Consider the following 288358-nt stretch of genomic DNA (forward strand, 5'->3'; position numbering starts at 1 on the left):
AATGGTGTAAAAGTGAGTCAGAGACAAACATCTGAACAAGGAGACACAATATCATTATAGTACACATTTGCAAGGGACAGCTGGTGCAGGGCAAAGGCTTTCTTCATATAGCACAAAGAAAGGTGCTTGGAAGTAATTTTCATAAATGAAATACTAGCACAGATAGTGGTGCATACCAACAGTAAGTTGTAACAAGTGAAAGGCAGAATAAAGCAGCCAAACCAGACTGAACATTGAGAACTAAACCTTGAAGAATTGAAAGTATATATATGACTTTTATTCTTTTCACCTATGTTTAAATTCAGCGATCATATTTTAGAGACAATATTTGGAACAGGTGACACAGGTTGGGAGATATTAAAGTGTACATTGTCCTCAAACTGTATAAGTGTAATTTTAGCTTGCCTTTGTTTTGATGATGCCAGTATTAGGGCTACAAGGAAACCATTTCCATGTCCCTAAAAGGAATAAATCTGTAATTTTGGTTTCCTCTATGCATCATGCAGCTCAAATATCAGAATACACAAAAAGTCTTTTTTTTTTTTTTCATTTTTATAGTAGTACCAAGGGCAGAGTGTACAGCATATTCAACTAACTGCAGTACTCACAGATGGCCTCTTGCAGTTTTCTACTTCCTATTGATTTCTCTCATGAATTCATCAATAATTTATTTACCCATTACTTCACATAAGAAGAAAGCTTGACCGGACTTCATTAAGTTGCTAGCAAAGCAGTTAACGAAATCACATCTTACTAGAAGGATGTTCAGTAACCATGTTCCATGGCAGATTTGAGTAAGTATATATAGTATGCTGAATAAAAGTCTTTCAGTGATACATCAGGAAGATTATGTAAAGTATGTAAGATGTTCCAAGTGCCCTCATAGCAATGACAAGAAAAAAATCAGAATTGTCCTACACATACATGGAGACCATAGGTATTATGTTTGTTAAAACTGCCTGAATTTGGTCTAAAAAATCTGGAACATTTTGTAACAATGGTGTTGTTATTTTGGTCAAATATTATTCTGTTTGTTCCTATTTTGCATCCAACAACCCCCCCCCCCCCCCCCCACACACACACACACATACGCACACGACTGCCTTGATAACTTCAGTTCAGACACACAACATGGTCTGAGACTCTTGCAGGAATACGGGACTCGTTGCAAGCAAATAGGTAAATGGACAGTGGGTGTGCCTAGCATGTGACAAGGTGAGAATGTGGGTTGGAAGGGAAGTGTGTCTGGATGGTGAAGGAGTTAAGGCAACTGCTCCCATTAAATTGGAGATCTGGATTAGAGTCCTGCTCTGGCACAAATTTTCAACTTCCACCATCAAATAATTTTTGATGTCTGACTGTGACTGGTGTCAGTCTTTCCCCTTGACATAGGATAATTGTATTGAATAATTTGTCAAATTTACAATATGCTATCAGCACAGTTTATATTCGCTCAAAAACAATTGACTAACATGTAATCTCAGTGTTCAGTATTGCCATAATTTACTTTTTACATTTATTAAATTGTTAAATATTGTATACACATTACACAAAGAACTGTCTTTTGTGACTGGATAGAAAATACTCCACATCCCAGGGTATGTGACAAAATAAATATGTTACATGTTAGGAATAACACTCACCTTGAAGATAAAAATTCAAGAAAACCTGGTAAATGTTTAAAATTTAATACATCTGGACATTACGTAAAAGAGTCCAGAAACCCAGTGTCACAGGCTTGATATAAATCAAGAGGGGATGCCCTGATAGCAAAATTCTTTCTTAAACAGCAAGCATCCATGTAGATGAAAATATATGTTTGTTGTTTTTTAAATTTCTAGTGACATTGATCATAAGTCTAATCAAAGTGAATGGTATATGATTACAATCCATTTGAGAGTGAAGTCCCAATCTATATTGGTGATGGCAGAGTTATTTCATAACAAGGAAAAGGTTAAAAGAACATTGAAGTCTTTGATAGAGGGAAACAGGATGAGAAACAGGTGTCAAATGTCGTATATGTGCCAGGGATTCAGCTCAGTTTACTCTCACTTGAAGCAGCTGTTGACAAGCAAATAACATTTAAATCTGATGGGACAAAATGCAAGCTCTTCAAGAGAGAAAATGGTTTTGCAGTGAGAATTCATGAGGAAAAGTTGATAATGTGAAGTTAAAGATTTCGTTAGTTGAATATGACATTACTCAGGCAAATATGGCTGTTAACGTAGAGCTTGAAACATGGCACAAAAAACTTGCACACTGAAACTTCCCTCATGAAAAGATTTCGACAGAGAGACACATTCAGTTTACAGAAGATAATAAAAGGTTATGTGAGCCCACTCAAGAAGAACCTGAAGTCATTGAGGGTGGAAATCCTATTCAAAAAGGAATCCTGAATGAAGCAGGAGAGTAGGAAATTAACTCACTTGAAGAAAAATTAAATTCTGAAATCAACTGTACTAAATAGAATGTCAATATAGGTGGCATAGAATCCATGGTTGAAATAGGAAGAAGCCTATGAGACCAGGTGAAAATCAGTGACGCATATTAGATATGCAAACATTAATATAAACTCTGCATGTGTGACACAGTGTTATGAACCTCTGTCTCTATCAAGATGTCATGTACTGTGACAACTCCGAAAATTGGGAACAGACTACGCAAAAAGAAATGCATCCATTCAATCTTAATTAAACTTGGATGCTAACTGAAGCTCCAAAAACTCAGGATACACTGAGAGTTATTGAGTATTCAAAGTGAAGAGGAAAACAGATGTAACTGTAACATTTAAAGCCTGATTTGTTGTTAGAGGATTTTGAGAGAGGCTTTGCATGAAACTTTCAGTCCACCAGTAAGATCTTACTCCGTGAGAATAATCTCATCTGTCACACAATTCAAAACCATGGACATGAGAGAGTTTGATGTTAAAATTGCATTTTTAATACAGTTATGTCATTGGAAATGCAGTAATGTCATTGGCTACCCCCATGAACCATGGACCTTGCCGTTGGTGGGGAGGCTTGTGTGCCTCAGCGATACAGATGGCCGTACCATAGGTGCAACCACAATGGAGGGGTATCTGTTGAGAGGCCAGACAAACGTGTGGTTCCTGAAGAGGGGCAGCAGCCTTTTCAGTAGTTGCAAGGGCAACAGTCTGGATGATTGACTGATCTGGCCCTGTAACACTAACCAAAATGGCCTTGCTGCTGTGGTACTGCGAACGGCTGAAAGCAAGGGGAAACTACAGCCGTAATTTTTCCCGAGGGCATGCAGCTTTACTGGATGGTTAATGATGATGGCGTCCTCTTGGGTAAAATATTCCGGAGATAAAATAGTCCCCCATTCGGATCTCCGGGTGGGGACTACTCAAGAGGATGCCGTTATCAGGAGAAAGAAATCTGGCATTCTACGAATCGGAGCGTGTAATGTCAGATCCCTTAAATGGGCAGGTAGGTTAAAAAATTTAAAAAGGGAAATGGATAGGTTGAAGTTAGATATAGTGGGAATTAGTGAAGTTCGGTGGCAGGAGGAACAAGACTTTTGGTCGGGTGAATACAGGGTTATAAATACAAAATCAAATAGGGGTAATGCAGGAGTAGGTTTAATAATGAATAAAAAAATAGGAGTGCGGGTAAGCTACTACAAACAGCATAGTGAACGCATTATTGTGGCCAAGATCGTATCACCATATATCTAACTGTTCATTCAATTGGGAGTCCACACTTAGGTTAGTGATAGAATTTAATTTCAGAACAACTTATTTATGCGTAAACGTATTTTTGTGAAGACGAAATTTTTCCAAAGCCTTTTTCCAGTTATAAAACCCTACGGAAGTAACAGTATCCTCTTTTCTTTAATAAAATTGTAATAGATTTTTGACATCTGCCTCTTTGCAAGTTTTGCAAAAGACTTTTTCGGTAGATGCTTCATATTCTAGCCATGTATATTTGATCAACCAAGACTTCTGAAATGATCTGCCTTAGCAGCTTATCGAGGCTTCGGCTGTGAACGGTTCTCGTCCGAAGACATCGAAGCAATTGATGACACAATAATAGCTGGAGGTTGACTTGCAGTATCATCAACTTCCAAGCGTGCCTTTTTGGTAAAAAATTTATCCATTGCAAACTTAATTCACAATACACTAAGAGACTAAAGTCAACGAATAAAATATGGTCATATAAAATAGTCCACTATACACTAAAGTCGGAACACTAAACATGTTTGCAGCATGCACCGAACGAAACTATCAGCACTGAATGACTGCGACAGCGGTGCGGGCTTTATATAGCCACGGCGTCGTAATGTCTCAAAGCATCAAGGCGACGCGAGGCGGAGGGTTCCAGGCGCTTCTGCTCCAGTCCTTTTGATGTTGCCGCGGCAACAGTGCTGGCCCGGCGGCGCCAGACTTTACCCGAAGGTTCGTGCACCGGGACAAATTCTAAGAGTGCCCGCAGCATTGTAACACTATCATGATTCACACCACTCGTTTTCAGTTAACCTGCTTACTGCCGTAATGATTATTTCTTTTAACTCATTACTGAATATATTTTAAAAGGTAACTATCGTCAAAGAAGGAAAATAAAAAATTCCAACATAATTTTGTGATTTTACAAAGCAAAATATAGCTAACAATTTTCTTAAATTACTGGGGGGCGGTCGCACCCCCCCCCCCCCCCTCCCCCAAAAAAAACGAATTTTTGAGGGGGCTCAGTACCTGGTGGGCGTCACCCCACCTAATCTTCAAAGAGGTCAGATTATCCTGAGGCCAGTGTATCCAAATCTTCCACAAATGTCAATAATTGTGCCACGGTAGTCCATCAGTTTTCCCAGCGAACTTGTGGACCAACATTTTCTCTTAAATTTTTCCTGAAAATCTTCCCACAATTTAAATTCCTCTGAATGAGCTGTTCCCCATTTCACTGCATCAGCTATTAAATGGCCTAGTGCAAAATATACTTTTTTTAGTATTATCCCATTTCTGAGGCATAGATCGAGAAAATACTCTTAAGAAATACGTTTGATCTACTTTTCCTCCCGGCTTAAAACTTTAGAAACTGCTTAGCACAACTAACACCATAACCTATTTGTAGTTCTTCTAATAATTTTGGCGATAATCCTATGTTAGAGGTAGCTATTTTGCTTCTAAGTTCCTGTTTAGTGTGCAAAAATGGTTCAAACGGCTCTGAGCACTATGGGACTTAACATCTGAGGTCATCCGTCCCCTAGAACTTAAGAGCTACTTAAACCTAACTAACCCAAGGACATCACACACATCCATGCCCAAGGCAGGATTCGAACCTCCTACCGTAGCGGTCGCGCGGTTCCAGACTGAAGCGCCTAGAACCGCTCGGTCACACCGGCCGGCCTGTTTAGTGTCTTCTAAGTCTTACCATTATTTCTGTGATCGTATCGTCCACAGAATTAGAGATAGAGCTGTTGATATCTACTTTTTCGTGTACTTTTTACTCTATCATTTCTTCTAGATGCTTTCCCAAATCGTCTGAAGTATCTGCATTGCTAGAACATTTAATAACTTTTTTATTTAGTTCTAATATTTCTAACCTATCTAGAGTCTCTGAAGTTTGATTGCATATAGTTTCGTTACTCTCGAAGATGTTTTCTCTAACTGTATCATCTTATCGTTTATATTCTTAAACTGTAATTTCACTTCTTGTCTAACTATATCACAATGCTCGACTACTTTCGTTTCGAACTCCTTAGGTAAATTAGCTAAGGTTTCCTCTAAACTGGAAATTTTGTCTATTTTTGTGGCTAAATCGTCCAAATTTTTTATTATTTCGAGATTTTATCTAACTGCTCCACTTTATTAGACATCCCATCTAGTTTATTTGATTGTTCATTTAGCTTCTTTAATGATTTAAGTTTATCTACAATTTCCTCTAAGACCGTACTAGTTGTGTTAGGCATATAATCAAAATTACCGTACAACATAAAGCTGGTATCACACTAGAAACCTTCGTTGTTTATCAACGTCTTTAGACCATCATCCAAGGTTATTCAACGTTATTCACAATCAATTATTTCACGCAATTCACAATCAATTATTCCACAGAATTATATGACACACAAATTCTGGAGACGTTACACTGAACAGTTCACCTAATTCGTCGCACTAGCTGCTGTAGCGCCCTGCCGATGTCGTCTTGTGTGTAGATCAATCTAGACAGCCACTGTACAGCCGCTGCCGTAGTTAACTGCACTGTCGCCGAGTGCGAAGCCATGAAGTGTTGGCATCGGAAGCCGTCACAGCACTCGTCGTCGTCGAAACCGCTCGCCGGAAATCTTGTCTGTAGTCGGCTTATTTTATCGTGATTTACGTGCCGAGAGGAAGAAATCGCCTCCTAGGAAACCAAAGTGGAAAAAATTGAGCAATTAACTCAGAACCTGGTGGTCGTCACTCACGAGAACGTGCTCCAACACGCGAATAATATTCGTTGTTCAACTGGTTGCTATGGCCAACTGGCACTCCCTTTGTTAAAGATCGGGATAATATAATTTGCCTGGGTTTAATTAACGTCACAATCCCTTCAATTTGTATAATGTTGTTGTCGTTTGTATCGGTACAAATGGCTCTGAGCACTACAGGACTCAACTGCTGTGGTCATCAATCCCCTAGAACTTCGAACTACTTAAACCTAACTAACCTAAGAACATCACACACATCCATGCCCGAGGCAGAATTCGAACCTGCGACCTTAGCAGTCCCGCGGTTCCGGACTGCAGCGCCTAGAACCGCACGACCATCGCAGCCGGCTGTATCGGTACAGCGTATATGCTTACGATAAAGTTCTTGATGGCTTGTTTACTTCCGTCTTACTAGGCAACGACGTACATCTCCCCATTTTTCGTAAAATTTTAGTTTTAGTTTTTTGTTATAGCTCTCTTATTTTATTTTCTCTCGTCCTTGTTCTTCACTTAGGACGCCACATGACGTGTTTTTCTTGTTGCGGGTCGATTTTAAGTCATCGATACATTGCGTGATGCCAAGTCTTTACTCGTTCCTTGTAATAACGGTTACCTCTTTTTCCGAGTTTCTCGGTCACCGTCTTATTTTCTTTTGATGTTGTGATCCTGCTGTATTACGCCACGTATTTGACCGCTGACTTCTTTTCCGGTTGCAGAGGGCGAGGGCTATTAGAGAATTTCTTCATTTAAACAACTCAATCTGCCGTAGCTTTCTATGCTATGCCCCCATTTTTCTTTCTTATATTTGCACAAAAATTTCAATACACGTGGGCGCAGTAGATGCTCTTTATGCTACTACTAATTAAGTCACGTTCTTCACAAGCACATCTTTCATTAGTGTACTAAGAGGAAAGTGAGTCTTGTTGCTATGATTTAAAGCAACATGTACCACTACAGAGTTGGCCGATTTCAACAGCGACTTACTGATATTATAATCGTAGGATACAACTTTTTTTCGTTTTGTAAAGTGCACAGTTTTACGTTCCTGGACATTTAAATCAAGTTGCCAATCTTTGCACTACTTTGAAATCTTATCGAGATCTGACTGCATATTTATGCAGCTTCTGTCAGATAGTACTGGTACTTTATTAGAGATACACAGCATCATCTGCAAACAGTCTGAGGTTATTATTAATACTGTCTGCAAGGTCTTTAATATACAACATGAGCAGCAAGGGTCCCAACAGAGGTCCCTGGGGCACATTTGAAGTTACTTCTATACATCATGATGACTCTCCATCCAAGATAACAGGCTGCGTCCTCCCTACCTAAAAGTCACAAATTTCACCTCATACCCCGTATCATTGTAGATGTGATACTGAGTCAAACTCTTTCCGAAAGTCAAGAAATAATGCATCTACCTGACTGCCTTGATCCAAAGTCCTCAGTATGTCGTGTGAAAAAAGTGTGAGTTAGGTTTCACATGATGGATGTTTTCAGAAACCATGCTGGTTGGCATTCAGTTCATTCTGTTCAAGATATCTCATTATGTTTGAGCCCAAAATATGTTCTAAGAATCTACAACTAACTAATGTCAAGGATACTGGATGGTAGTTTTGTGGATCACTTCTGCTACCCTTCTTGAAGATGGGTGTCACCTGTGCTTACATTCAAGAACTGGACACGGTGTTTTGTTCAAGGTATGTACGGTAGATTGTAGTTAGAAGGGGCTAAGTCAGCCGCAAATTCAATATAGCATCTGATAGGGATTCCATCAGGCCCTGGAGCTTTGTTCAATTTTAACAATTTCAGATGTTTCTCAAAACCACTGACACTAATACTTGTTTCATTCAACTTTTCAGTTGTACTAGGATTAAATTGAAGGAATTCTCCTAGGTTGTCCTTTGTAAAGGAACATTTGAAAATGGAATTAACCATTTCAGCTTCTGCTTTGGTACCTCTGTCTCATTCGCTAGGGACTGGATACTAACTTTGTTGACACTAAAAATCTTTACACGTTACCAGAACTTCTTTGGGTTCTGTGAAATGACAGTGTTACCAATGGGCTATAAGCATTTTCTGAATGTGTGTGAATCAATACATCCTGCTTAACAAACTCTATCAAATTTGACCTCGATATTGTTGATGGAAGATGACATAAGAGATGAGGTGGTGGGTCATTCCTGGCTGATAAACAACAGAAGAGCAACCACTTTTAACACTAGAAGGACTGCACCCATAATTTTAACAGGTATTCTACTTCTGTAGACTTATTTCTCCTAAATGGTTTCTTCTACTGGTTCCATGTTCTATGCTTTTCATAAATATTTTTCAGGTAGGCGCCTGCAAAGAATTTACCCATTAGGACCATTCTGAAAAGTGGCCCAAACATGTTCTACTACAAGGACCAAAGTCTGTCATTTTGACAGGTACCAAAATGTGAATAATAGCTTTCAGACATATCCAAAGCTATTGTTGTTTACCACCCTAATTTGATTATTGTCTTCTGCAGACCCATTGTCGATAAGCTTTGTTGCTCAAATGGCGCAGTTTGTGGTGTCCACATTTCAGTTGTTTCGTAATTGTGGTTCAAAGACGCGGTTTCTCTGATGAAGGAATTTTAAAATATTTGATGTCAGTGTCAGATGGTGAAGTCAAAGGAGAAGATCCTCATGATGTTTGTGAAACTGATGAATTACAAGAAGATGGCGCTGTAAGCGCTATTGATGATGAGGAATATATCCCTCCCATCAATGAAATCAGACAGCAATGTGGCAACTACTGGACAAGAGCAAGCCAAGAAATTGCAAACCAATCTTGCTTTACCTATAGCAGATACGTTTGTATAGGCATTCTATTATTATTTTATATTTTATCACAACTGATATTTCAGCAAGCATTATAAATGTTTTCTATTTTGCTGTATTACAATTTGAAATTCATTGTTTTTGTTACTGAATTTTTGTATTATATACTATATGTTAAAGTACATCAAACAACAGTGTGTGTGCTAACCTCCAGCTAACAGCTCTAAAGGCGTTCATGGCAGAGTGAAAGGAAAAATTCAGATGGGAGGAAATCCTTCCATTGGGAGTAGTGAGGCAGCTAATGATGGGACAACATGGATTGTTACACCTACGAAAGCTGTTACTGGAAGACGTGCGCAGCAGAACATCTTGAAGGTAGCACCAGGAAATACAGGCTATGTGAAGAAGTTTGTCAGGAAAGGTATATAGTCTAGTGCATGGAGACTGCTAACTTATGACAGCATGCTTCAAAATATAAAGAAGTGTACAAAAAATAGAGCACACTAAGAACTGTGTGATGATGATTGGACCATTAGCGTCGGTGCAATAGAAGCCGCAATATCACTTATGTATTGACGAGGCTTATACGTAGCAAAAACGTTTCCGTTGAAGCTGTTATGGTTGAATACATGGGGACCAGCATTTTTCAGAATGCAATGAGCAGAAATAAGTTCACCAAAATTTTGCAGTTTATGCGATTTGACGAAAAGAGCGCCCATTCACATAGACTGAAGACAAATCGTTTTGCACCTGCTACTCCTGTGTGGAATCCTTTCACTGCCAATTCCTTGTTGTGTTAGATTCTATGAGTCTGTGGATGAGCAACTATTTCCATTCACTAGATACTCTTTCATACAACACATCAGCAATAAACCAGACAAATTTGGAATAAAGTTTTGGCTTGCAGTTGATAAGAATTCTAAGTATCTGGTGAATGGGTTTCCTTACCTAGGCAAAAATGAGCAGTGATCCACAGGTGTTCCACTTGCAGAGCATGTTGTAACATGTCTCATGCAGCCCTTTGTTTCCGCAGGAAGAAACATAAGCTGCGACGATTTTTTCACAACGAAATGCCCTGCATAAAATTTGAAATGTAAGAGTGGTGGTGGTGGTTAGTGTTTAACGTCCCGTCGACAACGAGGTCATTAGAGACGGAGCGCAAGCTCGGGTTAGGGAAGGATTGGGAAGGAAATCGGCCGTGCCCTTTCAAAGGAACCATCCCGGCATTTGCCTGAAACGATTTAGGAAAATCACGGAAAACCTAAATCAGGATGGCCGGAGATGGGATTGAACCGTCGTCCTCCCGAATGCGAGTCCAGTGTGAAATGTAAGAGTAAAAGCATTGTAGGCACAGTGAAGAAATCTAGAAGGGAAATACCTTACTCAGCAAAATCTGCTGTAGCACCTTTGCACACAATTATTTGTGGACGGGGACAGCCTTGACGTGGCCCACTCCCCTAGTAATGTTTGGATGTGATGATGAGAATCAATGGAAGAGCAGTTGAATGGAATGGATAGCGTCTTGAAAAGAGGATATAAGATGAACATCAACAAAAGCAAAATGAGGATAATGGAATGTAGTCGAATTAAGTTGGGTGATGCTGAGGGAATTATATTAGGAAATGAGACACTTAAAGTAGTAAAGGAGTTTTGCTATTTAGGGAGCAAAATAATTGATGATGGTCAAAGTAGAGAGGATATAAAATGTAGACTGGCAATGGCAAGGAAAGCATTTCTGAAGAAGAGAAATTTGTTAACATCGAGTATAGATTTAAGTGTCAGGAAGTCATTTCTGAAAGCATTTGTATGGAGTGTAGCCATGTATGGAAGTGAAACATGGACGATAAATAGTTTGGACAAGAAGAGAATAGAAGCTTTCAAAATGTGGTGCTACAGAAGAATGCTGAGGATTAGATGGGTAGATCACATAACTAATGAGGAAGTATTGAATAGGATTGGGGAGAAGAGAAGTTTGTGGCACAACTTGACCAGAAGAAGGGATCGGTTGGTAGGACATATTCTGAGGCATCAAGGGATCAGCAATTTAGTATTGGAGGGCAGCGTGGAAGGTAAAAATTGTAGAGGGAGACCAAGAGATGAATACACTAAGCAGATTCAGAAGGATGTAGGTTGCAGTAAGTACTGGGAGATGAAGCAACTTGCACAGGATAGAGTAGCATGGAGAGCTGCATCAAACCAGTCTCAGGACTGAAGACAACAACAACAATGTCAATGGATAGATAAAAAAATCTACTCACCAAGAGGTGGAAGGAGACCACACACATAAAAGGTATTACATATGCAAGTTTTGGAACCTGTGGTTCCTTCTTCTGGTTGATGGGTTGTAGAGAAACAAGGAGGGGTGAAGGAAAGGGACTGGTGAGTTGCAGAAAAACTACCCAGAAATCCGGGTCAGGGGAGACTTCTGGACAGGACAAGAAGGAAAGACTGGTTGCTGGGTACTGCACCAGGTGAGATTTGAAAACCTGAGAGCTTAAAGGTGAAGACAGGGTAATAAGCAACACACAGATTACTTCTAAAACATTGTGAATGAGTAAATGAGAGCATAAAGCTAAGTGCATTGTTTGCATTAGAGGTGGGAAGAGGACAGCAAACAATAGAAAGATGTAGAAAACTAAAACAGAGTGAAGAAAGGAATAGTTACTGTGAAGAAATGCTGAGACCAAATAAATTAACATAAACTAAGGTCAGGTTGGTGGAAAAGGTCAAGGAAATGTTTTAGTGCCAGTTGCCACCTGCAGAGTTCAGAGAAACTGGTGTCTGGGGGAAGAATGCATAGTGAAACAGCACCAGCGTCACAACTGTCATGTTGCAGCGCATGCTCTGCAACAGGATATTTTGTGTTGCCAGCATACACCCTCTTCCAACACCTATTCATCCTAGCTGATAAATTGGCAGTAGTCGTGTTGATGTAAAAGGATGAACAGTTTTACATAACAGCTGGTCTATTACGTGTCATTCTACAGGTGGCTCTCCCTTTGACAGTATATGTTTGGCCATTTACAGGGCTGGTACAGGTGGAATAGGAGGGTGCATAAGGCAAGTCTTGCAGTGGGGTGGTGACAGGGGTAGGAGCCATAGGATAGGGAGATGGGTGCAGAAGGAGCATAGGGTCTGCAAGGATATTGTGGAGATTGGGAGAGTGACAAAAAGCTATTCTAGGTGCGGGCAAAATTTCAGACAGAGTGGACCTCATTTCAGGGAATGGTTTTAGGAAGTCATGGGCTTGTCAAAGTAGCTGATTAATACATTCAAGACCAGGATAATACTGAATGACAAGTGGTGTACTCCATGTTGTTTTTTTGGAGAGAACAGCAGTAACAGGACTGGATGTGATGGCCCATGGAAATATGCTTTTGAACTAGGCTGGTGGGTAATTACTCCAGCAAAGGCTGAGGTGAAATGGTGGTGTACTGGTGAAACTGATACCAAACCTGAGAGCTTTGAGGATGGTATCAAAAAGGTATGCAAATTGAAGAAAAGCATATATGGACTCACACAAGCATCTTGACCACAGGTGACCTGCGGACCGGATCCAGCTTGCGATTTGTTTCAATCTGGCCCACAGATGAAATTCATGTGGGAGAGAGCGAGGTCCTTATCCAATTGTATTCTGCCCATGATGCAGTTTCAGATATGTTTGGCTCAGATCATGTTTGCATCTTATGACACAGACAAGTGAAAGTCACTCCATCCACACACAGTGCCATTTTTACACTGCTAGATTTGAAGAATACTTGAATGACCTGCCTGTGGCCAAAATTCACAAAGTTACTTCTAACTGCTCGTCAACTAGGGTTGCCTATCTCATTCTGTATTTTGTTTATCTATTTTTGCTTGTCTCAACATTAAAAAATAATTGTGTCTCCTGTGGATGAATTAGAACACTGAAATAATTGAAACTGAATGTAATTTATAATGCATTATCTGCAGTCAGTTGCTTTACAGGTGTCTATTTTTCCACAATGACCTATCAAGATGCCAGGCATCCTGTTGTTTCTGTACTAACAGATTTGCGGAATTTGGCAATGGACATTATTAAGACAGCTATTGTAAAAAACGGCAAGTACAGAAACAAAGTTCATGATGCATAAATAAATGTAAACAGCTGAAATGGGGTGAACATAAATGAATATACTCTCAAAAACGTGTTTTGAGGCTAATTTGTTGACATAGAGTGTCGCCAAAGGTGTGCCATTTGTGTTGGTGCATTTGTCCATCACAGACACTACTTGCCTATGAGTCCTACTGTTGAGCCACACGATTAGGTGGCCCATGAACTTCAGTAAGTATGTGAATCCAGACCTCAGGTCACCAAAGTTTGCCTACGCCTCATCTAGACTACAGAATCAACAATTCATCAGTGGGCTAAACAAGTTTGGCTTGACAGCAACAGATCCAAGTCCCTATGTTTTTGTAAATGACAAGGGTCTACCATCCTAGCTATTCACGCTGATGATGGCCTAATTATATTGCAGTGTAGAGAAGTCATCAATCTGTTGCTGAATGATTTGCAGCAAAAATTTGGTGTAACTCAGTTTGTAGATAGAGTAGTTTCAAGAAGGCTCAATTTCCTAAATCAAGGGGCATATGCAGGGGCTACAGTGGATTGGTACAACATGGAGAATGCCAATGCTGTGGCAATACCTGCTGACCACAGTCAAGTGTACTATGAGCAGGGACTCTGTTCTAGTGTTATCAATGCTTCATACCATCAAACTGTTGGAAGCTTGCTCTTTCTATCAGTGGAAACCAGACCTGATGTCACTTTTACACTGCACAGCATAGTAAGCACAAAAGAGAGAGAGAGAGAACCAAAAAAGACTCATTGGAATGCTGTGAAGAGAAGTACTTAAAAGGAACAGTCTTATAGCTCATATTATCCAAGGAGTTGGGATACTTATTTGTCTGTTTTTAGTGAACTCAGACCATGGAGGAAATGTTCTTCTTGAAAATAAACAACTCTTTTTAACTCATTGCAGCCACCATCACCTGGAACTCTCAGAGGCAGAAGGTGGCACACTTGTCAACAACAGAAGCAGAATATCTAGCTTCCTGTCAAGCTGCAAAAGAAATCATATGGATCCAGTCAATTTTGCTAAATATTATGAGGCTAAAAGAAATAACTAGCACCTTGTACATCAACTATAAAAATGCCATCCAGTTAATCAAGAACCCTAAGTGTCAAAAGTGAACAAAACATATGAATGTGAAGTATCATTTTATACAAAAAGAAATTCAGCTTGAGCATTTTCGACCTCGAACATGTCCATTCAGCAAAAGCAGATATTCTCACCAAGCCACTCATTAAAAGCAACTTTTATAAAATAAGACAGCTAATTTCTGTTGTCAACCATGAAGATCATAGAGATTAAAGACAGTCAATGCATTACATATTTATTAATTGAAGTGGGAGTAGTGTAATAATCAGTTAAAATGTTTTGTTTTATTTGTTTCTTTGATAGTCATAAACAGTGTTGTACTTTCACATATGTGTTTGCTGTACTTTCCAATCGTTTGTACCATCAGAGACTTATACAGTGAGCTTACTGATAAAAAGTTTGCCTTCTTCTTGTGATGTATGGCTGTGTGTGTTATATATTGTATTTTTTTGTACCCATTTAGTGTCATTATCCTACAGTGAGAATCGATGGTGTTTTACTGTGACTTCTTTATCAAAATGTAATTTGAGGAAGCACATGCAGTACATGTATAAGTGGAAAACTCAGCTCAGACCTAAATGTGCAGCACAAACTCAGCTAAATGAAAGACAAAAATATTATGAAAATGATGTACTATGCATTGATTCATTGAATGTTAAGTTGTGGCATAGTTTTGTGGGGAGGCTCCTCCAAAACAGATATCAATAGAGTATTCAAATTACAAAAAAAGAGCAATAAGAATGACAGCCAACTTAAATGGAGCGAATCATGTAAGCCAGCATTTAAAGCTCTTACAATACTAACACTATGCAACATATACAAGGGACATTCATAAATAATGCACAGGTTGGGATTACTGTGGATTGTTTAATACAAAAATAATGAAAATTACATCAGTTGTAGTTGGGAGCTTGAGGAAGAAGTATATGTTTTTGTTTTATCGCTGTGTACTCTTAACATAAAATTGGTGAGAGGTAGAAATGGACTATTGAAACTACAGATCAGGCATCAAGACCAAACCTTTACACTGCAAAAACCCGACAGATATCCTTAGCGCATAAAGTGAAGTTTGTGGTGAATTTACAATGGACCATAGCAAAGTTTCACGTTGGGTTAATCATTTTCATGGTAGTTGCATGAATGCAGACAATAATCCAAGTTCTGGAAGGCCAAAAAAATCATCAGATGAACAAACTTTAAGACTAGCGACAAATGCTCCTGAAGAAGATTGCAGTGTGACCTGTGAGGAACTATCTGTGGGAATTCCCCCAACATCAGAATCCCATAGACTGACAAATCATTTGAAGAAGAGAAAAAATTCTGCAAGATAGGTCCTACACAGTTTGACTGCTAAAGAGAAGCAGAACCGTCTGGACATCACAACCTTGTCGCTTACAGAATATTGTCTCAATTGTGTGATTGGAGTCATGCTTTCCTGTCAGAGAGTATGGAAAGTCATTGAGTAAAACAGAAGTGATTTCTGGTGTTCCCCAAGGTAGTGTTATAGCCCTCTGCTGTTCCTTATCTATATAAATGATTTAGGAGGCAATATGAGTAGCCGTCTCAGGTTGTTTGCATATGATGCTGTCATTTATCATGTAGTAAAGTCATTAGAGGATTAAACCAAATTGCAAAATGATTTAGAAAAGATACTTCTGTGGTGTGAATATTGGCAATTAATTGACCCTAAATAATGAAAAGTGTGAAGTCATCCACATGAATGCTAAAAGTAATCCATTAAACTTCAGTTACATGATAAATCATTGAAATCTAAAGGCCATGAATTCTACTAAATACCTAGGAATTACAATTAAGAACAACTTAAACTGGAAAGAACACATAGGAAATGTTGTGGGGAAGGCAAACCAAAGACTGCATTGTACTGGCAGAACACGTAGATGATGCAACAGATCTGCTAAAGAGGCTGCCTGCACTATGCTTGTCCATTCTCTTTTAGAGTACTGCTGTGAGGTGTGGGATCCTTACCAGATAGGATTAATGAAGAACATCAACAAAGTTCAAGGAAGAGCAGCACATTTTGCATTATCGAGAAATAGGGGAGAGAGAATCACTGTCATGATAGACGTTTTGGGATGGACATAATTAAAACACAGGTATTTTTTGTTGTGGCAGAATCTTCTCATGAAGTTTCTGTCATCAGTTTTCTCCTCCAAATGTGAAAATATTTTGTTGGTGCCAACCTACATAGGGAGAAATGACCGTCACAATAAAATAAGGAAAATCAGACCTTGCATGGAAAGATATATGTGTTCGTTGTTGCTGTGCACTGTTCAAAGTTGGAATAATAGAGAATTATTGTGAAGGTGGTTTGATGAACCCTCTGCTAGGGAGTTAAGTGTGATTTGCTGAGTATCCATGTAGATGTAGATGAAAGTCATTATATGTAGGTCCAAATGCCCTAAAAACCTCCCTTTAATCTTGACGGAGATAAGCAATAAAAATATTTTCAAAAAGTATCTGAAAACTTTTTTGACAGAAAACAGTTTTATGTTAACTACAGTTTAAGACAAGCAGCAATGCAATCACTGTGAAAAAAGAAAGAGAGGTAACTTACATGTACAAGTACATACAGCGTAAATCATCTTGTTGTTCTTGAATCTTTGTTCCACATCTACACGGTGTTGGGTGCTAGAGTTGGCATTGTTAGTTTAAGGAGTGGCCGGACAACCTTCTTTTTTGTGTATTTGTAACTTTAATTTTGAATAGAACAAGTTCAACAGCTACCTTTGCGGCTATGAAGTAAAAAGTGCACTGTTTTGCTTTCCGTGTTTGCTGTTTGTAGCTTATGTAACAGTGAAAAAAGATGGTTTTAGAAATATAAACGGAATAAAAGAAAAAACTGTAAAGTAATTGGAGCCAAAGAATCACATTGATAATGTAGTTTCAGGGACTGTAAGTATTAATGAGGAACTTAGTGAGGTATACAAACTTTCATTCACTGAGCATAATATAAAGTTAAAAAACAATCACAAAAATTTTGCTCAGAATAATAGCCTGCATTTTCTTCTGTGGAAACTTTGAAACTTTGTTATGCAGACACGATGAAAAGATGATTCAGTAAACCATGGTGATTCAGGCTTCAGGTACCACTTAGAAACCATCCAGTCTTCAAATGTGTTTCTAAGATTATTCAGATTGAGGTACTTGACTCCCAGCTACATATATACCATAAGGACATAAGGATGGAAATTATAAAAGCTGTCACAGCTGATGACACAACAGGTGTTTTGGAATACATTCAAATGGTCCTTGATTCTATGATATGCGTTAAATGAAGAAATATTTCAGCATTTTTAGAATTCTTTGTTCCCAAAAATCAAACTGTGTATAGCATATTAAAGCAAATTTTAGAATAATTGGACATAATCCTTCAATTAAATGGACTGAAACTAATGGTTTAGACACTTGATGGTGCAAATGTCATGAAAGGCATAAGACCAGGACTTCAAGCAAAAATAAAAGTTATTTATAGTAGCGCATATTTCATTTGGTTTATGCAGATCAACTTACACTGAGGTGACAAAGTCATGGGGTAACGATATGCTCATACAGATGGTGATAGTATCATGTACACAAGGTATAAAAGGGCAGTGCATTGGAGGAGCTGTCGTTTGTACTCAGGCAATTCATGTGTAATGTTTTCCAATTTGATTATCGCGCATGATGGGAATTAACATACTTTGCATGTGAAATGGTAGTTGGAGCTAGACACATGAGACATTCCATTTCACAAATCATGAGGGAATTCAATATTCTGAGATCCACAGTGTTAAAGACTGTGCCAAGAAAACCACATTTCAGGCATTGCCTCTCATCACGGACAACACAGTGGCCAAAGGCCTTCACTTGATGAGTGAAATTAGTGGCCTTCGTGTACAGGTATCAATGCTAACAGATAAGCAACACTGTGTGAAATAAACACAGGCATATGACAAATGTATCCATTAGGACAGAGTGGCAAAATCTGGCATTAATGAGCTATGGTAGTAGACAACTGATGCAAGTGCCTTTGCTAACAGAACATTGCCTGCAGCTCCTCTCCTGGACTTGTAACCATATCGGTTGGACCCTAGATGACTGGGCTGGTCAGATGAGTCCCAATTTCAGTTAGTGACACAGACCCCATGAAGCCATGAACCCAAGTTGTCAATAAGGCACCATGCAAGCTGGTGATGCCTCCATAATGGTGTGAGCTGTTTTTATATGGAATGGACTGTGTCCTCTGATCCAACTGAAATGCTCAGTGACTGTAAATGGTTATGCTGAGCTAGTTAAATATCATTTGCAACCATTCATGGACTTCATGTTATGGGTGACAATGCGACCTCTCACCGGACCACAGTGGGTTTGAAGAATATTATGGACAATTCGAGAAAATTATTTGGCCACACAGATTGCTGACATGAATCCCATCAAACATTTATGGGACATAACAACAGGTCAGTTCAGGCACAAAATCCTGCATCGGCAACACTTTCGCAATTATGGATGGCTATAGAGGCAGCATGGGTCAGTATTTCTGCAGGGGACTTCCAGTGACTTGTTGAGTCCATGACAAGTCAAGTTGCTGCACTACACTGGGCAAAAGAAGGGCCAACATGATATTAGGAGGTATTCTATGACTTTTGTCACCTCAGTGTAATTTAATAATGAGAAACACAGCAAGTATTACACAAAATGCAGCAATATTTTTCTCTCAAATTCTAGCTATTCCAACATTTTTCTAAAGATCACTGCAACATGTGTCCATTCTTGAGTAGCATATAGGTGTCTGCAGAAAATTTTTCAAGAGAAGGCAGGATTCCAAACTGCCATTTTTGATCAAACTAATTCAGTGAGTTTGAAAATGCACCATGTTCTAATCTCACAATAAGTAGACAAAAGTTATTGTATCTCAAAAGATTATAGTATGGCACTGTAAGCAGTCAGAATGTGAAATGTTTCCTTTTTTGACATCAGTATGCTGATTTTCAATTTAATTATAACCACCCGGTATATCTTTTTGTGTTATTAGTATGAATCTGGATGCCACCTTTTTCTATTTAACAATATGAAATTACATGCTACTATGATTATATCCAAGGCATCTGACGAGTAAGAAATAAATATTCACCAAAAAACTTATTGGGTTTAAACTGAAATTAGAAACCTGAAAATGGGGAAAAAAGTCAGAATTGCTGGACAGCAACAAAATTAATATCCCTTGAAGTGACAAAGAGGATAAACTTTAAAAAAGGCGTATTTAATTTTGATCCCATCTATATCTACTTTGAGCAGTCTAGGGTTGCACCAAGGTAACCCTCGTCCCTCGAGTTTCTCACATTACTGTGCAGTTGCCAACTGGATGCAGAATTCATAGCTCTGTGACTGCGTGAGGCACTGTGTAGCACTTATGGACTTTGAGAAGATCCTAATCCTGTAGAGTCCATTTTTTGACCTTGAAATTCCACATTTTCTTCCCTCTCTTCCAGCACAGAAAACAGTATTTGATTTTATCGAATGATGTGTTTGTGTTTGTAGATTAAATATAAATGTATACACAGTGTAGCATACCTATGCTCTTACCATTGTACTACAATACATAACTCTGTCATTTAAAACAGAATATAGAATCAACAAGCCAACTTCAGTTTTCTTTGTTCACAGTCAAATGGTAAACTACTGTCACGATTCCACTGTGCAGAAAGGACACCCTTATGAGAGTCTGGAATGGATGACTTACACATACGTGGGTGCCATGTTTATGATGTGTTGGAAACTGGCAGTTGAATCCTTTCCCAACCACGATAAGAGCTGGATGAAGAAATGATATAAAAAGATTGAAATAGTAATTTTGGCACTGTTCTGTAAAGGTTTAGATCCATCTTGACTGCAGAAAAGTTCCAGTGCTGCAGCTGCACCAAAGAATCGGCATAATTTCCCATGAACAGAGTGACAACTAAGAAAACTCAAGATTTGTTCTTGTTGTTGTTGTTGTCTTCAGTCCAGAGACTGGTTTGATGCAGCTCTCCATGCCATTTTATCCTGTGCAAGGCTCTTCATCTCTGAGTAACTACAGCAACCTATGCCCTTCTGAATCTACATAGTGTATTCATCTCTTGGTCTCCCTCTACGATTTTTACTCTCCATGCTTCCTCCAATACTAAATTGGTTATCCCTTGATGCCTCAGAACATGTCCTATCAACCGATTCCTTCTTCTACTCAAGCTGTGCCACAAATTACTCTTCTCCCGCATTCTTCTGTAGCAGTATGTCTCAAAAGCTTCTATTCTCTTCTTGTCTAAACTATCTATCATCCATGTTTCACTTCCATATATAGCTACAATCCATACAGATACTTTCAGAAAGGACTTCCTGACACGTAAATCTATACTTGATGTTAGCAAATTTCTCTTCTTTAGAAACCCTTTCCTTACCATAGCCAGTCTACATTTTATATCCTCTCTACTTCAACCATTATCAGTTATTTTGATTCCCACATAGCAAGACTCATCTATTACTTCAAGTGTCTCATTTCCTAATCTAATTCCTTCATTGTCACCTGATTTAATTTGACTTCATTCCATTATCCTCATTTTGCTTTTGTTGGTGTTCATCTCATATCCTCCTTTTAAGACACAGCCCATTCTGTTTGACTGCTCTTCTAGGTCCTTTGCTGTCTCTGACAGAATTACAATGTCATCAGCAAACCTCAAAGTTTTTATTTCTTCTCCAAATTTTTCTTTTGATTCCTTTACTGCTTGCTCAATATACAGACTGAATAACACTGGAGATCACTGCTCCCCTTTTTTCCCCTCAACTCTTATAAGTGCCATTTGGTTTCTGTACAAATTGTAAATAGCCTTTTGCTCCCTGTATTTTCCCCTGTCACCTTCAGAAATTGAAAGTGAGTATTCCAGTCAACACTACCAAATGCTTTCTCTAAGCCTACAAATGCTAGAAACATAGGTTTGCTTTTCCTTATCCTATCTTCTAAGATAAGTTGTAGGGTCAGTATTGCCTCACGTGTACCAACATTTCTACAGAATCCAAACTGATCTTTCCCGAGCTCTGCTTCTACCAGTTTTTCCATTTGTCTGTAAAGAATTCTTGTCAGTATTTTGCAACCATGACTTATTAAACTGATAGTTCTGTAATTTTCACGCCTGTAAGCACCTGCTTTCTTTGGGGTTGGAATTATCATATTTTTCTTAAAGTCTGAGGGTATATTGCCTCTCTCATACATCTTGCTCACCAAATGGAATGTTGTCTACTGACAGGGCCTTGTTTCGACAGGTCTTTCAGTGTTCTGTCAAATTCTTCATGCAGTATATCATCTTCCATTTCATCTTCATCTATGTCTTCTTCCATTTCCATAATACTGCCCTCAAATACATCACCCTTGTATAGACCCTTTATATACTCCATCCACCTTTCAGCTTTCCCTTCTTTGCTTAGGACTGGTTTTCCATCTGAGCTCTTGGTATTCATACAGGTGGTTGTCTTTTCTCCAAAGGTCTCTTTAATTTTCCTGTAGGCAGTATCTATCTTACCCCCAGTGATTAATGCTTCTACATCATTACATTTGTCCTCTAGTCCTCTAACCATCCCTCCTTACCCATTTTGCACTTCCTGTTGATCTCATTTTTTAAACGTTTGTATTCCTTTTCACCTGCTTCATTTACTGCATTTTTATATTTTCTCCTTTCATTACTTAAATTCAGTATCTCTTCTGTTACCCAAGGATTCCTACTAGCCCAAGTCTTTTTACCTACTTGATCCTCTGTCTCCTTCACTATTTCACATCTCAAAGCTACCCATTCTTCATCTATTGTATTTTTTTCCCCTGCTCTTGTCAATCATTTCCTAACGCTCTCTCTGAAACTCTCAACAACCTTTGGTTATTTCAGTTTACCCAGGTCCCATCTTCTTAAATTCCTACCTTTTTGCAGTTTCTTCAGTTTTAATCTGCAGTTCATAACCAATAAATTGTGATCAGAGACCACATCTGCTCCTGGAAAGGTCTTACAATTTAAAATCTGGTTCCTAAATCCCTGCCTTACCATTATATTATCTATCTGAAACCTTCCAGTGTCTCCAGGCCTCTTCCACATATAAAACCTTCTTTCATGATTCTTAAACCAAGTGTTAGCTATGATTAAGTTTTGTTCTGTGCAAAATTCTACTTGGCAGCTTCCTCCTTCATACTTTACCCCCAGTCCATAGTCACCTACTACTTTTCCTTCTCTTCCTTTTCCTACCATCAAATTCCAGTCCCACATGACTATTAAATTTTTGGCTCCCTTAACCATCTGAATAATTTTTTTTATCACATCATACATTTCTTCAATCTCTTCATCATCTGTGGTACTAGTTGGCATAGAAACTTGTACTACTGTGGTAGGTGTGGGCTTCCTGTCTGTCTTGGCTACAATAATGCATACATTTCGCTGTTCGTAGTAGCTTATCTGCATTCCTATTTTTTTATTCATTATTTAATCTACTCCTGCATTACACATATTTGATTTTGTATTTATAACGCTGTATTCACTTGACCAGAAGTCTTGTTCCTCCTGCCACCGAACTTCACTAATTTCCACTATATCTAACTTTAACTTACCCAAATGTGTTGGTGATGTTCAGTACCAAAGAAAGACCACCTGAAAAACTATCCACAGTGCTAGTCAACACCTAAGAAGTGGGGTCCCTCTCCCTATCCCTCACAAACACCAACCACAACAGCACCTTCAACAAACCCCCCTCATAGCCAACAAACCTTGCCTAGCCACCCTACTCAGTCTCCCAATCCCAGCACATACCCCACACAGACCAAATATCAACTATAACCATGGTCAAATGCCACATACAACCAGTCCCAATTCAGTTCCAAAACTCTCATCCAGATCCCTCTCTCCTCCAGAGACATCAGTTCTATCAAAAGGTTTAACCTTTAGCCCCACACCTAAATTCAACCGCACTGCCCTGGTTAAAGATCTCCTCTCATTCACCCGGAACCTCAACTGGAAATATCAATTCACCACTCAAAGACAGCCCACAAATACTAGACCCAGTGTTGAAACCTGTCTAAAACAGTTCTGACCACCCTCTCAAAGGGATCCTCCTCTCCTCCCCCAAAACCATCCCTTGCAGACATTTCAGGAATTCCTCATATCCAGTGTTGCCTCCCAGTCCTTCTTGAAGAACATCCCAACAACCCCCAACATCACCCCAGCTGAATCCCGTGCCATTAACGAGCTGAAAACAGACCCCTCTATTGTCATCCTCCCAGCAGATAAAGGCTCCACAACTGTGGTACTTGACCGTGTGGAGTATGTGGCAGAAGGACTGCGTCAACTCTCCGACACCTCAGCTTACAAAGCTGTTACCCAGGATCTCATTCCCTCCATCCAGACTGAGCTGCAGAAAATCCTAAAAATCCAAGGTCCCTCACAAGGCCTCACAATGGCTTCCATAGACCTACTCACTCCACCTGAGCCATGTACCCCTACCTTCTACCTATTACCCAAAATCCACAAAGAGAATCATCCTGGCTGTCCCATTGTGGCAGGCTTCAAAGCCCCAACAGAATGTATCTCAGCTCTGGTAGATCAACACCTCCAACCTATCACCCGCAGACTCCGATCCTACATCAAAAACACAAACCACTTCCTAGAACCCCTCAAATCCATTCCCACTCCCCTCCCACCTGAAACCTTTCTTGTCACTACAGATGCTACATCCCTTTACACAAACATCCCTCATACCCATGGTCTCTCTGCCCTTGAACACTACCTCTCCCAATGCCCACCCGAAGATCTTCCAAAAACCTTGTTCCTTATCATACTCACCAACTTCATCCTCACCCATAATTACTTCACTTTTGAATTCCAGACCTACAAGCAAATCAGGGGAACAGCCATGGCAACCAGGATGGCTCCATCCTATGCCAACCTTTTCATGGGCCGCATGGAAGAGGCTTTCCTGAAGACCCAACAGCTGCTTCCTGGTATAGGTCTATAGATGATATCTTTGTGATCTGGACTCATGGTGAAGAAACACTCCTTAATTTCCTCCATAACCTCAATTCCTTTTCAAATCTGAATTTCACCTGGTCCTTCTCCAAAACCCAAGCCACCTTCCTGGATGTTGACCTTCATCTTGTTGAAGCTCACATCCACACCTATGTTCACATCAAACCCGCAAACAAACAACAGTACCTTCACTTTGATAGCTGCCATCCATTCCACATCAAACGCTCCCTTCCCTACAGCCTAGGTATTCGTGGCAAATGTATCTGCCCCAGTGACAAATCCCTCAACAATTACACCAATAACCTGACCAGTGCTTTCCTCTCCCGCAACTATCCTGCAGACCTTGTCCACAAACAGATCTCCCGAGCAATACATTCCTCCCTGTCCAACAACAATGTTCCTACCCCCAGACCACACAGAAGCATCCCCCTTGTCACCCAATATTATCCTGGCCTCAAATACATCAACAAATTACTCCACCAGGGATAAGACTTTCTCAAGTCAAGCACTGAAATGAGATCATCCCTGGACAATATTCTCCCCACACAACCCAGAGTTGCCTTTCGTCATCCCCTTAACCTCTGTAACATCCTTGTCAAACCCTACAATATTTCCAGACCACCTTCTCTACCCAGTGGTTCCTACCCTTGTAACCGACCCTGCTGCAAAACCTGCCCCATGCATCCTCCCACAACCACCTACTCCAGCCTCACTACTGGTAAAACATACACAATTCAAGGCAGGGCCACATGTGAAACAACACGTCATTTATCAGCTGACATGCCTGCACTGCACAGCCTTTTACAGTGGTATGATGACAACTAAACTGGCTGACCGCCTAGGAGATGTCCAATACCCAGTAGCAGAGCATGCCCTCCAGCATAATTCTAGGGACCTAGGAACCTGCTACACTGTACGTACCATTTGGCTTCTCCCACCCAATACCAGTCCTTCGGAACTGCAGAGATGGGAACTTGCACTCCAACACATCCTTTCATCCCGCCATCACCCTGGACTGAACCTACATTAACCAACCTCACTCCCATTTACTCTTCAGTCTTCTCCCCTTTCCCTTTCCTCTTTAGCCATTCACACATCTTTTCATCCTAGATAGTTGTGTTTATCTTTATACTATATACCTCTTTACTTCTGTATGCATCCTCTTTGGTTGGAAGCTGGCACAGTACTTACAGTAGAATATCTTTGGCTTCCCTCTGACACTCATGCCTCCATCTTTGCTACTCTCCCTGTTTACCTTTCCCCTGTTGCTTCATAACCTGGGTTGTCAGTAACTGAATCCACTTTCCCTTCTTCCCCTTTTTTCCCCTCTCTCCACCCTGATGAAGGAACCAAGTTCCAAAAGCTAGGATAAAAAATTTTGTGTTCTGTTTTGTGTATGTATCGGCTGTACTGAGCTGAGGTAAGTACTGGCCAGCCCCTCTATCTCTTTGTAAATATTTCACCCAAGAGGACGTCGTCATCATTTAATCACACAGTAAAGCTGCATGTTCTCGGGAAAAATTGTGGCTGTAGTTTCCCCTTGCTTTCAGCTGTTTGCAGTATCAGCACAGCAAGACTGTTTTGGTTGATGTTACAAGGCCAGATCAGTCAATCATCCAGACTATTACCCCTGCAACTACTGAAAAGGCTGCTGCCCCTCTTGAGGAACAACACATTTGTCTGGCCTCTTAATATACACCCCTCCATTGTGTTTGGACCTACAGTATGGCTATCTGTATCGCTGAGGCACACAAGCGTCCCCACCAACTGCAAGGTCCATGGTTGATGGGGAACTGAATATATAGTGAGAGACTGCTAAAGCTGCAATATTTCCCTTCATAGTCAGCAATGTTAAATCTGCCATTTAGTGGAGTCACAGTCAATGAATGCTAGAAATCTGAGAGAATTCAGTAATGAATGAAACATCTGTACCCTGATTACAGGAGGGAGCAAGTGGTCCCCCTCTCCCTTTTGTGGATGCCAATGTGGACATCAGTATTCCACATACATTCCTTACAAGGTGAAACTTCAACATTTGGACCATAAACAGAGTTAATGATTATTTGTAACCTCTAAAAACCACGTTACTGAAATTCACTCAACATCAAGTACACATCAAACCATCTCAGAAGCAACAGGAATTTTAAAATACCTGAATGTTGATAGTTTCAGTTTCAATTAGAGGTTTTTCATCAGATTACATCTAATGTTCAGATACGTTATAACAAAATGCAGTCTCAAGAAATTAATTTTTTGAAGTTGATGAATATATAACAAATTTCAAAACTGCTATTTTAATACCAAAAAATTCAAAGTACAGAGAGAATTCTTCAAAGACTATCAGGGCAGAAGTTAAGGAAGTGAGTGACTGTATGTGAGTTTGATAATCTTCCACCAGAGACTTAGAGGCTGCTAAATTGTTCAACAAAAATGCATCATTTGCTTTAAAGAATGAACATCCTCTGAGAACTGAAGCATATTCCTTGATTGACAAAGAAAAGCTTGAAACTGAACTGAATGTATTCTATTGTAAGTCTGATATTCACAAGTGTTGCAAATTCATTGAGCTGCTAAAACTTATCTTGAAAAGTACTCTTACAAAGGGGATGTTTTAGTAAAAAAATGAACTGATAAAAATCCTCTTGACAGTTCCCATGACTACATTACAGGCAGAACGCTGCCTTTCAACATCGAAAAGAAAGTAAGAATTTTTAAGAAGTGCTGAGGATTCAGAAAAATGAAATGCGTTTGTGCTATTTTCAATTGAGAAAAATTTCCTCATTTGTTATCTCAAGATCAAGGACAAAATTGTTGATCTTTTTGTGCAATTCAAAACAAGAAGAACAGATTTCATTTTTAAATGAATAGATCAAGTTTGAAGTGTAACAATTTAGTAAGTAAAATCTTTGATTTTGTTCTTTTGGGATTTTATCAAGTTTCTGGATAAATATCCTTTTTATATATGTCCATTTACACAATTTTCTAGAGCACTGCCCCATTTTTTTTAGCTATGAGCCACCACTGCATGCAAGGGAGCAAATTTCTTCACTTCTTTTACTATGAGGTGTGTAAAGTTGAGGCCAAGCTTGTTGCTTTATCTGCCACTCCTCCATATGTTTTATCTCTTTTTGCTTTACTCTCAGCTCATATTCTGCTCTCAGTAGACTTCATACCATTCAACAAGTTCTACAATTCTTCCTCGCATTCACAGAAAATGGCAATACCACCAGCGTATCATAGCACTTACATTCTTTCATCTTGGATTTTAATTCCACTTCTCAACATTTGTTTACTCTTGACAAATCCATGTTGTGAAGACCTACAGTGCAGTAAGTTTTTCAGTGAGTTTAAATGGTTGGTTGACAGATTATCTGAAGTACAGCAGAGAAAATTGTAATAAATCAAAATATCACCCTATGTCAAAGATCAAATTATACTCAGTATCTTTAATAATGTTTATAAATCATTGATGAATTTTGTTTTTCAGGCTCTTAAAGTGTCCTCACTATTGCCTTTTATCTTCTGTCCATCTTCATGGAAGAACACATTTCTTTGTTACTTGTAACTTCAGTAATAACAATGATGTTTGGTGACATGTCAATTCTGCGCCTTCGGCGCGACATCATTCGGATATTTGCATCTTCTTCAACTCGAATGCTGCAACCCAATTTTCTCACTATGAAGCCTGATTACTGTTTTTGTGTTATGCAACTCATTTGGGTGCATTGTATTCCACATTATAACGGCGCACAGTTTCCAAGCTTTTTTTTTCTCCCCAATAATGACACTGCACCTTGCAGTAAAATAGAACCCAAATGCAGTAAAGAAATTATCCTTGATCGCGTAGGTGTTAGAATACTATTTAATAGCAAAATTCTAATTATTTATAATTTTTAATGTGGTCTTGCTGTGGTTGCTGTGAAGTATGACACTACCAATTAGCTTTTGGGTGATTTAAGTTCAATCATTTTATTAGATATTCATTCCTTTCTTCTTCAGGCATGCATTTTGGCATCCATGACAGGACCTCATATAATTTTTAAATACACAATATGTAAACTTTATTGATATCATAACACCTTTACCATCTTTTTTCTTTTTGTTTCTTGTGTTGTGGAAAATAATATTGTTGAGTACTGGAAGTTAACAATCAGTTATACCATGAGAGAAACCATGGAAAATATGAAAACACCACTGTAGATAAACCATAAAATGGATAATTGGAAGATCTACAAAAATTTTAAGCTATTGGACAACTGTTATCTATGCTACATCGTAAAAGAAGAGGTAAGGACCACATTGTCCATTGCCCTTGCCTGCACATAGTGTGAAGTCACTTATCATCTGTACTCACTCAAACCAAGATTTTGCTTAATAGAATGAAATTTAATAACTTTAATTCTGCCATGAACCATAGACCTTGCAAATGGTAGGGAGGCCTGCATGCCTCAGCGATACAGTTAGCTGTACTGTAGATGCGACCACAACAGGGGGGTATCTGTTGACAGGCCAGACAAACATATGATTCCTGAAGAGGGCAGCAGCCTTTTCAGTAGTTGCAGGGGCAGCAGTCCAGATGATTGACTGATCAGGTCTTTTAACATCAACCAAAATGGCTGTGCTGTGGTGGTACAGCAAACAGCTAAAAGCAAGGGGAAACTACAGCGTAACTTTTTGTGAGGACATGCAGCTCTGCTTCATGGTTAAATGATGATGGCATCCTCTTGGGTAAAATATTCCAGAGGTAAAATAGTCCCCTGTTAAGATCTCCTGGCGGGAACTACACAAGAGGATGTTGTTATCAGGAGAAACAAAACTGATGCCCATGGATTGAAATGTGGAAATTTCAGATTCCTTAATTTGGCTGGTAGGCTAGAACATTTATAAAGGGAAATGGATAAGTTAAAGTTAGATATAGTGGGCATTAATGGAGTTTGGTGGCAGGAGGAATAGGACATCCAGTTGGGTGAATACAGGATTATAAATACAAAGTTAAATGGGGGTAATGCAGGTGTAGGTTTAATAATGAATAAGAAAATAGGAATGCAGATAAACTACTATGAACAGAATAGTGCATGCATTGTTGTTGCCAAGATAGACATGAAGCCCACACCCATCACAGTACTAAAAGTTTACATGCCAACTAGCTTCGCAGATGATGATGAGATTGAAGATATGGATGATGAGATACAAGAAATTATTCAGATAGTTGAGTGAGATGAAAATTTAATAGTGATGGGAAACTGGAATCTGACTGTGGGAGAAGGAAGAGAAGGAAAAAAGGAGGTGAATATGGACTGGGGAAAAGGAATAAGAGAAGAAGCTGCCTGGTAGAACTTTGCACGGAGCTTAATCTAATACTTCGTTAAGAATCATGAAAGAAGGATATATATGTGGAAGAGACCTGGAGACACTGGAAGGTTTCAGATTGATTCTACAATGATAAGACAAAAATATCAGTACCTATTTTAAATTGCAAGACATTTCCAGGGGCAGATATGAACTCTGACCACAATTTATTGGTTATTAACTGTAGATTAAAACTGAAGAAATTGCAAAAAAGTAGTTAATTAAGGAGGTGGGACCCAGATAAACTGAAAGGACCAGAGGTTGTTGAGAGTTTCTGAGGGAGCATTAGGGAATGATTAACAATGTCAGAGGAAAAGAATACAGTAGAAGATGGTTGGGTAGCTTTGAGAGATGAACTAGTGAAGGCAGCAGAGGATCAGATATTATAAAGACGAGGCCTAGTAGAAATTATTGTGTAACTCTAGAGATACTGAATTCAACTGATGAAAGGACAAAATATAAAAGTGAAAGAAAAACGGAATACAAACGTCTAAACACACACACAAAAGAATACACAGTTTGGACATGCGTGAGTCAATGGTACATTGCCATGTTCCAACCATTCTATGAGCAGGACACCAGTCCTGATTGTTGCTGTAAATGTCATTATGGAAATAAACTATGTATTCAAAACAAAATAAACTTGCCCAGCAGACACACTCACATCATGCATGTTGCAGACATTAATTACAAAAGTGATTTCAAATTTAATGAATTTGTTCATCACAAGCTTTAGTAGTTTAATTCACCATGGAATGGACAATGAGTAATACTTTATAAATGAAACATGACAAAAAGATTCCCCCCCCCCCCCCCCACCTCCCTCCATGCAGAACATGGATCCACCTAATATATTAAAATTATACCTTCCACTTTACATTTAACATAAAAAATTTTACTTGTGTTCTAACGAGTTTATTTCAGTAGAACCTGTATAGGTCAATCATTGCATAGTGGTAATTCAAATGAACCACTATTTCATGTAACCTGGTAATGTTGTACAGTCTGAGGTAACCCTGTTTTGTTTGTTTTGTTATTCTTTAGGGGCACAAAAACAACTGGGGTCATTAGCGCCTAAGTCAAAACAATAGAACACAAAGAGGAGTTAAAAAACGACTATACATCAGCACCAATTGACATAATAGCAGACAGCTAAAAGCAGACACATGGAAAAATGGCTAAAAAGGACACCATACAGAAATAGAGCTCCAAAACTAAAAATTAAATGGCTGTCATCATATTGCTTTGGCGGATAAAAAGTAAAACGCGGTCAACAGCCCAAAAGTCATTTGCTAAAACAGCCGATAACTCAGATGGCAAACCCAAACAGGAACGTAAAAGGTTAAAAAACGGACATTCCATCAGGAAGTGGCAGACAGTTAGAACTTGGGCGCAAAGTGTACAAAGTGGTGGGGTAGCACTGCTTGGCAAATGACGATGGCTAAAATGGCAGCGCCCAATACACAGCCAAGTTAAAATAACCTCCTCCCAGCAGGAGGGCCAGTAGGAGGCCATCCAAACCACTGGGAGAGGCTTAATAAGCCAGAGCTTATTCCGGTGAAGGGAGGACCATTGGCAATGCCAAAGGGACACTACCTCCTGACAGATGGCAACACAGAGATCAGCAGAGGGAACATAGGTACGTGGGCTGATGTACTAGGACTGCAGCTTTGGTAGCAGCGCCAGAAGCCTCATTTCCTGGCAGATTGACATGACCAGGGACCCACAGAAACATAACACTGGTTCCACCAAGAGTGAGCGGTTGATAGTTTTCCTGGACCCACTGCTCTAAAGGATGGGCAGTGTACAGTACACATAAACTTTGAAGGGCGCTGAGTTAGTCTGAGCAGAGGACACAATTGAAAAGGCTATGTCGCTGGAAGTACTCCGTGGCCTGATACAAGGCAAAGAGCTTGGCTGTAAAGACTGAGGAGTGTGCCACTGAGGTAACCTTGATATGGAAGAAGAACTGAGCAGATACCTCCTGCCTACTGTTCCAAAGACCTTTCTGTCAAGAACATGATCATTAAGATGGGTCCTACCACAGACAATGACATCACCTGAGCCTTATCCTAGGGCTCACCACACTTGGTCATTGCCTAGGTACCACAACATTCCACTTCTACAGTACAGTATCTCATGAAATGTAATGCCCATTGTCTGAGAAACACAAAAAAGCAACAATAATCTTCCTTTTATTGTGAGTGCTTGTGCATTATACCATCATAAAACTATGTTGCCCGGATTAACAGTTGAAAATTAAGTATGGCACTTGTTTTGATCATAAATTGTGTAAGACATTTGTAATAGACAAAGACAAATTGCAAAAACACAAACAACTAAAGTGCAGTACATTAAATTGTGTCAATAATTGTCAATCATGTATTTTGACAACTTGTCTTCCCAAAGAACTGTAATTATCAACTTTCATTATGTGAAGCATACCACGTAATTTCATTCTGGCATATAAAATCAATTCTGTTATTTGCACAGTGAAAGTCTGAAGCCCCATCACTGTCTTCTTAGACTTTCTGTCAACTATGCCCAGATGTGGAGGGGGGCTAATGTTTATCTAAATAGCACTGAGCTCAGTCAAAATTCCAGCTGTTCACATTAAGCCATGACACCTAATGTTCTATTGCCAAAATGCTAGACGATATGTAATGATTATCTTGTATAACAAAATGTCACAGTGAGAGTTGTATTAACTGTATGAAACTATTAGCAAAACTTCCAGACACTTGCAACCACATATTTGACTGAATGTAATTATGTAATTACTATGGCTATATACTGACAACGTGTCTGAAGAACTTCATTGAATAACGTAGTTGAATGGCTCTTCCAGTATTTGTAACAAGCATTATCTTAACCATTCAAGTCGGCATTGTAATAAATTACCTCCCTATGTCAAAGGTCAAATTATACTCCGTATCTCTACTAACATTTTGCAACTGTTGATGAATGTCATTCTTAATGTTTCAAAATAACTGAGATACTAAAAGTCTCCTCACTATTGCCTTTTGTCTTCCATCTGTCTGCAGGTAAGGACACATTTCTTTGTTACTTGTAACTTTAGTAACCAAGAGACCAAGAGATGAATACACTAAGCAGATTCAGAAGGATGTAAGTTGCAGTAGGTACTGGGAGATGAAGAAGCTTGCACAGGATAGAGTAGCATGGAGAGCTGCATCAAGCCAGTCTCAGGACTGAAGACCACAACAACAACAACAACAACAACAACAAACTTTAGTAATAATAATAATAATAATAATAATAATAATAATATTTATATTCACTTATGCCTTTATTTAGTAGACATTTGCTTAAAATCCCTTTACTAATGATGGATTCAAAATTTGTTTATGTTTTAGCTATTTAACTTCTTTGGGAAGTGATTGGTTCAGTGACATGATGATTTTGCACCATGATATGCATATTTGCATTTTCTATGTGTTGAACCTTGCAATCTAATTTTCTCTTTACAAATTCCAATTACTGCTTTTGTGTTCGTTTGGGTGCATTGTATTCTGTACCATCACAGTCTGCCATCACCAAGCTTTTCTGCTACCCAATGATGACTCTGCATCTGACAGTAAAAGAAAACCCAAAACATGCAGGTAAAGCAGCCATTGTTTGCCAAGTTGGAGTTATAATACTATTCAATATGGAAATTTTAATTATTCATGATTTTAATGTGCTCACCCTGTGGTCATTGAGATGTATCCCACTTCCCAACAATTAGCTTTCGGAAGATTTAAATTCAATCATTTTATTACACATTCATTCCTTACTTTTTTCATGGAATACATTACAAAATTCTCCAAATGTACATTCCATTAATGGTGTCCCATCTAGTATTTTCCCTATGTAGTTATACAAATATTACAGACTGATTCTGTAATAGTCACATAGGGTGATGCATCTTGTCTCATTCTGTTGTGTTGCAACACAACATTATTAGCATCTGAAAGCTTCTAATAACACGCTATTTGCACAACTGATTGCCAAAAACATCCATTCTGAACATTCACTTCCAGCGATTTTCAGTGTTTTCTAGTCTGCTTTTGGGTAACCAGATTATTTTGAACAGAGCTTCTGAGTAAATACAGTTACAGAACAACAACAGAAAACCAAAATACTGCATTTGGATTCAACTATAGGGATGCAAGAATATTAAAACATCAGTACAGTATCACCTAGATGGATGCAAGTTGTGCAATTTGTAAAAGTCCACTTAGCAACTGGGCTTTTGTAACAGCAGAAGTAAACTGAGAGGCTCTGAGTATGTGGGGTTTGAGTGTTTGCTAATTTTCCCAACAAAGGGTGGTATTTGGTTTGAAAACTTAGCTATTAGTTTGCATTTCCTTCCACCATATTATTCCCCATTCTTTTGGTCACAAAAGGTCACCAAAATTCTACAAGTCCTTGGTAGGTTCCCAGACGTAAGTGGCACAATTTGTCTACATGTGTGTCATGCAGTTCCTGTCAGTTACGGTCGATTGATTTATCTGCATGGAGCTGGCTCATAACAGTGTCCCAACTGTGTTCCATTGGGTTTCGATCAGGAGAATATGGTGACCAGTATGTCAATGTGAGTTCACTATAATGCTCCTCAAACCACTGTAGCATTATTCTGGACTTGTGACATGGACTGTTATCCTGCTGGAATATGCCATCATTGTCAGGGAAGACATCAAGCATAAACAGATGCAAGTGCTCCACGATAATTTCAGGTGAATGTTCCCCATAGCAAACAGTGTCCCCACCAACGTGCTTTCGTGGCACAGTGCATGTTTTGAGCAGCCTTTCACTTGGGTGACAGCATATCTGGACATGGACTTTGACCTAGTGTAACAACAAATGTGATTCATCGAACCAGGTGACAAGGTTCCATTGATCCATGGTCCTATCTTGATAATCCTGTGCCCAATGTATCGTAATCTACAATGTTTGTTGGATGAACATGAGAATACATAGGGGGCCATCTGATGCAGAGCCCCATATTCAACAATGTACACTGCTAAACATTTGCACCTGAACCAACAAAGAACTTTATTGTAATATCTGCCACAGATTTCCACCTATCCTGTTTTACAAAGCAGGCTAGCCTTCAATCTCTATGTTCTTTAATGAGGGACGACATACAACACTTGGTCGCCTTTCGTGATATGACCATTCTGCAACTACTTTCCATATACGCTCACACCAGCAGCATTGAACATCTGACAAGCCTTGCCATTTCTGAGGTGCTCATCGCAGGTGCTGGGTCATAACAATGGTCCCCTGTCACAGTCACATTTGTTAGTGCTTTTCCCCATTTGAGGCCCATATCATCACTAGAATGATTCCCCATTCATCTTTGCTCCATTTATATATTTCCAGATTTCAATAATTTCATGCAATGAAGGTCCGAACATAATTTCCTAACATAATTTGCACAGGGGATGGTGCAACAGCCAGTGACAACTCAGGGTAGCTACTCAAACTTGGAAAACAAATTCACCAAGAATTCCAGCTGTGAGGAGGAACATGGTGTCAAGAAGTTCCTAATAAATAATTAATGGTGTGTGGAGAGAGAGGGGGGGGGGGGGGGCAGCATACCGCAGTAATGACTTTTCTACCCTCTCAGTTGAACAATATACCAGCCGTAAGCAGTAGTTTAACCACAGTTTTGAAACATCAATAATTTATATGGAATAATATTCTTATAATTAACACAATTTAAGATACTAAGTATTTTAAAATTTGTGAATTATAAAATTCAATTTCAATGTTAGGTCAGAAACACAGAATTCCCTGAGGTTTTATGAAATTCTCTGAGGTTTCCCCTTTTTCAGGTGGTATGTAATTCCCTGAGAATTCCAGGTTTTCAACCTGCAATTTGTCTTTAAGCACTAACTACAGTAATTTAAATGTATATGTAATGATCAACTCCTTGTCTGCCATAACATCAAATGTTAACAATATAATGCACTGGTTATTTAAATTTTTATCATAAAGGAGACTACTGGGTAACAGAATTGTAACAAAGGAGCCTGCCAGCTCAGAGACAATCTGCATGAATACCATTGGGAAAATATTCACAAAGCAGACAATGTAGATTTAAACATGTTGTAATGTCGTGGTGGTCTTCCATCAGAAAACTGGTTTGACGCAGCTTTCCATGCTACTGTATCATGTACAAACTTCTTCATCTCCAAATAACTACTGCAACCAACATCCTTTTGTATCTGCTTACTGTATTCATCTCTTGGTCTCCCTCTACAAATTCTACCCCCACACTTCCCTCCATCAACCGATCCCTTCTTCTAGACAGGTGGTGCCACAAATTTCTTTACTCGCCAGATCTATTCAGTACCTCCTCATTAGTTATGTGATCTACCCATTTAATATTCAACATCCTTCTATAGCAACACACTTCAAAAACTTCTAACCTGTTCTTGCCTTAACTGTTTATCGTCCATGTTTCACTTCCTTACATGGCTACACTCCATACAAATACTTTCAGAAAAGGCTTCCTGACACTTAAATCTATATTCGATGTTAACAAACTTCTCTTCTTCAGAAATGTTTTTCTGGCCATCGCAAGTCTACATTTTATATTCTCTCTACTTCGGCCATCATCAGTTATTTTACTTCCCAAATAGCAAAACTCATCTACTGCTTTAAGTACTTCCTAATGTAATTCCTTCAGCATCACCTGATTTAATTCTACTGCACTCCATTATCCTTGTTTCACTTTTGTTGATGTTCATCTTAAATCCTCTTTCAAGACTCTGTCCATTCCACTCAATTGCTCTTCCAAGTCCTTTGCTATCTCTAACAGAATAACAATGTCATCGGCGAACCTCAAAGTTTTTATTTTGTCTCCAAATTTTTCTTTGGTTTCCTTTACCACTTGCTCAATGTACAGGTTGAATAGCATCAGAGACAGGCTACAACCGCATGTCACTCACTTCTCAACCATTGTTTCTCTTTCATTCCAGTAGGAATCTCCAAAAACAAATCAGAGGAGAATTAAACATGGAAAGGGCCAATGGACAGATAACAACTGGAATCAGAGTAACTTATGCTAACCCTACATAATTCAGAAGATGGACTATCCAAGATTTAGAGGTAAACTAACAACTATCATTGGTAAATTAAACATAGAATGCATGAGAATAAAACATAAAGCAAACTATATCTTGAGCCATACAGTACCCCATATTAAAAAAATAGAAGAGTGAGAAATCATACAGAATTTACTGTTATTATTTCTAGCAGAAATTAATGACCACAAAAGTTAATGATAATTTTTTACCAGTGACAGCAAATATGGGACCAATAACTATCAATCAAATGCAGATGCATTTGATTTCCCCTGACAGCCACTGAATAAAGTCACTGAGAGACATTAGTTTTGAAAAAAAAAAAATGCATTTTGTGAGATTACTAAAACTATTAGTCATTGAGTCAAACCACACACCAAGAGCGATCAAGACACCCAACGGAAGATATCTGGAATACGAAGCAGGTGATCGTAATGTTTTAGTTCACCAATGTATGCCTGTTAACTTGTGTTCACAAACTTCATCCATTCATTCTCGCAACTGCATTTTGTATTACAATATACCCTTGCAATCCACTATAGTTACAAATCTAGTTAAAGAAAGCAGCAAATATTAAAGGTTTTACACTACTGGCCATTAAAATTGCTACACCACGAAGATGACGTGCTACAGAAGCGAAATTTAACCGACAGGAAGAAGATGCTGTGATATGCAAATGATTAGCTTTTCAGAGCATCACACAAGGTTGGCGCGCAGGTGGCGCACAACGTGCTGATATGAGGAAAGTTTCCAACCGATTTCTCATACATAGACAGCAGTTGACCGCCGTTGCCTGGTGAAATGTTGTTGTGATGCCTCGTGTAAGGAGGAGAAATGCGTACCATCATGTTTTTGACTTTGATAAAGGTCAGATTGTAGCCTATCGCGATTGCATTTTATCGTATCGTATCATCGCGTCGACCGAGATCCAATGACTGTTAGCAGAATATGGAATCGGTGGGTTCAGAAGGGTAATATGGAACACCGTGCTGGATCCCAATGGCCTCGTGTCACTAGCAGTCGAGATGACAGGCATCTTATCCGCATGGCTGTAACGGATCATGCAGCCACGTCTCGATCCGAGTCAACAGATGGGGACATTTGCAAGACAACAACCATCTGCACGAACAGTTTGACGATGTTTGCAGCAGCATGGACTATCAGCTCGGAGACCATTGCTGCGGTTACCCTTGACGTTGCATCACAGATGGGAGCGCCTACAATGGTGTACTCAACGACGAACCCGGGTGCATGAATGGCAAAACGTCATTTTTTCCTATGAATTCAGGTTCTGTTTACAGCTTCATGATGGTCACATCCGTGTTTGGTGACATCGTGGTGAACGCACATTGGAAACGTGTATTCATCGTCACCGTACTGGCGTATCGCCCAGCGTGATGGTATGGGGTGCCATTGGTTGCATGTCTCGGTCACCTCTTGTTCGCATTGACGGCACTTTGAACAGTGGATGTTACATTTCAGATGTGTTACGACCTGTGGCTCTACCCTTCATTCGATCCCTGCGAAACTGTACATTTCAGCAGGATAATGCACGAGCGCATGTTGCAGGTCCTGTACGGGCCTTTCTGGATACAGAAAATGTTAGACTGCTGCCCTGGCCAGCACATTCTCCAGATCTCTCACCAATTGAAAATGTCTGGTCAATGGTGGCCGAGCAACTGGATTGTCACAATACACCAGTCACTACTCTTAATGAACTATGGTATTGTGTTGAAGCTGCATGGGCAGCTGTACATGTATACACCATCCTAGCTCTGTTTGACTCAATGCCCAGGCGTATCAAGGCCGTTGTTACAGCCAGAGGCGGTTGTTCTGGGTGCTGATTTCTCAGGATCTATGCACCCAAATTGCATGAAAAAGTAATTACATGTCAGTTCTAGTATAATATATTTGTCCAATGAATACCCATTTACCATCTGCATTTCTTCTTGGTGTAGCAATTTTAATGGCCAGTAGAGTATAATCTGTGATATCAGATTATCCGCAGATGTCTTGGTACATGTTTTCCTGCAAATAAATAATTTCAAGATTATCATTTTGGCACAAATGAAACTACAAATCTGGAAAATGAGAGTTGAAATGGTATAAATCATTGAAATAACTGTAGTGTCAGATACTTCTTGTAGCCATTTTAACACCTCTTCAGTGGCTCAAGTTTATTAACCAGTGTCATCAAATATTTGTATTAATTAGAAATTTTCTTTGGTTCTCACTCTAACTCTTATATTTAAGACTGGTCATATTTTTTTGAATTAATTTAACTGTCACAACAATTAACTTCACAGTTTTGTCATTTGTGTGTAGATTTTTATTGAGTTTTGCTGTTGTTTACAATTTATCTTTATTTACATTTTCATTGATTTTACTATGTTCCCTAAATTACTTTAATGGAACTATAGTGGTGCCATGGCTGAAAACGTAGGGGGTTACAATAGGATAGTAACAATTAAGTGTTTTGTGGGGCTGTATATCTGGCTGTATAGTTCTTCAGCTTCTCTCATGTACATGACAAACTTTTGCGCAGATCGAGGAATCAGAGGAAATAGATATAAGTGTCCTCCCAGTAGATCTAGAGGATGAAGAATTTCAACTGAGGTCAGCTGACAGAAGAAATTAAAGCATTAAATATGGATCCAAATAATCACCTATCAATAGTTGCAAGGACATTTTAAAGACTGACCATTCTTAAAGAAACAGTGCCATGGGCACCCCAGGTAAATTAGAGGGTAAGATTGGAATGGATTGGATTTTTGGGTCATCAGTCACTCCATCCTGGGAGTATGAAACTAATAAAAACAATTCAAAAGGAAATGACATGGACAGCCAAATCAATTCTTAATATTTTCACCAAATGATAAATTGCTTGTGTGGAAAAATGTTCTTGAACAGGCCACAGTCACAAGTATAAATACAAAAATAGATATGTCACTTTAGTTTCGCAAAGACATAAATCAACATGGTGCATACTGGGTTTGTTTCACAGCCAGGACCCTGATGTCACACAAATGGGTTTGTGGCGGCAGAATTTCATTTCTGTAGTGTCGTCCAAAGTGTGAGGTCGTAGGTTACAGTTGGTACCTCACAACAGAGCCACAAGCTGAGGACAATTGCTGCCAGATGCAGCCACAAATGAGAGACCTTAGCGAAGGCAAGTCTTCAAGAAGTTCTTTATGCCGCTGGATGTCTACTTGCATCAGAGAGCAGCTCCACTGACCCCACTCCATGACAGCCAACTATGAGAGCAGCATCATCACAGCTCAGATCTGGTAGCACTTGTATAGTTAGTCAGAACTGCGTACCAAAGTTTATAGTTAAACGTACATTAATATGTGACATACATTCAGTACTAGTCAGTGTTATGAACAGTTATTCTTGTGCTCTGTGGACATGGACTGCATCCAAGTTAAGTATGCTATATTAAAGTCTTAAAGTCAGTCAATACTTTATGGGCACTTTAGTACCCATTCGTCTTTCTCCTGAGGTAAATCTAGGCTTGCTATGAAGACACAACAGTTTCAGTATTTACTGAATATTGCTTTTACTATTTTATGGAATTAAGTTGTTGGTGACAACCACATCTACAGCAAAGCCTGTTTGGCTGATAGAAGCAAACCAAGCCAATGCCACTGATACAAATTTGCACATTTGGCAACGTTAAAGTACTGTATTTGGATTTATACTTCAGCACTATGAAACATGCATCTTAGTTGATACCCCACACTAAGCACCTTTAAAATTGGATCATTTTGGTATAAAGTAGGCCGCTACAGTTCAAAAGCCCACTTGCAGGCAGCAGTTGGCAAATGGGTGAAGTAGCATACAGAACAATACTGCTGTGACCTCATTGCCTGGAGGCAGGAATCACCAAATGGTGCACAGAAGGCATGCCATAGGGCCACCTGGCAGGTACATACACTAGCCGCGCCTGCCCATAAGCAAGGGTTTCAACTCTCTGAGACTGCAGACATGCGTGCAAGTTGCGTTTACGTGTGTGTGTGTGTGTGTGTGTGTGTGTGTGTGTGTGTGTGTGTGTACTGCTGACACAGGCCTTAATGGTCAAAAGCTTTAATTGTGTGAATCTTTTTGTAATGCCTATCACGGCTCAGCATCTTCGCTATATAGTAAGTAGCAACTTTCCTTCTCTGGTATTGTTACATTCCATCCTGGATTTTCCATTCTTTGATTTTTGCCCATAAGCAAGCTGACACATACTTCCCAGCTCCCATGTCACATGGGGCAATGCTGGAACAGCTGATTCTGAAAACTTAGGAAATGTGACTTTGGCAGATACATCTTATCACCCGAAATCATACCTAAGGCACAGTTGTTTGGACGGATGAATCCTCGAAAAAGTCAAGATCTAGTTTCAACAATAAATATCAGTCACCAATATTAATAAACTAATGTCTTCAGATTTACATTTTTTCAAGGGAATGTGGAAAATGACAAAGTTCACAATATTTAGTAAAGGCCACATATTTCGTGTCATGCTGTAAACACTGATGACTTTGCATTGTTTGGCACAGTACTGTTTATGCTAAATTTCTTGTTCTTTTCTGGGTCATAGGAGAAGGACAGAAAGGAGGCAGAGAGGGGGACTGCAGCAGGAAGATACGTTGCAAAAGCTCCTAGCTATAGCTATGCACCATTCATGTGATCACGAAGTAGTTGTGAGCCCTCTGGGGGGATTATTGGTAGTGTGTGGTTCATCATAGTAAAAATAAACAACAATTACTTTGTTCATAATGCTTTTATTCATACAAAATGAATTACATTGCACACGAAGACAAAAGGAACAGCCACTCAGAGGTGGGCCACACCTCACAGACAGCAACTAAAAAGATGAAAAAGGGAGCCAGATTACCATTACAGGGGGTTAGGGAATGAAACTGTGGACACAAAAATTACATTTATTGAGGTTTTGAAGCAATATGAAAAGTGTGGTCCAACAACGAGCAAGGTGTGGACATTTCTCATGAACATGTGGATGGTCATATTGAATCTTTGCTAGTGATACGGGACATACAGACATACTGTTCAAATGATAGCTTACAACTTCACAGATCAGAAGATTATTTTCAACTGAGACTTTAAGAAGGGAGATGGGAGTGTCACTATTACGCATAGTGAAACTCCCTTGCAGACAAATATATTTTGTATAAATAATTCATAAATTTCAAACACCTTACAGAGAAAAAAAAAGATATGGCAACACTTACTACTATACAACAAAATATTAGAGGATTAAAATCTCGACCTACAACTCTGTTTCAATGAATTAGAAATTATTGGGCTGTTGCTGACAGTACAACATGTGAACAAAGGAATACAGAGGGGTACATGTGCGACAGAATAAATCAGTACCCCATCATCATGTAAAAAATGGGAGAGGCTATGTATGAGTGAAGTAACCACAAATTCAAAACTATATGTATGACTATTCCAAATGTGAGGTACAGATGCCTACTAACACGTACCTAATAAATACAGTTTACAGAGCTCCTCTATGAAACTTTCAGAAGTTTCTACAAAGATCTGAAACACAATTGTGTTTCCTGTCAGACAAACAAGTAGCAAAATAGAGGGTGATTCCATGATGATGTTACAAATTTTCAGGGATGATGGAGAAAGGTAGAATCCACACAGGTTACGGTGGCTGATGTGCAGTAATCAATTTTTGTGCAAAGTGCCGAGTGAGTTCATTCGTTTGTTTGGAAGGGGAAGATGACAGTGTATGCCATCTTTTGCCCAGTCAGCAATAACAAAACCAAGGTGCACGCAAGCAGTCTTTCTCATATGATTTCACAGAAACTATCTGGTAAAAAAAAAATTCATTTTTGTAGTACTTATAGCTTTATGTGTCAGGCTCATGATGATGTGCCCATCATTTTGTTAATGGTCATAGTTATTGTGATATTCACATGGAATAAAAACACTGCAAGAAATTCGAAAAAGTCTGGAGTGAAAAATAGGGGTAGCTATGTTTTTGCATTTGGTGCATATTGCATAATATGTTGCTGCATATGAAATTTAGCTGACATATTGAATTTTTCTTTAGACTTGCATGCAGCTCTCTATCTGTGACCAATCTCAAGGAAATTAATGTGACGTAGCACACTCATTTGCGATCGCCCCATGCCAACAACAAAGCCTGGGCAACATATCCACAACATTCCTCATATTTCATTAACAGTTTGAGATATCAAAATGAGATTTTGGCAAATGATAGCATGCAAAGAGGAGAGTATTTAACTATGTCATTATTATGCAAAACTTCATTATTGACTGTGTTATTCCACTCACTACAGACCTTTTCCATGAAAGAACGTAATTTTCAAGGGATATCAACTTTGTGAAACAAGAAATGTTGTGGGTTTTGGAACAACGTAAGTGAAGACACTACATGTTTATTTTGTACTGAGGATGTGCTTTTTCTTAAGTCACTGACCTTAATTTTCCTCAGTTCCTCACTTAATATACAACAGAATTCTCTCACAACTGTGTCTGCACAATATTTTAGTGAGATGACACTGTGTAAACACTGCTGTGTTTTGACAAAAGAAGCAACCATTAACATGGCAAGAAGAGAAATCTAGGATTTATTCATGACGCTTCTCTGAAAGGCAGGCAAAAATAAATTGCTACATTTTCAGCATAATTCTTTTTAGACACTAACCAAAGCAGAGGAGACAGATCTTTCTCAATGGTCAACACGTAAGTGTGGGCATGGAGGTGCTCCACTTAAAATTTACAAAAAATAGGAGCATACGCTTTGGTTTAGAATGGCACTTCACCTCCAGCACCTGCCTGTAACCCTCACCACTACCAGTCTCCCATGCATGCCCTGCGAACTGCGCAGCTAACGGCCACTTTATTCTGCACAAACTCTACATGTATCAGTTTGAAGTTTCGTACCCTGGCCCAGAAATGACCAAGTCTGAAGTTATAAGTGAAATCATTCTCATATATCTGAAGCAGAATACAAGTACTGGTATTACTGTTGCTAAGATTGTCGGGTAGGCAACTTTCAAAATTAGTAGTACAGACCAAAACAAGAAAAAAAGTCTAGTAAACAAGGGCTCTAAAATGGATACCTTAAGTGCTATGAGCGCTTGTTCACCTTCACCACTGTGAAACATCTCTTCTGCAGAAGTAGTGTTAGAGCTTAAAGTACGAATTTTAAGATTCCACGTTCACTACACATTTATTCTTGTTTTGGTTCATACTACCACCTGTGAAAATTGCCTACTATACAATCTTAGTGACAACAGTACCAGTACTTATATTCCACTCTCAGCTCATCAGAATGATTTTCACAACACTTTTTGACTCTCATTTCCAGACCAGCATTCCTCACTTCAGTTTCAGACATTTAGGCTTTTCCATCATCCCTAAAAGTTTGTTACATCATCATGGAACCACCCTGTATAATTTGATCTCAACGGTATTTTGAAGGATCAGACAATAAACATGTAAATATTACTTAACAAACATATATCTGAATGTGCCATTATCTTTAATAACAGTTTTGAACATTTCGATATACCAGTAAGTTAAACATTCAGTCTGTTTGGAATATGAATGAAAATATTAATTTACAAGCTGACAATTTGAAAGCTACAGTAGCAACTAAAGTATAATGGTAAGGATAAATTTTACGTAAATTCATTACAACTAGGCAGACACACAAATTGGGAACTAGGCACCCAGAAAATTTGCTTCAAAATTCCTGGAATGTGTGTGTGTGTGTGTGTGTGTGTGTGTGGGGGGGGGGGGGGTTTAAGGGGTTCAGTTAATTTTCTAACACAGATTCATTGTTATGGAAACATTAATTTAAATACTAATTAAGAAAATACTCTGCCTGACAAAAGAAGTGAAGCATCCAGAGAGAGAAGAGGAAATGAAATTAAACTTCACAAGATGAGAGGGCATGTGATGGTATTTCAGTGATTACAAAATCAAGTCAAATTTACAAAGAACTTGGCAGTATAAGCCCATTTAGCAGAATGATGATGCACCTCCTCTGGACCGGATGCACGCACTGCTTCAGTTGGGAAGGGTTTGAAAGCCATTGTACCCTCTCCTGAGGCAAATTGGCCCACAACTGTTGTAACTGGTTTTTGATATCCTGGACTCTAGCATTAGGATTAAGCTTACATCCAAACTGGTCCCACACATGTTCCATCGGGGACAGACGTGGGTATCTTGATGGTCACTGTAATACCTCAACATCACGCAGACAGTTCATCTCTGTGAATGCCACATGTGGACAACCAATGTTCACTTGAAAAATGGCACCACAATACTTTCACGTAAGAGGTTACACCGGACACATGATGTACTGCTGTGCTGTCAGAGTACCCTCAATTACTACCATCTGTGATCTGAAGCCATACCCCACAGTTTGCCACACCATTATGCCGGAAGTATCACTACTGTGCCTCTCCAAAACATTAGAATTGGAGTTCTCCCAAAGTCGCTGCCATACTCACTGACAGTGATCGTCTGGGGTAATGTGCTGATTTGGCAGTGTGCTGCAGCGATTTGAACTCCAGCCACATTAGCTCTTAGCACGTTACACTGGTGGTGTCACTTTGCACCAGTACTGGGGTGCTGTGACATGTGGATTGAGGTGAGGTGTAGTGCTTGGCCTGCTTGTGAAGAGTGCAGCTCTGGCTAGTGGAGACGCATATTGCCTGTGCTGATTCACGATGGTAGTGTGCACATTGTGGACTCTGATTTCGGAGTCACATGGGGCCCCGTTGATGTAAATGACTGTTCACCAGCGTTGGGTAGTTCTGACAGCTTGTTGCAGAATCGGGTCTACTGTATAGTAGGCATTATGTTAATACAAGTGGTGACCAACAATGATAGTTGGTTGCAGAACTTGTGCTTGCTGTATCATGAGTATTCCATTATAAAAAGTGTTCGCCAAATTTGTGTGGTTGGTGGTGGCTCAATATTATGGGATGTGGTCAGCCAACATGGTTCTGGTATTTTTGGTTTGGGTATCGAATGGTGCGGAGCTTACTGGAAGTACAGGCTGCTGGTATTTGGGGAGATATTTGTTGCTTCCTGGTGCATGTAAGACATGAGGTTATTGTTTGTTGAGTCGTTGGGGCAGCCTTTCGATCACATACTTGGTTATTGGTGGATGTGGTTAGTTTGTTGGCTCAAAAGTGTTTGGTGGTTATTGTTCAGACTTCACATAATTTTGTATGTTGGTATTTTGCACTCCCGAGCAATTGACGATGCAGATGGGAAACTGAATTCTGCTCCTGCATGTGTGTTTTCTTATTAATGCATTGTTTCTAGTTGGGAGACGGAAGTTTGTTGGGTTTGTGAAATAATGGTGTAGTCCATGAGTTATGATTGTTGGTTTAATACCCTGTTCTGTCAGTGACACTTTTGGTCTTGCTGAATTATGGCAAGAAACGGGTTGCCTTCCTCATATGAGGAGGACTCTACTCGGCCAGACAGTCAAATGACAGCAAGTGAAGTCAAAAGGACAGAGGTATTTTAAGTGGCTAGGTCATTGATGTTGCAACAGACTGATGGTTGAATCCAAGCGCCCCATGTAAGATTAAGTTGTCCTTGGTTGTATTGGGTGATGGTGTGACCTATGACAATACAGAATCTGAGCGAGCTTCCAGAGGCACAGTCAGTTTATTAATATTGTTGTTTGATATTGTATTACTTGAATGATTTTGAAAGCACTTGCTGTCTGAGTGCCTAGCGATACTGTTGTGTAAATTGTGCCATGGTGTCTGTTGGAGTTGGGTTGTTTGGGGGAAGAGACCAAACAGCGAGGTCATCGGTCTCATCGGATTAGGGAAGGATGGGGAAGGAAGTCGGCCGTGCCCTTTTGAAGGAACCATCCCAGCATTTACCTCAAGCGATTTAGGGAAATCATGGAAAACCTAAACCAGGATGGCCGGACGTGGGATTGAACCATCACCCTCCTGAATGTGGGTCTAGTGTCCTAACCACTGTGCCACCTCGCTTGGCCATGGTGTCTGTGTTTCCTTGTCAATAACTGAGGAAAACAAGACGTAGTTATCTCAGTTGGCTGTAGAGCACAGAAGGGTTTTTCTGTACTCAACCATAACTGCACAAGTGGAACGCAGCAGTTGACTGCTGCTGTTGTATGATCTGCCAACACATGATAATGGTTTTCACTGCCTTGTCTGGCATGGTTCTTAGTGGTGGATTAGCAGTAAGTGATGAATTAGTCTTGTTCTGCACATAGGAAAGTTATCACTTTAAGCATAGGCTAACACATGTTTAGGCTACTGCCCACCTAGTGACAAGGGGCTAAACCCTGCCAATTACTAAGATCTAAATTAACCCACACCTACTGGCGGGAGAAATAAAGGGTTAGTCCCATATTTGTAAATTATAAGACCCCAAGTCAACTTAATGCCTTACTTTAAGTGATATTATGGTTATTGAGACTAAGCAGTTGTAAGAGGACAGTAGTTTGAGTATAGTGAAATCAAAGGCCACTAGACTGGCAGCTTTAGAAGTTTAGAAAGAACAAGTATTGCCTGCAGGGGGAGCAACTATTAAAACTTAAGTTTTTGAATTCAGCCACAAATGACTCTTGCAAAATACTAGGAGCAACTTGTGGCTGTTTCAAAAACTTAGCCTTAGAAGTTACTGTCACTAACTTAAGGTTTGCTGGTATATGTTCTGTGTAACCATCTTAAAAATCTTACATGTGTTGTGTGCATCAACCCTGTGAAATGTGATGTCCTAGTATAGTTAAGTCTGGTATTTTGGTGTTCACTTACTGTAAGACGTTTTCGAACAAGGCATTACTGAAGTTTAAGAGGGTTTTATAATCAGTATTAAAAGAACCCTATTTTTAGTATTATAAATGTCAAAATTATCTAGTTTTAGCTTTTGCCAGAGATGTATAATATTAAATAGCTTCGAGTTATAGAGTTTGCTCGAGTCACTGTTTATTCATTCCATTTGGTTATTTGATGTTTTTATGGTTGTATTGCTTTAAAAGAGCAGATCTGATGGCTGGGTGCACAGATTGAAGGTTCGTGATCAGTTTTTTTCAGGTTTCTGTTACAGAGCAATGTCCTGACCCCAACTGCTTCCCACATAGGGACCCTCCAAAAACAAGCTGCTTCTGCCATCACCATCATGTGCCCCAGCAGTGCGAAGCTACGGTGCCTGGTGTTTTGTCTCCTTCATCAACATATCACTGGGCCTAGATGGCTCGGAGTTCTGTGGAATTGGTATTTTGAAAGCGTAAGTATGAAGGAGCAAGGTTAATAAAAGAAACTTGAATCAGCTCGACCTACCCTCAATTAAAAAACCCAGTGCTCCACTCCCAAATTTCCTTGGAATTAAATGGTGACCCAGAAGTGCGTAACTGTGATTAACTGCTGAACACAATGAGACACCATTCTTTAGCAGTAGAAGCTTCCCAGTCCCAGTACCACTCAAAATGCAGCTGTGTGTTTAGGTATTAATTGCAGCCTATGCATGCGATGATAATTCCCTAGTTCCACTGCTGCTAGTCTCCAGACCATGGTGCTAGATGACACAATGTTGCAAGGAGTCTATCACTTGTTCTTGGATAGGTGTGGTGTTATCTATACAAATGTATGCTATAGGTTTGCAACTTTCAACTGACGAAGTGAAATAGCCTACCAAAAGAACATTGCTACAAATTCCAAAACATCCTTTTATATGGCAGGATAACATTCTCCCAAATAACAATTTCACACGTAATCTGTTAAAAAAAGATCTCCGTCAGTGGGTTTCAAACTCGGGACCTTTAGAATGACAATCTGACACTCTACCAACTCACTTTTAATTACCATTTACGCATTTTCTACTAGCCAACAGCACACATAACTAACTAAATTGGTGGTTTGGTTGATACTTTACCGACACACAATGCTTGGTATCGATATGAGTGTCTGACATCTGGACGTTCAGGTGACAGTGCACAATATGGTATCCTACCTCATGGTCAGACATGGTCACCTGGAACCTTCACGATGAGTATGCCTGCGCTCATGTTCTCTTGCAGTCCAACAACACGCCACTGTCACATTTGGATATTGCACAATTTGAATAGCCACCCAAATGGAGACTCACAACGATGCTTCCAATAAATCCCGTCATGTACTAATAGTTCCATCTCAAACGAGTATGTGGCATCTTCATGTCCTTCACAGAGACCAACTCAACATCGGGCACTGTTCGCGCCTCTTATATAACATACCATGGCTGGCAACACCACTAAACATGAACACTAAAGCACTTAGGTAGCTGTTCTACCTGTCAAAAAAAAACTTCAACTCTAATCATCCTTGTCAATGCCATTTGCATGTACAAATTTACACTTACATCCAACTATGTCTTTTGGGTGCTTCACTTTTTTGTCAGGCTGCACATGTTTCTCAAAACGAAATATCTAACATTAAAGACTCAACAGACAACTTAAAATGCACCAGCTACCTGCAGGATAAAACTTGAGCTGACATCATGTAATTACATTAATCAAAAAGTCAAATTGTGGCAGATCCATATATGGAAGGAGCTTTATTGGAGAACATCATTTCAAATTAAAGTGTATTAAAATCTTTATTTTAGAGATAAGAAAAATATATTAAAAACTATAAATCAACACTTTTTCACAGGTTACAGACATATTTTATTCACAGGATATCATTTGAAACACTTAATCTGTCTTCCTCATCAATATAACAACCAAACAATACACATCATTGCAACATTCTACTCATTAGTCATTTTTGAAATACATCATTGCACTATGTGCTCAGTGATGGAATGTTTTTTTAATTAAAAGTTTACAGGTACAATGTAACAGTATCATTGGTACAAACATTTCTTTAACCACAGAAAATGTGGTTCAACTTCTTAAATGCATGAATGTAAAATAAAATCCTCTCCCATCCCCTCTCAACCATATATACAATACATATTTAAAAAAGCAGACCAAAGCAAATGAGTATTTACCAGCAACTGATTTATCCAACTATCTCAAACGCAACACTGCTTCTAATATGTATTTAACACACATTCAGTTCAGATACTGAGTGACAAAGATATGGCACAACAGTTCAACAATGAAAAAACAACCCATGGAGAAAAGTGACACTTCGCATCACTGTTCCAAAAGAATCATTTGGTGGTAACTTCTCCCCATACAAGATTGTAAGGAGTGTCACCACAGATGGTTATCTGGTGTTAATGACCACGAGTTGTCATTGCATTTTCCAGGTATTTGCTCTGAAGTACATAACATCCTTCTTTACAGCACAAGTCCAGAGTTGCTTTTTTCCCTTTCTTTTGTATTGCTAGCATTAATATTGTTAATCACTCATTAGGAAGAAATTTGGAATCTGATGAAATTCTGAACACAATTCTGCTTCAGCCATCCCATCATCTTCACTATACACTGTATTACCAAAGCCATGCAGATAACACAGGCACTTTAGAAATTCTGTTTACCCATTAGATAGAAAAGAAACTTTAACTCTTAATAATTAATTCATATAAGTATTTCTTTGTAATGCAAACACTGAAATGCAAGTTAATATTGTTTTCAAACAAATAACTATAGTGGAAACAAGACATGAATCACTATTTTCAGTATTGATTTCTAACACATTAACACAGAAAATGCAATACCAATTTTGCACTTCTGCTATGGAGCTAAGGTTTTGCTACCTCATAATTCATATCTTAATTTATACGAAGTGAAATGGCACAGTAGTTTAGAAACTAACCTCTTATTAGAAATGAAAATGTTCAGATTAATTAGCCACTTGAAGTAATGTACAGTTTCTATGTTTTACTTAATTTTTTCCCAGCAAACACACTATGATAGTTCCATGAGCAAATCACCAGTTGCTAACTTCCACACACCTTCCCAAATGAGTTAGTTAAATGCCGACCATCACGCTGACAAATGTCAAAATATCTTGGCCAAAAGCTTATGCGCTTGCTAGTATTTTTGTTGTGACTGTCTGCGAGTCAACATCACTATGCAATGAGTAGAAGTCTACTCTTTTCATAATATAATCTTTATCCTGGTCTGAACTTAGGTCAGAGAATTACTTCTGGATTTACTTGCAATAAATGTGGAACATTACAAGCAGTAACATTCCTTTTAACGAAAGAATTTTTTCTGTTATTCTCATACACTACTCCTACAGTAGCTTATCTTCAGTGAAGTTAATTAAATATTTCTAATGACTATGAAAAATATAATTTTGATATTCTCTTGATATTAATATACAATACCAAAATAATGTTGTATATATTGCACACCATAGAAATAGAAAGCGATGACTAGCTTTCAGTTACTGCCCATAGTTAAGCCACAACTAATTCATTTGTAAACCACATGAGGTACACAGCAATTGAAACACTCACACTGAACAATTAGTTAATGGTAAAATAAGATTCTGAATGGTTTATTTATTTCACTTCATTTATCACTAAAAAAAAAAAAAAGCTTAATGTTCATATGGTATGGAAAACTCTGGCAGAATGTAAATAACTTAGCAGTAAAGGTAACAACTCACAGCATAGTAGAGGCACTGAGTCATCTAAAGCACTTAAACAAGGTTGAAAAATTCACATCAAGTATTCAGTCTGGTTTATGTTTATGTGCGTGTTGACAACTCAAGTTCAATGCTTGAAATAATCCCAATAAATGGAAGACAAGGTACCCAGAAGAGGGAGGGACAACTGTGATCAGAAAAAGTGATAACTCTCTAATCTCTCTCACCGACAGTTACATATCCTATTTATGGTCTTTGTTCTCCAAGGTCTCATATACTAACACTAATCAACACAGTTGCACATGAAGGTGCTGGGCAAGTAAACCGAAGGGCCCTCTACGCTGTTACTGTAGCAAGTAATTTAAAATTCTTTGAAATGATAAAAAACTAACAGAATATCATTTAAACAAAACACAGAAAACACATGGTAACTGTAATTACCTACTATTCACTTATTCGTCCACAGTATTCCATAAATCTAATCAAAGGGAAGCCTTCAACAATATGAAATGAGTGAATGTTTATATTGTTAACAAGGAGCAGCTGCCAAACTTTTTTATTTTGTATACAGTCACAAACCTGCATTAAAGACAGCCAAGCAAATAGGGTGATTTTTTGGGATTTACATCATTACACACACACACACACACACACACACACACACACACACACACACACGGAGCCACAGAACTGGAAGTGCAGGCTGGTCAGACACCAGGTGGATGGATAGCCGTGTGTGGGAAGGAGCTAAATAGCTGTAAGATATTAATACACAAAGTGGGCCTTGTGTATTCTAACAACAGAGCCATTGACACGGACTAATTAAGAATAATAGGAGGGCAGCACCTCTGGTTAGAGAGCATGGGACGAGAGGGAGAAAGAGAGAGGGCCTTTTGGTGGGATGGACCTATGTCATGAGAAGCCAATGAATGGCTTAGGATGCAGTGTATGACCATACTGACAGGCATCTCTACCCCTCCACCCAGGCTCTGAAGAATGCTTAACAATAATGCACAAATACCATCAATAATGTGGCAAGCAGCCCTTAACACTAAGTCATGCCAAGCACGTACAGGGAAAAGAGTAACAAAAGTTGGCAGCAGGACACACCAAGCAGATAGTGTTGGCAACAAGTCTTAGAGAAGTTTTAGAGAAGTTGTTGGCAGCAGTTGCAGGCAGGCAGCTGGTTGGATCTAATCACAGTTCATCACAGAGCTAGTCACCATATCAGATGCGCATTTAGGCAGTGGCAAACTACAAGAAGCTGTGGCAACTATCACCATAAGTAGGAGTTTCGCCCCACAACAGCAGAGTCCGAAGGGAGTGCTGGCGGGTGCAGGGTAACTCAGGGCTACAACAGCACACAGTGCAGATCTACCATGCACAGAGGTGCCCGAGCAGCCAGCACTTCACAGGTTTGGAACCAAAGGTCAGGGTTCAGCAGCAGCAGCAGACTTAGCAGAAGCAGATGAAGCAGCTGTAGCAGCAGCAGCAGCAGCCAAGGCGAACGATGGGGTCGGCACAGCCAAGCAGGTAGCGGCCAACGCATCACAGATCATGGGCACTTGGGCAGTGCACATGCATCAGGTTACTCAGAGCAGCTCGACTCGTCTCGATACACTACAAGAAAAGTGGGTCATATTTAGTTGACATTGTTACAGCGTACTGTCCTGAATTTTAAAGTGTTACAATAGTTAAGTTTGGTAAGATAGCTCCTGTAGAAGCATCTTTATCTACCAGTGCTGTTAGATTGTCAGTTAAGATGGCTTTATGTACTACTTCCAAGGTATTAGAGGGGAATACATGAGACCTTAGGGACTACCTTAGGGACTTCATAGAGAACATAAATGCCACTTTTGAATTAGTCAAGCCAGAGGAACACAAAACCTTGCTGAATTTCATTAAAGCAAAAATAATTGGTGAGGCAAGGTCAAGACTGCGAACACGTGAAAGAACGGGTACACGGGAGAAAGAAAGTGTGTTCTGGAAGAAAGTTACCCGTCTAAACTGACAATGGACTACTACCGTTGCAAAGTGTTCTGAGCTAGGGAAGGGCAAGGAGAGCTAATTTTGTTGTGGGCAAATAGAATCAATCACATGCAGAGGGATTTTAGAGAAGCTGTAACTAGGCTTACAAGTCAAGAGAATGTTAAAGGTGCCATAGAGTTGATGGACTTCTTGGGAAGAACTGGTTATATTCAGGACCTAAGTAACGATAACAAACAATAGTAGGAAGCAGAAAATACAAAACTGGGTTGGCAGCAGCAATGGAGTTAGATCTCCAAGAGGAAAGTATGATATTGTCAATGAAAGAAAACGGAAGGCCCCGAGGATAAAGTTTAATTGTGGAATGGACACAGTGAAGGTCTCAAAACAAGTTAAAGATTTAGAATGTTTTACATGTGGCTTGCAAGGACACAATGTGAGTAAATGCAGAACGAATAATCCAGAAGGCAGGTTCTGAGTCATGACAGGTAAAGAGTTCACTAACCAGGGTGACACCAATGCAGAAAGTTGAGCAAGACAGAGGAAATTGACTGCTATAGATGTCAGCAAATTTAGGGGAAATCATAAGGAAACCTACGGAGATTTATGCGAATGGAGATGTCTGCGAAGTAGCCTACTAGGTAATTGTGGCATCCCATCTATAAGGTAAAAAAATGTGAATTGTTTCAAGTGCAAGTGATTGGTGCATTATGCCAAGGGCTGCCCATGAAGTCATGTAGCATGCATAGAGAAAGAGCACAGTGTCAACACCAGGTAAAATGGGGAAGGCATGGGGAAACTAAGGAATGCCAAAGCCGTGCAGTTGGGCTCTGTCGCTTTAAATAAACCCAAAGTTATGGTGATACACTGTGCAACAAAAAATGATATTTTAGTGTTATATTGTGTAGAGTTAAGGAAGGAATTAAAATTGTAAGTAGACACAGGAGCACAGTTCTGTCTTTGGTATAGAATGACTATTACTGTAAACTGTCCAGAAAAAACAAAACAGAAAGGCTTGATCTGAAAGGTGTCATCAGCAAAGCAGTGGCAGTGAGAACAATACACATGCTGTGAAAATACACTCAAATGTGGATGGTGTTGAAAAAGTCAGGCGTAAGTTCCATGTGTATGGGTATCAGAATTAGACATACCATATGGTGGGGTGATATGAAGAGACTTTCCCAACAGAGCATAAGGTCAAGTTACATTATGCAGAAAAGTCTTAAAACTGGAAGGACAACATATACCCTTGGTAGCAGAAGAGAAACCAAAAGCTTATGGGTTTGAAGGGGATCAAGAATTCAACAGGGCAATAGGGTTCTGACACAAGAAAAAAAGTAATGCTGTTGAGAGTGGAAGGCAAGTTACCATGAGGAAGTGAAAGGGAAATAATTATCCTGAGACAGGAGATTGCACGTAGTGTGCTTGTGCATGAATCATTAGTGAGAGTTTGAAACGGCAAATGCAGAGAGAATGCCTTGAAATTCAATTGAAGAATGTCAGGTTACTGACAGTGGAATAGAGCAATTAGAAAGAGTACACCAAGTAAAAGGCAGCACGGAAGCCACAAACAAAACAAAGTTGTGTTAGCGCTTTACAAAAACAGCTGAGAGTTTATCATTTAAAAGAAGGAGGAAAGAATGCATCACTGTTGGTGTGCACTGAGTACGAAGATGTATACCATCCACCAGGTGACAAATTGTCATACACCTATTGATAGCACTGGATCATGCAGGGAAGCTAGTGAATGCTAGACCATACCGGATCCCCAGAGCACTAAAAGAAGCTTTAAATGAGCAAATGCTGAAAGATGACTTAACTGTCAAAGCGAAGAGTAGCTGGTATGCGCCATTATTATTAGTACCGAAAAAGACAGATTCCAGTGGCCAACAGAAGCGCAGAATCATAGTGGATTAAATGATATTATTGTAGGCAGGCGATGTGTAGCAAAGTACTTCTCGATGCTTTATCTTGCAGGCAGATACCATCTAATATTGACAGATGAGGACAGAGAGAAAACTGTGTACAGTTCAAATTACCAGTATTATGAATATAAGATAATGCTGATACTGAAAGGAACCCCAGGATGCTTCCAGTGACATGTGAGTTCAGTTTTGGCAGAGTTGCAAGGAGCATAATGTTTTGTTTATTTAGACAGTCTACAGATGAAACCTGCAGGGGCATAATGAGAAGCTTCGTGAAATCTTTGATAGGCTGTGAGAATATAGCCTGAAGTTGCAACCAGATAAAAGTGAGAAGAAAGGAAGTGATCTTCATAGGCCACTGTATTACGGAAAAAGGAATCTCACGGAACATGGCAAAAGTGGAAAAAAAAAGTTATTTCCACAGTCAAGAACGACAAAAGAATTGAAAAGGTTCTTAGGATTAATAAGGTACTACTGGCAGTTCACTGTACACATCAGCAAAATTGAAAAACCACTCCGTGAGTTATTAAAGAAAGGAGTGGAGTACAACTGGAGTTAACAACAAAATAATGTGGTCAAAGAACTGAAGGAGGAATTGATAAATCCTCCACAACTTCAGTACCCAGATTTCACAAAACTGTTTTTTCCACCACTGATGTTAGCAGCACAGGCTTGGGGACAGTTTTGTCACAAGGAAAGCAAGTTGGTGACTACTTGTCCACTGCATACGCATCCAGAGCATTGAACAAGGTGGAGCTAAATTGTAGCACTATGGAGAAAGAATTGCTGGCTATAATACATGAACTGAAACAGTTCTGACTGTACATATAGTGAGGAAAATTTACAGTGGTAACCAACAATAAGCTATTAAAGTGGATATTTAATGTAAAGGATCCGAGTTCGCGACTGCTGAAGTAGAGACTGAAGCTCAAAAAATATGATTATTTGGTAATATACAAACCAGGAAGGTTACCCTAATGTGTATGCTCTGAGGAGAATAATGCCCAGAGAGCTGAAGACACTAACGTGAAACAGAAGGTAGACACAGTGAAAATCCCTGTAGTGAAAGCAAGTGGAGAAAGCGACCCGTGAATGTGTGAAGGGTGCAGGTACCTCTAGAAATACGAAAGCATACAGATAGCGAAAAGGGAATCAGTCTACAAGATGAGAACAACACATTAAAAGAGATGCACGATAACCCCTTGGGAGGGCACCAAGGAATGCATAGGATATTAGAAAGAATAACAGCTTACAAGCAGTGGTGCAGAATGAAGGGTGACATTGAGGATTACATAGTAAGGAGTCCGCCCTGTCAAAGAAATAGGCACACACAAGCAAAAACAAGAATGCCTTTAGAAATTACTGATACAGCTGAGACAGTGTTTGAAAAATTTTCAATGGACATGGCAAGCCCTATAGACATATAAAGTACAGTAACAGGTATACGTTTACATTTCAAGATGATTTAAATAAATTTACTGTAGCAGTTCCAAGCTCACGCGTAAAACATGGCAACTGACATTTTAGCCAAAAATGACTTACACCACTTATCATGTAGTATCTTGCTTGTTGAAATAAATAGATGAGTTAGTTTCCAAAAATTCTTCACAGATGGCAGCAGAATACGGCTTGTTTTTTTCCTGGTAAGTTGTGACATCTGCATGTATAACATAACTGTGAGAAAATGGCTACGGTCAGGAAGTTGAAGTTTGGAGGCATGAAGAATGGACAATTTTGCGATGTTAGAAGAGCTATTAAACGATGATTTTGAGGGTGATGACAATGATAAAGATCTAGACTACCACAAGACAGACTATGAAAGTAATGTCAGCAGTAATAATGAAGAAAGTAATGTAAGTATTTACACTAACCTCATATTTTCCTTTTCATGTAAACAACAGTATCTACTGTAGTTAAGATGTTATACATGCTATGGGTTAATACAGAGAACTACAACTGTGTTATAAAATTCTCCTGTGCAAATATTTGTGAGCATATTATGTTTTAAACCATGTAGCTTGCTTGTTTAGGTAATGTAATGTATCTACAAAATAATTTTCAGTGTATTTTTGATTAAGATTTGTTAATAAGAACTGTAGTAGAATTAAAATTGTAAATGAATTTCAGTGTGTTTTTCGAAGAAAATCTTTTTGTATTTAAATGACATTAGGCCTACGGATTTCTTTCTTTTTTCTTTTAGAATAATGCAGATCCTAAGTAAGGCGAACAGAGTCACGGAAGAAAAAGGAAGAGGTGTATGACCCAACAATGAAAATGCCAAGAAGCTCGCAATAGAGGTTTGCCTTATCTTCAGAAATGAGGGACAGGGAATGAGAGTCACAGCTGCAAGCCTGGTCCTAACTGTAACTGCAAAAAAAGGTTTTCAGTTATTCAATGAGGGAGAGAGAATGGCTATCTATCAGAAGTTTTGGACTAGGGGAAATTATGATTTTCAGAATGCCTACCTTCATGGTTGCATACAAGCAACCGAAACAAAGAGAACAACAAAGAAAACTGACAGTCCATCAAGACAGAGCACAATTATAAGGTATTCTGTGATGTCATCTAGTGTAAAGCACATTGAAGTTTGTGAGACTGCGCTCTTTAATATTCGTGGACTGCAAGAAGTAGGGGCATTTAGAACACTTAACATCCAAAATAAAGGAATGTTGTAAAATCCCTTCAGGAGACGGAAGGTGAGAACACCAGCATCATTCCAAAAAGTATTTGAGTGCAGATAGTGAATTTGTCAACACTTTCATAAATAGACTGCCAACGAATACAGTCATTACAAAAGAGTTGATAGTCCAAATATGAAATTCATAAGCAAGGAGTACACAATAGAAATCTGTTATGATCAATACAAAGAAGAATGTGAACAACAACAAAAATTGCCTGTATCCAGTGATAAATTTTGATGGATTTTTGTAGGAGAGCACAACATAGCCTTTGAAAATCCTAAATCAGACATTTACAGAATATGCGATTGACTAAATATTAAAATAGAAAATGCAAAAAAGGAGAAAGACCAAAACTTATCAAAATCCTTATCTGCTGAACTTGAGTTACATCAGCGTAAAGCAAAAGCAGGACAGGATGTTATTACGCTAGCTACAAAAAAGTCAGAGAAAGATAAAGGTATTTACGACATTACGACTGACTTGCAGCAGGCCCTACCAACTCCCAAACTTTCAACTGGTCCTGCTTTCTACAAAAAGAAACTCTTCTTTTACAATCATGGTGTCCATTCTTGTCCAGAAAAAACAAGGATATGTCTATGTGTGAGATGAAGGAAATGCAGGTAGAGGAGCTGATGAGATTGGCAGTTATTTCCTGAAGCACTTTGATGGACATGACATTCAGGGAGACAAGTTGATAGCCATACCTGACATCTGTGGAGGCCAAAACAAAAACTGGACCATTGTTACAGTATGGTCGAAACTTATAGCAGAAGGTAGATTCAAAATTGTCACATTTTCTATTCTGCAAATAGGGCATTCAATGTTGCCTTCCGATTGTGACTTCGACTTTGTTGGGAAATACATGTGGAATCACTGCCAGTGTGTATCCTCGCGAGTGGATACAGGTATTGAAGAAGTGTCCAAAGAAGAAACGTATGATTGTGTACTGTACGACCACAGGTGATTTTGTGAAGATTTCAAACTTGCGCAACAGCTTCAATCAGGCTTATAAAACAGGATCTGGCGAAAAGTTTGGAATTAGAAATGTTGTGAAGATGGAATTGTCAAGGCAGGAACATGAAAAAAATGGACGTATGTAATTCATACCATGGTGAAATGGATACTGTATCACTAAAGCGAAGAGTTTGTCCAGTACAGCTCCTCGAAGGCTTCAAATGTCCTCTACCAATTCTACACAGAGGTCCAAAACCAACTGACACTACCAAACTGAATGATGTTCTATCTTGTTTACCTTACATACCAGAAGTACATCATGCTTATTGCAAGACATTAAAAGCAGCTGAGCAATCCAAGGCAAATGATGAGAGCAGTGACAGTGAAATCTGAATACCACTATTAGTGTTTTCAGTTATTAAAACTGTTAAATTTAATTACATTATGTCATTAATATGTTGGCTTAAATTATTATCAACTAACTTCATAATGTCTGATTCTCCTGTGGGAAACGAAAATTTTTTAATGCAAAGAATAACATGTTATCTACATTTTACATTCACGAATAACATGACATCTACCATATAATTTGTGTCAATGTGTTATGTCTTGCTTCTTTTTTCCAATAAAGAAATTTATTTCCATTTTGTAAACCTTACCAGTGCATTCCTTAATGTTCAAATACTTAGTTAAAACTTGAAGAAAAGATATAACATAATAAAATGTATTGTTATATTTTTGTGGAACTTCATATTCTAATATTTTTAAAATGCCAGTTACCACGTTTCACATCTGAGCCCCTCATTTGTGGAACATATTATACTCAAGATACAAAATTCCATCTGTTCTTTTAACAGGGGAAGGTTTGAAATTCTAAAGAGATTCCTCCCCCCCTAAGAGAAGTGCGTAAATTGTTAAATGTGAAGCATATACAACCTTCAGCTTACCATGCCAAATCTAATATTGCTTTGGGAAGAAGCCATCAAACACTAGCCAAATACTAAGTCACTTCATAACAGGTAATCAAATTTCACAGGACAAATGGGTACCATATGCAGTCTTTGTGTTTAATACTACACCACACAGCAGCACAGGGCACACACCATCCAAATTACCATATAGGAAGGAAACTAATATACCAGGAGACTGCAACAAGACTCAGCACAGGTAAGTTACGAGGGCAGTTCAATAAGTAATGCAACACATTTTTTTTCTCGGCCAATTCTGGTTGAAAAAACCGGAAATTTCTTGTGGAATATTTTCAAACATTCCCGCTTCGTCTCGTATAGTTTCATTGACTTCCGACAGGTGGCAGCGCTGTACGGAGCTGTTAAAATGGTGTCTGTAACGGATGTGCGTTGCAAACAACGGGCAGTGATCGAGTTTCTTTTGGCGGAAAACCAGGGCATCTCAGATATTCATAGGCGCTTGCAGAATGTCTACGGTGATCTGGCAGTGGACAAAAGCACGGTGAGTCATTGGGCAAAGCGTGTGTCATCATCGCCGCAAGGTCAAGCAAGACTGTCTGATCTCCCGCGTGCGGGCCGGCCGTGCACAGCTGTGACTCCTGCAATGGCGGAGCGTGCGAACACACTCGTTCGAGATGATCGACAGATCACCATCAAACAACTCAGTGCTCAACTTGCTTGGTAGTGCTGTCACAATTGTTCACCAGTTGGGATATTCAAAGGTTTGTTCCCGCTGGGTCCCTCGTTGTCTAACCGAACACCATAAAGAGCAAAGGAGAACCATCTGTGCGGAATTGCTTGCTCGTCATGTGGCTGAGGGTGACAATTTCTTGTCAAAGATTGTCACAGGCGATGAAACATGGGTTCATCAGTTCGAACCTGAAACAAAACGGCAATCAATGGAGTGGCACCACACCCACTCCCCTACCAAGAAAAAGTTTAAAGCCATACCCTCAGCCGGTAAAGTCATGGTTACAGTCTTCTGGGACGCTGAAGGGCTTGTTCTGTTTGATGTCCTTCCCCATGGTCAAACGATCAACTCTGAAGTGTATTGTGCTACTCTTCAGAAATTGAAGAAACGACTTCAGCGTGTTCGTAGGCACAAAAATCTGAACGAACTTCTCCTTCTTCATGACAATGCAAGACCTCACCCAAGTCTTCGCACCCGAGAGGAGCTCACAAAACTTCAGTGGACTGTTCTTCCTCATGCACCCTACAGCCCCGATCTCGCACCGTCGGATTTCCACATGTTTGGCCCAATGAAGGACGCAATCCGTGGGAGGCACTACGCGGATGATGAAGAAGTTATTGATGCAGTACGACGTTGACTCCAACATTGACCAGTGGAATGGTACCGTGCAGGCATACAGGCCCTCATTTCAAGGTGGCGTAAGGCCGTAGCATTGAATGGCGATTACGTTGAAAAATAGTGTTGTGTAGCTAAAAGATTGGGGAATAACCTGGTGTATTTCAATGCTGAATAAAACAACCCCTGTTTCAGAAAAAAAATGTGTTGCATTACTTATTGAACTGCCCTCGTACTAATATGAATCTTAAGTCGACATGCTAAAAGTGAGAATGCAGGAAGCATACACAATTGCACTGGTATGGAAATGTACGAGAAGAAGCAAAATTTGGAAGATAGCGAAGTAGGTGACAGGCTGTTGCTCTATGATGGGCATGGTAAATCTAGAAGGTTATATTCACAATGGCGAGGTCCATTTGAAGTATTGAAAGCTGAAAGCACTAATTAAAAGAAATAAGGAAACAAAATTTACTTGCCAATAGACTGAAACAATTCTTTTAAATTTCAGGTATGCTAATCTGATGGAAAATATTCCAACTTCTCATAATGGTAGCAACATACACACAATTGACATCAGCACACCTGCCACATGACTTTCAAGTTATGTAGTTTCCACCAACTTCAGCATTATACTATGATAACTTAGGTTGGTTGGTTGGTTGGTTGGTTTGGGGAAGGAGACCAGACAGCGTGGTCATCGGTCTCATCGGATTAGGGAAGGATTGGGAAGGACGTCGGCCGTGCCCTTTCAGAGGAGTGATTTAGGGAAATCACGGAAAACCTAAATCAGGATGGCCGGACGCGGGATTGAACCGTCGTCCTCCCGAATGCGAGTCCAGTGTCTAACCACTGCGCCACCCCGCTCAGTTGATAACTTAGAACAAGTCTACATATACCGTACCACATGGAGAACTGTGATGTATGTAAACCTGGACTCTAAAGCAGAGCAATTTCAAAAAGTCTGAACGATACGTAATGCAGCAGTACAAAGGTGCAGAGAGACATACTACAACAACTGAATGTAGGATTAATAGTGTGTCGGTTATTAGATCAACAGGTAACACATGATGAAGAAAAAATTACAAGTCTGCAACAATTAGAACAACAGCTGACAAAGCATGAGATATTAAGAAAAAGAGGAGTCTCAGGCCAGGTAAGTAAAATACTTTTTGGCAGACTAGTTGAAGCAGATGCAGCATACAACAAGGAACATATAAATACCATGGAAATGGAAGGACCTCCAAGGTTGATGAAAAAATGTGGCAGTGGTGAGGACCACATTGTCTGGAGTAAATAGAATTGTTTATGCTTTAGAAGCAAATGAGCATGTCCCAAAGATGGGTGGAAACAGTGGAGTGTTTCATGAAAACACAGACGTGGGGTTTAAGAGGGTAGCTCCATTCATAACCGTAACAGAACAGTTATTGCAGCTGTCTGTGATATTTGGCCAGATATAGGAGGAATATGAGCAAATGAACGAAATTGCAAATGCACAAAAGAGGATACTGCAGCCTCATGTAATGAATCCTGTACAGATTGTGAAATATTTAAGTTTGATATGTGATGAACTAAAAGACATTAAGTTTTCTGTTCCTCTTGCTGAATAATCTGGTTATTTACTATTAAGAATAACTGAGTTAAATGGTTTTCATTCGGTTGTATATTAGGATATGTAATCAATATCTTGTTTACTGATAACTATGCTTTTAATTTGTACAGAGTACTTCCATTATCTACAGAAATTCCTCAAATGAAGGAAAATACGTTTAGAGTTCTTGCTGACAGAAGAGTCTAAACAGCAATATGTGAAACTTTCAATGGAGCAGTTGAACTGTAAAGAAGAGAGAAAAAAATAAGATGACTGTGTAGACAGTTCTTCACATTAATATCAATCTTTGACCCAGAAGAGTGTGAAGCAAAATTATTGCAACCAGTAAGAGAAATCCTAGAAGATTCCTTGACAAAACAGTCCCACTGAATCAAAGCACTGGACACATCTGAACAGTAATGAATGGTTATACTTAGCTGCAAAGGAGTTTTATGTGAGAAAGAAGCATCTAAGGACCTAGTAACGGAAGATACTGGTAAAATAATTTTTTATAGTAAGTGCAAAGATTACGGAATGAGATTATTCATACAGATAATGTGAATCTCAGTTAAAACCACAAAGAACGACATAATACCACAAATCAGTTTAGAATCAGACTGCTGAATTGTAAATGAAGGGAAGGAAAATATTTCTGTGTTAAGATTAGACTTATCATTAGACACTGATCACATTAGTTATGGTAATGTGTTGTTGTAAGCATTGAAAATTTTGTAAGAAGTATCCCAGAAGTATATGGAAATACTTTGATGATCTTGATTGTTGTGGGAAAATACATGTATGAACCACTATTTTAAATCAACGTCCCGAGATCAGTATAGCTCAGAGACCCCTCAACTAAGAGACTGAAATAGTTATTTATGAAAGGAGTGCTAATGAATGAGTCAATAGCCTTTAGAGATAAATGCTAAGATCAAAAGAACTTTGTAAACTACATCAGTAAAATGTAATTGTTGTCACTGAAGGAAAAGTATATGAAATCAACGTACTTTTTACAAAGTGGAATAACTGAATGTAATGCATGAAATGAAATATTAATATCAATGTATAAAATGTGTTTCAATGTAATAGAAGAAACTTAAATAAAATTAGTGTAACAAAATCAATGAATGTAAAAATCTTTAATGTAGCTATGCCAAAGGCAAATAATGGCCATTTCTGTGACAGGGGAGATGTTATATCCATAAGGAAAGTCAAATCTGAAGTACAATGTATAATACCAAATTAAGCACAACGTTAGTAGCAGTGGTAACCTATTAACTCTCGAGATGTAGCATGAGGAGCCACAGATCCAGAAGCAAGCTCATGAGACACCAGGCAGATGGACAGCTGTGCATAGTAACGAGCAAAAGAACTGTAAGATATCAACACACAAAGAGGGCCTTGTGTATTCTGACAACAGAGCCATTGGCACAGACTAATTAAAGACAATAGGAGGACAGCATTTCTAGTTAGAGAGAGAGTGTGGGATGAAAGAGAGTGGGCCATCTGGTGGGACTGCACTAAATCATGATAAGCCAATGAAGGCTTAGGACACAGTGTATGACCATACTGAGAGAGTCATCTCTACCCCTCCATCCAGTCTCTGAAGAATGCTGAACAATAATGCACAAATACAGCCCATAATGTGGCAACCAGTGCTTCACACTAAGGCATGCCAAGCAAGTGCAGGGAAGACACTAACAAAATTTGGGAGCAGGATGCCCCAAGCATATAGTGTGGCGACCTGTCTCTGAGCAGCTTTAGAAAAGTTGTTGGCAGGAGCTGCAGGCAGGCAGGCAGGCAGGCATCTAGGTGGATTTAATGAGAGTCCACTGCAGAGTTAGCAACTGGATCAGATGCACAGTTAGGCAGCAGCCAAAGGACTGTATTTTGTGGTGTGGGTTTCCTTAAAGCAGAAGGAATGGTGTTAGTCAGTCACCATCTCTGTATCAGACTTGACCATTTTGTGGACACATCTTATCTAGAGCAACTGGGTTGATTTGCTTAAATTTAAATAAATCTCAAATTGCTGAATGTTCTGAAGAGTTAAATTCAATTAACTCCAGCCTTTTACCTATCACAAAGGAGACTGCAACATCTTAGCCAGGTCGAAGTCTCCCTCACACTATGGCCAACCAGCTGAGTCTTTTGTTACAAACCGTGTCACTCAATCACAGGCAAAAACCCACATTTGGGACATGACAACAGGCACTTTGCTTTGTTTAAAACTGTATAAAATGTATAGATGAAGAAATCAATATGAAAATTAAAATTCATTATATAACATCTCATTGTAAATACAAATAAAATATATAAATCTTTGTAAAATGTTTAAATTACTCTAATGGAGGAAAATCTTTTGCAGAATGAATCTGTAATGAGTTACAGTCTCTCAGTTCTTCATGTGGACTGGAAGACTCTGAAACACTGTGTGTTGGCACTGATCCCAAGCTACACATTGGTTTGATATAATCTGATAACATAATTTGTTTTGGATGTGAATTGTGTTTTCTAAGAGAACTCCACGAAAGATTTTCCTTTGGAGTGGTAAAATTGGTTGGTGAGGATGGCAAACTACACCAATACTCTTTTGTCCTTTTAGTTCCCGACTTAAACTGCGCACCTAAGGCCTTACGTGACGAATCTTGCTTTTTCTGATAACCCTGTTTCCACCTTGAAGTGTCTCTCTCCTCACATAAGAAATCTGGTGTGGCTGACAATCCTGGCAAATCAAAAATGTTTGAAGCTGCAATAGATTTGACTTTACTGTTCTGTCTAGACATCTGAGATGTGTAGGAGTTGACTGCATGTACAGGCGAACTCGGTGAGCCACCAGAATACATGGATACAGGACTGTAATTGGGGACTTTCAGTTTTCGAATATCCGACCAATTAATGCACTGCTTCTGAGACTCCCTGTAAGACTGTCCCTGATCACATATCTCCGCAGATTCTACCTCCATCTTCTGTGAAGCCACATCTGGCATTGCCAGTTTGTCTTCAGTGACAGAGTGAGAGAATCCATTAACAAACTCAGTTTTTAAAAGTTTTGCACCTGGTGGACATTTATCACTGGGAATGACATCCTCTGCAAAACAGCCAGTTCCTCTTTCATGGCAAGTGATGGGAAGATCAGTCTGCAACAACAAATTAATTTCAAGAAATCAAACTGAAACAGCTGTTGACACTATCATCTACTTAATATTTGCCCTCAAGACAATCACTTCCAATGTCTAAAGAAACATACAAGGCGACTTACCGAACAAAAATGCTGGCAGGTCGATAGACACACAAACAAACACAAACATACACACAAAATTCAAGCTTTCGCAACAAATTGTTGCCTCATCAGGAAAGAGGGAAGGAGAAGGGAAGACGAAAGGAAGTGGGTTTTAAAGGAGAGGGTAAGGAGTCATTCCAATCCCGGGAGCGGAAAGACTTACCTTAGGGGGAAAAAAGGACAGGTATACACTCGCACACACGCACATATCCATCCACACATACAGACACAAGCAGCTGCTTGTGTCTGTATGTGTGGATGGATATGTGCGTGTGTGCGAGTGTATACCTGTCCTTTTTTCCCCCTAAGGTAAGTCTTTCCGCTCCCGGGATTGGAATGACTCCTTACCCTCTCCTTTAAAACCCACTTCCTTTCGTCTTCCCTTCTCCTTCCCTCTTTCCTGATGAGGCAACAATTTGTTGCGAAAGCTTGAATTTTGTGTGTATGTTTGTGTTTGTTTGTGTGTCTATCGACCTGCCAGCATTTTTGTTCGGTAAGTCACCTCATCTTTGTATTTATATACAATTTTTCCCACGTGGAATGTTTCCTTCCATTATATTGAAACATACAAGGCAGCGCATAAAAAATGGGCACATGACAGCAACAGAATGAAATATTTTATTAATAGTTGGATACACAATTTCTTATAAGTTAGATAGTCTCACACATATGTCATCATCTTGGTTTACAATTTTTGTCAAATGTCTAATACTATTGTGTGATTAAAATAACTTGCGACTTGACAGTGTAGGGGACACAGTCAATTAGTCAGGTAACTACAGTGACAAACTAGCTTTCCCTACCAAATCACCAAAAGGTGGGCAGGTATAGTACACCATGCTGCGAGTGAACAGTAGCATGTGGTGCTGATCATTTGCTTCCAGGTTTTCTCAGCTCTCATACGCAATTATAATGTACTTGAGTACTGAAGTATCCGGTGTTCGTCAGCTGTTGTTGTGAACTAATCATTTTGTAATAATGTTGTTTTTGTAGCTATTTCATACATTTGAACACAAGGATCACCTGAAACATCTGCATCTGCATCTACATCTACACGATTACTCTGCTAGTCACAATAAAGTGCCTGGCAGAGCATTCAATGAACCATTGTCAAGCTGTCTGTCTACCATTCCACTCTCTTATGGCACATGGGAAAAACGAGCACTTAAATTTTTCTGTGCGAGGCCTGATTTCTCTTATTTTATTGTGATGACAATTTCTCCCTATGTAGGCGAGTCCCAACAGAATGTTTTCACAATCAGAGAAGAAAACTGGTGATTGAAATTTCATGAGAAGATCCCGTCGCAACAAAAAACACCTTTGTTTTAATGATTGCCAATCCAATTCATGTATCATGTCTGTGGCACTACCTCCCCTATTCTGCGATAATACAAAATGAGCTGCCCTTCTTTTAACTTTTTCAATGCCATCCGTCAGTCCCACCTGATGCATATCCCACACTGCACGGCAGTACTGCAGAACAGGGCGGACAAGTGTGGTGTAAGCAGTCTCTTTAATAGATCTGTTGCACCTTCTAAGTGTTCTGCAATGAATCACAGTCTTCAGTTTGCTCTACCCACAACATTATCTATGTGATCGTTCCAATTTAGGTTATTTGTAATTGTAATCCCTAAGTATTTAGTCTACTTTACAGCCTTCAAGTTTGTGTGAACTATTGTGTAATCGAAATTTAGCAGATTTCTTTTAGTACTCATGTGAGTAACTTCACACTTTTCTTTATTCAGGGTAAATTGCCACTTTTCGCACCATATTTATATCTTATCTAAATCATTTTGCAAGTCGTTTTGATCATCTGATGACTTTACAAGACGGTAAATGACAGCATCGTCTGCAAACAATCTATGTGGGCTACTCAGATAGTCTCATACATCATTAATATAGATATGGAACAACAGAGGGCCTATAACACTTCCTTGGGGAATGCCAGATATTACTTTTGTTTTGCTCGATGCCCTTCCGTCTATTACTATGAATTGTGACCTTTCTGACAGAAAATCACAAATCCAGTCGCACAACTGAGGTGATATTCCACAGACACGCAGCTTGGTTAGAAGACGCTTTTGAGGAATGGTGTCCAAAGCCTTCTGGAAATCTAAAAATATGGAATCAATTTGACATCATTACTTCATGATTATAAAGAGCTAGTTGTGTTTCACAAGAATGATATTTTCTGAATCCGTGCTGACTATGAGTCAATAAATCATTTTCTCCAAGGTAATTCATAACGTCTGAACACAGTATACGTTCCAAATCCCTAATGCAAATTGACATTAAGTGATATGGGCCTGTAGTTCAGCAGATTACTCCTGTTTCCTTATTTGGATGTTGGTGTGACTTGAGCAATTTCCCAGTCTTTAAATACGGATCTCTCTGTGAGCGAGCATTTGTAAATAACTTAAATATGGAGCTATTGTATCAGCATACTCTGGAAGGAACCTGAGTGATATACAACCTGGGCAGGAGGTTTTACCTTTATTAAGTGATTTAAGCTCCTTTGCTACACCGAGGATATCTACTTCTGTGTTTCTCATTTTGGCAGTTGTTCTTGATTGGAATTCAGGAATATTTACTTCATCTTCTTTGGTGAAGGCATTTCAGAAAACCGTGTTAAATAACTCTGCTTTAGTGGCACAGTCATCAGTGACTTCACCGTTGTTATCACGCAGTGGAGGTACTGATTGCGTCTTGCCACTTGTGTGCTTTAGGTATGACCAGACTCCCTTTGGGTTTTCTGCCAGATTCCGAGACAGAGTTTCGCTGTGGAAATTATTATAAGCATCTCGCACTCAAGTATGCGCTGTCTTTCGAACTTCAGCAAAACTTGGCCAATCTTGGGGATTTTGCGTTCTTTTAAATTTGGCATTCAGCCTAGCAGCAACTGCCTTGTGGTCGCTAATCCCTGTATCCATCATGATACTCCCTATTTGTCCAGGATTATTTGTTGCTAAGAGGTCAAGTATGCTTTAGCAACCATTTATGCTTCAATTGGGCTCATGAACTAATTGTTCAAAATAATTTTCTGAGAAAGCATTCAGTACAATTTCAGATAAGGTTTATGCCTGCCGCCGGCTTAAACATATAATTTTCCCAACATATCGAGAGTAGATTACGGTCACCACCGACTATAACTATTTGAAATGAGACTCAAGTTTTCTTTCAACTGTTGAGCAACTATATCTTCTGAGTCAGGGGGTTGGTAAAACGGTCCAATTAATAGTTCAGTCCGATTGTCAGATATAACCTCTACCCATATATTTCGCAGGAACTATCTACTGCAATTTCACTACAAGGTAAACTACTTCTGACAGCAATACTCCCCCCGCCAACTGTATTTAACCTATCCTTTCTGAACACTGTTAGGTCATTTGAAAAAATTTCGGCTGAGCTTATTTCTGTACCAGTAACTATTTTAGCTTCAGTGCTTTCTATTAGGGCTTGGAGCTCTGGTTCTTTCCCAATACAGGTACGACAATTTACAACTACAACACTGATAATTTCTACAACTACCTTACTATGTTTTACCTGCCCCCTTTTAGATGGATGCCCTTTCTGTGGTTTCCTGAGACCCTTCAAGTCAAAAAAATGCCCAGTCGCTTCCATACAGGCCCCACTACCTGTGTAGCCACTTCCTGTGTGTAGTGAGACGCAGTCATCCAAGAATACGGTCACCTGCTTCAAGAGTATTGAGGATGGAAAGTGGAATTACAATCTACGAACAAAGCTGTGAATTTGTGAGCAGTGTGTGCAAGTACTTTTAACTGGGATGTAATATTTGTGGACTCATTCTAGATGTTAAATAAGTGGAGGACAGAACAGGCCTGAACATTTATTGTCTATGATGCTGAGAACTAAAGAAAATGGGAAGGAAGTAGGTTGGGAAAAGTTGGCAAGAAAAGTAGTTATGACAGATGAGTAACCAAGATGGATGCATTCCATCAGTATACAATACACAGACAAGTAGATGGTTACCATCAATGCCAGGAATACCCTACTTCAACAAAATTCTTTTCAGGTTGAAAGAAACTGTGTTTGGTTTCTGTCATGAGAGGTTTTCATCTCTGACATCTATTATCAAAAGAAGCGACAGTGTCTCAGAGATGTCAGTATTTGTATGTCATTAGATACATTTTGTTTGGAGACACTGATTTGCTAAGACATGGGTCAATGTATGTCACACATTAACAAAAACCTAGGCGAATCACACAGTACAAGTAATAACACAAGCACCAAAAGGTAAGTTTTACTGGATAATCATCCTTCACATTGTCTCAGTTCATAGCTTCATACCTAACTGCTTGTTGCTGTTTACTTCCATGAAGCAAAGCAACTATCATGAGGAACTGAGCACCATTGTTCTCACAGAATGGTTTGCTAATTTTCTGCTAAAAGCACATGCAGCCTGAAAAAAGTATGATCCACAGATTTCAGCTGTATTTTTAATAATATGCATCTAGCAACTAACAACCAAACCCAAAAAAGTCGACTAACATTAAGCGTTCTAAGAGTGTAATTTTCTTGCTCAGTGACAAACATATTTACAGAGACAGTACTATTTTAATATGTGCTTAATTTTAATTGTCATCACTGAATTTGGCCACGAGTTAAGTGAACTTAGCCCCTTACCTCAGAAGCAGAAGAGAACCCACTGCGGGATTAGAGAATGTGAGGGAGTAATGTTTCATTGTATGTCTTCCGGTACTGACAACTGACGAGTGTGTATGACTCTACCTATCAGCTGCTACAGTACAAATTTTGACCCATAAGTAACATGGATTTGTGTGCGCACATTACAGAAATGCGGTACATGTTTGTGAAAGGAATATGAAATTAAATTAAGGCAATTGTAATACAAGACAGAATGTAGAAAAACACACATTCTAAACATTTAGTGAACATTTATGATCATGTCTCATATTACATAACGCATTTAAATATGAACTACAGTCACTGTTATTAATCAATCATCCACCCACATACGCAAAACAATACTTCATCGAGCAATTACAGTGTCATCTTTGATATCCCTGAGGTGCAACAACTTGAAACAGAGATCAGTTGACATGAAGTGTTCCAAGTGAAGCTGCCTTTTAACAATCAGTAACACACTAATTTATGTCAGTTACCAACTAATAACAAGATCAGTACATACAGGGCTTGAGGTGCCACCCTACAACGTCAGTACTGGCTCCTGAACAAAAACGTTTGACAATCACTGAAGTAGGGCCAGGCTTCCTCCATACCATACCCACTTCCACCCGATATAACATCATCTATGCACCCAGGTAAAAATAATGTGGCCAAAAACAATAAAAAAAAATTTCTCTTACGGAATTCAGGCTAAGAAGCTACTGCAAAAGTGTCGTAGGCCTGGTCCTTGTATGGTTGCTGGAAAAATAGATCAAATAGATGTTGTAGGAAAGTTCTTGTAGAATATAAATATTTTTGGATTAAAGGAGAGAACTCACAGAAATCCAAATGTGTTCTCAACAGGTACACACAAAAGAAATAACGAATAATGCTTACTAGCTTTTGGAATTATCCTTTGATGAACTGCAACCCCCCCCCCCCCCCCTCCACACGCAAGAGCGCGCACTCACGCGGGTGCGGGCCCGCACGCACCTACATGGTGAATGAATGCTACAATAATGGCAGGTGGTGGACTGGTTGTGGTGGGTAGGGTGGGTAAAGAAAGAGTTGGCTAATGGCTCGGAGGGAGGCATGCAGATTGCTGGCTGGGATTTAGGAGGGAGAAGTGGTGGGTGTATGGACTTTCATGACTATAGCAGCCAATGAGAAGCAGTACATGTTCAAGGCAGCATGGGGGATGTGAATTAGAAGAGGGTGACAGGACATGAAGGGGAAACAATTGGGTGGAGGGTGTGGAGACAGTGGGTCATCTGAGATTGAGGCCAGGACAACTACAGAAGCAGATGATGTGTTGTAAGGATAACACCCATCTGCATAGTTCAGAGAATCTGGTGGTGGAGGGAAGGATCCAGATGGCTCAAGCTGTGAAACAGCCATTGATTGTGTTCAGCTCCATGATGTGACAATAGTTTGGTGTTGGCCATTCATTCTGGTGGGCAGTTGGCTTATAGCGATACCATGTGAAAGGCTGTGCAGTGTTTGCAGCAGAGCTGGTGTATGATTCAACTGCCTTAAAAGGTGGCCCAGCCTCTGATGGGGTAGGATAGTCCTTTGGCAGGCCTGGAGGTGCTGGGTGGGTGGATTGGACAAGTCTTGCACCTTGGTCTGTCTCAGGAATGTGATCCCTGTAACAAGGATTTGGGTGTGAGAGTGGCATAAGAATGGATTAGGATGTTGTGTAGGTTGGTGGGCAAATGAACGCCAGTTTAGGAGGGATGGGAACAATCTTGGGTAGGATGACCCTTGTTTCAGGGCAGAATGAGAGAGAAAGCCCTGGCAAAGGATATAGTAGCTGTTTCTTGGGGTTGAAGGGAGGATCGGGGTGTGTGTGAGGAATGGCACAAGGAATCTGACTGGGGACTAGGTTTCTTTTGGGGGAGTTCTTGTCACCGCAGACACCTTGTCCATAGGTAGCTAGGCTGAATGGAAGGCACTTCATTGACATCTTCATATCTGGACTCAGGCCCAAGGCCCTACCCACATTCCTTTAAAACCACTACACATTTTCTCCCATCCACTTCATCCACTTCACTTCACCTGGTTCTCCTCTAAACTACACATCACCTTCTTGGACATTGACTTCCACCTTTCTGAAGGCTCCATCCACACCTCCGTCCACATTGAACTCACCAATCACCAACAGCACATGCATTTTGGACAGCTGCCACCCCTTCCACACACACACACACACACACACACACACACACACACACACACACACACACACACACACACAAAAAACACCCTCTCCCACACAACCTATCCACCTGTGGACTATATATCTGCAGTGACGAGAAATACCTTGTTAGTGTGCTGAGGGTCTAACAAAGGCCTTCAAAGACAGGCAATACAACCCAAACCTAGTCCACAAACAAATTTCCTATGCCATATTTTCACATAAATCTAATCCTCCCACCATCCCCCAGAATCAGCTAGAAAGGAGCATCCCACTCTTCGCTCAATATCACACTGGACTGGAACAACTGAACCATAGCCTTCACCAGGATTTTGATTATCTCTCATTCTGCCCTGAAATGGAAGGCCTCCCACTGAACATTCTTCTCACCCCTCCTAAAATTGTGTCTCATCACCCACCCAACAACATCACATCGTAGTCCATCCCTATGCCACTCCCACTCCCAACCTCTTGTCACACGATTATAATCCTTGTGGCATATCAAGGTGCAAGACCCTGACCAATTCACCACCTATTCCAGTCCTGTCAAACGACTATCCTACCCCACCAGAGGCTCGGCCACCTGTGAAAGCAGTCATATCATATACTAACTCTGTTGCAAACACTGTGCAGCCTTTTACACTGGTATGACTACCAACCAACTGGCCAACAGGATGAACGGCCACAGTTAAGCTGTTAAGAACAAAACTGACATCTGGGGGCAGAACTTGCAGTTTAACACAACATGTTCAATTTCAATGGCTGTTTCACAGCCCGAGCCACCTGGATCCTTGCCTCTGTCACCAGTTTCTCTGAACTACACAGAAGTGACTTATCCTTACAACACATCCTCTGCTCCCATAGTCAACCTGGTCTCAATCTCAGATGGTCCACTACCCCTACACCTTTCACCCCACATTTTCCATTATGTCTGTCCTATTGCCCCTCCAAATTCACATCCCCACATTGCCTTCAGCATGTGCTACTTCCTGCCAGCTGCTACAATCATACAAGTCCGTATACCAACCATGCCTCCTTCCTTCCCACATTCCCTGCTGGCAAGATGGCTGCATCCCTCCAAGCTGTTAGCCTCACCCCCAGGCCCTCTCCTTGCCTCCTGCCTTCCTCTCTCTCTACCCAGACCACCCAACACTATCTCCACAACTAGTCCACCTGCCATTAAGACTAGCTGGCACTATATAGTGTGTGTAGACCTCCGAAAGCTAGCAAGTTTTCTTCCTTTTGTGTCTTCCTATAGACAACTCAACACATCTGCTTTTGAGTGAGTGGTCTTCTTTAATCAGTAAGATCAAATAGAAGACCATTTCTGTCAACTCTTGCACTAGTTTAAGATCTGATGAAACGGACAGACATTCTTCGACTTCCATTGCACCGATTATACCATAGTTGCAATTTTTTCTGAAATATTCATTGATGTTATTGCCCTGTTCGTCACAGTCATTTGTTTATTACTTAACAATGTTTCTCTGATGGCCAGCTAATGATCATGCATCAAAAGTGAGTGACACACATGCTGGTAAAAATGTGCCCCTTTGCTTGCTCTACTCAGACCTGCCAAAAGTCTCAAGTTATTTTAATTGCAGAATAAGACTCTACTTAATGTCACTAATTGCACTTTTATTTATGAAATGAAATCTGCCAAACTTAGATTCCAATGATAATTAACTAATTATGCTAGAAATCTAACTTGCACATACTTAGAAAGGTACGTAAGTTTACATGTTTGTTTAATATCAAGTTCATAAACATATGTTTTATCTCTCAAAGTTTTCAATAGGTAAAATCATTATATTTCAAAGCCACCTGGCTAATTCTTGCAGTTCTGTACCAGCAAATTTTTCCTTGCCTGTGAGGGCTCACCAGCAGCAAACAATAAAGTTACAAAGATCTTAACAGAAGAAGACATTTTCCACTTTAGCTTCTTAGCACTAAAAGAATTAAAAATACAGTGAATTTTGGTATTGTTGGGCAACCTTTCAAAATGGCATGTTGAAGCTGTTCCATGACAAATATTTGAGTGAATTACTAAATTATTCTAGTAATTTCATGTACTACCCTTACTAAACTTCACTGGACCCTATCATATTTGGGCAGGTTGGCTGCCAACCGGTGTAAGTCATAAAAATTGAAAAATGGCCAAACACCACTTAAGACAGGAAGATATTTGTATCTGAGAAGCGGCACAAATCCTAGTTCCACTGTTCACTACTACACAGCACAAAGAGAACGAAATTTTATTACACTAAACAAAACTACTACGCACCTCGGTAATCAGGTGGTTTATGTTCAACTGCTTATAGCAGTCAAGCCACTACCACTACCTGATAACACTAATTACTTGTGTGCTCCACGATCTGCTGTGTGCAAACATTCATGAAATTACAATGAAATGAATACCCTTAGCCGCATATAGGCGTTGATATAAGTCAACGGGGACAGTACATATATAAAAAAACATTCATACTATCAAATTTGTAAAGTGAAGACAAAAGTAACACGGCCTGTGTGTTAAAGACTGTTTTATTTATTTATTTATTGTTCCGTGGGACCAAATTAAGGAGAAGTCTCCTTGGTCATGGAACGAGTCAATACATGAAATTATAACATGATATTAGAAACAGATAAAATGAAATATAAAAATACATATTCAGGTGACAAGTCGTAAGTTTAAATAAAGAAAATCAACAATGTAACACTGGAATTTGCTTAATTTTTTAGCTCTTCCAGGAGCTCCTCGACAGAATAGGAGGAGTGAGCCATTAGGAAACTCTTTAGTTTAGACTTAAAAGAGTTTGGGCTACTGCTAAGATTTTTGAGTTCTTGTGGTAGCTTATTGAAAATGGATGCAGCAGAATACTGCACTCCCTTTCTGCACAAGAGTCAAGGAAGTGCATTCCACATGCAGATTGGATTTCTGCCCAGTATTAACTGAGTGAAAGCTGCTAACTCTTGGGAATAGGCTAATATTGCTAACAACAAACGACATTAAAGAAAATATATACTGTGAGGGCAATGTCAGAAAATCCCAGACTATTGAATGGGGGTCGACAAGAGGTTCTCGAACTTACAACACATATAGCTCGAACAGCCCGTTTTTGAGCCAAAAATACCCTTTTTGAATCAGAAGAATTACCCCAAAAAATAATACCATACGGCATAAGCGTACGAAAATATGCTAAGTAGACTACTTTTCGTGTTGAAGTGTCACTTATTTCAGATACTGTTCTAATGGTAAATAAAGCAGCATTTAGTTTATGAACAAAATACTGGACATGGGCTTTCCACAACAGCTTACTATCTATCCGAACGCCTAGGAACTTGAACTGTTCCGTCTCGCTTATAATATGCCCATTCTGTCTGATCAAAATATCGGTTCTTGTTGAATTGTGAGTTAGAAACTGTAAAAACTGAGTCTTACTGTGATTTAGCATCAAATTATTTTCCACAAGCCATGAACTTATTTCATGAACTACATTATTTGATACTGTTTCAATATTACACACAAGATACTTCACTACCAAGCTGGTGTCATCAGCAAACAGAAATATTTTTGAATCACCTGTAATACTAGAAGGCATATCATTTATATAAACAAGAAACAGCAGTGGCCCCAGCGCCGACCCTTGGGGAACGCCCCACTTAACAGTGCCCCATTGGGACTGAACATCACTACCACTCTCAATATTGCGGAGAATTACCTTCTGCTTTCTGTTCTTAAAGTAAGAGGCGAACCAATTGTAAGCTACTCCCCTTACTCCATAATGGTCCAACTTCTGCAGTAATATTTTGTGGTCAACACAGTCAAAAGCCTTCGTTAAATCAAAGAAAACACCTACTGTTCGCAACCTTTTATTTAATCCATCCAAAACCTCACAGAGAAAAGAGAATATAGCATTTTCAGTTGTTAAACCATTTCTAAAACCAAACTGAACATTTGACAGCAAATTATGTGAATTTAAATGCTCCAGTAACCTTGTATATACAACCTTCTCGATAACTTTAGCAAACACCGATGGCATAGAAATAGGTCTATAATTGTCAATATTATCCCTGTCTCCCTTTTTATATAGTGGCTTCACTCCCGAGTACTTTAATTGGTCAGGAAACCGACCACTCCTAAAGGAAAAGTTACAGATATGGCTAAGTACTGGGCTAACATACATAGAACAATACTTCAGTATTCTGCTAGATACCCCATCATATCCATGAGAGTCCTTGGTCTTAAGTGATTTAATTATTACTCAATCTCCCTCTTGTCAGTATCATGGAAAAGAATTTCAGGTAACAGTCTCGGAACACTTTTTTCTAAGAGCGCTATATGATTCCCTGCTGAGACTAGGTTTCTATTTAGTTCACCTGCTATATTCAGAAAGTGATTATTAAATACTGTACATATATGCGACTTATCAGTAACATGAACATTCCCACTACTCACTGATTCTATATCCCCGACCTGTCTCTGCAGACCAGTCACTTCCTTTACGGCTGACCATATGGTTTTAATTTTATCCTGAGACTAAGCTATTCTATCTGCATACCACATACTTTTTGCCTTCCTAAGAACATTTTTAAGCACCTTACAATACTGTTTGTAATGAGCTGCTGCATTTAGATTCTGACTGTTTCTAACGTTTTGATATAATTGCCACTTTGTTCTACAAGATATTTTTATCCCTCTAGTCAGCCACCCAGGCTGCCTGTTTGTGCTAGTACCAATATGGATGTGACTGCTGCAGTTCTCCAGTCCAAAAAGGTAAGTAAATATGATGAACATCAATATATTGCAAAAAAGGTTGTGAAACAGTGGCAAATCTTACAAGGGTCATTCAGGTAGACTCATGTTGACTAAAAGGATGCTTTCAGTTAAAACATTTCAACACTATATTTATACATTGTGATTGAAAGTTTACATTTAAAAGTTATTGCTGTGCCACAATTTATTCAAGAAATATTATGGGTTTACAGCGAGCTGCAAACTTTAAATTTACTCTCCAGAAAAAGTAGACTTTAGGACATACTCCACTTGGCAGCCAACCTGCCCATCCCATCAATAAGCACATGGTGTGGATGTTGCTTCTTCCTGTACTTGTGTTTTATAAAAATGCAGATTACCTACATTCCCCTCTTCAAGCTATCAATGGTACCCGAGCATAGTGGGTCAATAACACAGAATAACTGTTTATTATAGACATCTTAGCATGTATCTTGCAATAATACAATATCTGTGTAGGACGATTGTTGCTTAGCAAATAGAAGATTTGCTAAATGGAAAAAAAGCCTGTAAATGAGAAGGATAAATCAGTTTAAAAGATATAAAATGGAATAAGTTCCAAAGAAAAAGCTAGAATGGCGCACAAACAAGACAGATGAAGTGAAAGGCTGGTGTTGAGACAGGATTGGGGGGTTGGAATGCAGTGGGAACAATTGTGCGAGTCTCCAAAAACCCATTCCTGGTTTCAGAATTACATAATGGCTGGGTTCAAAACATCATCCATCAGCAAATGCCCAAATAAATGAATGTCTGGAACAGTACAAAGCACACTGCTTACACTGAAGAGTGCCTACATTTTTCCCATCATTTCGTTTTTCAAATAACCACAGAACTGCTCATAAATGACAAACTGAATTTCTGCCTCACTAAAAGTTTTGAAATGCTGATAGGGGGTCACTACCAATTTCAAGTATGAAAGGAGCCAAAATTCTACTCTAAATTTATACATTCAGTACTCCAGTATGGTATCACTGTATTGCAAGACATGCCTAGTTTGTACAAGACAATAAAAAACATGATGATACACATATTTTTGTATGTTTGTATCATGCAAACATATCCTATTCCATACTCATCAGAGAAGCACTGTAGCATCTTTTGGGGCAGTTATCCAAAGAGCTCCAACATTATTATCCTGAAATCAGTGCCATGTTTGGTCACCAATTTTTAAATAGAAGTTAACAAATCCGTCATTACTACAGAGAGCTGGCACATTTCCTACTTTTGAGTCAGACAAGTTAACAGAAACTACACGAAATGCATTGAAGGTGTCAAGACATGGGGGCTACAGATTGCAGAAGGCACGGTATAAGGTCAAGTGGCCTGCACTATTTCTCATTCATTGGTTTATTTGTGGACTATGATAAGCCATTTATGACACCAAAACTAAACAAAACTGGAAGGAACATCTGGAATGAATGGGAGAAATAAAGATTCCAAAGATGGCCTTACTATAGCAACCCAAAGGAAAAAAGAACATAGGACGGACAGTTAAAAGACCGGACTGAAGCGAGAACAGGTTTCTAGGCCTAAACTGTTACAGAAAGAAGAAGAAGAAGAAGACTGACCTCTTAGTACTGACTCCTCTTATGCAGAATATACAAAGGATCTCCAATATTAACTATCTTAAGTTTCTTCCACATACATACCATTTCTGGTTCGTCAGACAGCTGCAAAATTTTCCTGCGGGCTAGGCTATTCAGTAGAGCATTACGGCTAGGTTTCAGCTTTGGAGGATGCACAAAAAGTCTTGGTTGTGAATGCTTTGCACCAGGTAATACTAATTCAGTATTCGAAGCCTGAAGCTGTGAAGATGCTGATTTATTTAATGTCAAGGTTGTATGCTCTTTGTCAGAGAGAATTAATTTGTTGCTTGCTTCTTCCAGCAAATCTTCAACACCAGTATCGCAAGAAATACCATTCAATTGTTCTTGGCTGTGGCCTGAAAAATAACAAAAATGAAACATAAGCGATTGGATGTGGCAGGGAGACAGGGATCAACTAGAGTAGGCAACTTGAGCCACACAGGGAATTTTTAGTAAACTTTAAAGACCGATGTTAGATATTTAGCACCAAAAAGAAAACACACACACAAAGCAAAATCAGCCGGAAGCAAAACCATACGAGCTAAAACTTTTTCTAAACAGCTCATTAAAGAAAGTAAGAACACAAATTGAAAAACAACAACACATTTTGCTGTTCTATTAAATAAAATTGTCTTCTTATTATGCTGGTTTTTAAAATAATTAGTCATTCAGGGAAGGTTAACTTGTTTTTTTAAATTATTTAATACTTTAATTCTTAAAATGGTTTCAAGGAAAACAAGTGAAGTTAAATAGCTAGCTTTAACTTTTTGAAATAAGTACTCCATGCTACACACTGTGGTAAAATTAATTGGTCTCTCTGTTTTTATCTAGAGGATTTCCTTTAACCTCATCTGTAAATAATTTATATCTTTATGTTGTTCATGGAAATACATCTCGCAAGCCACAGGGTGCATAACAATGCCGTGAAGAAAGATATTTTTTCAGTGTATATGGATGCTGCTAATGGAGCACCCCAAGGCTTTTTATTAGACCCTTTATTCAAAATTTTTGTAACAGATACAGTGCACTATCTGTCAGTGGCGAATGCAGTGTCTGAAATAGTCTTATTACAAGGAACTGCAAAGCTGGTTTACTGCACAAGATTTACACTACAGCATAAGAAGTGGGAAGATAGTTGAGGGATCAATACCTGACGGTGTGTGGCGGAGGGTACCCTGAGTACCTCTATCGGTTCTCCCTTCTATTCCAGTCTCTTATTGTTCGTGGAAAGAAGGATTGTCGGTATGCTTCTGTGTGGGCTCTAATCTCTCTGATTTTATCCTCATGGTCTCTTTGCGAGATATACGTAGGAGGGAGCAATATACTGCTTGACTCTTCGGTGAATGTATGTTCTCGAAACTTTAACAAAAGCCCATACCGAGCTACTGAGCGTCTCTCCTGTAGAGTCTTCCACTGGAGTTTATCTATCATCTCCGTAACGCGTTCGCGATTACTAAATGATCCTGTAACGAAGCGCGCTGCTCTCCGTTGGATCTTCTCTACCTCTTCTATCAACCTTATCTGGTACGGATCCCACACTGCTGAGCATATTCAAGCAGTGGGCGAACAAGCGTACTGTAACCTACTTCCTTTGTTTTTGGATTGCATTTCCTTAGGATTCTTCCAATGACTCTCAGTCTGGCATCTGCTTTACTGACGATCAACTTTATATTATCATTACATTTTAAATCATTCCTAATGCGTACTCCCAGATAATTTATGGAATTAACTGCTTCCAGTTGCTGACCTGCTATTTTGTAGCTAAATGAAAAGGGATCTATCTTTCTATGTATTCGCAGCACATTACACTTGTCCACATTGAGATTCAATTGCCATTCCCTGCACCATGCGTCAATTCGCTGCAGATCCTCCTGCATTTCAGTACAATTTTCCATTGTTACAACCTCTCAATACACCACTGCATCATCTGCAAAAAGCCTCAGTGAACTTCCGATGTCATCCACAAGGTCATTTATGTATATTGTGAATAGCAACAGTCCTATGACACTCCCCTGCGGCACACCTGAAATCTCTCTTACTTCGGGAGACTTCTCTCTCCATTGAGAATGACATGCTGCGTTCTGTTATCTAGGAACTCTTCAATCCAATCACACAATCGGTCTGATAATCCATATGCTCTCACTTTGTTCATTAAACGACTGTGGGGAATTGTATCGAACGCCTTGCGGAAGTCAAGAAACACGGAATCTACCTGTGAACCCGTGTCTATGGCCCTCTGAGTCTCGTGGACGAATAGCGCGAGCTGGGTTTCACACGACCGTCTTTTTCGAAACCCATGCTGATTCCTACAGAGTAGATTTCTAGTCTCCAGAAAAGTCATTATACTCTAACATAATACGTGTTCCGAAATTCTACAACTGATCGACGTTAGAGATATAGGTCTATAGTTCTGCACATCTGTTCGACGTCCCTTCTTGAAAACGGGGATGACCTGTGCCCTTTTCCAATCCTTTGGAACGCTATGCTCTTCTAGAGACCTACGGTACACCGCTGCAAGAAGGGGGGGCAAGTTCCTTCGCGTACTCTGTGTAAAATCGAACTGGTATCCCATCAGGTCCAGCGGCCTTTCCTCTTTTGAGCGATTTTAATTGTTTCTCTATCCCTCTGTCGTCTATTTCAATATCTACCATTTTGTCATTTGTACGACAATCTAGAGAAGGAACTACAGTGCAGTCTTCCTTTGTGAAACAGCTTTGGAAAAAGACATTTAGTATTTCGGCCTTTAGTCTGTCATCCTCTGTTTCAGTACCATTTTGGTCACAGAGTGTCTGGACATTTTGTTTTGATCCACCTACCGCTTTGACATAAGACCAAAATTTCTTAGGATTTTCTGCCAAGTCAGTACATAGAACTTCACTTTCGAACTCACTGAACGCCTCTCGCATAGCCCTCCTCACACTACATTTCGCTTCGCGTAATTTTTGTTTGTCTGCAAGGCTTTGGCTATGTTTATGTTTGCTGTGAAGTTCCCTTTGCTTCCGCAGCAGTTTTCTAACTCAGTTGTTGTGCCACGGTGGCTCTTTTCCATCTCTTACGATCTTGCTTGGCACATACTCGTCTAACGCATATTGCACGATTGTTTTGCACTTTGTCCACTGATCCTCAACACTATCTGTACTTGAGACAAAACTTTTGTGTTGAGCCGTCAGGTACTCTGTAATCTGCTTTTTGTCACTTTTGCTAAACAGAAAAATCAGAGACATAACAAAAGCTGTAAGTATTATACTGCTATAATTACAAGTCTATGGCATTATCACACATCTTACTAAAATCAATGAACATAGGTTAGATGATTTTTCACAGTGGTAAAAGTACATGAAGTACTGAAAAAATAATAAGCAAATGCTACATTTAAGAGTTTTTTGGGGTTGCTGGAATAGTGGAACAGTATTATGTGCATACTATTCAGATATCAAAAGGCTTGTATGATTTGGTTTGATGTTCAGGGGCCGCACAGTTTTAAGAAAACAATCATTTATACTTCAGAAATAAGTGAACAGGATAACGAATGGTGTTAAGAATACAAAACGATGAGTGACCATATTTACAGAATTTAAAATCAAGTCTCTTTGAGATTTATATGTATATCAAAGTTTGCTTACAGGAAGTGCACAGGCAATTTTCAGCATTAAGCACCCAAGTTCCTAACTACAAAAAGAGGAGTGGAAATGATTTCCATTATGACATGAGTAGCTATCTGCATCTACAAGATTACAATGCCATTCATATGTAAGTGCTTGGCAGAATATTTCTGTACTGCTCCACCCAGAATAGCATATGGAAAAAATAAACATTTTCATCTTTTGATGCAAGCTCAAATTTTCCATATTTTATCACAATAATCATTTTTTCCATTGTAGGTGGGCATCTTCAAAATACTTTTGTATTTGGAACAGAAAGCTGGTGATTGGATTTTCATGAAAACATCTCAATGCAACAAAAAATGCCTTTGTTTTAATGACTGCCACTCCAACTCACATATCATACAAAGTCAGATCATAGATTTAATGTACAGGGACTTGTCAACACTGTAATTACAATTCAAATGTATTACAGGAACAATATATAACAACAGCATTAATATAAAAAAACAAACTACTACAGTCACTTATTTGAAATAAAACTGCTAAGCTTAATTAACAATCATTTGCTTTTTTGCCCAGACTTTCACATCATCATTCAGAAACTATTATAGGGAATAATAGCATTTCTACACTAACAACTTTCATAGCTTTTGTTTCAGTTGCCCTAGCTCCAGGCTGTGGATTTGTTTATTTTTTAGAATATTGTAACCATGTATTCTGGGATTTGTGCATATAGCTGGGAAGCATGAAATTTCCCATGTTCCTAGTGCTGTATTGATGTTTAAAATTATTGTCTATGAATAACTTAGGGTTACTGTATACAAAAAGTATCAGTTCATAAATGGACAAACAGAGGGCACTTAATACAGTAGAGCCATGGTAATTCGAGCTAATTGGGACTGAGGCTGCCTCGAATTACAAAAAAAAATCTGAAAATATGGTATCATCATTAAATCAAATTATGAATAAATGGTTAATAAGCACAATAATTATTAAAAATAACTAAAAAGCCAATATTGAGCATATCTGTGTTATATGTACATATATGGACACACATTTAAAGTTGCAAAACTATAAGTTACACTTTAAAGAAATTGTCCACAGTCTTGTTTCAAAATATAACTTAGTTTTCTAGCAGCAATGTTGTGTCTTCTTCTATGAGGCATGATGTCAGTTGGAGTAGCTTCCACTTGCCACTCGATATAATGCAATGCCACATCTAGTGCTGCCAAATCCTTGATTTAAGTGATCACTGGTACAAATTCTTCAGGAAATTCCTTGTCATAGCTGTCTTCAGCAGGTTCAGTAATCATTTCAACAACTGCAAGATCTGTAACTTGTAACTGTTCATCACTGTTCGTACATTCTCAAATATCACTCGCATTCACATTTTTACACCCAGCAAGCTTTTCATCAGTTCTGCCAATTGTAGGTCATCTTCATCTGTAGTGTAGGTATCCATTTCATTCCATAAAATCTGGTTCCAAGACATTTTAGCGCCTCCGCCTTTATTTCAGACCATAAATCAGCTATCCAGTAAACTACATCTTTTATCGTCATCTTTTTTTAGAAATTCTTTGATGATTCCTTCATCTTCTGTTTGTAGAAGCATCTGAAGCAAAAAACGATGACTCCTCTTTTTTCAAGCGTTGTAAAATGCCTTAGTCCTATTTGTCCTCATCATAGTGTGAACCAGCATTGTCAAGCATTAAGATTACTTCGGAAAGCAGGCACTTTTTCTAAAATCCACTTCTTAGAAATATTTTTGTCCATCCAAGCAGATTTTTGGAGAACATATGTAACAGGCAGTGCAGAAGCAGTGATATTTTTTAATGCTCTATGCTTAGCAGACTTCCCAATTACCAACACCTTCAGTTTATGGTATCCACTTGCATTCGATGCAGCATGAACTATTAACCTCTCTTTATATTTTTTTGTAGCCCAGGGCAGCCTTTTCTCCTTTTGAGGCTATAGTTTTAGAAGGAAGCATTTAATAACTTAGCCATTACAGTTGATCAGCAGTGAGACTTTCTTCTTGTATAATTTTTATTAATTTCTCACCAACTGTGTAACAGTTTGAGAAGCTGCAGAAAGTTCTTCACTGCAAATTTCAAGCTGCCTTATGCCATATTGCTTCTTCCACCTATCCCATCATCCTGAACTTTTAGTGAAATGGTCCTCACCTTCCTTAAACTCATTCCTAAAAAATACTGCTGTTTCTTGTAGAATAGGCCCTAAAAATGGATTTCCTTCTTGTAACAATATTATGAGAAGGAAAGTGGCTAGTCACCATATAGCTGAGATGCTGAGTTGCAGATAGGCACAACAAAAAGACAATTATAGCTTTCAGCCATTAAGGCCTTCTTCAACAATAGATTCTCACAATATTGTTACATTCCATACTAGATTTTTCATTGTTTGATTTCCTTTTTGTCTTTGTTAAGTAAACCAAACAAACAAAGGTTTACTCGATTTTTTCATACTCCGATTTCTCAATTGACTTTCAGTTCAAATGACGAAACGGAACAATCGTCTGACAAAAATTTCAATTTGGTCTCTGTTTCTATGTCAGTCTCCAACTGTCATTTCACCAACTCCACACTCAGCAGGTAGTTTTTTTAATGTTTCTTAATGTTTTTCATTTGTCTGGCCTTCTGAAAGCCTCCAGTTTCACATTCAACGGAACAAATTTTCTCTTACTCCTACCACTCATTGTAATGTATGAATTAAAACATTAAGAAAACACACAGTTACATACAATGAAGAAGCAAAGAAACAGGAACACCTGCCTAATATCATGCAGGTCCCCCGTGAGCACGCAAAAATGCCGTAAAATGACATGGCACCGACTCCACTAATGTCGGAAGTAGTGCTGGAGGGAACTGACTCCATAAATCCATAAAAGTACGAGGCGGTGGAGATTTCTTCTGTATAGCATGTTGCAAGACATCCCAGATACAGTCAATAATGTTCATGTCTGGGGAGTTTGGTGGCCAGCGGAAGTGTTTAAACTCGGTGGAGTTTTACTGGAGCCACTCTGTAGCAATTTTGGATGTATGGGGTGTCACATTGTCCTGCTGGAATTGCCCAATGCACAATGGACATGAATGGATGCAGGTGATCAACAGGATGCTTATGCATGTGTCACCTGTCAGTCATATCTGAATGCATCAGGAGTCCCATATCACGCCAAATGCAAATGACCCACACCATTATAGGACCTCCACCAGCTTGAACAGTCCCCTGCTGACAGACAGGGTCCACGGATTCATGAGGTTATCTCCATAACCGTACACATCCATTTGCTTGATACAATATGAAATGAGACTCATCCGACCAGGCAACGTGTTTCTAGTCATCAACAGCCCAATGTCAATGTTGACAGGCCCAGGCAAGGCGTAAAGCTTTGTGTCGTACAGTAATCAAGGCTACACGAGTGGACCTTCGGCTCCAAAATCACCGTATCGATGATGTTTCGTTGAATGGTTCACACACTGACCCTTGTTCATGGCCTAGCATTGAAATCTGCGGAAGGGTTACACTTCTGTCACAGTGAACAATTCTCTTCAGTCGTCATTCATCCCGTTCTTGCAGGATCTTTTTCTGGCTGCAGCAATGTCTGAGATTTGATGTTTCACCAGATACTCACAGTACACTCGTGAAAGGATCATACAGGAAAATCCCCTCCCTTCGTTGCTACCTTGGAGATGATGTGTCCCCTTGATCATGTACCGACTATAACACCATGTTCAATATCACTTAAATCTTGATAACCTGCCATTGTAGCGGCAGTAACCAATCTACCAACTGCACCAGGCACTTTTGGTCTCATATAGACATTGCCGACCACAACACCGTATTCTGTCTGTTTACATATTGCTGTGTTTGAATATGCATGCCTATACCAGTTTCTTTGGTGCTTCAGTGTATGTACAGTACACTGTGCATACATACAACACTCTAAAATTAACGTGACACAGGTAGCTCACTACAGTACACATGTTACTACACAACCAACTACAGCAGATACAACAATGGTCAGCCAATGTTGTAAAATGTGTACTCTACTAAATGACCATTGTTGCTGAGTAGACACAACGATAGGGGTAACAATAAGGATGGTATGTACCGTACAACAGATTGTCAAGCAGTCCCAGCTAGTTAACGGTTAATAAAGAAAGAGCAAGCACACTTCTCAAAGCCTAATGGTATCGTCAAACGGGGTGATTTCGGACACCGGGGCGGATTCGGACAGTACGGCTTATTTGCTCTTTGCTACTACATAGAAACAAAGAGTTACTTACTTTAACATCTGTGCGCCAGTTATTTTAAGTGCAAGATTGCATTTATCACTTTCCACAACTTTTATTTTGCATCAATTGTTTCCCTAGGTGAATAATTGACGAACAGTCTCAGTGTTAAAAATCCATGCATTATCGTAAAGTGGAAACTTTCTATTGTTGCGCCAAGCGGGAAGTTATTGTAACCATAATTGTCGACGCGCTCAGTAGCTAACAGCATTGAGAAAATTTCTGTACAAGTTTGTAGAGTTTCTCGTATAAGGTTATAAAATAACAACGGTTTTTGTAAAACTGTGTACTGTGTGGGGTGATTTCAGACAATGCCAAGAACGTATAAGAGAAGGAGAGGTGTAATTATGACCCGGAACTTTTAGATAAAGCTGTTCGTGATATTCAGAGTGGTAAATTCTCGTACAGGAAAGCATGTGATTTGTATGGTATACCTAAATCAACCCTACAAAATAAAGAGCAGGAAGCACATCTGAAAAAAAAAATGGGAGGACAGCCAGTGCTAAATAAAGAAGAAGAAGAAGAAGAAGAAGAAGAAGAAGAAGAAGAAATGTTGAAGCAAGGTATCTTGAGGGCTGCACATTTGGGATTTCCCTTCACTAAACTGGATATTAGGTATTTAGTTAAAGGCTACCTTGATGAATCTGGCCGAAAAGAGAAGAAATTTCGTAATAATTTGCCAGGAGAAGAATGGGTGCATTTATTCCTCAACAACAGTCAGAAGATCTTTCCGTTCACTGAAGCAAAATACTAAACAAGCTCGTGCAGAAGTGAACAAAGAGACTGTTTATTTAAATTCTTGCAAAATAAAAACTTATTTGTAATATATAAAATTCATTATATCATTCTATATTGCTTATTCGTAACATAGGGCTACCTTAAAATGTGTAAAATGTCACCAAAATCAAATAAAAAGCATGTAGGAAAAAAAAAAAGAAAAAGAAAAAAAAGGGGGGGGGGCAGTAACTGTCTGAATACGCCCTCTATATACTGTAACTTCGGACAGAGATTTAAAAAACACCCATGTCCGAAATCACCCCAATCCACGGGGTGCCTTCGGACACTTTATTTAAGGGGCTCCGGAAAGGCTCAAAATCATGAAAAGTTCAATTTTTACTTTTTTGCGTTTTCTGAATCTGCAGACTATTTCCTTTTAATAGATATATAATTTATTCAATTCCGAAGACTACAACTATTTTTAAATTTTTTTTAAAATGTGTTCTACATGGGCGTGACCCACTGTGGCGCTGTTAAACTGCTGTCAAATGGTGTTATTATTAACGTCCGTGTTCATCAGGTACATTTTAGTGATGTGAGATAAAGTATGTGTTGTGGCTAACCTGTGATGGTTCAATATATATCGCTGGTGGGATTGTCGATTGTTTAATGTTTATTTACTCTGTCGTTATCTCGAAAATATTCGTAATTAATTCTGTTTCTTGAGTCTCTGTTTTGTTGAAGTATAATAATGAGTAAAAGTAAAGTTATTAGAAATCCTCTGAAGGCTTTTAAGAAAAGGAGAAATGTTGGAAAGCCAAAGGTATGTGTTATTACTGTAAACAATAAAGACGATAACCAAGTGAGTGAACCTAAGTGGGAAAGAAAATACTTCACAGAAGAAGCTTGGTTCGATGAGTGAAAACTATGAATGTTTTATGGGCGAATCGGATGTGAATGAAATATTTGATATGTCGGTTCTCAAAGGAATTTTTTCAAACTGTGTAAGATGTATTCATTGTAGTGAAGTTGGTCTGGAACTCTCCATAATAAAGCACGTAGGACTTGCTAGTGAAATACAACTGAAATGTGATAAGTGTTCATACATGACCACCTTTTGGAACAGTGTTGCAGTAACTGCAACTGAAGAAAATGGTAGCAAAATCTACGAACAGAACAACGAGCGATGCTTGCTTTAGACAAGGAACGCCTTCGGGCTGCAGACAGGGCTGTAAAGAGTCTAGAAATACAAGCAAGAGTAAACAGGAGGAGGAACAAGAGGAAGCTGGAGGAGGAGTTTGCAGAGGATGAAGATAATCCATCCTATGGACCTGGAATGCACTAAAAAGTTAATCCAATCTTTGTCGCTCGATTCCCAAAACTTTTATTTTCTCATACTAATTACATGTTTTCTGAGGATCTTCCAAACATATTTGTTTCAAACTTTCAGTAAATGTTACACAGTACCTTCTGCATAGGCCTAATTGAACACAGCCTTTTTCCAAAAAACTGTATATTTTTGAATATATAAATAAAAAATTGCAAAAAAATGTTGTGAATTTTCATTACAATTGAAAAAAAATCATCTTCAATAACTGAACTAAAATTTTGTAAAATCCCTGTGTTAAGTTGTAGCCCATATTCCAATAAATAATCTGTAAAAAGTTCAACTTCCTACCTCAAATACTTTGTGAGGAAAGATGTAATTTATAAGCGTTATTTTAACATTGCAAGTATAGGGCGTTCCGGAGCCCCTTAACTGCCTCCGGTAAATATACCTACACATACACTTTCTGGATTTGGGATATTTTATTCGTCACACATATACCCTACCACTTCCATAACAATCAATTTAATCTAACAATATATACAAAAGTTTCACTCAAAATAACAACAAAACCGTTCGATATCACCCCGTTTGACAGTACCTGTCCATCTGTAATAGGAATGCATTAACACTCTGAGGCAAAGGTTATTTCTGTGTATTATGAACTAAAACCCCCACACGGGACAATTTTAACTGTACTATATACAGAAAATTGAAAGAAATTTCAAAATGTAGTACAATCAAAAGTGCGTAAAATGTACATGAGCACAATGTATGAAAATGGGTTTTTACTCCAATTTTATGTAAAATTTTAATTTTCTTAGGACCAGTTCAAATTACATGGAACTTTGAAATACCAGGTCTCTACTATATTTTTAAATTTATAAGCAGTGGGTGAAACGATTCCTTTGGTTTTGCATAAACCATATTAAAATAATTGATTTTTGTAATTTTAATATTACAATCATTTTGCTTCCGTTAACCCTATAAAACCTTATAAAAGACTCAAAATAGCTGTGATAAACTACTTTTCTCATCTCCATGCTAGTTGAAAATGATAGATTCTTCAACACAAGGGTCAACTGTTTAATTTATTTGCTAAGTACTTTATATGTAAAGAACAGGATAAAATTGGGTCCAGATGCATTCCTAAAACTTTAACACACCCCACTTCTTTCAGTTCTTGGTTCCTATGATTAATGTGGGTTTCATTTACCTTTGAGTTTTTAGTTTTGAGCTGCAATAAATGTGTTTTTACAATATTCATTTTCAGTCCACTGAGTTGGAATCAGTTTTCTAAACTATCTAGTAGATTTGTGACTTGTTTTCAACAAAGGCAGAAGTGTCATTCGCAAATAAGACTGAGTGTGAACTTACGTTAAGGTGTAAGTTGTTTATATAGAAATAAAATTGGAACTTGAATCAAACCTTGTGAAATTCCTTGAGAAATAATCATACATCCAGAAAATAAATTTGCCTGGCTCGATGATATAACTACCTTTCGTGTTCTGTTTGAGATATGACTTAAACCACTTTGAAGCACAACCCCCAATTCAGTATCTTCCCATTTTATACAGGGGCAAGTGATTCTTTACACAGTCAAATGTTTTTATGAGGTTGCAGAATAATCCCGTAACTTTTCTCGACACGTCTACAGTGGAACTGATTTCTTTCACAAACTCATTAATGACATCTATTGTGCTTTTTACCTTTATGAAAGCCATATTGATTATCTGAATTGATGTTGCTTTTTCACTATTTTTTTTAAATTTGCATTACCACCACTTTTCAAATATTTCTGAAAATATTGGATAATAGAAATTGGACGGTAGTTGCCCACATCTTCTCTTGAGCCTTTTTTAAGCAAAGGTTCTACCTCTGTATACTTTAGAGCATCTGTAAAGCGGTCTTCTTCAAGTAACTTATTAATTATTGAGCAAAAGGGCTGAGCTATTATCCTGGCAGCTGCTTTAAAGACTTTGCTGAATATGTCATTTCAAACAACATAATTTTTATTTTTTAGACGTAACACAGTTTCCACTACATCTTAAGGATGAAATTGTCTCAAATTTGTTGAAGCATTTTTCTGCCTTCTGGTCTAAATGTACTTTTTCCATATAAGCATTGACATCTACGTCTGATTTTGCTACATTCATAAAAAGTTTATTGAATGATTCTGACATTCGAGCAGAACTTGTTACAATTTTATTATTATCTTCACTGTCAGTTCTAATTCCCTGTGCTGATTTTACAACAGGCCACACTGCCTTTGATTTGTGTCCCTGAGCCAAGATGTAATTATTGTTAAGCATTAATCTTGCTGTTTCCATTACCCTTTTAAATATGCTTTTTTACTGTTTGACATGATTAATGAAAATGGGGTATTTGTTGCACTTCATTTCCTTGTGAAGTTGCCTTTTTTCCCCACTGGAAGTTTTTATTCGAGAAGTCAGCCAATTCAGCTTATTTGACACTTCTGTGTGGCATATTCTAAGAGGAAATATTTCCTTAAATACATGTAAAAAAAATTTAAAAGTGTGTTAAAAAGCACAAAGATTGGAATATCTTGAACTTGCCACCCCATCTGTTCTAATTTAGAGCAGAACAATTTTAAATTTTTAAAAGTAAAATGTCTTTTACAGTATGTTTTTCTAGTGTCTGGTGCATTTGCATTAGTTATTTCAATAAATAAAGCACAGTCGTCTGAAAAGTCCTAGATCTACATATAGCTTCCTCACATCATCAAATTTATAATTAGATAAATATTATCAATGTATTTGCTCTTGTAACTTCCATGAAATTTACCTTGAAACCAAATTTTTGGATTAACTCCATAAACTTCATTGAGCCACTGGTTTCATTTGATAAATTTATATATATACTTTGGTAAAAGTAATTTTGTTACCTCTACATCTTGGATTCTGTGTATTGATATAATAACAATATTACATTTTCCTGATGCAATTGAGCAGCTTTTAAATACACTTTAATTAAGAAAATTTAAATCATCTTACACTGTATACTCTACCAAATTATTTACAAGTATGCATGAGCCTCCTTGGGTTCTATTGGTTCTACTAAAACTTGAGGCTATATTTCACTCTTTCATTATGATTGGTTGTACCTAAGCCATTTATCTTCAAGTATGTTTGGGAACTGGCACAGTCTTGAATAAAAACATTTATCCCCTGTTTCCCAATAATACAAAATATATTGCCCTTCTTTGAACTTTTCTGATGGCTTCTGTCAATCCTATTTGGTAAAGATCCTATGACACACTTCAGAATTGGACAGACAAGAATATTGTAGGTAGCCTCTATAATAGATCTGTTGCATCTTCTATGTGTACAGCCAATAAAATACAGTCTTTGGTTCACCTTCCCTGCATCATGATCTATGTAAATGTTCCTATTTAAGTCATGTGTAACTGCAATCCCTAGGAATTTAGTCATATCAACACCCCTTAAATTTGTGCTATTTATCACGTAGCTGAAATTTAATGGAATTCTTTTAGTACTCACGAGGGTGATCTCATTTTTTTATTGTTTAGAATCAACTGCCACTTTTTACAGCATAAGATATCTTGTCTAAATCATTTTGCAATTATGTAACTGTGGTATCAACGTTCGATACTACACTTGTTAGGGGTTGCAGTTATCGATCGCGGTCCGTACTAGTATCACTGGACCCATGAGTCTAGAGTAGCGCTGCTACACGGCTTGCAACAAGTCTCTAGCGTGCACTTAGCCACTCTTGCTCGGGACGTCAAGTGGGAAAGTAATATAGCCTTCAGCTGATAGGAAGCAACCTCTAACAAGGCACTTAGTTAAAGTATGGCCTATGTGATGCCTCTATAGCTCTCTGTTTGTAATTATATTCCTCCTGACTATGAAGACTCCTGTACCACCAGTTACGTACTATATATTATTTTTTACCAACAACTTCTAATTATTTTAGTCATTGTAGACCCAGATCATGCAGCCAACTCCTTATCGACTTCCCTGACGAACCTGCTGTATATGCAAAGAAGAGATTTGTATGTTTCTATTTAGCATTGGCCACCAGTCATTCACATTGGCAATGATTCGTTCATCATCATCATAAGAATAACAATAACAATAACTGAAATTCCCAGGATGGAAAAATATGTACAAATGCCTATAGAGGACTGGTGCTTGGCACACTTTTTCTAGAAATGTGTACACGCATTCACACAAACAACCCTGCAGATACCCAAACGTACACACCTGTGATACCAACAAGACTCACTTTCCAATTGGTTTTGGTTTTCTGATGACTTTAATAGGCAGTAAATGACAGCAGCATCATGTGCAAACAATCTATGAGAGCTGCTCAGATTGTCTCCTAAATCATTTATGTAGACAGTGCCTGCAAAGTAACTAGGTACAGAAAAAAGGAAATAAATTCTACATTTAGAACTGTAATTTACTGAAATTAGTACCATGCATACACTGTTATACAGGTATAAGAATGTGTACGCATACTTTAAACTTCAATGTAGGTGCCTATGACAGCGATCAATCATTTCAAACGGCCGCGAATGGAATTCCCAGTCCTCTGGAGAAAATCGCATGGGGTATTGGTGATAAGGTCCCAAACCTGTGCTTCCAATTCTTCCATTGTGCAAAGTTTCATCTGTTACACATCACATTTACCCCAGCCCCATAAAAGGTAGTCACATATGGAGTCAGGTCTCAACTTCTTGCAGGCCACTTTTGAGGTCCACATCTTCCAAGCCAATGTTCTTGGAAATTCTCACCCATACACAACATTTGCAAAGTGAGGTGGTGTGTCATCTTATATAAAAATAATGTCTTCAGTGTTATCCGATACAGATATTGTGGGCCAAATACAATTTTCAAACATCTGCAGGTAACATGCTGCATTCACTGTTTTGTGCAAGATAAACCATTTGATAAAACTTGTGGCAGTCCTTCCACACCATATGGTCACTTTTGTGCAAGGATGCATCTTCTCCATCATAACACCACAATTCTGTTCTGGCCAATAAAGGCAATTGTGTCTGTTGATAAAAGCTTCCACACAGAATACAGCCTCTTTACTCCAGAGGATATTATTAAACAATTGGTGCCAATATTCGTGCCAATCCAAAATTGACTCCCATTCTGCAACCACAATTTGTTGCATGTGATGACTTTTCCTCATTCATAATTCAATTCTTTATGCAAGATCTGACACACTGAATACCTTTTTAAGTCCTGTTTCATGTGTCCCCTTGTCAATACAACCAAAATCTCTCTATTTTCTGTCAGATTTTGAAACAGAGTTTTGTTGTGGAAGCTATTAAAAGCTTCTCACATTTAATTCCGTGCTAAACTTCAAGCTTCTGTAAAACATCGCCAACCTCTGATATTTCACGTTCTTTTAAATCTAGCACACTTTTCCCATCTGTTATCAACTAATTTGTTATAAATCTCTCAGCTGCTATCAATAGCATTTCCTTCTACTTAAGCCACATCTGGTCTACTCTCATGAAGTTTGTTTAAAAGGAAGAGATATTGTCTCTTAGAAAGGCAACAGTTCAAGTCTCCTTTATTAAATAGGTATATTTTTAGTTGCTTTGGACATTATGGTACTCAGTTTCACTACAAGAATCTTGAGGTTACTAATCCCTGTATCCATGATGGTGCTCCCTATTTGCTCAGGATTTTTTATGCTAAGAGGTCAAGTATGTTATCACAACTTTTTACACTTTAGGTGGATTTCTGGACTAACTGTCAAAATAATTATCAGGGAAAGCATTTGGTATAATTTTTGACTATGTTTTATGCCTACCGCCAACCTTAAATATGCATTTTTATCAATGTATCAAGCACAGATTCAAATCAACACCAGCTAAAACTATAGGAGTGGGGTACATCTTAGAAGTGAAGCTCGAGTTTTCTTTGAACCTTTCAGCAACTATATCATCTGGGAGGGAGGTTGGTAAAAATAATCTATTAATTTATTCTGGCTGCCAAGCAAAAGCTCTACCCATACTAGCTCACAACAACTATCTACTTCACTTTCACTAGAATGTAGTACTTCTAATAGCAACAAACACACCACCACCAATCATATTTAATCTATCCTTCCTGAACATCATTAAGCCCTTGATAAAAATTTCAGCTGAACTTACCTTCAACTTTAGGCCACTTTCAGTACTTTTAACAATTCGAGTGTCAGTGTTTTCTATTAGTGCCTAGAGCTCTGGATCTTTCCCAATACCACCACAACAACAATGTGTAACTGTAGTACTGATGGTCCCTAGGTCTACTTTCATCCTGTGCTTGACCTGCACTCAGACTGACTGTTCTTTCCCGAGACCCTCTAACCTAAGAAACTGGCTTGTCCACTCCACATAGTCCCTGCTACCCATGCAGCCACCTTCTGTGGGCAATGGAATGGTTTCCCCAGTCTGCACTCTGAGTGCACCCTGCAATTCTTCCCCTTTGGCAGCCTTATTTCTAAATGACTCCATGACATAACCTGATCTCCCACCTACAAATAACCCCACCCTCTGTGAATACCCAGACCCTGCAGGCCGAAAGGTGTCCTCCAAAACAGGGCAAATGACTGCAGCTGGCTCACGACCCTTATCAGCTGCTGATAACACCTGAAGTGTGTTTGTTATACAAACTAGAGAGGTCTTTCATTCACACCCTCATCTTTCAATGCCTGACACATCCTGAAAAGACCTCCCAATTTAAACAAGTGAAGGGTCAACCTCAATATGAGCAGTAACCAGGACATCCACAGTAGTGGACCAATCACGGGACACATGGGACATCATGGATGTGTCTTTGGTCCCCACGTTCAGCACCTCACAGTTATAACCATTGACAACAGGCACAAGCTGTGTGACTGAATCCAGCAACACCTGAAGTTGTGAGTGAAGGGTCACAAACTCACCTTGCATCTGAAGAAAGTGTTCGCAGTCCCCATCCATATTAAAGACAGTGGACAACTACGTTACATAAGCACATAAGGAAGTCACAAAAGCATTAGAGAAATCTAAATAAGTAACCCACTTGCGTTCATGTGCTCATAACATGAACACACAAGTGATCTCCTGGCCTGGTGCTGCTAGCACAGGAAAGGATGCTGTGTCAGATTTTAAACTGATGTTTGGTGTATTTTCTGTAGAAATAAAATTTATTGAAGAAAGAACTGAAAGTACATTAATACCTTTCAGTTTCTTCAGCATTAAGTATCCACACACAAACTGGACTGTTACTTCTTGGAAAGGTTATTTCCTAGTTAACCATGTTGTATGTAATAATTTTCCCTGCTGTTCCCCACCCCCCCCCCCACCCCCCCACCCCCACCCCCAGTACAATTGTGTACACACTAATCAGCTGAACTGTGCTTTATGAGGTGACAATAATGATAATGTGACATCATTGGAGTGGTGCGGCTGTGTGCGCAGAGGGGGCGAGAGTGGTGAGCGTGAGTGTGGGAGTGAGACATCCATAACTAAGAGGTCAGACTCAGATTGCGAGGGGGGACATGACACTTCCATGAGCACCAGAGGGGGGGAGGGGGGGGAGGTTGTCCTGGGACTTACGTTTCTTCTTCCTCTCCTTCATAGGTTAAGGAGGGTAGGACATGGAGGGAGAGCAGGCTTCTGCAAAATCTGGAATGCAAAGAGATCAGCCGACCTTGGGGTGCACAGACTGTATGTCCTGGGGCAGAGCTGTGGCAGCAGGTCTCTGACCTGAAAGATGCCAGGGGGAGGGGTCTCAAGAAGGAGACCCACCACTGGTGGGTGCCAAAGGAGGAGGACACTTCTTTGGCCATGGAGTGGGAGCGGCACCGGTAGAGGAGATCATGGGAACTGCAGGGGACGGGAAGAGGAGAGGGGGACAGGATTTTGGTAAGGTAGAGCAAAGACGAGGAAAGGAATTAACAGAGGGAAAAGTGGAAGTCATCAACACAGGGCGAAGTCTGTCATATTTCTGACAAGCCTCAGTTTAAGATAAATGATCAAGGGTTTTATACTCAAGCACCTCGTGGGTGGCTGGACATATGGCTTCATGTCACACCAATAACACACAACCTTAACTTTCTCTGGGAAGCTATCTCCTTCAAAAACCAGAATAAAGGCACCGGTATTGGTGCCATTGTCCTTAAAACCTTTCTGCACATGCCAAACAAAATGAACATCCCATCATTCCAGATCCTCATCAGTTTGAAGGAAGAGGTTCCTATGAAAAATGACTCCCTGAACCATATTCAAGGACCGACGATGTGTAATGGACACAGGGATGTCGCTAAGATGATCACAAGCATGAAGAGCTGCAGATTTGGCAGCAGTAGTAGTTCTGATCAACGGGGAACCGGAAAGCATCTTACAGAGAAAGTTCACTTCATCGAACTACTATTTGATATTTCCCACAATAAATAACAGCTTTTAAGTGGAGAATGTGTCCCCAGCCATCCTAGCGGGGAAAGTGTTTCACTCCAAGCCAGCGAGCCTGGCCCTCCTCCCAGGGTGCAGCCAGGGAAGGGAAGGCAGCAGGGTCATAAGAAGCAGAATTCAATGACCCATTACCAACTGAAGAGACGGCCTTAGAAGAACAGTCAGATTTCCAGAGCTTGGTACGATTCATACAGAAGGTATCTGCACTCATACCACCACCCCCCCCCCTCCCAGGGTGCCAACCAGCCACAGCAAGGGCCACCTGATACTGAGTCCATTGCTCAGATTTCCAATGCTCCAGAATGACAAGCATACACCTAGGCATGCCTGGGGAGGCAACAGCTTAGGTATTAGACGTTGTGATCCCTGTTTGTCATGGGGCTCAGCCAGATGGATACACACCAGCCCCAACTCATGGACTGGCTACGATTGCTGGTGAACTAGTGGGGCAGATGGGGTGCTATGGTGGGGAAGGAGGGGCGGAAGGAAGGGGGAGGGGAATCTACACTGTAGACACTATGGAGGGAGTCGGGGGTGAATCTACACCGTAGACACTACGGAGGGAGTCGGGGGGTGAATCTAAACCGTAGACACTACGGAGGGAGTCGGGGGGGTGAATCTACACCGTAGACACTACGGAGGGAGTCGGGGGGTGAATCTACACCGTAGACACTACGGAGGGAGTCGGGGGGTGAATCTACACCGTAGACAATAAAGTTCTTCCCCAAACAGCTCACACTATGGAGATAAAATTTAAAAGTGGAGGTCAAATCACAAAGGGGGACCAAAAATGTCAAAAAGGATGGATGTAAAAGAAAAAGTGAGGGGAACATAAGTGTAAGGAATACAGGAAACCAGCTGGACTGCCAGGTTGACATAAGTAAGAACACCGTGAGAGGGAAAGGAGGGGGCAGTGGGGAAGGAGCAAGGATGGGGAAGGAGGTGTATGGGGAAGGAAATGCAGCTCAAGAAGAAAGAATGGGCTGCAACAGCTCCTGAACCTGCGGGTGCCAAGCATGAATTCACAAAAGAACCGTGAACCCCCTGGGGAAACTGCGGGGAAAACATTGCACTGTGTCTGACCCACACCAAGCTGTCAACAGCAAGAGTTCTAATGCTTGAAGAGCTAAACCAAGCAACACCATACACAAGCCAGAAATATCAACAGCGCACTTAATATGACACGACAGCAAACCGAGAAAGATGCAACCATCTAAGTGCGGCAGAATAACAGCAGATCAGTCTTCAACAGCTACTTTAACTTTGTGCTTCAGAAACCAGAGGCTCTCTCCAATACACACAGCATGGGCACACACTGTTGGCGGCCACGGTATCGGGTTCGCTGGCTGCTTACACTATTTGTTCCATGTCCTTCATTGCCAAGACAGATTATCAGCAGTCACAGATACAAAATCCCTCTCCGCTTCAATTTCTATGTAAGGGCTAAAGTTCCCAGGTCTATGTTTTTAATGTCTGGGGAGGGGGGAGAGGATGCAGGAAACACAGCCAGCAGTTCCATCCAGACGCCAGTCTCCACAGGTGTGGCTGGTGGATACAAGTGTGGCTCAAAATACATCTGTTCTTCACTGTTTTGAATGAGACACTGAGGTGGCATTGGAAGGAGTGGCTCAACCACCATAGCTCACTCTCCCCAAGCTGCGGAGGATGAACGCTGACATGACCGTAAGTAATCATCACGGTGCGGGGGTGGAGAGTCCCACTGCCTTATATGCTGAGGGGAAATGCAGACGTCGTCAATACAGGTTGAAGGCCGTGTACTTGGCTTGTGAAGTGGCTGGCTATGCTCATGTCACTTGGTTCCTGTGTTTTATGCACATATTGCCTCTGAGCACAACGTCAGAAAGTTGCCAACTCCAGTGCTGTTTTATCTCCCATTCTGTCCACCCCAGTTGATGCCCAAATGTGCAGACCCAAACCAGCACATACTTCCAGAAACAGGGTGTGAAATGTGAATGTTGGGGGCAGGGGGTAGATGGTAGGTTGTGAGAGATCCAACAACATAGGGGGCTATTGTCCGTACAGGAGCTCTACCAGACTATGCCCATTTACTGGGGCAGTGCAGTACATGGCTGAGAAGTGCAACAGAGCCTCATCTACCAGCACAGTTTATACTGTATTCCTCATTTGTGTCTTAAATGTTCTGACCATCTGCTCCACTTCTGAGCTGGATGCTGGATGCAAGAGAGGGGTGGTCAGGTGCTGGATGCCATTCCGGTGACATTGTCTGAAATTCTGACACCATAAACTGGAGACCATTATCAGAGACCAGCGTGACTGGTGCCTCTTGCATTGCAAATATAGTCTTGAGTGCCATGATGGTGGACCTCACTGTTGTACAGGACATCCGTGCTGTATAGCTGAAGTTAGACAGGGTATGCAGCAGTATGGCCCATATTTTCCCAAGAAAAGGGCTGGTGAAATCCACATGTACTCTGTCCCACAGTTCAGATGGTTGAGGCCACAGCAAAAACTTCTAGGAAGGGGCCACTTAGTTCTTTGAACAGGCATGACACTGACTCATTACATGTTTGATATGGGTGCTTAATGCAGGCCAATATACAAGTCATTGAACTAAAGATTTCATGATAGAAATCTCCCGTAAGAAGAATGCAACAACTGAAGGATTTGCAGATGGCATGAAGGCGGAACTACTATGTGGCACTTGTCACCCTCTGCTGTAGGCAACAACTCTCCTTGATGTACAATGGGTCACTCTTTCACACTGAAATAAGTTCAAAAACTGGGATGGGCATTCTTAGACAGGCACACAGGCCATTCCGACTGAACCGCTGCAACAATGGGTCATGACTTGTGGCAGCCACTGCTACTTTTCTTGCTGTGATGGGAAGGTCTTGCAGTGCTGTGCCTAGTGCACTTTCAACCTCAAAACAAAATGATTCCTCCTTGTCAAACTCCATATTCGGACCCATGGGCAACCTGGACAATGTCTCAGCATTCACATGCTATGTGGTGGGCCAAAACTGAATATTATAAAAAGAATTACTAATAAATAATGCCCAACGCTGTAGTCTCTGAGCCACCTCATCATGGAGCCCAGCCTTACGATTAAACTGCAATACCAACCATTCATGATCACTGGCCAAGTGAAATTTGGAGCCATACAGGAAAATAAGAAACTTTTTAACACCATAGATTATGGCCAATTCATCATTCTCTCTCTAGGAGTAATTCTACTGGGCAGATGAGAAAGTCTTAGATGCAAAAGTAACTGGTTGTTCTGACCCATCTGGGTAGCTGTGGACAGTATGGCACCAATCACATTCTGCAATGCGTCAGCAGCCAGTATTACGCTTTTCTTTGGATAGAAGGTACCATGGCAAGCAGCAATACATAACGATGTTTCAGTTGCAAAAGAGCTTGCTGACAAGTGCCTGACTAAACAAATTTCATGTCTTTGTTACACAGCTGACTGTGGTTGAGACAGCTCCGATGGATCTGGTATGAATTTGTTATAACAATTTACCTTGCTAAGAAATAACTACAGCTCCTTCAAGTTCCAAGGGAGAGGCAACTGATCAATTGTTGCAATGTGGTCATCAAGTGGTAATGCCCTTCTTACTTATGATGTAACCTAAATACCTGAAACTGGATGAAAAAAAACTTACACTTTACCAACTTACAATGTAGACCACTGTTCTACAGCGCCTGAAACACTGCCTGCAAAGTTTTGCAAATGTTCTTCCCTGGTGTCACCAGTTACAATTGCATCATCCAGATAAGTTGCACTTTTCAGGATATGGTGAACACACTATACAATAAAATGCTGAAAAATTCCTGGGACTGATGCAACACCAAAAGGTAAACTGGTAAACTTAGATGTCAAACGGTATATTAATAGTGAGCAACTGCTGTGACTCAGCATCGAGGGGCAACTGCAGATAGGTTTCTCGCAAATCAATCTTCAAGAAATAGTGTCCATCAGTCAATCTCACCAATAACTTCTCAGTGTGAGGGGGTTAGATAAACTTCACCTCACTGAGTACTAATTGTGGATTTAAAATCTCCACACAACCAAATCACGCCACGAACTATGATACCCACTAACTTTATGCTAAGGTGAGATAAGCCTTAATTCCTGCAATCTGTCTAATTTAGCTTTAACTACATATCTCGTAGCATATGGCAAAGGATGAGTACGACAAAACTTAGGGGTCGCAGACAATTTCAATAGAATGTGGGCCAGATAATGCTTTGCTTTACCCAATGTTGGCTGAAACACTTGTTTATGGACTGCAAAAGTGACTCAAGTTTTTGAAAAGGAATAACTGGAGATGCTAAATTAATGTGATCAACCATTTGGAAATCAAATGCCATAAAAGCATCCAATCCACAAATATTTTACACCGAGGTACAATTGATCACTAATAATATTAGTTCATGCTCGACATTTTTATATTTTGCTACCACAACCAGCAGACCCCACGACAACTCATTTGCAACTACAGGAAACCACTGTTCAGGTAACTGCTCGCAACAGGGGGCTACACAGCCATGATACATATCTAAATTGATTAACGAGGCCACACCCCCAGTATCAAGCTGAAACTACCTGATAAATCTTAAAACAAAAAACTGCACCCATTAACAGATATGTGAGCATGGCACAGAAAGCGCAATAGTAAGCAACTGGTCAACATTGCGAACAGTATGCCGCGTAGCACAGACAGCAGCAATGTGGCCCCAGCAAACAAACTTTATTTAAATGTGGACACTTCTGCCACTTTTCTGTGTAGGGCAACTGGAGAAGCCCTAAAATCTAAGGAACTACCCAATGCCGAGGGAGGATGGCCATAACTGCCTGCCGTACCAGACCAGGAATTGCGACAGCCATTGTGCTGTTTGCATGTAGGACGATCCAATCGCCAATAATGGAATCCGCGTAAGATACATCACACTGACTATGATCAAACAAACAAGCTCTAGGCAAACCCTGTAGCTCAACCCTGCTATCCATTCCACATATGACTCATCAACCCACTTTCATCACTGATTTAACTTAAGGTGTGCTGCCACATCATCAGACTCGGGCACAAAATGTGCAGTGAACATCATACATGTCTCTCCAAATTTCAAAGAAGCCAGTTCCATGCATGGACAAAGCTTTTACACCAAATTAACAGGAAGGAGCTAGGAGAAAGGAGTAGTGTACTCATATCCACTAGGTCAGCAACTTTCCTTACCTTGCAGTATAGCAAGAAATGGCAGAAGGGGGGAGAGGGGGTGGTGGTGATGTGGCCTAAAGCACCTGATGTCGTGGTTGCTTTTAAGACACCAACACTTGCTGAAACTCAGCATGTTGTTGCTGTAGTTGCTACTGCCATAATTCCATAAACCACTCATCCATGATGATTCAACCTGACCGAGGCGAACACGAGACTGACTCATAGCCATTTTGCCAATTCATTCCCGTGTTTTGGAAGTATGAATCTGTAAAGTGGGAGTAAAACACCACACTGTGTCTGAGCCGTACACAGTTGTCAACAGTGAGAGTTCAAATGTCTGAACACCTAACCCAAGCAAAACCGTACACAGGTCACAAACGTCAACAGCGCACTTCATGTAACGAGCACAAACTGGGAAGGACATCTCCCTAAACAAACAAATGTTCAAGTGTGGCAGACTGTCAGTAGGTCAGGCTTCTAAGTTAGCAAACACGCAAGTGATCTGAGTCAGTGGCCTCAGAAACTAGACGCTCTCTACAATACACACAGCATGGGTGCACCCTGTCAACAGCCACTGTAACCAGTTTACTGGCTACCAGCACTGTTGGCTATCCATCCTTCATCGCCATGACATTATTGGCAGATGCAGATACCTAACTTTCCAAGCCTACCTAACTTTTCCATCCAACTATCTGCTGTTATGCATACCGTATTGCTCTGTGCAGTCATACTTCCTGTCTCCTCTCTCTCTCTCTCTCACACACACACACACACACACACACACACACACACACACACACACACACAAGGTTGAGGCCTGGCGGATAACGAGAAGAGAGGATATACTGAAGGGCAAGTTCCCATCTCCGAAGTTCTGACAGTTTGGTGTTAGTGGGAAGTATCCAGATAACCCGGACGGTGTAACACTGTGCCAAGATGTGCTGGCCGTGCACCAAGGCATGTTTAGCCACAGGGTGATCCTCATTACCAACAAACACTGTCTGCCTGTGTCCATTCATGCGAATGGATAGTTTGTTGTTGGTCATTCCCACATAGAAAGCTTCACAGTGTAGGCAGGTCAGTTGGAAAATCACGTGGGTGCTTTCACACGTGGCTCTGCCTTTGATCGTGTACACCTTCCGGGTTACAGGACTGGAGTAGGTGGTGGTGGGAGGGTGCATGGGACAGGTTTTACACCGGGGGTGGTTACAAGGGTAGGAGCCAGAGGGTAGGGAAGGTGGTTTGGGGATTTCATAGGGATGAACTAAGAGCTTACGAAGGGAGAGGGCATATGCCTCTGTACCTCTGCCTTGACTGACATCTCTGCCGAAACTTTTTGCCTTTACAAATGTCTGCTTGTGTCTGTGTATGTGCGGTTGGATATGGGTGTTTTTTTTTTTTTTTTTTTTTTTTTTTAGGGCGCAAAACTGCTATGGTCATTAGGGCCCGGTCCGCGACTTAGGAAACAGTAAAAAACCGAAAATGGAAACCAGCAGCAATGGGAACAAAAGTCATAAAATTGGAGAAACTAAAAGCAGAAGGAAGGCTTAAAAATCCACTACAGAAAGGGGTTGGTTGTCCCCAAAAAAAGCTTCAAATGACTGACTTCATTTCACTGGCACTAATAAACTTGAGAACGCGGTCGGCTGAGCGCGTGTCATCTGCTAAAATCGTCGATATATCAGGCGATAGCTGTAGACGGGAGCGTAACGGATTAAAATAGGGGCACTCAATTAAAAGGTGTCTTACCGTCCACAGCTGAGAGCAGTGGAGACAGAATGGGGGAGGATCGCCGCTTAAAAGATGTCGATGGCTAAAAAGACAGTGCCCTGCCCGGAGTCTAGTTAAAATTACCTCCTCCCGACGACGCGTTCGGGAGGAAGAGGTCCAAGCACAAGGAAGAGCTTTCACGTCCCGCAATTTATTATGGGGAAATGTCGACCAATGCGCGTGCCATAAATGAACAACACGACGACATAAAACGCTCCATAGATCGGTGAAGGGAATCGATTGAATAGCTGGCCGAAGAAGAGAGACTGCAGCCTTGGCTGCAATATCGGCCGCCTCATTTCCACAGATACCAACGTGTCCCGGCAGCCAGAGGAACGCCACCGAATTGCTCCCCAGGTGGAGCAAGCGCAGACAGTCTTGAATCCGGTGGACCAGAGGGTGCACAGGATAAAGAGCTTGGAGACTGAGGAGAGAGCTGAGAGAATCTGAGCAGATAACGTATTGTATCCGCTGATGGCGGCGGATGTAGTGGACAGCCTGGAGAACAGCGTAAAGCTCCGCAGTATAAACCGAACACTGGTCGGATGTAGTGGACAGCCTGGAGAACAGCGTAAAGCTCCGCAGTATAAACCGAACACTGGTCGGGAAGCCGAAAGTGATTTGGGGTGTCACCAACAATATAGGCACTCCCTACACCTAACTATGTTTTCGAGCAGTCGGTGTAAATAAATGTGGCGTCCGTCATTTGTGCACATAGAGCAGCAAATGCCCGACGATAAACAAGTGAAGGGGTACCATCCTTGGGAAATCGACAAAGGTCACGGAGCAGGCAGATCCGGGGATGTAGCCAAGGCAGTGCTGTACCCCAAGTTGTCAAGATGGTTTTAGGAAAGCGGAAGGAAAGAGAATGGAGCAGCTGACGGAAGCGGACTCCCGGTGGTAGTAGGGAGGAGGGGCGGCCTGCATACCCTACATCAAAGGAGGCGTCGAAAAAAATGTCATGGGCTGGATTAGCAGGCATGGAAGACAGATGGCTAGCATAACGACTCAGAAGGACTGCTCGCCGATTGGACAGCGGAGATTCAGCAGTCTCAGCATAAAGGCTTTCCACAGGGCTGGTGTAAAAAGCTCCAGTCACTAAACGTAATCCACTGTGGTGGATAGAGTCGAGACGCCGAAGAATAGACGGCCGAGCAGAGGAGTAGACTATGCTTCCAAAGTCCAATTTCGAGCGCACTAAGGCACGATAGAGGCGGAGAAGGACCACTAGGTCTGCTCCCCAGGAGGTACCATTCAGGACACGGAGGGTGTTGAGGGATCGCAAACAGCGAGCCGAAAGATAGGAAACGTGGGAGGACCAGCACAGTTTTCTGACAAACATTAAGACCCAAGAATTTAGCGACGTCTGAAAACGGAAGGTTGACAGGAACTAGATGTAAGGAGGGCAGAAGAAACTCCTTACGTCGCCAAAAATTAACACAAACGGTCTTACTGGGAGAAAAACGGAAGCCGGTTTCGATGCTCCAAGAGTGGAGGCGATCGAGACATCCTTGAAGACGTTGTTCAAGAAGGCTGGTCCGTTGAGAGCTGTAGTAGATCGCAAAATCGTCCACAAAGAGGGAGCCCGAGACATCAGGAAGGAGACAATCCATAATTGGATTTATGGCAATGGCAAACAGTACAACACTCAGCACGGAGCCCTGGGGTACCCCGTTTTCTTGGGAGAACGTACAGGAGAGAGTAGTGTTCACCCGCACCCTAAATGTGCGCTCTGCCATAAATTCGCGAAGAAAAAGGGGCAGCCGACCTCGAAAGCCCCAAGAGAACAGTGTGCAGAGGATGCCTGTCCTCCAACAGGTATCGTATGCTCTCTCCAGATCAAAAAATATTGCTACTGTTTGGCGTTTCCGGAGAAAATTGTTCATGATATAAGTGGAGAGAGCAACAAGATGGTCAACTGCAGAACAATGCTTTCGGAATCCGCATTGGGCAGGTGTTAAAAGACTGCGGGATTCCAGCCACCACGCTAAACGGTAATTCACCATACGCTCCAAAACCTTACAGACACTACTCGTGAGAGAAATGGGGCGATAGCTAGAGGGGAGATGTTTGTCCTTTCCAGGTTTCGGAACAGTAACGACGATAGCTTCCCGCCATCGTCTGGGAAAAGTACTGTCGGTCCAAATTCGATTATAGGAGGTAACGCAGACTATGGGTTGATAAATGCAGCAACATTTGGACGTGGATACCATCCGGTCCTGGGGCGGAGGAGCGAGAAGAAGAGAGTGCATGTTGGAGTTCCCGCATGGAGAAAACAATATTGTAGCTTTCGCGATTTTGAGAGGAGAAAGCAAGAGGTCGCACTTCCGCTGCACGTTTCTTCGGGAGAAATGCTGGCAGGTAATTTGAAGAGCTCGAAATCTCAGCAAAGTGCTGACTCAACGAGTTAGAAATTGCGACGGGGTCCACTAATGTATCATGCGTGACAGTGAGCCCAGAGACCGGGGAGAAATTAGGCGCGCCTGAGAACCGTCGAAGCCGACTACAAACTTCCGAGGAGGGAGTGAAGGTGTTAAATGAGTTAATAAAGAATTTCCAGCTTGCCTTCTTGCTATCGCGGATGACACGACGGCATCGCGCACGGAACTGCTTATAGCGGATACAGTTGGCCATAGTAGGATGGTGGCGGAAAACGCGGAGAGCACGTCGCTGCTCACGTAGTGCATCACGAAATGCCTCGTTCCACCAAGGAACTGGGGGGCGCCGGGGCAATTCGGAGGTGCGTGGTATGGTACGTTCCGCAGCTGTAAGAATAACGTCGGTAATATGTGTGACCTCATCGTCGACGCTGGGAAAGTGACGGTCATCGACTGTCGCTAGAGACGAAAAAAGTGTCCAATCAGCTTGGGCAAACTTCCAGCGTCGCGGGTGCATATATGGCAGTTGAGGCTGCAGTCTAAGGACACATGGAAAGTGGTCACTCGAGTGTGTATCATCAAGGGCGAACCATTCGAAGCGCCAAGCTAGCGGAGCAGTGCCAACCGCAAGGTCCAAATGAGATAAATTTGTTGTGGAGGCAGACAAAAATGTAGAGACCCCAGTGTTGAGGCAAACTAGATCCGCTTGGTGGACGACGTCTAGCAATAGTGAGCCACATGGACAAGGATGTGGAGATCCCCAAAGCGGGTGGTGGGCATTGAAGTCCCCAACCAGCAAATGGGGGGTGGAAGTTGGCCAAGAAGATGAAGGAGATCAGCTCGTGCCATTGGTGTGGACGATGGAACGTATACAGTACAAAGAGAGAACGTGTATCCGGAAAGGGAAAGACGGACGGCGACAGCTTGGAAGGAAGTGTTTAAGTGGATTGGGTGATAATGGAGAGTATCATGGAGAAGAATCATGAGTCCTCCATGTGCTGGAGTGCCTTCAACAGAGGGGAGATCATATCGGACAGACTGAAAATGAGGGAGAACAAAGCGGTCATGGGGACGCAGCTTTGTTTCCTGAAGACAGAAGATGACTGGCGAGTAGGATCGTAAGAGGATCGACAGTTCATCCCGATTGGCTCGAATACCGCGGATAATCCAGTGGATAATGGACATAGGGTGAACAGAAAATGGAGGAATGTGACCAAGGTTGCTGTCAACTCAACGACTGCTCAGAGCTTGAGACCGACAGCATGGAATGGCATTCAGCCGAAGGCAGAAGATCCTGATCCATACGTTGTTCAGGAGCAGCTCCTGCCACCAGCGATCGGACGGTTGATCGGCCGCCAGCAGTGCGCCTCGGCGACACAGAAGACGGCCGAGGGCGATTTCCGCCAGGTGGTGCCGTAGATGGGACACGCCTTGGCAGAGAAGGAGAGGAACTGGGTTTCTTTGTAGCCTTCTTCGAAGTATGATGTTTAGATGAAGGAGGAACCGATGGTTGGGAGGTTGCGGTACGTAAAAACTCTTCACGAGTATGCTCTTTTGTCGAAGTCTTGGTGTCTGACTTTTGGGCTCGAGATTTAGCAGAACCCGACGAAGGGTGAGCCAGAGAGTGGGCAGGCGAAAGTGGTGAGGTTGAACGAGCGATCTTTGCGCTGGCCGATCTGATGACCGTGGCACTATAGGTGAGGTCGCAAGTCTGCGTGGCCGCCGCCTCCTTTTTTGGCCGAGGAGAAGCAAGGACAGTGCTGTATTTTCCTGTCTGAGGCACGGTGGGCTGTTGACTGGCGAATAATTTTCGAGCAGCAAAGGTCGACACCTTTTCCTTCACTCTGATTTCCTGGATGAGCTTTTCGTCCTTAAAAACGGGGCAATCTCGAGAGGAAGCAGCGTGGTCACCCATATAGTTTATGCAGCGAGGGGATGGAGGTGGACAAGCACCCTCATGGGCATCCTTGCCACACGTAACACATTTGGCCGGATTGGAACAGGACTGGCTGGTGTGACTGAACCGCTGACACCGATAGCAACGCGTAGGGTTTGGGACGTAAGGGCGAACGGAAATTATCTCATAGCCTGCTTTGATTTTCGATGGGAGTCAAACTTTGTCAAATGTCAAGAAGACAGTGCGGGTTGGAATGATGTTCGTGTCAACCCTTTTCATAACTCTATGAACAGCCGTTACGCCCTGGTCAGACAGGTAGTGCTGAATTTCTTCGTCAGACAATCCATCGAGGGAGCGTGTATAAACGACTCCACGCGAGGAATTTAAAGTACGGTGTGGTTCCACCCGGACAGGGAAGGTGTGTAGTAGTGAGGTACGCAGCAATTTTTGTGCCTGGAGGGCACTGACTGTTTCTAACAACAGGGTGCCATTCCGTATTCTGGAACAAGACTTTACAGGACCTGCAATTGCGTCGACACCTTTCTGAATAATGAAAGGGTTGACCGTGGAGAAGTCGTGACCTTCGTCAGACCGAGAAACAACAAGGAACTGTGGCAACGATGGAAGAACTGTCTGTGGCTGAGACTCAGTGAACTTACGCTTGTGAGCAGACATAGTTGAAGGTGAGGAAACCATTGCGGAAGTATCCCCGATGATTACCGGCGTCTCCGATGGCGCGCTTCTCCCTTGTGGGGGCCCTCTCTGAGGGCACTCCCGCCTTAGGTGATTGTTCACACCTCAGGTCACACCTCCCGACAAACGGACGGAGGGACCAATTGGCACTTTCGGAAGGTATCAGCTCGGGTAATCACCCCTCCCTGGGCCTGGCCGTTACCAGGAGGTACGTACGTGTCCTACCTGTCTACCCGGGGCGGGGAATTACGCGTTACCCCATCACCAGCTACGCATGGAAGTGCGTGGGTCGGCCTTCAGACACGCACAGGGAGGAAAAAGAGAAAGGGAAAGGAAAGAAGAGGGGTCTCAAATGCCGCAGCGGAGAAAAGAGCAAAGAGAAGAGGGAAGGAAAAGAGAAGGACAGAGGAAGGACTTAGACTTGCAAGCATAGAAAGCAAGGAATTTGTAACAGTTTCGCGCGTCCATCTCCGGACGTAGGCACAAACCATACTCCCAGAGGGGGAGAAAGGGAAGGAAAGAGCCAGAGGTGAGGAGGTGGGGGGGGGGGGGGGCGAAGATGGGGGACGGGGAAGGATGCGGAAAGGGAGGGTATGCAGCCCGGAAAGGAAGGAGGGCCACATTAGCTCGGGGTCCCGTGCTCGCTACGCACGTATTCACAAAAGAGTTGTGGACCCCCTGGGGGGGATATGGGTGTGTGAGCGAGTGTATACCTGTCCTTTTTTCCCCCTAAGGTAAGTCTTTCCGCTCCTGGGATTGGAATGACTCCTTACCCTCTCCCTTAAAACCCACATCCTCTCGTCTTTCCCTCTCCTTCCCTCTTTCCTGATGAAGCAACCGTTGGTTGCGAAAGCTTGAATTTTGTGTGTATGTATGTGTTTGTTTGTGTGTCTATCGGCCTGCCAGCACTTTTGTTTGGTAAGTCATCATCATCTTTGTTTTAGATATATTATAAACAAAAATGATGTGACTTACCAAACGAAAGCACTGGCAGGTCGATAGACACACAAACAAACGCAAACATACACACAAAATTCTAGCTTTCGCAACCAACGGTTCTTCAGGAAAGAGGGAAGGAGAGGGAAAGACGAAAGGATGTGGGTTTTAAGGGAGAGGGTAAGGAGTCATTCCAACCCCGGGAGCGGAAAGACTTACCTTAGGGGGAAAAAAGGACGGGTATACATTCGCACACACACACACATATCCATCCACACATATACAGACACAAGCAGACATATCCTACACATCAACTTAGCCAATGATCACACCCGTCAACTCCTATCCTTAATAAAAGTCCTTAATCTTTCCTCTCCCACATCCACACCGGCTGTTCAGAGCATCCTCCTACAGGCCAACTGCAAATTAGAACAGCATGCCACACTCCACCTCAAAAAACTATCCAATCTCCTGGTTTCCCACCTCCGGAAAGGCAACTCACTCACCCTTCACAACCTTTCCAGCAAATCTCAACCTCCTCCCATTGCACACAAACCCAGTCTCTCCCATCTACTCAATCTCCCACTTCCAGCTCCACTCCCTCCAAAACCTCAAAATTCCAATCAACACAATCTGGAACCACAACACCCTAATTCTGTAGTTAACCTTTCCTCCAAACCTCTCTCCCAATCCGAAACCTCTGTCCTATCCAAAGGCCTCACCTTCAGCCCCACTCCCAGATTCAACCAAACAGCCCTTGTCAAAGATTTACTGTCCTACACTCGTACTCTCTGCTGGAAATATCACTTTGCCACAAAGAAAAATGATCCTAATCCTCCTCCTACTGATCCAAATCCCCAGGATACTATCCAAATTGAACCCTGCCTGGAACAGTTCCGTCCTCCGTCGCAGCGGGACCCACCTCCTCTTCCTCAAAATCACCCTCTCCAAACCTTCGAGACATTTCTGACTTCCAGCCTTGCATCTCAATCCTTCTTAAAAAACCTCAATCCTACTCCCAACATCACCACTGCTGAAGCCCAGGCTATCCGTGATCTGAAGGCTGACCGATCCATCGTCATTCTTCCGGCGGACAAGGGTTCCACGACCGTGGTACTTGATCGTCGGGAGTATGTGGCTGAGGGACTGTGTCAGCTTTCAGACAACACCACATACAAAGTCTGCCAAGTTAATCCCATTCCCGATGTCCAGGCGGAGCTTCAAGCAATCCTCAGAACCTTAGGCCCCCTGCAAAACCTTTCACCTGACTCCATCAACCTCCTGACCCCACCGACACCCCGCACCCCTACCTTCTACCTTCTTCCTAAAATCCACAAACCCAATCATCCCGGCCACCCCATTGTAGCTGGTTACCAAGCCCCCCATGAACCATGGACCTTGCCGTTGGTGGGGAGGCTTGCGTGCCTCAGCGATACAGATAGCTGTACCGTAGGTGCAACCACAACGAAGGGGTATCTGTTGAGAGGCCAGACAAACGTGTGGTTCCTGAAGAGGGGCAGCAACTTTTCGGTAGTTGCAGGGGCAACAGTCTGGATGATTGACTGATCTGGCCTTGTAACAATAACCACAACAGCCTTGCTGTGCTGGTAGTACGAACGGCTGAAAGCAAGGGGAAACTACAGCCATAATTTTTCCCGAGGGCATGCAGCTTTACTGTATGATTAAATGATGATGGCGTCCTCTCGGGTAAAATATTCCGGAGGTAAAATAGTCCCCCATTCGGATCTCCGGGCGGGGACTACTCAGGAGGACGTTGTTATCGGGAGAAAGAAAACTGGCATTCTACGGATCGGAGCGTGGAATGTCAAATCCCTTAATCGGGCAGGTAGGTTAGAAAATTTAAAAAGGGAAATGGATAGGTTGAAGTTAGATATAGTGGGAATTAGTGAAGTTCGGTGGCAGGAGGAACAAGACTTCTGGTCAGGTGACTACAGGGTTATAAACACAAAATCAAATAGGGGTAATGCCGGAGTAGGTTTAATAATGAATAGGAAAATAGGAATGCGGGTAAGCTACTACAAACAGCATAGTGAACGCATTATTGTGGCCAAGATAGATACGAAGCCCACACCAACTACAGTAGTACAAGTTTATATGCCAACTAGCTCTGCAGATGATGAAGAAATTGAAGAAATGTATGATGAAATAAAAGAAATTATTCAGATTGTGAAGGGAGACGAAAATTTAATAGTCATGGGTGACTGGAATTCGAGTGTAGGAAAAGGGAGAGAAGGAAACATAGTAGGTGAATATTGATTGGGGCTAAGAAATGAAAGAGGAAGCCGCCTGGTAGAATTTTGCACAGAGCACAACATAATCATAGCTAACACTTGGTTTAAGAATCATGAAAGAAGGCTGTATACATGGAAGAACCCTGGAGATACTAAAAGGTATCAGATACATTATATAATGGTAAGACAGAGATTTAGGAACCAGGTTTTAAATTGTAAGACATTTCCAGGGGCAGATGTGGACTCTTACCACAATCTATTGGTTATGACCTGTAGATTAAAACTGAAGAAACTGCAAAAAGATGGGAATTTAAGGAGATGAGACCTGGATAAACTGAAAGAACCAGAGGTTGTACAGAGTTTCAGAGAGAGCATAAGGGAACAATTGACAGGAATGATGGAAATAAATACAGTAGAAGAAGAATGGGTAACTTTGAGGGATGAAGTAGCGAAGGCAGCAGAGGATCAAGTAGGTAAAAAGACGAGGGCTAGTAGAAATCCTTGGATAACAGAAGAAATATTAAATTTAATTGATGAAAGGAGAAAATATAAAAATGCAGTAAATGAAGCAGGCAAAAAGGAATACAAACGTCTCAAAAATGAGATCGACAGGAAGTGCAAAATGGCTAAGCAGGGATGGCTAGAGGACAAATGTAAGGATGTAGAGGCCTATCTCACTAGGGGTAAGATAGATACTGCCTACAGGAAAATTAAAGAGACCTTTGGAGATAAGAGAACGACTTGTATGAATATCAAGAGCTCAGATGGAAACCCAGTTCTAAGCAAAGAAGGGAAAGCAGAAAGGTGGAAGGAGTATATAGAGGGCCTATACAAGGGCGATGTACTTGAGGACAATATTATGGAAATGGAAGAGGATGTAGATGAAGATGAAATGGGAGATATGATACTGCGTGAAGAGTTTGACAGAGCACTGAAAGACCTGTGTCGAAACAAGGCCCCCGGAGTAGACAACATTCCATTGGAACTACTGACGGCCTTGGGAGAGCCAGTCCTGACAAAACTCTACCATATGGTGAGCAAGATGTATGAAACAGGCGAAATACCCTCAGACTTCAAGAAGAATATAATAATTCCAATCCCAAAGAAAGCAGGTGTTGACAGATGTGAAAATTACCGAACTATTAGTTTAATAAGTCACAGCTGCAAAATACTAACACAAATTCTTTACAGACGAATGGAAAAACTGGTAGAAGCCGACCTCGGGGAAGATCAGTTTGGATTCCGTAGAAACACTGGAACACGTGAGGCAATACTGACCCTACGACTTATCTTAGAAAATAGATTAAGGAAAGGCAAACCTACGCTTCTAGCATTTGTAGACTTAGAGAAAGCTTTTGACAATGTTGACTGGAATACTCTCTTTCAAATTCTGAAGGTGGCAGGGGTAAAATACAGGGAGCAAAAGGCTATTTACAATTTGTACAGGAACCAGATGGCAGTTATAAGAGTCGAGGGACATGAAAGGGAAGCAGTGGTTGGGAAGGGAGTAAGACAAGGTTGTAGCCTCTCCCCGATGTTGTTCAATCTGTATATTGGGCAAGCAGTAAAGGAAACAAAAGAAAAATTCGGAGTAGGTATTAAAATTCATGGAGGAGAAATAAAAAGTTTGAGGTTCGCCGACGACATTGTAATTCTGTCAGAGACAGCAAAGGACTTGGAAGATCAGTTGAATGGAATGGACAGTGTCTTGAAAAAAGGATATAAGATGAACGTCTACAGAAGCAAAACACAGATAATGGAATGTAGTCTAAGTCGGGTGATGCTGAGGGAATTAGATTAGGAAATGAGACACTTAAAGTAGTAAAAGAGTTTTGCTATTTGGGGAGCAAAATAACTGATGATGGTCGAAGTAGAGAGGATATAAAATGTAGACTGGCAATGGCAAGGAAAGCGTTTCTGATGAAGAGAAATTTGTTAACATCGAGTATAGATTTAAGTGTCAGGAAGACATTTCTGAAAGTATTTGTGTGGAGTGTAGCCATGTATGGAAGTGAAACATGGACGATAAATAGTTTGGACAAGAAGAGAATAGAAGCTTTTGAAATGCGGTGCTACAGAAGAATGCTGAAGATTAGATGGGTAGATCACATAACTAATGAGGAAGTATTGAATAGGATTGGGGAGAAGAGAAGTTTGTGGCACAACTTGACCAGAAGAGGGGATCGGTTGGTAGGACATGTTCTGAGGCATCAAGGGATCACCAATTTAGTATTGGAGGGCAGCGTGGAGGGTAAAAATCGTAGAGGGAGACCAAGAGATGAATACACTAAGCAGATTCAGAAGGATGTAGGTTGCAGTAGGTACTGGGAGATGAAAAAGCTTGCACATTATAGAGTAGCATGGAGAGCTGCATCAAACCAGTCTCAGGACTGAAGACCACAACAACAACAAAACCAAGCCCCCACAGAACATATCTCTGCCTACGTAGATCAACACCTTCAACCCATTACATGCAGTCTCCCATCCTTCATCAAAGACACCAACCACATTCTCGAACGCCTGGAATCCTTACCCAATCTGTTACCCCCGGAAACCATCCCTGTAACCATTGATGCCACTTCCTTATACACAAATATTCCGCACGTCCAGGGCCTCGCTGCAATGAAGCATTTCCTTTCACGCCGATCACCTGCCACCCTACCTAAAACCTCTTTCCTCATTACCTTAGCCAGCTTCATCCTGACCCACAACTTCTTCACTTTTGAAAGCCAGACATACCAACAATTAAAGGGAACAGCCATGGGTACCAGGATGGCCCCCTCCTACGCCAAACTATTCATGGCTCGCTTAGAGGAAGCCTTCTTGGTTACCCAGGCCTGCCAACCCAAAGTTTGGTACAGATTTATTGATGACATCTTCATGAGCTGGACTTACAGTGAAGAAGAACTCCAGAATTTCCTCTCCAACCTCAACTCCTTTGGTTCCATCAGATTCACCTGGTCCTACTCCAAATCCCATGCCACTTTCCTTGACGTTGACCTCCACCTGTCCAATGGCCACCTTCACACGTCCGTCCACATCAAACCCACCAACAAGCTACAGTACCTCCACTATGACAGCTGCCACCCATTCCACATCAAACGGTCCCTTCTCTACAGCCTAGGTCTTCATGGCAAATGAATCTGCTCAGTCCGGAATCCCTGAACCATTACACCAACAACCTGACAACAGCTTTCGCATCCCGTAACTACCCTCCCGACCTGGTACAGAAGCAAATAACCAGAGCCACTTCCTCATCTCCTCAAACCCAGAACCTCCCACAGAAGAACCACAAAAGTGCCCCACTTGTGTCAGGATACTTTCCGGGACTGGACCAGACTCTGAATGTGGCTCTCCAGCAGGGATACGACTTCCTCAAATCCTGCCCTGAAATGAGATCCATCCTTCATGAAATCCTCCCCACTCCACCAAGAGTGTCTTTCCGCCATCCACCTAACCTTCATAACCTGTTAGTTCATCCCTATGAAATCCCCAAACCACCTTCCCTACCCTCTGGCTCCTATCCTTGTAACCGCCCCCGGTGTAAAACCTGTCCCATGCACCCTCCCACCACCACCTACTCCAGTCCTGTAACCCGGAAGGTGTACACGATCAAAGGCAGAGCCACGTGTGAAAGCACCCACGTGATTTACCAACTGACCTGCCTACACTGTGATGCATTCTATGTGGGAATGACCAGCAACAAACTGTCCATTCACATGAATGGACACAGGCAGACAGTGTTCGTTGGTAATGAGGATCACCCTGTGGCTAAACATGCCTTGGTGCACGGCCAGCACATCTTGGCACAGTGTTACACCGTCCGGGTTATCTGGATACTTCCCACCAACACCAACCTATCCGAACTCCGGAGATGGGAACTTGCTCTTCAATATATCCTCTCTTCCCATTACCCAACAGGCCTCAATCTCCGCCAATTTCAAGTTGCTGCCACTCATACCTCACCAGTCATTCAACAACATCTTTGCCTCTGCAATTCCGCCTCGACTGACATCTCTGCCCAAACTCTTTGTCTTTAAATATGTCTGCTTGTGTCTGTATATGTGTGGATGGATGTGTGTGGATGGATGTGTGTGGATGGATATGTGTGGATGGATGTGTGTGGATGGATGTGTGTGTGTGTGTGCGCGAATGTATACCCGTCCTTTTTTCCCCCTAAGGTAAGTCTTTCCACTCCCGTGATTGGGATGACTCCTTACCCTCTCCCTCAAAACCCGCATCCTTTCGTCTTTCCCTCTCCTTCCCTCTTTCCTGACGAAGCAACCGTTGGTTGCGAAAGCTAGAATTTTGTGTGTATGTTTGCGTTTGTTTGTGTGTCTATCGACCTGCCAGCGCTTTCGTTTGGTAAGTCACATCATTTTTGTTTTTAGATATCCACCTCTAGCTGGATACAAGCTCTCCTGCATGATATACTCATTTCTGTTGCATGTAAACCAATATTACTAGTTTTTGAAATACAATGTCTTAATCTGTCATCTCCCTATAAGTTTTTTTAACAACATACCATCATTTCTGAAATATTTTGATACCTGCATCGTGCTCTTGCTGATCTGGAGATTGCTTGACCCCCACCTTTCCCTCCCCTGATAGTGAAAACTGTGCAGATTCTCCACCATTCACCAACAATCCTGTTAGTCTCTCAATTGACTCCCTTTGTCTTTGTGTACGAGGTGCATTCAAGTTCTAAGGCCTCCGATTTTTTTTTTCTAATTAACTACTCACCCGAAATCGATGAAACTGGCGTTACTTCTCGACGTAATCGCCCTGCAGACATACACATTTTTCACAACGCTCACGCCATGATTCCATGGCAGCAGCGAAGGCTTCTCTAGGAGTCTGTTTTGACCACTGGAAAATCGCTGAGGCAATAGCAGCACGGCTGGTGAATGTGCGGCCATGGAGAGTGCCTTTCATTGTTGGAAAAAAGCCCAAAGTCACTAGGAGCCACGTCAGGTGAGTGGGGAGCATGAGGAATCACTTCAAAGTTGTTATCACAAAGAAATTGTTGCGTAACGTTAGCTCGATGTGCGGGTGCGTTGTCTTGGTGAAACAGCACATGCGCAGCCCTTCCCGGACGTTTTTGTTGCAGTGCAGGAAGGAATTTGTTCTTCAAAACATTTTTGTAGGATGCACCTGTTACTGTAGTGCCCTTTGGAACGCAATGGGTAAGGATTATGCCCTCGCTGTCCCAGAACATGGACACCATCATTTTTTCAGCACTGGCGGTTACCCGAAATTTTTTTGGTGGTGGTGAATCTGTGTGCTTCCATTGAGCTGACTGGTACTATGTTTCTGGATTGAAAAATGGCATCCACGTCTCATCCATTGTCACAACCGACGAAAAGAAAGTCCCATTCATGCTGTCGCTGCGCGTCAACATTGCTTGGCAACATGCCACATGGGCAGCCATGTGGTCATCCGTCAGCATTCGTGGCACCCACCTGGATGACACTTTTTGCATTTTCGGGTCGTCATGCATGATTGTGTGCACAGAACCCACAGAAATGCCAACTCTGGAGGCGATCTGTTCAACAGTCATTCGGCGATCCTCCAAAACAATTCTCTCCACTTTCTCGATCATGTCGTCAGACCGGCTTGTGCGAGCCCGAGGTTGTTTCGGTTTGTTGTCACATGATGCTCTACCTTCATTAAATTGTCGCACCCACGAACGCACTTTCGACACATCCATAACTCCATCACCACATGTCTCCTTCAACTGTCGATGAATTTCAATTGGTTTCACACCACGCAAATTCAGAAAACGAATGATTGCACGCTGTTCAAGTAAGGAAAACGTCGCCATTTTAAGTATTTAAAACAGTTCTCATTCTCGCCGCTGGCGGTAAAATTCCATCTGCCATACGGTGCTGCCATCTCTGGGACGTATTGAGAATGAACGCGGTCTCATTTTAAAACAATGCGCATGTTTCTATCTCTTTCCAGTCCGGAGAAAAAAACAATCGGAGGCCTTAGAACTTGAATGCACCTCGTACTATGTCTTGTAGGTAGCTTTCAATGCAATTCCAGCAAAATTTTCCATTGCATTTTTTTTGCATCTCCTTCATTCTCATGTAGTAATGTTGTATCACTGGTAAAGGTTAGAAAATCTGCAGTGGTCTTATGCTTCATTTTGTATCTAATTGGCACAGCTTCAATAGCCATGGCTTTGCTCATCTGCTTACTCTGTTTGAACCCTTCATCCAGCATCAAGCTGATCGTAATTGTTCAGAAACCATTTCCTTTGCAAACTCTTGTTTTTATTTTAAAGCTTTCCTACACTGAGCTTTGGTAGTTGTCTAACAGTCGTGACCCTTACTAAGTCATGTGTTATGGTGTCTGTGCCTTTGTCACAAAGAACACTAATTAATGTACAATGTAAGAGTAATGTATAATGTATGAACACTGAGTGATTTATTTCAAGGGTTTAATCTTTATATAGATAAGACAGCCTATTCAATTCAACAGTTCCTTCATTTACACACAAACTCTTACCCTCTTCACATTCATCCTCAGTCTATACATTCAATACACCTACTGTTGTACAGAAAACACTGTAACTATCTTTGCAACATACCAAGCATTGTCCAGTTATCGAGCAGAACAAAAAGCATACCATGCTTCATATGTACAGTAAAATTTGGGATACAAATTTCAGAAGCTTCTTTATAATTTGCAATGGTTCAGTTTCACAATTCTGGTGATATGATTTTAAATACTGGTCATTTACGTTTAAATTGAGTTTCAATATACTAAATATCAACTACTACAAGAAAAAGTGTTTAAACTTACACTCTGTTTGTCCAAACTCCTCCTCTATCAATTCATTAGAGTAGCCACGTCCACAAATCTGTGGATATAAAAACCAATTTTTCTTAGCTACAATGAATTCTGAACTGAAAGCAATGAGACATTAAATTTTTCCATGTATGAGAAGTTAAATTCAGCATATTTTATTACATTATCTTTATCTTAATACAATGACTGCAACATAAATAAAAGCAGGGAAAAAAATCTTTATTCTCAAACTGTCAACTGACAAATAAGCACAACAGGAAAAGTAAAAATACATTTAACTTAAGACTTCTGTGGGTCTTTGTTCGTGTTACCTATAGCTTCAGAAATGGTAATTGCAGATAGCTGAGCAGACACGCGTTGGTAAAAATTTATCTCTGTTGCTGCGACAGCAGTTTTTCCACCTCTTTCTTGTGAATTTTAAACAACAGTTATCTCTCCGTCTTCAGGCCACGAGTGGCCTACCGGAACCATCCGACCGCCGTGTCATCCTCAGAGGAGGATCCGGATAGGAGGGGCGTGGGGTCAGCACACCGCTCTCCTGGTCGTTATGATGGTATTCTTGACCGAAGCCACTACTATTTGGTCGAGTAGCTCCTCAACTGGCATCACAAGGCTGAGTGCACCCCGAAAAATGGCAACAGCGCATGGCGGCCTGGATGGCCACCCATCCAAGTGCCGACCACACCCGACAGCGCTTAACTTCGGTGATCTCATGGTAACCAGTGTATCCACTGTGGCAAGGCTGTTGCCAAACAACAGTTATAGTCTGTATAATAGTATATAGTGTATAATAGTGTACTCATAAATTTCATTTAAAAATTGAACTGTGCAAAACCAAGAAAAACTACAACTTTTTCGAACGGAATGGCTTCTGCTGTCTTTGGAGCATGTTCACAAGAATAAGTGCACTTTTATTGTCCTGTGTTTTGAGATATCTGAGCATTCCATTGCAGGTTCCTGTAGCCTCTTCACTTGAAGAAACTTGCTCCTGTCTTGTCTTTTTAGTCTAAGAGGGGCAGATCTGGTAATGAAAGGCTATGGCAGCACTCTCAGCATTCATGTTCGCAAACAGCATCTGCTGCTCTGTAGATTGATGCACTGTCACCATGCAAAACAAAGTGATTTGAGAAATTAATGTGTAATGTATCGGTTGCCAGTAAGCGTGCACTTCTAACAACAGACTTGTTACCATTTCATAATGCTTTTACTTGAAGTATTAGATTAAGGCTTTTTGTGAGCAATTTTTTACCTGTACCATCTATGTTTTTTGTCCAATGGTGTTTTAGGAAAATCTAAATCAGGCGTGGCCAAGATGGTCTGCAAGCTATTTCCCTCCAGTTACTGCTTCCCCCTGAACTCAACTCTCGCGGTGAAGACACGGCCTCGCCGCAGCCTATGGTTTGCTTGTTTATCAGCAACTGAGAGTGGCAGCATCTTTTTCACAATTTCCTTAACAAACAGGCTCTTGCACCTTCACTCGCTGTTCAGCTTTACATTTTGTTCATCCACTTGGTCTCACTGTTGTTCAGATTTCCTCTCCTTAATACTGCACTATTGCTCAGGTTGTCCTTTAAGTTATTACTAGAGTTATCATTTTTGTTTGAGACTAGTTATTACTGTGGCTATTTTTCTATTATGATTATCAAGAATGTTGAAAAGAAAGAATACTAGAAACTATGTTTTCAATGAGGAGTGGAAGATTATATACTTCTTTGTACACAACTCCAACACAAAACCCAAGAACTGATATGTAAAGCAAAAAATCAAAATAAAAAAACCTTAAATCAAAACAAAGGTAGTAATCTTGTTCAACAGCTGTCTTCACTCCATAAACAACACATGGACATTACTCTCATGACGAACACTGCACTTTAGTAGATAAGTTAAAGAAAGAGATACACGAACTGCCTGAAAGATCGAGTCTTAAAGAAAATAGTTTAACTGCATCACATGCGGTGCCCTTACAATTAGTAAAAGCTCAAAAATGCTTCAGCAACAGCATACTCGTGATAGAATGTGGAATAGAAATGGCGAAAGCATCTGGTTATGATGATGCAGCTGAGCACTTTAAAACAGTTGCTTTGTCATGTAACACAGTAAAAGACTGAGTTCTTGATATGGGGCATTGCATAAAAAAATCTAGATAATTTAGTGCAAACTGTCAGCATTATTCTTTGTTATGGACAAGAGAAATGATCCAACAGATCTCAGCCCACTACTATTTTTTATTCATCAAATAATACACGACTCTTCTGTACATGAAGAGTTACTCACTTTATTTCCATTGCTCAGAACAACAGGTTTGCATATTCTCAACACAGTTACAAACTGTATTGAACAAAATGGCAGTTTTAAAAAGTACTCTGGAATCTGCACTGATGGTGCACAACCTATTGTCGGTGGCGAAAGTAGTTTCGTTGATCACTTAAGAAAAAATGGAATAAATTGTTTAACTTTTCAGTGCATTATACATCAGAAAGCACTATGTGGGAATAGTGTCAGAATGCAGTTGGCAATCAAAGATGTGACAAAATTATAAATGTAATATGAGGAGGAAACCCATCACTGTCTCATCAAAAATTTATACAAATTTTGGAAGAACTGACAATGAATACAGATATAAATGCCTTCATTTCGAAATTCATTGGTTGAGTGCATCGAAATGCTTAGCTCATTTTCTTGCACTTAGTAGATAGCTTTTCAGGTTTTCAAATGAAGTAGTAAAATTGCATACTACAGAATTTGGAAATAAACTGAAGTATTCACTTTTTTTATCAGAACTAGTATTTAAACAGATTTTACTGATCATTTAAATAATTTTAATTTATGTCTGCAAGGAAAGGAAGTTACTACTTCTGATATGTTTATGGACATTAGTGGATTCCAGTGTAAACTTATGTTGCAATATAAGAACTTAATATAGAAAGTTTGTGTCATTTCACAAGTTTCTGTGAAATGAAACAAGAATACACAGAACTAAAATTTTCAGGATTTACTTCCACTACTGATGAAGTCTCCAATGAGAGAGTCATTTTCAGGATTTTCAATCTCTGGAGCTGGTTATCATTTTCTTTAACAATACAATGAAAATTAATCTACAAAGTGTTAACATGTTCTTCAAGAAATAGTATACAATTTACAAAATGATCCACTCACTCATGCTATCCAAAACAGAGATGCATCAAGTTATGAGGTCATGCCATAAGGTCAGTATCCAAAACTCGCAGACTTTGCTCTTAAAATAAAATCTTTTTTCAGGTCAATACATTTGTTCAAGTATATTTTGTTCAATGAAGTACATTACATCTGCTCAGCATAATGCAGTGACCAATGAGCCATTGAAACATCAGCTTTGTTTTGCTACAATGAAAACTGAAATATATTTTTTATATTTATATATATTTCAGAACTTGTAAAGATAAAGTTAAATAAATCTAAACTAAATATTTAAATATCACATTAATGTAAGTACAAGAATTTGAGATAAATAACCAAATAAAAACTAAAGTTTTAGCAATCTACTAACATTTACATATTGGGATTAGGCAGGCACCAGGTGATTAGTCATTCTTGAGACTGGCCAGTAAGGCTGTGGTGGAGCCGTGACAGACAGCAGGGTACAAATCAAGTTGGAGGGGAAACACTCACTGGAAAAGAATGTCTTGTGAGCCATGCTTTGCCAGGCCTGATCTTCTTAATGAGATAGTCCGCCCCATCCCTTCTTCTCAATTCACAACATATTTCAACTGTTGCCCTGGAAGAAGAATGTTCTTCAACAGATATACATCTAAGAAAAACTTTACACATGAGACAACAAACTTTGTGTCCTTGGAATAGATCAGTTCTAATTCAGGCTCCAGATAATAACCAACTTTTTCTGGGAGCTCATTTCCTTCAAAGGCTAAGATGAAAGTACTTGTATCTCTGATTATTCTGGGACATTTTTGTCCATGCTGGGCAAAATTTCACCTCGCCATTCGAGATTGGTTCGTAGTTCCTCATCTGTCTGTAGTGTACAGCCTCTGTGGAAAATTAACTCCTTGTACCACATTCAAAGTTTTATGTGGGGCAGCAGTCACTGGTATGTCACCCAGTAGTTCTCATGCCTGAAGTCAACTTCTCCAAATCTGACTTCTCTGTATTCCATACAAAATAATGGTTTTGTTGCCGTAAAAGTATCTCCATCTGTTCACGTACACACCAGGTATTTAGTAAACTGCTTCGCTCCCAGTTGTCTGGTTTGTCCCTCTCCCCCTGTGGGGTAAGCAAGGTAGGAAAAGCAGTGTAATTGTAAATGTCTGCATTGAAATATCTAGACCTGTCTGTTGAGAGGGCTGAATCAGAATGGGCACATTGTGTCAATACGACACATTTCATGTTCAGAGCGTCCATCCTCATGTCATCTACTTTGATCAAGGGTTATCCCCACAGCCACCTCCCAGCCAGAGCAAAGATCAACTGGTATGACAGCTATTGCCAGGAGTCCTGATGGTTCTAACATCTGGTTGCAAATGAGTTAATGTGTTGAGTATTTGATGTTAACCAAGTAAGCAAGAAAACATTTCGAAAATGTTTTAAATTATGTATAAAGCTTGTTGGAAGTCACTAAACACTCTCATTCTCAAATACTGGACGAATGTAGCCTGGGTAACTGTGCACTGTAAGTTACGCTGCCTCAGTGCATGTAAACAGTTTCTAACTGTAATAGTTGTCTTACCGTGTTAAACTTTGAACACAAGGTGATACTTCTTAATAAGCAGGTTATGATAGCACTTAAAATTTTTAAATTCAGTCAATAATTATACAAGATGCTCAAAATCCAATTTCCATTGCCTCTGGAAGCTGTTAGACAAAGCAACCTACAACTGGGACTGGGAACCTCATTAGAAATTTAGTAATATAAATAGCTGCTGTTTATCTTCTTCAGGCAGCATAATATTTTCATGATTACAATAGAGTTTTACAAAGTAAACAGGCAACAACATGTCACAACAGGGGACCGTTTACAGTATACTACTATTGCTCATGCAGGTTGACAAACCTGCTACTTGCCATGTGGCTAACAAAAATTTTCAATCCTTGAATCTACATATTCTTGTAATTTGTGAAACAAGAGACTAATGAGTACGTGTCTAATCTTCTTTTGAACTGGCTGAGATTGTCAATTCACTACTTTGTGTTAGATGGGTGATCATTGAATAACATTGCAGTACAGTATGCAACCCCCCTTTGAACCCCAGTAGAAGAATTCTAAATCAGTACCACGTCTTGCATTATGCTTGCACAAGTCACAGTTAAGCCAAAATGAGTTCTAATCACAGGAACAAACACCATTAAGGAACCCATTGAGAAGCAAGCATATGAAAATCAAGATCTTTAAAAAGATGCCTGGACTTTTAGTGACTCCTGCAAAATTACATAAGGAAATACAGTGAAAAAATTTAAAATATGCCACTTATGTTGTCTTTCAATCAACATTATGAGGTACACTTCTAAGACTATCTGTGTGTTGACTCCATTTTAACTTGTTACCAATGGATCCCATGGAATTTTACACACACTGTTTCAGTTAGCATGTGAGCATTAACATCTATTTCTGGTGACAAAGTTATTTTTACTTTCTTTAAATTGTGTAATATGAGTATTTATGAGATTAATCTTTCACTGTTTGCTGTTGACCAGCCATAAGCAATCTCAATTATGATCAGAACTGTGTCTCATAAGGCTGACTTTGAACTCCTGATCAGTAAACATTACAATTTTTTACCTGCACTTCAAAGTCATTGGTAGACCACTCGTGCAAGCTAAGAACAAGATTTGACTAAGTGCCGATCCTTGTGGGACCCAACTTCTTTTGTTTCCAACTCCAAGGACATTTTATTTCTCGTGATACTCTGACAATTTGACACTCTGCTTTTTGTTATGAAAGTAAGACTCCAACCAAGCAAGAGAGTTGTCATAAATGTGATAACATTTTAGTTTGCCTATCTGTCCACATGATCCAAGGGTTTGGCAAGGCCACAATATACGAATTACCTGATAAATTTGGTTTCGGCTGAAGGATTACATTTTTTAATCTAGTATCTATTGGTGATACACACCGTGTCCGCAGAAGCAAATCTAATATATCTGTTTTTGGTTGTTTATTAGTGGGTGTAATGTTTTCTGCTACTGTGAGGAAGTAATCACAGTTCCCACCACGGCTTTTTTCTAAGAACTCAATTTCATTTGAATTGCTATTTTCATTTAATAATGTTCCCAATTTTTATTTATGCTTTGAGTTACTGATCATAGTGTGTATGCTTCACATTTCTAAAACATACTATATGATTTTACAATGCTGGTGATTATGGTGTCACAGTTCTTTATGATAGCTTGTCCTCAATTATTCATTTGTTCTTAGTATAAAATACTTGAATTGTATGAGTCATTCATCTTTGTCCTTCCTCCAGTTCAATTTTACCTCTGTGCTACATGAATATGTTTAAGTTGAATTTAATATGCATTTCACTCTCATTTGTTAATGGCTGCCTGCCTTGGTCAGACATTCTCTTTCTCAAATAACTGATGATTGATTCCATGCAAGAACCTTGGTGCCCCTTTCAACTGGAAGCTGATCGAAAGTATTTTTTACTGTAAAGTTCTTGAAAGCAATAATGGGTGCTATTTCATAAAGGTTTTTTTTTTTGGGGGGGGGGGGGGGAGGGGGGGAGACTCTTGTTCCTTTTCGATACATACCTTCTAATTGTAAAAAACAATTCTTTTGCCCCTGTGTCAGAAGACATAGTTTTTGCAAATACATCGTCGCTTGCCACACAGATAGTATAGCACTTTGAGATGTATTTAAGTTACGCATCCGCACATTATAAAAAACTATTAATGTTGGGCTGACAGGTGCTGTTTTCTTTCAGTTCCTTCATGCTAGTAAAGCAGACACAAGTGTACATTATTTTCCGTTAACAAATGGAAAATGAAGACACAGTACTTGCTACAATTACAAGGTTGCCTCAAAAGTGAATGATGGCTGTATTGGTCCACACTGGGTCTTAAACAGGTTACATAATCTATTCTTCCGTCCCGCCTGCTCTGGCCCCTATTGGCTTGGAGTCACTGGACCGTCAGATACTTTCTAAGGACACATTCAGCTTAGGAAATTGAAGTAAACAACATGTCTACATTAGGCAATCAATGAATTTATCAAGCAAAAGTAATAATTATGCATATGTGATGTTCTTTCTGAAAATTTATCCATGATCCACATAGTGTGCACAATATTAAATAAAAAGAAGTGGTGAAAGAGTAAAAATGAATTGTTCCCAAGAAGGATCACAAGTGAACTAGTTCCCAGAAGTGAACGAGTTTGCAAACCTTTAGTTCACTCTCTCAGACTCCAATTCTGGTACAAATTTTGTACACAGCTTGCTGTGAAGGTTTAATTTTTCACGTTCGTATTTTGTGTAAGATATAAAACACTTAAAAAATATAATAAAGATTTACCTCTCTCAGCTGCAAATAAAGGTCTCTATCTCTTTCCCATGTTGTTTCATCTTGCATCTTACTGGGTTGTTGTTCTTCCAGACAACTCTGTGGCACTGGGATTTTAGGTGGTGGTGAAAACTGCAAATTAAATTGACATGTTACTTAATTTCATTTACATAAGTAGGGCTGTGGAATGAACTACAGTCCTTTTTCCCTCCCATGCATTTACTTTCACCAAGATTCATTGTTCTCAATCAGCAGATTGACAAATGCTTCCAGCAAAAATACATGTTCTTCTGAAAAAATATATTATTATTCTATGTTCACCAAAAGTCATGTTAAATCAATTACATGAGGGAACTGAGAGCAAAGAATTTATATACACACACACACACACACACACACACACACAGTATTATACAAACAATCTAGCACACATTTCTCCCCCTCCTGGAATTCACAGATTTTGAAATCGCATCCAGTTGGTTGGTTGGTTGTTTGAGGTGTAAGGGACCAAACAGCGAGGTCATCAGTCCCTTGTTTCAAATATACTCCATTCTGCTAACGAGACATCTCAGAAAAGTCAGAACAATAAAACGGAAAAAGGGAAAAACGTAAAAGGGCAGTCACGTTGTCATTGGTAAAAACAAATGAGGGAAGTTGGCAAGAGAAACGAACCCAACACTATGCTGAAACAGCATAGGCAAGACCACCTGTGACTTAAAAGGTACAACTGCTATAATGCAGAAAGTACGTATGGGAATAGAAAGACTAACCAAGCCTTAAAAAGAAGGGGTAAAAACAGAGTAAAAGGGGAAGAAAAGAGGATTCCAGTCAGGGAGGTGAATCGGGAATCTCTGAACACTGCCTACAGTGGGAGAAACCCAAACACTCACCGCCCTGTCCCAACACCAGAGAGAGATTAAAAACTTTAAAACTGAGAATAAAAACCACTCTCCCGGAGGAAACCGAGAACCAGAGAGACCATCCGCGAATCGTCAGCCAACATCAAAGGTAAAGTGTGGGGGAGTCTGTACTTAACACGCAGAGCTAAAAGAAGGGGGCATTCAACCAAAATGTGGGCCACTGACTGGAAGGCTCCAAGCGGGGGTGGCTCATCACGCAAAAGAAAACCATGGGTCAGCCTGGTATGGCCAATGCGGAGACGACACAGTGTAGTCGAGTCCTTTCGGGAGAGGCGAAAGGAAGAACGCCATGGGCCTGGTGTCACCTTAATTGCACGAAGTTTATTAGACAGTGGAGTAGCCTCCCAAGAATTGGCCCATGACTGTGCGAAGTGGGATTTGATGTGAACCGTAAATCCGCTGCAGGAGGGGTTACGGAAAACGGGGGGTAAGTAACTGCTCCCCCAGCCAAACGATCAGCGAGCTCATTACCCGGGATACCCACATGGCCAGGGACCCAAAGGAAGTCAATAGAACAAGCAGCACGGTGAATATCAGCGAGATGGTCATGGATGGCAGAGACCAAGGGATGGCGCGAAAAACACCGGTCAATAGCAAGAAGGCCACTCATCGAGTCCGTACATAACAGAACGCGATTGTGTTGGGATTGTTTAATAAAGGTAAGGGCCCGGGAAATTGCCATCAATTCCGCAGTAAACACCCCACATGTAGGTGGCAGCAGATGATTTTCCGTTCCAACAGAGGACGTGAAGGCATACCCAGCATGATCAGCAGATTTAGAGCCATCAGTGTAAAAAACAACAGCATCCCGAAACTCCCATAAAATTTGGCGGAAAAAGGTACGGAACACCACCGGGGGGATGGAATCTTTCGGTCCGCGGCGGAGATCCATCCGAAGTCGAGGCCGAGGAACTAACCAAGGAGGGGTGGAGGGGAGGGAGCGAGGAAGACAGGACAAAGAAGGAAGCTGAAAATGACGGTAAAGAGACGCAAGGCGCAGTCCAACCGGTAAACCCGCCCGAGGGCGGGAGTCGGGTGGGCGATGTCCATGGTCTGGGAACAGGATAGAATAGGAAGGGTGAGTGGGAGAAGAACGGATAGTGAGGGCATAAGACACCAGAAGCTGGGACCGCCGAACAGAAAGGGGGGGGGGGGGGGATCCCAGCTTCAACCAGGAGACTATCAACAGGGCTAGTAGGGAAGGCACCGGTGGCCAAACGGATACCACGATGGTGGACTGGATCCAGCACGTGCAGTGTGGAAGGAGCAGCTGAACCATAAACTTGACAACCATAGTCCAAACGAGACAGAACGAGAGCACGATAAAGACGGAGGACGAGGGGACGGTCCGCACCCCAAGAGGAGTGGGCAAGGAAGCGAAGGACATTGAGTTTACGGAAACATCCTACCTTCAGGAGTCTGATATGGGGCAGCCAAGTGAGCTTGTTGTCGAAAAGAAGACCCAGGAAACGAAACTGTGGGACCACAGGCAATCGTTGTGCGTCGAGATAGAGCTCTGGATCAGGGTGGACCGTAGTACGGCGACAGAAGTGGACCACCCGCGATTTTAAAGGAGAGAATTGAAACCCGTGTGAGTGGGTCCATGCAGAGGCACGCCGTATAGCCACCTGGAGCTGCCGTTCTGCAGATGCCATCGAGGAGGAACTAACCCAAATGCAGAAATCATCCACATACAGGGCAGGAGCGACCAAGGGACCGACAGAGGCCACAAGCCCATCGATAGCAATGAGGAAAAGAACACTCAAGACAGAACCCTGTGGGATGGCCATCTCCTGGGTCCGTGGAGAACTAAAAGCAGTACCAACTCGAACTCTGAATGACCGATGGAGCAGGAACTGGCAGATAAAAATCAGGAGTGGGCCCCGAAGACCCCACTGATAAAGGGTTAGTAAGATGTGATGGCGCCAGGCCGTGTCATAGGCCTTGCGAAGGTCAAAAAACACTGCAACCAAATGGCGGCGCTGGGAAAAAGCCTGCCGAACTGCGGATTCCAAGCGAAGAAAATGATCGATTGGAGATCGTCCCTCTCGAAATCCACACTGGTAAGGGGACAATAGATCCCGAGATTCGAGGACCCAAGTGAGCCGACGGGCTACCATCCGTTCAAGTAACTTACAAACAACATTGGTCAAACTAATTGGACGATAGCTGTCAACAGATAGGGGGTTCTTACCAGGCTTAAGGACAGGAACCACAATGCTATCCCTCCACTGAGAAGGGAAGTCACCCTGGAGCCAGATACGGTTAAACACCCGAAGAAGATGTTGCCGTTGTGGAGCACTGAGATGTTGAAGAAGTTGGTTATGAATGGAATCTGGGCCAGGGGCCGTATCATGAGAAGAAGATAGAGCAGAAAGAAATTCCCATTCAGTAAAAGGTTCGTTGTAAGATTCTGGCTCACAAGTGGTGAAACATAAGGTGAGAGCTTCAGCCTGCTGTTTTTGATTAAGGAAAGCAGCTGGATAGGAGGCTGACACTGATGCTACTGCAAAATGGGTCGCAAGATGTTCTGCGAGAACTAATGGGTCCGTACAAATGCCATCTGGGAGGTGAAGGCCTGGGAGGGTGGACTGCCGATGGCAACCTTGGAGAGAGCGAAGTGTAGCCCATACCCGTGACAGAGGGACAGTGGAACCAAGGGAAGAAACGAATCGTTCCCAACATATCCGCTTGCTCTGTTTGATTAAATAACGGGCTTTAGCGCGAAGGCGTTTAAAGGTAGTAAGGCTGGCTACGGATGGGTGCCTCTTTAAGTGTTGCAAAGCTCGACGGCGATCACGGATGGCAATGGCAATGGCCGTACTCCACCACAGGACTTGCCGGCGACGAAACGGTCCAGATGAGCGCGGGACAGCAACGTTAGCAGCGCGAACAATCGCGTCAGACACGTCACGTAGGACGTCATCAATACAACCCGACAAAGAGGGAGAAAACTCGACCTGTGCAGTGTATAGAGGCCAATCAGCGCGGTGGAAAGACCAACGAGGTAATCTGTCCATCGGGGAGCGGGAAGGGAGCGTGATAATCAATGGGAAATGGTCACTATCACAAAGGTCGTCGTGTGGCGACCAGTTTAATGAAGGGAGGAGAGAGGGAGAAGAAAGAGAAAGATCAATGGCAGAAAAGGTACCATGACCAGCACTGAAATGAGTAGGGGAGCCATCATTAAGAAGGCACAGGTCGTGGTCTGCAATAAATTGGTCTATAAGAAGACCTCGTCGAGATGGAAGAGCACTGCCCCACAAAGGATGATGAGCATTAAAATCCCCAAGGAGGAGGGAGGAGGAAGTTGCTGAAGAAGGGTGGTTAAGGCAGCAGGTGTAAGTGTCCTGTCAGGAGGGAGATAAAGATTGCAAACTGTGACTGCAGGGTCTAAGTGGACCCTAACAGCAACCGCTTCCAATGTAGTTTGGAGAGGAATCCACGTGCTAGCAATGTCTGTACGGACCAACGTACAAACGCCACCAGAAGCCCGCAAGGGTCCGACCCGATTTCGACAGAAAACACGGAACCCACGGAGGGTCGGTGAGTGAGCATCAGTAAAATGAGATTCCTGGAGAACCACACAAGCTGCAGAGTAGGACGAAAGAAGGGATTTCAATTCCGGAAGGTGACGATAGTAGCCATTACAATTCCATTGGAGAACCACAGAACGATGGGTGAAATGAGAGCGGAACACGCTAAAACCAGTCATACTGCAGGGTCCCCACCCGTCACCGACAAGGAGGGGGCGACATCCATGAACGACAGGTCAGAATCCGGTTGTGAAGTCGGGGAAGGGACCTCCGGTGACACCAGAGGCTCTTTGTCCCGGGACTTATGTTTCTTCTTCTTTTCAGGCTGAGAACGAGGAGGGCTGTGTGGCATAAAGGAGCCAGCTGCAGCAATATCAGGAACAGAAAGAGACCGGGTGACCTGCGGGCCCACAGCCCGCGGCTCTCGCGGTCGCCGCGCGGCAGCAGACCTTTGACCTGGAAGGTGCGGGAAGGGGCATCTCTGGAGAGGCGCCCTTGACCGGCAGACGCCGAAGGAGTGGGACACTTCTCCGGCTGGGGAGGGGGAGCAGCGCCCAGAGGAGAAGGTGTGGGAGCCGCAGGGGAGGGGGGGAGGAGAGGGGTCGGGGATGGGGGTAAGGAAGGGGGAGGAAGGGGTGAAGATGTAACCAAGGCGTAACTAGATGTCATGGACACAGGGTGCAGTCGTGCATATTTCTTACGAGCCTCTGTGTAGCTTAAACGATCGAGGGACTTATACTCCTGTATCTTTTTTTCTTTCTTATATACTGGGCAATCTGGTGAATGTGGAGAATGACTACCATGACAATTTACACATACAGGAGGGGGAACACAGGGACTCCCCTCATGGAGTGGACGTCCACAGTCACCACAGAGAGGGTCCTGAGAACAGCGAGAAGACATGTGGCCAAAACGCAAGCACTTAAAACACCTCATAGGAGGTGGGATGTACGGCTTCACATCACAACGATACACCATAATCTTAACTTTCTCAGGAAGGGTATCCCCTTCAAAGGCCAGGATAAAGGCACCAGTATCAATACGATTATCTTTAGGACCCTTCTGAACACGCCGAACAAAGTGAACACCCCGCCATCCGAGATTGTCCCAAAGTTCCTCATCAGTTTGAAGGATGAGGTCCCTGTGAAAAATCACACCTTGTACCATATTTAGAGACTGGTGAGGGGTAATGGACACAGGAATTGTGCCAAGATGAGTACAGGCACAAAGGGCCGCAGATTGGGCAGCTGAAGCGGTTTTTATCAGCAACGAACCCGACCGCATCTTGCTCAGGGAGTCCACTTCGCCGAACTTGTCTTCAATGTGTTCCACAAAGAATAAAGGCTTGACACTGGTGAAAGTATCCCCATCAGTCCTGGTGCAAACTAGATAACGGGGGAAAGGTTTTGCCCCTAGACGATGGGCCTGACCCTCTTCCCAGGGGGTAGCCATGGAAGGGAAGGCCGAAGGGGCAAGAGAAGCAGCACTTGAGGAATCAGTACCACGCAGAGAGACGGCCGCAGAAGAACGGCCAGAGTTTTGGACCCGTATGCGTTTCATCTGCATAGCGTCCGCCCTGATACCACCCACTCCGATCAGGGGCTCTCCTCACGGGCGCCACCCAGCCACAGCAAGGGCCGTCTGGCACGGCGGCCATTGCCGGGAGTTCCGATGCTCCAGGATGACGAGCAACCACTCCAAGGCATGCATGAGGAGGTCACAGCTCAGGTATCAGAAGTGTGATCCCTGTGTGTTCAGGGGACTCAACCAAAAGGGTACATAGCGACCCCACCACACGGGCTGGCTACCGTGCTGGCTATGCACCCTAGCATCAAACAACGACGTGAAAGAAAAGGTGGAATGTACTAGGAGGGCGCACGTCGGAGACACTAGGGAAGGTGCTCTTCCCCAAATGGCTCACACTACGGAGGACAAATTTTGTAATGGAGGTCAAACCCCAGAGAGGGACCAAGGAATGCCAAAAGGAGGAGACGATTACACAACAAAGCCGGAGTGTAAAACCAACAGAACCAAGAGGATAGCGGGGCCAACATAAACAAGGACACCAATAGAGGGAGAGGAGAGGGCGAGGGGAAAGGAGCATGGAGGGGAAAGGAGGGGAAGGGAAAGGAAATGCAGCCCGGGAGAGAAAGAAGGCTGCAATGGCTCGGGACCCCGTGCTCGCCACGCACGTATCCACAAAAGAGTTGTGGACCCCCTGGGGGGAAATCGCATCCAGGAAAGTCATCTCATATAACTGTGACAGCATGCAAGAAAACAAGCTTTATCATCACTTGATGCGAAGACTAGCAACTGACTTTCAACATAACTGAACTGCAAATTCAACAACAAAATTGCTCCTTGGGGTATTCAGTCCTGCCACAATTGCTTTCCTTGCAACTGGACAAATTAAATAGTGCTCCATCACACAGCATCAGGTCACGAAGTGTCCAAAACAGGTCCCTGTATAAACATTACAACCCTTCTTCTGAAAAGTGCTACTGGGGAGTGGGGATTAAGGAGGGTGGGCAGGCAGGGAGGGTGTATGTTAAAGAGTCAATGCACAGAACAACTAACATTCTACATGGACTGACCGAAATAGTAACATGATGGACTGCTACAAGTCTGCATAGTTTCAGTCTACCTCAATATTCCGTGGCATATTGGCAATTTTTAAACTCCCTACAAACTTTTTACCCAGATGTACTTCATTCTCACACAAAAAGATTAAATTACAGTTGAAAATACCGCCATAGGAGCACAATATTATTTGATCTTGGCCATTATTAATGCCAGAATAAAACAATACAAACCATCAAATACACTGCATGTAGTCACATTCCTGGTCAACAGTTGCTGTCATGTAAATTCAAATCACTGTGCCAAAACTGCACCCACCCAGATAGCCTAACGTGTTAAATCTGTGCTTCTGAGCCAGGGAAATGCATTGGCCCCAGATGAATGGATTAACAATACATAGCCTAATGCATTAAATCTCCGCTTCCGGGTCAGGGAAATGCACTGGCCCTGGACCAATGTTGCTTGGTGGATGTGGTTTTTAGGCTGTTTCCATGCACCCCACTAAGTGAATATGGGGCTGGTACCCAAGTCCCATCTCAGTTACACAACTCACGAACATTTAGTAAACTTTCATTCACTTTCACACAGATAACACTTCTCTGAGGCAGCTGGGATACACAGATTCTGACCCAGGAAGTAATGGGGTGGTAACAGGAAAGGTATCTGGCCAACCCTCAAATTAACCATGTGACATCCATTAATAACCATGCTGCCCCTGTGCCAATGCAGAACAAGAATACAAGAAAATTTGAATGTACCACAACAGTATGGAATAACACACTTGCTAACAATTTTTGGGACATTAAGTGGAATGATCACACAGACAAAGTCAAGGGTAAAGTAGGTGGGAGATTTAAATTCACTTGCAAGAGCCTGCAGTGTTGCCACAAGTTTCCCCAATTGAAATTCTCTGATCTTTCCCTGATTTCCAGACATGTTTTATCATTTTTCCCTGACAAATTTTGAGAGTGATTGATTGAGTGATTAATTGAGAGGGTTTATGGGACAAACAGTGAGATCATCAGTCCTGTGATTCCTGAGTTACTTACAGAAGAGAGAGCGTCAACTAAAAGTGGATGGATCCAGTCAGGGAAGTCAAACACACACAGTAAAAGGCATAAAAGGTTACAACCAATCTTAAAACTGGAAATAAAAGTGATCTTTCCATAGGGGAATTGTCATGGGGTCCCAGACTGAGAAAATGTGAAGAGAGGCACCAACCACAATGACCCTGCCTCTGTTCAGGAGTAAAGAAAAATCTTTCATCTGGAAATAACTACTTTCACAGAGGAAATCAAGGACCAGTTCAACAATCCGTGAATTGTCTGCTGGTATTAAAATTACGGAAGACTATACATAGCACAGAGGAGACATTCTACCAATATGTGGGATATCATCAGACCGACTCCACAACGGGTCATTCCATATCAAATCACCCAATAAAAAATAAATTTTACACCCACCTCCTTAGATTTTCATGAAATTTGGCTCAAATGGTTCTAATACCATCCTGACAACACCTGCAATTTTTTTTTTGCTGTATCTCTTAACAGTTTTTTTTATAAATTTTTAAAGTTTTTATGTTTTGCGTTTTCTGAACCTTCGGAAATGGTCAGTTTAATTTGTATTCAAAACTTTAAATTTGCTTATCTTAAAAACTCTTTTAGATAACATCATGAATTTTTGCAGCAAGTTTATTTATTATACATATTTGAAGATAAAAATGATGCTATTAAAATATATTAATATTTTCTATGAAAAAAAATATATATATATATGTATTTTTTTTCTTTTTTTTTAACGGATGTTTTGTTTTATAAGAATTGCAGTATCTCGAGTCTCAGACCTGATAGAATGCTCAAATTTGTTTTAATTTACTCTTAAACATATAGGCTACTTGATAAAACAAAAATAATGATGGCTTTTTAACATGTTTATTAATTATAGTAGATTACATTAGAATTATGTACAAAGATAGTTTACTTACGACACTTATGTATAACCCAACTGATTGCTTGAATCATTGAATTTTTTGAGTAATTTTGTCTTTTTAACAAACATTAATGCTGATTCAAACTGTTTTTCCACTTCATCCAAGAGCTTTCAGTTCTTTTGATACAGTCTTTTTTGAAGTAATACATTCTCCCAGTGCCGCTTGATTGAGGTGCGTCTACTACACAGACTATGTGCTCCAAAGGCACTATGCAGGAATCTTCTCTTTCAGGCCAATAAAATGATGCAGCGGGTCCTGAAGGATGTAGAAATAGAATTTCTGCATCTTCTTCATCATTGAATATTGTTTTTACCAGTCCAAAGTACCAGTTATCATCATAATTTGCAGCCACATAGCAATTTATGGATGGTTCAACACGAACCCAATCAGAAGAAGAATGGAAAGAAAAGGCTAAGGAGGGTTTTACACTATCTGTAGTCCTTCTAATTTCAAGGTTGTTTGTTGGAAGTGGTTTGAAGCTATGAAAACTTCTAGTTCCAGGAATGGTTCGGGTTGCTGAAAAACGTTTTTCTAGTTTTAACCGTAGCAAATCAGCTTCTTTTTGGTCAATAAAGTGAAAATGAATGTTTTCAATATTTTTTTCACAAAACTTATACACATCGATTGCTGTCATTATTTGTTCTTTGTCTGAAAGCTGTAGACTGGCTTTCTTTAAAATTCTTTTAATAGTTCCTCCTAGGCCATCACAAATTGACTTCCCATGACTTGTTGCAAAAAAAGAGTGCTGGCCTTCAAATTAAAGTCTCTCAAGTGTTCAGTCAAATTTTTAAAACTGTTTCTATTTTTGTACTGCCCAGCACAACCATCTGTAAAGTAGTGAACTGAGTCAATGTCAGTATGATGTAATGACAGCCACTTTGTAATTTCTTTTTGTACAAAGTTAAAAAAACCAGTGTCATGTTCTTGGTCATCACTAATAAAACAGTGGTTGGAAACAAAAACATTGTTTTCCTCATTTCTTAGAAAAACTCCAACTGGGTGTAGAGTACAACCACCTCTATTCCAGTGGTAACTTTGGATCTCATTTTGTATGACAAAGGAATAATTTTCACTGAAATCCATCACAATAATTGCTGTTTTGGGTGGTGGGTCTTTTTTCAATCTTTTAAAGGCTGCTGATTGGGATTTTGCTATAAACGAGTGTGGGGTGAGCTTTTCCAATGACCTAACCAATAAAGAAATGTAGTCTTCAACACTGATAGACTGTTTGATCATTTCTGCCCTGTCTGTGTTAGCCCATTGACTGATTACAATTTCTTCTTCTAAATCATAATCTTCACTTAGTTTTTCAGTTAAGCACTCTGTTAGTGCAGTATTTGCAGGACAGCTGTTGCAATTATGTAGCATGCAGTTTTGGTTTTCTGTGTTGCACACAAGCATCTTAATTAGGTCTTTATAAGATTCTTCAATTTTCACAGCATCCAGTAATAGTTTAACATTCTGGTGGATACTGCATACACATACAGTGTGTGTCCCTGCAGCACCAGCAAGGATACACCATTTAGATCTCAAGAAACAAAATTTTGAAAATCCTACGTCTACCTCGCGATTATCCCATTTGAAAGAATAATAGAGTTCTCTCAAGTTACACAAAATGAGTCTTTTTTGCATGTACACATTTTTTTGAACACTTACTTTGTCATTTGTTCCAGGTAGCACTCTGGAACTTTCATCCTTTTCATAAAAATCTGTTACAAGTCTTACTCTATTTTCAGAAAGAGTTTAACCTTTTTTTGGACCAGGAGTTTCCAAAATACCATTTTCAGATTTTAGCTTTCTAGCTTGTCGCACCATGTACTCATTCACATTAAATTCTTTCATCACTTTATTTCGAGTCCAAGAATCTGAAGCCAAGGTCAGAATCTGGATTTTTCTAGACCTCCCAACAGATGAAATCTTCTCTTTCATAAGAGAAATCATTACATCAAAATCCTTTGCTTTCTCAACCACACTTTTATCTTCTTCGTCATCATCAGAACTTGGTGCATCATATTTTAATGCTTTTGAAACCACCTTTTTTGCAGTCTTTTCAATACTGCTAACCTTCCTTTTAAAATAAGACCCTTTACTTTGTTCTGACAAGCCATGAAGCTTTATCGGTGTTAAACCTAAATAATCAAGAGCAATGTTTGTTTGTACGAGGGATTCATTTCTGGATTCCAATGATTCTAATTCAACCATGACTTCATCATCTGTTTCACTTTCATTGACTTCAACTCTTAATTTTTCCTCACAAAAGTTACGGCATGTTGAGCAAAGCTTTTGTCCAGGTTTTATGCTAATATTTTTTGTCAGTAATTGTTTAGAAAGATCCAAGCCTACACTTCTCAACGATTTTTTGATGGGCTTTTTGTGTTTTTTTAGTGGGTCTACACATGTTGTTTGATACTTTTCAAAAACATTTAAAAAGTAGTAGCTGTGGTGTGAACATATATTCTTAAATTCACACAGATTAATTACAGATCGTAAGTGGATCAAATCTTTTTCTTCCTCACTCAATTCTGATACCGGTTGTAACTTTTTTGAAGGTGTGTAGGTTGTTTGGAAACAGTCAGATTTTTTAAATAGCCCTACACTACAGGTTTGAATATCTGACATACTGATTTCACTTTTGGTCTGATTACTGTTCTGGTTACTTTTATAGGATATTGGAAAAGAATCTCTGTAAACTAAGACACAGTACTTACTGAGAGTTCGAATAAACTTAATAAAATACTATCCAAGCACTATTTAACACTGTAATAATTTTTTACTTCAAAACACAGGAGTAACAATACAAAATCCAAGTGTACATTGTTACTCCAAGAAGACAAAAACTTATTTTCGGTGTGTAAGTCACTTGGCATTTTTTATTTTTAAAATATAATTAATATTATTTTAAAAATTAGATAACTATTAAACAGGTTAAAAAGCCAACATAATTTTTCTTTTATCTAATAGCCTATACAATTAAGATGTCTGCTTGTGTCTGTATGTGTGGATGGATATGTGCGTGTGTGCGAGTGTATACCTGTCCTTTTTTCCCCCTAAGGTAAGTCTTTCCGCTCCCGGGATTGGAATGACTCCTTACCCTCTCCTTTAAAACCCACTTCCTTTCGTCTTCCCCTCTCCTTCCCTCTTTCCTGATGAGGCAACAGTTTGTTGCGAAAGCTTGAATTTTGTGTGTATGTTTGTGTTTGTTTGTGTGTCTATCGACCTGCCAGCGCTTTTGTTCGGTAAGTCACCTCATCTTTGTTTTTATATATAATTTTTCCCACGTGGAATGTTTCCTTCCATTATATTGATATACAATTAAGAGTATTTTAAAACAAATTTGAGCTTTCTATCAGGTCTGAGACTCTAGATATTGCAGTTTTTGTAAAACTAAACATCCGTTAGTAAAAAAAAAAAAAAAAAAAACCTTATAAATTTTTTTTCATTTGGAAGAATTTAATATATCTTTATGGTAATTTTTTTAACATTTAGATATAATACACAAACTTATTCCAACATTTCATACTGATATCTTGAGTATTCTTTAATATACAAATTTTTTTAGTTGCGAGGACACGTTTAAGTTACAATTTCCGACTGCTGAAACAAAGCCAAATCCAAAAACTTTAAAAATTTATAAAAAAAAACTATAAGAGATAGAGCAAAAAAATTTTACAAGTGCTTTCAGGATGATAAAAGAAGTAATTGTACCAAGTTTCATCAAAATCTGACATGGTTGGTGTCAAGGCCTGGGTGACTTGACATGGAATGACCCCAACCACATTGTGGCAGTGATTCGTTACACAGGAGAACACAATGGGTGAGCCTGATATGACCAGTGTGTAGATGGCTTAAAGCAGTGGACTCCTAAGAGGAGCGGAAGTAAGAGCATCAAAGCACAGCAGTCTCCTTGATTGTGCGGAGTTTATTACTGAGAGCAGTAGTGCACCAGATGTCATTCCACTTTCGAACAAAGAGAGATTTGACTTACATCTGCATATCCGCAGCTGGAGTCACAAAAGGGAATGGAGCGTGAGTATCAGCTTATCTACCCAAACAGTCAGTCCGTTCATATCCTGGGATAACCTCATGACTTCGGACTCAGAGAAAGAAACTGAGCAGGCGGCACAGCCAAGGAAGGAGAGAAAGAAGACGAGAGTAGCAGCCTGCTCAATGAGTCGATACATACAGAATGTACATAAAGTCCGGAAACACTTTCAATTATTTATTGCACAAGAACAAAACATTGTACAGATATCATATGCCATTTTGAAGTGATCAGGAGGGAGACGTCCCTTGCTTGCAAAGAGGACATGGTACATGGGATGGTCAGGGAGTCTGTGAATGGTGATTGCATAAGAAACCAGGAGTTGGCTTCATCATATTTGTAGAGGGGAAATCCCAACTTCTGGGAGGAGACTTAAGGGGACCAGTGTGAAAGGCACCAATAGCCAGACACACCCACAATGGTGAACAGGATCAGTATTTTCCGAGCAGAAAGAGCCACTGAGCCATAAACCTGGCATCCATAATCTAGTATGGGTATGGCCAGAGCACTGTGAAGATGGAGAAGAGTAGCATGGTCTGCAGGACCAGGGTGTAGCATGAAATGGCAAAAATGAATAACCCACATTTTGGAGGGAGAAAATTGGAAGACTTGGGAGACAGCCCACACAGAGGTCTGTTGGGTGGCCCCTCGGAGCCGGCACTCAGCAGATGGTAATGAGTGGGAGGTGCACCAGATGCTAAAATCATTGACATACAATGCTGGGGTAACCTGAGGGCCAACCGAGATTACAAGCCCATTCATGGCTATGAGGAAGAGTGTAACACTTAATACAGAACCCTGTGGGATACCATTTTCCTGAATCCGAGGTGTGAGTGAAGTGCCAACTGGAACCCAAAGAGCCGATGGGATGAAAAAAAATCACAGATAAAAATTGGAAGGGAGCCATGAGAGCCCCGCTCACAGAGGATAACCAAAATGCAATGGTGCCAAGCCATGTCATATGCCTTATGTAGGACAAAGAAGACCATGACAAGGTGCCAACAGTTAGTAAAAGCCAGTCAGATTGCAGTTTCGAATATGAGTAAATGGTCAGTTTGAGATTGTCCTCCCCCTAAGCCACCTGATACGAAGACAAAAGGCCTCGAAATTCAAGTAGCCAACAAAATCAGAAGCTAACCATCCTCTCCAGCAGTTTATAAAGTATGATCATCATGCTAACTGGGCAGTAGCTGTTTAGAGGTGTTGGGTTCTTCCCAAGTTTAAGGACAGGGATAATTAAACTGTCTCGCCACTGTGGGGGGAAGGTACCCCTGAGCCAAATGTGGTTGAAGACCGTTAGTAGATATTGCCTCTGTGTAATGTCCAACTGTTGGATCATCTGGTTGTGGATGGAATCTGGGCCTGGAGCCATGTCATGTGAAGAGGTAAGAGCCTGCGAGAATTCCCATTCAGTGAAGGGTCCATTAAAGGGCTCAGCTTGGTGAGGGTTGAAACAGAAGGTGGGTCTGTTCAACTCCGTGTTTCTGCCAGAGAAAGGTGGCAGGATGGGAACAGAACGCCGATGCTGTCGCAAAGTGTGTTCTGCAAGGACCAATGGTAGTCAGAGCACCTTGGAGGACAAGCCCCTGGACAGTTGACTGTCAACCAGACGGCTACAGAGCTTGAACCAAACCTGCAATGAGGAGCCATACGTTCCCAAGGAAGAAACATAGTACTCCAATCATTCTGTTTTTTTCCCTGCTTAATAAGGTAATGAGCCTTAGCACGGAGATGCTTAAAAGCGTGGAGATTGGTCTGTGAAGGGTGTCATTTAAATTGCCGCAGTGCCCGCAACAGTCCTGGACAGCAACTGCTACGTCCTCGGTCCACTATGGTACTGGTCGATGACGGGGGGGGGGGGGGGGGGGGGGGGGGGGGGGGGGGGGGGGGGGGGGGGGGGGGGGGGGGGGGGGGGGATCTGTGGATAGGAGGACAGCAGTGCCAGCAGCATTAAGAATAGTGACAGAAATACCCTGTGCGACCACATCAATGGAGTCTGAGAGAGAGGTGTGTAAGTGCACAGCAGACGTATATAAAGGCCAGCTGACCCTGCGGGATGCCCAATGAGGGGGCATGTCTGCCTGGTGGCGGCAGGGGAATAACAGTACCTCTGGAAAGTGGTCACTGTCACAAAGATCATCAAAGGGCAACCAATGTAGCCAAGCCATGAGAGCAGGGGAGGAAATGGTGAGATCGAAAGCAGTACAGGTTCCATGAGCAGCACTGACGTGGGTAGGGCAACCGTCATTGAGGAGACCCAAATCAAAGTCCGTAGTAAGTTGATCAAGTAGAAGAGTCCTACCCAATGAAGTGGCACTCCCGCACAGCGGGTGGTGCATGTTGAAGTCCCCCAGGAGGAGATATGGGGGGCGGGAGTTGCTGTATTAAAGGAGACAGTTCAACGTAAGGAAGTGGCTACCTGGAGGGAGATAGACATTGCAAACAGTGACTGCCACAGTCATCTACACTCTAACTGCTGTCGCTTCCAGGCTGGTATGAAGGGAGATCCAGTCACTAAAGACATCGGTGCGAACCAAAGCGCAGACCTCTCCAGACACTATCCCGGGGCCTGCACAGTTCTGACAATGCTCAATAACAAGAAACTTGAAACAGTGGACATTACTAAAGTGAGTTTCTTGAGGAGCAAGACAGAACAAAGAGCAGGTGGAAACAAGGCATTGCATTTCTGGGAGGTGGCAATAATATCCTTTTCAATTCCACTGGATTATCATGTGGTGAGAGTCCAGGTGAGACATAACGAAGCCAAGGGAAGGCCAAGTCACTTGGTCAGTGGTCTTCACCAATGAGGATTGGGTGACATCCATACAAACTGGGTCTGATTCAGGATGAGGTGGAGGGGTGAAGCCCTCCAGGAAGCCAGGGAAGCCTCATCTTTTGGATTGTGCTGCTTCTTGTTCTTCCTCAGAGGGAGGGAGGAGGCATTATCAGCAAGGGAACAGGTGGCAGTGATGTCAGGATCCGACAGAGAGTGAGTGGCTTTGGGGCCCTCAGAACACAGGTCTCTCCTACGGCCCAAGCGTGCAAGCTTCCTGTCCTGAGAATGCCGGGAAGGGGTGTTCCAAGATGGAGCCCCATCCCTAGCACGAGCCACAGAAGAGAATGTTTTCCCTGGCCAAGGAGGAGAAGCAGTTCCTGGAGGGGAAGGGATGGGAGCTGCCAAGGGTGAGGAAACAGAAGGGGGGGAGGGGGGGGGAGGGGGGAAGAGTGAGGAGGGGAAATCGTAACTGAGGTAGAGGAGAGATTTACAGGGTGAAGTCTGTAAAATTTCTTCTGGGCTTCAAAGTAGCTGAGACAGTCAAGGGTCTTTATTTCCGGAATTCTTTTTTCCTTCATGTACTGGAGTGTCCAGTGAGTGAGGAGAATGGAGACCAGAGCAGTTTACACAGTTAGGTGGTTGGGTGCAAGGGCTCAGTGAAGAGGGCGACCACAATCGTCACAGATGGGATGGCATTGTATCGCGAGGGCATGTGACCGAACTTGAGGCAATGACAGCAACACATGGGAGGTCGAATGTACAGTTTCACATCATGTCTGTACGCCATTATCTTGACCATCTCAAGCAGGGTATCACCCTCAAATGCCATGATGAAAGTGCCAGTGTCTATACTATGATCCTTAGGGCCTATCTAGACATGCTGGACAAAATGAACGCCATGTTGTTCCAGATTAGCTGTAAGGTCATCATTGAACTCGATGAAAAGGTTTCTGCGGAAAATTACATCCTGTGTCATACTGAGTGATTTGTGAGAATAAATAGCCATGGGGGATCTCCTAAACGGTCGCAGGCACAGAGGGAGGCTGGGTGACTGGCAGAAGTTGTCTTTATAAGGAGAGAGACAGAGCTCATCTTGTTTAATGACTCATCTTCACCAAACTTGTCCTCAGTACATACCACAGAAAAAAGAGGTTTACTGGTGGCAAAAGTCTCCCTGTCAGTTCTCGTACAGACCAGGAACCGTGGAAAGGGTCTTGCCCCTAGCCGGCATGTCTGGCCCTCCTCCAAGGGTGTATCCAAGGAGCATAAGGCTGGAAAGGCAGAAACAGGAACTGAGACAGAACTACATTAAGAAAGAGACACAGCCATAGTAGTACCGCCAGAGAGATTAACATATTTCATAAGCCAAATGTCCACCCTGGTACCACCCACTCCGAACAGGGGCTTGCCTTGTGGGCAGCACCCAGCCACAGCAATGGCAGCTGGGCAGGATGGTCATTGCCAGGAGTTCAGATGCCCTGAAAAGATGGGCAACCACTCATTGGCTTGCATACGGCATTCACAGCACAGGTATCAGCAGTGTTATCTGTGATCCCTGTGGCAACAGGGGGCTCAGCCAGATGGCTACATAACAGCCCCACCACATGGACTGGCTACTGAGTTGGTGACCTAGCCAGGAGGCAAAAGGGCTTTGGCAGAAAGGGAGGGGAAGGGGAAAAGGGGGAAGAGGGAGAGGAATCCACACCAAAGATGCTGGTGAGGGAGTTCTCAACTGGCTCGCACTACAGATTTCAAATTTAGAAATTGAGTTCAAACGCCTGGGAGGGGGCACAAAAAAAAAGAAAAGCCAAAAAGGAGGAGGAAAAGCAGCCAACCAAAACCGCAAGACAAAGCAAAGTCATGAGGATAGCCAGCCCAACACAAAGAAGAACACCAAAAGAAGGAATGGAAGGGGCAAAGGAAAAGGGAAGGAGAAGGAAGGGGAAGGGAAAGTAGCCCATAAAATAATGGTTGGTTGGTTGGTTTGGGGGATTAAAGGGACCAGACTGCTATGGTCATCGGTCCCTTTTTCCAAAGACAAAGAACACCCACAGAGAATAAAAACGAGGAACAGAAGAGATCACAGACAATACAGAACAAGAGAAACTGAGACAAAGACAAGACAAAACGAACTAAAACCACACAGAATGTGACGGTGGTTGGCCGACCATAGAAATAAAAAAGGAAAAGCCAACCACTTAGAAACACATTAAAAAAAAATCAGTTGAAAATCATACGCCAAAGGCCAGAATCAACACAAACAATAAAATAAAACAGAAACACTCAGATTAAATGATAAAATGCCCCTGCCCAAATAAAACGTAAAACTAAGTCAGCCATAGTGGAGTCGTCTGTTAAAAGGGCAGGGAGCGTATCAGGCAGCGCAAATGTCTGCCTGACCACAGCTAAAAGGGGGCAGGCCAACAGAATGTGGGCCACTGTCAAAGCCGCCCCGCAGCGACATACAGGAGGGTCCTCCCGGCGCAGTAAATAACTGTGTGTTAGCCGGGAGTGGCCAATGCGGAGTCGACAAAGGATGACGGAGTCCCTGCGGTTGGCTCGCATGGATGACCGCCACACAGTCGTCGTCTCCTTAATGGCACGGAGTTTATTGGGTGTAATCCGATCGCGCCATTCAGCGTCCCAAAGCGCAAAAACTTTTCGGCGGAGGACTGCCTGCAAATCAGTCTCTGGGAGGCCAACATCCAGAGATGGTTTACACGTGGCCTCTTTCGCCAGGCGGTCAACATGTTCATTGCCCGGGATACCGACATGACCGGGGGTCCACACAAAGACCACAGAGCGGCCGCAACGCGCAAGAGTATGCAGGGACTCATGGATAGCCATCACCAGACGAGAACGAGGAAAACACTGGTCGAGAGCTCGTAAACCGCTCAGGGAATCGCTACAGATCACAAAGGACTCACCTGAGCAGGAGCGGATATACTCTAGGGCTCGAAAGATGGCGACTAGCTCAGCAGTGTAAACGCTGCAGCCAGCCGCCAAGGACCGTTGTTCGGAATGGTTCCCTAGAGTTAGCGCATACCCGACACGACCAGCAACCATCGAACCGTCGGTGTAAACAATTCCAGAGCCCTGATACGTGGCAAGGATGGAATAAAAGCGGCGGCGGAAGGCCTCTGGAGGGACCGAGTCCTTCGAGCCCTGTGCCAAGTCGAGCCGAAGGCAAGGGCGAGGAACACACCACGGGGGTGTACGCAGAGGCGCCTGGAAAGGAGGCGGAACAGGGAAAAACCCAAGCCCGCAGAGAAGCTCCTTGACGCGTACGGCGATCGGACAACCCGACCGGGGCCGACGGTCCGGCAGATGGACGACCGACTGCGGGAACAGGACACGATAATTTGGATGCCCAGGCAAACTAAAAACATGGGCAGCATAAGCAGCCAGTAATTGTTGGCATCGTACCCGCAGTGGAGGTACATCTGCCTCCACTAGTACGCTGTCCACCGGGCTGGTGCGGAAAGCACCAGTGGCAAGGCGTATCCCGCTGTGGAGAATTGGGTCCAGCACCCGTAACACAGATGGGGATGCTGAGCCATAAGCCAGGCTCCCATAATCCATGTCGTATCGTACGCCTTACGCATGTCGAAAAAGACAGCGACCAGGTGCTGACGGCGGGCAAAAGCAGTACGGATGGCCGACTCCAGGCTCACCAGATTGTCGGTGGCGGAGCGGCCTTTACGGAACCCACCCTGAGACGGAGCCAGAAGGCCCCGAGACTCCAGTACCCAATGCAAGCGCCAGCTCACCATCCGTTCAAGCAACTTACAAAGAACGTTGGTGAGGCTAATGGGACGGTAGCTGTCCACCTCCAGAGGGGTCTGTCCAGGTTTCAAAACGGGGATGACAATGCCTTCCCGCCATTGCGACGGAAACTCCCCCTCGACCCAAAGACGGTTGTAAAGATCGAGAAGGCGCCACTGGCAGTCCACTGAAAGGTGTTTCAGCATCTGACAGTGGATGCCATCTGGCCCAGGAGCGGTATCAGGGCAAGCAGCTAGGGCACTGCGAAATTCCCACTCACTGAATGGAGCATTGTAAGATTCTGGGTGGTTGGTGCGAAACGAAAGGCTCCGACGTTCCAGCCGCTCTTTAATGGAGCGGAAGGCCTGGGGGTAATTCGCAGAAGCGGAACTCATAGCAAAATGCTCTGCTAAGCGATTTGCAATGACGTCGGAGTCAGTACAAACGGCTCCATTCAGTGAGAGCGCAGGGACGCTGGCAGGGGTCCGATAGCCGTAGACGTGTCAAATCTTGGCCCAGACCTGCGAGGGAGTGACATGGAGGCCAATGGTGGACACATACCGCTCCCAGCACTCCTTCTTGCCTTGGCGGATAAGGAGGCGGGCCCGCGCACGCAGCCGTTTGAAGGCGATAAGGTGGGCTAAGGAGGGATGTCGCTTGTGACGCTGGAGCGCCCGCCGGCGATCTTTAATTGCTTCAGCGATCTCAGGCGACCACCAAAGCACAGCCTTCCGCCGAGGGGACCCAGAAGAACGGGGAATGGCAGATTCGGCGGCAGTAACGATTCCGGTGGTGACCGATTGAACCACCGCATCAATGTCATCAGTAGAGAGAGGCGCAAAAGAGGCAGCGGAGGAGAACAAATCCCAGTCAGCCTTATTCATAGCCCATCTGCTAGGGCTATGAGAAGAGTGACGCTGTGGTAGTGACAAAAAGAGCGGAAAGTGGTCACTACCACACAGGTCGTCATGCACACTCCATTGGACAGACGGTAAGAGGCTATGGCTACAGATGGAAAGGTCAATGGCGGAGTAGGTGCCATGCGCCACACTGGTGTGTGAAGGCACCATCATTTAACAGTGAGAGATCGAGCTGCGACAATAAATGCTCAACGATGGCGCCTCGACCTGTGGCCACTGACCCACCCCACAGAGGGTTATGGGCGTTGAAGTTGCCCAATAGCAAGAAAGGTGGCGGCAATTGGGCGACCAGTGCAGCCAGGACATGCTGCGAGACATCACCATCCGGTGGAATGTAAAGACTGCAGACGGTAACAGCCTGTGGCGTCCACACGCGTACAGCGACAGCCTCTAAAGGCGTCTGGAGAGGGACAGACTCGCTGTGCAGAGTGTGAAGGACATATATGCAGACGCCACCAGACACCCTTTCATAAGCAGCCCGGTTCTTAAAATAACCCCGATAGCCACGGAGGGCGGGGGTTCGCATTGCTGGAAACCAAGTTTCCTGGAGAGCAATGCAGAAGAAAGGGCGAAGGCTGATAAGTTGGCGGAGCTCAGCTAGATGGTGGAAAAAACCGCCGCAGTTCCACTGGAGGATGATATTGTCCATGGCTGAGAAAGGCGTGAGAGGACTGGGAAGGCAATTTACGCCGCTTGTTCACTCACTGCCACCGATTCAGTACCCGTACGAGAGGCATCCATGGCGTCTGAGGGACCAGCGAGATCAAGGTCCTCAGCGGACGCTAGAATCTCGACTTCATCCGCACACACAGAGCGCGAAAGGTGCGGTGGGGTTGGTGCCACCGCAAGTTCTTTGGCCTTAGAGGTCTTTTTGTTGGACTTCTCTCGCTGAACCTTGGGTTTCACCGGCTGGGAAGGCTTCACCGATTCAGTCTCCGGGACAGAGGAGGATCGTGAAGCCCTACTCCCGGCCGCTGGTGAGGACTTATGCCACTGGCGGCCGTCATCCTTCCCGCTGGTGGAACCCTGGGAAGGGAGGGTCCCAAGGGAACTCTTACGGGCGAGAGTAGCTGAAGAAGTTAGACGCTTCTCCGGATGAGAAGCGGGGACGGACGTCCCCGACGGGTGGGAGGAGGTTGCTCCTGAGGTAGGTGGTGCAGGAGCAACTGGTTGGGTAGAGCCCCCCACGGGCAAGGGGGCAGGAGGAGTATTACTGCTTATCGAGCTGGCTGGAAGTCTCGAAACTGATGGGGCTAGCACAGGTGTTGTAGCAGCTGCATAAGAAGATGTCATTCTCACAGGATGGAGTCTGTCATATTTCCTTTTGGCCTCAGTATAGGTCAGCCGGTCCAGGGTCTTATATTCCATGATTTTGCGCTCTTTCTGAAAGACTTTGCAGTCAGGCGAGCAAGGTGAATGGTGCTCCCCGCAGTTGACGCAGATGGGAGGCGGGGCACATGGAGTATTGGGATGAGATGGGCGTCCGCAATCTCGACATGTGAGGCTGGAAGTGCAGCGGGAAGACATATGGCCGAACTTCCAGCACTTGAAGCACCGCATCGGGGGAGGGATATAGGGTTTAACGTCACATCGGTAGACCATCACCTTGACCTTTTCCGGTAACGTATCACCCTCGAAGGCCAAGATGAAGGCACCGGTAGCAACCTGATTGTCCCTCGGACCCCGATGAACGCGCCGGACGAAATGAACACCTCTACATTCTAAGTTGGCGCGCAGCTCGTCATCAGACTGCAAAAGGAGGTCCCTATGGAAAATAACACCCTGGACCATATTTAAACTCTTATGTGGTGTAATAGTAACGTTAACATCCCCCAACTTGTCACAAGCAAGTAACCTGCGTGACTGGGTGGAGGATGCCGTTTGTATCAGTACTGACCCAGAGCGCATTTTAGACAAGCCCTCCACCTCCCCAAACTTGTCCTCTAAATGCTCGACGAAGAACTGAGGCTTTGTGGAGAGAAAAGACTCCCCATCAGCTCTCGTACAAACTAAGAATCGGGGCGAATAACTGTTACCTCCATCCTGAGACTTACGCTCTTCCCACGGCGTGGCCAGGGAGGGGAACGTTTTCGGATCGTACTTCTGAGCATTAAATTGAGCCCGAGAACACTTAGAGACTGCTGGCGGCTGGCCGCCAGCGAGAGATGATGTACCACACTTCGTTGCGGGTCATCCGCCCTGATGCCACCTACTCCGACCAAGGGCCCTCCCCACGGGCGCCACCCAGCCACAGCAAAGGCCACCTGGCAGGATGGCCGTTGCCGGGAGTCCCGATACCCCAGGAGGATAGGCATCTACTCCTTGGCATACGTGGGGAGTTAACGGCGCAGGCATCAGTAGAGCGATCCCTGTGTTGTTAGGGGGCTACAACCAAGATGGTACATGGCGGCCCCACCACAACGGACTGGCTACCGTGCTGGATCTTAGGTGCAAAAATGTCCAAGGTCGTCGTCGCAGTTAAAAGAAACACTGCAGAGGGCAGCGTGGTAATCGCACCCAGGGACGTATTCTCGCCCAAGAGATCGAAAACGAGCGGGACACCATTGCAACGACGAGCAATCCGGCTAAAGGTCTAATTGCACGACGGATACAGTGCACCATGTAAGGCGCCCTTCCCCAATTGGCTCGCTCTTCGGAATAATTTAGAAAGATGGAGGTCAAACCCGAGAGGGGACCATCGCATAAGGCCGTAACATTTGAGACTCCTTGTAGTCGCCTCTTACGACAGGCAGGAATACCGCGGGCCTATTCTGATCCCCGAACCCGCAGGGGGGCATAAAATAATAATAATAATAATAATAATAATAATAATAAAGGCTGCAATAGCTCAGAGACCCATGCACATCACACTAGTACTCACCAAAGAGCTTTTGGCCCACTGGGGAGACAAACTTTGTGATCACAAGGGTAAGTAATAACATAAGTTGACAAAAAAATGTAAGTACTTCTGTATTTCTAAACATGTGAGCACAAATCTTAAATACTAATGTCAACATATTTGCAATGAACTGGTTTTAGATGGAGAAAACAAGTCAAATGTTATATATGTTACATTAAGACCACAGATGTTATTTTATTTCAATAAAACAAAACACATTTGGCGACAAAGATATGTATTTCATTGTAATTGCAAGACAGATTTAATATCTTCAATGATTTCGGAAATAACTTCAGAAAAAAGTAGACCTCTTAGAAGAAGTCGATTAGGCAGGGAAGAGTTATGTAAACCAACACTATAGGCAACTGCAAATAAAATGTTTGTTCTATTATGTTTGTTATTGTTGATTATTGCCTACTGTCTTACGACTATTATTTTACAGGTATTGTGTGGTTTTTCTTTCACGAAATATGTGAGTACATAGTGCACAAACTGCGAGTGACTGCCACTATTTTCTTCCTCTTATCAGCCATACTTCCTAATATATAAACTACTTTCAAATGCAATGGAATAAATAAAATGTCTATAAAATGCCACACTGTACTATGTTCTTGGGGTGATACAGTCGCAATTCCTGAAATCCATTGCATGTGGCCTCTGAGCTACTGAGGAGCACCACAGTCCTGAGTCCATGGATAAACCATGAAAATCAGCCTCATTACACCACACACAAACAGGCCTGGCCTGTGGGCAGATCGGTGAGACTAGATCCAACAGGCAGGGCGTGCACATTAGTGGGAAATGATGGGCTTCAGAAATGGCCTGCGGTTTTGGCCCATCATGGAAGTCCACTGATGTGGTCACCTATTTACACATGTCACAGACACCATGTTGATGAAATGAGACTGCAGTGATCAATCCACGCAACACACAACTTGTGTGAATACTCTGAAAATCAATACTAATGATGACAAGTAGCAACTCACCATAAAGATGATCACTGAGCTGCAGACAGGCACATAGAAAACACACACACACACACACACACACACACACACACACACACACACACACACACACAACTAATTTTTTGGAAATAGCCTTTGTCAGGAAACAAAAGCACATACACATTCACACAATCATTCAGACACAACTCGTGCACACACGACAGCTGTCTCTGGCCACTGCATCAACAGCCTCTGAGAATCAGATCCAAACAAACCTCTCATCACACCTCCCTGCCTCTCGTCGGCAGCTGCTAGGCTAGCAGCAAGAAGTGGTGACAGCACTGGCTGAAAGCTGAGGGGAGTGGCAGAAAGGGGAGAAGCAATAAGAATGAGGGAGTTGGGAAGCAGCTCACGTACTCAGCTGCACCCAGCCAGTGACAATGCACGACATCTCAGTAAACAAGCCATTTCATCTATTGAGAGAAAAACGAGATTTTTCCAGTGTTTTTTTCCAATTTCCCTAATTTGCCTGATACACTTGAAATTCCATGATTTCCAGAACTTGTGGTAACCCTGGCCTGGGAAAATGCAGCCAGTCAACAAAGAAAACTGGTTATAAAACACTCACTCGACCCATTATAGAATATAGCTCAAGTCTGTGGGACCAGTAGCAAATAGAACAGGGGAACAGGAGCAAATAGAACAGGGGGTACAGGGGAAGAAGAAGGATAGCACAAATGGTCTCAGATTTGTTTGACTCAAAGGATAGTATGCTGATGAACTTTAAATGTCAGATTCTAAGACAGATTAAATATCCCACAAAGACCAACTTACAGAGTTCTACAAAACATTATTGAGTCACCAGTCTAGGAGTATCCTACAAGCTCTAAGTAAGACTAACCACAGTATACAGAGGCATTACATCACTACAGGTATACATCACCATAGGTTACTACAGAAACAGCTGCCTTCAAAAATTGGTATGTCAGTAGATGAACGACTGAATAGTAAGATACAATCTGCTAGCCTTTAAGAATGGCTCTATCAATAAGTGTGGCAATTATGACATCATACAAACATACATATTTCATCTATCAAAGCATCCCAAGCAGTAATACTGGGATTTTGGTTAAGATATTATTTACACCCTCAAACACATTACTAACTCGAAAATAACAGCCCATAGGAAATTCACTGAGAGTAAGTACAATTACAGAATGTAAGATTTATATATCAGAAGTTGCTCTGATACATTCGTTGGTTTTGCCAACTCGCAAACATACCACAACCTTCAAACCATACCTAGATCTCCGGATATGGTAGTGGTGAGATTGACAACAACATTAATTTCTGAAAAACAGGTTGCTGTGATGACATTTGCTTCAGACACTAATAATCTAAGACTCATGTCTGACCTGACCTAGACCTGAGGCTAGATACAAATTAGTGTCACCTCAGCCTTCATTTAGTGTCTAAGATGCCAATGCAAAATAACTGCTCATAATCCCTAAGTTACAAATAAGATCAGAATGTCATGGAAAATTAAGATAAGAGTATTCTTAACATCAAGGGAAACTACTGATTGTTGGGATAAATCACACTACAATTTGTTATATACTAATTAACATAATCAAAACATTGAAGTGTACACACTTCCAGGAAAAAAGTGTGTTCACTTAGCCACAAGATTACCTAGAACTATTTGAAACACAGAAAAAAAGAGAGACAAGAAGAGCAAATGAAGCAAAAGAGGAAACTAATTTAAAAGGTGAATAGGGAGCTTATTTCAGTTAGTCCAAAAATTGTGGATCCCAAAAACAACATTTTTCTGTCACCAAGCCTAGCAGATAATTCAGATTACAACAAAGCTCCATACATAGTGTAGAGTTTCTAAACAATAACATAGGAAAAGACAGACTGCTACTTACAGTAAAGATGACATGTTAAGTTGCAAGCAAGCACAATTAAAAGAGTTTTACACATAAGGTTTCAGCCACAGCCTTTGTCAGAAAAAGAAAGAGACACACAATACAGATCATTCATTCACACAAGCAAGTACACGTCATGCACACATGACTGCCAACTCCGGCAACTCAAGACCAGAATGTTAACTATCACATGGAAAATGCCAACTGGTGCAGCATCAGGAGGCTATACTAGGGCAGGGAGGTGGGGAAAACTGGGAGAAAAAGTAGAGGAGTAGGTAAGGCCAGGTGTGTGCAATGGCAGAAGGCAGCAAACAAAGAGGATCGGAGACGAGGCTGATGAGGAGTGAAAGCACAGAGGGGATGGAAATTGTTTGGTGGTGGGTGTGGGAATGGTGTGTTACCCTAGTTTGAGGCCAGGATAATTACAGGAACAGAGATATACCATAAACATAACTCCCATCCACAGTTTGAAAAAGCTGTGGGTGGTGGTGGTGGTGGTGGTGGTGGTGGTGGTGGTGGTGAGGCTCCAGATGGCTTGGGTAGTGGAGCACCCATTGAAATCAAGCATGTTATGTTCAGCTGCATGTTGTGCCACAGGGTGGTATACTTTGCTCTTGGTGGTGGCTGTTCATCCTGGTGAACAGCTGGTTGGTAATCATATCAATATAAAAATCTGTGCAATGACTGAAGCAGAGCTGGTAAATAACTAGGCTGCTTTCACAGGTGACCCAGCCCCTGATGAGGTAGGATAAATCAGTGACAAGACTGAATAGGAAGAGCTGGGTGGCTGGATTGTACAGGTCTTGCATCTGGGTCTTCCACAAGATATGATCTTGTGGCAAGAGGTTGGGAGTGGCATAGGAATGGACTAGGATGTTATGGAGGAGGTCGGGTGGCTGATGGAACACCACTTCAGGAGGGGGTGAGAAGGAGCTCAGGTAAGATGTCCTTCATTTCAGGGCATGATGATACACAACCAAAGCCCTGGCAAAGGATGTGGATCAGCTGTTCCAGTCTGGAGTGGTATTGGGTGAGGAAGGGGACACTTGGAGATGCAGATGGAGTTATCAGAGAGGAGGCGGTCTATGTCTATGGATGTGACACGCTCAGTTGAGAAGGACCTGGTGAAGTGGATGGGAGAGAAAGTGTTGAGATTGTAAAAGAACGAAGATAAGGGTGTCTAGGGTCTGAACCCAATGACATCGTCTATGAACCTGAACCAGAGTGATCCCTTCCCAGAAGTCCGACACAACCTCTAATCTTCACTTAAAGCCTTAGACCCTCCCCACAACGTCTCCCCTGAATCCATTTCCCTCCTCATCCCCATGGCATCCCATACACCCACCTTCTCTACACTCCACAAAATCCTCAAATTAAACAATCTTGAACTTCCCCTTGTAGCTGGTTATTATGTCCCCACTGAAAGAATTTTGGCCCTCAATGACTAACACCTCCAATCAATTGTCCATAATCAAGCCTCCCACATTAAAGATAGCAACCACTTCCTTCACTGACTCTATACCATCCCTGCCCCTTTACCTCCTGGATCCCTATCGTCATTGTTGAAGCCAGTTCCCTATACACAAACATCCCTCATGCTCATGGTCTACCGAATGGTAGTTTTCAATAGTGTCCTTCAGACTCCAAACGCACTACTTCACGTGTCTTTCACCTCACTAACTTTATCCTAACCCACGACTACTTGTCCTTTGAAAGGAATACACGGAAACAAGTCCACAACACAGCCAGTGGCACCCACACAGCACCCTCCTATGCCAATTTGTTTATGGGCCATTTAGAGGAGGCCTTACGAGCCTCCCAGAACACCAAATCCCTTGTGTGGTTCAGATTCACTGATGATATAATCATGATATGGATTCAGGGCCAAGACACCTTATCTTCATTCCTTCACAACCTAAACACCTTCTCTCAGAGCCACTTCACCAGGTCCTCAACTCTACCAGGATAAACAGCCATTGCCAAACTGCAGACAAGAGCAAAGTAGACCACCCTGTGGCATAACATGCAGCTGAACATAATATGCCTGATTTAAATGGCTGCTTCTCTACTCAAGCCATCTGGATCCTCTCCTCGACCACCAGCTTTTCTGAACTTCACAGATGGGTGTTACCCTTACAACACATCTCCACTCCTATAATTATCATGATCTCAACTTATGGTAACATAATGCCCCTACACTCACCAACCAACAGGTTCCACCCCACTACGTCCTACCACCTCCTCTCCAATCTCATCTCCACCCTCTTTGGCTGCTGCCCTTTGCCACTGCACATCTTTCCCTCCCCCTCTCCTTTTGCTTCCAGTTTTCCCCACTTCCCTGCAACACAACCCTGACACTGTGCCTTTTTTTTGTTATGGTTTTAGGGTGCAAAACTGCTACGGTCTTTAGCGCCCGGTGTGTGGCTGAGGAAAAGGTAAAAAAACCATGTCGTAAATCACAGCAATGGGAGCGAAACTCAAAAGGTGGGGAAACTAAAAAACAGAAGCAAAGCTTAGAAAACCACTGTAGAAGGGGGGGGGGGGGGTTGTTTGTCCCCAAAAAGAGCTTCAAATGACTGACGTCATCTCACTGACACTAATAAACTCGAGAACGCAATCGGCTGAGCGCATGTCATCTGCTAAAATGGAAGATATATCAGGCAACAGCTGTAGATGGGCGCATAACGGAGTAAAATAGGGGCACTCAAGTCAAAGGTGTCTCACTGTCCACGGTTGAGAGCAGTGGGGACAAAGCAGGCGAGGATCACCAACTAAAAGATGTCGATGGCTAAAAATGCAGTGCGCTATCCGGAGTCTAGTTAAAATTACCTCCTCCAGACGACGAGTGTGGAAGGAAGAGGTCCAAGCACAAGGAAGAGCTTTCAAGTCCCGCAATTTATTATTGGGAACTGCAGACCAATGTGCATGCCATAAAAGAGCAACACAACGACATAAAACACTCGGTAGATTGGCGAAGGGAACCACGCAAACAGCAGGCTGAAGGAGAGAGACTGCAGCCTTGGCCGTTATATTGGCCGCCTCGTTTCCACGGATACCACCGTGTCCAGGGATTCAGAGGAATGCCACAGAGACACCCCCCAAATGGAACAAGTGGGGGCAGTCCTGAATCCTATGGACCATAGGGTGGACAGGGTAGAGAGCTTGGAGACTGAGGAGAGAGCTGAGCGAATCTGAGCATATAATACACCGTATCTGCTGATGGTGACAGATGTATTGGACAGCCTGGAGAACAGCGTAAAGCTCCGCAGTAAAAACCAAACACTGGTCAGGAAGCCAAAATCAATTAGGGGTGTCGCCAACAATATAGGTACTCCCAACACCAAATGATGTTTTTGAGCCGTCAGTGTAAATAACTGTGGCATCCTTCATTTGTGCGCATAGGGCAGCAAATGCCCGACGATAAACGAGAGAAGGGGTACCATCCTTGGGAAACTGACAAAGGTCATGGACAGGCAGAAAGTTTTAGGAAAGAGAACGTAGCAGTTGACGGAAGCGGACTCCCAGTGGTAGCAGATAGGAAGGGTGGCCTGCATACCCTAAATCCAGGAAGGCGTCGAAAAAAAGGTCATGGGCCGGATTAGCAGGCATGGAAGACAGATGGCTAGCATAGCGACTCAGAAGGACAGCTGGACAGCAGAGATTCAGCAGTCTCAGCATAAAGGCTTTCCACAGGACTGGTGTAAAAAGTTACAGATGCTAAACATAATCCACAGTGGTGGACAGAGTCATGACGCCGAAGAGGAGAGGAGTAAACTATGCTTCCATAGTCCAATTTCGAGCGCACCAAGATGCGATAGAGGCGGAGAAGGACCACTCGGTCCGCTCCCCAAGAGGTACCATTCGGGACACAGAGGGTGTTGAGGGATCCCAGACAGCGAGCCAAAAGATAGGAAATGTGGGAGGACCAGCACAGTTTACTGTCAAACATAACACCCAAGAATTTAGCGACGTCCGTGAATGGAAGGTTGACAGGGCCTAGATGTAGGGAAGGCGGAAGAAACTCCATACTATGCCAAAAATTGACACAAACGGTCTTACTGGGAGAAAAGTGGAAGCCGGTTTTGATGCTCCAAGAGTGGAGGCGATCGAGACATCTTTGAAGACAACGTTCAAGAAGGCTGGTCTGTTGAGAGCTGTAGTAGATCGCAAAATCGTCCACAAAGAGGGAGCCCGAGACATCGGGAAGGAGACAATCCATAATCATAATCAGATTTATGGCAATGGCAAACAGTACAACACTTAGCATGGAGCCCTGGTGTACCCCATTTTCTTGGGAGAAAGTACGGGAGAGAGTCGTGTTCACCCGCACTTTAAATGTGCGCTCTGCCATAAATTAATGAAAAAAAGGGGCAGCCAACCTCGAAAACCCCAAGAGAACAGTGTGCGGAGGATGCCTGTCCTCCAACAGGTATTGTAAGCTCTCTCCAGATCAAAAAATATTGTTACTGTTTGGCGTTTCCTCAGAAAATTGTTGATGATATAAGTAGAGAGAGAAATAAGATGGTCAATTGCAGAACGATGCTTTCGGAAACAGCATTGGGCAGGTGTTAAAAGGCTTCGGGACTCCAGCCACCAGGATAAACAGCAATTCACCATACACTCCAAAACCTTACATACACTACTTGAGAGAGAAATGGGGTGATAGCTAGATGGGAGATGTTTGTCCTTTCCAGGTTTCAGAACAGGAACGACGATAGCTTCCCGCCATCTTCTGGGAAAAGTACTGTCCATCCAAATTCGATTATAAAGGCAAAGGAGATAGTGCAGACTATGGTATGGTAAATGCAGCAACATTTGGATGTGGATACCATCTGGTCTTGGGGTGGAAGAGCGAGAAGAAGAGAGTGTGTGTTGGAGTTCCCGCATGGAGAAAACAGTATTATAGCTTTCGCTATTTGAAGAGGAGAAAGCAAGAGGTCGCATTACCGCTGCACGTTTCTTCGGGAGAAAGGCTGGCACGTAATTTGAATAGCTCGACATTTCAGCAAAGTGTTGACCCAATGAGTTCAAAATTGCGACGCCGTCCACTAAGGTATCAATGAGCCCAGAGATCGGGGAGAAACCAGGCGCGCCAGATAACTGTCAAATTCGACTCCGAACTTCAGAGGAGGGAGTGAAGGCATTAAAAGAGCAAGTAAAGAAGTCCCAGCTTGTCTTCTTGCTATCGCGGATGACATGACTGCATCGCGCACATAACTGCTTACAGCGGATACAGTTGGCCAAAGTAGGATGGTGGCAGAAAACGCGAAGAGTGCGTCACTGCTCGCATACTGCATAACGGCACTCCTCGTTCCACCAAGGATCTGGGGGGTGCCGGGGCAAATCAGAGGTGCGAGGTATTGAACATTCCGCAGCTGTAAGAATAACTTCTGTAATATGAGTGACCTGATCATCAACGCTAGGAAAGTGACGGTCATCGAATGTCGCTAGAGACAAAAATAGTGTCCAATTGGCTTGGGAAAACTTCCAGCATCTCGGGGAAATGGTCACTTGTGTGTGTGTCAGCAAGAGCGACCCATACTCAAAGCACCGAGCTAGCTGAACAGTACCAACCGAAAGGTCCAAATGAGAGAAATTTGTCATGGAGGCAGACAAAAATGTAGTATGCTCAGTGTTGAGGCAAACTAGATCCGCTTGGTGGAAGACATCAATCAATAGGGAGCCTCGCGGACAAGGACGTGGAGATCCCCAAAGCAGGTGGTGGGCATTGAAGTCCCCAACCAGCAAATAGGGGGGCGGAAGCTGACCAAGAGATGAAGGAGATCAGCGCTTGCCATCATTGTGGACGATTGAATGTATACAGTACAAAGAGAGAAGGTGTATCCAGAAAGGGAATGACGGACAGCAACAGCTTGGAAGGAACTGTTTAAGGGGATTGGGTGATAATGGACAGTATAGTGGAGAAGAATCAAGAGTCCTCCATGTGCTGGAGTGCCATCAACAGAGGGGAGATAAACCAGACTGAATGAAAATGAGGGAATACAAAACGATTGTGGTGACGCAGGTTTGTTTCTTGAAGACAGAAGACGACCGGCGAGTAGGATCGTAAGAGGATCGACAATTCATCCCGATTGGCTCTAATGCTGCAGATATTCCAATGGTTAATGGACATGGGGTGGACAGAAAAGGGAAGAACCTTAACACTGTTGCTCTCAACGACTGCTGAGAGCTGGTGGCCGACAGTGTGGAATGGCATTCAGCCGAAGATCCTGATCCATAGGTTGTTCGGGAGCAGCTCCTGCCATCAGCAATCGGCTGGTTGATCGGCCACCAGCAGTGCGCCTTGGTGACACGGAAGATGGCTGAGGGCGGTTACTGCCAGGTGGCGCTGTAGATGAGACACGCTGTGGCGGAGAAGGAGAGGAACTGGGTTTCTTATGAGCCTTCTTGGAAACAGGACATTGAGATGAGGGAGAAATTGATGGTTGTGAAGTCGGGGTACGTAAAAAATCTTTGCGAGTAGGGTCTTTTTTGGAAGTCCGGGTGTCTGATTTTGGGGCAATTGCGATTTAGCAGAAGCCGATGAAGGGTGAGCCGCAGAGTGAGCAGGTGATAGTGGAGAGGCCGAACGGGCGATCTTTGCACTGGCCAATCTAACGAACCTGGCACTAAAGGTGATATCACAAGTCTGCATGGCTGCCTCCTTAGTAGGCGGAGGAGATGTAAGGACAGTGCTATATTTTCCTGTGGGAGGCACAGTGGGCTTTCGACTGGCGAATAACTTACAAGCAGCAAATGTCGACACCTTTTCCTTCACTCTGATTTCCTTAATAAGCCATTCATCTTTGAAAATCTCTAGAGGAAGCAGCGTGGTCATAGTTGATGCAATGAGGGGATGGAGGTGGTCAAGCACCCTCATGGGCATCCTTGCCACACGTAACGCATTTGACCGGATTGGAACACAACTGGCTGGTATGATTGAACCGCTGACACCGATAGCAAAGTGTAGGGTTGGGGATGTAAGGGCGAACTGAAATTATCTCATAGCCCGCTTTTATGTTCAATGGAAGTTAAACTGTGTCAAATGTCACGAAGATAGTACAAGTTGGAACCAAGTCCTTGTCAACACTTTTCATGACTTGATGAACAGCCGTTACACCCTGGTCAGACAGGTATTTTGAATTTCCTCAACGGACAATCTGTTGAGGGAGCTTGTATAAACCACCCCACGTGATGAATCTAAAGTGCGTTGCGCTTCCAGCCGGACAGGAAAGGTGTGTAGCAGTGAAGTTCGCAGCAATTTTTGTGCCTGAAGGGCACTGACTGTTTCTAACAACAAGTTGCCATTTCGTAATCAGGAACAAGACTTTACAGGACCTGCAACTGTGTCAACACCTTTCTGAATAATGAAAGAGTTGACTGTGGAGAAGTTTTGACCTTCATCCGACCGAGAAACAACAAGGAACTGTGGCACTGATGGAAGAATTGTCTGTGGCTGAGACTCATTTAACTTTCGCTTGTGAGCAGACGTAGTAGATGATGAGGAAACCATTGCGGAAGTATCCTCCATGATTACCGGCGTCTCCGATGGCGTGCTCCTTCCTTGTGGGGGCCCTCTCTGAGGGCACTCCCGCCTTAGGTGATTGTTCACACCTCCCGATAAACGGACGAAGGGACCAATCGGCACTTTCAGAAGGTACCACCTCAGGTAATCACCTCTCCCTGGGACTGGCCGTTACCAGGGGGTAACCTGTCTACCTGGAGCGGGGAATTACGCGTTACCCCGTCACTGGCTACGCGCAGGAAAGCGTGGGTCGGCCTTCAGACATGCACAGGGAGGAAAAACAAGAAAGGGAGGAACAAAGAAAAGGAAAGAAGAGAGGTCTCAAAAGCCGCAGTGGAGAAGATGGTAAAGAGAAGAGGACAAAGGAAGGACAGAGACTTTCCAGCATAGAAAGTAAAGAAGAGAGACTGTCTTACAGTAACAAGTGTCCGTCTCTAGACGTAGGCACAAAACATACTTCCAGAGGACGAGAAGGGGAAGGGACGAGGCGGAGGTGAGGGTGGGGGGGAGGATAGGGGATGGGGAAGGAAGTGGAAAAGGAAGGTACGCAGACCGGAAAGGAAAGAGGGCTGCACTAGCTCGGGGTCCCGTGCTCGCCACGCACATATCCACAAAAGAGTTGTGGAGCCCCTGGGGGCACCACTGTGCCTGTTGGCGTTCTAGTTCCTGCACGCTCTCCCAGACAGCACTTCTCTCTTTCCCCACCAAAACACTGCTATCCCTTCCCCTTTGCTGCTGCTCCTACAAATTGCAGCTTGCATTCCATTCTGGACCCAGCTGCTGGAGATAATGATCATGTGTGCATGAGATGAGCTTGCTTGTGTGAATGAATGATGTATGTTTCTCTTTGATGAACAATGTGAGAAAGCTGAAGAGAAGGTTACGAGATTATGCAGCAAATGGCTACAAGCAAACAGGAATCCTCAAATATAATTTACTTATCAGCACACGCAAAAGCAAGTTCATACAACAAGCTATACAAAAAAGAAACATTACCCAAATCAGACTTAATCTATTAAAAATCAGTATAATAGCATTCAGAAAATGTATGGCACAGTTCACAAAATTAAAGGGTGTTTTGATTACAAATCTCAGGTGATTAAGGATAAGGATGGCAATATGGTTTTTGAAACATGCAGAATTTTATCAACAGGCAATGAATATTTTGACAATCTACTGAATTATTCTGATCCAAATCACCAATTACAAATTCCACCAGCAGCCCTAACGAAGACCAGATTCCAGCATTGACATATGAAGTAGTGCTCGGAAGTATCAGAAACATCAAAAATGAAAAGGCATCCGAGAGTGACGAAATTCCAGCTGAGATACTAAAACATGAAGAAGTGAAGCATAGATGTTTGTTTCACCCAGTACAGCTAATCTGGAAAAAAGAGAATTTACAAACACAAAGGAAAGAACCATTAATATTCCTAAAAAATACGAAAGGAGATAGGGGAAGACTTCAGAAACCCTAAGGGAAAATCATTACCTAACATAGCATTTAAAATTTTATCCAGCTTATTGCTAAACTGCTTGAAAACATATGCAGGAAATATAAACAGGGATTATCAAAATGGCTTTACACAGTCAACACATTTGTACAACTCAATTCACAGGCAAAGCCTGCGGAATGTAGTGATGCACTTGGGATTTCCAATTAAACTTGTAAACCTCTGCAAAATATGCATTGATGATAATATAGGCATGGTTTTGCTAAATGGAATAAAATCTGACCACTTTAATAATAAAACTGTACTAAGACAGATGCTCTGTCCCCTTCTGTCTGTAACGTTCATTGGAGAGTTTTTAAAAACTATTACCTGCTAGGATCCCCCCACAGAAATAAAGTGAAGGTTTTGGCATATGCAGATGATACAGAAAAAGAGAAATGGAGATTAGATAGTTATTTGTGGAGCTTTTAGAAGAAGCTTCTAAGTTTGCCCTAAAGACAAACAAAAAAGAAAACAAAATACATGACAGTTAAAAGATGTAGAGATGAACAAGACCACCAATCACACTATTAATTAGAAAGCATAAACTCAAACATGTTGTACAGTTCAAATTTCCACAAGCAATGATACACGAACAACATCAGAAACAATTAGAAGTGAAAATGATACTACAAAATGCTAACAGGCCTACTGTTCTACTTAAAAACTTATAATGTCTAGACTACTGACAAGTAAAACTAAAACAGAGCTATATAACACAATCATCAGACCAATCCTAACCTATGGAGCAGAAACAGAGTTTAACAAAAAGAGAACACCAATTACACCAGTATTTGAAAACAAAAAGTACAAGAAAATCTTTGGTCCTTGTTATGATGATGGACTGCAAAGCTCAAAAAGACAACGCACACATTATCACAACAAGCAACAACAATGAGAATAATAAATTCTAGAAGACTTCAGTGGACAGGGCATCTGATCAGAATGAAATAGAATCAAGCAGTTTCAAGAATATTCATGGAGAAATCATTTTGTAAGAGACCAAAGCAGAGACCCAGGAATACATGGGAAAATGAAATTAAAACAATATATGACAGGTTGGGCATAAATACTTGGCAGGATGTAGCACAAGATAGAAGCATTTTGAGGCAAAATGTGAAGTGAGCAAATAAGCTTCAAGTGCTTTAGAAGCCACGAAAAGGAAGAATAAAAGTCAGCATTAGCACTTATCACAAATTGCCACAACATCGGATATGTTCACAAAAACAAGTATGGTAAGTTTTTTGAGACCAAAGACAGTTCACAGCCGGACTGGGAAAAGTCACACCTCTGAATTAAAAGGCACAATAGCTTAGATAGATTTGCATGAACAAGATTACAGATAAGTGTCATTTTAAAAATAAGAACATCAATCCTGTTATAAGAATTACATCCAGTGTGCTTTGCAGAACATCCCACAGCTACCACTTCGAAAACTAGGTATTGTGATAATTCCCTCAAGATATAAATATTAACCAATCCTTTTTGTTATCAATATTTTTTCTCGAAAATTTACGGTTTTCATACTAGGTCCAAAAACAATGTCTATGATGGGTTTAATGTTAGTACGGATAGGAATCTGATGAATACATAGGTGTCCAACTTATCACCAAATCACGCTGAACGTCTTGTGCCTAAAAGAGTTAAAAAGCAAAAAAATTATAATTTCATTTGGCAATTCTTACTCCATTGAAGATAACTTTCCCTTTGGAGTTATTCGAAACGCACCCACAAACGTTTCAGTTGCCTTTAGATAGTTCATAGTTAGCATATATTATCGTTCAAGTACACATTGAATGTTACACACAGAATGTCAACCTAGCGCAATACAGTTGGTAATTTTGCTGCACGCGCGATATAATACCTGAGCAACCCTCGTTTTTCTTCCATTTCGATCTTCCTTGATTATCAGCTTTCCTCTACCAAAGGCGTTCAAAGAAGGATACGTTACATTACTTCTTCCAAGTCCTGACAGTCTATCGAGGTCCCTGAAGACGTCAAATTCGTTTGTCCAGGTAGACATTTCCTCACACAAAAGCTTCGAAACGTTGTGCTATTTTGTTGACAGTATTCGCATGCAACTGCATGAAAAACACAACATTTATGTCGTCACAAATCAAGCCCACAGTTGCGAAAAAACACACAAGCAGACGATGTCATGCAACAAAACCGTCTGCGGTCTGCGCATGTTCTAGCTTGAATCCAGCTGCGCCACTATCGTCGAACTATCGATACTTTTGATAGACAGCCGAATGTAAATCGATTATTCCATGATTTTTTTCTAAATTGTATTTGGGCTTTAGGAGCTGCTGCACCATTGTACAGTAGAATAATCAAATTCCACGAGAAAATGAGGCATTATCAAAGCATGTTAAGATGGTTTTTACAGACGATGTATAAAGCAAGTTTCACAGTGGACGTCAACGGAACTGAAGTCAGGACATCAGAGTGTATTCATAATGGACGTCATTTCACTACAGTCTAGCATAAAATGTTAGACTGTGATTTCATGTCGACATTTCACGTCACATCATGTGATCGGATTCGCCATTTCACAGCATAGGAGAATATTTTGACGTCACGTGACCCGACTTTCAGTCGACATGACGTTGTCCACAGTGCGAATTGAATTACGCCCATTACCGAACGGTGAAAATGAGGTCATGGCATACCATACGTGACATAAAAAGTCGCAGTATAGTGTCGGGATTGAGAAGCTAAAGGCCAATTCACTCTGGCCGTCACGTCCACGTTTACATCTGCATCTAAACTCTATGGAAATGCCCACTGCACCAATTATTTGAGCTGTTTATCGTTCCACTCACTTATGGAGTGCAGGAAGAATGATTGTTTAAACGCATCTGTGCATTAGGTAATTAATCTAACCTTGTCCTCACGATCCCGACGGAAGCAATAAGTATGGGATTGTATTATATTCCTAGAGTCAACATTAACAGACGAATCTTGAAAAAAAATCATAACAGGGCATGGCATCTTTGCTCCAGATGCCAAAACCAATTTACTTCGAGTAAACTATTAACACAGCATCTGCTGGGTTCCTCTATGCAGTACCCAGTACACGTAGAGATGTTCATAAGAAGAATAAGGTCTTAAAGCTCAAGAATTTTCGGCGCAAGGAGTTTGAGTGCCTTCTCCCTCCTGAGGTGGGCTCTGAAGGTGACCCCACTACCTCATAAAATGACACCTTCCTCAGCAATGTATCAAGCTGAAACTTCCTGGCAGATTAAAACTGTGTGCCGGACCGAGACTCGAACTTGGGACCTTTGCCTTTTGCGAGCAAGTACTCTACCATCTGAGCCACGACTCACGCCCCGTCCTCACAGCTTTATTTCCGTCAGTACCTAGTCTCCTACCTTCCAAACTTCACAGAAGCTCTCCTGCGAAAATTGCAGAACTAGCACACCTGGAAGAAAGGATATTGCAGCGACATGGCTTTGCCACAGCCTGGGGGATGTTTCTAGAATGAAATTTTCATTCTGCAGTGGAGTGTGCGCTGATATGAAACTTCCTGGCAGATCAAAACTGTGTGCCGGACCGAGACGTGAACTCGGGACCTTTACCTTTCAAGGGCACACTGTTTTAATCTGCCAGGAAGTTTCATACCAGCGCACTCCACTGCAGAGTGGAAATTTCATTCTGGAAACATCCCCCAGGCTGTGGCAAAGCCACGTCTCCGCAATATCCTTTTTTCCAGGAGTGCTAGTTTTGCAAGTTCCCCAGGAGAGCTTCTGTGAAATTTTGAAGGAAGAAGACGAGGTATTGGCGGAAGTAAAGCTTGAGTTGTGTTTGGGTAGATCAGAAGGTAGAGCACTTGCTTATTTGAGGACATTTTGAGGACATTTGCGAACGATTCTGGAGCGCATCCGTGGAAACATACTCTCTGGATCCTGAATTCTACTACACCATACCAGGGATTCCTTGGGATACCATGCCCAAACCCACATTTGTCAACATTGAAATCCTAACCAATGTCGATACACTGCTGTTTTTCGAGCGAGTGATTTGCGAGGAACTTTGACAGTATGCCCATAAGTATGTCATGACAGATGACCCATAAATGGCTTGTTTGCTGGGCTTGGATTTTCCTTTGCTCATCATTCTCTGTTGTTTTGAAAGATGAAGGCCTTATGAGAAGTAATTACATCGATCGCATTTCTTTTTTTACTCGGACTGTGCAAGGAATACCGTCATGAAGCACACATCACTCGTAATTCCACACAGTTAAAAATCTATCGATCGCGAAGCATGCACCGCCCGCCGTCCCATGTCCACTGTACCACACAGGACGCTATTGCACATGCTCCCAGGAGTCGGGATGCACTGGCGGCCCCTGCGAAGTGACGACACGGCACTCAGCTGCCGAGCCACGCACAGGTGTCAGTCCGCGTCCCGAAAGCATGAGGCGGCAGCATCCCTTTCTTACTTGACACCTGAGAAATTCCTGTCAAAATACGTGTTCACCTAGGCACTGTTGCTAGCGCGATGACACATGTCCTTTGTACCTGTGGTCTGGCGAGATGTTCGCATAACAGATCACCCTCAGTGAACTCTTCCAAAGCGCCCCTGCGCTGACGCCATGACCCACTGCCAGACAGACGATTACAGGGGTGCGAGCTATTGCTCCCAGGCCGCTGCCCACGACAGCCAGCAGGTGAAAATCGCGTCTGTTTGCAGGTATACACTTAAGAGTTCTTCGGGTGTTATACTGACATGAAATGTCTATGTAAATAAGACACAAGTCACCCTCTGGGCCTCGCGTGCGTGTTTACCGTTGCTGGCGCGATACCTCTTTACCTGTGGATACTGACGTCACAGGTCGCACTATAGAAATCTATTCCAAAGTTTCCCAGAATAGCGCAAGGTGTATTGTTCCTAGCGATCCTAACACGACATGTGAGCTGCGTCTAGCCGTGCACGCGTGTTTACTTGCCTAGCGTGGCTGACACATCGCCGTGAAATGTTTGGGTAGCAACTTACCATCTGAAAGGTTCTCAATGTTATACGGACGTCACGTGGCTATGTAAGTAACAGCCAAGTCGACCTCTAGGAAAATGTCGCAGAAATAGTTAACGATCGCTTTTGTAGGAGCTTTCGTGATGTCTCAGTTTGCCTGCATGGAAATTCTTGTCCTAACAGGATCTGTTTACGAAAATAGCCCGAATAACACCGAATGCATCTTTCTGATAATCCTAATGGGACAGCCCATCTCTCACTGCATTTACCTGTCAAACTTCTGCTGCTGCCAGTGTGGGAGCACTGTCCGCCTTTTTTTCTGCAGATGAGACTTTCAGTGGCAAAAGTGGTCTACAGATGGTCAAATACATCCGACATGCTCACCGTGCCGCAGTGAGCGCCAACGGAGGAAACTGCCGCCGTAAACACGGCCCATGACCGCAGCCACAGAAGTGCATGTAAGCCAGAGAGAGGCCAGCCAGTCGTGGACTAGCGCCCACCCCAGGAGGATCTAAGTGGTAGGAGTCCAAACGCTATCAATATTCCCAGTGCAAACACTCGTCATATTGGATCTCTCAAATTTCTGCAGAGTAGACACACGACACACACGGTCCCGCAGACAACCCAATGCAAACTGGGTATTATTTCATTATTCATCCACCCAGTGGGAGCCGCAAGCCAAATCGTCATAAGCTGGAAGCTTTCTCGGACTCTCTGAACTGGTCTACAAAGATGGGCAAGCCCAATCTCGGAACAGAGGCGGATGCTGAGATGCTGTTTCCTGCCCTGACCTGCTTGACTGCTGCTACACTTTCTACGGCCTTCCCCAGACTCACATGTATATTGGGAACCAGTCACATATTTATCAGTGTAACTACAATTAAATAGGATTGCTGCCACAGAGTGACATCGAGCAACGTACTGGAAATGTCTCTTCTTGACGGCCATGGTTCTGGAACGAATCTCAATATCTATAGTGCACATAATTGGCCATGTATAAAAACTCTTTCTTTCGCCTTACAGCTACCGATGTGCTTTATCTATACCTCCCTCACCATAGGACACACAGTAATTTTCTCTGTACACGTTGGAACATAAGCGACAGTAACTTTACACCGCAACTTATACACACTTCAGGCAAACAGTGCAGCTATCATTTATACATGTACAGCATTCAAAAAAATTATGACATGTCCACATTCACACCAGCTACATGTTTCACTTCTTTTCAGTTCTAGTAAATTATTTGAAGTTAAGTTTTCCAGTCAGCTCTTCAGGAAGGTACTGCATCCTGTCAAAACACTCTCAAACAAGTGTTATAAAGCACATACGTACTGCACTATGTGATAATCAACAACGCCCCTTGGTCAAAAGGGTTGGAAAGATATCTCTGATACAGGTTGGTGTACTGTAATCAATATCATTGTCGATTATGCGACAAGGAAAACGCGAGGATAGGCTTAATGTGTGCCAACAAGGGGATGTTTTTTTACAACCGTATTGCCCGTCATGTTTGCAAACTACAGCAGGTACAGTTGAGCCCTTGCACTACTATATTGTGCAGCCATTTACGAAATGAATCTCTCACGCCTTACGTTCTGATATATTCCTCAATGCGTTCAAATTACAATTCACCACATTAAGTGTATCCTTCCCTTACGACTAGAAATATGTAATTTTCTTTTTTGCGTGAATAGTAGGTTGATTACGTTCCATAAAAGTCTGGTGACATGTCGGAACATAAGCCACAGTCCCTTTACATAGTTCTTCTACATATGTAGATGATGTCAGTCATTTCACGTTATTGATATTAGATTGTGCAGTCATCATAAGGGTCAGAGTTGGGCAGTTGATTAGTAATTTTACTTAGGAAATGTAAACATTGTAATATAAAGGTTTTTTTTATCTACAATAAATATCTACGCAGGAACAACGTTTATCATTTAGTAGGATTAGTTGCCTTCATCATTCATTTATGTTTAGATTGTAATTTATAGAATTAAGAGATCCTAAGGTCTGCTTCAGGGGGTAATCAGACATGGCCAACTCTTCATTTTAGCGTTTATTATTTTCCGTTGCGCACATTCATTTTACACTCGCTTGGAGTAGCATCTTGGAATATATCTACACACCATGTGTGTCTTGTAAATATAATAGCTTTTAAGTTTTTCACCTGCCACTAGCCATCCAAATCAGAATAGTTTTTAAGTGTATAATATCTATATAGCTCACAGTCCATCAGAATTGTTATTGTAAGAAAACTTTGCTATTGGAGACTGTTGAAATCAGTTTCTAAGTGTGCACAGTCCGCCAGAATTATTGTAAAAACTATGCTAATGGGTCTGTGGAATTAAGTTGTATTAAAGAAAGTACCTCCTCATTAGTTTTTAGTGTAGATTTATAAAAAAAAATTCCGGCCATTGTTTACTGTTGTAGGTTGTAGCGTGTAAGTTAAAAGTATTTCTGCATTGGAATAGCAGAGTCAATTCAAACCTCAAGAATACTATATTGTACCTAAAAAAACTGCATTGTACCTCAATAATTATATTGTACCTCAAGAATTATATTGTATTTGTGTGAACTGAATAAACGAAAAAAAAAATTCTTCACCATACGTCTTTGTTGTTGTTATTTACAAAAAGCCCCTTCCCCTATTGCATTTTGGATGTATATGTATATGTATAGAAAAGCTGTCCAGGTGACAAATGACATTAGTTTTTCTGAAGATGAGTGCTATTTAGGAGGTGAATTTTAAGATGGAAGATAACAAAATATATGGAATGGTTACATGGAACTACGCCTACCGTGCAGCACAAATTCGTTTATGGGAGCAGGAGGCATGTGATCGCGTCCGCTTCCAAAGATGTATAGCAGACATGTCTAAAATTATATCTCCGGTGCTTGAAGAAAACCACAGATATAGCATGTGGCTAAAACTGTACACTGTCAAAGTGGGAATAAGGTGGGAAAAAAAGAACTCGGAGGTTGTGAGGAAAAAATTCATTTATTTCTCAGCCAACTAAAAAAGTAGTTTTATGTTTTCATAAGCAGACACAGAAACACTATTTTCACACATCTTCTTCTTCTTGAGTCGATGGAGAGAAGGACACCCGTAGAATTCCAGGTCTTGAACAGCAGCTAATTTAAAGATTCGATGCATCCATGAGATTTTCTCCTTCCTCTTCACATAGATGCTGTCATCCGTGTAGTCGAATAATTGAAGCGACGTCACCATATCTTTATAGCGTATGCTGGGATCATCCCAGTGAATTCCATGGTAGAAATGTGGTAACCACTTTGCACTCTTCTGTGTCTTAGCACACTTCACATACTTCAAAGACCTCGGTGATGCAATGTTTGCTTAGAATGTCTCTAGCATTTCTGCATCTTCTTTGTACACCATATCTTTAAATGTTATCTGTCAGCGCTCATCATTATAGAAACCACGAAGTAAAGAAATAGGTCATTAAAAAAGTAATAGCATTTTACTTGGCTACAGAACAGACATTATTGATGTATTCAGCTGTGCACCCAGTACAATACATCTTAACTGATGGTGGCTCATCAGTGTGGCATCGCGCATTCGAGACATAAGTAGTGGAACAAAGCAGGGCCACCCCACTCTCCATCCATTGTTGCCAGATGTTTCAAACAACGACACTGGGTCACAGGGAGCGTCTCTTGCGACTTACAGTACAGTGTGTGGGATACCGTCATCCTCCTACAGTATAGATGATGAGTCTTTAAATTGGTCTGTGCAGTGGATCAATAACCGTATATTTAATAGGATCGTCACGCATTACCGTTTCTGGCCTGGTCCTGCTTGCTTGCTTGCTTTTCTACACCCATCTCCTGACTCTGGAATTGCAAGAACACATTAATTTTCGCATGGTTGCCATAATATTATATCATTTTCGCTGTACTTCTCGATATCAGGTAGTATCCTACCAATCGCTCGCGCAACATAATCCCGAAGATATAGACCCGAAATTATTTCTGCGCAAACCTTAAACATTAGCGAGGTGGAGTGTGCTATAAACTACTGAGTAGCTAGAAACTTATCCCGTCTGCGAAGACCTTTATATGAGAACTCGAAAAAAATAGATGAAACTGATATTTCCACTAGCGAATACCGATATCGGGGATGTAACAGATTCCAAATCATCCCCATAATTTACAAAGTCAACTAAGGTGTTTCTCATGTCTAGAGAGAACCAGAAAACGTGTCTTCCACACATATTTCACCTGCTAAATGCACACACCACAACCGATGTTCCCTCAACTAAATAAAGGCGCGAAATGCGTAGAAGCAGCCAACCGGACAATTTACATGGAAGGGAATAACGGTCCAGCGCAAACACACGTCCTTATTGAAACTTCTCAAAAATTTCCGCGCAATCACGAAAGCTATCCAACACGTACTAAGTATCAGTTCGCTATACGGCTGTCTAGAGGACAACACGGTTAAGTCAGCTACATTCCTGCTCTCCAACAGGCTTCTGCAATCAGACAGCTCCTACAGTTAATGGGAAATGTGAATCATTCCCGCCACAGGTCACTGGCGCTGCACGCCAACATAGACAGAATCGTCCTAGGAAAAAAAATAGCCTCAAATATATTTTATCCCTGTACTGACAGCTAAATTTTACGACTGCAGTCTCAGTTGAACGACATTCCACAATGAGCGAAGTATCGGAAATACACCCTACTGTTGGCTGTGGCTCTGGAAACAGAAATATTGGTACCATTCTCATGACTTGATGCACTCCTCCCTTTGCTATCACAGTACTCCACGTCAAATCCATACCTTCCTTACGACTGGACATATTTTCTTTGCGCATGTTGGAACACAAACACATACTTTATAAGCCTGATGCTCTAGGCAAATCTATCACACACCCCCTACTACTAAGTATAATACTTCGTCAATAACCGATTGCTGGCGATACGAAATAATACTGATCTAAAATAAACCATGGGTAGACATGTCTCATAAGTTTTTTTTGCGAATGCTACCACCGTGTCTTAGAAAGAGAGGCGTAATCGTCTTACAAACTGCTATACGTTAAAAAAACACAACCATATTACCATCACAAGTGGTCTTGGTTCTACAGGTGCACACAAGTATTCATGTTAAAAGCTATACTGGCTTTATAAATCCACGTATGGCATTACCTATGAATGATGTAGTTTTTCCAGATAAATACCGTGACACTGTATATCATCGCATCAGCAGTGCGGTTACGCATCGCTGACAGTGCACCCTCGAGATAAAATTACCGGATTTTGAAACTGATTCCTCTAAGGAGCATGGTATGAAACCGGTATTTGCAACTTCCTCACGCCGCCGACACTAGATATTTCTCTAGTATTTGTAATGCATTGTGTCTCGATGGCATGTCAGAGGTTCTGCGATATATCCACTGAGCTATAGGCGACGATTGATTGAGAAGGATCACAAATAGTAGTAGATGGTGTGATGACTAAGGTCGTAAGAAATGTACACTAGCTTTTCAGGTCTCTAATGCTACGCTTGCAGTAGAAATTATGTCTATGATCTGGAATCAAGTCTTTCCATTCAACCACACACCTGCGCTGGAGCCTATGGAGAAGTCCTTTAATTATTACAGCCACTAGTGAATCATATTTCTGGCACTCTCAAATCTCGAAATGAGCCACCTTTCTCGAACCTATCTGCTACAGTAAAATTCCAACATGGTTTTAGGTAGCCTCTATACATCTTGCAACTACCCCTCAGACTCTGGACTAGCGTCCCTGCAGCTTTGTGCATGTGATTGTTCCAATGTAATTCAGAACTGAGCAGAAGTTGGAGAAAGCTATATCTATCACCTTCTGCAACCCGTGTAGAAACAGGCGAAGCTGAACTACTGCAACAGAACTATGTTTTGACCAGTCGACAGAAACAAAGCCTGTTCCTGCAGCACAAGGTAGTAAAAAAGACAGTACGGGAACTGGAGGAAGGATGTGGATTTTGCTACTGCATTGTGGTGCTTCTCCAAATTACAAGCAGGTACTACAGAACCACATCCCTCGGGGCCCATTCACGTCTATCACCCCAACATTCTATCATCATTATTCTGTTCCATCCACCAGAGAAAAATTACGAACTATAAATCTCCACTAACTTCATGACATAGACAACTCGATAAGATTTTTACCGCATCTCTCTCCTCCCATATATCGAAAACAAATACCGCATGCATACTGGCTTCGAGCACATGTGACGATCCAAGTAAATATACAGGTATTGATCCACTGCACAGACCAGTTCTAAATTTTCATCACCTATACTGTAGAAGGATGACCGTGTCCCACAGACTATACTGTAAGTCGCAAGAGACGCTCCCTGTGACCTTGTGTTGTTGTTTGAAACATTGTTTTCTTTCTGCATTAACACGCTTTGTACACTATCATACATTTTGTTTTACTGCCACGACTTCAAGGTCTGTGTCAGGTTCTAAATTGACATTCTGATCCATTGCCTCTCTCAGAAAACTAGACATCACATGGTTTAAATCATGTTGTTACTGCGTCTACCATAACACGCCACACACACTCTGGATGATTTTAAATAAAAGACAGTTACAACATAAGGGAACTGGAAGAGTTTGGCGGCGTTGTAGAGAGTTTCCAAACTGCTGTCCGAAGGTGACTGATGACCTCTACATTTAAACTCATCTGTCACGGTGATGGAATAGCTGATGGCTCTGCATTCTGTTTCGACTGATTCCTCATATTGTAGTCATGTACGCGATCACTATTTTGGTGCTATTCCATCCCCGAGAAGGTGTTGTCCCTCCAGCAAAATTCTTTCTCTATTTCAAACAAGCGATTTCATTATGTGGTAACCAACAGCACACATGTGGACAGATGGACTGGAAAAGACGCCCCTGATGAACTGAAATAATAAGAATTACAGATGATTGTGTGAACAATTTTACCAATTTTACAGTAATTTCAACACCGACCAATGATGTGGCTGCGTGTTTCTCAATTTGTATGGTACAATAGTTAATGGGATGGTGTGTTTCAGTGGGTAACATGGAGCAGAACAGCAGGTGAAGTGCAGAACACTAGGTTAATCTCCATAATTTGTATGTAAAATGCAGTACAATAGTTTAAGGGGGTGGGTTACAAAGAAGAATACGCCAGAAATGGCGTTCAAGTCATGTGAAATTCGAAAAGTGTACCATAAAATGGTGGGAGGACATTACTAATTACTTAATTTGGTATCAAATTCGGTACAATACTTTAAGTAAATGGGGGTGACATGGAAAACCACTAAACAGAACAATAAGTTAAGTGCCAACAAAGGGCCACACATTAGGAGAAGGCACCCAGAGTACAATGCCAAACATTAGGTTATGCAACATGTTTGCTCCATATAATTTCGTCTTCTACATGTTTCCAAACAGCAGAGAATGACGAGCAACAGAAATCCAACCCCCACAAACTTATGTATTTATAAATAAACAATATATCCATGAATTTCCTGTTATGAGACCCTTCCTCTCCACCACCAGACGACCATCTTGGATTATGTCACGGAAGGGATGACATCACCCTCTGGTGGCGGTACTGTGTACTAGGCCCCAACTGAGACCACCATCGTGGACTGTCATGGAACGGTTGACAGTGCCCTCTGATGACAATACTGTGTACTCTGGACCTCGTGGTGAACACACTGGATGGAGGTACTGTCTCTAATTGTTAAAATAAAGACTGAAAATAAGGACTTATTACCAGCACAGTTAGAGTCCTCTTCCCACCATTTCCTAGGAAGAGGTGGCGGTCGGATGACTTAGGTTAGGGGAAGTAGCCTAAGTGCTCTTTCTTTCCCGCCATTTTCTTAGGTTAGTAGGAATAGTCCAAGTGGCCTTTCTTTACTGCCAAAATGCAAATTACCCTCCAATCCCTAGGAAGAGGTGGCGGTCGGATGACTTAGGTTAGTGAAGGTAGCCCAATTGACCTATCTTCCCTGAATTTTCTTAGGTTAGTAGAGGAAGCCATGGTGTGTTGCATTATCCTGATGGAATTTGAATTTCCACCTTTTTCTGAGGGAAAGGAGGGGAGGGGGGGTTAGGATAGTGGAGGTAGCCCAATTGACCTATCTTCCCACCAAAATCAGCCATCTTGGATGACGTCACGGCCGCCATATTGGATGACATTGTGTGCTGTTCCGTCATGGCTGTCATATTGGATGACATCATGTGCTGCTCCCAAGTCTACAGGCTGCCATCTTGGATGACACCATCGCCGTCTTCTATACCCGGGCCACTGAAACATGTCACTTCAAGGACACTCCACAAGCGCCATAGATTTGGTAGTATAACTCACAAACAAGTGAAGAACGGGAGGCGCCACGTCTTCTGAACCAATAACATCACCGAACAAAAGCTGGTTCCAGCATCGACGCTACCACGTTGACGGCTTCTGTGTAAACATAGTATGTTAGTGAGGGAATGCCTGCTGTTGTGTTGTGTTACCATCTCGACTACAGTTTTTGTTTGTTAAACAATGTCACCAAAACAAAGTCGTTCACCAAGCAACAATCCGTTGCGCTGTGGAGTGCCATTAAATAGTCAGGCTTTGGAATTGCTACGGAGGATGCATGTGTTTTACAAGCAAAAAATTTGTTTCTGCTCTTGGGCATGCGTTGATTCCTGCCAATAAAGTTTTAGAGCGTACCTCTAAAACTCGCACAGGATAGAGTAGCATGGAGAGCAGCATCAAACCAGTCTGCGGACTGAAGACCACAACAACAACAACTCTAAAACTCTAGGAGTCAGTGAAAGAACAGTTATAAGGAAAGGGGTGCAACTTCAAGACTTACAAGACAGTGAAGTAAACAGTGTGGAAGAAAGCCCCTGTGGAAGAAACTGTGTGTTTTTAAGTACTCCGGGCAAGAAAAAAATGTATCCTCATCCTGTTACAGATATTGATTCTTTCCAATCCGATGCAGTTCGTCGGCACATATACGGATACTATAAAAGGAAAGAATACCCCACAATAGTGAGTTCCTAATTTCTTTAAAAGAAAGTGAACTTTTCTTGGAGGGGAAAACGTCCCTTAAGACAATATTAAAAAGTATGGGCTTCCGTTTTAAATAGTTAGATGGACGAAAACCGTTACTAGAAAAAGCTCATGACGTTGCAGCTCGTACCATTTTCTTACATAAAATTGTAGGAAAGGACATACACTCAGTCATATGGTTAGACGAAACCTAGGTCAATGCTGAAGAATCAGTTGAGAAATGGTGGACAGATGATACTCCGAATAGCAGCAGTCATCAGCCAACAGGAAGGGTATCCCGACTAATTTCGGCCCATGCAGGATCTTCAAACGGCTTTGTACCTGTAGGACTTTTAGTTTTTCTATCGAAAAAAACTGGTGACTATCATGAGGATATGGACCACCCACGGTATCTACAGTGGTATAAAAATGTGTTGCTCCAGTTTAGTGTTCCGACAGTTTTTGTGATGAACAATGCATCGTACCATTCCATGATTTTAGATAAAACTGCCACCACTAGTGACCGTAAAGAAACTATGGTGCAGTGGTTGCAGGCGAGAGACATTGATTGCTGCAGACATGAGAATGACAAAGCAGCTGTTATACCTGCTCGTGAAACAAAATAAGCCTGTGACACCTAAATAAATTGCAGATGAAACTGCAAGCAAACAGAGTCACTTGGTAATTAGGCTACTGCCTTATCACTGCCATTTTAATCCAACTGAATTGGTTTGGAGTGAAGTCAAGGTGTACATTAGAAGTAACAACAAGACTTTTGCTATAACAGAAGTGGAAAGACTGCTACGTGAAGGTCTTGCTATTGTAGACGCTACCTCATGGAGAAAAAAAGTAGACCCTGTTGCTAAACTAATAAGAGAAGCAAAGACTATAAATGGCATAATAAATGAAAACGAACAATTAATAATTTCTCTTAATGATGATGATGATGATGATGACGAAGACAACGGTTTTGGCGCCGATTCCGAAGATAGTGAACGAGAACCGGATGGAACTGCGCTTGACATCGTAAATTGGTGAATGTAAATGTACACAGAATTAATTCTTTTTCTCTCTGCAATCGGGTAAGCTATGCATGGTTTGCTTTATTTGTTTCTATGAGTGTGGATTGCATGTTATCTGGTATGCATAGATTTACATTATCATACGACATTTTGGATGCAGCTATTACTGTAACAATATGGAACGACTTTTCATAGATATTGTCATTCGCTTTGGTTGTTTTATTTCCCAGTTTCATATACTATCAAACACTTAGTCTCCATCGACGAACTCTCTATTGTTATGAAAACGTACTTTGTTACACTTACGTACAAACATTGATTGTAGCTTACATTTACAAAACGTGCTTCGGAGTTGTGGTCCTGTTCGATGGCAGCTACTACAATCTCGCAATTCCAGTGTAGCCAACCACATGTGAACTGTCAAGTGACATGTTTCATCGGCCCAGGTATAAGGATACATCTGGCAACAATCGAGAGTGGGGTGGTGCCTGCTTTGTTCCACTATTGCCATAGTGCTTATTAAGCGAGGCTCATACTTTGGAAATACGTCAGGAGGTAAATAAAATATATATCACAGGGTAATGGTACGACAACTCTTTACCAGTTTCACATAAATATCCAAGAGCGCATTACGTGCATTTCTTGATTTCACCAGCTCAAACAGGCTTAAGCACTAACATTCTCTTTTTCTTTGAATCCGTAGATCTCAAGGTTAATTGTCGCAGAGTCCTAGAGTTTTCGAGGAACACTCTAAGATCTTTATTGGCGGGAATCGACGCATGTCCATGAAAAGAAACAAATTCTTTTTCTTGCTCGTAAAACTCATGCATCCTCCACAGCAATTCCAAAGCCTGACTATTTAATGGCACTCCACGGCGCAACGGAATGTCTCTTGGTGAACGACTTCGTTTTGTGGACACTGTTTAACAAACAAAAACTGTAGTAAAAGTAAGACCTATGGAAAAATTTTTTCTAATGTCTGGCTACAGCTCTGTTGTTGAACAAGCAGAGTCGCGCAGTCACTATCCCCCTTTAATAGCGATAACTAAAGCATGACCATACTTTGTACACTATACTCACTACAACTCCTCAGAACAATGACATTACCTTATTCACAAACACTTGAAGTTGAATAACTGAAATGGCCGGCCGCGGTGGTCTCGCGGTTCTAGGCGCGCAGTCTGGAACTGCGCGACTGCTACGGTCGCAGGTTCGAATCCTGCCTCGGGCATGGATGTGTGTGATGTCATTAGGTTAGTTAGGTTTAAGTAGTTCTAAGTTCTAGGGGACTGATGACCACAGCTGTTAAATCCCATAGTGCTCAGAGCCATTTGAACCATTTTTTTTTTTTTGAATAACTGAATGACGATGGATTCATAGTGATTATTCAGTTACATAAAGCTAGTGCGCTGAAAGAGATAAACAAAAGTCTATTGGACGCTTGTAATAAAGCATTCTTTGCATCCGGGTCTATAGGAGGTTTATACATAACACGATATTCCTTTTTGAAAATTCAGCTCCCGCGCACACGTTACTCGATCTATACTGGGCTGTATCATTAAGTCACCGTTTCTCGCACATGTAACGAACAAAATCTTAGTATGACGCTCTAACAGGCTCTTTTGTTTTTTCATAACAAATTCAATTTCGCCAGATGAAACAACAGATCCGTCTCGCGGTGATCCTCCTCCTGCTCCAAAGTGTTAAACAGGCAACATGAACTTCAAGATGCGCTTAGACTATTACAGTTTTGTCGTTTCTCCACCCAACTGCCCGTGAAAATTAACTCCGAATGAACGTACTCCGCCAGCCGGAGTGGCCGTGCGGTTCTCGGCGCTACAGTCTGGAACCGAGGGACCGTTACGGTCGCAGGTTCGAATCCTGCCTCGGGCATGGATGTGTGTCATGTCCTTAGGTTAGTTAGGTTTCATTAGTTCTAAGTTCTAGGCGACTGATTACCTCAGACGTTAAGTCGCATAGTGCTCAGAGCCATTTTTGAACGTACTCTAGTATATTTTGCACTCACAATAATTTCTTAGTCAGGGGATACTTGTGTGATCTGGGTGGTGGAACCTATGTATAGAAGGCAGTGACGCAAACCCCGACTTCGCGGTCTGAATATATAAAAGACGCCACTGTGTGTTGACTGGATTTAAAAGTATCGAAAATACCAAAAGGTTTCATGGAAGTGACGAAATCGATAAACCGAAAAGAGTCTAGGGCTTTTTTTAAATTGTAATTACAACCTTTATTCATCGACAAGTATGTGATGGCGGGTGGCTTTCTTGCAGTGCGAAAACGACACCCAGCTGGTGCATGTGTGGACGTATCATAATTTTTTTATACACCTATAATTGATAGTCAGTAATGTCATGCTGCTGCTTGAACATAAAGTGACTGTGGCTTATGTTCCGACATGTCACCAGACGTTTATGGGACGTAATCAAACTACTATTTACGTAAAAAAGAAAATTACGTATGTCTAGTCGTAAGAGAAGGGTACATTTGACGTGGTGAATCGTAATTTCAACGCATTGACGAATATATCTGAACGTAAGGCGTGAGAGATTCATTTCGTAAACGGCTGCACAATATAGCAGTGCAAGAGCTCAACTATACCTGCTGTAGTTTGCAAACATGACGGGCAATATAGTTGTAAAAAAAGTCCCCTCATCGGCAGCCCCTAAGCATATCCTCGCGTGTTCCTTGAAGCATAATCGAAAAAAATGTTTCAAATGGCTCTGAGTACTATGGGACTTAACTTCTAAGGTCATCAGTCCCCTAGAACTTAGAACTACTTAAACCTAACTAACCTAAGGACATCACATACATCAATGCCCGAGGCAGGATTCGAACCTGCGACCGTTGCGGTCGCGCGGTTCCAGATCGTAGCGCCTAGAACCGCTCGGCCACCCCGGCCGGCTCTTGGCAATGCATCAGCCACAATGAGTGGATAAACGCATTTGGACGGTTAGACACAGCTCGCTAGGATCGCTAGGAACAATGCACCCAGTGCTACTCTGGAAAGCATTGGAAGATATTTCTATAGTGCGACGTGTCTTGCGCCAGCAACGGTAAACACGTTCGTGCGGTCCAGAGGGTGACTTGGCTCTTATTTACATAGACATTTGATGTCAGTATAACACTCGAAGAACTCTACTGTAAACCCGAAAATAGATCCGACTTTCACCTGCTGGCTGCCACTGGCAGTGGCCTAGGAGCAATTGCTCGCGCCCCCGTATTCTTTTGTCGGTGTCGGCGTGTGCGCACATTGGAACAGTTTGGTGAGGGTGACACACTATGCGAACTTCTCGCTGGACACCAGGTACAAAGAATATGAGTCATCATGCCTGCAACAGTGCCTAGGTGAACATGTATTTCGACAGGAATTTCTCAGGTGTAAAGCATGAAAGGGATGCCACCGCCTCATGCTTCTGGGATCAGAACTGACACCTGTGCAAGGCTTGGCAGCTGACAGCTGCAGGGGCTGCCGGTGCATCCCGACTCCTGGGAGCATGTGCGGTAGCGTCTTGTATGGTCCAGTGGACAGGGGCGGTGGGTGGTGCGTGCTTCGCGATCGAAAGATTTTTAACTGTGTGTAATTATGTGTGATGAGTGTTTCATGATGTATTCCTTGCGCAATCAGAATAAAAAAATAAATGTGCTCGATGTATTTACTTCTCATAACACCTGCATCTATCCAAACAGCAGAGAATGATGAGCAAGAGAAATCCTAGCCCAGCAAACTGATTTTTTTTTATAAAAAACAATATACCCTCGAATTTGCCCGTGTGAGATCCTTCCTCTCCACCACAGATCCGCCAATTTGCAGGTAGAGGAGGGGACGGGGAGAGGGGAGGGGTCGAGCGGGGTGGGAAGGGGGTGGCGGAGGTGTTGATCGATTTCCTGAAAAATTCTTTAAATAAATAGACAAACTGCCTTGAATCCCCTAAATTGTTTAAATAAACAATATTCCACACACTGTCTAAATTGTTTAAACAATATTCCATAGATGCAATCGATTTCCGGACAAATTCTTTAACTAAATAACTAAACTATATTCCATACACTGTCATAAATAACTAAACAATATTCCATACATTGTCTAAATTGTTTAAATAATGTTCCATACACTACAATTGAATTCCCTCCAAATGACCGACCAACTGAGTCCTTTTCTCGCCAATTTCCAGGAGGTAGGGTGAGAGAGGAGAGGGTTTTCCAGTGGCGAAGAGGTTAGTTAATTGATCAATTTAATGAAGTAGTTAATCAAATTGATAAGAGTGAGAGGGGCTATTCCAATAACTCAGACCTGAAAGTGTACCTGTAGCAGTGAGGGGGGAGGTTTCCTGAGGGGCGGGGCAGGGGGGAGGGGGAGAGGTTGGGGGAACAACAGGTTAAGGACCTGTCAATCACAGGAGAACATTAGGTTAATGACATATCTATCAAAGGAGAACAATAAGTTTGCCCCTGAGTGCATACCTGTCCCTGATGTAGACAACCCACACTAGCAAATGCACTCATACGAAGTTTGTCCCCCCTACTTACTTAGTGTTTATGACGTACCTGTCATTTGGAGAACATACGTGTAAGAGGTCGATGAATGTTGCAACCACAGAAGAAAAAATTGAAATGATTCTGATTTATGGAGAATGTAGTAGAGACGTTGAGTCTGCTGTTGCCTTGTATGCTGAGCGTTTTCCAGAGATAGCTCGCTCTCGTTCGTTCTTTTAAAATGTCGTGAACGACTTTATGTCTGACAGCAGCGTACAGAACAGCAAAAGGAAACGAAACAAACGTGTTACAGGAGAACCTAATGAAATAGCTGTACTAGCGGCAGTGCATCACAACCCACGGATAAGCGCCCAGCAAAAACAGTGCGATTCTAGTATGTCCAGAGGTAATATTACCACAATGCTACATTATCATAATTATCATCCATACCACATGTCACTGCATCAAGAACTTTACGGCGCCGATTTCCATAATTCCCCCAGTTCTTTGTCGAGGTAGACCATCAACGTCCTTGGTCAGTCAACATATGGTGTGGCATCATGAGAAACAAATTCATTGGTCCATATCTTATGGCCAGCACGTTGAATGGACGCAAATATCGAACGTTTTTTGAACAGGAACTACCAGTACCACTGGAGGATGTTGCTCTGGATGTTCGATAACGTATGTGGTTTCAGCATGACGATTGCCCAGCGCATTACACAACAGAAGCACGGAAGGTATTAGACAGTGTTCACACTGGTCGGTGGATCGGCACAGTTGGCCCTATTAATTGGCCAGCTAGGTCACCGTATTTGACGTCGCAGGATTTCTTTCTGTGGGGATAAATAAAAAGATAAGGTGTACCAACAAGTGCCAACAGGCCGTCAAGGCATGGTCAATGGCATTAGAAACGTCTGGGTTGACGTTCTCACAGATAAGCTTCTGTCCTGTGTACAGTCATTTAAAAACCGGATCACTAAGAGTACTGAAGTTGGCGGTACTACGTTTGAACACTTACTTTAATTGGAAAAGTAGAGTAGCGTTCGCCTCGAGTCACGTGTGCAGTTCCCTGTTCGATATGACGGAGGAATACAACGTTGCGAATGGGGTTGCCAATTAGAAGTTATGAAATACTGGGATGTCCTGCCCTCGCAGCGTGGAGGTGGGGTCCCAAGTGCCACTGAGTATTCAAGTGCCATTGTGTACACGTCAAAAATAACGATTGTGTACCGATTTCTAGTCCTCGGATTACAACGCCATCTGTGGCGAAACGAAGAAAATGCTTCAGACAAAACGTATGTAGATTTTGCCGTAGAAGCGTAATCTGCAATAGAAAACGGGGGTTCCCATCGAAGATTTCAAAGTTGCCCCCCACCACCCACGCACGGGATGGGGTGGCGGATCGAATATGCTCTGAGACAAGCAAATTGGAATCATAACTTTTTTTGATCCGGTGTGTAGTTTTAGGCATATTTCAATGTCGTAAGTTAAAATGAACGTCCTGTATACTCGCATCAGAGTCGCGCTACGTTGCATATACACTACTGCAACGCCCTCAGATTACGAACTTTTTGATCGTACCTTATATTATTTTCAAACTCTCTACTTTTTTATTGTTCACTGGCATAACTCAAGTTGAACAAAATATGTAATGAAAACTTCATTTCTGGGTTGTTTGTGTAAAGAATAACCAAAGACCAGCATTCAGCTAAATAGATGAGGGAAACCTCCCAAAAACACACTCGAATTGGCCAATAGAACTGACTTAACTGCCTAGGACTGACTCAAGATGGCCCTTGTCTCCCAAGTTGGATAAGTTCTGTTATTCTGCAGCCATGCCAAGTGAGCTGCACAATTCACAACTATATAGCTGCAGGTTTCGCTGTTTTGCACTCCACAGATTCTAGCAGATGCCTAACTTCAGGAGCGGACATCTATTTCTACCTCGAAATTTCACAAGTTTTTTCTCTTTTGAACCGCAGACAGTGACTTTTTCTCGTTCTGACTGTTGCATTTGCAGCCACACAGAAAGCACATAAGAGTGAACATATACACGGTTCCAAGTGTCGGCACTCTTCAAGGTCTACTAGCAGCGCTCGGACGTATAAAACAGAATATCTCACCTAGCCTGACACATCTTGTACGTGTGTGGAGAAAAGATGAACTGCTGTTTCGATTAAGTTACGTAGCTGGCAGAAGGTGTGTATCCGTGTGGGAATGGTCAAATGGTGGCAGATGCCTGTCAGGATTACGTCACAGCCCTGTTTAGGTTGCGCTGGTGAGGGAGGAGTTTTCTGGAGGTCGATAGGGTTAACACCAGTCATGACTGCAGCACTGCACTGAAATTGGAGCTGAGGCACAATTCCTCTCCAGAAAAGCCTGACAGACAAGCAGACCTAAGTTATATAGTGACTGATAATGCCACCAGTATTATTTGTTGCGCTTCATAATGCTAAAATGCGATTTAGCAGACCACAGACAATTGATTCTTGACATCAGTGAGAAATCTATAAAAAATTAAAAGTCCGTGCCCCAGACTCCAGCAGCTGGAGACAGGTACTCCCTCTTCCAACCCCCACCCACCTCCCCCACTCTCCCTCCCCCTGCCCCACAACCCGCACACTCTGGTCCCTTGCATATCCCTTTAGACCCGTATTATACTGTAAAAGATCTGTTATAAATGTCCTTTTGGCGGTCTACTGGGTATGATTATATACAAGATTATCAAAGATCGTTGATGAAAGTTAGAGCAAGGTCCTAGTTTTTGTAAAAGTTCGCCATTGTATACTTGGCGCCTTGTTTGTTTCTAGTCCCTTCCTTACCTTATAGAATGACGTCAAGGTGTATAGGATGTGTGGCTATCACCAAAGCGATCGTTGCACAGCGTGAAGAATACGAAATTCTTCGTAACAAAAAGCACGCTGACCACAAAAGCCACAATAAGCGGTTAGAATCTTACAAGGAAATAGCTGCAGCGATCAGTTGCATTCGAAATGGAGGCAGTGTGGATATACAAGGAAGAAATTAAATGGTCTAAGTCGTCAGCAGTTGGTGGAAATGTTGAAAGTCAGTTCACACAACTGTGAATTAATTATTAATACATTTACTTTACGAAGTGACAACACATTGCTCACTCACATTCACGTGTCAAGAGCTATGCGAGTGCAAAAGATATTTTTAAAACTTTGGTACCCAAATGGTTCAAATGGCTCTGAGCACTATGGGACTTAACTGCTGAGGTCATCAGTCCCCTAGAACTTAGAACTACTTAAACCTAACTAACCTAAGGACATCACACACATCCATGCCCGAGGCAGGATTCGAACCTGCGACCGTAGTGGTCGCGCGGTTCCAGACTGAAGCGCCTAGAACCGCTCGGCCACCCCGGCCGGCTTTGGTACCCATTAACGAGTTTCCTTGAGAGAACTGCAAACGCCGATGATGGGTATGATAAAACTGACATTGTGCATTTTATTGCTTATAGAATGAGACAACAGAGGATGATAACAGTTCATTAAATACGCCATCAGGTTCTTCAAGAATACGTGACGCTGTGCATTTTATTGATTATAGAATGAGACAGCAGAGAATGATAACAGTTCATTAAATACGCCATCAGGTTCTTCAGGAATACCGTCACGTGTTTCGTATACGCCAAAGTGGAAGAAAATGACAACTATTAACTCTCTTAGATGATGTGTAAATCCATATGTTGTTAATAGACTGAAAATAAGTGAAATAAATATATTTATTAGTTATTCGAAGTATGTTGTGCTTCATAATTCCTCCTTAAGTGGTTTATGTATTGTTTCACATGTCTGTAGAAAAATGCGTTAAATAGAACACTGCGGGATGCGAGTACTGTATTGCAGATTAGAATAGCTCTCGCCTATTGCTTAACGTAACCACGAGATCTTTAACAGAAATGGCATTCCCTAAATGAGTATCTTACTTCTACTTTTATCAGGACAAATTAAAATGTTTGTTTATCTGTTCTCAAATAATTTTCGTAGCTCTTTGTGTCCTGGCACTGCAACTCAAGCAGCAAATTCTGGTGAACACTTCGAACTTCTCGCTATACACGGTTTCACCTACAGTCGTTTCCGTTCTCTTTCACTTCAAATAATGCGCTCGCCACCAACATTTTATTAAATGCTCCTGCACAGGCGATTAACTGATCGACTTCCAATCCCGAGCAACCATGACGGAAAATTTTACGACAGTAGAGTTGTTCAAGTAGCTTTGTCACACAAGTTCGACAAAATGTTTGACAAAGATCTTTGACAGTGTAATATGGGTCTTAGCAACGAGAGGAGGGGCCTTCCTACAGACCTGCATGCTGCCCAAGGCATGTCAAGTAGAATACGCTGAGACAGCCGCGTCAGTGGACACACAAGGCGTGCTTTGTGGACTCAGCTGGTCTGGCGGGCTCTGGTAACGTGCTGTCAGCAGACCACCTACTCGACTTCTCTGTAAGCGCTCCAGTTGCCGCTTCTCAATGAGGTGACAAAAGTCATGGAATAGCGATATGGACAAATACAGATGTTGGTAGTATCGCGTACACCAGTATAAAAAGGCTGTGCACTGGCGGGCCTGTCATTTGTGCTTAGGTGATTCGTGTGAAAGTTCTTCCGATGTGATTATGACCGCACGACGGGAATTAACAGATTTTGAACGCCGAATGGTACTTGGAGCTAGACGCATCTACATCTACATCTACATCCATACTGTCGGTGTGTAGCGGAGGGTACCTTGAGTACCTCTATCGGTTCTCCCTTCTAGTCCAGTCTCGTATTGTTCGTGGAAAGAAAGATTGTCGGTATGCCTCTATGCGGACTCTAATCTCTCTGATTTTATTCTCACAATCTCTTCGCGAGATATACGTAGGAGGGAGCAATATACTGCTTGTCTCCTCGGTGAAGGTATGTTCTCGAAACTGCAACAAAAGCCCGTACCGAGCTACTGAGCGTCTCTCCTGCAGAGTCTTCTACTGGAGTTTATCTATCATCTCCGTAACGCTTTCGCGATTACTAACGAAGCGCGCTGCTCTCCGTTGGATCTTCTCTATCTCTTCTATCAACACTATCTGGTACGGACCCCACACCGGTGAGCAGTATTCAAGCAGTGGGCGAATAAGTGTACTGTAACCTACTTCCTTTGTTTTCGGACTGCATTTCCTTTGGATTCTTCCAATGAATCTGAGTCTGGCATCTGCTTTACCGACTCACTCCTATTGCCTACTCCCAGATAATTTATGGAATTAACTGCTTCCAGTTGCTGACCTGGTATATTGTAGCTAAATGATAAAGGATCTTTCTTTGTTTGTATTCGCAGCACATTACACTTGTCTACACTGAGATTCAATTGCCATTCCCTGCACCATGCGTCAATTCGTTGCAGATCCTTCTGCATTTCAGTACAATTTTCCATTGTTAGAACCTCTCGATATACTACAGCATCATCCGCAAAAAGCCTAAGTGAACTTCCGATGTTATCCACAAGGTCATTTATATACAGGGTGGTCCATTGATTGTGACCGGGCCAAATATCTCACAAAATAAGCGTCAAACGAAAAAACTACAAAGAACGAAACTTGTCTAGCTTGAAGGGGGAAACCAGGTGGCGCTATGTTGGCCCGCTAGATGGCGCTGCCATTGGTCAAACGGATATCAACTGCGTTTTTTAAAAATAGAAACCCCCGTTTTCTATTACACATTCGTGTAGTACGTAAAGAAATATGAATGTTTTAGTTGGACCATTTTTTTCGCTTTGTGATAGATGGCGCTGTAATAGTCACAAACGTAGAAGTACGTGGTATCACGTAACATTCCGCCAGTGCGGACGGTATTTGCTTCGTGATACATTGCCCGTGTTGAAGTGGACCGTTTACTAATTGCGGAAAATGTCGATATCGTGTTGATGTATGGCTATTGTGATCAAAATGTCCAACGGGCACGTGCTATGTATGATGCTCGGTATCCTGGACGACATCATCCAATTGTCCGGACTGGATACCATTCTTTCCTCTTCATCCAAAAGACGTCAATCTTTTGCGATTAAATTCCATTTTAAGCATCTCGTCAGCTGCTAAATCTATAAGTGTTTCTTTCGTCATCGTGGTCAGATCAGCCAGTTGTACTGAAATATCTAAAAAAGGATTTAGTATCCATCTACCATTGTCAGCGTCAGAGTTCAGCTCTGGAAAGTAACTTAACAGTTTCTATTCCAAATTATTCAAGCTCTGTATCGTCCAAGGAATGTGAGAACTTAGTACCATCGACTGCTTCACTGGAATTGTTTCGACAATCGTCTGAATACAAGGGAAAGACTCATGTAAAAACGTTGACCACAAACTAAGTTTTGCGACGAATCCTTTGATTTTATCCTTAGCTGTTGTAATGTTTTCTTCTTTCCCTTGGAGGCTCTTGTTTAAAATATTTAGGTGGTTAAAAAGATCTGCGAGAAATGCTAATTTTAATAGCCAAACAGGGCCACAAAAATATTTCGCATCTCCAGATTTAGAATCTTGTAATTCAATTTAGAATCTTGTAATTCAATTCACCTTTTAGTTCGTATCAATACCTTTCCTTTGGAAAGCCACCTGACCTCTGTGTGATACAGGAGACTTTGATGGAGCGAACCCATGTCCTCACAAATGACCATAAGTAGTCGAGTTTGCAAGGCTTTACCTTTAATAGAGTTTACAGCTTTGATCACCTCTTTAAGCACATCATTTAAATCAGAAGTTAAAATCGTGGCTGCCACAGCTTGTCAATGAAGAAAGCAGTGTGTCCACGAAAAATCTGGCATTATTGATTTTAATTTCGCGTTGCATGATTTCTCTGTAAGTATAGTATCAATAGAAAGAAAATTAAATAGCTTGGCTTTGCAATCGCTGACATACTTTAATTATGGTTCTGGGGGTCGCCAGAACAGGTTTACTTGGAAAAGTGTCGCGTATTCAAAAAGGTTGAAAAACACTGGTCTAGTCGAACTAATTGCGCTTGGTAAATACATGCGAGCAGCGCGTGCGCTAGATTTGTATACACACAATATGCACCTTCATAAGAAAATACATTCCATAATTTTATATACGCAAGTTTTCCCACATTAGGCGTATGTACATAGATGTTTAATTTTACGCGTTTCGTGCAGAGTGTATTAAGTAAATAAATTTTTATTGTACACAATTAACAAAATGGTGATACATTACATTTGTTTACTACAGTGAGTTTATACCAGTAAGGGAAATAAAATCAGTCAATGTAGATTTTATTAAGTACACATTTAATAAAATAAAATTTTAATCAATATAATAGTGCATTACTGTATAACCTCATTAGCGCGAAATCGCTAAGTCGAACTCTTTGTTAACGCGAAAAAAATTGTTCCAGACATGAATACATTAGTTCTAATAGTAAATTTTAACGGGTTAACACGGATTTAAGTCCCAAAAGTAATTCAGTTTCATTTTAACAAAAACTCCCAATGTTGCAATAATTTTTTTTCCGAAATGAATGGAAGAAATGTGACTAGAACTAACTACCCATTGTTGACTCGTTTCTAGCCGCGATTATCAGCGTGTAGGGTACATTTAACCAAAGATCATAAAAGGGTGTTTTACAGATATTTACGCTTTGTCACGCGTAATGAAAACAAAACACGAGCTGATACCTCCAATAGCAAAAAAACAGTTCCTTCCAAGAACTGGCCCGACGGAAAATTCGTTATAAATAACGACGATAATCGAATTTTTCGACTAGGATTGTTTAATTTATGGATTGTAGGCTAGATGAAAACGTCTGGATCACCGATATAAATTCCGGGATTGTATGTTCGATGTGTAGACGATGTGTAGACTTTGCTGGTTACATATTCCCGAAGACCACTGATTTCGTCTTAGAGTAGGGTGACCAAATTACTTTCGGTGAAAACCGGGACACATTCACCCGGGTGCCAATGGTCACCTCATTCCACATGTACGCAGGTTTCTTAATTTTAAATATTAATGTTTTGTTGATACATTTTGTTAACCCGATTATTATAACTAATAAGAGGATACAAAAGATTGATTTAATCTAGATTATCTGTATAATTAATGACATTTAATAAACGTATACAGTAACAAAAAAAGGTATTACGATTTTACAAAATTTTACAGCCATTCAACTTTTAATCAATTAATATTAACATGAGCTTTAATATTAATGAGCACTTGTAGATGGAATTGACTGTCCTTGGAGAAAAGGATATTTTTCACTGCCTCTAGCCTTCTTGATCATGTCTCTGTTCTTTGAGACACAGTGATAAAACTCGGCACAATCCATTTTGTAGTTGTACAGGATTTGCAGGATTGCTTCAAGAGAGTCCACCTCCATTCTGTTTCTTTCATCAGTCCACTGGATATTCATGAACGAAAATATTCTTTCCCCATTGGCATTATGGGCTGGGATTGCAAATAAATACCTTGCAATTATTACCAACTCAGAGTAATGCTGAAGATAGTCACAGCTTTTAAAAAAACTCACCCATTTCTCATGACATTCCAATGGTGTTTTTTTTTTTTTTCATCATTCCACTTGTGAAGACTTTCTTCAACAAAATTTGTCAGTATGCCGAACTGATCAAAGAGAATGGAATCATCGATTTCAATTTCTTTATTCTTCAAATAAGAAACTGTCTCTTCAACACTTTCCCACTTTGGCACTCTCTTCAGTAACATCTAATCAAACACCGGCGATGAGGGTAAATATGAGGCGCTCCACTTGTTCAGATATTCTACACAAGTGTCATAAAACTTGTCAACTCCTTCTCTAAAACTCCTTTCCGCTGCTTCTGATACTTCTGCTCTTTTAAGGACAGATTTAACATTAAAAGAAATGAACTGCTGTTCTCTCCTCTTAATAACAGTTTCCAGAGTATTTTTCAAGACACCATTTACCTCTATTACACTTTTCGTGCTTTCCTCAATTTCCTTTATCCCATGTTGCTAAGTGCTATGGTGACTGTGAATGAACCATAAGTAGGCTACACTTAAAGGGTTACTGAAAAACTGAACCAATATTTTGGGGGCTTTGTCTTCATTTAGGAAAAAATCTTTTAACGGCTCAAACAGGCGGATTACTCTTCCAACTGCTGGAAACAGTGATTACCAGCGAGTTTTCGAGTGACACATTACATTCATATATTCAGTTCCCACATAATCACAGAACTCCTTAAGCCTCTCTGTTCTAAGAGTATATATGTAAAAGTGTGAGTATACCTTCATGGCGATAGTTTCAACATAACAGCTTAAACTTTCAGAAGATGTCTGCACGCTATTGTGTAAAACATGTGCAGGGCACCCTATGCCTTCAATGTTTTCATGCAATGTTGCCTTTAATTTGGTAAATACGTTGCATTTGCCTTGTCTTTTTAAACCACCTAAGTTTGTGTTGGTGTTGTCTCCACAAAATGTCACACATTTATTTTTCTCAAGATCAAACATTTCGATAGTACTCATACAAAATCTTGAAATTTCGTCATATGTTTCAGTAGGTAGGGATCTCACCTTCAAAAGTTTGGTCTGAATTCCTTGATTAATATCGAAAAACTGAACAACAAACGGAAATATTTTAGTGGCCTTATGATTGCTCGCATCAGTGGATATCCCGTAGAAAGAAGACTTTTTGATGTATTCAAGGCTTTCCTTTACACTCTGGGGAGCAATAACTCCTTTCACTAAGGCTGACACTTTAGTTCTTGCTGAACTACACTTTTTTGCAATGGAAGAATCATCAAACATAATGCTGTTAAGCTTATTAGTACAACCACTAGATCTATATGTTTGGTGATGTTTTACCGTGTGGTAGGCTAGTGTAAGCTCGGCTGCTCGAACTTTTGTCTCATTCACTTGACTGATGTTTCACAAAATAATTTTGTAGAGTTTTACTGCAGCTCGGTGCACTGTATCTGTTAATGTGTTTCTTTGACCTGATGTGATCAACTATGTCGGAACGTCCACCATGACTTATACTAATAGAACAGTTACATACGGAACACTCTGCTTCGTAATCAAAACGACCTTTCTTAATGAAATTCCATTCCTTGGAATAGCAGTCACTGAACTTGCAGGCACGTTTCGGCATTGCGTTTCACAGTATTGCAGCAATAATACCACTAATATGAGAAGAAACTATTGCAGTTTGTCTTTCAAAACATCACTACTACACCGTTCTGAGTGTGTGAGCAAGTGGCGCGACAATCGGACGGTTTCATAGCTCTGTTACAATAATACAACTTACTACTTGTTGGCCAAAGTATCGCTCAAAGTAAATTATTGCCTGAGTGTATCAATACTGATACTGTGATTACTACACTCCTGGAAATGGAAAAAAGAACACATTGACACCGGTGTGTCAGACCTACCATACTTGCTCCGGAGACTGCGAGAGGGCTGTACAAGCAATGATCACACGCATGACACAGCGGACACACCAGGAGCCGCGGTGTTGGCCGTCGAATGGCGCTAGCTGCGCAGCATTTGTGCACCGCCGCCGTCAGTGTCAGCCAGTTTGCCGTGGCATACGGAGCTCCATCGCAGTCTTTAACACTGGTAGCATGCCGCGACAGCGTGGACGTGAACCGTATGTGCAGTTGACGGACTTTGAGCGAGGGCGTATAGTGGGCATGCGGGAGGCCGGGTGGACGTACCGCCGAATTGCTCAACACGTGGGGCGTGAGGTCTCCACAGTACATCGATGTTGTCGCCAGTGGTCGGCGGAAGGTGCACGTGCCCGTCGACCTGGGACCGGACCGCAGCGACGCACGGATGCACGCCAAGACCGTAGGATCCTACGCAGTGCCGTAGGGGACCGCACCGCCACTTCCCAGCAAATTAGGGACACTGTTGCTCCTGGGGTATCGGCGAGGACCATTCGCAACCGTCTCCATGAAGCTGGGCTACGGTCCCGCACACCGTTAGGCCGTCTTCCGCTCACGCCCCAACATCGTGCAGCCCGCCTCCAGTGGTGTCGCGACAGGCGTGAATGGAGGGACGAATGGAGACGTGTCGTCTTCAGCGATGAGAGTCGCTTCTGCCTTGGTGCCAATGATGGTCGTATGCGTGTTTGGCGCCGTGCAGGTGAGCGCCACAATCAGGACTGCATACGACCGAGGCACACAGGGCCAACACCCGGCATCATGGTGTGGGGAGCGATCTCCTACACTGGCCGTACACCACTGGTGATCGTCGAGGGGACACAGAATAGTACACGGTACATCCAAACCGTCATCGAACCCATCGTTCTGCCATTCCTAGACCGGCAGGGGGACTTGCTGTTCCAACAGGACAATGCACGTCCGCATGTATCCCGTGCCACCCAACGTGCTCTAGAAGGTGTAAGTCAACTACCCTGGCCAGCAAGATCTCCGGATCTGTCCCCCATTGAGCATGTTTGGGACTGGATGAAGCGTCGTCTCACGCGGTCTGCACGTCCAGCACGAACGCTGGTCCAACTGAGGCGCCAGGTGGAAATGGCATGGCAAGCCGTTCCACAGGACTACATCCAGCATCTCTACGATCGTCTCCATGGGAGAATAGCAGCCTGCATTGCTGCGAAAGGTGGATATACACTGTACTAGTGCCGACATTGTGCATGCTCTGTTGCCTGTGTCTATGTGCCTGTGGTTCTGTCAGTGTGATCATGTGATGTATCTGACCCCAGGAATGTGTCAATAAAGTTTCCCCTTCCTGGGACAATGAATTCACGGTGTTCTTATTTCAATTTCCAGGAGTCTAGTATGGGACAATGGAGGTTTTAGACAAATAAGCTAAAATATATTAATTTCTTGTGTTGTATTTCCTTTAATATAGCGAAATCCCAAAAATTTGAGAAAGTTTCACGAAATATATTGAAAAACTGAATTCCGGGACTTTTGGGCGTCCCGAAACAAATTTTCGGGACACCGGAACACAGGGGTGAAAACCGGGACAATCCCGGTTTTCCGGGACGTTTGGTCACCCTATCTTAGAGTGTTACAAATATTTGTTTCTAATCTTGATGCGCCTTGGAAAACATCAAAGGTCAATATGCTCACCTAGTATTGTTTATTACAATATTCATTTGCCACGAATGGAGAGTATGAAAAAATAGGTCACCAAAGAAAATAAATGCACGTTTTATTTCAAAAAAGAACAGGAACACTACAGTACACGTATATATTTGACACTTCGTAAAAGTGTAAAACGAATCTCTCGATGTACACCAAACTCACAGAGGATTACAAATGGCAAGAGCACAAATACGGAGGTCAGTTACGCACATTGGAGTTTTGCAGTTATTGCAAATTGATATTCGTGTGGAACTGTTACGTTCGCCGGTCCCTGCACAGCGGCGAATTCTATTTTACATTACGTTTTAAAATAAGTGTACTACTTTCAGTCTTTGGTGCGGACTTGGTCTACTCGGTTCCAAAAAAATCTTCCTTCCGAGGTGCCGAAATGCCTTTCCGGCGGTATTCCGCAAATATGGAATTTTTATTACTATAAAAGAATATGGAATTGATTTGTCCAAATGTAGACGGCAGGATTACGATGGATCAAATGTTATGTCGGGTATGTATGGAAGATTACAAGCCCTTATAAAAGAACATGCCCCAAATGCCGATTATATTCATTGTGTGGCACATGCATTAAATTTAATTTTAAATAATGTTGCAAAATGTGTTCCTGACGTGTCAATTTTTTCGATAATTTGGAAAATATATACCTGTTTTGGCAGTAGTATAAAGCATTGGTGCCGCGCGGGGTGGCCGCGCTGTCTATGGGGTCTTGTCACGGTTCGCGCGGCTCCTCCCGTCGGAGGTTCGAGTCCTCCCTCGGGCATGGGTGGTGTGTGCCCTTAGTGTAAGTTAGTTTAAGTTAGATGAAGTAGTGTGGAAGCTTAGGGACTGATGACCTCAGCAGTCTGGTCCCATAAGATCTTACCACGAATTTCCAAATTAAAACATTGGGCAATGCTGAGTAACGATAAATTTTTAAAATATAAAATTACCCTTCAGAAGGTATACTCTACTAGTTGGTCTTCAAGACACGACATTTTATTAGCTATAAAGAAAAGTTATTCAATAATAATGAAAACTTTGTACCAGAAAATTTAATTTCTACTAAAAAAGACGAACGTGGCGAATGTAAAAATATTATTTATATTTTAGAGAACTACAATCTTACAGTGCTTGTCACCTTTTTTAATTCATTATTTGAAATCACTGAAACTCAGAAATTCCATTCCATTAAGGAACTCATGGAATGATTACTGATTAAATTCAGTAGCCTTGCATGCTGTTTACCGGAGGTAATAACAACATGTTTCCTAATTTTGACACTTTCTGTAACAACTGCAACAGCTGAAGGAAGTTTTTCGAAGTTAAAGTTGATTAAAAACTTCTACAAGCCAAGAACGCCTTTAAGACTTCTCAGTGCTGTCTACAGAGGCAGAACATCTTGAAAAACTAAAGAAAAGGTACCGAAAAAAGACGAGAAAAATATATATTTGAATTGTTTCGTTAATATGGCTCCTAGGAGCATTAATTGTAAATAATTACTTACCTATGTAACCTATACTTAATCAATAAATATTTATATTATTCAAAATGAGATTTTTCTGTTTATTTTGTGAAAAATCTTTACCCTGCTTTTGAGCTTCGCCACAATCGGATTAAAGGGCCCCGTGACAAATTTTGATACAGGACTCGTCTAAGGCAAGCCAGGCCACTGGGTTACATTGCCTCCTGCTACGTTCCTTCCTGTTGGCTTTCGGTGGAAATTGGTATATACTCTACTACAAAATCTGAACTGACAACTGTGAGAGTGCGTCAAAATAAAAAATAAGTGAATATAGGTTGCTGTTGTGTCATACGGTGAAGTCTAGTAATTTGCGGCGTCAGCAGTGAGAATCTTCCATTCATGAAACATTGTATGCCGCAGTGTTTTTGACATATGGCTGCGTCCGAAACAAAACTAGGGAGGCGTCGGATTGGTCGAGGACCCCTATGGTTTCTCGTGACTGATAGAGCCCGTGCCTCCTGTCTGAGACTGAGGTTTAGAAATGAATGGATTTATATTACTTAGTGAGCGTTATTTTATTGCGCTTATGTAGGATAATTCGGCATTTTCTTTTGATATGCTTTTGCCTTGTGATAGTCATTTAGCGAATTTTGGTTGTTAAGTAGTTGGGGATGATACCTACATATATGTTTCGACTTAGTAAGTGGGATAAAGTGATGGTACTTGTGAAAAATTTTTCGTATTTTTAATAATGTCAGAAATTTTTCAGTGTTTGATTCTGCATATAAGAGTGTTAGGCAGGCAACGAGACGCATTTAACGCTAACCACATAAAACTATTGTGCACTGATCGAACTTTCCTGGCATTTGTATCAGATGCTAACGACCATAGTTCCAACTCACAAAGTAGCTAATAGAAGTACTGTTTTGTATATTTTAAGTTTAGTATTCACATATGATCTATCATTGTCGAGACCCTTTGTTGCATATCTAAGTCATATGTCAGTCTCTTGTCAAAAACGAAACTTGATGTTGTTTTCAATCTAGATAGTACAAAAAGACAAATATAATAATACACAGCCAAATAGCGGTTTACTGTTCTTTTTTAAAAAGTTGCAAAACGTTTACTTCAAGGACATCCCCGATCGAGGCGCCCTGTTGTAAGTGGGATAAAGTGATGATGGTTCTTGTGAAAAAATTTTCGGATTTTTATTATGTGAGGAATTTTTCAGTGTTTGATTCTGCACATAAGAGTCTGTTAGGCAGGCAACGAGACGCATTTAACGCTAACCGCATAAGACTATCGTGCACTGATCGAACTTTCCTGGCATTTGTATCAGATGCTAACGACTATAGTTCCGGGTTCAGTGGTTTCAAGCGAGATCTCATTGGAGGGCCGGGTTGAGGTCTGTTGTGTTTTCTGATGAAATCTGGATCTGTCTCCCTGTCAGTGATGGCGGCCGTGTGTTGGTTAGGAGGAGGCCAGTTGAGGGCCTGCAAGCAACCTGTCTGTATGCTAGGCACACCGGACCTACGCCTGGAGTTATGATCTGGGGGTGCGATTTCGTATATCAGCAGGAGCACTCTCGTGGTTATCCCAGCACCCTGACTGCAAATTTTTGGGTCTCCTGGTGATTCGACTTGTTTGTGTTACCATTCACGAACAGCATCCCATGGGGTATTTTCCAACAGGATAACGCTCGCCCACAGACATGCTTTACAGAGTGTCGACATGTTGCCTTGGCCTGCTCGATCACCAGATCTATCTCCAATCGAGCACTTGTGGGACATCATCGGAGGACAACTTAAGCATCATCCACAGACAGTATCAACTGCCCCTGTGTTGACCGACCAAGTGCAGCAGGCATTGAACTCCATCCCACAAACTGACATCCAGCATCTATACAACACTATTCACACTCGTTTGCATGCGTACATTCAACAATATGGCGGTTACACTGGTTTTAATGTACCAGCATTTCATATTTGCATTGGCTTCTCGCGCGCTTGCATGAACCTGTGATCTTACAATGTTTATCACTTAAATATGTTCCCTAGACAAATGCATTCCCGTAATTTTATTACTTTACATTAATTATTTTTTCGTGTTGCGATTTTTTCCCGGCCAGTGTACTTATGGAGATCTTCCATAAATTATCTCAAATCTGGATCAGCTGGGGATTTTTCTGTAAGTTCTTTGCGATAAATAGGAGATTTTTATTGCAGAGGACAGTATCATCAGCGGATATTGATAGGTGACTGGAGCTGTCTGGAGATGTCATTCGTGTGCCCTGAATATAGAATTGGGCACATTACAGAACTTTGTGGCACAGCAGCATCTGTAGGAGGTTGTTGTCTGCACCAGGTACTCATACATAGAAATATCTTTTTCTTAAAAGGCATCCCCAGATATTGAGAATGTGCTTAGGGCAGCCTTGATACTGAATTCTGGAGATAAGACCTTTATGCTAAACCCGATCAAACGCCTTCTGTATATCCAGTAAAGACGACTTCCGTGCCGTGCTTAATGTTTCTTGCGAAGTGAATTTGCTCAGAGGCGCATGGCTTGGTGAACGATGTGCTCGCTCCTTAACTAAACCTGTATGAGAACATTACTGTCTCCATCTCCCCCCCCCCCCCCCCGCCCCCCCCTTCCAGCGTTTAAAGCACTGCCACTAAATGCAGAGGAATACGTATCGTTCGTTCGAGTAAATGAATCGTGGCCGCTCACAACCGTTTTCAAATTATTTCTACTGCGCATTGGCACCTTCGTGATTGTTTTGATCGTCCCAGATCGCTTGCATCGCTCGAGTGCATATTCTGTGTTCTGTTACTTGGCCACCTGTAGTGCTGGTTGACAACTCAACGCTTTCTTCAACGCTGTGGTGGATTTCGTCGTTGCTGCATTTCGAATCAACATTATCTAGCCACAACTGGAGTTACGCAATTATAATTTGCGTGCTAAGAATTTACCGTATCATGTTTAGTGGGACTGATTCATAAAAGATCTGTCAAAATCACGTTTTTGGCGCAACATGACGTAGTAAAAGTAGGGAAATGCCACGGTGATGTATAATTATGTTACCTTCAACCTACCTCTGTTTACAGTTCCAAGTAAGGCTACTTTTAAAGTTGTAAAGCCTTATCCCATGCTTGCAAGTGTGTAATAGTCGTTAATAGCTACAGAAAGCACATACATCTAGGGCACTCTTTTACTAGGTCTGAACAATATTCAGAAATGCATTTCCCCCGTATTATTATTTCTTTTTAGTTCTCCCAGTCATTTTCAGAAAAGGTACGCGCATATTGTTGTACACAACACGTGTACTAAGACATGGCAGATGTCATGACAGATATATTTCATTTGGTGTGATTAGTAACTTCGTTTGTATACGAGTACATGGGGAAACAAGATTTGAGCGTAATTACGCAAAAATCAACAATCTGTTATTGCAGTTTGAAATTCCTTCTCTCTGTGCCCATACCCCCCCCCCCCCCCCACCACACACACACATACATACACACATACGCGCGCTTGTGGTAGCAAATGAGTGTCCTTCTGCCTACACACCTGCAAGAACACATGGCCACAAGAACTCCCGCGAGTCTGTTGAAATACGTATAACGAAAGTTCACTGGAGATGGATATTTATACCCGAAATTTAGATTTGTTAGAATAATAAAGACTAATGGGATTGCGACTGCCTATGTGTTCCTCTTCTTCCCAAGAAAATAAAAACATTAACAGAGTCTGATACTGTATGCACTACTGGCCATTAAAATTGCTACACCACGATGATGACGTGCTACAGAGGCGAAATTTAACCGACAGGAAGAAGATACTGTGATATGCTAATGATTAGCTTTTCAGAGTATTCACACAAGGTTGGCGCCGGTGGCGACACCTACAACGTTCTGACATGAGGAAAGTTTCCAACCGATTTCTCATACACAAATAGCAGTTGACCGGCGTTGCCTGGTGATACGTTGTTGTGATGCCTCGTGTAAGGAGAAGAAATGCGTACCATCACGTTACCGACTTTGATAAAGGTCGGATTGTAGCCTATCGCGATTGCGGTTTATCCTATCGCGACATTGCTGCTCGCGACTGTTAGCAGAATGTGGAATCAGTGGTTTCAGGGGGGTAATACGGAACATCGTACTGGATCCCAACGGAACGTCGTACTGGATCCCAACGGCCTCGTATCACTAGCAGTTGAGATGACAAGCATCTTATCCGCATGGCTGTAACGGATCGTGCAGCCACGTCTCGATCCCTGAGTCAACAGATGGGGACTTTTGCAAGACAACCATCTGCACGAACAGTTCGACGACGTTTGCAGCAGCAGCATGGACTATCAGCTCGGAGACCACGGCTGCAGTTACCCTTGACGCTGTATCACAGACAAAAAAAAATGGCCCTGAGCACTCTGGGACTTAACATCTATGGTCATCAGTCCCCTAGAACTTAGAACTACTTAAATCTAACCAACCTAAGGACATCACACAACAGCCAGTCATCACGCATCACAGACAGGAGCGCCTGTGGTGGTGTACTCAACGACGAAACTGGGTGCACGAATGGCAAAACGTCATTTTTTCGGATGAATCCAGATTCTGTTTACAGCATCATGATGATCGCATCCGTGTTTGACGACATCGCGGTGAACGCACATTGGAAGCGTGTATTCGTCACCGCCATACTGGTGTATCACCCAACGTGATGGTATGGGGTGCCACTGGTTACACGTGTTGGTCGCCTCTTGTTCGCATTGACGGCACTTTGAACGGTGGACGTTACATTTCAGATGTGTTACGACCTGTGGCTCTATCCTTCATTCGATCCCTGCGAAACCCTACATTTCAGCAGGACAGTGCACGACCGCATGTTGCAGGTCCTGTACGGGCCTTTCTGGTTACAGAAAATGTTCGACTGCTGCTCTGGCCAGCACATTCTCGAGATCTCCCACCAACTGAAAACGTCTAGTCAACGGTGGCCGAGCAACTGGCTCGTCACAATACCCCAGTCACTAATCTTGATGAGCTTTGGTATCGTAGTGAAGCTCCATGGGCAGCTGTAGCTGTACTCGCCAGCCAAGCTCTGTTTGACTCAATGCCCAGGCGTATCAAGGCCGTTATTACGGCCAGAGGTGGTTGTTCTGGGTACTGATTTTTCAGGTTCTATGCACCCAGATTGCGTGAAAATGTAATCACATGTCAGTTCTAGTATAATATATTTGTCCAATGAATACCCGTTTATCATCTACATTTCTTCTTGGTGTAATGTTTTTAACGGCCAGTAGTGTATGTTTTACAGGTATTTGCGCTTTGTGGCGTGTAAGGAAAACAAGATACGAGCTGATACCTCCAATATAAAAAAAAATAGTTCCTTGCGAGAACTGGCCCGATGGAAAATTCGTTATAAATAACGAAGATAATCGAATTTTTCGAGTAAGATCGATGAATTTATGGATTGTAGGTTAGACGGAAACGTCTGAATCAGCGATATAAAGTCCAGGATGCTATGTTCGATGTGTTGACTTTGCTGGTTACATATTTCCCAAGACCACTGATTTCATCATAGAGTGCTTCAAATATTTATTTCTAATCTTGATGCGCCTTGAAAAACACCATAGGTCAATATGCTCACACAGTATTGTTTACTGCGGTATTCATTTGCCACGAGTGGAAAGTATGAAAAACTAGGTCACCAGACAAAAGAAATGCACATTTTATATCAAAAAAGAACAGGAACACTACAGTACACGTACGTATTTGACATATTGCAAAAGTGTAACATGAACGAACAGAAATATCTCTCGATATACACCAAACTCACAGAGGATTACAAATACCCGTTTATCATCTGCATTTGTTCTTGGTGTAGCAATTTTAATGGCCCGTAGTGTACATTAAAGAAATTCACTGTCATAGATTTTGTGTGATTGCTTATACTCGTATCTTTTATGCTTGCATTTGCTAACGTCATATTTCTTTGAGCTTACATGTGAATAAAGATACATTTGAAAAACAAATATCAAGCAAAAAGGCTTTGAGATTCTCGCTAAACAAGGAAAAGACAGTATATTCTATTCTTGTTAATTTGATGTACATTTGAATTCCTTGCTGAAAAGGGCTATTTTTGTAAAGGTAAAGGTTTCTGTTGTACGAACGTGGAGAATTATTGCATATCTTCTAGTTTCCTATGGACATTAATTTTACTGTTATTATTTCCAACGGACTTAGATGTTCTCTCTGTGTCAGATGTAGAAGCAACACAGGTGTGCCCCAGGGAAGTGTGTTGGGACCTTTGCTCTTCACATTGTATTTTACTGACATTGCAGGCAATATTAATAGCAAAATCAGGCTTTTTGCAGATGGTGAAGTTATCTATAATGAAGCTGCTTAAATAGCCAGTCAGATATTGATAAGATTTCAAAGTGGTGCAGACATTGGCAACTACTTCAGAAATGTAAAATTTTGCTCTTCACAAAACGAAAAAACGTAGTATCCTATGACTACAATATCAATGAGTCACTATTGTAATGGGCCAACTCATGCAGATACCTGGTTTAGCACTTTTTAGGGATATGAAATGGAATGATCACATAGGTTCAGTCGTGGGTAAAGCAGATGGTAGACTTCGCTTTATTGTTAGAATACTGGGTAAGTGCAGTCAGTCGGCAAAGGAGATTGCTTACAAATAACTCGAGCGACCGGTTCTAGAATATTGCTCAAGTGTGTGGAACTCCTTCCAGAGAGTACGAACAGGGGATACTGGACGTATGCAGAGAAGGGCAGCACGAATGGTCACAGGGTTGTTTAATCCGTGGGAGAGTGTCACGGAGATACTGAAAGGAACTGAACTGGAAGATTCTTAAAGATAAACGTAAACTATCCCGAGAAAGTCTGTTAACAAAGTTTCAAGAAACGCTTTAAATGGTGACTCTAGGAATGTAGTACAACCGCCTACGTATCGCTCACATAGGAGTCTTGAGGATAAGAAAAGAATAATTGCTGTTCGCACAGAGGCATTCCGTCAATCATTTTTCCCGCGCTCCAAACGCAAATGGATCAGGAAAAAACCCTAATAACTGGTGCAACGGGCCTCTGCCATGTACCTCTCGGTGGTTTACAGAGTATAGATGCAGATGTGAAATACACGAATATTGGAAGAGAGGTCTCCTAAATAAATCTGTTGGCTTAGTACTGATCATTGCCCTCGTGGTTCTTTCCTAAGCGAGTGATTATCATGGTAAAACACTATATGCTGCCAGTCCATAACATACCTAAGAATGACGTTCTGTAAATTTAAGACGTAAACGACTCTAATTAAGAAATAACGTGAGGCCCGGAGGAGGTAACAATGTCGAAATATGTCTTGTGAACGCAATGTTTTATTCTACTATACTGACCATTTTCAGCTGTACAGTCACTTTCAATTGTATCTACGTTCGCACATGTGGTACCACTAACAGGTCGTATATTATGTCATACAAGAAACGAAACATGAGAGGATATAACAATACTAGAATTTCGAAAACCACACTCTAAACCATACCAGTAATCAATGTTACACTCCGCATACATTGGGCCAAATTCAAGAGAAGTAGGCGTACCTGCTATTATGAGTTTCGTTGTTATTTTCGACACGCCAGTACTCCTAGAATATTCTCTCGTGATTCGTTATTTATTACGGCATTATACATATTCTGTCAGTGCTCTTACCCTCCGTTACTCGCGCGAAAATTCGTGACATCGTCACTCGCGCGGATGACTGGTGTCATCCACAAAGCAGGTGGTCTATTTGTACGCTTCGAACGGTCCTTAGACTGGTTTTATGAGTTTTTATTAAATCTAAATACAATACATTTAATATTTGTACACAGTATAATACACTCCTGGAAATTGAAATAAGAACACCGTGAATTCATTGTCCCAGGAAGGGGAAACTTTATTGACACATTCCTGGGGTCAGATACATCACATCATCACACTGACAGAACCACAGGCACATAGACACAGGCAACAGAGCATGCACAATGTCGGCACTAGTACAGTGTATATCCACCTTTCGCAGCAATGCAGGCTGCTATTCTCCCATGGAGACGATCGTAGAGATGCTGGATGTAGTCCTGTGGAACGGCTTGCCATGCCATTTCCACCTGGCGCCTCAGTTGGACCAGCGTTCGTGCTGGACGTGCAGACCGCGTGAGACGACGCTTCATCCAGTCCCAAACATGCTCAATGGGAGACAGATCCGGAGATCTTGCTGGCCAGGGTGGTTGACTTACACCTTCTAGAGCACGTTGGGTGGCACGGGATACATGCGGACGTGCATTGTCCTGTTGGAACAGCAAGTTCCCTTGCCGGTCTAGGAATGGCAGAACGATGGGTTCGATGACGGTTTGGATGTACCGTGCACTATTCAGTGTTCCCTCGACGATCACCAGTGGTGTACGGCCAGTGTAGGAGATCGCTCCCCACACCATGATGCCAGGTGTTGGCCCTATGTGCCTCGGTCGTATGCAGTCCTGATTGTGGCGCTCACCTGCACGGCGCCAAACACGCGTACGACCATCATTGGCACCAAGGCAGGAGCGACTCTCATCGCTGAAGACGACACGTCTCCATTCGTCCCTCCATTCACGCCTGTCGCGACACCACTGGAGGCGGGCTGCACGATGTTGGGGCGTGAGCGGAAGACGGCCTAACGGTGTGCGGGACCGTAACCCAGCTTCATGGAGACGGTTGCGAATGGTCATCGCCGATACCCCAGGAGCAACAGTGTCCCTAATTTGCTGGGAAGTGGCGGTGCGGTCCCCTACGGCACTGCGTAGGATCCTACGGTCTTGGCGTGCATCCGTGCGTCGCTGCGGTCCGGTCCCAGGTCGACGGGCACGTGCACCTTCCGCCGACCACTGGCGACAACATCGATGTACTGTGGAGACCTCACGCCCCACGTGTTGAGCAATTCGGCGGTACGTCCACCCGGCCTCCCGCATGCCCACTATACGCCCTCGCTCAAAGTCCGTCAACTGCACATACGGTTCACGTCCACGCTGTCGCGGCATGCTACCAGTGTTAAAGACTGCGATGGAGCTCCGTATGCCACGGCAAACTGGCTGACACTGACGGCGGCGGTGCACAAATGCTGCGCAGCTAGCGCCATTCGACGGCCAACACCGCGGTTCCTGGTGTGTCCGCTGTGCCGTGCGTGTGATCATTGCTTGTACAGCCCTCTCGCAGTGTCCGGAGCAAGTATGGTGGGTCTGACACACCGGTGTCAATGTGTTCTTTTTTCCATTTCCAGGAGTGTATATTCTAACGTTTGAAACAGTTTGACCATTCGAAGAACAATATCTTCAGCTGAATTACTGACATTACATGATCCCTCTTGTTTCTTACCGACGTACAGCTTTAAATTCAAAGTGTAAGCTGTTTCTACATCAACCAAAGCAAACACTTTTAACCCATACTTTGCTGGTTTGTTATGAATATATTGCCTGAACGGGTAGTTTCATCTAAATGCCAAAAGCTGTTCGTCAACAGTAAGATATTCACTAGGTGATAATATTTTTGGCAATTGTTCGTGAATAGTTCAAGTACCTCTCTGATAGCTACGATAGCAGCCAACTTGTCAATCTCCCTGCGAACACCTGTATCACGGATATTATCAAACCTCCGACATCTCAAGAGAAACCTGAATCGGTTTTCTCTTATGCATGAATAACATGATTCAAATCTGTTTCCCTTTGAGTTATCCCACAATTTTGATATACTCTTCCTAGAACATCTCAAAGATCCACATAGATATAACAAACCAATGAAAGCTCTGAACTCTATTGCATGTGTTTCTTTAGCGTCCTTTTCCCTAGAAAAGTTACCACGAAGTTAATTAATGTATATATTTGTGCATGTTGCGATAATGCTTATTATGTTTTCATCCAAGATCAAGTTCAAAATTTCTGTTTCTGTCTTTTTTATACGAGCCTGTTTTTTGGTCCAGGCAAATGCGTAATAAAATTACATCATCTGCTTCTAACACTGGTAGGATATCTATTTTTCCTCCGTTTAGTTATTCCATCTTTCCCTAAATAAATGCATCCTCTTGAGCTACTTCTTCCTGTGATTCATATTCATCATTTTCTGACACTTCTTGTTCTGTTCCTGAATCATGTCCGCTTTCATGAACAGAATCCTCAGTCTCTGAGTCAGCGCTATCACTGTGAGCATCTTCATCACTCAGCTCATTGAACCATTTCAGCCATACATTAAAATCTCTACTAAACTCTGTCCGAGTTTTATTGCCTTTGACATTTCTTCCACAATTTAAAAATAAAGAGAATACTAGGTAACTCCGAAGGTAACTGCAACCAGTTTCAATACGTCTAAATTTACGCACATGAGAGATCGATTAAATCTAGGAAAGCAATAAAGTAATACAGACTTACTTTGTTTCAAATTGTGGCAGCAGAGCTCGCGCGGATGACAAGTGTCCTCTAGACTATAACAATGTTTCATAAACAATGTATCTTTCGTAACTGAAAGACAACAATGATTAGAGCCAACAGCCGGAGAGTTAACAGAAAGGTACTGAAAATGGCGCGAACTCAATCCAGCCCTGCCAGACAAAATTGAGCGGGAAAGCCATGTGGAAGACGAGGGGTTCACGAGGGATGAAAATGGGGTACTTGAAATTGAAAGAACAGTTGAAACGAGACAACAGTATGGAATGAAAAGTTTTGTTTCAAATTGACAGCCCTAGCGAAAGAGAATAGGCCCATTTTTGCTGATAAATGCAATCAAACATGGGGAAAAATCAGATTTTTAAAAGCACATTTAATTTCTCAAACAACTTCAAATTTCTGCAACACAATTTGTGCTTGCTTTCCTAATAAAGTAGGAATCAAAACAGAGAATTAAAATAAGTTACTTCAACAAGTAGCGTTTCTTTAGTCTAACGTGACGTGTATGTATTTAAATTCACTCAACAGCTGTCACGTAAGTGCGATCTGTTTTCGCCTGACGTGAGAGCTGCCTCATTGAATAGTACATTTAGCTTTGCGACCTTTGCTCTTTGGAGTCACAGGAATAAATTTCTGTGATGAGTCGAAACTAGCTGTGGCCGTTCATTGGTCGTGGCTCGAACAGCTTTCGGCTAGTTATAACCCACTGGAACTGGAAGAATGTCTCTCCCGAACGCAATCGCGTGATCGTGACGCCTATGATCGTTATTCAGACGAACCTATGACCTCAATATACGAGAGCTGTTCAATAGAGAATGATGATAATTTTTTATGGTCATAATTTCTCTCACTAAAAATTAATCTTATGATATTCTGTTAGCTTAATGTGCAACAAACATGCCGTAGTAGTTTCATTGTTGGAACTCCTGGTACTCTCCTGTGAGAGGCAGGCAAGGTCAGACATGTTCAGTATCGCCTAGCGCTGTAATTGAGGTAACAGGCGAGGAACAATATGCGGCTTTGAAATTCTGCTTTCGTCTCTACAAATCTTCAGCTAAGGCCTATGCAATGTTACAGGAGGCCTATGGAGAGTCTGTTCTTCCCTACAGCACAGCTGGAAGGTGGGTTAAAATGTTTAAAGAGGGGAGACAATCAATTTCAAAGGAAGGTGGTCCCAGTGCTCCAGTTACTGCCCTTACGGAAGAATACATCAACACTGCTGCTGTCATTGTTAGAGAAGATCGACTAATTACCTAAAGATCACGTTCTGAAATACTGAACATTTCATTGGGTGCCACCCACACGTTGGTGGAAGATGGGTTCCAAGATAGTTGATTCCCGAACAAAAGGACATCTGCGTGCAGGTATGCATGCAGCTAAAGTTGATGTTAGAGGAAGATCCGGAGTTTCCTTCAAATGTAATCACTGCTGATGAAACTTCCTGGCAGATTAAAACTGTGTGCCCGACCGGTCGGGCACACAGTTTTAATCTGCCAGGAAGTTTCATATCAGCGCACACTCCGCTGCAGAGTGAAGATCTCATTCTGGAAACTGCTGATGAAATTTGCCTCCATCATTTTGATCCTGAGAGCAAACAGCAAAGCTCAGTGTGCAAATATCCTTCATCACCAACCCCCAAAAAAGCAAAAGTGCTTGCTTCTGCTGGGAAAGTAATGGTCATCTCATTCTTTGATATTCATGGAATAGTTTATCAGCATGTTGTACCTGCACACACATCAGTAACTGGACAATACTACAGAGACGTCCTGAAAACATTGCACGTTCATATCAGGCGCAAAAGACCACATTTCCGTGAAGCAGGCTGGATGCTCCACTACGATAATGCGCGGCCGCTTATTACCAATGTTGTTGCTGAAATCTTGCAAAAATCACCGTGAAGTGCAGCCTTCACCGTCCCTGTAGTCCGGATTTAGCCCCATGTGACTTTTTTCTATTCCCTAACATGAAGAAACGCCTTCGTGGGAGGCATTATCAACCATCAGAAGCAGTAGTGAAAGCTCATAATCAAACATCAGAAGCAGTTGTGAAGGCTGCAGAGGCGAATTTGAAGGGCCCCTCGAAAAATGGTTTCCAGCATGTATTTGATGACTGGCAGAAACGCTGGGGCAAGTGCATCGCATCGGAGACTACTTTGAGAAGGACCATCAAAATTATGGGGATGAGTAAAGGTATGTTTTCAAAAAAAATTATGTTCATTCTTTATTGAACAGTCCTCATATAATGCATGCTTGGGCCTGTATTGTTACCCAAAGCCTTGGAAGAAGACTAGAATCATAAAGCTGTCTCAGTTAAACAAAGACTCCGTTCCCCAGAACTACATGCCGATCTCACAACTGTGCTTTCTGGGGCATACTGGAAGAACTTCCGGATTTCTTAAAAGGCATTAACGTGTCCGGGATAGGGAAGACCCCATCTGGTGGCCACCGACTGCCCGGCCGGAAACGCTCCAGAGGATTTCAGGAAGGCTGGCGCTAAGCTGGTGAAAGCCGCAGACCATCTGACAAGGGAGAAATAGCCTGCCACCTTCTTGCTTTTGTCGTCGTCTTCAGTCCGAAAAGTGTTCTGATGCAGCAGCTCTCCACGCCAGTGCATCGTATGAAAACCTCTTTATCTTTGAATAATTATTACAACTTACAGTTATTTGAATCTGTTTACTGGAATTATCCCTTGGTCTCCTGTAATCATCCCTTGGTCTCCCTCTATAACTTGTATCCTCCACACTTCCCTCCATCATCAAACTGACGATTCCTTGATGCCTTAGGGAGGGTCCCATCAACCGATCCCCTTCTTTTGGAAAATTGTGCTGTAAACTTCTTTCTTCCCCAAACTGATTCAGTACCTCCTCATTAGTTACTTGAATACCGATCTAATCCTCAGCATTCTTCTGTAAAACCGCACTTCAAAATCTTCTATTCTCTTCTTGTTTGAATTTCTTATCATCCACATTTCACTTCCACGCGAGGACAAACACTTTCACAACAGACTTCCTAACACTTAAATTTGCATTAGATATTAACGAATTAGTCTTTTCCGGAAATATTTTTCTCATGCATGCCATTCTATACCGTCACCCTCTCCACTTCGGACATTATTAGTTAGTTTGCTGCCCAAATAGCAAAACTCAGCTACTACTTTTAGTGTTTCACCATAAACTAACTGTATCTGCACCAACTGATTTAACTCGACTACATTTAATTACCCTTGTTCTACTTTTGTTGCTGTACATCTTATGAACTTTTCAATACAATTTACATTCCATTCAACTGCTCTCTCAAGTACTCTGATTTCTCTGACAGAATTACAATGTCATCTACAGACCTTGAAGTTCTTATTTCTTCTCCTCGGATTTCAGTTCCACTTCCAAATTTTGATATCCTTCACTGTTTGCTCAACGTACAGATTGAATAACATACGCCGGCCGGAGTGGCCGAGCGGTTCTAGGCGCAACAGTCTGGAACTGCGCGACCGCTACCGTCGCAGGTTCGAATCCTGCCTCGGGCATGGATGTGTGTGATGTCCTTAGGTTAGTTAGGTTTAAGTAGTTCTAAGTTCTAGGGACTGATGACCTCATAAGTTAAGTCTCATAGTGCTCAGAGCCATTTGAACCATTTGAATACATACAGGACAGGGTACAACCCTGTCACACTCCCTTCTCAACCACTGCTTCCCTTTCATGTCCTTCGACTCGTATAACAACAGTCTGCTTTCACTAACAGTCGTAAATAAACTTTCCCTCCCTACATTATACCCCTGATACCTTTATAATCTCAAAGAGTCGGTTTCTACCAGTTTTTCCATTATTCTGTAAATAATTCGCGTGAGTATTTTGCAACCCTGACTTATTAAACTGACAATTCGGCAATATTCACAGCTGTCAGTATCTGCCTTCGAACGTTGGAATTAGAATTTTTGCATTCTTCTTGAAGTCTGAGGGTATTTCAGGACTGTCTCATAATTTTGCACGCTGGGTGGAATAGTTTTGTTGCTGTATATTCTCCCAAGGATCCAAACAATTCTGATGGATTGTCATCTACAACAGGTGCCATGTTACGGCTTAGGTCTTTCACTGCTGTGTCAAATTCTTCTCACGGCGTCATACCTGCCATCTTATCTCTAGCTACTTCTTCTGCCCCTTCTACAATCTTTCCTTCACGTGTATTTCACTTTTATAGATCTTGTATACATTCTCTCCACCTTTTCTTTCTTTGCTTGATACTGGATTGCCATGTGAGCTCTTGATACACAACCAGCTGCTTCTCCTTCCTGAAATCAGCTACTGCAGCGCACTCAAACGTACTGCCACTGCCTTTACATGGCTATAAATCTTCCCAAAGATGAAATCAGAATGTATAAACCTTTATTTACCTTTCGTATTTACATGTTACCACTGAATAAACTTTGATAGTCCGATCAAATGTCTGTTTCTCGAGCGTCAGTTTGTTTTTCGCTAATGTGTCTTTAATCAACTCTCCAATTACGTCTGCCTTATAAGTCAGGTTATCAGTACTTTCAAAATAGTTTTAATACAGTGCACTGTTTCATTATAGACTTCACTGAGCTCGTAAGAAGGAGGAGGAGATAAATGTACACGAAGAAATGTATAAAAATCTTATCCACGCAATTAATGTCTTATCTTCAGCCAGTGATAGTGCATGTATGCCTTTGTCACTAAGAGAAGGAGTCGGTATAGCAGTTTAGAAATTAGCCAGCTATGCAGAATGTAGAGTTGTTGCCAATCAGTTCAATTTTTTCTATGTAACAAACATATAAATTACGAACCTCTTTCCAGCTAATGAAGAGAAACAGGTTTCTCATTCATTTTCTTCACTACACATAAAATTGCTTCATCCACATAAACCAATATTTTTGAAAGCAAGTTTCTAAAACAGTTGAGCGTTTCGTGGGAGCGAGTATCGATTGTAGAAGAGAAAATCCAGCAGTTAGAACCGCATTTCCAGAACCCTTATTGAAATATTGAGAAAGTGGTTTACGAACGCGATCGCTAAAGGTCTAGTAGCGAATCACAGAGCTACATTTAGCATTTGTAGATTTCGGGAAGTGTTGACTGGAATACACTCTTTGAAATTCAAACTGTGGTAGGCATAAAACACTGGGAGCGCAAGTTTATCCACAACTTAGGGAGTGTGAGATTGTTTACAACTTGCACAGAAGTCAGACTACCGTTGGATGGATCGAAGAGAGACAGTAATTGGATAGGGAATGAGATGATAGTAAATAAAACCAAGGAGAAATTTGGAAAAAAGAATTAAAGCCTTCTAATTCTGTCAGAGACGGAAAAGGACTTCAGGGATCAGGTGGAGAGAATATGGGGCTATAAACTGAACATCAATAAAAGTAAAATACAGGTAATCGTGTTAGCTGAATGAAATGAGGTGATGCTGAGGGAATTATAGTACGACGTGAGACAGTAAAAGTAACATAGATGTTTTGCTATTTGAGCAGGAAAGTAACTGACTGTGGAAGAAGTAAACATAACATAAAATGCAGTCTGGCAATAGCATGGAAAGCTTTTCAGATAAGGAGAAATTTTGTATTAATATCGAATACAAATTCAAGTGTTAGGAAGGCTTCTGTGAAAGCATTGCAATGTAGCGTTGTATGGAAGTGCGACGTGGCCGATAAACAGTACGGATAAAAAGAGAAGCTTGTGGAACGTGGTGTTACAGAAGAATGCTTATGAGCAGTTGTATACTCACAGATCGAATAACTTACAAGGAGGTACTGAATTGAGAAGGGGAGTAAAACCCTTTATGGCACAGCTTGACTAAAGGAAGTACAATGGAATAGTCAATCTAATAATGGAGGGAAATGTTGTTTACCACGGCTTTACTACAGAAGTCAAATTAAAGTGGTATCTGCGTCCAGCATCTGAGAGTGCCAGAACATGAGTGCCAACACATAGACAGTGTGGATTCCTCGGAACCTCGAGCGGCAAGACCTGTGCCAATCAATCAGGAGCTGTCCTCTATGCTCGCTCCACTCGTTATTTGACCAGCTTTTCTATGTAAACGAGTATTTTCTAAATACAAAAACATCCCCTATTGGCATGTATGGAAAATTGGTCTTATCTAGATGTTCAGAACTAAGCAAAATCCGTGAATAGTGTTACAGTATTTTTTTCATAAGATAATATTGCTGTATACATGACTTACTTAAATGTTTTAAAAAGTTGTTTCGTCTGATTTAGTTTTGCAAATGATCTGTATATGAATAAAAACCACCTAACTCAGTATGAATATCCATCAAGAACAAATCAGTAAGTGACACGTGAATCGAATTTCTATAGAAATTATTTCCGGAGTTTTAAATGTTCCGCTGTACTGCACGCGGTATTTCAAGTGTAATTGTTTCATAGCGTGATACAGATACGCGTCTTGAGCTGTTGATAAATCACCAAACGGGTGGAGATATGCGTCGTAATCTCAAGTGTTAACAGACAAGCGATAACGTAGTGGTTAAAAGTGAGACACTGATACTTGTGATATTCTGCAATTTCATACTTAGAACACATGAGTTTCGCGACCAAGAAACTGGAGCTATAGCGATGCCTGTCGCAGCTGAAGAAAAAGCTATTATAGTGTAAAATGGATAGAATGGTGTCCTAATGCGCCTTCTCATTTGTCTGTTGGAGCTCTGGAACGCCAAAAATTTGAATGTGCCTGGTAAATCTAAGGATGAAAGTTTCTCCGATACACGTTGATACATCCAGTTTATCTGAAAAGAGTTCTCTTGTTACAAGAATAAACAAATTTCATCTGTTACGAGGAGCTCGGCCCTTGGTTGTGGCATAATCATTAACATACACAACCATTAACACAGCTCAAGGGAGATAGGGCATTGTCCCTACCGACCACTTGGGTAATTTTTGCCTGGCGCATCCGCGCTGTGGGTATGGGCATTCTCCACATCAGTAGGCCGGTGTGAAAGGATGGCTAAGTTACGGGCGAGGACCTTAACGGCACCATTGGCAGAGGAGACCTTCGGAATGGTGGAGATGGCGGATGAGGCAATCTATCCTTCCTAGGGATAATTAGAATCGGACACCACTGCTCTGAGGAGAGGAGGGATCTTCAAAGGCAAAGGGAGTAAACCCTGAAAGAAAAACTCCACGTGTGTTAGGCGTGGCAAGTCAGCAGCTGAGCAAATATATACTGCTTTCAAACCTAAACCAAGCCACCGTTGGAAGAATGATCAGATGTGGACGAGCAAAGACAGAAATGGAAAGCTGTCCTGGAACAGAAGAAGATGGCGAACTATTGTACACCACTCTCGGGAAACTGGTGTTAAAAAATGATGATGATGAGGAGGAGGAGGAGCTAGATCGGACATCGGATTTTTGACGATCACTCTTTCTCTCGCCTGGTTCGTAGTCGAAGTAATGAACGGCCGTCTGTGTCAGACTCTAATTATTTTTCTTTAGTGAAGATATTGAAATGTCGTGTGGCTAAGGCCTCTCGTCGGGTAGACCGTTCGCCTGGTGCAGGTCTTTCGATTTGACGCCACTTCGGCGACCTGCGCGTCGATGGGGATGAAATGATGATGATTAGGACAACACAACACCCAGTCCCTGAGAGGAGAAAATCTCCGATCCAGCCGGGAATCGAACCCGGGCCCTTAGGATTGACATTCCGACGCCCTTTGAATTTCGTTATTGATCCATTCACTCAGTTTTTTTATTACAGAGGGCAGCTAACCCTCTGACCGAACACGCTGAGCTACCGTGCCGGCGTCACTCAGCTACCGGGGGCATTGACTGCAGGATACTCTCTGAAATTCTAAAGCTATTAGATATAAAACACAAGGAGCGAAAGGTTAACTACAATGTGTGCAGAATCTAAACAGCATATATAAGAAACGAAGTATATGAGACGGAGACAACAGTTGAAAACGATTGTGACAGAGCAACATAAGACCCGGATCCGAAGAGGAAGGGTGGGGCTATCATGGGGGCATAACCTCCCTCGCCTCCCCACCAAAGAACATTTTGCTATAAGTGTTTATATATTTACGTATATCAGTTCTCAGATTTCTCAGCCTACTGTTGCAGAATAGCATAAGTGTCAAGAAGTTGGCAAGTAATTCGAAAAAATATTTATATGTATTCTGATTCCCTTGGGTCCGATCATTTTCTCATAGAAAGTCAACGGAACGTATGAAAAAAAGTTTTTGACTGTCTGCATTGCACATATTTCTAAAGTTATGACTGGTTTCGGATCCACTGAACCATCTTTAGATGTGAGTATGTAGGTTACAAGAGTAATCCGTCAATTCTGTGAGCAATGTGCTACATCGTAGAAAAATATTGTCCGTATTTTAAACTATTCTAACTCTTTTCCAACTGAAATAATTCTAAGTTCCACTCCTCTTTTTACAGGGTGATCACTCCTCAACGCAATTGCCCGGCAGGATCTTTTTGCACCATCGGCAGCCAGTCGACGGGAGCGCTGATCCTTGTACTTCCCCTCCGCTGTGAAGCCTTTGTTTGCGACGGTAGTACATGTTCGACATGCACAGCATGAAATATATTGAGTGAAAAGGTTTCATGTGAAATGGCGAAACCTAATATTCTATTCGTCAAAGAGTATTCATGTATGCTTAACACGCGCGTACAGAAACAGCACGCAATAAGGAATTTCCTTATGTTCGCGTTCCTAATCGGAGTATGATTCATCGGTCGATAAATAAATTTCGTGAAATGGATAGTGTTCTTGACAGAAAACAGACAACCGCGTACAATACTCATAGAAGAAACACTGAATAACATTGAGCGTAACCTGGAAAGATCTCCTAGAAAATCAGTTTGACGTCTTCCTCAGAAAATGGGAATTTCCTATGACTCCCTTCAAATGGATAACTGAAGCGCAAGAACTTACGCCGGGTGACCCTGCGAAAAGGTTGTGGTTTTCAGAATGAGATTTTCATTCTGCAGCGGAGTGTGCGCTGATATGAAACTTCCTGGCAGATTAAAACTGTGTGCCCGACCGAGACTCGAACTCGGGACCTTTGCCTTTTGCGGGCAAGTGCTCTACCAACTGAGCTACCGAAGCACGACTCACGCCTGGTACTCACAGCTTTACTTCTGCCAGTACCTCGTCTCCTACCTTCCAAACTTAACAGAAGCTCTCCTGCAAACCTTGCAGAACTAGCACTCCTGAAAGAAAGGATATTGCGGAGACATGGCTTAGCCACAGCCTGGGGGATGTTTCCAGAATGAGATTTTCACTCTGCAGCGGAGTGTGCGCTGATATGAAACTTCCTGGCAGATTAAAACCGTGTGCCCGACCGAGACTCGAACTCGGGACCTTTGCCTTTCGCAGGCAAGTGCTCTACCAACTGAGCTACCGAAGCACGACTCACGCCCGGTACTCACAGCTTTACTTCTGCCAGTACCTCGTCTCCTACCTTCCAAACTTAACAGAAGCTCTCCTGCGAACCTTGCAGAACTAGCACTCCTGAAAGAAAGGATATTGCGGAGACATGGCTTAGCCACAGCCTGGGGGATGTTTCCAGAATGAGATTTTCACTCTGCAGCGGAGTGTGCGTTGATATGAAACTTTCTGGCAGATTAAAACTGTGTGCCCGACCGAGACTCGAACTCGGGACCTTTGCCTTTCGCGGGCAAGTGCTCTACCTTTCTTTCAGGAGTGCTAGTTCTGCAAGGTTCGCGGAGAGCTTCTGTTAAGTTTGGAAGGTAGGAGACGAGGTACTGGCAGAAGTAAAGCTGTGAGTACCGTGCGTGAGTCGTGCTTCGGTAGCTCAGTTGGTAGAGCACTTGCCCGCGAAAGGCAAAGGTCCCGAGTTCGAGTCTCGGTCGGGCACACGGTTTTAATCTGCCAGGAAGTTTCAGGTTGTGGTTTTGTGAATGGACTTTGAACAGGGTGTGTGAAGGAGAAAGTGACCCTCACCTAACTTCCTTATCGAATGAATCAATGGTTCGACCTAAGTTATTGGAGTTCTGAAAAACCTAACGTAATACACGAGGCACCTCTACATGATCAAAAAGTAGGAGTGTGGTGCGCTATTAGCGCTGAGAAGATAATGGGCCCTGTTATTTTCCAGGAACTATTAACAATGAAAGATACAAGGGGCGTTCAATTAGTAATGCAACCCTTTTTTCTCGGCTAATTTCAACTGAAAAAATACAGAATTTGATGTGGGACATCGTGGAACATTCCCACTTCAGCCCCTATAGTTTCATGACGTTACGACAGGTGACGGCACTATACGCAGCTTTCAAAATGGCGTCTGTAACGGAAATGCGTTACATACAGAGATTTCATCGGATTTCTTTCGGCGGAAAAACCAGAGCATCGCAGTTATTCATAGCCGCTTGCAGAATGTCCGCGGAGACATGGAAGTGAACAAAAGCACAGTGAGTCGTTGTGCGAGGCGTCTGTCATTATAGCATCAAGGTCGCGCAATCCTGTTCGATCTCTCGCTTGCCAGCCGGCCGCACACAACTGTGACTCCTGCAATGTTGGAAAGTCCGGACACTCTAAGTCGAGGTGATCGACGGATCACGAGCAAACAACTCGCTGCACAAATGGACATCTGTTGGCAGTGTTGACACATTCGTCCGCAAGTTGAGGTACTCAAAGATGGGTGCCCTCTTGGTCCCTCACCACCTAACAAAAGACCATTAAGAGCATCTGTTTGACCCAATGAAGAATGCACTCCACAGCATGCAGTGTATGGGTGATGGGGAGGTTACGTATGTAGCAAGACGTTGACTCTGACGTTGACTGTTAGAGTGGTACCATATGGACCTGCAGGCCCTCCTAGTAAGATGGTTCAAGGCTGTCGCATTGAATGGCAATCATGTTGAAAGATAGAGTTTTGTATCCAAAGGAGTGGAGAATAATGTGATATACTGGAATCCTAAATAAAACTAACCTGTTTTCGGAAAAAAAATGTGTTGCATTACTTACTGAGCGTCCATCGTATGTGAAATACTTTGAGGAACTTATATTATTTTAAGTACCAATAAGCTAACTGTTTCAACAAGCCTTTCAATATAACAGTAGGGAGCACTGGGAAAAAACAGTTCTACACCGTACGGGGGACATTGTTTCACCGCTGGGTCGAAGTCAGACCAAGGCGTTGGGGCAGGGGTGTATGGGGTTCAGTCAAGACTGGAGGGCATCATCTCTCAAGGAAAACTGGCCTCTGTATTCCAAGCTGAAACTACTGCAATCAGGTTAGGTGTGGAGGAGAGTATGTAGGTGCTACAATGACCGTAGCATCTACATCTGTTCAGATAGCCAGGCAGCCCTGAAATCACTGGCAGCTCCTGCAATAAGATCTAAGCGTGTTGCAGAATCCCACAGGGCTCTGGTGGAGCTAGAGGGAAGCAATGGGGTAAACCTAGTGTGGGTCCTAGCCACTCAGGGATCTGTGGCAATGAACAAGCCGGGATGGGAGCAACGACTCCATTTATTGGACCGTAACCTGTCCTGACAATCCCGAGGCTATGATCAAACTAGAATTACGGGACTGGTTCAGGAAACAGCACGTAGAATATTGGACCAAGGTCCATAAACAAAAACATGGTAAGGTAATGATGCGCAAGCCATGTTTTAAAAGAAGCTCTGTAGTCCTTGGATTGAACAGGGAAGAGATCAAACTCATGACTGGACTGATGACCGGCCATGGGAATTTCAAAAAACACCTACACACAATGGGTATGACGCAAGAAGACCCTAAATGTAGGATCTGTGATGAGGGTGAAGAAACTGCATCACACCTAATCTTCTAATGCATGACATTAGAGAGCAAAAGATACAGAATCTTCAGGACAACTAGACCTGAAGAAATTGTGTCTAACAAAAAACTGGTAAAGGGACTCCTTGAACTATTTAAGGGCATTGGTTGGCTTTACTAGACACAGAGAGCGATGCCGCACAATAAACTTAGTTTCTGTGCGGGTAGTGGCGGGTTAGGCCTAAGCTGTTTTAGCTTCACTGTCAAAATCAAATCAAACAAATAAGCTAACAGATACTACAGCTATTCTATTAGAGCAGGAAATCTATAAATGCTAGTTTTTTTGTGTATACCGATAGAGAATTTCATAATATATTTCATATAGTTTTGTCAACAATACTGCAGTTATAAGCTTTTTCCCCTCCCACAGGCCGCGAAAAACCTATTTTCACCACGAACTGTCACCTTTCTATAACTTACCATGTCGTGCCAACGTGTGACAACCTTAAGCATAGGTATCAACTGAAAATAGCATTACCTTCACGATTTTTTGTTTGGAATAGAAGCAGGTGATTGATAACAATGCTACGTGCATGCGCTTAAATGAAAGCACATTTCCAACGCATCAATAGGATTGAAGGAACTTCCCATATGTGATTTATTCAGTGAAGAAGAGGCCTTGAACCATGTACCATTTTATGCACCATGCACTGGTGAAGGCAAGTGTTCCCCTTCCAACATTGGCTGCAGCCTTGCTAGTAACGCGAAGTGTGAACTAGAATTAAATATGACATTCAACTACTTAAATATGAGCGATCTATCTAGAGATACTTTGCACATGATGGGTAGATAGTATGTATGATGACATGCTCCATTCTTTTTCAAAAAATTTATGATACAATTAATTTTGCGTAGTTGCAGGTACTGTCAGGTTTCAGTATTTTACAGGTCATGTTAGGACATAACATTTGTAGAATTTACATGAAGTACTAACATCACAATAAAACACATACTCTCAAATATACTGAAGGAAAAAATCGCAACACCAAAAAATAATTACTGTCGAATGATGACATGTCGGGAATACATTTGTGTAAGAAAGGTATTTAAATAATTAACACTGCAACATCACAGATTAATGTAAGCGTAAGATAAGCCATTCCAAATGTGAAATGCTGGTAGATTAATGACACGTGTTACGGCCAGAACGTTGAATGCAAGTCTTTCAAGTGTCCCCACAGAAAGAAGTCACAGGGGTTCATGTCTGGCGAATAGGGAATGTTTCGGATAGCCCAAAGCAATCACACGATCATCGAAATATTCATTCAGGAAATTAAAGACGTCGGCCGTGCGATGTGGCCGGGCACCATCTTGCATAAACCACGAGGTGTTCACAGTGTCATCTAAGCCAGTTTGTACCGCCACAAATTCACGAAGAATGTCCAGATAGCGTAATGCAGTAATCGTTTCGGATCTGAAAAATGGGCCAATGATTCCTTTGGAAGAAATGGCGGCCCAGACCAGTACTTTTTGAGGATGCAGGGACGATGGGACTGCAACGTGGGGCTTTTCGGTTCCCCATATGCGCCAGTTCTGTTTATTGACGAAGCCATCCAGGTAAAAATAAGCTTCGTCAGTAAACCAAATGCTGCCCACATGCATATCGCCGTCATCAATCCTGTGCACTATATCGTTAGCGAATGTCTCTCGTGCAGCAATGGTAGCGGCGCTGAGGGGTTGCCGCGTTTGAATTTTGTATGGATAGAGGTGTAAACTCTGGCGCATGAGACGATACGTGGACGTTGGCGTCATTTGGACTGCAGCTGCAACACGGCGAACGGAAACCCGAGGCCGCTGTTGGATCACCTGCTGCACTAGCTGCGCGTTGCCCTCTGTGGTTGCCGTACGTGGTCGCCCTACCTTTCCAACACGTTCATCCGTCATGTTCCCAGTCCGTTGAAATTTTTCAAACAGATCCTTTATTGTATCGCTTTTCGGTCCTTTGGTTACATTAAACCTCCGTTCAAAACTTCGTCTTGTTGCAACAACACTGTGTTCTAGGCGGTGGAATTCCAACACCAGAAAAATCCTCTGTTCTAAGGAATAAACAATGTTGTCTACAGCAGACTTGCACGTTGTGAACAGCACACGCTTACAGCAGAAAGACGACGTACAGAATGGCGCACCCACAGACTGCGTTGTCTTCTATATCTTTCACATCACTTGCAGCGCCATCTGTTGTTGAAAATTATAACTACCGTAATTTCGAAAGTTTGTCCGCCTGAAAATGTACTGTTGTCCCAAGCATATTGCAACAAACGGTGTATTTCTATCGCTGCTCGCTTAGTTTTTATTGCCGTTTCAAATTTACCGGTCATTTTTGAAACACCCTGTATATGTTGTACAGGTGCCAGATGTCAATTTGTGGAATGGAGTTCAATGCCTGTTGCACTTGGTCGGTCAAGAAAGGGTCCGTTAATGCTGTTTGTGGGTGACGCTGGAGTTGTAGTCCGATGACATCCCATATGTGCTCGATTGGAGGCAGATCTAGTGATCGAGTATGCCAAGGCAACATGTCGACACTCTGTAGAACATTTTGGGTTACAACAGCGGTATGTGGGCGAGCGTTATCCTTTTGGGAAACATCCCCTAGAACGCTATTCATGAATGGCAGCACAACAGGTCGAATCACCAGATTAACGATCCTTGAAGTAACACATTTGTGAAAGTTCGTTGTGCGACTGTGCTGCCAATTCCTACTCAAATTGCTGCTGCAGATGCAGTACGATGCGCCAGACCCATATGCTGAACACGGTGGTCTTACTCTTCCCTCTCGGCAGCACCACGTGGCCGTCCGGAAAAAAAAACATCGAATCACCACGTCCAACCTCACAACAAACTAACGCTCATAACCGTTACAGATTGTATTTAAAGCAAACCTGATTTGCATCCTGATATTGGCGCTCCTAGCACCACTCTTACGCGACTGGCATGTAATGTGAATAGACATCATCTTTCAGACCCAGAAACATGGCTACTAACTTTCGTTTATGTGGCACAGCTCCTTCTTGGTGCTGTGATTTTTTTTCCACCAGTGTATGGACAATATGCAGTGACAGTTGGATGAAGCGAGGTGCGTTGTTTTTGCCACCAAACAAAGGAACAGGAAGTGATGCAGAAGTAACAAAACCTTCATTTTTCATGGAATCACACTTGTTCAGATCTTTAATTTTTTGTAAATGACGACGAACTAAGTGTGTAGCAGAACAGCCACTAAGAATGGTGCTGCATATATAGGATAGACGACTGTATTTCGATGGTCAAATTCAATAAAGAAAAGAAAATAAACAATAAACGTTTGATGAATGGTAGCAGGAACAGGCTTACAGCTGCCACCATTGCAACGTAATCCTAAGACTTCGATAGCGGCAATGGACTGTTTACAAATGAGCACGTGTCCACTTTTGTCATTGTTTACCAGAAGGACAGCGTGAAAAATTTGGAGGAGAGTTATTAGTAGAACAGCTTGTGTTGTAGTAATAACCGGCGAATCTTCAATATTTTATGGTGATTAACAAAATATTCGCTGTTAAATACATCCATACGTATAAAAACTAAATACAAAGATGTCATTTACTTAGGTATGATAAATTAAATTAGAAGTACCTGACTAAAGACGGGCTCACACCTAACTGCGTACTTTACGAGCATGCATAATCAAGCACTTTGTGCAAGCATGCTTGACCACGTCTTGGGGAATTTTGCGACTATTCGCGCTGCATTACATTCGATACATTTTCAACCATGCAAATTTGTGCAAGCATACCAATTAGCCAGTATTGCAAAACCAAAAAAGTAGACGAATCGGAAACAATTGCTACAAAAGGTTTTACTGTTTTTATGCCTTGATTTGCGGTCTGATATGACTGTCCTAGATTTTTCCCCCCGGCGGTGTTGTGCTTAAGTGGTATGGGGTGAGGGATAAAGGGACTCATTGCACTATTTAAGGACATTGGCCCCAAATAAGACACTTTTTTTTGTTTTACTGTTGTATCTCGTAAACACAATATCGAAAGCATGGTCCTCCTCAAGAAAAATGGGAAATTATTCCTCAAGAGGACAGCATTAATCAGGAGCGTACCTGAATGATGCATGCCGTGATTAGTGGAAGAGGAGGTAATGTATGCTTTTGACGATGCGAAAAGAGGTGTGTGAAATGAAGGGTAGGAGAAAAAAATGAAAAAAAACAGAGGTGCCTTACCTTCATGAGCGTCCTCAAAATTTGCTTGAAGTGTGAGTACATCTCTGACTTAATTTGCTTATATTCGTCTTTTTTCATTTTTAGACACTTACGTGGGACTGTATCATACTATTTTGTCACGAAATAGTAGATTAGTGTAATAAAAGTGACTGGAATTTAAACTAAAAATTTTTCGTGTTGGTCGATATATATTGTCAACGTGGTGACATGGGAAGCAACAGCGTTCCAACAAACATGAATCACCAAACTATCCGTTTGCGAGATATTTCCTCAAGTGTGATTATGAGCAACTACTGACTTCATTAAGAATAACTGCACTAGTCAGCGGTATATTTAAAACGTAAACTCTCCATCTAATTGGGCTCACACATGATGTATCCGTGGCCCGTGGTTGGCGAATGTGGTAGATACACGATGGTGCAACGGCATATTTTTCTGCGTATGTAAGACAACATGTAATGCGCTAATATGGTCCAAGACGGACAGGTTGAGCAGGGCTGTCTTGCCTACCAACATCATTTGACCTCAAAGTGAAGTTTGTAGAATTCATGTTGATACAGTAGAAGAACTCGAGCAGCATATTGTACAGTCATGCCAAATTGCCAAGATGATTCGGGGCTATTTCCAAGAATTCGTAAGCCACTGCAGAGACAAGTGCAGTATTACATACAATGAGAAGACGACATGTGTAACATCTCCATTAGTCGGTACGAGAGTAGAGGAAATTGTAACGTACTGAACCAGTATTTTATTTTTTTGTTAAGGTAAACCATCGGTGGAATTTGAGACCAATTAGGCGACTTAATCGAAATGGTTACAGTAAAATATATTTCTAATAACAAGATTCCCATTAAAATTAATTTATAATTGACACTTCTAGCGTTGGAGCTGGTTTTCTCCAATCAGAGTGCTCATTGTCACACTCGAACGGTTCACCGTTGCCAAACTGCCACAACAATTAGTCCTTCCAATTCCTTGTCCGGTTTTCTATCTCGATGTGTTGTATCCCGAATCCTGGATCTGGCCCTTTTATTTCGTATTTCATCACACATGATAACCACACCAAACACAACATACACACACAACGATGCTAACAAAATACACACGTTTCATTAATAGCACTGAGCAAACACTATTGGATCCTTCTACACAAGAAGTGATTCAGCGTCACATATACAGCTGTAATCATAAGAGATCGGCTTACTTTAGGAAGCATTCTAATGTAAGCTTCGCGCGACGTTACTTGAAGCCGAATTGTAGAAGACTAATATTCATCGTTGTGACCCTGTCACTAGGATCTTAAACATAATAACTTCAGCGTAATGGCGTAGCGCAATAGTTTGGAGTATAAACTTGAGGTGTAGAATGCCATAGGTTCGAATCATCAAATGCAACGAATGTGTTTTCATTTGTAAAATTAAGCAAAAGACTCTGATTATAATTTTTATTCAATTAACTGGTTTAAATGTTATTTTTTATATCTGATACCTTGCCGCGTCATTTTCATCATCGTATTGAGTTTTTTATTTACTCTTGTTTTTCTTCCTATCATTCTGTTTTCGTTTGGAATCGACATGTGTCACCAAAATCTGCAGCCAAGTGCCAAGTTTGACTCCTAGCAGTTAGTAACGAGACAGCTCGTGTGGCCAGGGTGAAGATAGTTTCTGGTAACCAGTGATAGTGAGAATTTACAGTTTGCTTTTAGCACTGAAACTGAAATCTTTCTGTCTTGATTTTGTTCGTAGAGATTAGCTTTAATCGTCGTGAACAAAGCGGTAGCGATTTTAGATCTACCGTAGTTTTTTGACTGCTGTTTTCTCGGATACACTGCACATCGCGAGGTTGCGGTTAGGTTAGGACAAGAGTTTAAATTCAGGGCTACAAGACCGTCGTCTGACGCATTTCAGTCATTGGTCGCTTAAAAGCAGTTGTCGGCAGGGCATCTCGCATTTCCGACAAACCTCGCGGCTGTCATTCCAATATCGCTTCGAGCAACACATTAACAGCATTTCTGAAGTGACCCACCGCTTTTGTGTGTCACCTCGCACCGAGCGGTAACCGTTCTAGCAACACCGTGGCACCAAGTGACACCCGTCAACTATAAAGTAATTTTAATCGGACTATAGGCCAATATATCATACTGAAGTCGCTGGCGGCTAGTAACCATACATCCGCAATTATTTCCCAAATGGCACTGCGGACCCATATTTTACAGTACGGTTTTGCTTATGTTGCAGTATATTTTCACACGTGTCAGTTTTCGCTGTTAATTATGATACACCTTATCTCTGTCTATAACCAGTCACATAATTTTCTTAATTTACGTTTTTTGTATTTGCATGAGCAATGTATCACGCGTTTCGTGCTGTCGCCCATGATCTAGTTCAAATGGCTCTGAGGACTATGAGACTTAACTGCTGAGGTCATCAGTCCCCTAGAACTTAGAACTACTTAAACCTAACTAACCTAAGGACATCACACATATCCATGCCCGAGGCAGGATTCGAACTTGCGACCGTAGCGGTCGCGCGGTTCCAGAGTGTAGCGCCGAGAACCGCGCGGCCACCCCGGCCGGTCATGATCTAGTACCTTCTTGTGTTTACATGCAATACAAACCACATTTACACACTCCAAAATAAAATAAAATCTCTCCTAAGTTAATCATATTGTAGCAGTCTGATTGTTGCTGCTGTGGTCTACCTTTTGTTTATCACCGGCTGTTTATCATTTTACGGTAGACAATGCCGTAAAATAGTACCCTGTATGAGGCCGAAATGAGTAGTAAAATGTTCATACATTTACTAAAATCACGTGGAAGAAATTATCTGACTGGTTGCCGTTATAGATACATACACTCATGTCCAGAAAAAACAGAACACCTTTAACGACTAGAGTTAGGACGTTCATATTCACAGGACATGTACATTAGTATGTTCTGCAGAAATGATTAGCATTTCAGTCACCTCGGTTCAGTATGCATCCTGTTGCCTAATAGGCATAGGGTCCGCCATGGGCAGTGATAACGTGGTCCATACGTGATGGCATCGATGCGTATAAGGCGCGAATGGCGTCCTGTAGTATAGCCATCCACGCTGCATTCAAAAGTTCATCTGTGGCGGTTGGCATTGGGTCACAGCGATGCTACCTGTCGCTTCATCACATCCCACACATTTTCTATTGCCGACAGGTCTGGTGATCTGGCGGGCCAGGAGAAAAGGCTGACATCCTGTGACACCAAGAAGTAATGCGTTCGTGCAACAACATGAGGTCGTGCACTGTCTTGCTGAAAAATGGCGTCTGGAGTGTGGTGCAGAAAGGGTATAGCTATGGGTCACAGGATGTCATTCATGTAGGTAACACTGGCCACAGTGGCCTGGTCACGCACCAACTTTAATTTGTGGTTGTACCCAATTGGCGCTGTATGCTTTGTGCGAATGCAGTTACTGTGATGGCGCTACGCCGGTCTACGGCGACCCGAAATGTGGCCATCATTTTCAAACAAACAGAACCTGAATTCGTCCGAAAACACTATCTGATGCCATTCCTGTCCCCAGAGACGTCATTCCACACATCGCTGCCGTGTAGCATGTTGCTGCACATTCGTCACAGGTGGGCGGAGGAGTGGGTGCCGCGCAAAACGTAAATCATGCCGTAATAAACGACCTGTACGACGTGTTCCAGTGTTGCGTCAGAGCCGAGGAGGACACAGATCTGTCCTGAAATGCCATTCGGAAAGCTGTCGATCTTTTCTGGGAGTGGTCTAGGTGGTGCGACCCGAGCCATCTCGTCGTGTTCTGCATACACCCGTTGCATGCATAAACACTTCGCCCCACACAAGCAGCAATTTCCCGAATGGACTGTCTCACATTCTCTCATGCCAATAAAGTGCCCTCTTTCAATCTCACTAATATGACTAATTGCGAGCCATCCTGCACGATTAGCCGAGCGGTCTCAGGGGCTGCAGTCGTGGACTGTGCGGCTGGTCCCGGCGGAGGTTCGAGTCCTCCCTCGGGTATGGGTGTGTGTGTGTCTGTCCCTAGGATAATTTAGGTTAAGTAGTGTGTAAGCTTAGGGACTGATGACCTTAGCAATTAAGTCCCATAAGATTCACATACATTTTTGAACATCCTGCACGTCTGCTCAAGTCACAGTGGTCCACCCACGCTTTATAGCGACAACGAGGGCCGCAGGCACAATTTATCGGTACGTGGTGTTGCGCCGCGATTTCGATGTTGACCATGAACTCGCGGGCCGACATGATTCGAATGCTAATAATTTCTGCAGAACATATTAATGTACCTGACCTGTGAATAAGAGCGTCCTATCTCTAATCGTTCAAGGTGTTCTGCTGTTTCTGAACATGAGTGTAGTTCCATTTACTTCAGTCACTGATAAACAAGAGCCTGCCGTTGTGGCCGAGCGGTTCTAGGCGCTTCAGTCCGGAACCGCGCTGCTGCTGCGGTCGCAGGTTCGAATCCTGCCTCGGGCATGGATGTGTGTGACGTCCTTAGGTTAGTGTGATGTCCTTAGGTTAGTTAGGTTTAAGTAGTCCTAAGTTCTAGGGGACGGATGACCTCAGCAGTTAAGTCCCATAGTGCTCAGAGCCATTTGAACCATTTGAACTGATAAACAAGAACCAATACGGCTCACAGAGTCAAACGAACCCGCGACGAAACGACCAGTTTTTTTTCCTTAATCTTCTCCATTTCTTCTGTCAATTAAACCTGATAAGGGGCCCAGGCTGCCGAACAGTTCTGGAGAATTGTTCAAAGGCGGGTTGACGAAGAACTGTTCAAATGAATGTTGTCGAAGTACTATTCAAAGGAGAGTTGTCTAAGATACCTCTTTCATGTGCGAATTGCACATCCTTAGGGTTCTTCTAATAAATATGCGACTGGCATCTGTCTTACGCTAGGGCTAGATTTACGGAATTTGGTGGTCCCATCCTTAAATCGCGCCGGATAGAAACTCGAAGGATGGGACTGATTGCCCACCGTGTAGTCAAACGATGTCGTATTCTTTTCTCTATTTCCCTTCGGTTACATTACATTTACAAACACTGATGAGACTGAGCTGCCAATTGTGGATCACGCCCTGATCATCATAACTCTCATTTTTATTTACAGTGTAGGGGATTACGGGCTGGGTCGCAGCCGTTTCGTGCGACGTACGCGAGCGCGATCTGGCGCTATCTTGGAATGCTGACGAATTGCGGTGTCAGTATTAAGTTGCCACACACGCAGTTCGCAGCAGTCGAGTCGCGTAGCTTGCGGTCTGTTATCAATGTGCGTGGTTTCGACGCGGAATTCATGCTGTTTTCGGCTCACAGTAGGGTCTTGACAAATCCGTATTAAATCGTGATAGGACGTCAGACACTGCTAGGACGGGTTGGCGTAGCGAGCGCGTTATTTTACTGCTGTTATGGAAATAAATTAGTGATTGCAAATAACTCTGTGTACGCGTATTTCTGTACCTCATGGACGCAATGCCTGCTTAATCCTGGCAGATACCAAGGGAGGCCCTCTGCCGCGGACACAAAAACCCTTAACCGCCTTAAAGCAGTGTGGGTGTTGTCAGAGACAGGTGATATAAAAAAAAAACTAGCATACTTCGATTAATTTCAGCCCGTGACGTCATACGGGATCATTTTTGTGGTATCTCATCTAGTCAAGCTAAAATTTTCCTAGTCTAAAGGCATGTAATATAAATTATAACTCAAGGACGTCTTGTAGCAACTGGCGATGCTGGCTACGGCTTCCCAGCATAGTTACTTTCAATGAAATTTGTCATTAATAATCATCTTGAAGCTGAACGCTCTTATTTCCGCATTTGCTTACATATACCAGGTGATCAAAAAGTCAGTATAAATTTGAAAACTTAATAAACCACGGAATAATGTGGACAGAGAGGTAAAAATTGACACACATGCTTGGAATGACATGGGGTTTTATTAGAACCAAAAGAAAACTAAGTTCACAAAACGTCCGACAGATGGCGCTGGACAGCAAAACGTCAGTGACTGCGCATGACAATCGTGTATAAAAGGAGCTGTAATGAGAGAGAGAATCAGATGCGCCAGCAGTCGCAGCATCTTGACGTTACCTGAAAAGGCGCTTTTAATGGAGCTGTATTATCAGAATGGGGAATGTGCTAGTTCAGCGCTACGATCCTATCGTCATAGGAAGGGGATTCGACGGCTAAAACTCCGCTGACCAATGCAGCTGTGGCGAGAATGATTTCGAAGTTCGAAGCCACGGGTTGTTTAGATCATAGACCCTGTAGTGGCCGACCGAGCATAAGGCGTAATGCTGCTGAGACAGTTCAGGAAGAAATGGAGACTGTAGGGGGGTCGTCTGTGCACGGAGAAGTCAGCGCTCGTGCAGTCGCAAGTCGCACCGACATTCCGTACACTATTGTTTGGTTGGCACTGAGGCGTACCCTCCGAGGCTATCCGTACAAAATCCATAGGCATCATGAACTGTTACCTGGCGATTTAGTGAAGTGGAGGGCATTTGCAGTGCAGGCGTTTCAAAAGATGGCGGAAGATGACGATTGGTTGAGTAACGCGTTGTGGACCGACGAAGCTCATTTCACGCTCCGAGGGTCTGTCAACGCCCTCAACTGCAGAATTTGGGCTACCGAAAATCCTAGAACTGTCGTGGAAACTCCATTGCACGATGAGAAAGTCACGGAATGGGTTGGATTTACCACATCTACCGTTATCGGGCCTTTTTTCTTCGAGGAAATCCGTGATTCTGGTTTTGTAACTGCTACCGTGACGGGTGAGAGGTACGCCGATATGTTACAGAATCGCATCATCCCCAGCCTGGCTGATAAACACCTGCTGGAACGTACGATGTTTATGCAGGATGGCGCTCCACTCCATATTGCTAGACGCGTGAAAGATCTTTTGCGCGCGTCGTTAGGTGATGATCGTGTGCTCAGCCGTCACTTTCGTCACGCTTGGCCTCCCAGGTCCCCAGACCTCAGTCCGTGCGATTATTGGCTTTGGGGTTAGCTGAAGTCGCAAGTGTATCGTGATGGACCGACATCTCTAGGGATGCTGGAAGACAACATCCGACGCCAATCCCTCACCATAACTCCGGACATGCTTTACAGTGCTGTTCACAACATTATTCCTCGACTACAGCTATTGTTGAGGAATGACGGTGGACATGTTGAGCATTTCCTGTAAAGAACATCATCTTTGCTTTGTCTTACTTTTTTATGCTAATTATTGCTATTCTGATCAGATGAAGCGCCATCTGTCGGACATTTTTTGAACTTTTGTGTTGTTTTAGTTCTAATAAAACCCCATGTCGTTCCAAGCATGTGTATCAATTTGTACCTCTATATCTACGTTATTCCGTGATTCATTCAGTTTTCAAATTTATACTGACTTTTTGATCACCCGATAAATTTGTTTTTGGGCCAGGTCCGACTTCAGTAAAAAACAATTTTTTCTTGTCTCCCATTAACCACGCATGTTTCGCTTAAGTTTCAGCATCATCAGTACTTTTTATTTTCTTTCTATTACACAGGAAAAATGCTGTTTATTACTTGTACACTCGTAAATTTACAAATTTGAAAAACAGACATAGTTTTGCCTATGTACCTTGTTACCACATTCTGCGGTATTCCTCGTTTTCTGTTTTGCATTTCGGTTGATAACACAATAAAGAGAAAATTAACAGCAGCCAATACAAACACGAACAAAAACAACATATTTGAAATTAACGAACTGACTTGCCAGTACCCTAAATCAGTTTATATAGGACAGACAAACAGAAACTGTAATAGTAGATGGACAAAACACTGAAGAGCATTGAAAAGCAACAGCTGTCATTCTACATTTGCTGAACATCTTCTGGAAATGAAATAAAGCCCAAAAGACATCAAGACCGACTTGAAAATTCTCAAGTGCAGCAACTGCCAGCCCCCCCTTCCCCTCTCAAAAAAATTAATAATTGAGGCAAACTACCAAATACAAATAGCAATAGTAGAAGGTAAAAAGTAATAAATTACTATACAGCTCTCTACAACCGAACTCTGTTCTCTGCCCTGAAAGAACTGAGACAACACCAACCCAAAAAAATACATACAAAAAAACACACACACACACACACACACACACACACACACACACACACACACAAAACACACACACACACACAATCTTCCACATACACTCCTGGAAATGGAAAAAAGAACACATTGACACCGATGTGTCAGACCCACCATACTTGCTCCGGACACTGCGAGAGGGCTGTACAAGCAATGATCACACGCACGGCACAGCGGACACACCAGGAACCGCGGTGTTGGCCGTCGAATGGCGCTAGCTGCGCAGCATTTGTGCACCGCCGCCGTCAGTGTCAGCCAGTTTGCCGTGGCATACGGAGCTCCATCGCAGTCTTTAACACTGGTAGCATGCCGCGACAGCGTGGACGTGAACCGTATGTGCAGTTGACGGACTTTGAGCGAGGGCGTATAGTGGGCATGCGGGAGGCCGGGTGGACGTACCGCCGAATTGCTCAACACGTGGGGCGTGAGGTCTCCACAGTACATCGATGTTGTCGCCAGTGGTCGGCGGAAGGTGCACGTGCCCGTCGACCTGGGACCGGACCGCAGCGACGCACGGATGCACGCCAAGACCGTAGGATCCTACGCAGTGCCGTAGGGGACCGCACCGCCACTTCCCAGCAAATTAGGGACACTGTTGCTCCTGGGGTATCGGCGAGGACCATTCGCAACCGTCTCCATGAAGCTGGGCTACGGTCCCGCACACCGTTAGGCCGTCTTCCGCTCACGCCCCAACATCGTGCAGCCCGGCTCCAGTGGTGTCGCGACAGGCGTGAATGGAGGGACGAATGGAGACGTGTCGTCTTCAGCGATGAGAGTCGCTTCTGCCTTGGTGCCAATGATGGTCGTATGCGTGTTTGGCGCCGTGCAGGTGAGCGCCACAATCAGGACTGCATACGACCGAGGCACACAGGGCCAACACCCGGCATCATGGTGTGGGGAGCGACCTCCTACACTGGCCGTACACCACTGGTGATCGTCGAGGGGACACTGAATAGTGCACGGTACATCCAAACAGTCATCGAACCCATCGTTCTACCATTCCTAGACCGGCAAGGGAACTTGCTGTTCCAACAGGACAATGCACGTCCGCATGTATCCCGTGCCACCCAACGTGCTCTAGAAGGTGTAAGTCAACTACCCTGGCCAGCAAGATCTCCGGATTTGTCCCCCATTGAGCATGTTTGGGACTGGATGAAGCGTCGTCTTACGCGGTCTGCACGTCCAGCACGAACGCTGGTCCAACTGAGGCGCCAGATGGAAATGGCATGGCAAGCCGTTCCACAGGACTACATCCAGCATCTCTACGATCGTCTCCATGGGAGAATAGCAGCCTGCATTGCTGCGAAAGGTGGATATACACTGTACTAGTGCCGACATTGTGCATGCTCTGTTGCCTGTGTCTATGTGCCTGTGGTTCTGTCAGTGTGATCATGTGATGTATCTGACCCCAGGAATGTGTCAATAAAGTTTCCCCTTCCTGGGACAATGAATTCACGGTGTTCTTATTTCAATTTCCAGGAGTGTAGAATCAAACAATGTTAGGCTTAACCACAACATTCTCAGTCGTAAAATTTTGAGGTACATAATTTTTCTACGATAAGTTTTATGTGTTTGCAGATGACACACTGTGAAAGGAAAACAATGGAATCCAAAACATAAAAGGTGCTGAAACTTCTGAGAAACACGTCTTGATAACAGAAGTAAAGAAGAAATTGTGTTTTGCTCTAGGTGGTCCCCAGGCCCTTCAAAAACAAATTTACGTCATAAATAATTTGACTCTTTTTTAAACCAACAGCTTAGTTCATTGAATCAACACTAAAGATAAGCATAATTTTCACGAAGTTGTAAAATCACTTACTTTGTCTAGAAAGGCGTCCATTGTTCAGGAACAGATATTTTCAATAACTCGCCAGCAACCATAAAACGTTTAACTACTAATAAAGTTCAGTTTAAGACGAGTCGATAGGATGTATTGGTGGTCAGCTTCGAGTCTGTCGATGAATTTATTAGCCTAACCGACAGATGTGTGTATGTTATGAATAATATCATATACTTCAAATGTTAAGTGAAATCTGACTTCTGCACATCTTCAGTGCAGCAGTAAGATCAATAGAGGTGTAAACTGAATTTATCAACAACAACTTTATAATTATCGTATACATCTCACTGTATGGTACATTTACATGTCTTGTGAGAATGTGATTACTACCTCTCAAATGAAAACATGTTTATGATTTTTTTGTACTTATTCCACACCCATGAGAACCATATCACTTTGGATCTGACGAAGGGACATTAGCGGTTTCTCCTTTTGTAAATATGTATTATCTGTTCTTCTTTCTGGACATGTTCTACATCACTGAGGGACTTCTCAATGTGGATCTGTGGGAGACCAAGTAAGCCACATTGAATCAAATTTAATCTAATCTCTGCATTTCTTGGCAATTTTCTAACGTTGCCACATCCCTCACACAACCGTGTCGTTTGTGGCTAACCTTGTCTGCTAGATAATTTATGTACATCGTGACCTCTAATTGTCCTTTTACATTAACTTGAGTTTCAGATTTTCCATATTCTTTACGAATGTCTTGAGATTTCCCTTGGAATTCCAGGTTTGCCGGCCACATTGCACTATTACAGGTTACAGGTTGTCACCAGCAAACTAGTTTTGACTTGTACCATTTATACAAGGTTAAACTGGCTACTCTTTTACCACTTGCTTTGTTGCTGCCATTTTTATGAAAAAGTTTCCCACTTTCCACAATATACTCACGAACCATTTTCACAATGTTAACGTGGAATTTTACTTACCTCTGCTGCGCCAATATGCCCCTCCTGGATGCAATGCGCCATCCTCCTAATATCAGTGCACACTGGTTAAAACTCAGACTACTTCACTTAAAACCGTAGACATACGATAATGGAAAATTTAACAATGGCGCTCCGCCGCCTTTCTGCGATGTTCTTGCTCAATTCCTCGATAAGTTGACTACACACGCTTAAGCAGTGCCGGATTAAACAAGCGCTGGGTCCATAGCAAGGGGCCCTTGGTTTGTTTAGGTCATATGGTTTAGGATATCAAATACGAGAAGATTGTTACAAATAAACGTTTCTCGATTTAATTTCGGCTAATTTAATAATAATGCAAGTTAGATCAATGTCTCTGAGCAAATTGTATTCAGTGTTCATTATACTGAGGTCATTTAGACTTTTCTGTCTCACCGTATTTTTTAATTCATCTTCAGTGAGCTTTAACGTTCGAAAAGAACGTTCTTCACTGCAGTTGGTGAACATTAAAGATAAGTAAATGCGTAAGGCTATTTCTAAATTTGGAAAACACGATCCTAATGAATTTTCCATTAAAAATTTGTAAATTTGTAGTCCCAAAGCTTCGTTCCTTTTCTATCAATGGCAGCAGCTCAGCGAATTGTACCAGTTCGCCGCCTAGCGATTCTTCTAAATCATCTGGATAAGCAATTCACGAAATTAGGAGTACTTTTCAAGATCTCTTCTGCTGTAAGAGATTTAAATTCCCGTAATATTCGTAAAACAGTAGTCAGGTGATAATATTAGCTTGAGAATGTGGGCCATACAGGTTGTACGTCACTTGCTCTGTCACACTCAGGACTTAATTTCGGCCGGAACGCGTTCCGGCACCTCACAGAAACCCCTTCTTTTTTTTTTCGTTAACAGTTCAGCACCGGAGATTTGAAATAGCCACGTGTATTAAATCACCCAGAGACCCTTTTTTCGTTAACAGTTAAGCACCGGAGATTTGAAATAGTACACGTGAATTAAATCACAACGTAAATATAATTTGCCGCTGCGCCAGCACAAGTGAACATGACAATGGGTCGCCAACGTGATATGACGGGCAGGAGGTACTGTGTGTGTGTGTGTGTGTGTGTGTGTGTGTGTGTGTACGCACGTACAGTATACCCAAGATAAGTTGAGTATCATTCCAAAGTTGTGATCGGTACATATCGCCTTTTATTTACGACTGCCAACAACCTCAGCGATGTAGTAGCAAGGCGACGTCTCATGTTATGTGTGTCAATGAGAAATAAATAACGTAAGACGTGTTTGAATGTGAACGTCTGTATAATGTACTTTCACGAAATCATTTTATTCCGTATCGTAATTTATGTCATAGCTACTAATCAAATGTGCGTATGGAGCATGCATGACTAAAAGTTGGCAGCCTTTCGAGCCGATACATCCCTTTGTCCACGGCACTCTTGACCTTTCAATCTTTACCTGCCCGCGCCCTTGTTAGAACATGGTTGACGCTATACAGTAGAGGCGAGCTCCCACAGGGGGCGAATTTGAACTCCCAAAGCACAACGGAGGTGTATATGTTTGGCCCGTAAGTATGTCTGTCTGTCTGCCCCAACATAGTTCACAAACGAAAGTTCCAATTTTGAAGCCGTTTTTTTATTTGAAAGCTGGTTTAATCGGGGCGGTTCTTAGCTATATTTCTGAAAGTCTGTTCAGCCGTTTACATTTCATCAGTGTTATGAAGTAAAAATGTTTTCCGCCAGCGTGCTCTCTTGAAATATTACGTAGACCATAAGAACTACATCACGTTATGTAGTACCAGATTTTAGAGCTCAAAAAGATGTACGTAAATACACTCCTGGAAATGGAAAAAAGAACACATTGACACAGGTGTGTCAGACCCACCATACTTGCTCCGGACACTGCGAGAGGGCTGTACAAGCAATGATCACACGCACGGCACAGCGGACACACCAGGAACCGCGGTGTTGGCCATCGAATGGCGCTAGCTGCGCAGCATTTGTGCACCGCTGCCGTCAGTGTCAGCCAGTTTGCCGTGGCATACGGAGCTCCATCGCAGTCTTTAACACTGGTAGCATGCCGCGACAGAGTGGACGTGAACCGTATGTGCAGTTGACGGACTTTGAGCGAGGGCGTATAGTGGGCATGCGGGAGGCCGGGTGGACGTACCGCCGAATTGCTCAACACGTGGGGCGTGAGGTATCCGCAGTACATCGATGTTGTCGCCAGTGGTCGGCGGAAGGTGCACGTGCCCGTCGACCTGGGACCGGACCGCAGCGACGCACGGATGCACGCGAAGACCGTAGGATCCTACGCAGTGCCGTAGGGGACCGCCCGGCCCCTTCCCAGCAAATTAGGGACACTGTTGCTCCTGGGGTATCGGCGAGGACCATTCGCAACCGTCTCCATGAAGCTGGGCTACGGTCCCGCACACCGTTAGGCCGTCTTCCGCTCACGCCCCAACATCGTGCAGCCCGGCTCCAGTGGTGTCGCGACAGGCGTGAATGGAGGGACGAATGGAGACGTGTCGTCTTCAGCGATGAGAGTCGCTTCTGCCTTGGTGCCAATGATGGTCGTATGCGTGTTTGGCGCCGTGCAGGTGAGCGCCACAATCAGGACTGCATACGACCGAGGCACACAGGGCCAACACCCGGCATCATGGTGTGGGGAGCGATCTCCTACACTGGCCGTACACCACTGGTGATCGTCGAGGGGACACTGAATAGTGCACGGTACATCCAAACAGTCATCGAACCCATCGTTCTACCATTCCTAGACCGGCAAGGGAACTTGCTGTTCCAACAGGACAATGCACGTCCGCATGTATCCCGTGCCACCCAACGTGCTCTAGAAGGTGTAAGTCAACTACCCTGGCCAGCAAGATCTCCGGATTTGTCCCCCATTGAGCATGTTTGGGACTGGATGAAGCGTCGTCTCACGCGGTCTGCACGTCCAGCACGAACGCTGGTCCAACTGAGGCGCCAGGTGGAAATGGCATGGCAAGCCGTTCCACAGGACTACATCCAGCATCTCTACGATCGTCTCCATGGGAGAATAGCAGCCTGCATTGCTGCGAAAGGTGGATATACACTGTACTAGTGCCGACATTGTGCATGCTCTGTTGCCTGTGTCTATGTGCCTGTGGTTCTGTCGGTGTGATCATGTGATGTATCTGACCCCAGGAATGTGTCAATAAAGTTTCCCCTTCCTGGGACAATGAATTCACGGTGTTCTTATTTCAATTTCCAGGAGTGTAAAAGATTACGGTTGAACGATAATGATGATTTTTGTCTTCTGAAGTCGCCTGTTTCAGCACCTATAAAGCAGAAAAAGTGTGATTGTGACTCAACTGTGAAAGACAAACATATGCTCTCGCCGACTTTTTGTGTTTCTTTTTGAGGTCTACAATTCATTTCTAAATCAAATGATTTTGCTCTAATAGTTTAAGCAGCGTACTGGCAGAGAGCGCGACGGTAGCCCACTTTCTTGCGACTTGGCTTACAATTATAGCCACAGCTTATTTCTTGTGCTACCTAAAGTAGATAAATATATACTAATAGATAGTTAATGAATATATCTGTGAGTTAAAGAAAGAAACATGTAAATCGCATAAGTGATTCTCGAGTTATAATTGCCTATCTGTGTGCCTCTTTGTGAATTCAGTCTCTGTAGTCCACGATTCAGACAGGTCGTGTCTATGGCTTTTTCGATTTGAATCAACTTACCTTGTTAGTCATCGCTGCCTCACAGAGAAGCCAACAAACAATCCAACAGGCATTTTCGGAATTCATATTCAACAATATTACTCACTCACTCTATGTACGTCAGTCGCTTGCAGTTCAGTTGTTGTTCTGCTCAGAACCGACAGCATTGTTTCGGTTTGTTCGTAGTATTTATTTACACATTGTGACTGTGTGTCGACACGAGAGTTTAACAGTTATGTATACCTCTACAAAAATTGGTGACTTCTTTAAACCTAAAAGACAAAAAGTTAGTGAGAACATTGAAAACCGCAGTTTCCATGTGGAATCGACGACTTCAACTGTGGCTGGAAAAGAAGATGCAAACAACAAAGCAGACGATCCTTCTCCTACGTCGTCGTCGCTAAATGAAAATTTCTGTAAGTTGGTGGATATGGATACGGACAAAACATCTATAGACAGGATAAGTGTAATGATGATGAAAAGCCAGATTGTTGGTCTATCGAACAATGTACAGATTATGAAGATAAAAACCCGTAGTTAATTATTAAAAAAAAAGCTAGGTTGCAAAATTTGTAGAAATGTATCTACACTAGATGCTGAAAGAACGAAAGGGTTACAATTGAGTGAGCAATGGATTTTAGGAACTCTAAGCTCATATGGAACAAATAAAAAAGATCAACTAACGTCTCTTAGGAAAAAACTATTTGATCACCGCAAATCTCAAGCTCACGGTTTAGCGAACAAAATCCAGACTAACGCAGAAAAACATCACATTCAGAACCCAGTTGCTTCCACGGTAAAGGAACAACAAGTTGTTACTGAGAGTGTATTTCGCACAGCTTATAAGCAAGCAAAGTTAAATTGACCGTTTTATGAGCTTGAGACAGAAATTGATCTCCACATTAAAAATGGTTTGGAGATGGACCGAATACTACATTCAAATGTTGCTTGCTCTAATATAGTGCTTCGTATTTCTGACCAGATGACATCGGATCTAATAAATAATTAAATAAAGACTGACTCCAAATTTTTACTTCTTTTGGATGAAGCCACTTCTCTTTCAAACAAAAACACTTTGATTGTATACTTTAGAACCTTGTTAAAAGGAATGGAAAACCCCATGACAATTTTTTGAGCTAAATGACACAACAGCATCTGGTATCTTGAAAGAACTTTTAAAGCAGTTAGAATCACTAGGTCTACGCTATGACTTTTTGAAAGACCATTTAATCGCTTTGACTTGCGATGTAGCTTCTGTCATGTTAGGAAAAAAGTCTGGCCCCGCAAAGCAGGTGATGGAAATGTTTCCAAACTTATTCATCAGGCATTGTTGAATCATCGTTTAGAACTCGCCGTGCACGACACGATAGAAGAAGTGGCGGGAATTAATCACTTCAAAATATTCATGGATAAAGTTAGAAATATCTTCAACTGCTCTCCGAAAAACAGCAGGGAGCTGGCAGTTGTTGCTAAAGGTTTGGAGCAAGAAATTTTAAAAATCGGTCGTGTGCTTGACACTCGTTGGGTGGCCTCCAGTTTATTCACATTAAAAGCTGTATGGAAAGATCACAGGGATCTGTACAATCATTTTTTAGAAGCATGAAAGGACACGAAACGGGACTCAAAACAACGGTCTACTTACAAAGGGCTTTCTAATACATTGTCATCTACATCTTTTGTCTCCAACCTAGCTGTAATGTATGATGCCTTAGAAGAGTTAGCCGATCTATCCCTAAAGCTTCAAATATCAAGTGTGTTCAAGCTCACAACGACATTACACTTTTAGTAAAAGTGTTTTAAAAGTCGGATTGATGCAATGGGACAACATGCAAATGTAGCTAACATTGCACTGGAAAATATGAACTTTCAATGTGTCGAACTTTTCTAAGGTTTCTAATAAACAGTTTTATCGCAGCTTGGCAAATAATTTGTCATACAGGCTGTTATCAATAATGAATGCATCTGAAAGCTACGATGTTGTTATGAATGACATGAAGGTCATTCACCCCAAATTCTGACCTAAAAATATATCGATCACTTACGGAGAAAATGAGATTTTTCGAATGTGTGAGAGATTTAAGATTAATAGCCCTCGTGAAATAATAAAGGACTTCAGGGAGTACAAACAGGTTCTGAAACCAGTACTAAGCGGAGAAACGCCAACTATTCTTGTAGAGCCACCAATGTTCAAAATATTCTTATCAGTACTAAACAGCATTGCAGTATCGAGTGCGGAGTGTGAACGTGGCTTTTCTGCAATGAACTTAATTATGACACCACTGAGATCTTCACTCTACCTCAGCACTGTTTGTAGTTTATTACGCATTAGACTTCTGGGACCACCTGTAGCTAGATATGAACCTGGGCGTCATGTAAAGTCTTGGCTGGCGAAGGGATATCATTCTACGTTTCTTACACAGTCAAAAGCACGAAGTGATAAATTGTATAATAAATACAATATTGTGTTATGCAAATGTTTTTCTTAATCCATCTCAAACTGTTTGTGATTGATTGAGTTTGAAATAATTTCGCAATGCTTACTTTTTCTTCCTTTGTTCGAGCCACTGAGTATGAACTTAGTTAAAACTATGAGCTCAGCTAAAATTCAATACGTCCTAAAAAAGTACTTTTTAACAATAAATATACAACGTATGTTCTGTATAAATTGACTGGTCATATGCCACTGACTTCTGTCAGAATAACAGATGTTTGTCATTTTAAGTTAATATGCTATGTTAAAAGTGTAATAGAATTTAAAGGGAAGTATTTAAACAAAGTTGTACACCCTTAGGTCAAAGATATATACTGCATGTTGACAGGACTTGTTATTTTATGAGTGAAGGGAAATTAAATTCATATTTCAGATTACAATATTGTAATCGCAAAATTAGCGCTGAATACGATTTATTATTAATGTGATATTCTTGATTTGGAATCATTTTTAATTTTATCATAAATGAGTTAATCATAAATGAGTTAACAGGTCGATACTCAGTCCGACCGTTTCAGTTTATTGGTCATTAGCGTTTTAATTGTGGAACAGCAAATCGAGCCAAAAATCTACTGAGATGCGGTATTCTTAAAGTTCTGAATTTGTGCTTGAAACAGTGTAACATCTTCGTGTAGCCCACTGAAGTAAAATTGTTTAAATAATGGTTTAATGTACAAACCAATTATTTTATATACACAGTATGTTATTGGAAATGAAAAAGTAATTTTAACAGAGCTATAATGGATCTCAAGAAGCTTTGATATTTCTGTAAAATATTCGCCCAAGATGGATGATTGTTATAAGTGCGACCTTGATTGAAATGGTCGACTTCGCTGTGAAGCTGATTTTAATTCAAGTGCATGTTTATTTTTGTAATAATTCTCTCCCAATGCCAAATGCGTTGATTGCATTTCCTACAAGATGTATTCTACGTGTAAAACGTTTTTCGGTCAGATTGCAGCAAATGTCTCAACATTTATCATAACAGGTCCCTTTTGATTGTTTGTGGTTTAATAAACAAATATTCAGTTTGCAGCGGCTACTCATGAAATATGTTTTTCTCAGTTAAAAGACAGTATGGGCTTAAAGCAAAGAACAAATCTGTCGTCTCTATGACGAGTTTATCATTTTATGATTATTATAACGTAATGTATAGCGTCACAGAATTTCCCAGTTTAATGGTTAGTTCTGAATAAAATTGGTCATTTTTTATCAGATCTCTCTTTAATTGCTGTTGCTGACAACAAAATCCCACGATCCCTGAATTTTCATAATTCTTTTCCAGCAATTAATTTCTGTATATATTTGAGTAAATTATTTTTGTGTGAATCTCTGCTATAGACAGAGAACGCATTTCTTTGGTTATGCTCACTGCGGGAAGAAAGATATTGAAATATTTACATTGCATGGCATTTTCCACAATTATTGTTTTCGTTTAGAAACAATACCCGTTGGTGCATATTTTATGGTCAGCCATATTGTAACTTAAAAGGTTCAAATGGCTCAGAGCACTATGGGACTTAACATCTGAGTCCCCTAGAACTTAGAACCACTTAAACCTAACAAAACTAAGGACATCACACACATCCATGCCCGAGGCAGGATTCGAACCTGCGAGCGTAGCGGTCACGCGGGTCCAGACCGAAGCGCCTAGAATAGGGTGACCAAACGTCCTGGAAAACCGGGATTGCCAGGTTTTCATCCCTGTGTTCCGGTGTCCCGAAAATTTGTTTCGGGACGCTCAAAAGTCCCGGCATTCAGTTTTTAAATACGTTTCGTGAAACTTTCTCAAATTTTTGGAATTTCGCTATATTAAAGGAAATACAACACAAGAAATTAATATATTTTAGCTTATTTGTCTAAAACCTCCATTGTCCCATACTAGTCATCAAGTATCAGTATTGATACACTCAGGCAATAATTTACTTTGAGCGGTACTTGGCCAACAAGTAGTAAGTTGTATTATTGTTACAGAGCTATGAAACCGTCCGACTGTCGCGCCACTTACTCACACAGTCATTGTCAGAACAGTGTAGTAGTTGATGTTTTGTCAGACAAACTGCAATAGTTTTTTCTCATATTAGTGGTATTATTGCTGCAGTACTGTGAAACGCAATGCCGAAACGTGCCTGCAAGTTCAGTGACTGCTATTCCAAGGGATGGAATTTCCTTAAGAAAGGTCGTTTTGATTACGAAGCAGAGTGTTCCGTATGTAACTGTTCAATTTGTATAAGTCATGGTGGACGTTCCGACATTGTTGATCACATCAGGTCAAAGAAACACATTAACAGATACAGTGCACCGAGCTGCAGTAAAACTCTACAAAATTATTTTGTGAAACATCAGTCAAGTGAATGAGACAAAAGTTCGAGCAACTGAGCTTACACTAGCCTACCACACGGAAAAACATCACCAAACTTATAGATCTAGTTATTGTACTAATAAGCTTAACAGCATTATGTTTGATGATTCTTCCATTGCAAAAAAGTTTAGTTCAGCAAGAGCTGAAGTGTCAGCCTTAGTGAAAGGAGTTATTGCTCCCCAGAGTGTAAAGGAAAGCCTTGAATACATCAAAAAGTCCACTGATGCCAGCAATCATAAGGCCACTAAAATATTTCCGTTTGTTGTTCAGTTTTTCGATATTAATCAGGGAATTCAGACCAAACTTTTGAAGGTGAGTTCCCTACCTAATGAAGCATCTGATGAAATTTCAAGATTTTGTATGAATACTATCGAAATGTTTGATCTTGAGAAAAATAAATGTGTGACATTTTGTGGAGACAACACCAACACAAACTTTGGTGGTTTAAAGAGACAAGGCAAATGCAATGTATTTACCAAATTAAAGGCAACATTACATGAAAACATTGAAGGCATAGGGTGCCCTGCACATGTTTTACACAATAGCGTGCAGACGTCTGCTGACAGTTTAAGCTGTGATGCTGAAACTATCGCCATGAAGGTATACTCACACTTTTAGATATACACTCTTAGAACAGAGAGGCTTAAGGAGTTCTGTGATTATGTGGGAACTGAATATATGAATGTAATGTGTCACTCGAAAACTCGCTGGTAATCACTGTGTCCAGCAGTTGAAAGAGTAATCCGCCTGTTCGAACCGTTAAAAGATTTTTTCCTAAATGAAGACAAAGCCCCCAAAATATTGGTCCAGTTTTTCAGTAACCCTTTAAGTGAAACCTACTTATGGTTCATTCACAGTCAGCTCAGCACTTTGCAGCATGGGATAAAGGAAATTGAGGGAAGCACGAAAAGTGTACTAGAGGTAAATGATGTTTTGAAAAATACTCTGGAAACTGTTACTAAGAGGAGAGAACAGCAGTTCATTTCTTTTAATGTTAAATCTGTCCATAAAAGAGCAGAAGTATCAGAAGCAGCGGAAAGCAGTTTTAGAGAAGAAGTGAACAAGTTTTATGACACTTGTGTAGAATATCTCAGGAAGTGGAGCGCTTCATATTTACCCTCATCACTGGTGTTTGATTGGATGTTACTGAAGAGAGTGCCAAAATGGGAAAGTGTTGAAGAGACAGTTTCTTATTTGAAGAGTAAAGAGATTGAAATCGATGATTCCATTCTCTTTGATCAGTTCGGCATACTGACAAATTTTGCTGAAGGAAGTCTTCACAAGTGGAATGACGAAAAAAAAAAACCACCATTGGAATGTCATGAGAAGTGGGTGAGTTTTTTTAAAAGCTGTGACTGTCTTCAGCATTACTCTGAGTTGGTAATAATTGCAAGGTATTTATTTGCAATCCCAGCCCATAATGCCAATGTGGAAGGAATAATTTCGTTCATGAATATCCAGTGGACTGATGAAAGAAACAGAATGGAGGTGGACTGTCTTGAAGCAATCCTGCAGACCCTGTACAACTACAAAGTGGATTGTGCCGAGTTTTATCACTGTGTCTCCAAGAACAAAGACATGATCAAGAAGGCTGGAGGCAGTGAAAAATACCCTTTTCTCCAAGGACAGTCAATTCCATCTACAAGTGCTCAGGAACATTAAAGCTCATGTTAATATTAATTGATTAAAAGTTGAATGGCTGTAAAATTTTGTAAAATCGTAATACATTTCTTTATTACTGTATACGTTTATTAAATGTCATTAATTATACAGGTAATCTAGATTATATCAATCTTTTGTATCCTCTTATTTGTTATAATAATCGAATTAACAAAATGTATCGACAAAACATTAATATTTAAAATTAAGAAACCTGGGTACATGTGGAATGAAGTGTCCATTGGCACCCGGGTGAATGTGTTCCGGTATTCACCGAAAATAATTTGGTCACCCTAGCCTAGAAGCGCTCGGTCACTACGGCCGGCCTATTGTAACTTAACTGCATTACAATTTTGTTATAGAAGTAATTTTATTTAAACTAATTTCTGTGGGGTCATAATAGCTAGTGTTCTGTGTTTACAATAATGTATATTCAAGAGCGTGAGCAGAACAAAAGGTAATGTTTACTGAACGATTTGGTAGACAGTACTGACGATAGTTGAATACAATGTTTTGGCGTCGCGCAGCGTCACAACGGCAGTTAGGCCTACATTCCGTATAGATTCAGAATTACTTTCCAAATTACAATGCTTAACAAGTTTCACTGGCATTTTCTAGCGCGCTCCATGTTTTAGTTTGATTACAGAGAAATAATCAGTAGATGCAGAAAGAAAAAGACGAAACTGACTTTCTGAGGTAAGTGCAGAAGGCCTCTCCACACGACACCTGCGAGAAGCGGTTCTCTGCGCGCCCGAGCATTCAAAAGACGCGGATCAGCATGCAACCAGTGGCAACGTGTGCCGCTGTTCCTGTGAGCGGTTTTCATGCCGCCGCGACCAGCTTTGATGCTGCCGCCATTGTTACTACTATGCTGAAGTTATGTGCCGATTGTTCATATGCGGAGACGCGCTGCTTGGCCCGGTCAGCTGCGACACGGAATTGTGTCAAGGCCGCCAAAAATTACAAACAATAGTGGTTTTTCAGTTCAATTTTTACGCGTAGAGTCTCATGTTAATTAAATGGTAAAGATCTTTCTCCTTGGCTAGTAACATAGAAACTACTTAATTATTTTACGAGTGTAAAAGGAAGTCATAGATATTTTTTATTCTATTAGTTACATTTTACATTTAGAAGCGAATTTATTTATTACTCGTATAAATAAAACTTGTGATTTCGTTTTCACCCACTATAGTGAAAGTTTCAAACGACAAAATCTGACTGAAGAACATTACATATAGTCTTTCCCCATGGCAGTGTAACTTGATGTGGGGAGGAGAGGAGAGGAGAGGAGGAAAATTGCGGCAGGGTGAGGAGGGGGAGGGGGGAATGTTTTATCTTTACCTTGCATTGTTATCAACTCAGGCGCGACGCAACGATAAGCTGCTATGGTACAAAACGCACACGGAATTAACGTTTCGTGAAGACGTGGGAAATCGGAATTGTACGAGACCCAGATGGAGCAAGAATATCTTCATCGTCATAACCGCTAAATGCCTTGTTGATTAATACTGAACACACGTTCATAGAGCAGCTACAAAGCAACTCTTCGAATGTTGCGGCTGGCAGCAATTGAAAACATGGGCACATAGTCACGAAGACAACCGTGTTGTGCCAATACGTATGAAGCAAAACTATGGAGCAAAGTGACACTGGTACGGCGGCAGGCGGTGGCAGCTGTTGTTTATATTAGAACCTTGTGGTGTTATGTTTTTGATTATAAGATATTATGGTTTATAAATCTGTATTTCAGAACAGTATTTTCTAGAAAATTATTTCTCATGGTAAGTCTTCTCACAGGTCTCTCTCTGTGGCCGGCGGAGGGGGAGGGGGGGGACTAAGTGGTAGTAGGTGACGCGTTCCTGCACCTAAAAGTTCAGAAATTAAGTACTGGCCACACTGCAGCCATTGTAAGCCTAAGCGCGAAGTGCATACGTAATCTCGACTTACCGGCTACCCACGAGCTACCGTGCGGCAGTTCCTGGATTTGAATGGAAAGACACTCAACTTAAAGCGGTTGAATGTAAAATAGCGAGAGCTAGTAAGGACATGCCTGGCTAAAATGCAAATGGAAGTGTATGGGCTTATCTTTGCGCTCTTATTTATATGCTTCAGTTTCGTTGCAGATATCATAGACAACTTTCCAAATGAAGATGCAAATAATGGACTGTCGTTCGACGCACAAGCTCCAATGGTGGTAAGGACAATGGACGCTAAAATGAGGAAGTTCTTAAGTGATAATGAAGACTGTTCTGAAGACCTAAAATCGTCAGTAATAGCTCGAGATGATAGCGAAGGAGCATGTGAAATGGTCTGTCACTGTTTGGAAGACTAAAAAAAAGAGTATTTTCCAGGGCCGTTAAGGAGATTTTTTAATTATTATAACAAAAACGACGTTTAAATTAACAGTAAATTGGGTAGAAAGCGATGTACGCGTGCGCAAAAGTTTTCAAAGGTCAACATAATCGATCTACATAAATTTAATATCGTATGCTGCGGTAACGTGACGGCACACGACGTTAACATGTTGATCAATGGGACGTTAGCCAATTTTCAAAAATAATCTGTTACATGGGTGTACGTATTCAGTAAGAGTTCTTTTGTAGTGCGAAAGCTAACCCATCTTACTCCAACAAAACAAAAAAGTGTCGCTACGAAACAGTCGTATTTACTGTGTTTGTAGAATTTTTCAACGACACCCTAGCTGCTATGCCCATGTAAGTTTTCAAAAAAAAATAAATAAATAAATAAAAATGGTTCAAATGGCTCTGAGCACTATGGGACTTAACTTCTGAGGTAATCAGTCCCCTAGAACTAAGAACGACTTAAACCTAACTAAACTAAGGACATCACACACATATATGCCAGAGGCAGGATTCGAACCTGTAGCGCCTAGACTGTAGCGCCTAGAACCGCTCGGCCACCCCGGCCGGCTGTGAGTTTTCGATAGACAAAGTATGTGTAAGCGTATTTTCATTTTAGAAATCACGTATGATCGTCCTCCTATCAAAAAGGGACGAAAGACGACACACTCGTCCAGTCTGTGCAGCAGTAATACTATAAAAAGCCATCTCCCCCTTGAATTTCAAACAACTATGCATGATGTCAATTTCTCTAGATAGAACTACTCCAGGAGGTAACCAATCCTCCGCCGCTAACAGCAGCGCAATCAGGCCTAAGGATTCTGGAGAGCCTCAAGCACCATGTCGTTCAAGAAATTCAAAATCCTTTAAACTAAAGAAAAACAACGTACATTTCTTTGGAACCCTAAATATTAACTCGCTCTTGAAGCCGGGAAAACTGAAGCAGCTCACCAAAGTCTTGAAGGTATATAAAATCCAAATATGTGCGCTGCAGGAAACCAGATTTACAGATGAAGATTTAATGGATTATGAAGGATACAGGATATTTAAAGGAAAGAAAGGCTGGAACCCATGTGGAAGAGGCCTTCCCCACCTTGGAACAGGCTTCATCGTGAAATCTAACTGGGTAAACTCAATAACCGACTTCCAGTCACCTAATGAACGCTTGTCTTTTCTCACATTCCGCGCCCTAAATAAAACCTATACACTTATTAATTGCCACGCACCCATCAACAATGACAATAAGAAAAACCCTCAGAAAGTAGATACATATTGGGAATCTCTAGACCACGAACTTTCTAAAATCCCAACATCAAATGTGAAAATACTGTTTGGGGACTTCAATGCACAAATAGGCCAAGAAAAAAAATACAAAAAAACAGTAGGAAACTACCCGGCTCACAAAAGGACAAACAGAAATGGAGAAAGATTAATAGAACTATGCAAGGGTCATAACTTAAAATTAATGTCTACAAATTTCAAAAAACCTCCTAAGAAACAGAAAACATGGAAATCACCAAACACAAGTATTGGAGAGTTCCAGATAGATCACATAGCCATCACACACTATAATCGAAAAGAAATAATGAATGTGAGAGTTCGGAAAGGGGCAAACATTGTAACTGACCACTACTTATCGACAATCAAATTAAATTTCATACCACAAAGAAAGAAACAAGTACAAAACAGGAAAACTCAAAAGATAGACGCAAACATCTTGAAAGAGAAAAGAGAAGAGTTCTGTCAAAACATAGTTATATGTTCGGATAAATGGGAAGATATAAAAGAAGGAATGATAAGATCTGCTCAAGAAGTCGCAAAAATGAAAAAGAGAAAGAAACACGAATGGTGGGATGAGATATGTGAGGAAGCAATAGAACAAAGGATGAAGGCATGGAAGAAATGGCACTCAACCAAAAGTGATAAGGACTACCTGGAGTTCAAACAGCAAAGATCTTCTACAGCAAAACTCATTAGATCAGTAAAAAGACTATTTGAAAAGAACCAACTTATACAAATGGATAAAGATTTTAAGAGAAACAATAACAGATCCTTTTACAGCACATTCAGACAGAAACTACAAAAATATGTAGCACCAAATCTGTGTTTTAAAGATACCAGTGGAAAACTGGCAATGAATAATGAAGAAAATTGTGAAATATTAGCAAAATATTTTGAACAACTCCTCAACTGTCAGGAACCTATCGAAAAATTACCAGCCAACACCCCAAACACAGTAAACAATAATTCTGAACCCCCATGCCTCATAGAAATCAGAGAAATCATTAAAAACCTTAAGAACAATAAAGCACCAGGAGAAGACATGATAATTGCAGAAATGTGGAAAAGTGTGGATAATACAACTCAAGAAAAACTACTGGGAATAATCAATGGGATTTGGAGAACGGAACGTATACCAGAAGAATGGAAAACTGCATTAATCCACCCCATCTTCAAGAAAGGGGATAAAACCGATGCAAATAACTACAGAGGGATATCTTTACTTCCGGTGAAGTATAAAATTCTATCTAAGGCCCTACAAAACAGATTGGAGAAACAACTTGATCAAGAAATTGGTGAATACCAAGCAGGCTTTAGGAAGGGAAGATCTTGTGTGGAGCAAATTTTAAACTTGAAGTTAATTATTAAATATAGACGATTAAGAGGAAAAGACATCTTTATCACGTTTGTTGACTTCAAGAAGGCGTACGACTCCGTTGACAAAACAACCTTGGTTAACATCCTTAGGGAGTTTGGAGCAGACAAGAAAACAGTCGCAATCGTCAAAGAAACACTTACGGACACCTATGCAAAACTAAAGTTTCGTGTTGAGGTATCCAGACCATTCAAAATCAGAACAGGATTAAGGCAAGGAGATGGGTTGTCACCTACCCTATTCAACTGTGTGTTAGAAAAAGTTATTAGAGAGTGGAGGAAGAAAACGACTGAAGAAGGAATACAAAAAATCAGATTAGAAAGAATAAAGGATGGATTAGAAGTAGATTGCCTCGCTTTTGCGGATGACTTAGCGATTCTGGCAGGAAGTTTGGAAGAAGCAGTCAAACAGATCAATATTCTGAATGAAACAGCAGAAAAAGCAGGACTGAAAATCTCCTTTGAAAAGACAGAGTACCTAACCAATGTAAAAGAGGCACCGAACAATATGATTACAAAGTATGGCCAGATAAAGAAGGTTTCTAATTTCAAATATTTAGGGGAAATCATCCAGCCCAATGCTTCAGATAAAGAAGGAAATAAAACAAGAACAAGAAAAATGGAAATGGCATTCCAGCTAACAAAGAATGTGTACAACAAGAAGTCAGTATCAATTAACGCAAAAATAAGGCACTACAACACTGTGATTAAGCCAGAGTGTCTGTATGCATCTGAATGTTTAGCAATGAACACTAACAAGGAAATGGAAGCTATAGCAAAAAAGGAGCGAAAAATAATTAGAAGAGTACTTGGGCCGAGGTTTGAGAATGGGACTTGGAAGCTTAGAAGTAATAGAGAAGTGTATGACAAAATTGAGAAAGTGGGAGATACTATGAGGAAGAGAAGAGTAAGCTTTTACGCCCATTTGAAAAGAATGAATGATGAAAGGCTGACAAAGAAAATATTCATGTTTTTTGACAAGAACCCCAGAACCCAAATTACCTGGTTCAAAGAAGTCAAAGCAGACTTAGAGGAGATGGGTATAGGAGAAGATGATATAACCAACAGAGACTTAATGAGAGACAAAATTCAACATTTTGAAGGATTTGAAGTGAAGAAGAGAAGAACTGGAGGAACAGTGTGGACAGAAGACCGAAGGGAGCAGCACAGAGAGAGGATGAAGACATATTGGCAGAAGAGAAAAGAGGAGGAGCGCAATAGGAGAAATGTACATTGAAAAATAGTTATTTAACGCGGTCCCTAGACGGCCAAAATCGGAATTAAAAAAAAAAAAAAAAGCTACATAACATGCCAGTGGGATCTGCAGATCGACACTTGCTGTCGCCTCTGTTTCTACTTTTAGAAGTGACATGCATACTAGGGGCACGAGATGACCAAAGTTTGATTTATGGGGATTATATTTTAGCAGATAGTTCATTCTATAGACAAGGAAAAAATGTTCGAATGTGTGTGAAATCTTATGGGACTTAACTGCTAAGGTCATCAGTCCCTAAGCTTACACATTATTTAACCTAAATTATCCTAAGGACAAACACACACACCCATGCCCGAGGGAGGACTCGAACCTCCGCCGGGACCAGCCGCACAATCCATGACTGCAGCGCCTGAGACCGCTCGGCTAATTCCGCGCGGCATAGACAAGGAATATTGACGGATGTCGCGAGGAGACGTGTTTTCTAAAACCATGCAAGATTACAGTAGATTAGTTTTCATTCCGTAGTAGTTTCAGGTCACAAAACCTTGTCAATGAATGAAGAACATGGAACTAAGGAGTCTGCCATTTCCGGACTGACCATAAAATCAGGTGGAAGAAGATTGCCTAGTGGTTTAGAGTTGTCACAAGTCTGACTTCCATTGCGGGGAGGAACTGTCTGAGGTAAGACCGGACTTGTTTCTGTTGTCGGAGAAATTAGAATGATTGAAAAAGCACATTAATAAACAGTCTTTGCTAAAAATTTACTAAATGGTGACAGTTGTGTGCGCAGTTTCGCTCAACGGATGTTAAAAAAGGCCAGTGCCACGTACACTTAATCACTCTCCTGTACACGTTTTTTTTATCCACTTCCTGCAAAACAGTTTTGAGACTGTTCACGAACTTTATTTGTCTGTAACTGGTGCCAGATACATTTTTGGTTTCTACATTTTTATACGTGCATTTTTGAATGCCCTTGGCTTCTTATATTTGTCAATAACAAACAAGGGGAGCTTGTGGGTACCATCTGCATTGCTACAAGTAATGACTGTTCATGTTTTTTTTATAAGTTTCGTTCCTACCACGGTTTCATTTGAAGCTGCGAGCGTTTTTGTTGGCAACATTTTGAAGTTCAGCCCTGTTTCTACGATGTTACACACTTGTCAGGGTCACAGTTCATTTTCTTCTACAATTTCTTGAAACTTAACAGAAAACTCCTTAGCAGCTGCGCCATCGGCAGACAGTTTTTCACCGGAAATAGAAACAAATCGGACACCATGACGAGTTTTCCAGCGATCGATCCAGCCTTCACTGGCCGCAAATTTACATTCGGCTTCCAGTTTTTGTGCAAAACTATCGCTTTTTCTTTGAGAATTGGCCCATATATTGCAGTTCCTTTCCTTCTTTCTTGACAAAACCTCATCCACAATGCGTTATCAAGCAGTTCAAGTTTAGGCTTTTTTAATGTTTCTCGATTCTTCAGAGTGTCTTCACCATCAATCGGAACTGTATAGGATTCAATGTCTTTCCGATTCTTCCTCCAATCCTTAATTGTCGTAACACCTACATTCAGTTATTCAGTTCCTTTGCAATTTTTTGGAGCGATTCTCCTTCGTCCAGTCTTTGTAGCAGTGCTAATTTTTCATTTAGTGAAAGAGTTACGTGTTTACGTTTGAATCCAGACATGTTGAAAAACCGACAACTGTACTCACAATGAATCTACAGAATAAGTACTGTAGAGAACACGCAATAAAGCAAACAACGATGTTTTTTAATCCCAACAAAGGATAAAACTGCACAATAACGTACAGTATAGCAATATGCACAGTGATAGACACCGCAACAATGGCTCGATAGGCGTCCAGTCAGTGACAAGTCGGCACAGGCTCGCGAGCCTGAGCATGGTCGGACTAACAGGAGTGACGGACCATCCAAGGTCTGATTAGAGGGGCTCTACTGCACTGCGACTAACTTTTACCCTTGACTTCGTGCGCGCATAAAAGACGCTGGCGCGAGCGGCGGCTCACAGAACTTTGCCGCCCCGCCAGCACATTTGATTGTTTGCAGCAAGCGACAATGGCCTATGGTGTGTAACAGTACAAGCTTATTATAAGTTAGACTTGAAAAAATACAACTGAAAATTGTATCCAACTCCGTGCATTACTTTTTGCGTGGTGTGCGTACAGACATAACATAAAAATTCTAAAAGTAATTTTTCTCTCTTCAATAGCTGTAATAATAAAAACACCCTCATATTCAGTTTTCTTAAATATCTCCTACGTACAGACCTCTTCAAGTTACATTTTACTATACGTGTAAATTCACAATGCAGTGGAAACCACAGAGCGTTTCATTCAAAGAGTACCGGCTTATATGCAGCAAAGCTGTGGCCAATATTGAAAATTTTCGCTGCCAATGTCTTGAGTCCCCCCCCATGAACCATGGACCTTGCCGTTGGTGGGGAGGCTTGCGTGCCTCAGCGATACAGATAGCCGTACCGTAGGTGCAACCACAACGGAGGGGTATCTGTTGAAAGGCCAGACAAACGTGTGGTTCCTGAAGAGAGGCAGCAGCCTTTTCAGTAGTTGCAAGGGCAACAGTCTAGATGATTGACTGATCTGGCCTTGTAACACTAACCAAAACGGCCTTGCTGTGCTGGTACTGCGAACGGCTGAAAGCAAGGGGAAACTACGGCCGTAATTTTTCCCGAGGGCATGCAGCTTTACTGTATGGTTAAATGATGATGGCGTCCTCTTGGGTAAAACATTCCGGAGGTAAAATAGTCCCCCATTCGGATCTCCGGGCGGGGACTACTCAAGAGGATGTCGTTATCGGGAGAAAGAAAACTGGCGTTCTACGGATCGGAGCGTGGAATGTCAGATCCCTTAATCAGGCAGGTAGGTTAGAAAATTTAAAAAGGGAAATGGATAAGTTAAAGTTAGATATAGTGGGAATTAGTGAAGTTCGGTGGCAGGAGGAACAAGACTTCTGGTCAGGTGACTACAGGGTTATAAACACAAAATCAAATAGGGGTAATACAGGAGTAGGTTTAATAGTGATTAGGAAAACAGGAATGCGGGTAAGCTACTACAAACAGCATAGTGAACGCATTATTGTGGCAAAGATAGATACGAAGCCCACGCCTACTACAGTAGTACAAGTTTATATGCAAACTAGCTCTGCAGATGACGAAGAAATTGAAGAAATGTATGATGAAATAAAAGAAATTATTCAGATAGTGAAGGGTGACGAAAATTTAATAGTCATGGGTGACTGGAATTTGGTAGTAGGAAAAGGGAGAGAAGGAAATGTAGTAGGTGAATATGGATTGGGGCTAAGAAATGAAAGAGGAAGCCGCCTGGTAGAATTTTGCACAGAGCATAAGTTAATCATAGCAGGCAAAAAGGAAGACAAACGTCTCAAAAATCAGATCGACAGGAAGTGCAAAATTACTAAGCAGGGATGGCTAGAGGACAAATGTAAGGATGTAGAAGCGAGTATCACTAGGGGTAAGATAGATACTGCCTACAGGAAAATTAAAGAGATCTTTGGAGATAAGAGAACCACTTGTATCAATATCAAGAGCTCAGATGGAAACCCAGTTCTAAGCAAAGAGGGGAAAGCAGAAAGATGGAAGGAGTGTATAGAGGGTCTATACAAGGGCGATGTACTTGAGGACAATATTATAGAAATGGAAGAGGATGTAGATGAAGAAGAAATGGGAGATACGATACTGCGTGAAGAGTTTGACAGAGCACTGAAAGACCTGAGTCGAAACAAGGCCCTGGGAGTAGACAACATTCCATTAGAATTACTGATGGCCTTGGGAGAGCCAGTCCTGACAAAACTCTACCATCTGGTGAGCAAGATGTATGAAACAGGCGAAATACCCTCAGACTTCAAGAAGAATATAATAATTCCAATCCCAAAGAAAGCAGGTGTTGACAGATGTGAAAATTACCGAACTATCAGTTTAATAAGTAACAGCTGCAAAATACTAACGCAAATTCTTTACAGACGAATGGAAAAACTAGTAGAAGCCGACCTCGGGGAAGATCAGTTTGGATTCCGTAGAAATGTTGGAACACGTGAGGCAATACTGACCCTACGACTTACCTTAGAAGCTAGATTAAGGAAGGGCAAACCTACGTTTCTAGCATTTGTAAACTTAGAGAAAGCTTTTGACAATGTTGACTGGAATACTCTCTTTCAAATTCTGAAGGTGGCAGGGGTAAAATACAGGGAGCGAAAGGCTATTTACAATTTGTACAGAAACCAGATGGCAGTTATAAGGGTCGAGGGGTATGAAAAGGAAGCAGTGGTTGGGAAGGGAGTGAGGCAGGGTTGTAGTCTCTCCCCGATGTTATTCAATCTGTATATTGAACAAGCAGTAAAGGAAACAAAAGAAAAATTCGGAGTAGGTATTAAAATCCGTGGAGAAGAAATAAAAACTTTGAGGTTCGCCGATGACATTGTAATTCTGTCAGAGACAGCAAAGGACTTGGAAGAGCAGTTGAACGGAATGGATAGTGTCTTGAAAGGAGGATATAAGATGAAAATCAACAAAAACAAAACGAGGATAATGGAATGTAGTCGAATAAAGTCGGGTGATGCTGAGGGAATTAGATTAGGAAATGAGACATTTAAAGTAGTAAAGGAGTTTTGCTATTTGGGGAGCAAAATAACTGATGATGGTCGAAGTAGAGAGGATATAAACTGTAGACTGGCAATGACAAGGAAAGCGTTTCTGAAGAAGAGAAATTTGTTAACATCGAGTATAGATTTAAGTATCAGGAAGTCGTTTCTAGAAGTATTTGTATGGAGTGTAGGCATGTTTGGAAGTGAAACATGGACGATAACTAGTTAGGACAAGAATAGAATAGAAGCTTTCGAAATGTGGTGCTACAGAAGAATGCTGAAGATTAGATGGGTAGATCACATAACTAATGAGGAGGTATTGAATAGGATTGGGGAGAAGAGAAGTTGGTGGCACAACTTGACTAGAAGAAGGGATCGATTGGTAGGACATGTTCTGAGGCATCAAGGGATCACCAATTTAGTATTGGAGGGTAGCGTGGAGGGTAAAAATCGTAGAGGGAGACCAAGAGATGAATACACTAAGCAGATTCAGAAGGATGTAGGTTGCGGTAGGTACTGGGAGATGAAGAAGCTTGCGCGGGATAGAGTAGCATGGAGAGCTGCATCAAACCAGTCTCAGGACTGAAGACCACAACAACAACAACAATGTATTGAGTAGCTAGATGGACGTCACTCCGTATCACCATCCCTTGAACAATTGTCAGAGATACCATTAACCTTGCAGTGGTCGGGTGGATTACGTATGTAATCCACATGTGGAAATTCAAATAAATCTGGAATTCCAGAAGCGGTGGTGCTTCGAGCTTCTGTGCTTTAAAATGGATTGTTGGCGGACCCTCTCAGTGTTGTGCGAGCGCCGGTCACGTGTGGTTGCCCCACAGGACCTGGTCAAAGTCGGCGGTCTACCACTGTAGTCCGCGCGACCTGTTACGTAAATATTTTTGAAAAACAGTTTTCTTTTATTCGTCCACTTTTTCCACTTATTTGTTGGAATACGTCTTACATCTATTCTTTATTGTTTTAAAATGTAAAAATATTTGAAACAATTGTAGAATTTCATTGAATTTTAGGTAAATTATGGATCAGATGCAAGGAGCTCGAATTCTGGCTTGTCTGAAGGAGACTGATGGGAAAGATATTCCCGACTCAAGTTTTAACGATGAAGATGACGATCATGAAGAGAGGACCATAAGTCTGAGTATGAGCAAGAGGGAGAAGTACCAGGTGAGGCAACTGAGAACAGCCCTGAATTTTCATGTGATGAACCATCCCGGAGAAGCAGAGGGGTTGATTTTTATACTGGTGTAGATGACACAATCTGGTCAAAGACTCCTCTCAATATAGGAAGAACTAGAGCTCATAACATAGTATATGTTCCTCCTGATCCTAAAGGAACCGCACGACTGAAAACTACTATCGAAGATTGCATGTCCCTTTTTTTGGATGGTATCATCATTTATCTCATAACGAAATACACTAACATAAAAATAGACCACATGAAAAATAATTTTTCTAGTGGGAGAGGTGTTAAACATACAGATCCAACTGAAATAATGGGACTTATTGGGATTCTGTTGATGCTAATAGTAAACTGCAGGAGCGTCTATAGAAAGGTCCCAGAACTGCTCTCATTAATAAACGATCACAACGCCCAAATAGTACTAGGGACAGAAAGTTGGCTGAAACCAGACGTAAACAGTAATGAAATCCTAAACTCAGATTGGAATGTATACCGCAGAGACAGGCTGGACAGTGAAGGAGGGGGGGGGGGGGGGCGTGTTTATAGCGATAAGAAGAGCAATAGTATCGAAGGAAATTGACGGAGATTCGAAATGTGAAATAATTTGGGTGAAGGTCACGGTTAAAGCAGGCACAGACATGGTAATTGGATGTCTCTATAGGCCCCCTGGCTCAGCAGTTGTTGTGGCTGAGCACCTGAAGGATAATTTGGAAAATATTTCGAGTAGATTTCCCCACAACGTTATAGTTCTGGGTGGAGATTTTAATTTGCCGGATATAGACTGGGAGACTCAAACGTTCATAACGGGTGGCAGGGACAAAGAATCTAGTGAAATTTTTTTAAGTGCTTTATCTGAGAACTACCTTGAACAGTTAAACAGAGAACCGACTCGTGGCGATAAAATATTAGACCTTCTGGTGACAAACAGACCCGAACTATTTGAAACAGTTAACGCAGAACAGGGAATCAGCGATCATAAAGCGGTTACTGCATCGGTGATTTCAGCCGTAAATAGAAATAGTAAAACAGGTAGGAAGATTTTTCTGTTTAGCAAAAGTGACAAAAAGCAGATTACGGAGTACCTGACGGCTCAACATAAAAGTTTTGTCTCAAGTACAGATAGTGTTGAGGATCAGTGGACAAAGTTCAAAACCATCGTACAATATGCGTTAGATGAGTATGTGCCAAGCAAGATCGTAAGAGATGGAAAAGAGCCACCGTGGTACAACAACCGAGTTAGAAAACTGCTGCGGAAGCAAAAGGAACTTCACAGCAAACTTAAACAAAGCCAAAGCCTTGCAGACAAACAAAAATTACGCGAAGCGAAATGTAGTGTGAGGAGGGCTATGCGAGAGGCGTTCAATGAATTCGAAAGTGAAGTTCTATGTACTGACTTGGCAGAAAATCCTAAGAACTTTTGGTCTTATGTCAAAGCGGTAGGTGGATCAAAACAAAATGTCCAGACACTCTGTGACCAAAATGGTACTGAAACAGAGGATGACAGACTAAAGGCCGAAATACTAAATGTCTTTTTCCAAAGCTGTTTCACAGAGGAAGACTGCACTGTATTTCCTTCTCTAGATTGTCGCACAGATGACAAAATGGTAGATATCGAAATAGATGACAGAGGGATAGAGAAACAATTAAAATCGCTCAAAAGAGGAAAGGCTGCTGGACCTGTTGGGATACCAGTTCGATTTTACACAGAGTACGCGAAGGAACTTGCCCCCTTTCTTGCAGCGGTGTACCGTAGGTCTCTAGAAGAGCGTAGCGTTCCAAAGGATTGGAAAAGGGCACAGGTCGTCCCCGTTTTCAAGAAGGGACGTCGAACAGATGTGCAGAACTATAGACCTATATCTCTAACGTCGATCAGTTGTAGAATTTTGGAACACGTTCGAGTATAATGACTTATCTGGAGACTAGAAATCTACTCTGTAGGAATCAATATGGGTTTCGAAAAAGACGGTCGTGTGAAACCCAGCTCGCGCTATTCGTCCACGAGACTCAGAGGGCCATAGACACGGGTTCACAGGTAGATGCCGTGTTTCTTGACTTCCGCAAGGCGTTCGATACAGTTCCCCACAGTCGTTTAATGAACAAAGTAAGAGCATATGGATTATCAGACCAATTGTGTGATTGGATTGAAGAGTTCCTAGATAACAGAACGCAGCATGTCATTCTCAATGGAGAAGTAAGAGTGATATCAGGTGTGCCGCAGGGGAGTGTCATAGGACCATTGCTATTCACAATATACATAAATGACCTTGTGGATGACATCGGAAGTTCACTGAGACTTTTTGCAAATGATGCTGTGGTGTATCGAGAGGTTGTAACAATGGAAAATTGTACTGAAATGCAGAAGGATCTGCAGCGAATTGACGCATGGTGCAGGGAATGGCAATTGAATCTCAATGTAGACAAGTGTAATGTGCTGCGAATACATAGAAAGATAGATCCCTTATCATTTAGCTACAAAATAGCAGGTCAGCAACTGGAAGCAATTAATTCCATAAATTATCTGGGAGTATGCATTAGGAGTGATTTAAAATGGAATGATCACATAAAGTTGATCGTCGGTAAAGCAGATGCCAGACTGAGATTCATTGGAAGAATCCTAAAGAAATGCAATCCGAAAACAAAGGAAGTAAGTTACAGTACGCTTGTTCGCCCACTGTTTGAATACTGCTCAGCAGTGTGGGATCCGTACCAGATAAGGTTGATAGAAGAAATAGAGAAGATCCAACGGAGAGCAGCGCGCTTCGTTACAGGATCATTTAGTAATCGTGAAAGCGTTACGGAGATGACAGATAAACTCCAGTAGAAGACTCTGCAGGAGAGACGCTCAGTAGCTCGGTACGTGCTTTTGTTGAAGTTTCGAGAACATACTTTCACTGAGGAGTCAAGCAGTATATTGTTCCCTCCTACGTATATCTCGCGAAGAGACCATGAGGATAAAATCAGAGCCGGCCGTGGTGGCCGTGCGGTTCTAGGCGCTTCAGTCCGGAACCGCGAGACTGCTACGGTCTCAGGTTCGAATCCTGCCTCGGGCATGGATGTGTGGGATGTCCTTAGGTTAGTTAGGTTTAAGTAGTTCTAAGTTCTAGGGGACTGATGACCTCAGATGTTAAGTCCCATAGTGCTCAGAGCCATTTGAACCATTTGATAAATCAGAGAGATTAGAGCCCACTCAGAAGCATACCGACAATCCTTCTTTCCACGAACAATACGAGACTGGAATAGAAGGGAGAACCGATAGAGGTACTCAGGGTACCCTCCGCCACACACCGTCAGGTGGCTTGCGGAGTATGGATGTAGATGTAGATGTAGATGTAGAGTGGAGTGCTGCAAATAAGCCGATCGAGCACAAGCCAAATGTTTGACCACATAAAACATACTGGAATTGATGCAGTTTATTTGACTATGTCTGAGCAAAGATTTAAAGCTCTTATCAGGTAAACAACCGGAAGAGCCACATAGCTTGAGTAACGAAAGAAGTGATGTGGTAACAAGAATCGTACGTCCTGTGTTCGGAAGAAACATTAATATAACAATGGACAACTGGTTCTCTTCGCTCCATGTCGCCAAGGAGCTGTTTGAAAATAGAAAAACCGTGGTTTCCACAATACGGAAGGACAAAAGAGATGTGCCCAGGGAATTTCGTGTGGCGAAAGGAAATCCAATAAATTCACCAAAATTTGGCTTCTACCCCCCTTGCACATTGGTTTCTTACGTGCCTAACAAACTAGTGATATTGATGTCAACAATGCACAATGACGCAAAAATTGACGTTGATACAGGATCTAAACAGACTACAACCGTACAAAGTACAGTGTGGATCTAGCTGCCGGCCGGAGTGGCCGAGCGGTTCTGGGCGCTACAGTCTGGAACTGCGCGACCGCTACGGTCGCAGGTTCGAGTCCTGCCTCGGGCATGGATGTGTGTGATGTCCTTAGGTTAGTTAGGTTTAAGTAGTTCTAAGTTCTAGGGTACTTATGACCTCAGATGTTAAGGAATCGGTTGGTAGGACATGTTCTGAGACATCAAGGGATCACCAATTTAGTATTGGAGGGCAGCGTGGAGGGTAAAAATCGTAAAGGGAGACCAAGAGATGAATATACTAAACAGATACAGAAGGATGTAGGTAGCAGTAGGTACTGGGAGATGAAGAGGCTTGCACAGGATAGAGTAGCGTGGAGAGCTGCATCAAACCAGTCTCAGGAATGAAGACCACAACAACAACGAGACGTGTGTGTCTAGGGTTTTAAAGTTTTGTGATGTGTCTGGACTCTGGCCTAAACTTTTAGGCTGGAGTTTTTAGTGTATTGCAGAGTGGCTGGCTCCTCCATTTTTTCCTCGCGGTCAGGCAGCCACTTCCATCTGCTATATTGTTTTAGCTCCCTCTACCACTTCCTTCCTGTGTTGTCCATGTTTTACTGCTGGCGTGCGGTTCTAGGCGCTTCAGTCTGGAACCGCGTGACCGCTACGGTTGCAGGTTCGAATCCTATTTCGGTCATGGATGTGTGTGATGTCCTTAGGTTAGTTAGGTTTAAGTAGTTCTAAGTTTCTAAGTTCTAGGGAACTGATGACCACAGATGTTAAGTCCCATAGTGCTCTGACCCCTTTTTTTTTTTTTTTTTTTTTTTTTTTTTTTTTTTTTTTTTTTTTTTTTTTTTTACTACTGGCGACATGCTTCGTCCGACGCTTTGGAGTGGGTAGGCACATATTTTTTCCAAGCTTGTTACCTGTGTTTTAAGTTCTGTTTTATCTTACTGTTCTGAGTCTTTTCTTGACACCCGTCTCAATCTGTTACTGAGCGCGTGCTGAAGACCTTGCCGTCGTGCGCCCATACAACCCTCTTCATCCATCCATCCATCCCTCCACCCCAACAATTGAGATGTGGTGACGCCTGTACTCAGTAAACCTTACGTGAATCAACTCACAGAAGATGGGCGGCTGCGTGGGTATTTTGGGCAACACACCACTGTGACAGCCTTGTAACGATTGCGTGAGGTGTTCGGCGAGGAGAGGCCAAGCAGTAGAAACAGTGCAACACTTGATGTGCCTCCCTCTGATATTTATCTGTGAGGCAAAGAGGAGGGTCAGACATGCTCAAATAATCCTCACACAGTGGAAGTGCTACAGCAGAACGCTGCAAACGCTACTGTCGCTGTGTCTGTGTCTCACAGTTGGATGATATGTCGAGCACAACGCCACATCGACGTCCACGGTAGCCATTGTCAGCATGTTCACTAACAAGATCCAATCCCACTTATTGTAAATATTACCTGACCAATTTCATTTTCCCAGCCCCGTATTTACTGAATTAGTAAAACCGAACTCCTTGATTACAATCTGATACCCAGCCTCGCACGCTAATCTGTAAATCGCTGTACGTACTCTCGCGTTTAGAGACAGTGATTCTCGTGTATGATAAATTACTAGTGACAAAAGTATTCGGTAATTCTGTGCACATGATTAAGAACGTGTAATAGTGCTCGACAAGTTAGCGATTTGCATTTTATCCACGACACGCGTGATGTACGGGGTTACAATTACTGAACAGTATGAAATAAAGTCAACGTAACTTCTGAACGGTTTACGTAGGACGCTCAAACTACACGGTTGGCCGCGGGGCATGATGGGAATTAGCGACGAAGCCCAATTTCATTTGTATGGGTTCGTCAATAAGCAAAATTGGGGCATTTGGTGGACTGAAAATCCGCATTTCGCGATGGACAAGTCTCTACATCCTCAACGGGTGACTGTATGGTGTGCAACATCCAGCCACGGATTAATTGATGGCACAGTGACTACCAAACGGTACGTGAAGGTTTTGGAAGATGATTTCATCCCCATTATCCAAAGTGACCCTGGTTTCGACAAGATGTGGTTCATGCAAGACGGAGCTAGACCCCATCGAAGCAGTTGAGATGTCCTGGAGGAGCACTCTGGGGACCACATTCTGGTTCAGGGGTACCCAGAGACCACTGCCATGGGCCTCTATTCGTCGCCATATTCTCCGGATCTGAACACATGCGACACCTTTTTGTGGGTTTATGTTAAAGACGAGGAGTACAGCAATAATCCCAAAACCACTGCTGAGCTGAAAACAGCCTTTCATGAGGTCATCGACAGCATCGATCTACTGACACTTAAACGGGTCATGCAGAATTCATCTGCGGCACTTCATCGCCAATGATGGCAGGCATATCGAACATGTCATAACCTAAATTCGAATAACTGTAGCGACGTTCACATGTTGAATAAAGTATGCGCCCGCCGTAGTTTGTAACTAATTTACGTTTTCCTCATACAGTTCAATAATTGTCACCCTGTAGGTGGAAGTTACAGAACAGTTCCGCACACTTTAATGAGCATGGATAAAATTATCAAATTTTTTTTCCTTGTACAATATCCTCCCGACAGCCGTAAGGAGATCGTACTCTCTCTTTATTAAAAGTGCTAACAGAGAAACGCAACATTGTCAAGGTATTCTTTTATAGCTATGCGTCCACGCCCGCATGTGTGTTTCCTGTTCCGTGTTCAGAAGGAGGTTCAAATGGTTCAAATGGCTCTGAGCACTATGGGACTCAACATATGAGGTCATCAGTCCCCTAGAACTTACAACTACTTAAACCTAACTTACCTAAGGACATCACACACATTTATGCCCGAGGCAGGATTCGAAACTGCGACAGTAGCTGTCGCGCGGTTCCAGACTGTAGCGCCTAGAACCGCTCGGTCACTCTGGCCGACTCAGAAGGAGGTAATAGTGCCTTGAAACACGCACGGTTTTGTTACACTAATTCCCTCTCTAAACTGTCAGTTTCAAGGCATGCGTCTTCCATCGTGCACGGGTTTGAAGCGCAAACTGTTCTTCCAAACATGTGATTAAGGCGATTCATGGAACATACCTATGAAGTTCGCGCGCTCGTTTCACGCCGCTTGCGTTTAGTCCGTCAATCAGGTTTGTTATTCATTGTGCGGTGTTTGAGGTTGTTTTTACCGTGTGCTGTCGGTTAATCTGGAACTTTTGAAGGACATAAAGACAATGATGATTATCAATGTAAAATTCGATGCTCTTTGTCTTGTGAAGGTGACGCAAAGTGTGGTTATTTCAATGAAAAATTTTTGGAGTCAACTCAAACAAATTGGATTATGATGAGACGTTATTCGCAGCGGGTACGATATGATTTTAAAAAAGTATATTATTGTCATCTATCGGACAAAACAAAAACAAAGGCAACAAGAAAGACCCAATTAGAAACTTTCATTGTAAAGCATATAGGAATCAAGTTTTTAAAAGTAACTAAGAGTACCTTAAAAAGTTCCCCATTAATGGGACAGGAACTGAATATCCTAATAGAGATTAATTATAATCATTTCCATCGAATCGATGTGGCACAAGCGTTGAGTCTGCAGCGTTCTTCTAAAAGACAGTACAAGATATTTTGAAGCGTATATTGTAGATGGTATGACAGCTGAAGCAGCCGAATCTCATCATGAAATGGCTATAATAGAGAAAGGTGAGAGAAACTCTTACATTACATTGTATAATGAACAAAAAAATCCACTTGACTGTCAAGTTACGAATCTATTTGAACAATGGCATTATCGAACTTAACGGGACACGAGACATCAGTGATGTTATTGAACTTTTTAAAACAAAAGAAGACTGAGTTATCTAACATAAATGTGTATATTTCTGTCAAAGAAGAACCAACTGCGTGCGTTATAATAACACCTATTATGGTTGGTTTGGCTGATGAAATGGTGTCAATTGATACAAGTGTATCTTGTGATAAAACAAATGCCCGTGTTACATTTATATTTGTTGCAACGAAAGTGGTGTTTTGCCGTTGTTGTCAATTTGCACACAAGTCAGTCTCAAGAAAATTACATACATGCCTCCAGTCTGCAAAATATTATTAAGAGGAAACTTGCCAGAAGGTTTTTCACCCAAAAATAGTTATAACTGATGACTGCAGCACAGAAAGGAATGCCTTACGAGCTATACTTCCAAACAGTAGGTTACTTGTGAGCATATTCCGTATTAATTAAGCTCTTTGGCATTGGTTGTGGGAAAGTGATCGTGACGTTATCAAAGACGATCGACAACTAGTTATGAGGAAATTCCGAAATGTGATGTATGCCAGTACAATGGAAGAAGCCGAAGTCAAAATGCCTGGTTTATTAAATGAGGAGAAAGTGAAGAAAAAAAGTTGGAAAACACCTAACACATTTGTGGGGCCGGTGTGAGGAGTCGTATTTAGCATATCGCACCAATATCTTAACACGGGGGAATAACGCGAATAATTACTGTGTATTTTCAGTACGAATTTTTAAAGACGTAGTACTACAGCACTGTAAAGTTTTTAATGTGTGTGCGTTAGTGGACTTTATCGTGAAGGCCTTTAGGCATACAAGAAAATTTTGATTCAGTTTGCCAGTGGGAGAGCGAGAAATCTTACGTTAGCTTTCAAAAATTTGGCAAACTAGAGATTGTTCCCGTGGATGGCAACACTTACTCCCCCAAAGAGAAGACTAATCTGTACATTTTTATCAAAACTAGACATGATTGTCTTAATGGGATTTCCGCGATCGTTCATTAAATAAAAATATGGAATTTCAGTCTTTGATCGCTATTTTTTATTTTCAATGACCGGTTTCAGGCTAGCTGCCTATTTTCAGATCTGTTACACAAAGGTAAAAATATATTAACAAGAGAGATACAGTTAGTAATAGAAATATATTAGTTTACAAAAAGAAATTTTGGAACGTATTAAATGCCAACATACCATATATTGCAGTTACAGAGTAACTTGTCAGTACAGAACTATCGGTTCGCTGTCATAACTAAAGTAAATTTTAATCTGTTAAAACCTTATATTGCGGTTTTAGAGAAACCTGATTGGTAGCAGTAAAAAGTGCCCTCTACCTATAAGAATTGTGCATATGTTATTATTTCACTGTACATATTAATGGCGAATATACTTTTTAATAAAATAATTTTTAAAGTAATAAGATATGAATAATCTTTTTTTGAGTGGACCATGAACCGAAATAATTTACACTAATTTAAAATTTCTTTATAAAGAAACTTTAAAAAATAATTAAAAGGTCGATTTTCCTTCGAAAATGTGCGTTTCCTCTTCTTTGTTTTGATTATTGGCGAAGAGGATTTCCCTACGTCAGAACGTATACAACGCTACGCCAAGTCCTCTTCCGCCGCGCCCAATTCACCTCGCCGCCAGTACGCTGAGGGCCGTTCCGCTGCAGCTGGTTCATACTGGAGCGTGCTGTTGCATTCGAGAGTAAGCCTAAAACAGGTCTTTAAAAATCTCATAATAACTCCTGTGCATAAAATCACTTTGCTCATTAAGTAATAGGCCTGGGGTTTTTCTTTGATGAGCGTATATTTCAATCTCTTCGAGCATGTTGAGATAGAGACTTTTTGGAGCACATGTAAAAGATAGTAAACATGAAGTGGGTAATATAAATGAACAAATGGAGGTGCTACATAAAGCTCCTACTTTACAGAGCAGACAAACCTCTGAACCACACGTTCTGTAAGAGTCGTGGACGTCCAGCTAATTAGTTCAAATGGTTCAAATGGCTCTGAGCCCTATGGGTCTTAACATCTTAGGTCATCAGTCCCCTCGAACTTAGAACTACTTAAACCTAATTAACCTAAGGACATCACACACATCCATGCCCGAAGCAGGATTCGAACCTGCGACCAACTATTTAGTGCCTAGCGGTAGTTTCACTGTCCTACCTCTTTCTGAAGATGCTCACGATAGTAGCACTTGAACGTTCGACCAGCTTCGACGTTTTTGAGACACTCGCTCACAGGCTCTGCGTAATAATAATCTGTCCTTTACCAAAGTCGCTCATCTCATTAGATTTCCCCATTTGCATGCCATACCTTCGCTAGGGTGATACCCTATCCGCGTCTGCTCCGCTTCTATACTTTTATTACCGCCTCACGTGCCCGCAACGCCACCAGACAGCATCCAAATACTAAAGTAAGTAGCAGTAAAGAAGTAATAAAGTATAACGTCTTGCTTCATACCCTATTTTTACTGCATGAACAGCAGGAAAGTTGTAACCAATAAACTTTCTTCCCTTTTTCATTTTGTAGGGGTTGCAGTGAGAAAAAAATTCATAAAGGTTTGAAATCATGTGTAAAGTTTGTTGCAAGTAACTAAGTGCTCTCATTCTGACATTCAGAGTGAATAAAATTTGGTAATTCACCCGTCGCGAGCTATGCTTTTTTTTTTCTCCCTCTCTCCTTTGATAGGAAGATGGTTCTTACCTCCACAGCGATGGTTGCCTGACACTAATGTATATGTGTACCACGTTTGGTTGAAATCGGTCCAGTGGATTAGGAGGAAATGTGGAACATACATACACACACACACTCACATACCCACATCTATTTTTATAACATGTATCCATTACGAAACCTGTCCAAAACCGAAACAAGTGATCTACAGGCACCATTCGTGCAGAACAGCTGACGCCAGCAAAACCGGGCTTCCAAAATCTGGTGTGGTGTCACATTTAAACAGGACGGCGAAAATCACTTTCCGAAATTTGGTTTTCGTCTTTTGCAAGTTGTGTTGCTGCGACGTTTCACGAAGTAACGGAATGAAAGAAGGTATGTTCAGAGCATTTGAGAGGTGAAGACGGAATACGGGGGCTTTCACAGCGGAACTGACGGCCCTAGGTGCAGGTTGTAGGGTGAAGGTCGCATTCACATTTGTAACGGTACCGCAGCGGGGTGAGCTTACGTGCTTCAAGCAAGGACAGCCAGCGCGGGACATCAAGAGACGCCACTGACCTTAGCTACCTGTCACTGTGGACGAGATCTCGTTCAAACGTAACTTCCTCATTAATTAAGCGGCCCGTAGAGGGTCAATAATATTGTACAATCTTGCTGTCGGCCTCCCTAGACTGCTGAATAATATTGTCAGTTACAAATATACCATCAATAATTCTGTGTAACAATACTGTCGTTCGAAATGTTAGACGATAAAGACCCTGCAATTGTGACAATTGTTCTACTTCGGTCCAAGCAGAAAAAAGTGGATAAAAACGTGTTTCACGGAGCACCAAAGATCAGCCACGAAAACTTGTTGAGAGAACTGAGGTTCAACGAAAAAAATTATCATAATTTTTTGTGTGTTGATGGTCCAACATTTGATACATTACTGGAAATGGTTCTCCTAGTACATTGGCGTCCACATACATGTGGCTGCAAGAATGACAACTGGCTACGGAAATTAATAACTATAAAATTTAGGTTGGGCAGAACTCGCGAACAGAACATAAACAACATCGCAAAAGACAGGCAGAGAGAGAGAGAGAGAGAGAGAGAGAGAGATGTAGTCGCTGTTTGTAGCGTTCTGCAACTCATTCCGAGAATATCTCATTTCCTTTTCACCTATGGGAAATTTACTGCCATTCCGAGAATATCCCATTTCCTTTTCACCTGTGGGAAATTTACTGCCATTCATGGGAGAGAATTTGCCAAAATACTTCGAGCTATTGATGAAGGCTGGAGACTTGAATTAGCACAATGAGGTGAAACATGTAACTAGTCTCACATTCGTGGATTTGTTAACTCCCAACTGTTTTGGAACATAAGCTCGCTCTAGACAGTTATACCTTTCCCTGTGTAAACTAAATACCATTCTCCTGCGTAACGAAGGCATCTTTCTTTTCCGTTGGAATCCGCACCTCTCTTCCTTCCAGTAGGGTAGAAAGAACAATGTTACTGTAAAACATCATTGTGGGTACCATATTTTTAAAATTTTCTGTACTGTGTGCCATCAATGTATTTGTATCTTCCTCTTTTATTGCCAACTAGCTGAATACTTAGCATTTACCGGTTACTTATTTATTCCAATTTCTCTGAACATACATTACTGGCCATTAAAATTGCTACACCACGAATATGACGTGCTACAGACGCGAAATTTAACCGACAGGAAGAAGATATTGTCATATGCAGCTTTTCAGAGCATTCACACAAGATTGGCGCCGGTGACGACACCTACAACGTGCTGACATGACGAAAGTTTCCAACCGATTTCTCATACACAAACAGCAGTTGACCGGCGTTGCCTGGCGAAACATTGTTGTGATGCCTCGTGTAAGGAGGAGAAATGCGTACCATCATGTTTCCGATTTTGATAAATGTCGGATTGGAGCCTATCGCGATTGTGGTTTATCGTATAGCGACAATGATACTCGCGTTGGTCGAGATCCAATGACTGCTAGCAGAATATGGAATCGGTGGGGTCAGGAGGGTAATACGGAACGCCGTGCTGGATCCCAACGGCCTCGTATCACTATCAGTCGAGATGACAGGCATCTTATCCGCATGGCTGTAACGGATCGTGCAGCCACGTCTCGATCCCTGACTCAACAGATGGGGACGTTTGCAAGACAACAACCTTGTGCACGAACAGTTCGACGACGTTTGCAGCAGCGTGGACTATCAGCTCGGAGACCATGGCTGCGGTTATCCTTGACGCTGCATCACAGACAGGAGCGCCTGCCATGGTGTACTCAACGACGAACCTGGGTGCACGAATGGCAAAACGTCATTTTTTCGGATGAATCCAGGTTCTGTTTACAGCATCATGATGGTCGCATCCGTATTTGGCGACATCGCGGTGAACGCACATTGGAAGCGTGTATTCGTCATCTCCATACTGGCGTATCACCCAGCGCGGTGGTATTGGATGCCATTGGTTACACATCTCGGTCACCTCTTGTTCGCATTGGCGGCACTTTGAACAGTGGATGTTACATTTCAGATGTGTTACGACCAGTGGCTCTACCCTTCATTCAATCCCTGCGAAACCCTACATTTCAGCAGGATAATGCACGACCGCATGTTGCAGGTCGTGTACGGGCCTTTCTGGATACGGAAAACGTTCGACTGCTGCCCTGGCCAGTACATTCTCCAGATCTCTCACCAATTGAAAACGTCTGGTCAATGGTGGCCCAGCAACTGGCTCGTCACAATACGCCACTCACTACTCTTGATGAACTGTGGTATCGTGTTGAAGCTGCATGGGCAGCTGTACCTATACACGCCATCCAAGCTCTGTTTGACTCAATGCCAAGGCGTATCAAGGCCGTTATTACGGCCAGAGGTGGTTGTTCTGGGTACTGATTTCTCGGGATCTATGAACCCAAATTGCGTGAAAATGTAATCACAAGCCAGTTCTAGTATAATATATTTGTTTAATGAATACCCGTTTATCATCTGCATTTCTTCTTGGAGTAGCAATTTTAATGGCCAGTAGTGTATATGTATAGGAAGATAGTAAGTTCCACATAATTCTATTCGACTAAGCTAGGGCTTAAATGTCATCGAAACTGTCACCGATGAACCTAGCGATACGAAAAAGTATGGACTCGATATTAACATCGATCGTTTCCGATTGATGTTGTGGTCTTTTCTCCGAAGACTGATTTGAATCAGCTCTCTGCGCTTTTCTTTGTCTCCTCAAGACGCCTAACTATAGCAACGTACATACTCCCTGTACTTTTCGAAAATGCTTTTCCGGCTATTGCAGGCTGCGTTCCGAATCCTTTTTACTTCTCCTATTGCCTGTTAATTTGCTGCCCAAATAGCAAAACGCTTTTACTATTTCCTGTGTCTCGTTTCCTAGACTTATTTCCTTAGCATCGCCTGATTTAACTTGCTGCGTTCTATTATCCTTGTATTTCGTGTATTGATGTTACTCAGCGTCTTTAGGGAACACTGTGCATTTTGTTCAACTAATCTTTCAAGTCCTTTGCTCCTTCAGCCATAATTACAATGTCATTGGAGAAGGCTAATGATTTTATTTCTTCTCGCTAAACTTTAATCCCCTTCATAAGTGTCCCTTTGGTATCTTTTATTGCTTGATCAGTTTACAGAATGAGTAACATCAGGCATAAGCAACAACGTTGTCTCACTCTCATCTCAACTACTGCTTATCTTTCATGTCTCCTGTCTCTACAAGTTGAAGATAACCTTCCTCTCCCTCTAGTTTCTACCTACAACCTTCTGATTTTCAAAAAGGCCTATTCTAATAAAATTAAAATTTTTACTTATCTTCAAATGGTATAAATATAGGGTGTACACAAAGTCAGGGAACACTTTCAATTATTTATTGCACAAGAACTAAACATGTACATATATTGCATTTAAAAGAGAAACTCTGGAAGTTTTTTTACAAATATTCGATCTGCGAACCATGAGTGACCCGGCAGACGTCAATACGGTAATCGAATTCTTGCCATACCCGTCCCAGCATGGCATCGTCGACTGAGGCAGTCACTTCCCGTATTCTCTCCCACAGCTCTGCGACATCACGTGGTAGAGGCGGTACATACACCGGATCTTTAATGTGTCCCCACAGAAAAAAGTCACACGGAATAAGATCTGGTGATTGGGGAGGCCATTTCATAAAACAGCTGTCCCCTTCTGTAGCACGGTCGATCCATCGATGCGGCAGCTCCGTGTTCAGGTACCCACGAGCTTCACGATGAAAATGGGATGGAGCCCCATCCTGCTGAAAGATGAACAGAGAGTCCGATTGCATTTGAGGCATCAGCCATTGATGCAACATGTCCAAGTAGGAATATCCAGTGACAGTGTTCTCAGTGAAGAAGAATGGCCCGTACAGTTTTCGATGTGACAAGGCACAAAAAAGATTTACCTTTGGGGAATCACGCTCAAATTCAATGCATTCGTGTGGATGCTTAGTATCCCAGATTTAAAATTATGCCTGTTCACTTTCCCATTACTGTGAAAAGTGGCTTCGTTGCTAAAAGTTAAGTGACCAACAATACCATCCCCATGCTCATTCAATTGTTGCAGCTGCTAACAAAAAACTCAACCGCTTGTCTTTATCGTCGTCATTGAGCTCTGCACTAGCTCTAATTTGAATGGTTTCATAGACAGCTTCTGTCGCAAGACTTTCGACACTGCCATTGGAGCCATTTCAAGTTCACGGAATGCACGACGCACCGATTTCTTTGGACTCCTTATGAATGTCTCTCGTACGCGCTTCACATTCACTTCACTCTCTTTGCCAGGCACAAGTAACCCGTCGTAACGAATTTTTTGTGCCGGTGGTAAATGGCCTTCCTTGTTGGTGGCTTCTTACCGTACTTGGTTCTAAACATCCGTTGAGCAGCTGTGGCACACTTGTTTTTGTGGAACTCCAACACACACAAAGCTCGCTCCGCACCGGAACTCGCCGTGTTTGAGACTAGCACTGACTATCAGCAAATTACTAAACTACGCTGTGGCAGTATACATGAAAAAAACTTTCAGAGCTTTTCTTCAAAATGACATATGTATGATATCTGTACAATGTTTGCTTCTTGTGCAATAAACAATTGAAAGTGTTCCCGGACTCTATGTACACCCTGTAAAGACAACCGTTTTTCTGTGTGCCTTCTGTGATAAGTCTTAAGATCAGTATCGCCTTACATGTTTCCTCATATCTCCAGAACCCGAACTGATCTTCCCTAATTTTTCATTCTTCTGTAAACAATTCCTATCACCATTTCACAAGAACGATTTATTAAACTGGTAATTCGGTAACGTTTATACTTTACAGCACCTGCCTTCTTTGGAATTGGAGTTATCACTTTCTTCTTGAAGCCTGCCGTATTTCGCCTGTCTCGTATACATTGTATTCCAATTGGAATATGTAGTGTTGTCAAGGTTGGTTACGGCAGAGATCTTAACAATACTAATGGAATATAAGCAGCAGATTTATCGATGTAATTTGGCAGGGACTGAACAGCTTCTACGGTTTAACCGAACTTTCCGTTTACCACATTTTCGAAGTTGTTGTTGTGGTCTTCAGTCCTGAGACTGGTTTGATGCAGCTCTCCACGCTACTCTATCCTGTGCAAGCTTCTTCATCTCCCAGTACCTACTGCAACCAACATCCTTCTGAATCTGTTTAGTGTATTCATCTCTTGATCTCCCTCTACGATTTTTACCCTCCACGCTGCCCTCCAATACTAAATTGGTGATCCCTTGATGCCTCAGAATATATCCTACCAACCGTTGTGCCACAAACTTCTCTTCTCGCCAATCCTATTCAATACCTCCTCATTAGTTATATAATCTACCCATCTAATCTTCAGCTTTCTTCTGTAGCACCACATTTCGAAAGCTTCTATTCTCTTCTTGTCCACACTATTTTCGTCCATATTTCACTTCCATACATGGCTACACTCCATACAAATACTTTCAGAAATGACTTCCTGACACTTCAATCTATACTCGATGTTAACAAATTCCTCTTCTTCAGAAACCCTTTCCTTGCTATTGCCAGTCTACATTTTATATCTTCTCTACTTCGACCATCATCAGTTATTTTGCTCCCCAAATAGCAAAACTCCTTTACTACTTTAAGTGTCTCATTTTCTAATCTAATTCCCGATGCATCACCCGACTTAATTCGACTACATTCCATTATCCTCGTTTTGCTTTTGTTGATGTTCATCTTATACCCTCCTTTCATGACACTGTCCATTCCGTTCAGCTGCTCTTCCAAGTCCTTTGCTGTCTCTGACAGAATTACAATGTCATCGGCGAACCTCAAAGTTTTTATTTCTTCTCCATGAATTTTAATATCTACTCCGAATTTTTCTTTTGTTTCCTTCACTGCTTGCTCAATATACAGACTGAATAATATCGGGGAGAGGCTACAACCCTGTCTCACTCCCTTCCCAACCACTGCTACCCTTTCATGCCCCTCGACTCTTATAACTGCCATCTGGTTTCTGTACAAATTGTAAATAGCCTTTCGCTCCCTGTATTTTACCCCTGCCACCTACAAAATTTGAAAGAGAGTATTCCAGTCAACATTGTCAAAAGCTTTCTCTAAGTCTACAAATGCAAGAAACGTAGGTTTGCCTTTCCTTAATCTAGCTTCTAAGATAAGTCTTAGGGTCAGTATTGCCTCACGTGTTCCAATATTTCTACGGAATCCAAACTGATCTTCCACGAGGTCGGCTTCTACCAGTTTTTCCATTCCTCTGTAAAGAATTCGCGTTAGTGTTTTGCATCCGTGACTTATTAAATTGATTGTTCGGTAATTTTCACATATCTCAGCACCTGCTTTCTTTGGGATTGGAATTATTATATTCTTCTTGAAGTCTGAGGGTATTTCGCCTGTCTCATACATCTTGCTCACCAGATGGTAGAGTTTTGTCTGGACTGGCTCTCCCAAGGCCGTCAGTAGTTCCAATGGAATGTTGTCTACTCCCAGGGCCTTGTTTCGACTCAGGTCTTTCACTGCTCTGTCAAACTCTTCACGCACTATCGTATCTCCCATTTCATCTTCATCTACATCCTCTTCCATTTCCATAATATTGTCCTCAAGTACATCGCCCTTGTATAGACCCTCTATATACTCCTTCCACCTTTCTGCTTTCCCTTCTTTGCTTAGAACTGGGTTTCCATCTGAGCTCTTGATATTGATACAAGTGGTTCTCTTTCCTCCAAAGGTCTCTTTAATTTTCCTGTAGGCAGTATCTATCTTACCTCTAGCGAGATAAGCCTCAACATCCTTACATTTGTCCTCTAGCCATCATTGCTTAGCCATTTTGCACTTCCTGTCGATCTCATTTTTGAGATGTTTGTATTCCTTTTTGCCTGCTTCATTTACTGCATTTTTATGTTTTCTCCTTTCATCAATTAAATTCAATATTTCTTCTGTTACCCAAGGATTTCTACTAGCCCTCGTCTTTTTACCCACTTGATCCTCTGCTGCCTTCACTACTTCATCCCTCAAAGCTACCCATTCTTCTTCTACTGTATTTCTTTCCCCCATTCTTGTCAATTGTTCCCTTATGCTCTCCCTGAAACTCTGTAGAACCTCTGGTTTAGTCAGTTTATGCAGGTCCCATCTACTGAAATTACCACCTTTTTGTAAGTTTCTTCAGTTTTAACCTACAGTTCATAACCAACAGATTGTGGTCAGAGTCCACATCTGCTCCTGGAAATGTCTTACAATTTAAAACCTGGTTCCTAAATCTCTGTCTTACCATTATATAATCTATCTGAAACCTGTCGTGTCTCCAGGCTTCTTCCGCGTATACAACCTTATTTAATGATTCTTGAACCAAGTGTTAGCTATGATTAAGTTGTGCTCTGTGCGAAATTCTATCAGGCGGCTTCCTCTTTCATTTCTTAGCCCCAATCCATATTCACCTACTACGTTTCCGTCTCTCCCTTTTCCTACTACCGAATTCCAGTCACCCATGACTATTAAATTTTCGTCTCTCTTCACTATCTGAATAATTTCTTTTATTTCATCATACATTTCTTCAATTTCTTCGTCATCTGCAGAGCTAGTTGGCATATAAACTTGTACTACTGTAGTAGGCGTGGGCTCCGTATCTATCTTGGCCACAATAATGCGTTCACTATGCTGTTTGTAGTATCTTACCCGCACTCCTATTTTTTTTATTCACTATTAAACTGACTCCTGCATTACCCCTATTTGATTTTGTATTTATAATCCTGTATTCGCCTGACCAAAAGTTTTGTTCCTCCTGCCACCGAACTTCACTAATTCCCACTATATCTAACTTTAACCTATCCATTTCCCTTTTCAGATTTTCTAACCTACCTGCCCGATTAAGGGATCTGACATTCCACGCTCCGATCCGTAGAACGCCAGTTTTCTTTCTCCTGATAACGACGTCCTCTTGAGTAGTCCCCGCCCGGAGATCCGAATGGGGGACTATTTTACCTCCGGAATATTTTATCCAAGAGGACGCCATCATCATTTAACCATACAGTAAAGCTGCATGCTCTCGGGAAAAATTACGGCTGTAGTTTTCCCTTGCTTTCAGCCGTTTGGTTAGTGTTACAAGGCCAGATCAGTCAATCATCCAGACTGTTGCCCCTACAACTACTGAAAAAGGTGCTGCCCCTCTTCGGGAACTACACGTTTGTCTGGCCTCTCAACAGATACCCCTCCGTTGTGGTTGCACCTACGGTAGGGCTATCTGTATCGCTGAGGCACGCAAGCCTCCCCACCGACGGCAAGGGCCATGGTTCTTGAAGTAACGAGGCCTATTGTAATGCTTTGTGAGTTTCTGAAGTCTAAGGCTTTAGTCTTGCTGGTCGACCTGTTAATATTGCATTCTATATATATTTGCAAGAGTTCATTTCCGTTTCTCTGTATCATCCCTACTCCATCAACAATATTACCTATTCGTCAGCAATCTAAACTCATTATATATCTAACAGTGCATTCGTTGGCATATCAGTCTCGTATGTTGTTATCAGTCTGAAGACTGGTTTAGTACAGATCCCTCGCTAGTCTAACCTGAGTAAATCTTTTATACTCTGTGTAGCTACTGCTGTCTCCATCGACCTGAACCTGCTTCTTCAACTCAAGCCTTGCTCTCCCTCTACATTTTTACTTCCCGCACATCCCACTGTTACTATAAACCCGTGTGACTAGCGCTACTCTTACGCGACTGGCACGAAATCTGAGTAGACATCATCTTTCAAATGTAGAAACATGCCTACCAACTTACGTTTATGTCGCACAACTCCTTGTTGTTGGGATTTTTTTCCAGTCATTGTATTATCCACCCCCTGCCCGAAAGCAAAACAACTGATCTACAGGCACCATTTGTGCAGAACAGTTGAACCAGCAAAACTGGGCTTCCAAAATCTGATGCTTCACCTACATATAATTCAGCACTCCAGACAAATATTTTCAAACGTATATCTCTTTTTTTCAGGAAAGCTTTTCTCGCTAGTGCCCGTCTTCATATGATATATTTTTTAATTCTGTTGTCATTAGTTTATAGTGCTGCCCAAATAACAAAACTCATCTGTTCCATTTAGTGTCTCATTTTGTAATCTAATTCCCACACAATCACCCGACTTACAAGGGGAGTGACAGGGTTGGGAAATGAAGTTCGGAGTGGGACGGCGCGTGTTTGCAGCTCTGCCCCATAGTGTTACAATGCCCCAGCCATACGGCCAGATGGCCAGCCATTCACGAGAAAAACGTTCCGCAACTTTCAGTCCTACGGAATATAACACCCAAGCGTCCGCTCACTGAACCGAATGGCGCGGTGGCCGATGCAATATTGATAAATATTCGTACTTCGTATTTTCAAAGTATCTATTTGCTTTTCCTTATTTTAAAAAAAAAATCAATGACGTTCAAATTGAAAACTTTTGTTCTTTCAACATTTTCAACTTTTCCAACCTAATTATTTCCTTCAAACATTCGTTCGTATTGCATACTGACAATATTTCATTGCTATCATGTATATTATACATAACATCCGTCGAACAGGAGCGTACGGCTTCTATCCGACTAGTTCAAGTATACGATCGACTTCAATGTCATGAGACCGCTATAAACGAGGGTCCCCACAAGGGGGCATTTGACAAACTTGGAGAGCGAAGAGATAGCCGTTGCTTTTGCGCGCTTGGAACGAGTACACGTGTGTGAAAGTTTTTCCTGTTGCTAACGTTTTGTGGTTACAGTGCTTCGAAGTGAAAACATCGCGAGGTCTGAGGGACTCGTAGAAGTTGCTGATTAAAGATGCAGTTACCCATTTCAATGCACTGCTGGTTGGACACGATTTACTAGCGTCAGAAGGTTCGCCGTCAATTCCACACGAAGCTATGCTGATGGCACAGAAGTTGTACAACACTATGATAGATAGTGAAAACACTATCGAAGAAGTTACAATAGACGATTGATTCTTCGGACGAGTATGAGCCCCAAGGGAAAAAATCCAAAGAGCCTGCGTATATTCCGCTAGAATACAAAATACAATGCGTCAAGATTGCGAAAGCACACCTCGGTGGATCCTGCAGGCCCTGAAAATGAAAAGTAAAGGATGTCATCGTTTAAAAAAAAAAAAAAAAAAAAAAAAAAAAAAAAAAAAAAAAAAAAAAGGAATATTTACCACGATGGGAAGAGAAAGCTAAAAAGGCTGGATCTGTATTTGACAAATACACAGCGATAGATTCGTGGACTTACGATCGTTTTGTCGAAGCTAGGCATAATTATCAGCAAGTTACCACTCGAAATATGCCGCACAATATGATGAAAATTTTACATTTAAAGCTTCTAGTCGATGGGTGGCGAGATTTAAACAACGACACAGAATTCGTCAACGGAAAGTAACAAAATTCGTATCGCGAAAGGAAACAGTGACATTGGAAGAAACCTTGGCTGTTGCAGAAACTTTCCGGCTACAAACTCGAGAGTTAATACCCACTTTTGACAAGGACTATATTATCAACACAGATCGAACAGGCATGTGACACAAAATGAAATCACATTCTATAAACGGCATTTCAAACAACTAATACCCATTTGAATAATTTTCTTATATAATCATGTAATTGTACAATCGTTTCGGTCATTAAACATCGAGCTGTTTCATTTGCTTCCAGGAAGTCAGTACCAGTCTACTTTCAACCGGACTCTCACCCACAAAGGAAGCAAAAGGAAGCAAGACCGTACTTGTGAAGAGAGTGGACATGAAGAAAGTTAAGCATTCATATACAGCATAATATGCTATTCCTTTTTCTGGACGTGTCCTGCCGAGTGTTTTCGTATGCCTGCAGGAGACAACAGGTGTATTTGGACCCAGAGTCCAGAAGACGATCGATGAATACGGCGAAGCATACAAGAACGTCATTATGACGTCATCAGAATCTGGAAAGCTGACTACAAACACGTACAACGAGTTTCTTAAAACATCTTTGAAGCCCTATGTTGGGAACAAAAGGTTTCTCCTCATCGTCAACTCCTGGGGAGGGCAAACACAACCAGAACTGTATGACGAGGTTTTCCAGGACGACGCACAACGTCCCACCTGTACCCTCAAAGTTATTCCACCGAAGTGTACACCACTAGTGCAGCCCTGTGATGTTTACCTTTACAGACAGGTGAAAAATTTCATTAAATGCCTGCAAAATTGCGCCACGTTAATTGAACAGGAACGAAGGATTAATTCAAGAGAAGATTGTAAAATTCACTCGATCGTTCACCATTAGTTATCATCTCCTGTTCTTCACAATATGATCCAATATGCATGGTTCGCGTCGAAACTAACCGCAGAAAGACGCATCTTTAGAAATGTTAACGAGGTCTGTTTTTCGACAGATATCCTCAAAACTCGCTGTTCGTGCAAAAGATCTTCATTTATTTGATGCGCAAATTGTTCTAACATCTTTTGTTTCGAGTGTTTTTATGACAAATATCATTCTGGCTCTTGTGTAATTTCGGAATCCAGCGAATAAACATATCATTATTCATAGTCTTCACAATATGAATATTATTCTCCCATGCACACATTTTCAATATACAATACGAACGAATATTTGAAGGAAATTATTTGGTTGGAAAAGTTGAAAATGTTGAAAGAACAAAAGTTTTCAATTTGAACGTCGTATTTTTTTTTAATGAGTAAAAGCAAATAGATACTTTGAAACTACAAAGCACGAATTGTTACCAATATTGCATCGACCACCGCGCCATTCGGTTCAGTGAGCGGATGCATTAGTATTGTATACCCATGTTTCGGAGCGTTTTTCTCGTGAATGGCTGGCCATTGTAACTCAATGGGGTAGTGCTGGAAACACGCGCCGTCCCACTCCGAACTTTATTTCCCAACCCTGGCACTCTCCTTGTTAGTCCAACTGTACTCCATTACCATGGTTTGTTGGTGTGTATCGAGTATATATTTTGTAAAATATTTGTCTTGGACATTCCATGGGGGCGCCCACAAAAATTTTCTAAGAGTGGGGGGGGGGGGGGGGGGAGGGAAATCAGTGAGTTTGAATATGCCATGCCCAAAAACCGAAATTTTACAGTAGATACACGAAACCTTATAGCTATAGTGATTCTCCCGATAGTTATTGTAATTACATTACTATGATATCCAAGAAGCCCACATGAATCATTACCATAGACTAAATATATTTTTTCATGATAATTTATGATTACATTATTCATTTGTGTGGCCATACTGTCCGTAATTGCTTTACAATTCCTGAAGTTATTTTTGTTCCGTCATTACAGCTACAAATGAGTGTTTTTCTCACAAGAAGCGTTTCAATTCATTAATGAGTGGTCTGTAACTAAAGATATTTATAATCTGATTTGTTTTTAGGGTCTAAAAAAAGTTGGTTAACAATTTGTTCGTTTTTACTTACTATCATTTCTGATTGGTTTTTCGACTACATCAGGAAATGCCTTCTGCTAGCACGTTTTTTGTTTCTTTTTTGAGCCAAACTATACTAGACCAAACCAAACACATGCCAGCAGATGGCATTTCCTGATGTAGGCGACAAACCGAGAAGAAATTACCGACGTAAAAACCAACAAACCATTATCGAACTGTTTTTCTTTCTTAGAAACAAATCAAATTGTAAATATCTTTAATTACAGACCACCTCAATAAAGTGAAACGCGTCTGGTGAGCAGATACGCATTTTCTTGACGATACAAAAATATCCTCAGGAATTTTATGAAAGTGTCTTCCTGTTCAGGATTTTTTAGTTCTGATAAAGGTATATTTATATGTACCGAAACCTTGGTCAAGAACTTTAATAAATTTTTATCCTGCAACTGTTTTTGGCTGGCATCCATTATCGTGAAGAATTTTATGATTATTGATGTCATATTTTCACCTCGATTATGTGATAGTATATTTTCATTACGTTCTTTCACATTTTAAATGCCTGCAAATATCCAACAACGTGGTTAACAAGTTTGTAAACAAAGGTATGAAATATTCGCAAATAGTACGTATATTCCTATAACGAAAATGTTTGGCTGACATTGAGCGTTAACAATCTGATACAGAAAAATTTAAGAGCAAATGTTGTAATCACATGGACATAACGTAACAACCACTTATAAAGTACTATTGGCTAAAACTCATCAAAAGTAGAGGATGAGGAAATAAAAACTTTGATGTCAACATTTACAAACTTGGGGCATATTCCGCGCGGGAAAACAAGAAAAATGCCCAGGTAAACACGTGTCTAACTTCCCTCCATTCAAAGTTATAATGATAGTTTACGACCAGCGCGTTCAAGGTAAATGCCAACAACTGAAGTTTGTAATCAAAAACTAAAATTCATTTTGTGAAAATATAGATACACTTAACCTGTTGATGCACTCATTGTATTCTCAGTGTATGTATGTCGCTATGTGGGCCACGTTTGCATTCGAAACTTGTGTGTAAATGTCAGTCTCCACTGAAAGTTTCACGCGTGCTGTAGTGATTTTCCAGAAAAGTGTTCCGGTTAACCAACACAGGATATTCGTTTTGTGGGGTGGTAAACTTGGTCTTTTATTTAAGGGCATGTGAATAATTACAGACTCGGGGTTGTATCAAAACAGTCGCATCAATAAACCTTTACTGTCATTGATAGGTCGAACTGCTGAGACAGGATCCGTAGCGATTACGAATACCACAGTATTTTCGATTACGTCCACCAAGGTAATGCAAGAATAGACTAAACCTGGAGCTTAGTAGAACCACTGTCACTTCGAGAAATGCACAAGAATTCTGCTTTGAATGAAAATTCTGTATTCCACATTCCAAAAGTTGGCTCCCCTTTTGCTGATGTCTACAGATAGAAGACTGCGCGGATGCGGTTACTAGCGGATATCCGCAGTAATTTTACCTTCCGGATAAAAGAGTGCGCGGTTAGCTGCTGTCAGCGAACAGCATTACTTAAATCGGCACCGCACGCCTGATGTACTGGAAACAAGAAGTCTGTGGGCATTGTTCCAATGTTTGCCAGGGCCAGGTAAAGCGGAAGTCCGTTTCCGTCGTTACCTTCTGGCTACGATCGCTTTGCACCTAAGTACCCATGTGTTGCCACTATCTTATATATTTCGCGCAGACTGTGAAGCACGTTCTGAGATGGCCACTGGCTATGTGAGAAGTGCGAGGATCCAAGTTTCTGCTGCCTTCAGCAGCTTCTGTTGATTTCAGTTAACGCTTTACTGGCTGAGTGGCAACGTGACGAGAATGTGGGAGTAAACATTAGTGAGACTGCTTTACTCAAGTGAACGCCATGCACATGATTTCATGTGAGGTGAAACAATGTGATTTCACATTAATGCGAGAAACCAAACTGAAATCATAAAAAAATGGTTATGTACTTGATGGCAAGGAGAGAATCAAAGATATAGTGATTTGTTTTGCGTGTAAAAAAAGTGTATTCTTACACCGTACACGGTACTAGGACTTCAAATTTGTTAAAACATGCCCCTGAGGCTGGGCAAAGTACTATAATTACTTTTTCAAACACTACGAGAGACGTAAAAGTTTCTGAAGTCCCACAGAATTTGAAGGTAGCCCGACACACACACACACACACACACACACACACACACACACACACACACACGCACACACACAAATCTTGTCAGAACATGCATTTCATACTCACAAGCTGCGTGTAGAGTTGGATTTCTCGAGACGGCACGGCACGGAGGAAATGTTCGCATCGTATTCGCAACTCTGCTGATTTAACAATAGACTGGCGTCACTACGACTCAGTGAATCGCGCTTACTATTGAAGTTTTGATGTCGCCTCGCTCATTACTAGGGTCCCTCTCACAGATTCGTTGTCACATCTCTGGCAGGTTCAAAGCCGGTATAACAGCACTGTTTCATTATGCCCTTACCTTAACTTACTTTTTATTGAACAGTGAATATTTTGAACAAGTTGACAATTCGCCGAAGCTTAAACCAAAAGACAGAATTGGAAGGAAAATCAGCATTGGCCGCATTTTGTTGTTTTATTGTCAGCAAAATCGATTTTCGGTCACTTGGTGACCATCCTCAGTGCTGTAATATACAATTAAAATTGGTAGGTACTGGTATCAAGCTATAACCACAAGCTTAGAGCGATCACATAAACTCGCTCTAAGCTTGTGGTTATAGCTTGATACCAGTACCTACCAATTTTAATTGTATATTACAGCACTGAGGATGGTCACCAAATGACCGAAAATCGATTTTGCTGACAATAAAACAACAAAATGCGGCCATTGCTGATTTTCCTTCCAATTCTATCCACTATTTGGTCGTGGTGCACACAACACGCCATGGAGTCGCCAATCAATTATTCCAAAAGTCTTCTGAAGCTATGTTAATTATACGAGGGCCATTTCTTAAGTCAAGGTATTGTATTGTATTGAACTAGGGACCTAGTAACGACGGAGAGGCTTTGTCCCCGCCGTAGCCCTCAGTGGTTCACAACCCCACAACAGGCTACAGCAGTCCATTCACCCCACCGCCGCTCCACACCGAACCCAGGGTTATTTTATTGTGCGGTTCGCCCCCCAGTGGACCCACCCGGGAACATCTCATTCCAGACGAGTGTAATCCCAATGTTTGCAGGGTAAAGTAATTATGGTGTACGCGTACTTGGAGACAGTGTTTGCGCAGCAATCGCCGACTTATTGGGAGGCGGAATATGGGAAACCAGCCTGCATTCTCCGAGGCAGATGAAAAACTGCCTTAAAAACCACCCACAGACTGGCCGGCACACTGGACTTCGACGCTAATCCGCCGGGCGGAAAAAAAAGGTATGGTATATCTTGCAATAATGGGACAATATGAGAATTCCACGATGTGCACTGAACCGGTACTGCAGCGTGTAACTGAATGAAACAATAGTTGCAGTACAGGAGGTCCCGGTAAAGGTTGAAATGGAACACACGCATTGTAGCTCTGTGTAAATTTATTGTGCACGAGTACAAATGGAACAAAAATAAATCAAAATCAACTACTGTGCTTCAAAATACTCCCGCACCTCATACACACAGTGTTGCCAACGGTGGGAAAGATGTTGAATGCCAATGGCATTGCCATTAATGTGTGCCACCTGTCGCCGAAATGTCGTGAGGACATTCGCCCTGTTTGCAAATCGCCTCCCACGCAGTGGTTTCCTCAGTTGTGGAATGAGGCGAAGTCGCATGGACTGAGGTCTGGTTGTAGTGTGGGTGGGAGAAGATCTATCTTGTAACATCGCCAACCTCAAAGGCCTACTGAATGTTTCAGGCGCTGGTGCCGAGCCATACTCGATGCGATCGCAATCTGTCGGTTGATTTCGGTAATGTTTACCGCGGGCTTTCTGATCTATTTACTGCGATTACGGTGATTCCACACATTCGCGCCATCTACCATAGTAGCCATGACGTGTGGAATGACCCTCGTACTTCTGTAGCGTCGTCCCATGGTGAAGTAGAGGTGGCAAGATTTTTGCAACACCGTAATCCGAGAATATCCATTTTACGGTAGAAATGAAAAAGACGGCGATGTACAGTTTCTAGACGTCTTAGTAAGTCGGAAAGTGCATGCGTCATGATGGCATTTCCTTTACCTTAAGTCCACGCATATTTTCAGGCTTGTAGCTCTGTAAAGGTCTCAGACTATGGACGTCCTTCAAACGTTGGTACGATGGAGACTTGTTGTGTCTGATAGAGACACCATTGCAAAGGAGATGGAACACTTGCAATCTGCGTTCAGAGATAACACATATCCTCCACATCATATCAGCACAACTTTAAGCGGAAATAAACGTGACCACACACTAAATCAAGAGGAGGAAGAGCTCTTCAAATCCCAGGCTTTCCTCCTACGTATCGGCCTCGTCCAGTTAGGCAGAATCCAGAAGAAACATTTTATTAAAGTAACCTTCCAGCCATCTGTGCTCTTCCCCGTCTAGGTAAAATGTGATCTGTGTTTGCGAAAGGCGGTCTACAGAATGCCATCTGAGTGTGGTACTGCCTGCATTGGTCAGACCACACGCACAGTACGTGAAGGTGCGTTAAATACAATCGCCTTTCGTAGTCCAGTAAGTCAGCCATAGCTGGGCATTGTATCCCCACAGGACACGGTATAGGTTATGCTACCATGAAAATATTGGCCACGACGATATCCTTATGTGATTAAGTTACTAGCGAATCTGTGAAAATACGTTTGGCACAACAACTTATTAATCGATATGGCGACTTTCAACAGTCTGCCTCCATAGCTGAGTGGTTGAGTTGGTTACTGACAACAGCTGTTTGCTTATTATTTGCCACTCATTTCACACATCACTAGGGGTGGATAGAGGTCCCCTTAAAAGAAGGTGGACAACGCGGCTGAGTGCCGTATGGTGGACCCACGTTCGATCTTCAGTGCTACCACAATTTTTTTCTTGGTGAGAGGTCTAGAACGGGGCGCACTCATTCTCAGGATGCCAACTGAGGAGCGACGTGACCGAGTAGTAGCCGCTCCACGTGACGAAAAATGACAACGGCCAAGAGCGGTGTATTGACCCCGCTGCCCCTCCATTCTGCATCCAGTGACTCCACAGGCAAAGGACGACATGGCGGGCGGTCGGTCCGATGGCCTCGCTAGGGGCCTATGGACAGAGTTCACCTTTAATAGAGCTTTCAACAGTGTAAGGCGTGTGGCGAGATGAATTCTTTAATATTTTCAAAAACAATACATTGCACAATTTATTGTCTAGCGACAGTTAATTTTACTATGCTGACACTTGAATTTTAGCACTGCAGGCCTGCGACTCGACAGAGGCCATGCATGCAGCATCAAGATCACGCACAAGCCTGTACGCCTCAGATGGAGTGATGTTCGACAGGGGGCGCTAAACTCGACAAAGGCGCTCATACACGTGTAACCTATCTGCACACGCCTCCGCCCCAATTTTCGGTTTAAACCGATCGAGGTCCACCAGCAATCTCCAGTGCTAAACACTGACCCGAAGATGGCTGAATAGTTGCCAGCTGAAAATCGTGGCAAGATGTCAGTGCCATCTGGCTGCAATCCCGAAACCTTATGGAATACTCACTGTGCTGGGAAAACTTCATTTTTCTTAACCGCCTATGGGACAAACTGAAATCTTATCGTGCAGCAATATCGAAACACTATGAAGTGCTTAATAGTACACATCACATGTTCAGTTTTTCAAAAGTTTTCGTGTGTGGGTATTCATGAAATGTACCTATTGCTTGTTCTTATGTTCTAGCTTTTATTCTTAGAGGAAACTGCCAGGTCTTCGCACCTAAGATCTATGCATACTTTTTTCGTTACAGACGGCAGTTTGAAGGCTACGTATAGTGCTGCGACGTATCGGAACTTCGTGAAACTATAGGGACTGAAACGGGAATATTCTACGATGTCTCACAACAAATTCGGAATTTTTTCATCGGAAACTGGCCGAGGAAAAAAACGTGTTTCATTATTTATTCAAAGCCCCTCATATTAAAAATGTCCCGCGTCAGAGCTGCATACAATACAGCTTCCTGAACTCTCTGCCTTGAACGAAACACACTTTCTTGCTTTTCGTAAATTAAAGAACAGCCGCCTTCAGTCACAATCGTGATTTTCTTTCAATGCACGATGTATTTCGAGCACACGTGGGTCATATTCAGAGAGTCTACATCAATGTCTATTCTAATTTATGTTAATTCTGATCCGTTTGCAGTAATGGATACATGGTTTTGAAGTACAGTATGCATAGATACGTTTATGTGCATAAATACATTTTCCATTCTACCCTTTCCATCTACGTTTACTCAAGTGCTGCAGAACGGAAAGTATATATATATATATATATATATATATATATATATATATATATATATATATATATACTTTATTTCAAAACGATGTATCCACTACAAAAAACTGATCAGAAGTAACCTAAATTTGCAAAAAATTAATGTAGACTATCAAAGCACCTGAAGATAAGCCCCTAGGGCTCAAAATGAATCGTGTGTTGAAGTAAAACAACGATTCTGACTGAAGGTGGTTGTTCTTTGTTTTACAAAAGTAATACATTCAGGGAATAAAAACTGTCAACAATGGATAAAATGAAGATATTGTTTTCTACTTTTCCTGGGACTTGTTTGAACAGGTCTTTTTATTTATGTAAAATAGTAAATCGTTATTAACCCTAAATCTTACAAAGACTCGTATTATACAATTCCGAACAATTGATGAAAACCTCTTTTTCCGCCTATGGCTGTAGAAGTTGTATTTCTGCTATTGCAATCTTGGCGTTTCAGCACTATCAAACACTACGTTTAAGTGCGACCCATCTTCTACAAGAAGAAAACCGAATTTCGGAAACCGTTTTACGCTGTCGCTTTTACATGTGAAGCTCTGAAACGGATCTCGTAGCCCAATTAAATATGGCGTCTGAATAACAGCAGTTAGAGTTTGCGATTTAGTCGGCATAATCGCTATTTATGTTCAATTAGACGAGGTGTAAACAGCTTCAGTCTAACATTTCTACTTATCCTTCATTGTACAAAAAGCCACTCTGTCCATATTAATTGAAAATTTGCAAAAACAAGACAAAACCTGACAGCACAAGCAAAACCATTTGCGCTTACATGGGAGCGACAATCGATTATGGAATTGGAGAACCAGGAACCAGAAGCGGATTCCCAGAATCGATTTTGAAGCGTGTACAAGTAGTAGGACGAAGTATCTTCTGGTCCATTTTGTTAGGGCGGGTTACCTACATCAGGGGAGGCTATGCACTCAGGGGCAAACCTATTTTTCTCCTTTGATTGACAGGTACTTAACCTATTGTTCTCCTTTGATTGACAGGTACTTAACCTATTGTTCTCCTTTCATTGATAGGTACTTAACCTATTGTTCTGCTAAGAGGATCCTTCGATTGTCAGGCACTTAACCTATCGCTCCATCGCCCCTCCCATTCCCTCCCCCACAGGAAACCTTACCCCTCGCTGCTAGAGGTACACTTTCAGGTCTGAGTTATTGGATAGCCCATCTCACTCTTAACAATTTGATTGACTACTTAATTAAACTGATCAATTAATTAACCTCTCCCCCTCTGGTAAACCCTCTCCCCTCCCACCCACCCTCCCAGAAATTGGCAGGAAAATGACTCAGTTGATCAGTCATTTGGAGGGCATTCAGTTGCAGTGTGTGGAATATTGTTTAAACACTTTACACAATGTCTAGAATATTATTTAATTATTTATAGCAGTGAATGGAATACAGTTTATTTACTTAATTAAGAATTTGTCCAGAAATCGATTGCTGTGTATGGAATATTGTTTAAACAATTTAGATAATGTGTGGAATATTGTTTATTTAACAGTTTAGGCGATTAAAGTCAGTGTATGGAATATATGGAAACTGATGGCTCTTTGGTGGAGAGGAAGGATCTCATAACAGGAAATTCAAGTGTATATTGTTTATTTACAAAAAAAAACTTAGTTTGTGGGGGATTGATTTCTCTTGCTCATCATTCTCTGCTGTAGGTCTTGTAAGAAGTAATTACATGACGCAAATATGTTGCATAACCTAATGTTCGACACTGTACTCTGGGTGTCTTAACCTAATGTTCAGCCCTTTGTCGACACATTACCTATTGTTCTGTTAAGTGGTTTTCCAAGTCACCCCTGTTTCCTTAAACTGTTGTATCCCCTTTGATACCAAATTAAGTAATTAGTTATGTCCCTCCCACCATTTTCTGGTACACTTTTCGAATTTCACATGTATTTGAACGCCCTTTCTGGCGCATTCTTCTTCGCCACCCACCCCCTTAAACTATTGTACAGCATTTTAAATAAAATTATGCAAATTAACCTAGTGTTCTGCACTTAACCTGCTGTTGTTCTGCTCCATGTCACCCACTCACGCACACTCTCCCCTAGCTATTGTACCACTAACACCAGGTTGATATAAAAATGTATGCAAATTAATTAATTCGATATTCTGCACATGCATGGGGTAGTTTTTTTTTAATTCTCACCATCCTATTGGTCGGTGAAATCGATGGAATATAGTTTAAACAAAAGATCGCTAATAAAAGCACATCCCACCACTCAACATCCGACGCCGACGCCGCTGACTCTGCACACATTCCCAGATGTCCGGATGCTATGGCAATCCCCACAAAGTGACAACGCAGCTGTAAGCTGACAAACCATGCGTAGGTGTTAGTTCAGACTCCGCAAGCATGATGCGGCGACATCTCTTTCATACATGACATCCGAGAAATACCTGTCGAAACAAGTGTTCACCTAGGCACCGTTGCTGGCGTGATGATGCATACCTGCAGTGCGCGTCCAGTGCCGAGAGAGATGTTACAATGCTTCCCACAATAGTACAGGGTGCATTCTTCGTATCAATCCTAATGGAACAGCCCGTCCATCACTGAATTTACCCGTCAAACTGCTGCTGCTGCCAGTGTGGGAGCACTATATGCCCTTTTTTTCCTGTACATGAGACTTTCAGTGGCCAAACACTATTTTGTACACATCGCCATATTGCACTGGCAATTAAATCCCAAAAACGTTGTCTACAGATCATCAAATACATACAAGACTCACAAGAATACTGGGAACCAGGAATACGAGGTGCGGCTGGAAAAAAACCGGACTGATGCTGGAAAAAACATTTATTTACAATTATTTACAATTTCATGTTATCTCCTTCAATGTACTCTCCTCCTCGGTCTCTACACCGCTCCATACGAATTTTCCACTGTTCATAGCAATGCTGCAGATCATTTTCGGTAAGTCCATACATTACTTCCGTCGCTTTTTCTTTTACTGCTTCAACAGTCTCAAATCTAGTTCCTTTCAAAGCTGACTTGACTTTAGGGAAAAGAAAAAAGTCACAGGGGGCCAAATCAGGTGAGTAGGGTGGATGATCTAAGATGGGAATGTTGTGTTTTGCCAAAAACGTCTTCACTGACAACGCACTGTGAGCTGGGGCATTGTCTTGGTGAAGGATCCATGACTTTTTTCTCCACAAATCGTTCCGTTTTCTCCGTACTCGCTCACGTAGGGTAGCCAGGACGCTAATGTAGTAATGCTGATTCACTGTTTGTCCCTCTGGTACCCAATCAATGAGCACAATCCCTTTGCTGTCAAAAAAAAAAAACAATCATCATTGCCTTGAATTTCGATTTTGACATTCGTGCTTTTTTTTGTCGTGGAGAACCAGGAATTTTCCAACGCATCGATTGGCGTTTAGTTTCGGGATCGTAAGT

At 41.9% G+C, this 288358-nt stretch overlaps 1 protein-coding gene, 1 non-coding gene and 1 pseudogene across 2 annotated transcripts; 1 reads left to right on the forward strand and 2 right to left on the reverse strand.

Annotated features, from left to right (window-relative positions):
* The first annotated feature begins 26471 nt into the window (after positions 1–26471).
* LOC124606049 lies at positions 26472–27311 on the forward strand (annotated as a pseudogene).
* Positions 27312–47009: 19698 nt separating this feature from the next.
* LOC124606050 lies at positions 47010–164692 on the reverse strand. Its single transcript, XM_047138009.1, has 7 exons — positions 164404–164692; positions 127228–127347; positions 119725–119782; positions 79446–79738; positions 65576–66017; positions 56637–56692; positions 47010–47150 (listed from the first exon to the last, which is right to left on the reverse strand). Exons 1-7 carry the CDS (start codon positions 164560–164562, stop codon positions 47010–47012), a joined length of 1269 nt encoding a protein of 422 aa, XP_046993965.1. The 5' UTR covers positions 164563–164692.
* Positions 164693–215094: 50402 nt separating this feature from the next.
* Trnal-caa lies at positions 215095–215169 on the reverse strand. The gene has a single exon. It is a non-coding gene; the product is annotated as a tRNA-Leu (tRNA).
* Between the last annotated feature and the right edge of the window lie 73189 nt (positions 215170–288358).

The sequence above is a fragment of the Schistocerca americana genome, chromosome 3 (genome assembly GCF_021461395.2).
Source record: "Schistocerca americana isolate TAMUIC-IGC-003095 chromosome 3, iqSchAmer2.1, whole genome shotgun sequence".
Taxonomy (NCBI): domain Eukaryota; kingdom Metazoa; phylum Arthropoda; class Insecta; order Orthoptera; family Acrididae; genus Schistocerca; species Schistocerca americana.

What these genes read in the sequence shown, in the direction of transcription:
- LOC124606050 (XM_047138009.1), bottom strand. Translation starts at nt 164,562, where the DNA reads ATGTCTACCTGGACAAACGAATTTGACGTCTTCAGGGACCTCGATAGA. An exon ending in TTTATTTGCAGCTGAGAGAG is followed by an intron (nt 119,783 to 127,227) that starts GTAAATCTTTAT and finishes TTATATCCACAG; the next exon opens with ATTTGTGGACGTGGCTACTC. An exon ending in TTCATTCTGCACCACTGCTT is followed by an intron (nt 47,151 to 56,636) that starts GTAAGCTGTTAT and finishes TCCTATGTGCAG; the next exon opens with AACAAGACTAATTCATCACT.